At 40.2% G+C, this 277825-nt stretch overlaps 6 protein-coding genes and 2 long non-coding RNA genes across 20 annotated transcripts in view; 4 read left to right on the top strand and 4 right to left on the bottom strand.

Moving 5' to 3' along the window:
- The first annotated feature begins 364 nt into the window (after nucleotides 1-364).
- Nucleotides 365-57497, top strand: CYFIP1 (cytoplasmic FMR1 interacting protein 1). Of its 2 annotated transcripts, XM_044433160.1 has the most exons (31): nucleotides 365-705; nucleotides 9143-9269; nucleotides 9399-9488; nucleotides 10615-10692; nucleotides 11272-11373; nucleotides 11707-11888; nucleotides 13759-13855; nucleotides 14055-14183; nucleotides 15492-15596; nucleotides 16092-16183; nucleotides 18043-18160; nucleotides 19365-19487; nucleotides 20726-20851; nucleotides 20969-21135; nucleotides 23028-23175; nucleotides 25271-25424; nucleotides 27146-27302; nucleotides 28095-28191; nucleotides 28550-28626; nucleotides 28726-28834; nucleotides 29732-29851; nucleotides 31033-31232; nucleotides 35543-35630; nucleotides 43350-43493; nucleotides 43926-44016; nucleotides 49700-49830; nucleotides 51830-51902; nucleotides 54258-54352; nucleotides 54895-55133; nucleotides 56016-56163; nucleotides 56279-57497. In XM_044433160.1, the coding sequence occupies exons 2-31, from the start codon at nucleotides 9153-9155 to the stop codon at nucleotides 56441-56443; spliced, it is 3762 nt and encodes a 1253-aa protein (XP_044289095.1). In that variant the 5' UTR covers nucleotides 365-705; nucleotides 9143-9152; the 3' UTR covers nucleotides 56444-57497. The 2 variants fall into 2 exon arrangements, with proteins under 2 accessions (XP_044289095.1, XP_044289104.1); XM_044433169.1 differs by lacking the exons at nucleotides 365-705; nucleotides 9143-9269; nucleotides 9399-9488; ... (10 more) ...; nucleotides 20969-21135; nucleotides 23028-23175 and adding an exon at nucleotides 24907-25038.
- FNDC9 (fibronectin type III domain containing 9) lies at nucleotides 37379-40618 on the bottom strand. The gene is made up of 2 exons (XM_044433316.1): nucleotides 40569-40618; nucleotides 37379-38480 (listed from the first exon to the last, which is right to left on the bottom strand). The coding sequence occupies exon 2, from the start codon at nucleotides 38368-38370 to the stop codon at nucleotides 37702-37704; it is 669 nt and encodes a 222-aa protein (XP_044289251.1). The 5' UTR covers nucleotides 38371-38480; nucleotides 40569-40618; the 3' UTR covers nucleotides 37379-37701.
- A 1820-nt stretch (nucleotides 57498-59317) lies between the features above and the next one.
- Nucleotides 59318-75682, bottom strand: NIPA2 (NIPA magnesium transporter 2). 3 transcript variants are annotated; one of them, XM_044433251.1, is made up of 7 exons: nucleotides 75480-75682; nucleotides 64659-64717; nucleotides 63788-64018; nucleotides 63384-63440; nucleotides 62754-62844; nucleotides 61179-61339; nucleotides 59318-60260 (listed from the first exon to the last, which is right to left on the bottom strand). In XM_044433251.1, exons 3-7 carry the CDS (start codon nucleotides 63924-63926, stop codon nucleotides 59623-59625), a joined length of 1086 nt encoding a protein of 361 aa, XP_044289186.1. In that variant the 5' UTR covers nucleotides 63927-64018; nucleotides 64659-64717; nucleotides 75480-75682; the 3' UTR covers nucleotides 59318-59622. The 3 variants fall into 3 exon arrangements, with proteins under 3 accessions (XP_044289186.1, XP_044289177.1, XP_044289166.1); XM_044433242.1 differs by lacking the exon at nucleotides 64659-64717; XM_044433231.1 differs by lacking the exons at nucleotides 64659-64717; nucleotides 75480-75682 and adding an exon at nucleotides 75313-75424.
- A 9723-nt stretch (nucleotides 75683-85405) lies between these two features.
- Nucleotides 85406-89599, top strand: LOC123024978. Its single transcript, XR_006415041.1, has 2 exons — nucleotides 85406-85517; nucleotides 88569-89599. It is a non-coding gene; the product is annotated as an uncharacterized LOC123024978 (long non-coding RNA).
- NIPA1 (NIPA magnesium transporter 1) lies at nucleotides 85494-101189 on the bottom strand. Of its 5 annotated transcripts, none has more exons than XM_044433292.1 (6): nucleotides 101015-101047; nucleotides 98838-99128; nucleotides 96228-96275; nucleotides 92869-92959; nucleotides 89359-89519; nucleotides 85494-87446 (listed from the first exon to the last, which is right to left on the bottom strand). In XM_044433292.1, coding segments are annotated over exons 3-6 (765 nt in total). In that variant the 5' UTR covers nucleotides 96229-96275; nucleotides 98838-99128; nucleotides 101015-101047; the 3' UTR covers nucleotides 85494-86934. The 5 variants fall into 5 exon arrangements, with proteins under 5 accessions (XP_044289227.1, XP_044289201.1, XP_044289218.1 ...); XM_044433301.1 differs by lacking the exon at nucleotides 98838-99128 and adding an exon at nucleotides 87876-87946 and having other exon boundaries at nucleotides 87376-87446; nucleotides 101015-101189; XM_044433266.1 differs by lacking the exon at nucleotides 98838-99128 and having other exon boundaries at nucleotides 101015-101189.
- Nucleotides 101190-110385: 9196 nt separating this feature from the next.
- LOC123024975 lies at nucleotides 110386-112108 on the bottom strand. The gene is made up of 2 exons (XR_006415039.1): nucleotides 111836-112108; nucleotides 110386-110620 (listed from the first exon to the last, which is right to left on the bottom strand). It is a non-coding gene; the product is annotated as an uncharacterized LOC123024975 (long non-coding RNA).
- Nucleotides 112109-112110: 2 nt separating this feature from the next.
- On the top strand, nucleotides 112111-213865 carry HERC2 (HECT and RLD domain containing E3 ubiquitin protein ligase 2). Of its 6 annotated transcripts, none has more exons than XM_044433102.1 (93): nucleotides 112111-112196; nucleotides 113561-113673; nucleotides 119832-119946; nucleotides 122012-122149; nucleotides 129883-130102; nucleotides 130458-130558; nucleotides 132746-132902; nucleotides 133596-133706; nucleotides 133878-134049; nucleotides 135107-135280; nucleotides 136028-136216; nucleotides 137071-137222; nucleotides 138158-138315; nucleotides 138416-138529; nucleotides 140494-140745; nucleotides 142156-142349; nucleotides 143409-143609; nucleotides 144768-144996; nucleotides 145106-145230; nucleotides 146717-146895; nucleotides 147901-148085; nucleotides 148248-148403; nucleotides 148946-149131; nucleotides 149358-149528; nucleotides 149616-149719; nucleotides 150054-150204; nucleotides 151307-151521; nucleotides 153053-153185; nucleotides 153290-153417; nucleotides 153537-153732; nucleotides 154102-154238; nucleotides 156148-156321; nucleotides 156408-156544; nucleotides 156951-157102; nucleotides 158039-158230; nucleotides 158543-158730; nucleotides 158835-159027; nucleotides 159981-160163; nucleotides 160756-160940; nucleotides 161899-162046; nucleotides 162128-162324; nucleotides 162580-162810; nucleotides 163398-163533; nucleotides 163768-163911; nucleotides 165150-165292; nucleotides 167042-167309; nucleotides 167957-168099; nucleotides 168269-168367; nucleotides 169423-169591; nucleotides 169681-169806; nucleotides 171086-171194; nucleotides 171419-171558; nucleotides 172097-172287; nucleotides 172528-172633; nucleotides 172764-172855; nucleotides 174373-174548; nucleotides 175184-175295; nucleotides 176480-176561; nucleotides 176691-176834; nucleotides 178021-178111; nucleotides 178553-178730; nucleotides 179266-179347; nucleotides 179421-179592; nucleotides 180720-180864; nucleotides 181530-181755; nucleotides 182708-182879; nucleotides 183550-183736; nucleotides 184257-184397; nucleotides 184973-185164; nucleotides 185938-186091; nucleotides 186756-186863; nucleotides 187088-187219; nucleotides 188249-188407; nucleotides 188505-188623; nucleotides 189080-189205; nucleotides 189508-189663; nucleotides 190023-190138; nucleotides 190265-190463; nucleotides 191939-192153; nucleotides 192644-192821; nucleotides 193798-193959; nucleotides 195424-195515; nucleotides 195963-196102; nucleotides 197074-197261; nucleotides 198713-198910; nucleotides 200572-200655; nucleotides 205180-205321; nucleotides 206184-206378; nucleotides 206466-206578; nucleotides 207843-208033; nucleotides 208602-208707; nucleotides 211585-211797; nucleotides 212848-213865. In XM_044433102.1, exons 2-93 carry the CDS (start codon nucleotides 113602-113604, stop codon nucleotides 213118-213120), a joined length of 14520 nt encoding a protein of 4839 aa, XP_044289037.1. In that variant the 5' UTR covers nucleotides 112111-112196; nucleotides 113561-113601; the 3' UTR covers nucleotides 213121-213865. The 6 variants fall into 6 exon arrangements, with proteins under 6 accessions (XP_044289037.1, XP_044289056.1, XP_044289064.1 ...); XM_044433121.1 differs by having other exon boundaries at nucleotides 159984-160163; XM_044433129.1 differs by having other exon boundaries at nucleotides 132746-132887.
- Nucleotides 213866-251932: 38067 nt separating this feature from the next.
- OCA2 (OCA2 melanosomal transmembrane protein) overlaps nucleotides 251933-277825 on the top strand; it is a 181797-nt gene continuing 155904 nt past the window's right edge. The window contains exons 1-3 of the mRNA XM_044449808.1: nucleotides 251933-252195; nucleotides 271534-271632; nucleotides 273800-273991. Of these exons, the coding sequence (XP_044305743.1) occupies nucleotides 251933-252195; nucleotides 271534-271632; nucleotides 273800-273991 (554 nt within the window). The remainder of the gene's footprint in view (nucleotides 252196-271533; nucleotides 271633-273799; nucleotides 273992-277825) is intronic.

Below are 277825 nucleotides of genomic sequence, written 5' to 3' on the forward strand. Positions count from 1 at the left end.
ACTACTTCCTCGACAACCTCGTTCTAAGATTTCCTCATGCTGGCGCACAGTTATAGAAAGATATGCAATATATGAAACAGGCAGACTTCTGCATCGATCACCCTGGAGTCCTTCTGTGTTAGCTACTGGAGAGAGAACCAGGGATTCGTGCTCCAAACCAGTTAAGGCACAGCGAGGGAGTAGCGCTGTGCCTACAGAACGTAACTTTGTTGTGGGATGAGCCGAGATGTTGAGTCTCTCCGCTCCTTTACGCCACACACTGTTGTGTGTAGATGGGAGGCAAGAGCGCCGTCTCAGGAGGAGGAGCCGGACGTTCCTTGGCAAGGCCGGCCGCCTTCGAGAGGGAAGGACGACGCTTTGGGACGGGGCCAGGGAGGAGCTGGAGCGGGAGGAAGGGTGTTTCCTGGCACTGCGTCCTCGTTTGAGTGACTCAGGCAGGAAACTCCCATCTCCGCGCGGCCCTGGGAAAGGGAAAAGCGGCCCCGGCGAGGCCAACTCGTCAAAGCACCACCTTCTCGCCTTTGCGCCGCGGGGGTGCAGTGAGGGAGTTGCGGCTCGGGGGCTAGTTGCAGCCGTGGCTGGCCGAAAGGGAAGCAAAGCCGCGGGCCTCTCTCCGGGAAGGCGGGTGAGAAAAACTTTCCTGTCCGTGTGGCGCCGCCCCTCCTCCTCTCTCTAGTTGCCCTCGGAGGAAGCCTGACTCCTTCGGTAAGCAGCTTTTTCCTTTCTGCAAACAGCGCCGGGGTCGGAGGCATGCAGGCGGCAAATCCCACTGTGGGGCCTAAATGGGGAGGACAACGAAGCTTACATGAATTCGGGCGGGCCTCGCTTGCTTCGAGCTAAACTTCCTTGAAGTTCGGAAGACTAACAAAATCCAGGCTCGCCCATTCCGACGAGCCCTGCCTGCTTATTTAGCACTAAGAGCACCTTTGCTGGGGGCTGAGGAGGAGGCTGGAGGGTCACGTCTTCCTTCCTCAGGTGTAACTCTTCGAGAGGTTGTTTCAGTCCCAATAAGCGTGTTAGCCGCTGGATGTTAGGACAGCCTTGTGAGGAAGGGCATATTACGAGTGGAAGAGCATGTCTGCACGCAGGGAAAGAGTTAAGGAAACAACGTGTGTGGAAACTTTTTGTAATGTTGCCTCTTGCTGAGGTTTGCAACGCAAGACAAAAATACAATTCTATGCCTCTTTGGACATAAAAGAAAGCCCTACAACTCCCAGCATGCCCCAACAGTAAATGCCTGGCTGAGGGCACGCTGGGAGTTGAAGTGCCTGTTTCCTTTTTAAGGAAAAGCCTGCATAAAATTGCACCTTGACTTAGTATGTTATTAGCCCGCCAGAATCAGTGCCCTGCACTGTATATCCAAGATTATATGTTTTATACCTCTGTTTATAAGAAATACTTTGTAATTAAGTCCAGAGAGTTTTCAAGCCTACTACTCGTATTTTGTTATTTGTAATATCTTGCCTTATAAAGAGATCAAAATGGTCTTATTTTATTATGCTAAAATGAATTTTGAAAAGTTACAACATAGTGTGGCTTTCACAAATTGCAAAATCTGTGTATTTCCCTTTACGGGACACATACATTTCACTGCTCTAATACTACTGTTTGACAAAATTGGAAAGTGTGCTGTTAGATGTTACATAATTAAAATGATAAGTTGATTTAGGCTGTCTGAATCTCAGGAATAAATATAAGCATTCAGACATAACTGGATTGTGAGCAGGTCATTGGTTGGATTTTAGGGCAGTGCACATATTTTAGCTACAGCATTCATGTAACTATGACACAAAATAATTATATAGTTAATATTCTTTTCATGGATCAGCCCTTAATTAACTTTTGTAAGGGTTTTCTGTATTTGTAGTACTGAGACTCTCAGATTTTACATGTGGTCATTAGGGAGTTGAAATGGAAAACGCCTTAAATCTTAACACCTGCACACAAACAACAACTTTAATATCCCTAGTTAATGTTTTGCATTTTATTTTAACTGACCAGTTAAGAGCCAAAGAACATCAGTTCAGTAGCACTTAACATATGTGCACTCTAGGATGCATAGGATATTTTTTCTTTATGAAGCTTATTGTCCATCATTCATGAAATGTAGAAAACTGAAGAAGCAAACATATTAAAACAGTTTAAAATGCTTTAGTTGAATGCTAAGAAAATGAATGCTTTTGCAACATAAGCTCTGTCTTGAGGAAAGAGTCTTATAGGCACAATTCTATGCATGTCTTACAGACTGGGGAAAGCTGCGAGTTGTTGGAAGACTTCTGTCTAAATATATACATATATTTATGTATGCATAGGATCATGTCCTAAAGGTGTAACACTGTGTAACTAATAATTGAACATAAATTGGATGAAAAGTTGCTGGAACAATCCTTCTGATCAGCAATTCCGCATTTTTAAACCTAGAAAGTTGTTACTGAGGAAAGCTAGAGCAAGATGTAACATGCGTTAGACCAGGAGTCTCAAACTTGCGGCCCGCAGGCCAATTGCGGCCTGTGGAATGATATTTTGTGGCCCCCACTTGATATCAAAGTTTAGTGATAGTGCGGCCCGCGTTTTTCTCACACACACCTGCGTGAGTTGTTACCCTGGGCGCAATGTTCCCTCTAAGCTGCGCGCCGGGATGGGCGGGGCCCGGGGGAGGGGCCCTGTGGCCTTCAAAGTGCCAGCGGCGCCCGGGCCGGCCTCCGGATGAGCGGCCCACCACCACCACGGTGGTGGAATACTTGATGCGGCCCAGCCTCACCCTGACTCTACTTCCAGCGGCCCCCAGGTAAGGTGAGTTTGAGTCCCCTGAGTTAGACTCTCAAGGACTGAAGATCCAAAACTGCCCAAATTCCAGGACACTAGGTATTTGTGGTCAGTTTTTAAGAAAATTGAGACGATATAAAAGAGATTGAACCCCCCCCCCCAGCTTCCTGGTGGTTGTTATGGGTGATCCTGAGGGCCACACCTCATTTGAGGGGGGCAGCAGTGGTAAAAGGTGGTCTGGCATGCTCTAGTTTCCCATCCTTCAAGATAATGCAGCATGTGAATGCATGTGAACAGAGACCATCTCCTAGCAGTAACTGTTAGGAATACCTCTGCTTTCCTATGCTGTTTTGATTTAATGTGTGGTATGCCAGGAAGTGTTAATGCTAAGGTCTGGATCTATTGAAATCACTAGTCTGTGCCTTTGAGACTGTTCCCTCTTCTGTGGCACATTTAGCCTGTTCCTCATCTACATTCTGATATGGTACAGCCCAGATTTAAGTTTACTAACTAGGCCTATGGCGATTGCCTATCACAGCAAAATGAGATAGAGAAGGAGTTGGATTTGTCCTAAGGGGGTACCTACAAAGGGAAGGGCCTTGTTGGTTATAGCACCTTGATTACAGAATCAGCTACCCAAATAGTTGCACCTGGAGCCTACGTTTTATTCTTTTAGGCACCAAGTAAAAACCTTTTATTTACTGAGCAATAATTAATTTTTATCTTCTTTGTTTATACTGTATTTTATTGGATTTTATCACTGCTGTACATCGGGACTAATTTGGGTGTGGTTGTTGTAGGTCCATTGCTTCTATTTTATTGAAATTTTCATTACCACTGCTCTATGTAAAATGTCAACAAATGTGTGGTGAATGTGGTACAGGTGGTGGATAGTTAAAATAATATAGAAACAAAAAGTTTGTTAGTGTGGATTTAACCATGTCATTCATTTGTGTATGCTGTACTCTTTTGGAATTAATTACTCACAAGTGGCTATGTGGTTTTTCTACCACTACTGTGTTCAGTTGAGAGCGTGATAGGAAGATAGTCCCTCAGGAAGAAGGACCCTTTCCTGTGTTTCCTTTGCATTCTGTATTTGTCACTTTTTTCATTTTTTTCTCTGCTTAAATTTTGTCTCTGTAGTATGTGAATTTATTCATTTTTCCCGTAGTTAGGTCAGGATTTTCTGAGCAGAAGTAAAAGAGAGGAAGTCATGCACATGGAGTATCTATTCTTGCATTTCTTTGTTTGAGCACATAAGTGCCTTGTGAAACTTGCATGAGTAAAGGGAAACCATGTCCAGACATCCTCTTCCTCTATGTGAACATTTATGTGCACAGTTTGGCTAAATAAGAATATAACTTGTACAAGATGAATGTCTGTTTGTGGAATTGCATAAATGGCATTTGTGCTTCTGCCTTTAAGTTCTCTGACAGCAAGTTGGAGCCTTTGCTGCTGTGCATTGTTAATTTTACTGAAGTATGTGGAGGAGAATTTCTTGTTTTATTGTGCCCATAATTTGTTTCCATTATGTGGGAGAGAATACATGAGAATTTGTGTGTGCATATGAATTTTGTGATGTGAGCACTTCCTCCTAGAAATAAATGCTTGCTGGAATATAACAAATCATGTTGTGGTTCTCTGTTGAGATGCACTTTTATTTATTCAAACAGAGTTGCCTGTCTTTTCTATCTGAAAAACGCCTAGGGTTGCTTACAGCAATAAAAGGCTATAATTAGGATTTATATGAAACACAGCCAAAAGACCTCAGTAACAAATTTAAAATCAAGCTCCCCAAATCTGTTACCTACTACCTACCTCAAAAGCTCTGTAGAACAATCATTTTTCTGCCTGCTGAAAGATGAGCAGTGTTAGAGCCAGGCAGTTGGAACTCTGGAAGACATGCCAAATCATAATTGTGTAGACTTCTGGAAAAAAGAGTAATGTCCTTTGTTGTTCCTTTCAGCAGCCCCCTGCATTTCTGTACTGGGTGTGCAGGAAGGCGTATTGGCTCTTTGCATCTCGCATAGAGGTCAAACAGGCTTGCAGAGTGAGGAAAGGAGTACCCCATTAGTTTGCTTCAGAAGCCAGCTGCATTTTTATACTGGTTGTGGTAAACACAAAACTCCCTCCATATGCCCAGCAGAGCAACTGAGCCACTCACATTTCTGAGCATTACCCTCAGGTGCAGTTTGTATTATTCCTGAGCACAGTTTGTTTCTGGGTCCACTAACCAAGGCCGTGAGAACCATCTCTTCCCATATGAACCAACCTGGTAAACATCAGTGGCTCTGCTGTTTGGCCCCTTGCTGTCTGAACAACAGAGAGAGGGTCTTTCACTTGTGCTGCTGAGGTTATCAAATACCATCCTTTTAAATAAGTCCACAAAAGTTACTAGCCTTCCAAAAGTTTTACTAGCCTGCTTTTTATTCATAAAATTGCTTCACTCCTTTTCTACCACACCCTCTTCTGAATAAAATGCAGTTTAGTATCTTGATAAATATATCCTTGAATGTTAAGGATGTGGCATAGAATTGTAACTTAAGAACAGGCACAGTTACCTAATGTCAGTATAATTTGTTGTAGTAAGAAGGATCCTTTTGTAAACTACTTAAAATACTGTATAATCCTGGAACACAGAAAAGGGCTAGCAGTCTGATAAATTTGCTGATTTTTTCCTTTTTGAATTATGGCATTTGTGCTGATGGCTTCTTTTTCTTTTGTTTTTCTTTTGGTCAGATCCCTTGGGTCAGTTGAAGTTAAAATTAGGAAGTATAAGAAGTATATGGACCTCTTAAACTGCAAAAAGTTCATTTCCCCTCCCTGAACAAATCTGTATGTGAAGCATTCTGCTGAAATGCTTTTTATTTATTTAAAAATTTAGTTCACAGTGAGAGACTAATTCCATTTTGGAATTACCATTTCCATTTTGAACAATAAGTTTTGTTAAGTGATTGAATATTAATATAAGCAGATTTGGTCCTATTGAAGTCTGTAGGGTTCTACTAGTATAGTAGGATGTTTGAGGGGCTTTGCTACAGATATGGCATCATTGTGTATCTTGGAGTTTTCCATCCTTACCTGAAAAAGTAAAGGCCAGGCTAGTGTCAGAACGTCAACTGGAGACCTACGTTATAAATATGCCTATTGAGTTTTGCTGTAATAGCTCAAGTTCTGAGGGCAATATTGGGTGTATTTGCACATCATGCCAGGGCACTCTGACAATAAGCCATAGTAGGTTGACTGTTGGCTAAACAACTGGCAGAGAATTGGGCTCACTGTAGGTTGTTGAAACCTCTCCCTCCTCCCCCTTCTTCCAGGGGAAAATGCAAGAGAAGTGTACCCCCATCCGTTCTGCAGTTTTGAGCTGTTTTTCTCACTGCAGCTTCTCCCTTTTTCTTCCCCTGCCCCCAATGACATTTTGAAAGCTGGTCCTCATTTTGAGAGGAGCTGAAAGTCCCTTCAAAGTAGCTTTGTGACACCAGCTTTTGGAACCTTTTTGTTGCAAGAATGTGCATTAAAAAGTGCTACTCTTAAACTACTATGAAACTTAGCAGTTATGCAAGTGTAAGGATTTGGAGCTTTCTTGGACCACATCTTGGGGGAACCTGCTGCCTGGCTACAGCAGGTTCCACATCTAACATTGCCTGAAAGCTGTTCCAGCATGTTTTTTTCTGCTTTGGTATTTCTTGACAGCTGTTAAAAGGTGAGTTGTGAAGAGAAGTCAGAGGTGTGAGTGAAAAAGGAATGATGTGATTTACATTCCTCTTCCTAACCCCCACGGCCAGTAGACTATATGCTGTTGTGCATTTTCCACTTTCTGTCAAGGTGCTCAGGAAGGTGAAAAAGTATACCCCTATTTTTCTTGAGAAAAATAGTTTTGACAGCTTTGAGAGTCATATGCTGCCATATATCCCGGTCAAAACCCACGGACTGCTCTTTGAAAATCCTCTGGGGAAATGTGTGGGCACATGGGTGGGTGTTGAAGAGACGTTGACCAGGCACGGCTGCCCTTTACAGACACCTGCATGTGAACACCTGAGCAAGTCTCACAACAGTTTTTTAAACAGTTCTAAATTAGTGAGTTAAGGCCTGCTCTGCCTTCTTTGTAGGGTGGCAGTAACATGCAGAAGTGAATCAGAGTTCCATCAATGTACGTATGGGGTGATGAAAGGATGCTGCAGAGGTTAAAGGAGTATAGGAATTCTGATGCTAACTTTGCCTATTCAAAAACAATAAAAACAGAAGAAACCATCAATATTACTAAAACAAAGAAAATTCTATCTGGTCTAGTCTTCTTCTCTTCAAAGCCTGTATTCAGACATAAAACAAAGCTAAGCCTTACTCTTACTGTATGACATGCTCTCTTACCTTGGGTCCTGGGTTCAGATAGTCAAGTGGCTACCATGCATGCATGATTTCCATCCAGGGATGGAACTGGCGTGTCCTGCAGAGAGGAGTTTCCTGAGGGAGCACATGTGGGCATCTGCCTAGGAAAGTTTCTTGGCTCGCTGTAGGGAATATTTTCATCCTGCCTCTGTGGTGGTGGATAGGGGACGGTGATTCGCTGCTGCTGCCAAGATTCCAGAGCTTCAGGTGGACATTAGGAAGGCTGTGTGCAGGCAGAGAAGAGGGGGTGGAGCAGCTAATGACAGCGTAGCCGCAAGCCACCTCTGCAGTTGCTAGGCTGACATGTATAGTAAAGAGTGTAGGCTGGAGTGTCTGCTGCAGCTGTGGCCACTCTTGCCACAAAACTTGCTTGTGGAAATGTGCAAACCGGCATGGAAGCATGGAAACTGGGTTCAGATGTAAAAATAAGCCACGGTGGAATGGTACAGCAAACTGCTATTTCTCTTCATGGTTCCGGCAATGTTGCTGGGTTTACATGAAACAACAAGCCTTGACATAGTTTCCACCATGACTCCTGGTTGCATGTGAACCTGCCCAGTGCCAGGCGCTCATTTCCATAAAAAGAGCTGAGGGGAAAAGCAGTGGAGGGTTGAACCAAGAATCAATGAAAAAACATGAAATTGAACCCGTCTCATTTTCTGAATGATTGCTTTCAGTTTGTTTCTATTTCTTTGCTTTCTCCATCATACTTTTAGCATGGAATTCTAAGGCATTGAAGGTTTGCCCAGAATGAAACAAGCTTCTTTACTATTCACACGGCAGTTTATTTCTTGATAGATTGTAAATATTCCCAAACATTGACCAGTTTCTTTCTTATGCTGTAAAAAATGGAAAAATCCGAAGTAGGTGGGAAGTAAGGCTGTGTTGTGCAAAAGCTTGATTTTGATAAGTTTGTCAAAATCCCAGACTGCATGTCTGGAGCAAATCTCTGAAGGTGGTTATACATTCTGTAAAATTTGAAAGTACCTTTGCCATATTAAGTCCTAAATGTGCTGCTTGGTTTTGAAATTCAGTCAAATGCAGTAGCAGTGCTATAATCACTCAAATTTCTGTTTATTCTTGGATTTTTAGCAGCATGAATTGGATAGCAGCACAATTTTTCAGGTTGCTTAATAAAGTCTTTTACTTTACTTTCTCTTGTAAGTGGATATACAGTTAGATTTTCAAAAATTGTTGTTGTTTTGGCTGGTCAGTAAGGAATTTGTGATGAATACTCTGTCTGATTTGGCTGCAGTGATTGCTGAAGAAATTAACTTTAGAATTTTCTGGGAATTTGCAGCTGAACCCTGAACCCTCATCAAGTACAAGTGGTACTTAAACTTCTGGGTTCTTTAAAATTTTCAGCTATTATTGTTTCTGGAAAAGTTCTTGTGGGGTTTGTGTTGTGTTGTTTTGTTTTTAGTAAGCTTGCAAAGGAGATCAGTACTATACTCTGAAGTTTAGAGCTGAGCTTCACTGTCAATATTTTATTCTTTGTAGTATTTTCTTCCAACTGCTTCTTGAAGTCTGTAGGCACAATATGACAGCTTTTAAATGCTTTATACTTCAAGAGGCTGCGACCTGGAGCTAGATTTTAGCACCAAGAACTGGGACTGCGGTGATTCTTTCAACTAGATGCTTTTTGAGGAAGGGTTTTCAATTTTTTTAATGTGATGCACTGTTATAACACTTTTTTGTCATCTTTGTTTGGTAAATGTTTTTTCAAAATATTTCCTACCTGTGGTGACTAGTAAGCTAAAACTCCCCAGGATGTGGTTTGTTTCATATCTCAGAATCTCTTTACCAACACAATGGGTTGAAACACTATCATGTTTAATGTTCTCTTTCACACATGAGCAGAGGGATTGGACCCAAATATCCCCTTCGAAAATGCTGCGCATAAATTGTTCCTCTGTCATAGGTCACCTCTGCTTGCTATGGGTGTTACTCTTTGTTTTCTTTTTAAAAACTTCTGCTTATTTTTCAGTAAACTCAAAATGACTGCTCAAGTCACCCTGGAGGACGCTTTGTCCAATGTAGATCTCTTGGAAGAATTACCACTGCCAGATCAGCAACCATGTATTGAGCCCCCTCCGTCATCTTTACTTTATCAGGTACGACATATGTAAAAGGAAGCACTTATTAATGTGTTTATCACTTTAATAAACTTTGAATTACCACTGTTTTAATATTTTTTTCTTCAAGAATGTTAATCATTTGGGGATATTTTTCCTTTCATGCAGCCAAACTTCAACACCAATTTTGAAGATAGGAATGCATTTGTCACAGGCATTGCAAGATACATTGAACAAGCAACTGTTCATTCTAGTATGGTAAATATTTGTTTATTTTTATTTGCTTGTTTTCTTTTTTTTAACAGCAACAATATAAAAATAGGTGGCAAGGAACAGGTAATGTAACAAATAATTGGGTTCCTGTGTCAGTACTTGAGTACAGTAAAGGCAATTAAGAAACTATTGTGTTTATTTTAACCAAAAGGATTCATTTTATGTAGTTTGGAAGTTATATATGATTTATTAAGGATGTAATTATATTAATTTTTCAGTCATAGCTGCTTTTCATATGCCCTGGGAATTTTCTGTTTTATTACATGTTCCATAGTAAAGGCCTTGGGACTCACTTTTTCACTGGCTTGTTTATTTAATTTAATAAACCACAGTTTAGTATTATTTCCAGTCTTTTACTCTAGGAATGATTTTTGCCTAGGGTACAAGAGGTTACAGGTTCAAAACCCAGGTAGGTTCTGCCTGAGGAGATAGGGCAGTTCAATGATAAAAGGTCTGGTTTGCATGCTGGAACAGTCTAACAGTATTCTATCACTATCACCTTCAGTTAAAAAAAGCATCAGGTCTCTGGCTCAGATCCTGAATAGTCATGGTTAGTCAAAGGAGGCAGTATTGGGTTTAGGTGGTCATGTGGTTTGAGCTGATAGCAGACAGCTTCCAATGACTGGTCTGTTCTTTGATTCTGCTCAACACAGGTGTTTAGCGCTGGACACATACCATTCCAGCCTCCTGGGAACCTTGGTGTTCTTCCCTTTGTTTTGTATGCAGCTGACTAACTGTTGAAGCTGTAATCATTTTCCTTAAAACTAAAAAATCTGGCTGTAACACTTAGATGTTTAGCAATTCAACTTGAAGTCCTGCACTGAACAGGTGGTTGGACCTGATGGCCTTCTGGACCCTTCCTTTGATTCTAGGAAGAACTAAGGTTGATTTCTTTGTTCATATGGTTAGGATTGGAATAATATTTGAAGTAATTTTAGTCAGTGTTGTGGCACAAGGCTTTGGGTTGAGTGCCTTCTGAAATTGTTAAGTTGGACAATGTTGGTAATTCTTGTCTTACGTATCTTTTTGCTATTGCTAGCTTTGGTAATCTTTTATGTATAATTATATATTTGCTTTTTTGTCTAAATACTAGCATTTGTTTTTATTATAGAATGAAATGTTGGAAGAAGGCCAAGAATATGCTGTCATGTTATATACATGGAGAAGCTGCTCAAGAGCCATCCCTCAGGTAAAATCATTTTGCTTTCTTACAGTTGCATAAATGACCTTTTATGCACACATAATTATCAAACTTTCTTCTGCTTCTCCGGCCTGACAGATGAAAAGGGGAACATACACATTGTGTAATGTGTTGAGAGTGTCTTTTACTATAAAAAGCAAGAAAGACAAGCTCAGTCCTTTGTCCTACAGTGATATCATGTGGGAATCTTTACAAATGAAAACATGTAAAGACATGCTTAGTAACTTCTAGTAGCCTACAAACAATAGCTTGGAAATAGCTGTACTGGATGAGATCTGTACTTCTGCATATCACATATATGTATAATCCTTAGTGTTTGAGGAGAGGAATAAGTTCTTGCTTGCTGACCTCAATTGTGGTGATCAGTGGGACAGTGAGCATGAGTAAGCCTTCCACTGAGTCAAATGTTTCTGAGATCTGTTTTTAAAAATATCTAAAATGCTGTATTATGTGGCTTAACGTAATTTGGAAAAGTTACATTCTATGTGGAAATGTTGTAACTAGGGGAAGCAGATAGGTGTGAATGTCTATATAAATTGTTGATTTCCTTCCCACCCCTCTTTTCAGGTGAAATGCAATGAGCAGCCAAACAGAGTGGAAATTTATGAAAAAACTGTGGAAGTTCTAGAGCCAGAAGTCACAAAGCTAATGAATTTTATGTATTTTCAGGTAAAGGGGTGCTAGTTACTAGTCCAATTGTTTTGCTTTTTTCCTGTTGGTCTCCTAGTTACTAGTCCAATTGTTTTGCTTTTTTCCTGTTGGTCTCCATGATTGCTCATTCTTGTTGTTTTCTTCTTGTTTCATCTCTTTTTTTTCTGTGATAGCTATGTGGAGCATTTTAAGTGGATAACTTATGCAAAAATCTTTGTGCATAGCCAAACAGAGAAAAATCTGATCAGTATAAGCTGTGGATATGGCCCAGCTCTGTTGAAGTAAGATGAGATGTAGCTTATACTCTTGTATGTATTTTTTTTAAAAACGTCAATTTATTTTTATCAACAGAGAAACGCAATTGAAAGATTCTGTGGGGAGGTGAAGAGATTGTGTCATGCAGAAAGGAGGAAGGACTTTGTCTCTGAAGCTTATCTGATTACTCTTGGAAAATTTATCAACATGTTTGCTGTTTTAGATGAGCTGAAAAATATGAAGTGCAGTGTGAAGAATGATCATTCAGCCTATAAGCGGTGAGGTGTTCGAAAAGGGAACAACATCTTCCACAGTGGGTTTTATACTGTTGTGCTGAATTGTACCAACTAATGCAGTGTTCTTCTGTCATGACTGCTGTTTTGGCATTGTGGATCTTCAATTCAATCATGTTCTGTGTCTGGAATAGGTATGTGTAAGGAATCCAGTGGTGGGGGAGGGAGGGGTGAAAATCCTTTGGATTTTCATGATTTACCCCTGAATTCCTGTTCATTAGCTCTGTTCTGTAACTGACTTGCTGTGATGCTGGTCGAAGCAACTGGTAGAATGTGGCTTGATTCCTGAGGGCCACTGCACAGTTGGCTAGTATCTGTGGAGCCTCAGGAGATTGAATGGATTTCTACCCGCAAATGGATTCCCCACACTTCCCTACTGACAACATGCTGTTGTGTGCACCTATTTTAATAATTTTATGAATGCATGTAAGGTGCCTTTTTATATGCTGAAAGCATACAATGTTTGCAATTTTAAAACCTAATATGTTTAATATGGGCATTCTGCAGAGAGTTCAAGATTGAGTCTTTAACAGTTCACTCATATGGGTAATAGGTGAATGTTTGTTTTCTTTCTCTTAGGATATGAACAAACTGGCCACAAGATGGCACTAGACGTTCGCTGCGTTCACACACACACACATTTTCTGTATATAGAAAACACTTGTATTCCCACCTCTCAGATTAGATATCAAACAATTTTCATTATTTCCTAGAAATATTTTAACATTGCATTTTTATTACCATATGCTTCTATGAACATTTTTACAGAAGCATTCCAGTGTTACACTGGAGATTACATTGGTTCAGCCTTATCTTTATTAAAACTAGGGTAAGCCTCTGAAGAATTTCAGTGCCAGTACCCCAGCCTGGACCATGTAAATGCAGTGCTACTTCTGGAATGTGTTTAAGTTTCAGCCCACATCGTGTAAATCTAGCATAGTGGGGAAAGCTGCCATGTCTTAAGTAGCCGTACTAACATTAAATAAAATTAAGTACTGAGTTCATTATAGCCAAATGTACTGAAAGTGTTTGGGCTGTCGTTTTTGCCAGAAAAAAAGTCCAAGTGTGGTCTGTGCATACTTCCATATTGTGTGCCTTATGTTGCAACCTTATACACAATTAGTCACTGTATATACTGGGACTTGCTTATGAGGATGGGGGCAAGATAAGGTTTTTAAAAGCTTTAGGCAATGAAAGGCTGCTCCTCTGAGGTAACATATGTAAAATGCTCCCTGAGAGAAATATGCCAGGTGGTTGATTATAATGTTAATTTTGATGAATTGTCTCATTAATTTCTCATTGTTTCATTTTAGAAAATCTATCTTTGCAGGAAAATCAACTGCCTAGTATCTAAGTGGGCTATTCCTTTTGGAGATCTAGCACCACCTTAAGGGTGGTGGAGGAAGAAACCGAGAACATAGTTTTCTAAGAGTTCAGCTCTTTTACCTGGCAGCTGAAAATGACAAGCACTTGTACATGGTTGCATAAGGATTGAAATGTTGTTAAAAATTGGGAGTCTAGATCTGATCCATTGTGAATATGTAAGAAGGTCTTGGAGATACCTCTCTTCTTTTGTCTGCTTGGCATTGGCTTCTCATGTTCTGCAGTGAAATGCTTCCAAAACTACAATATTGCCTAGGTTTTGTGCCAGTGTGTGGATTTCACATTCATCAGTGATGAATTAAAATATAGCAACTAGTCTTTACTCATGCAGCTGACTTTGAGGTGTTGTCAGCACACAACAAACGTGGATGTAAATCTGGCAGAAGTCAGTGGAAATGCTAGAGTGGTGTTGCAATGGGGACACACTATTATTCTTGGAGGATTAACTTTTTTCCTTCCATTTTCTTAAAAGGGCTGCCCAATTTTTGCGTAAAATGGCTGATCCTCAGTCAATCCAAGAATCCCAGAATCTCTCCATGTTTCTGGCCAACCACAACAAGATTACGCAAGTATGTTTTAAAATATACCATACTGCAATATGAAAATTGTTCCTTAACATTTTATACAGAACTTAGCATTTATGTGGTTAATAATAATATAAAACTGAGTAATTTATGTGTGTCCTGGGTATTATATGAGTACTACAGCTGCATCTTGATTTTTTTTATTTATAGCCATATATAATTTTAAATGGGTCTTTTTTTCTAGTCTTTACAGCAACAACTTGAGGTGATTCCTGGCTATGAAGAGCTGCTTGCTGATATTGTGAATTTATGCGTAGATTATTATGAAAACAAGATGTATCTAACACCTAATGAAAAGCACATGCTTCTAAAAGTAAGATATGGTTCCAGAAGGCATTTCAAGATCATGGGTGGTGTGTGGGTAGAGATCAGGCTGGTGAACAATGCAAATATCCTTAAAATGTTAAATATCATTGCCAAGTGATGCAGGATAATTAACATACGTTTGAAGTATTTGCAGCCTCGCTTTTATATTTTCCCCTTTCTTCCACACAAATGGAGGACATAGTCTTTATGAGGAGAAAACACCAAGTTAGAATTAGTACAGTTTTGTACTATTTTGTCATACTGGGTAAAGGAGATGCAGAAGCAAATCTGCCAGTTGCAATGTTCAGTGGAACTAATTTGCTCAGTATCAATTCATTATGTTGGAATTTACTTAAAAGAATGTGACAATACTTTAAAAAAAGTTGAAAAGAGCAGTATATTTATGCCTGGAAAATCTTCAGCAGTATGTCTCCTTAAAAATAGAAATTATAGACTTTACAGAAAATCAGTTTAACAGTTTTAGAATCTGAATTCCTTAAAGAATTTGAGGTATTTATCCTTCAAATGCTTACAGATCTATGTTCTGTTACCTAGAATGTTCTTAAGGATCCCATATCATATTGTGTTTATTCTTCCTATAGATCTGTTTCACTGCCTCTTGGGATACTAGGGAATATTTTACAAATCTAGCTGTCTGTCTTTATGGCCAGTTGTGCAGCACAGTCTTTTCCAGTGCTAAGAATATAAATAGTACAAACAGTTTTGGGTGCTTGCAGGTAGTCCTGACTTGAAGCACTGAGTTGGTCAGAGAAAGTTGGCTTCTTCCTTTTTTAAAGAAACAAAAACTCAGGATTGATTAGGCATTTTCATGCACATAAAAAGAGTGCAGCTAATGGTAGGTAGACAAGGAAAATACAGATTGTGATAAATATGTAGTCTGTGTTATGAGCTACCTATTTTGAATGGGTTTTTTAAGTTGAAGGACACTTGCAGGGCTTTGTAACTTTCAATTTATTAAAAAAATCACTTGTAAATCAATCCTTAGTTTATGGATTGCTCCATTATCCTGAGAAGAGTGGATGCAGGAAACTTACTTCCATCTTTGGTCAGAAAGAATATTTATGAGAACTTTGGAACAAAGAACTTTCACATGAGTTTGCCTTTTTCTGCCTCCCTCCCAACTTTCTTTTGGTTCCTGCATTGTTTAGATTGTAAACCCAGGGAACAGGGGTTGTCATATTGTCATGAACTTTGCATGCCAATGTCAAATCTGTTTTTGGTTGAAGAGTGGGTTAAAATGATTTAAATAAACATGACTTGCCTGCAATATTTCTTTGTTTTGTTCTTTCTTCAGGTAATGGGCTTTGGCTTGTACCTCATGGATGGTAATGTCAGTAACATCTATAAGCTGGATGCCAAGAAAAGGATAAATCTGACAAAGATAGATAAGTTTTTTAAGGTTGGTTAAGAAAGTTGCTTTCCTTTAAAATGATTGGTTATGTATAATTTATATACAGCTTACATTGCATTAGACTACACTACACAAACAAAGCATTGAGTTTTAAAGTGTCCATTTGGTACCAAGGTGGAGAAAGTACCAAAATTCTTGGGTAGCCGATAAAAATGTTGTAGGATATTTAGGTGACTAGACATCCATGATGTTCCCAACCCTAATTGTACTCTGAAGGTAGTTTTCCACGTACCCTGATTAATTTCATGTTGCAAGTCCATTCAAGTAGCAGCTTTCTGTGGCTGGTTTTGTCCTGGTTTTTTAGCCAGAACCACCCATAGGAAGTGCTGCCAACAAGAGGTGGGGTGACTGTTCTGAGGATATCACATTTTTCTTGACAAGTCCCAAATAAAGTTGTCCTGGGTGGCATGCAATTTGTGTAAGACTTGACTACTACTACTACTACTACTACTTATTATTATTATTATTTTGGCTTGAATACAGCAACTGCAAGTGGTTCCACTTTTTGGCGACATGCAGATTGAACTGGCGAGATATGTTAAGACCAGTGCTCACTATGAGGAGAATAAATCTAGGTAAGACCAAAAAGACAGGCTGGCATGCTTCTTTGAGGGCATCAGAACTGCCCTAAATCATTGCATGTTTCTAGTTCACGAGAAAACAAAGTGTTGTGTACTAGGGGGCTTTCTTCCCTCCACACATTCAAGGCCACAGACCATTCTTTTGCAAAAAGCTCTTCATTTATCAAAGTATGCCCAGTAAACTCAGTCACCACAGAACGTATCTCTGAGCATGCAGAGTGGTTTGTTGAACCCAGCTGAACCCATTCTTCTGGAAACCCTCCTTTTGAGTATGTCTGTGTCTGATCCCTTTGGGAGGGCCCTTTTGGAAGTGAGCATGCCTTTTCTTGTTATGCCATCCTCTAGGTCAGTGATGGCGAACCTTTCAGAGATTGAGTGCCCAAACCGCAACCCCAGACCCACTTATTTATAGCAAAGCGCCAACACTGCAATGAAACCTGACTATTGAGGTTTTTGTTTAGAAAAAACAACTCATACATTAACATCTTTTCTCCTAAAAGAAAAACACAATAACAGAGCTTTCAATGATACAAACAGCTTTTTATTGAAAGGTAAAAGTTTGTATTTGGCATGCTTTTGCACAATTAATGTGATCTTTGCTGTTGTATGCATGCTGGTTCCACTGACCACCAGCTTTTGGCCTGCTCTGAAAAAGGCATCTGAATCCATTTCCTACCTTGTGGGGGCTTTTGCTGAAATCACAGCCTGTCCAAGCAAATATAAATATCCTTGCTCTTGTTTTCATAAATTCTTCACAAACAACTAAATATGATGCTGCAGATTCAAAAATGCCAGGGGGACAGCACAACATTAAATTCTAGTCTCTTAATTAGAACATCTTTTTGCTAAATCTTAGATATTAAATTTCAATTTTTCATAAGAAAACCCAAAGCTAAAATCTTGTGTTAATAAAAACAAATGTGTTAAAACTCAAAGCCAGTCCAAGCAATATATCCTTGGCAGCGCACTGACTGGCCATGCGAAAGCTCGGACAAGTCGCAGCTAATGAGTCGTGACTTGTGACATCATCACCTGGCGCTGCTACTCCTTTCCAAGCATGTGCATGGCCCCTGTGTGCGCTGTTATTTGATGCTCGGCTGCTGGGACAGAGAGGGCTCTGCATGCCCGCTGTGGCACACATGCTATAGGTTCGCCACCACTGCTGTAGGTGGTTAGCCCTCCTCTCCCAATGCCACCTCATAGGGTCAAGAGTCATACCAGCTTTGTCTGACCCTGAGAGCTTCCCTCCCACGTCCCCACCCCACAACTGTACATATTGATTATTCTCAGAGCCTGCCCGAACACTTGGGGGGGATGGCCTTGAGATAAGCATCTCAGCTTAGTCTTTTATCTTTTTTGTCTTCTTGTGGTTCACCACTCCATTATCTACCTAGATATGGTGTAAAATACAAATATTGTAAATAAATATATAAATCCACATCTAGATTACCCCCTTCCCTTACTTCTCTATTATACTTTATCCTGCTTGTTCAAGAATCTTCCATCCCAGTTATATTTTGGGTCAGCACTCACTTAGCTTCTGCAACTTTGAAGCATCTCTTGCTCCCAAATGATTCCCTGGGCCCACATCACATACTGAATTTCCAAGATGTTATGGAAGAAAGATGAGCAGTAAGTACAAGGCTGCTAGGTTTAGCTAGCATTACCTGCATAGTATTCTATTTTAGCCTAACCAAAAACAAACAGATCAACTATTCCTCGTACAAATAAGTTTTGTGTCATATTACTGTCAAACTGATTGGACCAGTGGTTGAAAAATGGTGAGTTTTCTGGTTTTTTCCCTGTTGTAATTTCATGTTTTATTCTGTTTGCTCATCTTCCTTCTATCACAGATGGACATGCACTTCTTCCAGCAGTAGTCCCCAGTACAACATCTGTGAACAGATGATCCAGATAAGAGATGACCACATGCGCTTTATTTCGGAACTGGCTCGTTACAGCAATAGTGAGGTGTGTGGGGTAATGCAGGGAGTCTAGTCTCTGGATTATGGCAGACTTTATGTGCAGGTAGTCTTTTATAATAGAAGGTTAAACTTAAATATGCCTCAGTTCTTTGTACATAGTAGTTAGTGTTATTCCTATACTGGTTTCAGTAAAACTTTTGTACCGTGATTGGCAAAATAAAATTTATTTCACTTCTGTACTGCCCAGTAGCTGAAGCTTTCTGGGTGGTTCAGAACAATTAATCAAATACAAAAGATACAATAAAAATACAAACACAATAACAGAGCCTGTGGGAATGGGGCTGGAGATAAATATTAAGATAAAAAACATGCAATTAAAAATGCTGTTTCTTAATTTACTGCTGTTTTTGAGTCAGTGCTCTTAAAGTTGTGTATAGGTACAAGTTTGTTCATGTGACTAGTGTAAATATTTCTTTGTCATAAAAAGTACCTTACCAGAATGCTGTGTATTTTGCTGCTAGATCAGCATGAGACCATGCTGTATATATGTGGCTGTCACACCAACATGTTTACATGGAACTTGGGAGTCTGAAAGCAAAATTCTATGCATATTTAGAAAATAAATCTTATGCATATTTCCTATCTAAATGTGCATAGGATTGTGCTTTTAATCCTTTTACAAAGGCTTTCAACCTGATAAACATTCTGTACATACAGCAAGTTGGGTTTGTTCACCTAACGGTGCAATGCTATGCAGGACTATGAAGAACAGGCCAGATTCTGTGCCTCTTATGCTTGCTGGATTTCTTTCCTGTGCTTTTTCCTGGTCAGGAGGGCAGCCAGGGTAAATTTGGCGAATTCTCCAAGAACACGTGCAACTTTTTTGCGCAGAGTACACTTAGTATGCAGTTTCTGAGGTGGGGTACACAAAGCTTGTAATTATTTGTGCCAGATATGCAAAGCACACAAATCATGTGACAGAAGCAGAACTCTGCTTGCACTGCAGGCATTGACAGCATGCACTTAAGCTGACCTCTTGGATTTGCTTGGACTCATTTCCTGCTGGACACCCATGCAAGTGCTTGGCGTGAGCTGAACTTAAAATGGAGAGAGAGTGGGCTCAGTCCAGGGGGGCAAGCTGGGAGTTGAGAACTTTTGTCTTGTAAACATGCATAGGACTTTACCCTAAAACAACTAGTATTTAGTCCTATGCATAATGTATGTTTTTAACAGTCATGCATTCATTACAGGTGGTGACTGGATCTGGCCGTCAAGAAGCTCAGAAGACAGATGCCGAGTATCGAAAACTCTTTGACCTTTCTCTCCAGGGTCTTCAGCTTCTGTCTCAGTGGAGTGCACATGTGATGGAAGTGGTATGTGGGAGGACAGACAGTGCTAAATTCTAAAGATGTAATAGGGAAATGTTTTCCAAGCTTTTATTTTAACAATGTTCCTTAGCTTTTATGTTATTAACAAGCATCCCATATGTTATTTGCAATCTTACTTGAATGGGCTAACAATCATATGCTAAAGAACGCAAGTGTTTTCTCCCCGTATGTAGGCTAGTGTGAGCAGTGCATAACTAAATCTAAATTTGTAGTCAATGAAAGACTTTTCCCACCAGTTAGATTTTTGTTGCCCAGCTTCTTCCTCTTAAGATTCCTAATAGAGTGCAAGAGGAATGATTGCTATTTATATCCACCATTTGGGAAAAAAATGGAATGTATTCCTTGCAGCAAACACTCCATGTATTACAGATATTTCCTTGACGCAGCTGTACCTTGTATGTGATATGCACAATGTTTGTGCGAAGTGAATGACCTTTGTGCATAATAGACGCCATATAGAAGCATTTCTAGAAGAAGCCATATGGTATCCAAATAGGGAAATCTGCCCTAACAGACTCATTCAAAGGGAACACTTTTCGTGACAAGTTATTTTTTTAATAATTTGCATGAATTACTGACAGAGTTGGCACACTTCTTCAGCTGTGAACACATTTGGTAATTTGATGAACTCTTGTGGGCCCACAAAATGGATGGCATGGAAGGCATGGCTAATCACAGAGGCTGTGAACCTATCCAAAACTTCAAGTACAATGCAGGGGTGGGGGTCTGGGCTTTAACCTTCCTGTCCCTTGTCCTAATGCTATCTTTATGCTGCCTCCTGTGGCTTACTAGCCAGAATTGACAGGAGTCTCTTCTTCTTTTCCCCTTTCCTTTTTTTGGTGGATGGATGATCCAGAGAGGAAAGCATCTGCACACCATCTTCATTTCCTGAGAATATCTCTGAACTGCACACGTGGTCCAGAGGTATTAATGGAAAATTTAGGTGACACTGGCTTTAGGCTCCCATTTTGCTTTGAAGCAATCCCTACTGCAGATAGAATATTTTTCCTAAGAGAGAGAGGTAGACTATATTGGTGGATTCCAAAAAAGGTGTTTTGGAGGCACACCGGTGCTCATAGACACCTTCTTGTCTACACATGGCATAATCAATCACCCTCAGTTGCTAGCCCAGGGTTACAGGTATGCATAATCTTACATGCAGGTTTTGTGGCATATGACAAGTCTTACTGTGGTTTCTTAGTTTGAATGTATTCCTTCTACAGTATTCATGGAAACTAGTCCATCCAACTGACAAATATTCTAACAAAGATTGCCCAGACAATGCAGAGGAGTACGAAAGAGCAACACGATACAACTATACTAGTGAAGAGAAATTTGCTCTTGTTGAGGTAAGAGGCAAAAGGTGCCTTCTGCAAAATGCAGGATTTCACCTATTCTTACTGTCTGCTTGGTTCTCTTGTGATTTGTGTTTGGTTTTGCACAAATATATATTTTTCCCAATGCAGGTCATTGCAATGATTAAAGGGTTGCAGGTATTGATGGGCAGGATGGAAAGTGTCTTCAATCATGCCATTCGTCATACCATCTATGCTGCTCTCCAGGACTTTGCCCAGATCACACTTAGAGAACCTTTGAGACAGGCTATCAAGAAGAAGAAGAATGTCATCCAAAGGTGGTGCTTGAAATGTTCTCATGCCATTCAGTTTTCTCTCAGATACTCACTGTCTGGTTTCGCACAACATGGGTAGCTAGCCATTGTGAGTTTCTGTCTCATTCAAACCTACAACTCCAGAATGGCTTGTGTCAGGACAATAAGCCACCCTGAGAACTTTGGCTTGTTCTAGGGGACTAAGTGGTGAGCACCCACTTGGCAAGAGGAGTGAAAATCTTTCACCACTCTTGCTGAACGTGTCCTGTCTACCACCAGTCATGCTGAAGTGGCACTTTAAAGTCATGATTGGTGGCTTAGTTTAACTACTGCACTCATGATATTGGACGACATATAAAAACTTTAAATAAATAAATGCACAGAATTTTCAGAGTTACTGCAACTTGTCAAAGCAGGAGTTTCATGATTCCCAGGCAGAAATAGCAAGTTTACACACACCTTGTTCATCCCTCACCTGGGAAGAGAAGCATTGCCAGTGCTAAGGATTTGTCAGAACTCAGGAAGGAACAGAGAAAAAGAGTGATGTATTTATATCAGCTCATCAGGCCTCTGTTTGTAGGCCCCGTCTTTAGTGAGGATGCTACGAAATCATTTCCTCACAAAAGTTATTCCCTAGATGTCTTGTGGGAAAGTAATGACAGAATTACTGTGAAGGTTGTTTTAGTGCTTTGTTCATCAGAACTAGATGAACAAAGCATTGCTGTTGATAGCTGGATTATTTACATAGGAACATAAGAGCAAAGCTGAATCAAACCAGTGACCCATCTAATTCAGCCCTCTGTTCACAAAGTGGCCAACCAGCTGCCCATAGAAACACATAAGCCGGATATAAGTGCAGCAACACCCTCCTGCCAAAGAGACCCCAGCAACTGGCGTAAATAGTACTGCTTTTGATACTGGAGGTAGCATACAGCCATCAGGACTAGTAGTCATCGATAGCCTTATTCTCCATGAATTTCTCCAATCCCTTTTAAAATGTTGGCTATCACTGCATCTCAGAGAAGTGAATTCCGTATCTTAACCATGCAGTATATGAAGTGGTATCTGTCCTGAATATCCCACCAGTCATTTCATGAGATGAAACTATATTTCATTAGTATTATGAGAGAGAAAGAAAAATGTTTCCCTCTCTACTTTGTCTTCATACTTCTGCTATGTCTCCCTTTACTCACTTACATACTCCTTTTTCCCAAGTTAAGCAATTTTTCTAAACTAAAGGTTGCTGCAACCTTTTCTTGTAAGGGAGTAGCTCCAGACTTAATAGGTTTAGTTGCCTTTTCCTGTACTTTTTGCAACTGAACAATATTGTTTTGCATTATAATTACAAATCAAGCACCTTCACACATATATGTGAAGGAGTTCCATATATTGAAGGGCAGCAGTGCTGAGTCACTGGCTTCAAATCTAAGGTATGTTTTCCTGCCTCCTGGTGTCCATGTTGAATTTAGGCATGCACAGGGAAACCTGTGTGCATAGACTTCAATGTCATCTGGAGCCGTGATGGTGCATAAAAGTCCAAGTGTTGACTCCCCCGCCACACATACCTGCATTTAACACATGGATATTAAGACTGAGGAAATGCATTTTGGGAGAAATTCACAGAGTAGTTTCTACTGCCCCTTTAGTGCATATAATGTTGTGGAAGAAACTTTACCTAAGCTTAAACTTATGGCAATATATCTAAAACAGCTGAAAGTTAGAGATTTCAGGATTAAGGATTCACCAACATCAGAAATCCTTGCCCTAGCTAATCCATGGATTAAAAATTAAATTCATTTCCAATATGACAGCCTAACAGTTCTGGTGGAATGGGTATTGCCTTTAACAAAACATGTGTTAGGTTACTTGTAATACTTAGGAGTGTGTTCTCACATACCTTCTTGGACTATGGCTAGTGTTCTGCAGGCCATCAGAAAGACTGTGTGCGACTGGGAAGGAGGACATGAGCCGTTTAACGACCCTGCACTGAGGGGAGAGAAAGATCCCAAAAGTGGCTTTGATGTTAAAGTCCCAAGGCGAGCAGTGGGCCCCTCTAGTACCCAGGTAACTCTAATAACTGTGGTATGTGTGACACTGAGTGATTCAGGAATTATTGCCAAATGAATGTATTTGAAAAGATTGGTTATATAAATCCTGTGTAAATCTGGATTAGGAAAAAATCTCATGCAGAGGTACCGTCTCTTTAATTTTCTACTTTGATTATCTCCTGATCCCACCTCAAGCTTTCACTGTACTGATTTTACATCTGTGGGAATGCTTTTATTATTAAATTATGCCTTACAAATTTTTAGCCATTTATATTTCTGATGCAATCAGGTTTGCATGTCTGAAATTAAATGTTTATATTTATTTTCAGTATGAATTTATTTTTGGCTTGATGGTGGTCACGCTTCTTTCTGATAATATTCTTTATTTTTTTGAGTATCCTAATACAGCTTTTGTTCCATACAGCAATCTACTTTTTGAATTAAGTGGGATTTATCTCTGTCTTTACAATTTTAAGGTTAGATCTCAAGCACTGGAGTTTATTGAACAACACCTCAAAAATCTGCTACAGTGGGAATGGGGTTAGCAAAGTATAAATGAAACAAAATTCCTATTATTAACCTGATTTGTTACTTAATTGGGGTATAATCCTGTGGTCTCTTCACATTGTCTGTAGGGTAATAGGGTTATTTAGAGTCTCAGCTCCAAGGTCCTGTGAAGCCCCCATTTTGCTCACCTCCCATGCAGCCAACATGGAAAGAACCATGATAGGTGCCTCTTTGATGTTGGAAATCATGCCTGAGGTGGACTAAAGAGGGCTGCCAGGTGAATGCAGAAGGGAAAAGGTTCAGGCGGACAGCTTATGCTGTAGCCAGATGGCATACAAATATGCTTCCCTCTCTTGCTGAAAATAGCTGTCTCCATGAAATGCAGGTGCAACAAACTGGCAGTGGCAATTGCTGCTGCTGTGACTCACACCCTGCATTGGATGAACTTAACAAGGCTAATGTGTGAGGGTGGAGGACACTGGATTGTGCTTTCTGTGTTCTTTCCTTGATTCCTCTCACAAAGAAATGCAGTATCAGGACAACTATTGAATCATTGAGCCAGATGTGCAGTTGTTCTTGAATTACAGCTGTTTATGCCACACAGCAAAGCAAATGAGAAAAAGCAGAGCCTTTCAAAACCAGTGTGGGTTGGAGGGGAGGTTCTGCAATTCAGAGGAAAGATACCCTATTGCTTGCTTATATTTTCTTGGGTGCACCTGCCTTCTATATCTTTCACTGTGTTATGTGTCAATTTCAAGCTTATCAGTTCCTCAGCTCTTCTGCTTATTCATTTTGAGAAGCCTTAAGAACATAGCAATCTTGAAACAATACCACTGTGTGGTTTATGCTTCAGTATTACTAGGTGATATAATGTTGCATTCAAACTGGAAATCTTTGTGATTGGCAGAGTAAACTCAATTGAATCTTGTCAAGAGGGACAGGTTGTTCTTCTATAATATGTAATGATGCAGAAATGACATTCTCTTATGAGTGGTGTTTGGAGCCTTAACAAGATGAGTAGGCCAAAAGAATAAATCTGTCCGCATTAACTGTAGATCAGTTGGGTTCTATGTTCTCTTCTCTTTTGCTATTCCTCTCTTAACAAACTAATACACATTTTCTCTGGTTTGTTGTTTTTTTCCTTTTCTTTATTTACCCTTGTGTTTTGAATTAACGAAGTCTTTCTTTTCCCCCTTTGCCTTTTCCTTCTCTGTTGGTTTTTAGCTCTACATGGTTCGCACTATGACAGAGTCCTTAAACTCTGCTGAGCTGTTGAAGCAGCTCAGATCTCTGAAAATGGAAAAGTTATTGCATGTGATAAACACGTTTCTGAGACAGTCCTACATCTATCCCACTCTTTTAAACTTTGGTGGTAAGGCTTTACTTATTATTTTGAAATAATGTGGTGACATCAACTGTTCCACTGCAAATTGTGGTAGTTTTTCTTCCTTTATTTCCTCCCTCAACTTAATGACTTTTGAACTTCTCAGGTTTCAATTTGAGGTGGAGCAGTCTTTTATTTTGGCAGTGCATTTTGGTGATGCTAAACTAATGTGCCATGTATGTTTTTCCCCCTGTCATGAATGTTTTGTTTAATAACGCAGCTTTACATGGTGAGAACCATGTTAGAGTCCCTCATTGCTGACAAAAGTGGTTCCAAGAAAACCTTGAGAAGTAGCCTTGAGGGGCCCACCATATTGGACATAGAAAAATTCCACCGAGAGTCTTTCTTCTACACCCACTTGATAAATTTCAGTGGTAAGATATGCAGATGATCAGTCTCCAGCTTTAGCATGTCCTAACACCTCTTAACATGACCTGAGAAAATGTTTCCGATTTTATGTGGCTTTTTTGATTTAAAATGTCGGCCTCTTAGCATTAGCAGCTTGGCATCTGACTGGCTGCTGTGGGAAAACAGGGTGGTTGGCTCTATGGACCCTTGGTCTGATCCAGCAGAGCTCTTAGGTTCTTAACCAGTTGGAACATTCAAAACAAACAAACAAACAAACAAACAAATCTGGAATTAAATGGTTAGGTGCTTCATATGTTTTTTTTTTTCAGTTGGTGTGACTTTTCTTTCTTCTGTGAAATTTCAGTGTAGTAAGAGACTCTAATATTGATCCTGTTAAAATGGCACAAATGGCTTCTAAGTTGGATTTTCCCCATCTTCTATAGAAATAAACCAAATACCTTTTTTTTCCTTAAAAAATAAAAGCAATTTTTTTCTGTTTGGCTGCCATTTCTTCCACTATTGGCTGCAATCGGAAGCATGTTGTTCTAGTGGATTTACATACTGACATGTCTCTAGTCTAGTCATACTGTATTGTGTTGTCTTTCCAAATCATGTCATTACTGGAACTGTTTCTTTTCAATGGAAGAGAGAGTTAATGTTTTAGTGAACTTCATGTGCACTGCTGTTTTTCGTTAGTTTTAATGTCCTTGGTTTGGTTACCTAGTGCAATGATTCCCAAACATTAATTCAGACTCCCCAACGTCTTCTGGGTGGATCTGCCAGTAGCAGTATTGGGCTGAACCTAAACAATTTGTGCTTATCTTTGCCAGCTGCACTAAATACTAGAACAAAGCAAGGTTTTTTTGTGTCTGTGCAACAGATGGGTCACTGTAAATCATTGTGCCACCCAGCCTTGGTAAAGGCTGCAGAGTATACAAGTTGCAGTTCCTACCCTCTCCCTGGCTCAGTCCTCTTATTTATGCCCAGCAAAATTTGTATTGTTATTTATTACAACATTGCCTTAATATCCTCTGCAAGGAACCCTAGATGGCTTACAATGCCTTTGATGAGCTAGTCTCTTAATAAAATGGTTTGGGAAACATTGCTTTAGCCCAGTGAAAATCCTTTTGCTGTGAAGGGGCAGAAGGAATCATTGGCATCTCTCATGGCATCTTCCAAGTAGTCTATTTGCTGTGACTATTTTCCCTACCTTTGCATCTTTGCAAACATTCTCAAGTTAGTTTTCTTTAATCAGGGCCTACCATGTGGAATGAGTGAGTACCAGCATCTAATCCGACAAAGAGAATAATGATGGCTGCCTCCTTCCCTTCTCGCTCCTTCTCTACCTCCTTGCCATCTTAATTCCTGAAAGGGTTGTAGCCTTCACAGCATTTGGTACAAGTGGGAAATGCAGTTGTGTGTGTGCATTTGTGCTCCATGAGTGTGTGCTCCCCATGCACACCTGTGCATTACTAAACTGCTGACACTTTTGGCAGTATTTTCAGTAATGCAACCAATTGTGTTTGTTGTGTGTCTTTTTATTAGTACAAGCTTATAGTAACTCCCTTGGCTGTCTATTTGAATATTGGCTTCTGCTAACTTTTTCACTTGCCATTCTGGTAACCCCTCTCATTTTCTATTTATTTATGCAACATATCTCCATTAGAATAATTGTTTTGTGTATGTTTGTTAACAATCTGTTTCTTGCTGTAAGAAAATTAATTCAGTATTTTTTTTCTACAATAAGAAACATTGCAGCAATGCTGTGATTTGTCCCAGCTATGGTTCAGGGAGTTCTTTTTGGAACTGACAATGGGCAGAAGAATCCAGTTCCCTATTGAAATGTCTATGCCTTGGATTCTGACAGACCACATTTTGGAGACCAAGGAAGCATCAATGATGGAGTAAGACTGACGTACCTCTTTCACTTGTTTTTCAGTTGCAGATGCAGAAAATTCTCATGAAAGTTTGATTAAGTGGTCTGTGGGAGAGGGGAAAACTCTTTTTAAAGTCAGAGATGGAGGAAAGAGAGATGGTCCTTGGGAGGTTGCCACTTTCCCTTCTTCTGTTCAGCACTCCTTTTTCTACTTTGAGGAGTCTTTACATTGAGGAGCCTTTACATTGTTTTTCGGTGCCAGGCTAAGACCTTTTTATTTAAAACTTATTTTAACTGTTAATAATTTATTAACTAGGGGTTTGTTTTTTTTAAGCTGAGAATGCACTGGGGGGTTATTTATTGTATAATTTAATATTTATTTTATTACTTCTGTATTTATTTATGTGTTGTGAGCCGCCCCGAGGCTTTGTTGTGATGGGGCAGCATAGAAATGTTTTAAATAGATAGATAGATAATTAAACCTTTATGCCAAAGAAGTTTCTGTGGCTTTCTGGCTTGCATAATGTAGGTGCACCCTGGCCTGTTTACAGTACTGATGATTGGAATCTGTGCCTGATAAGACTGGGAGTAACTCTTGGATAGGATGTATTACCAGCTTTGCATGGTTTTCTGTATACTAATTACCAGCATTTGGGGATGAGGAAATATATTTTGATTATGATAATTTTGCATTCTTTTTATCAGTCTTTGGTTAATTAATGGATTAAGTGTTTTGTTCTAAGGTTACTTGCTATAATAGTAAGAGAATAACAGATAATTTCCATGCGTGCCTGAAAATATTTTTTATTCCCATGTTTAGATATGTTCTGTACTCTTTGGACCTTTATAATGACAGTGCTCATTATGCACTTACCAAATTCAAGAAGCAGTTTCTCTATGATGAAATTGAGGCAGAGGTAAGAGAGTTGAGTATGTCCTGCAGGATGTTGAACAGCAGAGTATTTGAGTGAATTTCTTCCATAGGGGTAAACTGGTAATAGTGAAGAGAACCTGAGAAAAGTAAGCACACTTGAGGCGAGTCTACATGTGGATGTTTACATGATAATTTGCCTGCAACAAAGAATCAGTCTCAGATCTGGCACTACAGACTCTCCTATTGTTTAGCACTGGAGCAAGATTAGCTATGCTTGAGTGCCACCCAAGGGTAGACTGAACTGCTGAGCATATTGCATTTTTGTGGCTACTTTGGAAGTAGTTTTTCAATAGGAAATGTTTCCATGTGAGTAAAGACAGTTCATATGTTGCTTTCTTCAGGTCAACTTGTGCTTTGACCAATTTGTCTACAAGTTGGCAGACCAGATATTTGCCTACTACAAGGTTATGGCAGGAAGGTAACTACAACCATTAAACCATTTAAAAATATTTCTGTTGTGATTTTAAAATAATGCTTGTGTCACAGTCTGCTATTTAATATACTCTCATTTCAATAGTCTGCTTCTGGATAAACGATTAAGATCAGAGTGCAAGAATCAGGGAGCAACAATTCCTTTGCTAACATCTAACCGGTATGAGACGCTGCTAAAGCAGAGACATGTCCAGGTTAGTAAATGACACCCTCTGTGCAGTTCTTTTACAGTCTGTTCTTTTTAAAACACTTTTCTTGTGGTGTGTTGATGCTTCTGCTGTCTCCTTTTTGCTTAATATCCCATCTCCTTTTTGCTTAATATCCCATCTTGCAATGTCTAAAATGCAGCATATGAGGCACAAACCTATCATTTATGAACACTAGTGGGCCGATGATCTTCTTCCCTATGAAAAAGCTTTTGACAGGAACTCTGGCAAAAACTTCTTAAGTAAATGTAGGAGCTGGGTAGGAAAAAGGCCCAGTGTTAAATCACAGTTTTAACTCAAGTTTCTAATAGTTTCTTAGCCTTTCCTAGTGCATATATTTTCAGAACAAAGATATTATCTAATTGGTTAGGCATATATTGTATCTATTTTCACTCTAATGTGTGTCTGTCCCACTGAGCCACCTGCATCTGATTGATAGACTATGGGAGTCCAAAACCAAAGGATATCCTGTAATCTTCTCACCTCTCAATTTATATGACACAGGTGCATAATTCAAAAGTTCAACACATGAAGCCCGCCTGCCTTTTACAGTACAGAGTGCACAACTCCGTAAGAGAACAGTTGTGAAAGTAAGAAATTTTGTTTGGTATCTTTCTGTACCAACAATATGCAAACCTCGCATTGGATAATGCCAGGAGGCACACACTTGCATGCATGCACACACACATGTGCATACACATACGCACACCTGGGAATTCCCTTGCTAGTTCTAGCAAGGGAGCCCTTTGGATATGTCTCGCTACCACTAGCAAGGAAAAGCAGGCCTTAACATATGTATTTTGTAGAGGTGTGGGGTTGTGGAAAAGCGTGTGTCTGTATAGACATAATGTTTGATACAGCTTTCTGGAATTTCTTCTGCTTTAGCTTCTTGGTCGGTCTATTGATTTGAACCGCCTTATCACTCAGCGAATTTCAGCAGCCATGTACAAATCAATGGAACTGGCAATCAGTCGATTTGAAAGTGAAGATTTGACTTCCATTGTTGTAAGTATTGAAAATTATTAGTACTGTTCAAATTCTTACTGAGTTGGGATTGACTGACAATTTCCCATCTGGGAATATGCCGTAAGTTGGTCTTTTCTGAATATCTCAAAGCATTAATATTGGGGAAGGAGAAAAGCAGTGTAACCCATCTGTTTACTTCCACCCACTTCTATTCTGTGCCTGCTCAGAAACATATGGGATGGAAGGGATGGAAATTTCTCCACATTGTTGGCCTGCAAGGCTAATAGCAAAGAAAAGGGAGCATGCAAAAGGAGAAGACATGACAACATCTGGCTATTTCCAGTGATCCCATAATGGTTCTTTCTTTTGTGGCGTTTTTTGGTAGTTCATGTTTCTGATAGCCAGATATTATTTACCCACAACATTAGCCTCCACTGTCTTACAGCTTATGTCCCACTTGAGTTCTTGGCTCCTTTTGCTTATTTTTAACTGTGCAGATTTTATTTGCCTTCAGCTTCCTGAGGTTTCTGTTCTGTTGTTTTCCTAATGCCTACAGTTGTATTCCACAACCTGTTCCTCTCTTTAATAAAAAGAGGAAAACAGAATTATTTCCTGTTAAATGGTTTTGCACAAAGTTTGGGAATGAAAACCAGATAGCTAGCCCCATTTTTAGCAATACGAAGCATCATTCCACTTCTCATATTTTTCAGCGCCTTATGTCCTGTTAGGATTTGCTATGTCAGGGTTTTATATGAAATTCACAGCACAGAGAGCTTTGGTAGTGGGCAGTATAGAAAAGAAATAATGATAATGATAAAGATAATGATAATGATGATAGGGCTAGGCTAGTATTTTCATATTCTGACTAAAGTCTGTTAATAGTTTAATAAAACCTAAAATTTTCCTTACTAAATTTCATTGGCTTTAATAACATAATTTTAAATGGTCTTACATATCAGAACAAGGGCTATCAATTCAATGCTTTTAGGAAGAGGTTTTAAGAACTGTTGTGCATTAATTATTCAGTAGAATTACTTCTACCCTTATACTGAGGAGGCATATTGAGGGTAGATTGTGCTTATAAATATGTTTCAGATGCTTGCAGTAGTTTACTCAATGTGTTTTGTTGTTGATCTGCATCTTATCTGATCAGATTCTGATTGCAGTCTTTCCTCCTTCTGTCCTTTTCCTACTTACTTTATTTTTTTTAAAAACCTTAGGAGTTGGATGGGTTAATAGAAATAAACAAGATGACACACAAGCTCCTTAGCAGATACATGATGTTGGACAGTTTTGATGCCATGTTCAGAGAAGCCAACCATAATGTATCAGCTCCCTATGGAAGAATCACCCTTCATGTCTTTTGGGAGCTCAATTATGATTTCCTTCCAAATTATTGCTACAACGGATCTACTAACAGGTATGGCACCTCATACTACCAATGGTGGTGTTGTGTTATCTGAAACAAAGTCCAGACTTGTTACTTGATGAACTTTGACAATTGGTACCTCCTACAACATTGCCCAGGCAAGGCTTTCAGTATTAGAACTACAGAAGTGCACATGGCTTGTACTTGGCCATGTCCGACTATTTAAAAATTAGCAATAAAATTATTCAAAAATGGTGCACATTCTGAGTACAAACTTCTTTTTTAAAAGGAAAGCAGTGAATTTTTTTGCAGTATGTCACTTGGGTACTTTGAAGAGGCTTTCATTGGCTATCAAAATGGAGATCAATCCTTGAGTTCTTCAGGGAGGGGAAAAACAGAAACCGTGGGGGAAAGTCCGAGTAAACCAAAAAATAGTTCATGATCACAGCAGGGAAAAGAATCCCCTTGTTACCTGCTGGAGGACATAGTGGAAAGGAGGGGAGGAACAACCCACAGAGAGCCAAGTTACTTGTCAGGTAATATCACGGGTAGTTTACTAAACATCCAACAAATGTGAGTTACTGCTATCATGGGCTACTGTGATACGTGAATCCAATCATCCACGTTGCTTGCTGAATGGCTAGTTGGAACTTCCCAAAAAGCTTAGAATTGTTAATTTAACACTGGATAAACTTGATGGCTTTTTCCTTTAAACAAAATATTAATTAATAAAATGAGGTGTTACAGCTACAGTTACAGTGCTCAGCATGTTCAGGGCTTTTAATTCTATTTGTAAAGGATTCCACAAAGTGCAAATGTCTGTATGTTTCTCCATGTGTTTTACAATTTTATATATATGTTAAATTGTTTGCATTTATATTTATATTTAAATAGAGCAGAATGTTCCATTTTCATTCTCTATTCTAGAGTGTAGTTTTCATATGGTAGTCCTGCTGCACATTCATGCAGAGGAAGCAAGGATGAACAGAGATGTTTTCATTTAATCAGAACAGATTGTGTAAAATTGGGGCTTTGAAATAATTGGATGGATCCAAAGTACTATCTGTGGAAAGAAAACATCTGCTAGTGCTGTTCCACAAATACATGCACAGGCTTTCAAGCTGCAATATGCTAGGTAAACTCTGTAGCCATTCTCATACTTCTGCTTGTGCAGCATCTTGAACAAACTCTTGTGCAAGTGGATTTAATTCTACTTGTCTCAAGAAACACTCTTGACTGAGGTGCAAAACAGCTTATAGTATCTTCTGCCTTGTTGGATAAAACCCATTGTCTGGACCAAGTGTATAATTTGCATTTTTAAAATATCTGAACGAGAATGGTTAGTTACCTTCCAGAACTGCTTTCGTTCACTGAAAGTGACTGAATCACTGGAGAAGTCTTAACTTGATGCTCTGTATTACCTGGTGCTCCTGTGTGATCACAAGCTTAGTTTCACACCAGCATGATAATTGTTGAGATACATAGTAATGAAGAAGGATCTTAGAAAATAGGGATACTTTGAGGGCTTTTCTTCACTGCATTAGAATGCATTTGTTCATTACCACAAGCTTCTTGTCTTGGGCCTAGTGGTAATGATCATAGAGCTCTGTGTGTCTTTTAACTGTATGTAATTTTAAATCATTGCCAGGAGTTTCAACATTTGCGAAATGTTTTAAGTATTAGGGTCAAATGTTGAGGTCATTCCTGAAAAAGCATTACTATAAACTGCACTTTAAGCTGCCTAAATATTTGTAATGGTTTACTTTCCATAATATAATGAGATTAAATATTAGGATGGCCTGCTATTAAATTAATGGACATTTACTAATTGCATCTACTTGTCTTCAACTTTTCTGTGCAAGCAAGGCCAAATGTAAAGTTTGTTGACTTGGACATTTATGTAAGGAAAAAGAAGAGGCCCTGATTTTAAGGCAGTATATGCATTCTAAGCTGTATAATAAGCATATTCTGTTTCTCTGTTCATTTGTGTTGGTCCTTGAATTTTACTCTTAATAAAGGATTTGCATTATCTTCAACAAATGAATGCAATTAAGTAGAAATACCCCTCCCTTCGGGAACACTTCAGCTGATCAAAGCCCTTTCCATATATTATTACAACAATCTATCAACTCTGCAGGGAGACTAGAGTTGCTTCTCAGTGGTATTATTTCATAATGGTTGATTCTTTTACAGAGCAGTCATAATTCCCACCAAAGATTGGCTGAGGGGGTTAGAATGGGATGGAAATTCTTCATCGTTGGGGTGGCACATATGCTACAGAGGCTTCTGGTACTCTTGCAGATAGCTTTGTGGGCATCCAGGTATCACCAGTGGTGGTCTTGTTTGCAGTAAACCCACTACTGAAGGAATAAGTTGGAGCTGGCCCTGAACCTAAATGCTCTCAGTTCTTCAAATGGTTCCTGGTCTCATCTCTTCACTACTTGCAAAACTCTCAGTTTGTATAATGTCTGCCTGACCTGAAAGCTGACTTAGATATGAGCGCTTAAGCCAAGTTGTTATCTTGCTTGGATTGCTGGAAAGTGAAATGAATACTTCAAAATCTGTATTGTGTGTTCATCAGCTTAACTACTACTACACACATGCAGATAGACAGAACACTGGAAACAGCTTGGTTTGAGTAATCTACTTTTTCAGCTGCTTAGTGCTGGGTTGATTAAAATGGATACACTGCTAGGAATGTCATCATGTAGAGATTAAAAAGTGACACAACATGTGATACAACATCATTATCTTGAAGCAAGTTGAAACCTCCAGTTAGCAGCATAAAGTGTACCAAAGTAGATTTACAGAAATAATTTTCATCATCAGAGAGCGAAGGATGGAGTATATCCAATTTTAAGGTGAATCTGTATAATTGTTTTATATCAGTTATAACATTTAGCTTTTCTAAGTATTCGAATGAATTAAGAAAAGTATTAACATTCATTAAAGAACAGACAATGTTGGTAGGTTCTGTATAGGAATAGATGTTCTAAAAATAATTTTTGAGAACATTTTTTATGAATACATCTGCCCAGTGAAAGGCGAACTACACGTTACATGATGATGTAACATTAACCCTTTCTCCACTTGCCTTTCCTCTTTTCTAAATCTGCCCACACATTTTTCCTTTTGCATGTTTGCAGTTACTCTTCAAAGTTGAGGGAACCCTCTTCCCTCAACTGTGTTCTTACAGAGTAACTTTACTGAAAAGACTTACTGTGCATATAGAAATGGTGACCAATGTATCTTGGATTAATAATGAGCTCAGATATGAATGTGGCTTTTGCTTGCTCACAGATTCATTTTGCTCCTCAATATTTTCAGGGTAATTAAAGCATTAAATCAGGAAACTATGCCCTTAACATGTCTGGATATTAAACCATTATTTGAAGTTGGTTTGATATCATGACTTGTTCTGAAGCTGGTGAAACCATAGTCTCTTCATTTGGATGAAATGGGAAACTTTAATTACAAGAGGAGAAATGAAGGAAGCTGGATGAATGCAGAAAGGGCTGATGCATATTTAGCTTCAATAAGCCAAGTTTTTATAATCCAGACCAGCTCAACTTCACACATCTAAAGAAATCTTCAGAATTCAGTTGTTACCAGGAAAATAAGTTGCAACAAGATTGAAAAAATAGACACTGTGTATTATTTTGAGCTATCTGGCTGCAGTGTGATGTTGATCAACGAATCAATGGCCTAGTATGTATGACACACTAGGGTCACCTTGGATTTTTTAACTTGCAATTGGCTGTGGCATGTTCTAGGAACCATTTTCAATATGCCACTCTTGGTGGGGTTGCAGTGTGTCATCCAAATCCTGACCATCAGGGGTTATGTGAGGGTTAAACAACCTTTGGTTTGTAGTGAACCCATCATATTATGTGAACTGGGTCAATGAGAATTCTTCGTAAGTGGATATTAGGTGTACATACAATGGCAATAGCAAACATTCCACCAGTATACATAGACACTTAAAGAAAAGAACTGTTTGTGTAGTATGGTAAGATTATACAGCAATATCCAAATCTTCTTTTTTTCTGTAAAGGCAGCCCAACATAAGCGTAACAGGAGTCTGTAAATGGATTTCCAATTAACATAGATGCATTTTTCTGCTCTAGATGTTTAAAGTCACTGAATCTTCAGAGGTTGAGTTTTTATATTATTTAACAGAATGGTAATTCTGTGATGATGAAAATTACCTAAAAGAGTATCACCTTATGTTTCTCAGCGTTTCAGCTCTACATGAAAAAATAATAAGGCAACTTTGTTTTTGTTAACGTGATTTGCAGGATAAATTATACATTTTATCACAGAAATGTAAACTGTTTTATTGTCTTATTTGATTTATGTAGGTTTGTTCGAACAGTACTACCCTTTTCTCAGGAATTCCAGAGAGATAAACAACCAAATGCACAGCCCCAATACCTGCATGGATCAAAGGTTAATATGTTTTGATTTTTGTTTTTGCATATTAAAGAGGAATATACTGTGCAGCTATGTGTTACTAAGCATTGCAGTTTGTTTTTAGCTTCTACTTTGAATGTATTTGTGCTGTATAAATTGTGTAATTTGTTTGATTTTCAAGGTAGACTGATTATGACTGAAAATTAACATATAGGGATATTGGTCTGGTTGAAGCAAACTGGCTTCATGGCACAGTGAAATTTTGAGATTGTATATCCCTCCCCTTTACCTACTCCTTTAGTAATCTCTGAATTTCTCCCTCCCTCCCTCCCTCCCTCCCTCTTAGATTTCAGCAAAATATAGTTTGCTCAAATATTGGTCAGCATGCTTATAATATCTTCCCTGTAACCATCTTGGTCAAGAATTGAAAGGAGAATATTTGCATCAGGGAGCCAGATCCACTTCTGTAGGGTTGCTGTGCAGTTTAGAACCCTAAAAAAATTGGGGTTTGGAAACAGGTATGGAATGTACATGAATAAGGCAGGATAGTCTTTCCACCCTGCAGGCATTAGATCTTTTGCCCATGGGGTAGGATCAATATACTCCATTTTGCAATTCTAATTATGTTGGGGATTAGAATACCTAAATACAATTACTGAAACAGAGTCTGTGCAAACCATAGTTTGCCCTGTTTTCTAGCCAAACGAACACTGGAAACTGCATTTTAAAATTTAACAGCAAAGACTATATTATGGAACATTTGAAATAGTATTTAAGATTGAATGCAGGAAATCAGGACAATAAAAACATTTTTAGAACCCAGGATTAAAAATTGCATTGAGACACATGTTTTTAATTTCATTCACACTCTATTTGAAATTCTATATATGAGATATATCCAGTCACAAAAGAATCCCTGTCTACCTAAAATGATAGTTCCACTGAGGGCAGTGCAGCTCAACTCATTTTAAATGTTCTTGTGAATGAATGGTCGCCTAAGAAAGATTAGCTCAGCATTAATTTGGCACAGTTACTTTGTGTGGTACCTGATTTGGGTTTTGTTTATATTAGTTAGTCCACATGGAGCTTTACTTTATGGTGTTAAAAACTCGAGTATCTCACAGATTAGTAGCAAATGCTTTCATGAAGTAAAGATGGCACATTTATTTTGTGATTCAGGCAGTACATTATCACAGCAGTCTAGAAGACAGCGAGATAATTGAGTTTCAGGAGAAGCAACTAGAAATTACAACAGCAATCAGTTTACTAGTTGTTCATTTTTTTATATAGTGTAAAAACTGTATTGAGCCATTCATACATCCATGTACTAAAAAGCAGTGTAACATAAAAACTATAACTGACAGCTTTAATCAGATGACTAACTTTTTAAATGACATCACTAATAGCTACGGAGTTAGGACTAAAATAAATTCCTTCTGCTGGATAGACTTCCAGATGGAAGATAGGGAATGCCTGAAAGCCATTCTGTCCATTACTCCCCACCCATAGAATCCCATTATCTTTCTTATACAATGGTATGTGGTACAGTTTAGAAATGACTGAGAGATTATAAACTATAATAGTTTGTTTTACAGATGTGTTTCTCTTTCCTCCCAGCAATGCTGTATACATAGTTGATCCAATTTAAGATCAAAAGTAATATAAAGCCAAGATCAAACTTAATATGAGGTTAGTTCTATGCACCTAAGGAAGCTTGTAGATCTTGTTTTATAATCCTCCTCCTTCCTATATCAAAAAACAGATTTTGATGTGGGATTCTATTGTTCAAATAAAAAACATTCAAAAATTCTACCGAGTACGCAGTGACTTGGCAACAGAGCTAAAGTAGCTACCTGATTTCCAGCTGTTGATTTATCTCTTCCTGTACTTGGAAAATCAAGGAGGGTATTAGATTTTCTGCTATGCCTTATTTTTCCTCTAATGAAATACAGTTGTGATAGCTTAGATGAAGTTGCTATTTAGAAAAGTGATTGCATAGAACAGTTTTTCTTGAATAATGATCAAACCAGTTGCATGTCTGTTGCATGCTAAATACGTTGTTGTGTACAGCAGATCATGAATGCTGCCTGGCCCTAATGAAGGGTATCTAAGTTAGGGCAGACTGACATATAGACATAGGCATATAATCCTGGCTTTTGGAATTCATCATGATGGGCTTCTTAGATGTTAAAGGATTTGCAATAATTGTAGCCAACTGGGCACCATCTGTACTTCTGATCTCAACTCCTTGGGCTGCTTGGGGCTGCTTGTTGAAAAGCTCTGAATTGCATGCTCCTTGTTTTGCCCATGTTTCTTCCTTATTGTCTGGTCTAATGCTTTGTCTCTCTGAACGCTCTCTCCTTTTGCGCCACCATATATGCAAGCTTCCATAGATGAGGATACCAATAATGATGAGTAGCAAAACTGTACTGGTTAGCCATATGCCCACTGCCACATCTTTCTTTTTGTTGTTTGTGGTTGACGGGTCTTGTTCAGGTGTGTTGAAAACTCTGCACTGATCACTGGATGGATTTGCTGACTGGCATGTTACACACAGAATGTATGTTGTTAATGGAATCAGGTTCTCAAGAACGAATGAAGAACGGCCAGCTGGCACTCTTTCCTCTTTCTGAAAATATTTTCTGGTATACCCTGACAGCATTTTATCCCAGTTTGGATTGTACATGATGCTATAAAAGCTGTCAACACAACTTGCCATTTTAGGCCAGATTACTAGAGCTGTGTTTCCTGTTATATTTTGTACTGTCACTCCCATCGTGTTTCTCTTCTCAGACTGTCACTTCAGGGAATAGTGGTGCTTCTTAAGATTCAGGAAATGGAAAGATTGTGGCAAGCAGATCAGAAAGGATCCTCAACACTGGTATCCTGGAATATAAAGGAAGAGGAAAAAAATACCATTAGTTATATGCTTATAATTTCAAAGACTTGTGTAGAATTGCTTTAAGTTCAAAAAGAATTTCAGTGAACAGAAGCATTCATTCGGTTCTTTCCTTATAAAGGCATTTGCTACTCTATTTTTTAAAAGTGTGTTTAAAAAAAAAAAGCTCAGAAAGGCATATGTAGAACCGGTAGCAATCCACACAGGTGTGGCTTAATATTTTTGAAGTGATACAACTGAATACCTCAGGCTATTTTTGTGGTTGCTTCAAATCGCTCTATATTGCTGAAATCATGAAAAATGTGTAAGCAGCTTATTTTTCATGTTTTGTTGGGCAATTGTCCTGCCCCATTTTCCATAATTACTATGTTTTCGGACCAAGATGGTAAAAAAATGGCACAAAATGGAGCCTTTAACAGGTCACAATTCCTGTAGAATCCATTTTTTTCATGGAAAAGAGAAAATGTATGTTTGCATCAGCTTTGAAAGATAAACAAGGTTGCTATGCCAAATTAATTAATACTCTATCAAGCACTTAATGGCAGTGTTGACTATGTTTGGGTACCCCCAACTAAAGTGATAGCACAAAACTTGCTAAATTACAAGTATGCAATTCATATCCCTTTAGAATTACAGGGTTGTGCCCAGACTTAATTATACGTACAGTTAAAATCAATGTGACTTAAAGTAGACGTGGTTTAATCAAGGCCCGTTGATTTCTGTATGTCTACTGTATGGCTAATACTAGATCCATCATCATAACTCTTTATCACTCCCACCCCATTTTAAGGGATTGCTGTTGCAGTTCAGGTTTAAAGAATTTAGCTTTTACTTATTTAGTTCCCAAATAAATGTTTCTCTTGCTGTGGCAATAAACTGAAACCTCTTGGGACCAGTTCACAGCATATTCCTGGCATCCTTTTTCTGTGCACATAAGTCCGTGCATGTGTGAGATTGTTTAGTTTGATTCCATATCAGACCATTGACATGTTGAACATTTTTACTTGGAGAGAATTCCCTACTTCAAAGTAAGGATGTCACAGTGTTGCATATGAGCCATAACACTTATGTAATAACTCAAGTATTTACTGCAGAATAATTTACAGTCACTGGAAAATAAGTGATTTTGTATCAATTTTAGGCTAAGATGAATATTTCTACATGTAACACGAGAATAAAACACTGTCTATAGTTGGCCTCCAGCATTTGGGACCTTTTTTTTTTTTTTTTTACATCTAGTGTAAAACTGCTACAGAAATCACTTGTTAATTCACTTGTTAATAAACACTTGTTAATTGATTGGAATGCATTATTGATTACACAATAGCATTACAAAAGTATTACTTTTGTTACTAGTGGAAGTAAGTGAAGCACTTGCCTTGCTTAGCCAATAGTAAAACATGTCAGAGTGGAATTTCAGTATTTCATTAAAATAACCCAATAAATGAAAAGACAAGTTGTCTGAGAACTAATTTTTCAAAACTCTTCTTAGTAGTTTGGGAATTTTTAGGTAGCATTATTTTGCTCAAAGCTGAAAAATAACATAAAGCAGTATACTTTTTATGATTAAAATTGCCTATTTAAAATGAGTTTTCCAAGAGGGTAAAGAAGGATTGAAGGCAGCTTTTTCCAAAAGTAACACCAAAAGTAATAGCAAAACAACTGTGTTTGAACCTTGGATTTAAATAAAAAGGATGAACAGATATACATTATCATAGAAGAGGTTTATTACATGTAGAAATAACCGCATGTTTTTGCTCCAGTTACAACATTGTTTTAATACTTTGCACATTTGTATTATGTTTGTTTTGTTATTTAATACTACGTAAGTAAACTTCATTTTAAATATTCAATAATTTAAATATATGCTCTGGTTTTGATTTGAGTCTTTGAGATGAATTTCTCTTACCCACCCTGTCTTTTGTGCCATTTTCTTATCTACATAGCTTTCAAACAAAACATTACTTCATTTCCCCATTCACATATATACATATATATGCTGGAAACTCAGTATACCGAAAAGCTGAGGAATAATCCCATTTTTATGTTATCAACTTTGAAAAGTTCATACTCACCCTTAGTTTCTCAGAATCTTGAGATTTTTGTGAAATATTTGGGTAAAGCTGGTGGCTAGGTTGGTGTTTGATGGCTAATTTTTCTTCATGATCTGTGTTTGCTGGTTTGCTTCAAACTGGTTATTTCAGCCAAGTTCTCATTATTTTACACTTGTTCTCTTCAGCAAGGATGTCTGTAATGAGGCCTTTTTTGTTCTCTTCTTATGTTCATACATGAGAACATTGTGCCTTAACCATTCTGTTGCCTAGGTTTTCCAGGGATGTAGAACAGCTCACCTTCACTTTGGTGGCTTTCCGATACAAGATGTACTGGTGGAGCGCTCTAGTTAGATTCTGCTTTTATGTGTCTGAGTTAGCTTCACTGCTGATGCAAGTGAATAATGCTTTGCTCTTCAGTGACATCATTACAGAACTCCTAGTGTGGGGAGGAGGGAAAGATTAGCCTTGGCAAGTGCATTTAGGCTTTATTACCTTGAAGTAGCAACTGTTGGTTTGCTTTTATTAATTCTTCTTCTGTATTCTAGTTTACATTTTTTTGCTGCAAACATGTATTTTAATGTTGGGATAGCAGCTAGGCATAAATAGTTTTGTTTTATATTATTTGTTAGATTTGTTAGGTGTGCAAAGCAATCCTTTTGCAGTATCGTACTTTCTTATTGGCCTATTCTAAATTGTTTAGTACGGTTTCTAAAACTCTGTAATGCTACCTGTGTACATCACACTGTTGTTTTGTCATACAGTTTTTCTTGCTGCAATAGAAATTCCCCAGGTGTGCATGTGCCAGTTATTTGCCACCATTTTATAGTTGCCAGAGGGTCACACTAGGATTGGAGAAGCACAAGCTCAAATCCCACTCAAGACCTGAAATGTACTGAGTAAGCTTGGCCCAGTCATAATTTCTCAGCCCAACCCACCTCATAGGGTTCCTGTGGGGATAAAAGTGGGGAGTACATAAGCTGCTTGAGCTCCTTGGAAGACAGGTAAGATAGAAATCTGATAAAAGAGAAATGGAAAAATAAAAATGCTGTTGAAATTTATACCTCCTTAGCTATATGCCTGCACCGTTTTATCTTTTTAGAATCTTTTGGCAGCTATTGGAAAAGCCTGGTGGTCTTGAGGACAAATGATTAGAAACCACATGTAAAAAAATGAAATTTTGTTTTCTGTCCGCCAGTAGCTGGACTGGTAGTGGAGAAACAAGGGGAAATCAAGTTGCATAGCGCGAGTTGTTGTTACTGTTGTGTACCATCAAATCATCTCTGACTCGTGGTGTCCTTTTGAATGAATCTCATCCAGAATGACCTGTCCTTGACAGTGTAGTCCTTTTCTGTTCTGAAATCTTTTCCTGTAAATTAAATGCAAATATATGTGCCTTTGCCAATATTCCTGTGTGTCTATAGCTATACACAGTACTGCAGTCTCAGGCCATGTGCCATTTCCAGCAAGCATTTTTAACAACTTGATATTTCAGTCAACCATTATAAAGTAAAAGGATTATGAATTTTATCCAGCATACTTGGTGCATGGATTCTCATAATCCACTTGACATCTGCTATGGTAGGTTCCAGAAGAGAAAGGGACAGTCTGATTTTAAAAGGACAGTCTGCTCTTAAAATAACTACTATGCAAGATGTTTGCTTGCAGTTCAGTGTATTCAGTGTAGGCTCTCTTGATAAAGGTCCAAATGTATTTTATTATTTAGATATTTATTACATTTATATCCTGCTCTTTTCATCTAGAAAATAACCTAAGAAGGTTTGAAAGCCTAAATAATCAAAAAGAGCACAACACTGCTCTCCTGACTGCTCCAAGCGTCATGGTTCACCAAACCGCCCCACCACTCCAGCCACCTTGTCTGGTTCAGCCAAGCTACCAGCCTGAGCCTCTCCATCTTGTCCCCAACTACTGCAGCTTGATCAGGCCATGGAAGGGTCCAACCTGAACAGGTGGCACCGGTGTCCTTCTCTGAAGGGGAGATTTGTGATTCGTCGATTTGGTCTTCCACCATTTTAGTCTTCCCCATTGGATCAGTGCACTCTCCACACCATGGAACAGGAATCAAACCAGTACCTCACATACCCTGTCCATTTGGTCCAACCTTGCCCAGCCTCTTGCTGAGTGACTTATTTACAGCTTCCTTGCACCCAGTATAGGGTTGATCACCTGGGTTTGGATGGCGCAACAACCCTTAGAATAAGTTATGGTTTGACAGGCTAGCTTGTTCACAAATAAGCCACCCTGTGGGAAGCAGTTAAACAGGTTACCAGTCAATAATGCAGTGAGGGTATGTTTTCTGGAAAAATCTGAGAGCTCTTGAGGTCTGCATTTGGTCTGTCAACCAGAGGTTTTCCATTCCTGTCCTAAGTACATGGCTAAGAAAGCCTTCACGAATTTGTGTTGTACTGCTTCCCATAAGACCCTTCAGGTCCCATTCTTGGGTATCATAGCAAAACCCTGCGAGGGGTCTACTATTAAAAAATGTGAATGTAATTTGGCTTGATACTATTGCATTACAGTTGTCTACTATCAAAAATACTTAATTTGGAATGCTGAATTTTGTGTCTGTTAAATTCTTCAAAATAGCTGATACCACTCTTAAGGATATTCGGTTTCGAGTAACAGTTTTGTGTGATTCTTCTCCTAACTGAAGGAGAAAAACACTTTAATTTTTGTATGAAATATTGCATCAGAACTGTAACCATTTCCCATGATAGGATTCTGTGCCCCTTGCAGTGAAATAGCCAATAACTTGGTATGCTTTATGTTTCTGTTCCTCTTTAGGCTTTGAATCTGGCATATTCCAGCATTTATAGCAGTTACAGGAACTTCGTTGGTCCTTCACATTTCAAAGTCATCTGCAGACTCCTGGGATATCAAGGGATTGCTGTAGTAATGGAAGAGTTATTAAAAGTTGTCAAGAGTCTGGTATGTTGATCCAAACAGTGATTTTTATTTTAATATTGATTTGAATGCAAAATAAAACAGTTTAACCAACTGTTCCCAAACTGCTTCTCTCCAAATGTGTAAACTGCTCCAACATGTTTGGAGGATGCCAAAGCAGAGAAGCTTTTTCTAAATGGCACTTTCACAACCTGAAATACAGATAACTGTAAGTGACTCAGGAACAAATGAACATGGTTTCAGAACATAAAATAACAGTTTTGTGTAAAGAGGCATGAGTTTTAATGCATGACATGCTTCATTTTTGGAAACATCAAGATTTCACGTTTTAAAAGGACTATTTATGATTCTTCTGAGTTCTTCAAATAATTAGAAAATGAGAAAGCATTAAAATTTTACTATGTAAAACTCCATGGCTTACACAAACATTCAAACTGATTGTCTATGTTCTTGTAGTTACAAGGCACAATTCTTCAGTATGTGAAGACTTTAATGGAAGTAATGCCCAAAATCTGTAGGTTGCCGAGGCATGAGTATGGTTCCCCAGGTGAGTTTTCTTTAGATCATGCTGTTCTATCCGGATGAGATTTTGTTTCTTGTGTTACTTAATAAACTATTTAGGGTGCAATCCAATGAGGCTGCTTATAACCTTTGAAACTTGCAGGATTATGGGCATCCTATGCAGAGTAGGAGGAGTGCAGAGGTGAAGACTGCCTCTCTGCTTCTTCCACCCTGCAGAGCAGTTAGATGCTAACTGCAATGCTCCAGAATGGGTGGGATTGAGGCCAAGGCACTGCCAGGATATCTTGCAGTGCTCTCCTCCTCCTTGCTCCCTGCACCTGAACATCCTCTCCAACATCATATCAGGTACGTCAGAAAAGAAGCCAGCACAGTTCTGTCTGTTCCAGCTGTGGAGGGCAGGAACGATGTACAGAACCAACACTGATACTGAAGATGTTTTGCCATGGAACTGGGATTCCAGAAAGACCTGTGGCCTTCTAGATATTGCCTGGGAGCCGTAGGCTCACTCTGTTAGATAATCAAGTTATTCCATATATTTTCTTCTTATCATTGTCAGGCTTTGAAGAAATGTGTTTTCAGACTTCCTCCAAATACGTTCTGTGGGCAGCAGTTGTATCATAAATGTACATTTTTTTTAAATGCAAAGATATATGGTCAGTGTGACAAAGCAATTTAAAGAGAAAGAGTTAGAGAAAACCAGTCAAGCCCTTCCCACTTACTCTAACCACTTCCTGCCTGTCAGCAGCAAGCCTTTTGTGGCCTGGCACCCGTGGTTCTTTGGTTTTATGCCCCACTGCACACATCTTCACTGCTGGCAGCTGCACAGAGCAATGCTTGCTGTTCTCTAAGGCTTTTCCTCAACTGTCACTCAGTTTCTATGGTATAAATAAGCCCCCTGCCAACCACAGGTTTGTGTTCTGCTTAGTAAATAGAAGGTGTGTGTGCTCACTGCTAAGCAAAGCTGGCAGCGTGGTATCTTTCCTTGTGTCTTATGTTCTCACATTTGCCTTGTATCAATGCATGCATGGTGTCTATGCTTCTCCATCTTTTCTCCAAGTGGCGGCTGGAGATCATTCCCAGGGTGCACTGCTCTTCCCCACTTCACCTGCCCCTCCCTCAGTGGCCCACGCACTCCTCCGGGCATGACTGCAGCCACCTGCTTCAGTTTTTGCTGCTCAGTGAAGCAACCGCCTACTTGTTAGAGTAGTGCTGTTGCTCCAGAGTAGCAATGCAGGAGTGCTGCCCCCTGCTGCCACACGCCATGCCCATAAACAAGCACACCCACTCACGCAGCCACCTATGCCCCCTCCTTGCACATGTGTCCACACTCCTCCCATGCAGGACTTGCACATGCTGCCGGGGCTGTCTTCCCCCGCAGCCAGGGACCCTGTGTCAGCGTGGGCCCCAGTGCCAGGGGTGGAGAGAGCACACATGCTGGGCAGATCTTGCCAAGGGTGCTTTCAAGGCACCTGCTTTTGCCAGGAAGCTGTCAGGACAATGGCGGTGCGAACAGCAGACCTTGTGCAGACTCCTGAGGGTTGTCGGGGACAAGATGGGAGCAGGCAGGGGGTGGGAGATGGAGCGAGGGACATGGGCTTGTGTTGTGCTCACCTTGTTGGCAAAGGGTGCTGCCCCTGTTGTTCTCATGAGCAGGGCAGTTCCTCCCCGTGAGGAGACTTCTGGCTAGTATGGTGCCACTTTGAAGTGCTGCTCCCACACAGGGCAGTGACCGGGCAGGAGTAGGAAGCACAGCTGTCTGTGCTCTGGACCTGCACCTTGTTGTTGGAGAGACCCTGTCACCACAGCTGGGCTTTGGTAGTCTGTGTGCTGCCAGGGGAGACAGAGAATGATGCAACTGAAAGAGCACAGCTGCAGCTTCCCCAGGAGTTGCTAAGCAGAACTGGACAGTGAAAAATGGAGTCTGGAGCATCTGCTGCAGCTGTGGCCACCCCTGTCCCCAGACTCGATGACAGAAATGCAGAGACCCTGCGGAAACATTGTAGTTGCGGTCACACACAAGAACAAGAAGTGCTGAAGTTTGGAAACCTTACACTTAACAGGCCGTTGATTCTATGGGTGGTTTCATGGAAACCAAACATGCCACACTTTGCTGTGGATGCTGAATTCACCCATAATGCCAAGCTATGCCAGGGTGACTTGTGTTTAAGTGTGAAAACAGCCACAGTTCATGGTGGGTTGTCAAACTGTCCACTGTTTCCGACTGAATGGCTTTAATTTGCTCACTTGGAAACAAGCTACTTTCAGAACCCATGGCTTGTTGTAAGGTTCTTCATACCCATGTGGTTATTGTGTTGTTTTTAGCTTGGGAAGAGTGGGAAAATCCCTTGGCCTTCCATGTGGTACTTGGGAAGAGTTGTCATCATTCATCATCTTTATTTTCCCTACTCAAATACATTAGAATATTTTGATTACTGTTTCCTGCCCTTTTGCAAATGTAAAGGAAGGAAGATTCAGATGTCTGATATGTGCAGTCTCATATGTTTCTGCTGTCAAAGGAAGTGCAGAAATGGAGTTTGTTAGGTATAACAATATTGACAAGATGAGTCTATATATAGGTGGATTTATGGACCAGGAGAAAAGTAGCAGTAAAGGAAAGGAGCACCATTCAAAAGTAATGAAAATGGTGTGGGGACTAATGCTGTATATGTGAGAGGATTATATTGCCAAGGGGTATGCAAGGGGAGGAGGACATTCTCCCCCTTGGCAATGCAATCTTGTTTTTAAGTGTTGAACTTAAAAGCTGGTGCTTCGGAAGGGGGCTGTGGGGGTCCCCTTACTATTATTTTTCCTTGGGGTCCTTCACAACTGTGTACAAACTACTGCATACACAACATTTACAGGAAATGTGTTCATTTGCTTTTATGTTGTCAAATCCACAGTTGAGTCATACAAGGAAATTGACAAGGCAAAATTACCGAAGTGTACACTTGTGAAAGAATACATATCATAGCCGGCCAGAAGACTGAGGAAAAAGGAGGCATGTTTCCTGACATCTGGGATGATGAAATAGTTCAAAGCTTGATTTATTCCATAGATGTGCAGGTGGCACTGTAGCCTTTTTTTAGCACAAATGGGCCTAGTAGAGGAGCTACTGTGGGACGTCACTTCAGAAGAATAATCTCTGATGAACCGTTACTGTTTGACTGATTATAAGATTTATTTCCTACCCCTGAGTATAGCCTCTGCAATTTTGTTAACACAAGTGAATCATTGCAGTTATGCTTGGCTTTGAGTATCTCTTATTCTCTGTCTCTCTTCCCACTTGCCAGTATTACTTCGTCTCATTTGGGTTCATTTTAACTTAAATTACACTGATTTTTGCATCCTGTGAGATCCTTGACTCCCATTACCAAGGTTCAAAGGTATGCTGAGTATTGGATTCTTTGCATTTCCTTTTGAGCTGATTAAGTGCCTCATTAGTCTTTGTTAAAAATGTAAGAGCTCTCTGCTTGTTAGCTGCCCTAAGACTGAGCAGAATTTTTTTAGACAAAAGTTGCTCCTGTTTTTGCAAAAACAATGGAGAATTGATTAAATAGAAATAAAAATCTGCCCTCTCCCGCACTCTTGATTTTCTCTTGGTAAAGTAATTGCAAGAAAAAAGAGAGACAGTGTGATATAGTGGTTAGAATATTGTAGTCAGAAATCAGGAGATACTGGTTCTAGTCTCTGTTTGTCTGTGAAATTCACTGGGTGGCTTTTGGCCGTTCACAGACTCTTAGCCTAGAGTTGTTGTGAGGATAAAAAAGAGACCAGCCTAATATAAGCTCTCCTTGCAATATAAGTGGGATATCAATGTAATAGTAAAAATAATCACATAAGCCATAATCTTTACTGAGAGGTGATGATATGAATTGTAACGGTTTATTAACAGTCTTCTTCATTCCAATTTTCATTTAACCTATAGGATTAGGACTCATTCTAAGTAGTTTGCATTATTTGGGCCCTGTGTGTGTCATATTTTGCTCCTGATGTCAATTGTTGCCATACCCTTCTATGAAACAAGGTCATTCATACTCTTATTTCTCTAAAAATTTAGAGAAGTTATTTCAGTGAAACTCATCCACATAGCTCACGTAAAGAAGCTGTGAATGCAGTGGAAAGCAAAAAATGTGTGGTGCCGTAGTCAGCTTACCTAAACGACCTCCATTTTCTCTGAGACTTCTTTAAGTTACGGTGCATGCCTGTCCACGCTGGGTTCCATTCATCTAATTACCTGCATAAGTGCAGCTTATGTTACCCAAACTGAATTGGTATGGCTTGTTAGATGCCGAAGTTATCCTCAACCCGTGACCCATTGCTGGGTTCTTTCAGGGTTGTTTCTGCCTCCAGCAAACTATGCCATCCCTGGTTTGGCTGTCGTGGCAAGCCACCCCAAGGTGGGTAAGTGGGTAAGTGCTGTGGCTGAAACAAATCATCATGACTTGTTTAACCCATGGCGATTATGCAAACCAGATCCTTGTGACAGCAGAGCAGAGAATTCCAAGCTGTGGTTTGGCAGATCAGACACGAACAGCTGTGAGTCTTGAGCTTGTATGTTTCCTTCTCTTCTGTTTCTCCTCAGTGTGAAAGAGCAATGTAAAGTGTTAGTTTTGCAGGACCATCAGAATGTGAACTGAGGTTTGAAAAAATGTCTAGCTGGCTCACATCTGTTCTCTGCTTTTAGTAGATTTGATTTTCCATATTTAGCCTAAGCTAACCCTGGTAAATTGGAAAATGAGAATTCCCGACAACAGCCTTCTTCAACTTGGGGTCCTGCATGTGTTTTGGGCTACAACTACCAGTATTTTTCACTGTTTTGTATGGGGTTAATAGGAGTTGAAGTTCAAAGTAAACTGAATGGTGCAAGGTTTGTGAAGGGCATCCTAAATTAATGTATGGAAAAGTAAATCTAGGTTTACCAAGGCAGTCACAGGCCATTTACAAGCTATTGTGATCTGCTAGGTGCTTGACAATCCTTCTGTGTGCAGGTCAGCAACCAAAGTTTTAGATGCTGAGTTCCTCATCCATTCATATCTCTTGTTCAACTTGAAGCAGATGATCATTGCGAGACAGTCCTTCGCATAAGTGAGAGGAAGGCCTAATTTCAATTTTGACAGACTGTTACTAAGTGTGTAGTGGATTATAGGATTGTACACTCTCCTGAATCTCTAGTGCTTCCGTGCATTTGGGTGAATTCTGGATGGTGCGCTATTGTGAATGTTCCAATGCAGCGATTAACTCATGACACTTATCCATACAATTGGAGACAAAGGTTGACCCTTTCCTGAATGGAAAACCTATCAAATATCAAATCTAAAAAACACTTGAATCTTACCTATACAGATGAAGAAATTGTATATGTATATTTGCTTACTAGTCATTATTTTATTTCTCTGGTACAGCACTTTGTTTGCAGGTGTCCATATGCAGAGGACACGTATGTCCCTTTGCACACAGAGTGACTTACACTCAGTTGTCTTGTGTGTGGGTTCTCCAGTGCTGTATCAGGATTGGATAGCCTTTGTTAGTGAGAAACTCTGCATACCCTCTGAGTTGCCCAATCATGGCTACTGCTACAATTTTAATTTTTAACGAAAATTTTAAATGCAGTTTTTCTGTGAATGACTTTAAATTGCTTCCTTATGTCCAAACTTGTCACAGGAGTGATTTATTTTGCCTTTCTTAATCTCTCTTCCACCTTTCCCCAGGGATTCTAGAATTCTTTCATCATCAGCTGAAGGACATTGTTGAATATGCAGAACTGAAAACGGTGTGTTTCCAGAACCTGCGAGAAGTGGGCAATGCTATTCTCTTCTGCCTCCTCATTGAGCAGAGCTTGGTAGGTGGGAGATTTGAATCTCTGCGTGCTTGTAAATTATCCTTGTGGCACAATCTGCTGTAAGTGGCAAGTGTGAATTCACTAATCTTTTTTTAATGTTTTCTTGGGAAATAACTTTTCGAGGAAGAAGTAGGGGAAAGCTTCAGAATGTGTGATAGGAATTCAGGTTCAAAATGATAGAAGTGTAGGCCTTTCTTTTTCCTTCATTTCTAAAGAAAAGTTCTGTTCTCATGATGCCCTCTGGTGTCTGGTTTAGTAATGGAAACCACAGATAACTGTGTTTTTGGAAAAGTATGCATGAAATATTATGGGAAGGTTGTGCTATATGTCCCTACCTGAGTTTAAGCCCAGTTAAACTCAGTGGGTCTTAGAAGACATGCAGATAATATCACTGTCATTTGGGGAGATTTCCAGGGATCGGCCATCTATGTCTGAGGAACAGAAGTTGCATTTAGTACTTATAGATACATATAAATATAACACCATTGTTAGATAATATGAAAGACACAGCATAATATCAAGGATGTACTATTTGGGGGAATTTGTGTGTGGATGGCAGATAGTAGTTGGCAAAACTGAGTCTCAGACATGAGTGTATACCAACCTTCTCCAGTCTGCCACCCTCCAGATGTGTTGGATAACAGCTCCCATACAAGTTATAGGAGTTGCAGTCTAACACAACTGTAGGGCAACAGGTTGTGGCAGATGTTGTAAACCCTATGCTCTGATTTGAAAGTTGTCTCAAGGTGCATTGGGGCTAGCAGTGTTTACCTGTTGGGGAGAGCAAGATGAAAATAGCTGCTGCAAATGTACAGAGAACCTCTCTTTCTAGAGACAACCTTTTAGCATGCCTGTATTCAGACAGCATGGCAATTCCCATTTCAGCAATGAGCCATAGTTCATTGACAACCTGCACTCAGTCCATAGTCAACCCATGATTGTGGATTATCATGGTATCTGAACCCAACCAGTATGTCCCTATCCTGAGCACAGACATAGAAACAAGTGCTGGCATGACCAAGTGGTGATGCTCCCTGCTAACAGCACTTCACCTTCATTTTGCCTGGCTGCTGTATGCAGTTGGAATACAAATGACACTTCTGAAGCCGTTTGTTCCATGTGTGTGTAAATTCTCCTGCACTAGTTACCTAAGTGAATTACTTAGGTTTTGAAGATTGCTTTAAAATGATCCTGGCCCAACATTACTGTGGGCTGTTTTTCTTGTGGGAGCTACCCTTCAGGAAATAATGGATTGTTATGGAAATAATGCTGATAAAAATAAAAGCATGACTTACTGCTGGTTCACATCTTTCCAGTCTGCCACTTGAACACTGACAGTCATTTGCGTTAGTCTTTTTGATAAAGCATATGCTGTGTTTTTTACTATTCTGCCTACAAAACAGAGTGCCAGTTCTAGTGAAGAGCTGTAGGATTATTATGAATAAAAGATGACCAGATATAGTATGGGAGATACTATATAATAATGTAGTATCTAGTTGGTTACTAGTAAATAGTATGTTGTTATTATATTTTTCAAGTTGAACAATAACTCCTCTGATTTTGATTGGTGCAGGAGAAAAACAACCCCTTTTCCGCTGTACTATTTTCCTGACCAATTGTCTCTTAGCTGAAGCTGCTGTTATCCCCACTGCAAAATAAGTAAATCTAGACATATATAGGTACCTGCCTGCTTTTTCTTGCTATGAAGTAAGATCCGCAGAAGGAGGGCGTTTCGATGTTTAAAAATGGCATGACGCAACAGGTTTTCCTGTTCTGATATTGGTGCTCCTTTGCACCTGGCTTTCAAGTTCAGAATGGAATCAGGAGATCCAAGTACAAATCTCCCAGGTCCTGCTGCTTTTAGCCTGAAGAGCCTGCTATAGCCAAATTGCCATTGAAGGAGGAGGCTGAGGCAATGCAAGAAGCTGCCTCTGCCAGGCACTTGTTACTGCTTTGGTTCTTAAACATGCTTCTGTGTGTTGAATGTTGTTCATTGCAGTCGCTGGAGGAAGTGTGTGACCTGTTGCATGCTGCACCATTCCAGAATATTTTACCAAGAGTTCATGTCAAAGGTATGTCTTTTTTGTATGACCCACCAACTTGAATGCATACAAGGCTTCAGATAAAGCCCCTGATGGTGTACCCTGAACAGAGAATGTAGAAATGGAGGGGCTTTCTAGGAGCTAAAGAGGAACAGCATATGTTTGGTGCAGTAACAGCAAATTTATGGTGTGTTACAAGTTGTGTGGGCTTCCTGTAAAGATGGTAGAGTGGGCAAGCTCACTTTTTTGTACTGAATTCATTGGAATGTTCTGGGTGCACGGCTAAGTACTGTGCTAATGGAAATGGTTAGCACTTTATGTGACTTGAACTTTTCCTGCTTGTGAAGCTTTTGTTTTCAGCACAGGTTGTTTTGTTGTTTCTCTGTTGCTTTTCATTGTCAGCTGCAGATTTTGCTGCTTGTCTTTCTCCCATAGCATTCCCACATTCCCATTAGTTTGCAAAATAAAATTTCAACAGCTTAAAAGCAGTCTGCATAAATCATTGTAGGCAGCCAAGAAGTTACCAGTTGAGTTCATCCACTTGCCATGGAGTATTTCCTCTTCACAAGTGATACATAAACCAAATATCTGCTTTTAAGTTTTGCTATACATAAAATTTCATGCCCTGGAGCCTGGCATTTTGACTATGATAAGGTTTATCTTAATTATTTTTATCTATGTAGAAACGAAAGTATGTTTAAATATAAGCTTTACTTTAGGAGTTAAATAAACTGTTCCCATTGCAAGTGTTTTCCTGTTAATTTTTTACTCTTGAATGTACAAGAATGATGTAGGAATACATCAAATCAACTGCAGACAGAAGGGAAAGGAAACCATTTTGGCCCTCTTAATTCTTTTCTTTAACTTGAGCATGAGACACTTTATGGTTTTGTATGTGTTTTTGGTGGTGTGTTATTTTACTTGTTACTACTTTTATATCTTAGCTTTTTCCTTTACAAGGAAGCCAGTGGGGCGTTCATGGTTGTCCTTCTCACCACTTCATTAGCTCTGTGAAGTAAGTTAGGCTGAGAGTTAATGACTGGCCCAAAGCCTGTTGGCAGACTTCATAGCCAAATGCAGGGCTAGAATCTGGATTTCCTGAGTCCCAACACTCTAACCCAGGGGTCTCAAACTCAACTTACCTGGGGGCTGCTGGAAGTAGAGGCTGGGTGAGGCTGGGTCGCATCAAGTATTCCACAAAAAATGGATTTCAAGTATTCCAAAAAAAAAGTACAACTGATCCAATCTTCTCAATCTTTACTAATAATAATTCAGAACATGAACAGTTCTTCAGAACATAGGCTTCTCTTACTTCCTCCTGCTCCTTGCTGCCAGAGACCTGACAGCACTTCCTCTTACACAGCTGAGCCACATTTGGCTTGAGGGAGGAAGCAACAGAGACCCTCAGTATGGCTTGAAGATGCTCATCAGTAAGTTTGGACCTGAACTTTGACTTATTAAAGTTCATGGTGGAGAAGAGCTTTTCACACAGATAGGTGCTCCCAAAAAGGCACATGGTCCACTTGAACATCCTGGAAAGCTCAGGGACGGTAAGGGGCAATTCTCTCAAAAATTGTCCAAGCTTGTCTGCTTTTCCACTCACCTCCCTGAACTTGGCTTTGAGTTCAGAATTGCACTGCAGGTCAGTTAGCTCCATTTAAAGCACGGGCGGGGGGGGCACCTTCCACATCGAAGGAGAAGGGGTCAGCAAAAATTTGAAAAGTGGCTCTGTGTGTCTTGAAATCTGCAAACCTGTGATCAAATTCTTCCTGTAGCTTTACAATGGCATCAGCATACTTCTCACCGCTGAATGGTGTGCCAGAATCCATGAGTGCCTTGCATGCTGGGAAATGGCAGAGGTTTGTCTGAGAAAGCTGGGCTTTCCATAGCACAAGTTTTGTGCTGCTCATCCCACGTGGCTCCTGGAGGCCGGCCCGGGCGCTGCCAGCGCGTTGAAGGCCGCAGGGCCCCTCCCCCGTGCCCCCCCATCCCGGCGTGCAGCTTAGAGGGAACATTGCGCCCAGGGTAACAACTCACGCAGGTGCGTGCGAGAAAAACGCATGGGCCGCCCTATCACTAAACTTTGATATCAAGTGGGGGCCACAAAATATCATCCCACGGGCCGCAATTGGCCTGCGGCCCACGAGTTTGAGACCCCTGCTCTAACCAGTATACTACACTGGCTTTCCTAAAGGCTCAGTAAATCTCCTGATAGTTAGACTTAGTTATTTTTGCTATAGTTTGTTGTTAGCCTCATTTGATGCCTAATCCAGAAAGTTGGGATTTAAAAATAAAGCAATACAACTTGCTAATTTATTGGGAAAATATAAAACTATTTTTGTTTTAAATACTATGTTCTGGCTAAAGAATTCTCTTTCTTTCTAGAGGGTGAAAGACTTGATGCTAAAATGAAGAGACTAGAATCAAAGTATGCTCCACTCCACCTTGTCCCATTGATTGAAAGGCTAGGAACGCCTCAGGTACAGCTTAAGAAGACACCTTGATATCTCATGTTAGTTCATGTTGAAGGGTAGATACAGCAGCTTTTGGGGGTGAATAGCTAGTTGCTAGGAGATAGTGCCAGGATAATAATCTAGATGGAATAAAGAAACCTGCTGGAACATTGAATTGCCTCCCAAGGAACGCTATTCAAATACATTTTTCCACCCATCTTTCCTATATACCACTCTCAACCTACCTGAGTTGCCTGTGCCTCTCCTTTCCCTTTCTCTGTTCTCCTTTCTGTCTCCATCCCATTCATACGATGGTGGCAGCAGTGGCCTTTCAGAGCTGCACTTCTTGCAATAGCAAGTTTCCACCAGCTGATGGCTACTCAATCGCCATTATGTTTGAGAGTTCCTCATCTATTGCAAGCAGATGGCTAGGTTTCTGTATGCAGGCTTGGAAGAGAAGAAACAAGATGTTTCCTCCAGTGTACTTTAATGTTTGAGTTAGACTGGTCTGCCACTTCTGCAGAGCTAATTCCTTGTGTGTGTACTTTCTTCTTTGGATGCAACCATAGCAAATTGCCATAGCGAGAGAAGGAGACTTGTTGACCAAAGAGCGGCTGTGCTGTGGCCTATCAATGTTTGAAGTCATCCTAACCAGGATCCGAACCTTCCTTGATGACCCCATCTGGCGTGGCCCTCTCCCCAGCAATGGTGTGATGCATGTGGATGAGTGTGTGGAATTTCACCGCCTCTGGAGTGCAATGCAGTTTGTCTACTGTATTCCTGTGGGGACACATGAATTTACTGTGGAGTATGCATCTTGAGTTCTTGCTAAGTCTTTGTATGCAACATGTTTTATTTGCTTTTAAGCAACTGGACATGGACACAGTCAAGAAAATGATCTGATCAGTTCAGGCTTTTTGATCGCACGGCAAATAGAACAGTAGTATTAACAGCACTACAGGGAAGGGAGCCTGTGATGTGAGCTCAGACCTAATGCCTGACCTTAGAATGTTAGTTCTGTATTTTAAATGCTTTCCAATCAATATAGTAGTTGTAATGTAATCACAACAATGGTATTGTGACTCAGATATTGTTACTAGGTGCCATCAAGTTGTGTCTGACTTATGGTGAGCCTATGAAGCCTTACAAATTGTCCTGTCCATGACAGACCTGCTCAGCTCTCATACGCTGAAAGGTGTGGTTTCCTTTATGGAATCAAGCCATGTCATAGTTGATCTTTCTTTTTTTTCTGCCTTTAACTTTCCCTAGCATGATTGCCTTCTCCAAGGAGTTTTGCCTTGTAATTTTGTAATTTTTGCTTCAAGGGAAAGCTCTGGCTTTTTCCAGATGGTTTCCCTATACTCACATATTAGCCCTGTACAAATCTCAAGAAACAGGCAGTCTTTAAAACAAAATCTTGGATTAAGGTTTTGTTTAGTTTTTCAACACTTCTCTTATTGCCAATTTTTCACAATTGGAAGGAAATGAGAATGATCACCTCAAAGGCAATGGAACTGGGATGATATTTTTATCCAGCCAGTTAATGCTACAGCTGGCTGGATTTATAATAAATTCAGTTGATGTCTAGAAATCTTAACATAGCATGTGTCCTTGTGTCCTTTCAAGAGTTTAAAGTGTAGAATTGACTTGTCCTACCATGTTTAAAAACAGCATTTTCTATACTTCACAGACAGTGTTTTGGAGATGGGCTCCATTGGGCTGGCTGTATGATTATTGTGCTGCTGGGGCAACAACGTCGATTTGATGTGCTGGATTTCTGCTACCACTTACTGAAAGTACAGAAACATGATGGCAAAGATGAGGTCATAAAGAACGTGGTAAGTTGACAGAGGCAGGCCTAATTTCCCATCCTACCCATTGGTTTTGACATCAAAGGAGTCATTGCTTAATTATGGCCTGGCATTCTTAACTCTACAATTTTGGTTCGTGCAGCCTTTGAAGAAAATGGTTGAGAGAATCCGCAAGTTCCAGATCCTAAATGATGAGATCATTGCAATATTGGACAAATATTTGAAATCTGGTGATGGAGAAGGCACACCAGTAGAACATGTCCGCTGTTTCCAGCCTCCTATTCACCAGTCCTTGGCCAGCAACTAGAAAAAATCTACACTGTGCTCCACCTTGGAAGTCGTGTGTGATGCTCCATGTTGCCTGACTGAATTTGGTGGCTATTCAAGTATGTCTTGACCTTCATGGCTTTCCAATATTGCCTGAACCTTCTGAAAAGGAAGTCTTTAGTTTTGTTTCTAAGCACAGTAGTTGTACACAATTCTCAATTTTTAGACTACTTTTTATATACTTTTGATAAAAGGCTTTGGAACATAGCCTATTTTTAGTCTTAAAATACTTTCCATTTTTCCAGTTCTTGTAATCATTAGAGTGCTTTGGAGTGTGGGGGGTGTTTCTACACTTGTCCAACTATTAACAAAAATGAGTATTTAACGTGTAGGGGTACACAATTTAACATGAGTAGGGATATGTTTTTGTAATTTGCTTGTATAAAGAAAACATTTTAAACTGCTTAGCTCCAAGGAGAACTTCCTTTGCAATTTCATGGGTATCTTTTGGAATGTTTTCTCTGGGAACATCTGTGTTTCCCAAAATATTAACAACTTTGGAAATAAAGTTTTTAAGGGGGATTTTAAGAAATGGTTTTAAGAGGAATTTTAAAGCAAGACTGTAAGATGACAGCAATTAATGGATTATTTTATTGTGTTAAATTTGTAGGGCCCATTCATACATTTGGACTTAATTGTCCTGTTAGCATTGAAGGCATCCAACTGTGAGTTAATTCCTGCTACTGCTCAGAAGGCAGGAACCATGCAATTTGATGTTATTTTTAAGTTTCTTATATAAAATAGGAAAATCTGAGTCACAGTTTCCACATCGCACTGGAAGACAAAAGCCGGCAGAACAGTTCTCACTACATATAGAACACTTTGGTTTGATACTTAACAGTTTGGAATTATATCCTTTTCAAGGTTTGTTTGTTCTTTCTCAGAAAAGGACTCACCCCCTTCACAGCATCTAGCTCTTCCTGTTGCTGAGGCTTGGGAATACTTACAACTTTACTTTTATGTATCATGGTTCAAGTAATTCCAACTGTGTCTGAAATTAAATCCTGAATTAAAACATGTTAAAGACAACGGTAGAAGGTGAAATATTGCTTGATGTTTATAATTTGCCTGGGAGTAAGAGTCACTCTGTTCTCAGATATTGATCCTGTGAGAGGAAGAGCTGTTTGAAAATGTCCTTTTATTATACTAGAGTCTGCTACTCACAGGCATGATTCCCATATCTAGCCATACAGTTGTTAGTGTGAGTTCCCAGGTATTGAATTATTTTAATCAGAATTTGTGCTGGTCACATTATAGTCCTCGTTAAAAGTCTGAAAGGTAAATTTAAAATAATGCAATCCAGAGATTGAACTCTGAGCAACCTCCTTTGAGATGAGAAAGGAAAAACTAAGTCCTAGAGGTCATGAATGGGGAAACTTTAATCCTTAAAAAACTGTTGAATGGCAGCTCCTGCCATCCTTTCACCACTGACTCTGCTGCCTAGAACTGATGGAAGTTAGGTGTAACATCTGGAAGGCCACATGTTCTCCACCTGTGCATCTTTGCCTGAGTTCTGGTGGCAAGAAGTGGCAGCATTCATCACTGTAACTGACACTTGCAGTAACAGTACAGCCAACATTGCCCAGAATCTAATGTCTACATGCTAAAATTGAAAACGTGTCTCCTTCACTTTCCCCACATCTATCTTTTAATAGTCTTCTGTTTACTGTAATCGCATATTAAAATAAGTTTTTAAAGCATTTTTCTAATGTAGGGTAAGGCTGTTTTTGGTATCCTGTTCTGTGTTATAATTAGGAGTACTGTACTGCAGAATGCACAAAACCACTGGTCCATTATTGTAACAGAGCAGATACGCTTTGCTCACTTATTTTTTAGAGTATCCACTCCATATTGCTGTGAAATTATTTCCTTCCTCATCTTTTCAGACCCGTTCTGTACTGATTTTGCAGTTGAAGCAAAAGCTTGTCCAGAACAGATTAAACAGAAATGATCAGCACTATTGATTTGATGCTGCATTACAACCACACAACATAGCCCCATCCCCTTTCACATCTTAAGAGTGGCAATTCATGTTTTCATTCATTTGTGCTCCTTCGCGCTCTCTTTTTTTTCCCCTTAGTAAATGAATGCAAGTTATCTCTATAAGGAAGGGAAAGCATTGTTTACTTCATGTCCTTCCCAGTAGACTAAAGCCTGTAATGCAGGAGTAGGCAGTTTGGTGCCCTCTATTTATTTTGGACTACAACTGCCATCAACATGGCTGTTGTTCAGGGCTAGTGGGAGTTATCAGTCCCAAAACATCTGTAGTGCACTAAGCTTCTGACTAGAATGCCAAAACACTCACTGTAGTCTCTGTAACAAGAGTTTCTCTGCTTTAGATAGCAAAAGATGAAGTATGCTTAATTTTTTCTGTCCTTCTTTCTGAGGTTGCACCAAGTCTACTAGATGTGGCTGTAGCTCTGGGAAGTAGTGGGAGAAACCTCCCTATTCAACCAGAATTCCTAATGGAGAGGATGGAAAGAAAGCGAAGGCAAAGACACCCATTGTGATAATGAAAGGTAGCATCTCCACAAGAGTGATTTTCATGGTGTGTTAACACATCAGGGCAAGCCATGGTTTGAATTCTGATATTCTAATCTTGCCTCTCATGAACTCACTGGGTGACGTTACTGAGTCTTTCATCAGCCTTCACAGAAATGTTTGGTTCACCAACATACTGCGATATTCCTCTTCATCTGAATGAAACTTTAGATGCACTTCAATAAAGGTAATTGGTGTGCCAGATTGAATACTGGTTAAGAACTATTACAGGTACTCAAAACAAGGTCTACATAATTCAGTAAGTGATATAACAACAGTTTCTTAGTGTCAATCAATTGAGCACTCACTCATGCAGAAATAAAGTATTTTATTTGTTAAAATTGTTATTAGTGCAATAAGTCTTAAACCAAAGTTGAATATTTACATGTTCACATGTAACTTAAGCAAAAAAAGTTTTGAGGTCCTTTAGTATTTTTTAAAGGAGGAGTAAGGCAAATAAAAATTCACCACTGTTCTTGGTCCAAGCTAGTCAAACCTAAAAAAAACCACGATTGTCTATACATATTGTTTAAATACATTTGTTTTTGAGAAGAATTCAAAATTTACATTTCACAATGAAACACAGTTACAGACTTGCTCTTTTCTTAAAATGTATTTTTAAGGTGCTGCCAGGTTTCCATTTCGCCTAGAAGATATTCCATCAGTGGACTGAACCTCTCCTACACGGGTTACACTTTCTTCATCATGATTAAAGCGTTCGTATGCATTTGGCAGACAGCCATTTATTCCTCTGTCATCTTTACGTAAAGACACAGGCAAATTTGCTAGGGTGAAGTTGACATCCTTAAAGGCATGCAATAAAAATATTCCCACTATTATAGTGAGGAAGCCACTAAATGTGCCAATAATGTCATCAGCCGCCATGTGCTGCCACTCCTTGAAAAGGATAGCAGAGCAAGTTAGAACAGATGTGGTGAAGAATACATAATAGATTGGTGTCACAATAGAAGTGTTGAATATGTCCAGGGCTCGATTTAAATAGTTGATCTGTGTACTAACACAGATAATAAGGCTTAGCAGCAGAATCCAGGACAAAGGATGTTTTAGCACAGGTTTTCCAGCAAAAAGTTCCTTTATAGCAATGCCCAAGCCTTTTACACAGGAAACAGACAAAGCTCCAATGACTGAGCAGATTGTTATGTACACAAGAATGTTGGTTTGCCCATGTCGTGGTCCCACCACAAATATCATTATCAAGGACACAATGAGAACAAATGTTGCAAAGACCACAAAACCTGCAATATTAAAAGAAATGGCATGCATTAGCTGTGGTTGGCTCAAAGGGAGCAATAAAACACACATTCTAGGAGTAAAAACCCCTAGTAAGCATACTGATCTAAATCAAAGGCATGAAACACAGTGCAGAAACAGCCCTGCTATGCCCAAGTTGCTGATGTAAAATAGCATTTCCCAGCCTGCTGCCTCTCCAGAGGGTTTGAACTACAACTCCTAATATTCCTATTGACCATTCTAGCTGAGGCTGATGAGACTCTAAATCCAAGATACCTAGAGAACACCAGTTGGCAAAGGCTGCTCTACAATTTCTTCTCTACCAGTGCTACTATTTCAGGTAATACAAAACTTTAGCTTGTATATAATTAAGATTCAAACAGTTACTTTGAAGACCTGAGTGGTCACAACAATTTCTACAGCAGATTTATTTCTTGAGAAACTTAATATGTTTAAGAAGAATCCGCAAAACTCAACTTTTCAGAACAATTGTACATGGGATATTGTAAGAATGCCTGCGGGTCTGTCAATGCTATCTGTCAGCTAAATTTATACTGACTCATGATAAAGCTTAGTGAAATGCATTCTAGAACTGTGGATAGTGTTGGGCCTGGTGTGAAGTTGTTCAGCATCATATGATGATGGCAGTAAAGCTATAGAGACCCTACAGAAGGGCAAATCTTGCAGCAAGCTTCAAGGAACATAATAGTCCATTACTTTACCTCGTAAAGCACAAATGTATCCTAATAGCGGTTAGTTCTTAAACAGCTGGAAACTATACCTACATCTAGTTTTCACAGGCTGATATAAAGCTAATTCATCTTAACTATTCACTTCTACAGTCTGCCATTGCACACTATTAAATAAGACATATCTTCTTCTTGTACCCACGGTACTTTATAGTGAAGATCGTATTTGCTCACCTGGATCACCTAACTTGCTGGATATTTCATTCAAAGTTTCTACCGCCTCTTCTTGGGGTGCATGAATGACCATCACTGTTGAACCCAATATACTTAGCAAACAGCCAACTTTTCCATGTAGGTTAAGCTTTTCATTTAAAAAGTATGATGAGAGAATGGCACTGAAACATAAATATAAACCAGAAGTCAAACAGTGCTTTTAATCACTTAGTTCATAATGACTTAGTAACTGGTTACACTAGTTTGTTGTAGATTTGGATTGGTCCATTTTTATATTTTTATAAAAGAGATTTTTATATCCCACCTTGGAAGATCTGACAGGGTCAGAAAGCAGCATATGCATATTCTAAATAAACTGCTTAAGGCCCTTTCAAAGTTTGTTAATTTTTAACCTTTTGAAACTAAAATGATCCAGATCATTCCAAAAGAGAAAATACTGCACCCAGTTACAATTTATACAACTTGTAAAAAGGGTCTAATTTATTCATGTCTACTTCTAAAAAGTATCCAGTGTGTGTAAATTATTTATAAGCAATGGTAAAAGGGGTAAGATATTGTCCGCTACCTTGGAGTTGATAATGTTACAGTAATCTTATTAAGGCAGCAAATAATACTAAAGTATTCAAGAGTGGTAAACCAAAAGCTGCTTGTTGAGTCCTGTAAAACTCAAGAGTTTTGACCTATTCAACTCTCCTTGCACTGGATAACAGAACAAAATGGCCAACCCAATGTTAGTGAAGTAATGTGAACTTGGAAAACATTCCTTATTATACAAATACACAGATGGTTTCTTTCTAATGGCTTCAATTTGGGAAGAAATCTTAGAGGAGAAAACTTGATGAAACTAGTGAATTAGGTCAGTACTGAGTGACTTGCAGGCCAAAAAAATTGGGAGGACAACAACTCCAATCAGCCCCAGTCAGCATAGGCAGCGAAGTATAATGGGACCCTCCAAGTTGCCCACCTCTAATTTAAGTTGGAATTCTGAGCAAACTTACCTGGGAATAAGCCCATTTAATAAGCTGGGCTTACCTAAGTAAACATGCACGAGATTGTGCTGTCAGCATGCAGTATCAGTGAACAGGACAAATGAAGTCAAGAAAAAATACAACAACTAACATAAAAAATAATACATGATTATTTGGATAGCCAGTCTGTAAATGTTTTAAAACATATACAAACAATGGAATTGTCTATGGTTAAGATCGCTAAAGAACTAGGTACTGCCAAAAGGAAGTAATCAAAATGATCTAGTAGACAATTAAAGTTACACACTTCAATTGACAATAAGCAGATGTGCTCAGGATTGCACTACATTTTTAAGGTTATGAAAACTATTAGGATGTGGCATAGCAGGGAAAGTAGGAGGCTGAATAAAGGAATTGTTTGTGGAGAAATTAAAGTGAAAAAATACACTTTAAAGGGTGCTTATTGGCTTGATTGGATGCCTGGCATACAAAAGAAAACATTTCATACAATGTTCTACTGTAATTCATTAATGCAATCACATCTATAACATAGTAACGTTCAATACTTGCTAAAATTAACACAGTTGACTCTTTGAGTATTTCTTACCTTACAAGAACACTGAGAGCTCCTAATGGAGTCACCAATGTAGCTGGTGCAAATGCATAAGCAGCAAAGTTAGCAACTTCACCAGCTCCCACTAAAATTTTAAAAAACAAAAGGATATTAGAAAAAAGAAACTAACCATCTGTGCTGGCAGAGAACATAAAATTGTACCTTCCACAATGTGGAAATCTGCCATCAGCAAAACACAAAGCTAATTCCTCTTTAGCTCAAGAGTGTATTTTGGTTTCTGGTTACTTTTTAAAATTCTCATTACAGTACCACAATACTTCATATAAAGTTCATACTCCTAAGAGAAAAGTCTATAGTTGCCAATATAAGAATCCTTTTTTGATGACCCTCTTTAGAATTAGAACCCATCTAGATTGTAATGATACAAAAGCTAACAGATAGAAAACATCATAAAATATTGTTACTTGTCTCAAGAGCCACATCTGATCCCCTCTCCAGCATGCAGCCTATTCCTTCCTTGGTCTTTTTCCATCCTTCCTATCCCATCATCTAATCTCTTTCACAATGGCACCTTGCCTTACTGGCCCTTCTCAATTACACCATTGTGCCTCATATTTCTATATTTCACAGCTAACAGCCAGTTTTTAGTCTCCAGTTACTTACTTGACAACAGTCCAGCCCACCATAGGTATTCTTTAAGGTATGCATGACCACCTTGTCCTATTTTTTTTAAAAAAGATCAAGTTAGTATGGTACATTAGGGACTTATGTTATAGATTCTCAAAGCTAAATATGCAGGTTTTCTAAAATGTACAGATGCAGAGATGGAATCATGAAAGCTAGAAACTGGCTTAGGGAAAAAATTGGGGGAATTCTTCCTATTCAGTCCTATGTACCAAATTCTATATGAAATCACAGAAAAATTCATAGAAAGAGTTTAGTGTGTGTGTGTACACACAACTTATGTGCCCTACAAAAATATTTAAACAGCCAGTAAAGGTCAGTCAGACTTCATTTAGCATAATTTAATTTGGAAAAATCACTGCTCAACCCAAGCAAAATTTTACCTGCTCTCATTGAGCCCTTCCTGGCAAGCCGAAGGAGACCCTTTTTCTTCAGGATGAAGCTCCCACCAATGAAAAGACTGGAGCTCATTGCGAGTACCAGACCTATGTAGAAATCATATTTTCCACTACTTTCAATCATTTCGTCAGTTGCTGAAGCATTCCAAACTGTCACATTGATCAAGGAACAGAGCTGTTGCCGGTACTTGAGGCAAGGTGATGCCAAACTGAAACCTAAGAGAAAAATATATGTTAGTACAATAAGGCTAATTACAGAGGTACAATCCACATTTACAGCATTCTTTTCAATGGAAGCATCAGCTCCACTCAAAAAAACCATTGGGTACATACAGCCAATGGAACAAGCAGGAAATCTTTAGAGCAAGTTGGCTCCATACATGCTTCAGCATGCCCCCGCAACACCCCAAATAATTGCAGGATCAGCACAAGTATATTACATAATTGGAAGGTGCCATCAATGGCTACCAGCCTTGCTTGCTGTGTGCTGTTAGTGGAGGTTGCATGCCTGTATACACCAGCTGCTGAGAACGATAGCTGAACATTAAGAAAACAAGAACCATGATTACAGAAAAATTACACAACTTCAAGGAGAATGAAGAAAATTAAATTATCAGAGATAAGGCAGACTGCAGCCAAGAAATTGGAAGAAAACTGAAGACTTGGACAGGCAGCAATGAAGGAAATAGAAATTGTTATCAAGCGTAAGAACATTTCACTGGAAACCAAGACCAAGATCATCTACACTACTGCATCCCAAAGCACGATGTATGGCTGTAAAAGCTAGATATTGAAGGAAGTTGACAGGAGAAAAATTGATGTGTTCAAGAGTGCTAGGGGAGAACTTTGTGAATACCTTGGACTGACAGGAAGAAGAACAAGTGGATCCTACATCAAGTCAAGCCAGAACTTAACCTGGAAGCAAAAATGATAAAAATTATTGTATAAAGTTATTGCACTTCAGGCCCATCATGAGAAGGCAAGACTAACTGAAGAATACAATAATACTAGGGAATGTTGAAGGCAGAAGAAGAGGAAGACTAATTGTAAGGTGAAGCAATTCTATAAAGGAAGCCACAGACTTGCATTTATAAGAGCTGAAGAGGGCTGTAATTTTACACGTAACAGGTAATTTTAGAGGGTATTCATTCATAGGTCTACCATAAGTTGGAGATGAAACTAAGTCAACAATTGAGTATACATACCCAAAAGTCAACATTGTTGAACATAACAGAACTTATTTCTGAACCAGCACTGGACTGTGCCATCCAATTTAGGATATACCATACTAGCATTCCTGAAGCTTTTCTATATGAGAAACTCCTTATGTTTTATTTTACATCATAATAGCTAAAGGTGAGATTCAGAGGTTTAAAAAAGGGAGCCAATTCTTTTTCCGAAATCAGTCTTAGGGAAGCCAGCTGTATCAAAGATTTTAACCAATCTATAGCAAGGCAGAATAGGGACTTTATTTTATAAAGAAGCTTGGTGATCGTCATTGTTTTGATAAATATATCTTGCATAAATTAATAAGTAGCCTACTTCTGTAAGAGGAAATTCTAATGTAGCCAAAACAGGACCATTCATATTAGAAGATAGCATGAGGTAGTGACAGATTTTATTTTCCTGGGCTCCAAGATCACCCTTGATGGGGACTGCAGCCAAGAAATTAAAAGATGCTTGCTCCTGGGGGGGGGGGGGGGGAGCCATGGCAAATCTAGACAGCATACTAAAAAGCGGAGACATCACCCTGCCAACAAAAGTGCGTATAGTCAAGGCTATGGTTTTCCCAGTTGCAATGTATGGCTGTGAAAGTTGGACTATAAGGAAGGCTGAGCACCCAAGAATTGAAGCCTTTGAATTGTGGTGCTGGAGGAGACTCCTGCGAGTCCCTTGGACCGTGAGGAGATCAAACTGGTCAGTCCTAGAGGAGATCAACCCTGACTGCTCTTTAGAAGGCCAGATCCTGAAGATGAAACTCAAATACTTTGGCCACCTAACGAGAAGGAAGGACTCCCTGGAGAAGAGCCTAATGCTGGGAACAATAGATGGCAAAGAAGGGGATGGCAGAGAATGAGGTGGCTAGATGGAGTCACTGAGGCAGTTGGTGTGAGGGCAGGTGGAGGGGGATGGTGGAGGGCAGGAAGGCCTGGAGGAATGTTGTCCATGGGGTCACGATGGGTCAGACATGACTTCCTGACTAACAACAACAACGAGGTTCAGGGTAAGCTGAAGGCTTGTAGAACAGCACAAAACCTTGAGGGGGAAAATCCATAGCTCACTGGCCATGGGATGCTAAATGTGTATTTGAGATGGGAGGAAATGGCAAAGGGGTGGCGGGTGGGGAGGGAGAATGGAACAGTGCCTCCTGGAAATGGGTATGGCTAGCTGGCTCAGATTCTGAACCTGCTCAGTTGGAGGTTGCACCAGTTTACACGGAATACAAACTTAGATGTTAGAATTAAATGATCATAAGCAATCCCCATCAGCTTCCTCACTGGCAAAATCCTTTCTGACAGTCTGTAAGGGGCAATTCCAGGCAAATTGCACAGGGAGGAAAGGCACATTACCAGCTAGAAATATCTCGGATGCACAACACACAGAAATCAAGCTACACAAAAGCAGCGACAGGCAATAAAGTATTGTGTTGCCCTGCCACTTCTATAGTCTTAACCATTAGGAAAAGTCATATTTTCACCAACTTCATGCTAGAGTGATTGCAAAACTCAATTCTACATTTATATAAAAAGCTAGAGCTCTAGTTCTGCTAGCTTTTAATTTCAGATAGTTCATATTACAGAATTTCCTAACAGAATCACATGTTCTCTCTTACATATCACTACTGTCCTCATATGATCATATTCACCCATATCATGATGTCTTTAAGAGCTGCGCTGGAGATCCTGCTTGTGTGCTCAGTTGGTCAAATTTGCTAGCTTGATAAACACACAAGACTTCTTGGTTGTAGCCACAAACTTGAGGAAGCCAGTTCCAGTTAATATTTGGTTTTTAAAGCTTGCATTTCCTTAAGTGAATTTCACAATCTAAAGCAGTTCTCATGCTTCTGTTTAGTTGTGTTGACCTTCTATCCTTGCCTATTGATCTGTTATTTATCTTATTTTGTGAGGGCTTAGCCATGGAAAGCAATTACTAAGTACTTGTAGTAGTCACTGATGCATAAAAAATATAGAACATATAAATCATTCTTTGTTTTCAGTCCACAAGCCGTAAAACAATTCAACCATCAAAAGCCAAGTCTGTGTGTGTGCACATGCGTGCGATAGTCTTTCAATATAAATTAGCAGTGACACTCCAATGAGTCAGATAGGTGATTCTCAGATTTAAAATTACAAAGTCGTGCATTTTGAATTCCTTGCACTGCATAAATAAGTATGCTAGTACACTTACATCAAAATGCTAAAATCCTCTGCATGCTGTAGGATTTTTTCTGTCCAAATATGCACAGGATTGTACCTGTCTCCATCAAACTTCATGATAAGCAATCAGCTCATCTCTGTCCGCTACCAAATTCATTCTGAAAATGCATCTTTAAATGCTTGGGTGTGGCTGGGAGAAAAATGAGAGGTGTGCCTTCCTGGCAGTGAGGAGGACATTTCCCAGATTTGCTCAGCAACATTGCACCCAACAAGCAGACTGGAAAGTTGCACACAGAAAAGTATTTTGGCGACAACCATATATTACTCAGAACTTCAAGGTCTGTAATAACTATTTTGAATAAAGCTGTATGTATGGGTTGGTTTTTTTTAAAGACACCACCATTTTGTTCTTATATGGAAGTATCAGTTTGGTAAAGTACATCGTCCACATATATTGGGATTGAATAACTGCTGCAAACAAACTGAAATATCAATATTTATTCTTTAGCTAAATATGGAGGCTTCTAAGTAATCTGATCATTATTTATTTATCTATCTTGCCTTCTCCCTATCAAGGACCTCAAGGCAGATTACATAATTCTCCTCCTCTCAATTTTGTCCTCACAACAAAAACACTTGATAGGTTGGGCTGAGAGTCCGTGACTGGTCCAAAGTTACTCAGCTGCGTAAGTGAGCGGGGATTAGAACCCAGGTTGCCTCAGTCCCAGTCCCACACTCTTAACTACTATACTACACTGGCTCTCCAATTAGACAACTCAGCATTACCTAACTACAATGTAAAAGGGTGTCCTTTATCATTGTCAGAGGAGGACAAAATTCTTTGTTTAACGAGGTGAATCAATGGAATACATATGGGATGTCAAATTTATTAAAATATAGCAATGGACTGTGCTTTTTTGTCCCACGATCCCCAGAACAGGATGTTCATGGACTGATAGAACAATTGGGATATATCCATTGTCAACACTGAACTCAAAATCACATTAATTGTTAAGCTCTGAGTGGAGTTGCTTGCATTTTATGTATTGAGCTTGAAAGTGTTTGGCCAGATGCATATCTGTCCAACATTCCTGCAGACCTAGCGCAAACTATAACTCCAACAGTACAAGCTGAATTAATCTGTGAAGGCACTGGGTGGCTTCACACATAATGACAAGCCATGGCAGAGTCCACCATGGCATGGCTTGTTATTCCATGTGAACCCATCTACAGTGGGGAATTGAGGTAAGGATGGACTCCACAGAACTATGGAAAGAAACGATATTTTATTGTATGGATTCCATGCTTCACCGTGGCCTGTTTGCTCATCTGAACCCAGTTTCCATGTTTCTATGCACTTCCCTCATTTCTGCCAGAGAGTTTCATGGTAAGAGCAGCCATGGATGCAGCACACTCCAACCTGCATTTTACCCAGGTTTGCCCAGTGATTGCTGAGGCGGCTGCAACCACACAGTGCTAGGCTTCTCCACCCTCCCCTGCCGGCACACAGCCTGCACACAGCCTTTCTGATGCCCACTTGGAAATTCAGCTGTCATGGGGCATTACGCCACACTGCCTCCAGAAGCAGCAGCCATGGAGACAGCTGTGCTTGGCCCTCCTGTCTGGCTGCTGTTTACCAGAGCAGTCCTTTGAACTTGCTGTTCCTTTGCTCACTTCTTAGAGGCAGTGTCCTCTTGTGGAAGCTGCCCTACACAAAATGAGCACAGGCGGCACAGACATCACCAGCAGGGCAATTACTTTGAAAAGCCCATGTTTCCTGCTCTGCCCCTATTTTGTCCTTGATGTTCCTCAGTACTGTCAACAAGCCCCTCTGCCCCTATCACATTTCCAACAGTCAGTGGAGAAATTTTCCCAGGCAGGCGCCCATATGTGCTCTCTTGGGAAACTCCCTGGCAGGACATGCTGCCTTCATTCCTGCCAGAGGTGCTGATGCCCTCCATGTACCTTTTCCAGCATGTCCGAGTCCTGTACACAGTGGAGGCATGGACAAATCTGCAGCAAGGGAGGGGCAGGGAGGAGGTGGATATGCTTGCACACAGTGGAGTGCTACACTACAGCAAAAGCACTACTTTAGTGAGCAAGCAGCTGCTTTTTGTCAGCAGTACCCCCCCCCCCCGCAAAAAAAGCTGGTTGAGGCCATACCCAGGGGAGTATGTGAGCCAATGAGGGAGACAGGTGATGGAGGTAGGTGCAGTGCACCTGAGTTTGATTTTCAGCCACAGGGACTAATGGAATACCAGCCACAATTAGGAGGAAAGATAGAGAAATACGGAAAGAATGCAATAGTTTGAACCCAAGACCTAAGGTTAAAAAAACAAAAAACCTACATGGCACAGTAACGGCGCAGCATGGTTTACCATTATGTGTGAATGCATCCCATATTAAGAACATTTATTCCAAGGTCTAGTCCTCAGAGTCACCGTGCTACTTTGTCAAAAACCTCATTGTAATTTTCTAAATAAACTTGATTCAGTATATAACCATGATCAAGGTACAGAAATTGCTGGTCTTACAACACCACTGCAAGCTTTCCTGGGCCTTACACATGAACCAGTTTGCTCATCGCAAGCTAGGGGATCCATGACTTTTTAGATCAATCAATGTGCTTGTGCAGGGTGCCCAAATGCTCCCATGTGGCTCTTCCTGAACAGCTAAACCATGGACTTCCCATCCCTTGCTTGTTTAGCATGATATCCAGATGGGGAATTCTGACTTGTCTCTTCCTTAATGAGTCAAACGCATAAGCTATCAGCAAACCATGACTTATCTTTAGATTGTTTTGGGAGAGCAAGGCAGAATACCCAATACAAACATTACTCCCAACCCCCTCCCCCGAATGGATTGAGGGGCCATGGTTTGGTCACTTCCATCTGTAGAAGCAAAACAAGTGAATAAACAACATGCACCTACACACTTACTTGAATACCTAAGTCCGGCTTCTCTGAATTCCTGGTTTATTGTAATGTGAAAACTGGGTTACTATTTTGTCTTGGGATGAGTTGTCCTGACTCCTGCCATTCTTTATCTTTCAGAACAGCAAACTAGACTGGTACTCAGAGAGGGAACTTCTGTATAGGTTAAGTATTCCTCTAGAAACAGGCATACAGACAGTGTAATGGTTGTGAGTGATATATCAATTTTCTTCTTTGTAAGCTTTACAACAAAGCTTACAAAGTTGACCACAGTGTAACACTACTATTCCAGGAAGATAAAAGTCACTTCCTCAAGGTAAGAGAGTATCTTGTTTTGCAAGCCTTTTATGCAAGCCTTCCTACATTCTGTGCAACACACAGTTGTTAAATACAGTCTCATACAGTCTTTCTAAAATGAGGACAGCTATGTTACCCACATTTTATGATAGGTAGAAAGGCATTTTTCTACCTATCAGTTTGGTATGTGATCTCTATAATAAATACCCTTACCTTGGTGACATTTTACAGACATTTCTTCAAGCCATTTGTCTTCCATTTCACTAATCAAATGGACTACACTGAAAAATAAAGGATGTCAACCTGAACTCTGCAGAGTAACTTCATACCATGCTCCCCTGCTTCTTCGTCTTCATCATCATCATCCTCTTTTTTAGATTGTGAGCATGTGGGTAGAGTACATGAGTGTGCTCTCCCGTGTTTCTCTTTTTATAGAATATATAAAATAATGTAACTGTTAAGTTTTTTGGTTAGAAACAATACGTTCTGAATTACATATGCTGCCATTTCAGCACAATAAGGCCCTGTTTGTACATATCTCTGAGAGCCTCAAACTCATGTACTCCCTCACCTTTTTTGGTACGGAAGAGGATACTGAAAGCTGTCACTTTAGAACGAACTAGAATTCCCTGTTATATCTGAATCTGGGGAACTAATTTAAACTCTAGTTAGTGAACAAACTTGGATAAACTATGTTTTGAAACCAGCTTGTATGAAAAAACTATTTCAGCTAACCAGAGTACCCCAAGTTCAAATATAAAGTCTGATTATTTTAAAACTGAGTGAAGAATGTTCAATTTCTCCCTCTGATACACAAGTTTGGAAGCCCAAACACAACTCCATGTAATAATAAGCCATGGTTTGGCATTACACCTAATCTAGTTCATTGTACCACATTTGTGCATTTCATAGGATGTTACTGTTAATTTATTTGCTCAACCATTGTTTACTTTTTCTTTATGAATTAGCTGAAGCCACTAGTGGCAAACATATGCTGCTTCCCTGGTGAATAACTGAGCAACTACAGGGCCTGCTGTTGTTAGTTACATGCCTGATGGCATGATCAGCTTCAGTAAAGCTTAGGTTTCAAAAACAAATTTTGGGTCTGCTTTTTACTTGCCAGTTAAAGTATAATTACGATTTCAAGTATATCTGCAATCACCTTTGTGAATTAACCTTTTCTTAACTGTTAGAACACTGGAGACTGTAGTCATTCCTACATACTGGTCATCAACTGAATATTTATTTAGCCCAATATGCTCACTAATCCACACCACCTCACAGCTTTCACTTGTGCAGCAAATAGAGTTTCTGTCTTATTGAGAATATAGATCACCAAATAGCTTGACTGGCTTGGCACTAAACTATGCTACATTTACCTTTACAGTACAGGGAGAATGGTATCATTCCATTGGTTGCAAATGTAAAAAATGTAGTAGGTATATACTAAAATAGCACTGAAACATGAGGCAATTTTATCTTGCTAGTGTATGCAGCCTCGTCAATGTGCGCTGGTAATGTTATGGGGGTTGGAGAAGGTCTGCAGCTCAGTGAGGCAGGCAATAAACTAAAGTACTTATGCAACAGCTGTAGAATTTCCACACTGACTGTCCACACCCAGTCATGTACTCTGGCTGTAGCATCTGGTGCCACTAGTAGTTCTTCTGTCCCACTAAGGGAGGGAGGCCTTAGTAGGAATAAATCATGAAAAAGAGCTGTGGAACAAGAAGAGCTGCATCTCTTCAGCTCTACAACCTCTATCCAGCACTCTGTGTCCACAAGCTACCCTCACTCTTCAAGGCTTTCTGATATGCAGGTCTGCCTACCCATCACACTTGTTCCTCAGCCTTTCCTCTTCAACTTTCCCTGCCACATAGTAGCTGCCTCTCTGTCCTTGGCCCTGTTCTGTCTCTGCTCACCAGCCTTGAAAGGAGGTCCTTTCTCCAGCCTCCTCTAGGATGTCAGCTTGACTCTCCCCTCTCTTGTTCTCTCTTGGCAGCAAGTTCATATAGGAAAGGCAGAAGGCTGATTCTGGAGCTTTGGCCTTGTGATACAACTCAGTCTGGATTGTGTAATGATGGTCTGTGCTGATTCAATTATAGATCATGGCTTGGTGACAAGCATGTGCAAGACCAGTATACATTAACATAATTCTTGGTATTTCCCAGGTATATGGGCTCTAATGCTTTATTGATGACCTTGACCCAAGTGTGTAAGGTGCTTGGAAGGGGAACCAAGTTTGCAGGTCAGGTTTGTGGGAGGGTCCCAGCTTTTGGCAAGTTTGAAGATCATACTGAGTTGGATTAGCCAATGGCCTGACTCAGTATAAGGCAGCTACCTGTAATAGTATGCAGGAACTGTTTAGCAGTTACTGAAACTGTCTCTATCATAAAGAAATGTGAATCTGCTTTTTTGTCAAATGGGGAGGAGGGACTAAATGGCATCCCACCGATAAATATTTGCCTATGTACAAGCAATAGATATGCATTTTTAGTAATGTGACAATAATTGTACTGGTATGTGCCATTTTTGTGTTCCTTTGGTCATTTTGTGAGGCCAGGTCATCCCACTGGCATATCAACTTCACACTGGTATATGCATTTAAAGTATTTCATAGCATTGACATACAGTAATGGACTATTAAAATATGACCTTTGTTCACTGATAATGCAATTAGATGCAGAGTTATCTATGAATGACTCATAAACTGTACGCAATACACCTAACATACATTTCTACCTAGGAAAGTTAATATTTTCTACTAGAATCTTTCATTCTAACAGGTTATATGGGCCTACAAAATTGACAACATGTAAATACTAAATTTTAAAAATAAAGATATCTAGATACATCACAGTTTTCAGGCAAAAACTGGGTGGTAAAGTTTTTCAAACCAGGCTTCCAAAATTATCTTTGTCTGTTGAATTTTATATCACTAGCAGCCATAGCATTCATTGTGAACAACTGCATCATCCATGTTGACCTTGTCCTCAGTACCAACACTGCCTTACCAGATTTCTATGAAGGTGTTAAGAATACTGGACCCCTAGACATTCTCACGGAACATACATCATAAAAAGCAGAATGTTAGCATTAACAGTAGCTAGCAACACCTTTCTTTGTAAGCATCTTTCTTCCTTCACCTCAGTTCTCTAAAAAGGGTGCTTAAAAGTGTTAAATAAGCAGCAATGAGCAGAGGTTAATTATTATTATTAATAATGGTGGTCAATAAAGCTTAGAGTTTCAGGTTTACCCGCTCAAATTTATCTAGTGGCTTCATAAGATGTCAATTCCCTAACACTGTTATTTGCTCTTCCTCACCCCTTTTTAGCTTCTATGACATTAGCCCATCTATTCAGTTAAGCATCTGCACAGCCAACCTGGTACCTTCCAGATGTATTGGTCTGCAAATCTCTTCTTCCTAACTAGAATAGACAACTGCTGAGAATGATGGGACTTGCAGTCCAACACTGTTGCTGGGCACCAGGTTGGAGAAAGCCACATCAAAAGTGATAAGGAAAAACCAAGTACAGACAAGATACAACTTTAGCCCTACTACTTGGAACTGTCTGCTCAGTAGCATTTCACTTAAAAGTTTTCACAACTCTGAAGCAGAACAAAGTGACTATTCTTGACAAATTATGGAAACTGATGCCTCATACTGATCAATGCCTCATACTATTTTATGGCAAATATTGTATTTTATCCTCATTCAACAGCTTGAACAGTAAGCTTGCATGACAGTTTTAAGTTGTGCTCTCAGATTTAGCTGCAACACACCACTGGGCAAAATAAAGACACACAGACCCTACCAGAACTGTCAGGTTTCCATGATTTCCATTAAGAGTACTAGCTTAGCGTTTTTAAAAATATATATTGTACTTCAGCTGCACACAACTTTTGACTTTATTGAAACAAAGCACCTTTTGTTTGGCTATGTTACAGAATTATAGAAAGTCCTTCATTACTATGTCACATGACATTGTTTCCATAAGGCCTATCACAAAGGACCCTGGGACCATTATTATTAAAATCTCCACAACAAACTGCTATTTGTCCACAGTATTGCATTTTCACAGTCATGCCATATGACACTTTGGAAAAAAGAATATTTTTCCTACTCCAAATCAACTATTATGTGAGCATAAAGTGGATTCAAGCTCACTTCCTCAAGTCATTTACATCAGGTTGGAGTATGATCTCCAATATTTTCAAGCTCACTTCCTCAAGTCATTTACATCAGGTTGGAGTATGAACTCCAATATTTTCAAGCTCACTTCCTCAAGTCATTTACATCAGGTTGGAGTATGAACTCCAATATTAAGTGATTAAAATTACAGATGTTAAGTAGAAGCTCCTGGAACTGATCTTTTTCAGTCCTATAATTTGCAAAAGTTGTTGTTTTTTAAATCATTGTTTTATAAAATTAATTAGTAATACTACTGCAAGCCACCAAAAAAACTTTTGACTTGGCAGCACAGCAATGAAGTGGAATCAGGTGCTCATTACAATAAATACATTTCTTTTCTAAAATATCAGTTGTAATTCCTCTTCAGCAACACTAAAAATTAGCACACTAACATCTACAAGTACCTATGCATGTTTGCTCAAAACAGGCCCCACTATGTTTAATGGAGCCTACTTCTGGGCAAGCGCATATAGGATTGCACCTAAGGTGTTACAACAAACCACCCGAGAGAATCTGCTGCCTCCTGAAATATCAACGGATTAAATCAATTGGGGGGGGGTGGTCTTTAAAGATACCATATGATTCTCAGTGTTAGCCCACCTAGCCACCCGTTTACGTGCCCACCCCATGCTTCTCTGTTTTAAAGCCCAGTGCTAATAATAAACTGCAGCCGCGGAAAGCAATCGAGAACGTGAAAAGCCACATAAGTGCAACCTGAAGCTCGAGGTGAAGGGGGCAAGCAGGCGGGCGGGCGGGCAGGCAAGCCGGGCGGCTCTAAGCTATGCGGCGCCACCCTCATGAGTTCCGGCTTCGCTTTTCCCGTGGCCGGACGCGCTGGGGGACCGAGGAAAGAATCGCCCGCCTCAGGCCCAGTAAGTTACCCGCGGCGGCGGCGGCGCCTCTTCCTCACATCCTGGTCGCCCGGAGCGGAGCCGCGGCCGGCGCGGCGGAATGCGGAGGAGGGCGAGGGGAAGGGGAAGAGAAGGGGCCTTGCCAAACACGCGCCGTCGCCATGGAGAGCCCCCCCCCCCCCAGGAGGCGCCTTCGCCCTGCGCCTCCGTCCGCGAGTCCCGGCCCCGGTGGACAGGCGCAACTCTTGCCGACTTTCTCCGTCTCTCCTCTTTGGCACCCACGAGCCGGAAAAGGCGGAGCGGCGGAGCAAATGGCGGAAGCCTCCCGGCGAGGGTGGGTCACGTGATCCCTGCCGCTCCTCCTGCCCCTTCCCGAATGTCGAACGGCGGATTTGCAGGTGGGTTTCTCGGCGCGTTGGATTACGACTCACAGCATCCCCCGGCCAGCATGGGCATTGTAATCCACCACATCCGGAAGGCACTGCTTTGGGGAAGGCTGCTTTTACGACCCTTCTAGAATGGTTCCTAGGATGGATTCACCCTATAGAACGCTTCATGGGATTGTAATCCACCCATAGGATTCTGTCCAATTTACCACTAAACCAGCGCTGGGCAGAAGAGAGCTCAAGATATACTGACAGAGCTCTGCATGTTTCAACTCTTAGTTGCCTGATTGCCCCCACCCCGCCGAATTATTTTGAAAAGAGAGAGGTGGAGGAGAAAAAACAAGTAGGTTTTTTGTGGAAGGACAGTGAGCTCAATTCAACTCTGATGCTAGGAATAAATCTGTGGGCTCAGAATGCTTTAATTATAAATGTATGTCTTCCAGTTGGTGGATCTCAGGGTTCTGGTCAAACAGACTGTAGTTCTTGGAAGTCTGAAGTCTGTCAGTCCCTATTGTATTGACATAGGCAGGTTTGAACTCCTTATGGAAACACCGTTTCATTGCAATCCTTTGCTTAGAAATTCCACTGTGTTCAAAAGGGTTTATATTCTAGGAAATTGTGTATGGGATTGCAGCTTTGGAATTGAGCCCCTGCATGTTTACTCAGAAATTTTCTTTCGCAGTGTTCAAACTGCAGTTCTATGCATACTAACTTCAAAGGCAGTTGATTTTTTTTTAACCCCAGGGAAGCATTTTCAGGGTAAGATAGTTACTCTCTGTTGATTTCAGCCTGGTGTGTGCTGAAATGGCCTTTATGTCACTATGTTGTCATTTTAGGTAGTGCTGGTGCTTGATCACAGAATAATTGATGTTGACTGATAATGCATGTATTTCCAGAGAAATTCAGAGATTGTGCATTCTCTGCCTCGAGGCTTCTGCTATTGCTTTTTGTCTGGGCAAAGTCTAATTCCTAAGGGCAGAGTTCATTTGAAAAATAGGTACCTGCAGTTAGGCACTGATTCAAATGTAAGATAATGGAAACGTTAGCCTGAAGGGTTTCAAATCTCATTAAAGAAAGAGGTACTAGAAAGAAACTAGCTCCTTTCTCAGGTGAAATTAAACCACAGTATCAGCATGTACATAAACAGAAGCACATAGGAAGAGGCGGGCTGGATCAGACCAAGGATCCATTGGGTCTGTCTACTCCAGTAATCTGTTCACAGTGTCCCACCAGCTTTCCATGAAAAACAGAAATAGTTCAGCTATCCTTCTTAGCCGTGCAGGGGGAAGGCAGGTAATGCCAGGTCCCCAAAATGGCAGGCATTGTCACCACTCCCATGTTCCCTGAAAGGATTTAGGAGAAACCAAGAAGGGGATTAAGGAAAGTGGGGAAATGGAATTTAACAGGAAGAAGAAAATTGGAGGAAACAAGAGGAATAATTTGGTACCATTTAAGCAAAGTCTGAACTAAAGAAAAAGAGGGGGGTGGAGTCTGATAATTAATTTATCCACAAGTGGGTGATTAGGGCAGAGGTGTTGAATCCTACCCCCCCTTGGGTTCAATCAGGCCCTTTAGGGTTTCCCAAAGGCCCTGTCCCCTCCCCCTTATCATGTGGTGGTTTTCCATTTCTTTATTCCCATTCTAAAACTTTGAAATGCTTCTCTTAATGCCCATGAGTTTTAAGCTAAAGGGTGCAGGTGTTTTTCTTTTTTGATCCTGCCCCCTTTTACTTTCAACCCTGGCCTCCACTGGAATGTAACCACTGAGAGAGCTCTGGAAGCAAACTTGGCCTTGGAGTGAAAGCGGTTCAGTACCTCTGAATTAGTCTTTCACACTCGTCTCTGGCTATAAAATCTTGGACTAGGTTGCAGCAGTAGGTTTCAAGATCTGTGGAACTTGAAGGCTACAGTGAGGTTAGAAAGCTCTTGCTTTCACTGTCTTTTCTGGATGGTTTATTTTAGGTACTTTTTTTTCTGAGCCCTCAGTCTCTTTCCTCTCCAAATTCCTGTCTTTCCCAGGATCTTCTCAGCAACTTCCTTCAAGTCGACTAATACAGCTGTCTGAGCTCTAGGCCGTTATCCCAATTTACTGTTACTTACACATAAATACATACATAATATTTCTTCCCACTTGTTCTGTCCAATTATTAATGTTCCTAACAGATTGGTTTTATCTTGGTTTATTTGTGTGACTATGGTGCCTGTGGGGAAAAGATTCCAAAGTTAACAATACACATCATTGGTATCTAGACTCCTTTCCATTTTCCTGTGGTATAGTTCACTTACCAATTAAAGCAAGGTGGAGTGAAAAATATGTTTGTGATTCTGTTTGAAGGATTTATTTCTGTCATCCTCCAGAACAAGCTCCTAGATTTACCATGAATTCTTCCACTATATATCCAAGAAAGAGTGTAAATAAATAATACAAGCCCAAGTTGTGCAAGCCCAGGTTAAGAACAACCCGTACTTGTAAACAAACTGCCATAAAGCCTATTAATTTTTTAAAATTACTGCAGAAAATCATTACCATAGAGAAAAGTGGAATGGGAGAGAAGGCAGGCATCCAAGGCATCACCAAAGAGAGGGAGTGGAGGCCAGTGAATATGGAGGGTCAATTATACGTGATCCAACTTACATACACATTCGATTTGAAGACAGTTTTCCATTTTTTCAGGAATGACTCTTGTTCTCATTGACTGTATATGGAGAATTTAATTCTTTTACTTTTATGGGGCAGCATAGAAATGGAATTGAATAAATAGAAATTGATGCTCATCCTGCAGTGTGGGAGAACAGGCATCTCCCTAGCTCACATGTTGTAGTGTAAATTATATAGAAGCAGTCCTACCTAGTCCTTCTAATACATTGCCACAAAGTACCTATTCTAAAATATCCCTGAATTTCAGCCTCCTGCCTTTTACAATCCTATGCCACAAATAAACCGAAACATGCCCAAGCCTCAAAAGTACTTCAGAATCTCCATAGAAATAGTTATATGGGATATTTTTATATCCTAAACAATAAGCCTCAAAGGAACAAAAGGTTCAATACAGGTCACCCTGGTCTCTTTTAAAAGCAAAGAGTCTTAGCTAAAACCTTCAGCGAGCAATTAAAATCAATTGATGAAAACCATTCTTAAATGATTTTTTTAAAGTTAGCAGGTCAAATTTTTGTTTTGAAGAGAAAAGACTAATGGGGCACAGTTGGACAGCTTGAACACTGCCAACAAAAGGGAATAATGCTTTTATAACTGACTTGCAAGATGTTGGGAGGGAATTCTTTCAAAGGCAAGCACTCCTTCCTGTCTCCCCAAGCTATATAATTTAAAAAAGAAAGAGAAAAGCATTACATCTGTGTTGCTTCAGAAGATTTTGTCATGAGTTTTTAAGATCACCAGGACAAATTCCAAATTGAAAAAGTTCTGAATTGGCATTATAGTATATCTTTATGATATATTTATGGTTTAGTGCAGCCTTCTTTACCTGATGCCCCCAGTCAGTTTTGGATCTCAGACAGCACCAGCTAGAGCAGCTAATGCTGGCGATTGCAATTGTGCATTTCTAGATGGCACCAGGTTGGGCAAACCTGCTTTAGTGCCATGAATGTGTCAGTATATTCTACTTATCTAGAATTAAAAGATGTTATTTCACTATCCTACTTTAGAGTCTGTTAATGGCCATATCTGCTGAGGAATTGATAACTTTACTGCATGAATTACTGCAGCTAGCATTTCACTATGAATAATTCAGGTGACTTTCTGTTAGCCAGTGCCTATGCATGGTAACCTGAAGTATTCAACCTCGCTGCATAATTCAGAGATGGTCTTGCCATCTTATTTTTCAACAACCTTTAAAAATGGCTGGTTGCGAGCCAAGGTGAATTCTGGATTTGAAAAATGTGTAGTGACAACACCCCGGTGCTTTTTTGCAATATTTGTTAAATTCAGGATTTTTTTTTCAGGAAAGGAATTTAACAATACCAAATCCCAGACAAAGATCCATGTGAGTGCAGTTAAATACTTAAGATTTCACTTCTTAGGGTAACACAAAAGGAAGAAAAAACAGTTCTCATGATCCATAATTCAACTGCCAGCAGATTTAAGGCCAAATTTAGAGCTGATTTCAATGAATAGCTGCAGTGGGAGAACAGGACTGGGGCTGTGGTGGACACACCCTTTCTTTGCTATTTACACTAGAAACAGTGCACCTTTCAAGGCTCAAACCAAGCCCTACAAACTGGTTTTAAAGCTGGTTTTCAAATTAAGCTATGAATCTGAGTAAAAAGGTCAGTTAAGTGCTAGGGCTATCATAGTGCCCACCTAGCAAATTTGAGACTCTTCAGTATTATATATGATCATGTAATGTATTAGTAAGTACAATAATTGTACTTTCTGATTTTAGTTTTAGTGTTTATTGAAAGCAATTAAGGAACAGCACTGAAATGTATATCCTACTGTGTTCTATCATAGTGATACACCAATAATTACAGGTGTCTTCATGAATATTCCAAACAGTTTGTATTTGGTATAAGAGAGTTCTCATTCTAAAGGTATTTTTGAATTTGTTTCAACGATTGCAGATGAATCCCCAGCCTGAGCAATAAACCACCAAGTTCTAGTTTTGTTGATGTTCTCAGCTTGAATCAAATGTCACAGTGATGGTGTTGACACAGGTTGTCATTCTGAGCTATGTGGAGGCAGAAAGCTGGTTGAAGGATTAGGATAAAGCTGGATCGATTTACTTCAGAGGTAATTGAGGGGGAAAGATAAGTCTCAAAGCAACACATTGACCTAGAAATTTTTTATTTTAAAACATTACATATTATTAAATAGGTTTGTTGTCAGAAACCTTAATAAATAGACTTTGCTAATTTACAAGGCAAATACAACATGCCTAGAACTATTGTTTTAAAGCAAAGCTAAAGTTCTCAGCATTTAACAAATCTCTCCCTATATATACATTGTTTTGGAAGCTAATAAAATAGCCTTTTAGAATTTGCCTGAAGTAGCAATATTGCAACACAACAGTATTTAAGCAAATAAGTCTCTAACATTTGAATTTTGTTCCCATCTTTCTTTTCCATTTTTTGCATTCACATTTGAGGCATACTGTCCATCACCACTGCTACAAATGAAGCGAAGATCTTTAACATTTTACTTATTAATTGGTGCTATACAAAAAGTCTTCCCCAAAGTGCTTTGATGGTGTGGTTGGGGGAAATTAACATCTGCTAACATCTCTAGGTCACCTTCATAAACTGCTTTTTAAACATGCATGTTTGATGGAATACATGTGCAGCAAATGTCCATTGCAAATGCATGTATCATACAATACATGTATCAAGAAGCTTTCTGCTTCAAATACACTTTATGTTAAAATACATGTGTAATGAATGGCACTAAACATTATGGGACTTGCCTTTTAGTAATATGTATATTATAGGGGTGTCAATGCAATATTTTGGACTTTAAGTAGGACATTGCTTTAACAATTATTTGACCATACTCCATTTGGTTTTAGTGAAGCATTAATTGTAGTAATTTCTATAACATTTAATTTTAATTCTGAGGAATACAAATCTTTTTGAGGGCAGGAAGTTAAGCGTACCTAGCTAAAAAACCCAACACTGAAGTAAATGCTAACACAGTGCATGTAATATAACTATATACACAAAAGAGTTCTGAGAACTTTAAAGCCATCTGTTTAAATTACAAGTGTGCATAGTCCATCAAGCAACTACAGTATGTAACTATACAAACAGTACAGTTTATTCAGGTCCTCTTTGTAGGATTTTTAAAAAATACACTAAAATAAAAGGGTAAAGTTCATAACTTCTATTTCTACATTTTAAAATCCAGTGTCTCTTGGAACTAGTTTTTTCAGTAGAACTAGATCCTTGAAAGGAAAAAAGGTGGAATATAAATACAATTAAAAAAAAACAAAACAAAACTACATTTGGTATAAATCAAGAGTGTTACTAAGAAGAGAACTTGCCATATATAAGAAATGAGCTTATTTATATTAATTAATAAATAGGAATCTCTCTCATATACATTCATCCCTCAATCTGAAAGTTTTGGGAAGAATTTTGGGTTGGCAGCAACTGAAAAAAAAAAAAAAAAAAAATTTCCAGGAGAATCCTCTACACATTTATTTAGAACTTGCAATTTTTTTCAGTGAGGTTTACTCCCTAGTAACTATGTTACAGAGCACAACCTCAGTCTGAAATATTCTTGGAATAGCTCTATTAGGCAGAGCACCATCTGAGATCTCCTGAACTAATCCATTTGACATGAATGAGAGTTCTGCAAGAAATATTGTGTTTCTTAATATTAATATGACTAGATCGTAGGATTTCTTCCCCCCAAATATTTATCAGTGGATTGTACTTCAAATCTACAAAAAAGGTTCAGTGTAAACAGCCTGTGATTTGCAATCTTATTCGCATTCTTTAAAAAACAAACCTAACAAAGTATTCTGTGCAACATATAACAAAAGGATTTGTTAAAAAAAAGTATCAAAAAGTTGATTACTCTGTCAGACTCAAAAAAGGACTCAACATAGTAGGAGTTGCATATGCAAACCCTACAATACATTATTCCACAGAATTAAGGATCTTCTATACATTATTATACTTCATAAATACACTATAAAAGGCCTGGAGGGTGTACTTAGCTGTAATGTAATTCATCCATTAATATACCATTCACTTAAAACATAATCAGCATAGGCTCTAATTGTTTTAAGTGACAAAGTTCTTGATCAGTGTATAGGAATGCTGCAATAGACTTGTAAGGGTGTGTGTAGGTTTGAGGAAGACCAAAGTTCAGATTAACTGCATATTTCTTTCCTAGTATGTCACACATAACCAAACAGACAAACTTACAGGTTTAGTCACAGGAGTAACAGCAAAGGAAACAATTCAAGATCAGGGAATGGAAGAAAAGTCCAGTAATATATTAGCATTATTTTCACTGTTGATAATTATCAGCAGAGGAAAACCTAAGAAACTGAAAGAGTACCATTTATTCAACAGAGCAGCAAAAATAAGTATATCTACCATTCAATATGTTCTACACTGCAGATAAAAATTATGTTGAAGGCCATGAAAAATGTATTAGAATATTCTGGCTTTTGCTCATAAGGCTCTCTACTTCTAGGCAGCACACCCAAAACCAAGATCACAAGGCTGCCTGCATAGATCCACATCAGAAACTGCCATGAGTAGAGTGTTGTTGCATTGGACAAAGCTAAATGTATTTTTTGTATTTTTGTATTTAATGGTAATTTTGTATTTCAATGTATTTTATTGTGTTGTAAGCCTCCCCGAGGCTTCGGCAAGGGGCGGCATAGAAATGTAATAATAATAATAATAATAATAATAATAATAATAATAATAATAATAATAAATGCACCACAGTGTTGGATGACTCACTAGACTAGGAATGGACAGCTGTGGTCATTTTATCAGGTAGCCCTGCCATAAGAAAATCAAGCTAAAAGCTTGTCCACATTTTCACACTTAAGGGGGGGGGGAATCAAGTCAAATCAAATTTCAGAGAGATTCCTCCATTTAATGTTGCATCTCTCTTTTTATGTAATGTATACAGTGATACGTATGAACATAGGTGTGTAATTATGCCCAAGCAACCACATTCCAAAACTGTAAAATACTTCCAGATGCTACTGGGTTGGTTCCAGGAACTACCTTCCACAAGAGGAAGGGACCTTCTCCAAGGGACTTTCTGCCTGTTCTTTGGGGATCCCCACACCAACCAAACAGCTCATTCCATTCATCAGGGTCTCCTGACTCGGTGTAGCATTTTAAGAAGGCTGTAAGGACTGTGGTGGGATGGAGGGGCTGAGGAAGTCCACTTCTGCAGTTGAGTTGATCCAGAGTAAGTCTGGATCCAATCCATCATCTTTATGATGGAACCCTGTCACTTATGAGGGACTGAATTTGGGTTGGCAAAATGGACAATTACTTGGAAAATAAAGCTGTCCTTCCATGTCCTCCCCGCACACTCTGTACAAGTTAATCGTCCCAGGAAGACCTAGATAGCAAACACCTCATTCATATATAGCCGTGTACAGGATTTTAAATGTGCATTAAGTACCAGCATGCTAGGTTAGGCACTTTTTTGTAGAGAACAATAATGCACCTAAGCTATTATTTGCTACCATCTCTAGGATGAGATATGATTTCTAGGATGACATAAACACTCAGCCAACTAGGAAGCTAAAACTAAGGTTAGGAGATGTCCAAGGCTAGAATCAATCAATTGTGACTTATCTCTAAATATGTATTTTAAACAATGGGAACAGAATGACTATAAGCCTAATCAATATGTATGTATCTGATCAGTTTTCTTCTACAACTGTTAAATGCCAAGCACATCCTGTTTTAAAATGCCTCAGCAAACTTCCTTTAGAAACGTAACCATCTCTGACAGTAATCTTCCACACTTCCCTTGTGAAACTAGCAGTTTTAAGGGCCAAACTAAACATATTCATACCAAAATTGTTTTTTTCCCTTTTTTTTAATCCCCTGCAACAAGAGGATGAAATTTTGTGATGAAAGTGGATGGGTGGCAGAGTTTAAACATGCCTCCCCCAACCCCCAGAGCCTCATGGTCCTGATCCAAATTAGAGCTATACATGCTTGCTCTAGAGTAAATAAGCCATCACCAGTAGCTTAATTCTGCATCATTACAAGAACGTTTAGCTTGGCCCTAAACTCTATGAATACTGACTATGGACAGAAATACATAAAATCTGCTTGTTCAGATCAAATATCACATGCCCCCAGTGGGCACAATACTGATGGAAAAGTTATCTGTTCCTTTCCAGTGCATTTTTCAAGCAGATAAAAGGTGGGACATTCCACTTTTTTACCATCTTGGTGTCCTGCACAAACAAGAGAAGACTGCTTCATTTCCAAGCATTCTGTGCAGGCCAGAGACATCGAGCAGCCCAGCAGATAGCTACTAACAATGATAGCTATTAAGCAAGCCAACATTTGTAGACACTTAAGCTATTATGCCTTTAAAATGGAAACAATCACATTTGAAGTAGCTGTATGCACTTATTTTGCCATGTGTACACAGCTAAAACAGATAGAGTATGGCCAATTCAAACACAACAGGATATATCTAATGTATATCTAAGGAAGAGCTTCTTGTTTTATAGAGGATAAAGTTAGTGAACTGCTGTTCACTTTTCAGAAGAAATTAGCAGGGACTGTAGCATATTTGCATTCATTTAGAAAACAAGTCTTTGTGTATGTTTCTGTTAGTTCACTTTCACCCATAGTGTAAGCAATATTTTCGTTAGGAGTGGCTTCTAATGAGCCACTCCTAACAAATGAGACTTCAACATGATTCACTGCTTATCTCCTTAATGAGTACAGAGAAACTTGAAGTTCAGGGTCACTGAACTTTAAAACTAATATAAAGTTACAAATTTGGTTAGGATGAATATATTTTCATCTATAGAAACTGATATGGCAAAAGTGTTTGTGTCTTTTTCATATTTCTTTGGAATTGACATGAAAATATCTTTCTGTTTCTGTTAGATATCAAACACACCTAAATCAGCTATTGTTGATATACAGCAAATACTCTCAAACTTTTACATCCAGTCTGAAGCTTCAGAAGGAAAACGGATCTTTCACTTTTGAAAAAGGTAGTTTTAGTGTGTCACTTTTCTAAAGGGATAGGGTTCCGTACCTCAGTGTACAGGAAGCGGAGACAAATTGTGTACCAAGTACCTGATAGTAGCTTCAAGGCTATGCCCTGGGTGGATCACGCAAGAGCACCTCAGGCCACTTGGCTAACCGTTCCATGTCTGGAATTAATATTTTTCCCCTCTTAAAAAGTCACTACATCACAGGCCTCCTTTTCCTCTGAAAAGTGCCAGTTCGAAAACTTTTTAACAGCACTATGAAATAACTTACTGTGCTTTGTTACAAAGACTGAGAACATTATGAACAGAAAATGAAAGAACTCAGAACTAACACACTGTGGGAAGTGCACAGAAGTTATCACCATGACGCCTCAATGATCAGTGCAGGTGCTAAAATCGCTCTGCCCCTTTATGGGCCATGTGACTTGTCTATAAGAGGACAGCCAAACATTAAGAGAAGATGATCTGCCACACAGGAGTGATCTTTTTAGAATTCAAAGGCACTGAAGTAGTTTCCAACTGTTTACAAACAATCTACCAAAAAAGAAAAGGTAGAAAAGTGTTTCTGGTCTGCCACAACCCTCACATTCTTTTCTGTTGATCATTAAACATTCCTGGATTAATGCCACGTGTTAATGCACTTCAGATGCTTATTCCGAACAAAAGGCATACCTGTAAATGGAATACTGTATTTACTAAGGTGTGTGAGCGAGTTTTAGCTGGTAAGCAAGCAAAAATTTTAAGAGATAAATGCACTGCTCTATGTTTTGGACATAATTATAAATGTATCATAATCAGTCCAAATTGCAAAGGCAATCAATGACAGAAGGCGATACATCAGTGTACAGATTCTGAAATACTGATTGGAGAATTCCAGATAAAGCTGTGAGAACCAGGAATTCTGGTATGTAACTACAGAGATATAGGGGAGGAAATTTCAACCTCATTTTTGAAGTGTATCTACATCTTTCAAAAGGATAATTTATCACTTACGGCACCTCTGCAACTAGCACAGAAGAAGCTGATATAGTTTATTCACACAACTAGAAAGTTTCAGGTAGCCATTTGAAAGGGCTTTTGCACCCTTATATGTCAGAATGCTTCAACCCTTCATTATTACTGATAATCTTCTAGGGTGAAGAAAAACATCAGCCTCTGTGCTGATGCAAGTCTTACCCCATCTGCTGTGAGGGTTATAAGATTATTCCTTTGATACCGTTAGATGGTTGAAGCATGATAACAGTAGTCCTAGAGAAACTGGATTGAGAACACTGATTCATTTCACATATTCCAGCAAGGAATGAAAGGCTTTGTTGTTCTCCGAGCTTAGAAATTCAAGGCTCCATCATTCCTGTAGCCTAGGAATAGAAGGCTCTGTTATTCTCTGGATCATCCAGTCTCTTCTGATATTACGGGCTTAATCAGTCTTCATGTTAGGCTTATTCAATTCTCCAATATTGAAATTGAACTCCTTGAAAACTTGTATAAGAACAATTCCAATGGATACAGTAGTAAATCCACAAGCCATCCCCAAGAAATCAACCACTCCAACATTACTCCACTCTCTAAATAGGATGGCTGAAGCCAGCAAGACCAGGGTGGTGAACACCACATAGTAGATGGCACCAAACACCGAGGAGTCAAAACATTCCAGGGCCTTATTGATGTACCTGAACTGAATTATTATGCTACATCCTAATACTGCTAACAGAACCAAACAGAGGTACAGTGCTCTTTGACTCGATGGATTATTGTGAAAGATATCTTGAGCAGCCAGTCCAATGCCTTTTGTGCTAGGCACTGTGAAACTTCCTAACAGTGAGCAAATACTGATGTAAACCATAATGTTAGTGGGTCCATGTGCTGGTGCAATCCAAAAGATAAGCAGAAGAAGCATGAGAAGAACAATGCAGAGGTAGCCCACGAACACTGAAAAACAAAGACAAAATAACAGCATGACCAATCTGGACATACACCATTTTCTGAGGACATTATTAGTGTTACATGCACATTTTCAGAAAACAGCAACAGAAAACCATTCACTCTGCCCAATATTTATAAGTGATACAAGTTCACACCAGCTGTGTTCCAATCATCTTAAAAACTATTCTTCAAAGCCTCATGACTGAAAGCTGACCCTTTCTCTATAGTGCAAGGCTTTATCCCTTATTTTCTGTGTAATCAAATTACAACTTGCCATGCAAAGTGAATGCCAGTTAAATCTTGGTTCGGAACACTCAAACAGATCTGTTAGCTCACATATCATGGCAAATAGTGTTTTGATTCAAATAGGAAATAAGGAATTGAGGTGCATATACAGGAGGAAAGGGAGTGCATACACACAGTGTATACTCATACCTTGCAAACCATGGTACAGAGGAGCAACTAGATGTGACCACTAATTCTCTTGAAGCTCTGGTTGGGGTTCACTATGAGCACAGAAAACATACATTGATCATAGGAACACAGCTTTATACCATTTCTGATCCTTCAAGTGGTACACAGCCTTTACTTTTGGATAAATTCTTTTTAACAGAATTCTGCAAAGCTGTTTTAAGTTGCCATCCAAATTATAGAATCATAGAATAGTAGGGCTGGAAGGGGCCAAGAAAGCCATTGGGTCCAACCCGGCTGCTGGTGCAGGATGCCAGGTCACACCATCCCACTCATTTTTGCCTTGGGTGTCTCTAGGGCCGGGGAGCCCATGATCTCTCCTGGCAACTGCTTCCACTGTTGCATTATTCTGACAGTTCGGTAGTTTTCTGGGTGCCTAGTTCCTTTTATCTGTCTCAAATCTCCCACCAAATCTCCCACCAGTGGATTACTGCACCTCAGTTTTTGGAGTGCCACAGAAGACATTTAGCCACATGGCTAGTGGAGCAGGCAACAGAATGTGGACAGTCTCTCATCATTATTCACATTGCTAGTAATATAAAGGCTTCTGCCGTCACCTTACATGTTGGTGGTAGTCAGCTTCCAGGAATGCTGCTTAACCTCTCTTTCTTTTGACTGCTGTTAGTAGTCTGATATGTTTGCCTTGTTTAAAACTAGGTTAACGAGAGGTGAGGAAGGTTCTCTTTTACTACTCTGTTCTGGGAAACAGGACAACTCTTGCTCTGGAGAGATAACATGTGCGTGTGCCTGCAAACTCCATGAGGAGATGCCATCCTGAGGTGGAGAATGCCATCCATGGAACTCAGTAAACTGAATTTCACAGTTAAGAATGCCCTCTTTTTCTACCTGCTGTAACAATAAGTGGCCGCATCCAAAATAACTGCTAACTTTTAAGGCTATACCCTTCAAACAAATAGTTTTGGTTTGTATATTAGATACAAAGCATTCAAATACATTTATAGTGGCTGCAATCCTGTGTAATAAGCCTGAGTAATAAGCGGTTACAATCCTGTGTAATAGGCTTGTGAGGTATTACAGCTGCTTTTCCTTTTAATGATGCAGTGAAGCATACAAGGATCTTTAGCAGTTCATGGTTTAACATCAAGAAGACAAGTTGGCTTGCTTACTATCCTTACAGTTATGATCGATAGCTATAACCTTAAATGTATTTACTAGGAAGCAAATCTGAATTCAGTGGAACTTGCTTCTGAATAAACATGTTTAGGATTGTAGAGCAAATGAATATCCATCATTAAAGATGCACCAGGAGGAAGGAGTTGATCAGCCCTCTTTCCCTTTATGAAACTGCTTGGAAAGGAGCACAAAGCAGAGAAATGATATCTCATGTTTGATCAGCTGCCTCAGTGCTTGATTGTGCTATGAAACTAATGCATCTGTTGAGACTTAGATATGCTTGGCATCATCATTTTTCCAAGGAATTAAATACCTGGATTTGTGAGCTTCTCTTCAAGTTCTGCCTGAGTGGTGACACTTTCAGACTTTGGAGAATGGATTATGAGAACAACAGAACCTGCACAGCTCAGCAGACAGCCCAATTTGCCAAGAATGTTGAGTTTTTCTTTCAATAAGTAGGAAGCTAAAATGGAGCTTTCAAAAAGAAGTTGGAAGAGAACATTTTAATTCACGATTTCAGTGCTGTTAAATTTTAATAAAATGCATTATTCATCCTTCTTTTTCTCTTCTTGATCAGGACTGAAGTTTTGTTTGTTCATTTACAGTGGTTTACTTGCTTCCTAATCGGGAGCTAAGCCTTAAGGGATACAGCCACTATGAGATACATTTTAACATCTGATTTCAGTTTGGCTGGTGGAAATACAAGAAGGAACTCTTTCCTGTTACCCTTTGTGATCTTCAAAAAACTCATTTTTGTGGGCCTTTCCTAAAAAATACATGTAGTTAAAATATAAATCTATGTAACATTTTCTGTTTGCCTTCCTCCGAGGAAGATAATAACAAACAAGCACCACTACCACCTTATCTAAGAACTGAAAGTTTGTGAACTAGAAGAGTGGTCCAGATCTAAGAGTATTTATTTTCTTAAAATAAAGTCCAGTGATGATTACACAGTACATCAGAGACAGTGAAAGAGAAAGATGTGGTATTTACTTTAAAATAAATGGCAATCTATGAGGGATACCTCGTGCTGCTTTTTAAAGCAAGTGGGTTGCACTTGATTGCTGCATACATGCCTTAAGAATTGTATAAATGTAATATCTGGATCCAAATATACAGATCTATCCCAAAAAGAATGCTTGAGGTGTCTGTCTTTTCTCCATAAGAGATTGTATTAAGAAGTGAATGTTTTAGCCATACAGAGTGAACCTGTGGTTTTATGATCATAACATAAGGCTTTCAACTAGATTTTTAAAAAAGTAATATATATATATATATAATTCAATCAATATCACCATTTGACAAGCTAAGATTTTATTTGAGGAGGAAATGGGATCTGCCCATACAATCCAGCAGCAGCTGAGTACAGTTAAGCATCTCATGCTCTTCTAAAAGAATTTAACAAATTCATGGAGGATAAATGGTTACAAGTCATGATGGCTATATACTGTTTTTAGTATCAGACGTGGTAAATCAATGCTCCTATAAGCCAGTTGCTGAGAAACATGAGCAGGAGGGTGATAACACAGCCATGTTCTGCCTGTAGGCTGGTTGGCCACTTAGGGAACTGAGTGCTGGACGAAACAGCCTATAATCTGGTATAGCATGACTCCTTTGTATTCTTACATTCAGGATATGAGATGCAAATAGGTGCTTAACTGTCTCTTACGGAAATCAATTTGGTTTTAAGAAGTGCCAGATTGGCAGGATTGTGCTCTAGTATTTTGTTTTCTGAAAATTTCAGTTGGTAGAAAGGGGTCTACAAACCACGTTTGTGCCAAGTAAGACCATTCTATATCTCAACATTATTTTCCACTTTCCCTTTATTTAGGCTTCATTCCTGTGAAAGATTACCTGGAAGCAATCTGACTGGATTCAGCATGTTTTGTTCCAAGTTAAATTTAGGTCAAACTAGTAATCATTGTAGGAAATATACTTTTACAACATTTAATTCTTGTAAATCTCCCAGATAGCTTTGGTTATTGGGCAGTATAGAAATATTATAAAGAAGCTCTGTATTAGATTATTGAGGAAACCTTTCACTGATAAACATAGAACATTGTCTAGTAAAAATGAGGTATAGTGAAAGACATACAACTCTGTGAAACCAAGGTTTCCTGTATTAAAAAAGTCAAAACATACATATAAAAGATGTGTCAATAATCTGGTATTATGCATGCTTCTGTAGTGCAGAGAAATAAGTCTCACTGTGTTCTCTGGGGCTTAATCTCAGGTAAGTGTTCATAGGACTGTGTGATAATTACCTTCTTGGTCTTCACTGCAATCTCAAGAAGGAATGTTTTAAAATTCCATTTCACAGCTAAGGAGGGGGGGGGGTCTTACTCAGATTACAATTCCAGAAGCATATCGCTTGTGCATTTTAGCTGTTTCAGGGCAGCTATAGACTGGGGATATGTGCCATGTGGTGGGATTTCATTGATTCAACCAAACTGCAGTGAAACTGCTGCATGTAGTGGAAGGAGCCTTCAAAATGCTATGGAGGGAAACATGTGCTGATGTTTGCTAGGTGCATATGTGGATGCCCCCCCCCCCCACGGACTGGGTAAACTCTCACTTATTCCACACTTGAATAGTATGATGAAAAGCATTTAGTCTCTAATATGCTCCTGTTCCATTCTTTCCAAGCAGAATATTGTATTTCCCCTCTCAGCCTTGTCCTTTTCTCTGCTCCAACTGACACTTAACACCATGTGGCTATTCAACAGGATTGGTCGCCATAAGGGTGTTTGTTCTACTTTTTAAATTATGGAGGCTTTAAAAAAATGGATGGTTTGCATTACTGCTAACCTTAGAACAGAAGCAGGGAAGTTGTTTGGGATGTGGGTGCCAGATGACCCCAGCCACTCCCAGCAGGCAGTGGGGCCATGGACCCTGATGTCACTGAGCTGAGGTACTGGGTGGATCATCTGCCCCGTGTTTTGACTGACCACCTGGCTTTGCTCCATGCAGAGCTAAAAGCTCTGCCGCCCACCGGAAGACCTGTGTGCAGTGAAGAGTCGATGATCCATCTGCCACAGGTCCTCTGCCTTGTTCCATTAGTGAGTTTGCAGTGCAGGTGAAGGTACGCTTGTTCAGTTCCCTTTGCTCCTTGGTTTTGTTTCTTCTCAACCCCTAGGAAGGGTAGGGGTGAGATGAGGCCTGAGAAGTAGATGTGGAGAGAATCCACAGAGAGACTCTAAGCCAGAGTCTGAACCTTGGATATCTAAGCCAGATGAAGAAATTCCACTGGCCAGAAGTGTACAATCCCTGCCTTAGGGTTTTCCTTTAATGTGGTCTATCTTCTTGTTCCTCCGTGAATAACAGAGCACTGTTGTTTGAAATAGCAGTTTATGATCTTCTGCTTCCTTATTTAGATGAAAATTTAAGTATTGGCCTTAAGGGCAGCATCACATTTGGCTAGGAAGTGGGGTAAGTACTTCACTAATATTTGACAGCAGGAGATGAACCTCCATTAAAAAATATATGGGGGAGAAGCAGGGGAAATGTGGCCAAATCTAATGAGATTGAAGTCAATAACCTTGGATGAGTAAAAGAAAATGAAATAGGACATACAGTTGGTACCTAAAGGAAAAAGGTATGAACAAAGCTCCAGGTGGAAGAAGCATTTTAAAAGAGTAGCAGTAGAATAGAGAGAAGCCTAAAGATAGAAAACTGAAGATAAGCATGGAGAAAAGGTTCTTCTGATCTACACAGGATGAGTACAATAAGCATGGAACGCTTGCCTAAAAGCTACTTTCATCTTCATTATGTTAAATTTCTTGCTCCAGATATTCATCTAGAGACAAATAAATGAAACCCTTACCCAAATGGAACTCCAAGGGCTCCAAGTGGAGTCACTAACACTGTAGGAACTGCAGTATAGGCTAAGAAATTCCCAATCTGACCGAGCGCCACTGTGAAAAGAAAGAAAAATAGGTTAGCTCAACAGAAGTTCAGTGTGTTTATTCCCGAAGACTGGATAGTCTTCCCATCCATTGTCCCCTGCATGGACAAGCATGATGGTTGTGCATTTATTTGTATCATTGCTAACACTTTACTGTCCAGCATTTCTGGAAACACTGATTCAGGGTGCAATTCTGATGGCCTTTAGATGCTGTCTAGACAACCATAGGAAACCAGCAGTGGGGGCAGGGAGGAATGAGGCTCAACTGGGATATGAAATGAGTAGACAGCGCTCTTAGGCTGCTGTATCAATTTGAATGATTTAATTCTATATCTATTTACCTGAAAATTCCTATTGAATTTAAGGAGAGCCTGGAGGAATGTTGCCCATAGGGTCGTGCTGGGCCGGGCACAACTTTGCGGCTAAACATTGAATTTAATTGCTCTGAATAGGCATGAATAATGTTATGTTCACTAAAAAACCAAAACAGTTTTGAACCTATCATATAAGATATATATTATACTGGGAGCAATTCTGGTTAGAGTACCAAATGGGGTACTCTAAGCGCTGGGAAAAATCCAGGTTCAAAACTCCACTTAGCCATGAAGTTCATGAGGTGACCTTGGGCCTGTTATTTGCCTTCAAAAAAGTCTACCTGAATTGTGGGTATACAAACCAAATTACAGTACTTTCTACTTTGCACTGAGCTGCTTGCGGGAAAGGCAGACTATGTAAGTAGTAAATATTTGCAACAAGAAATGCCACTGCTCCACCAGTTTCTGTCCATTCATGCTCTTCAAGTTCAGATCCAGGTAATGACTGGAAGTGCTCTGAATTAACAGGTACAGAAGGCGCAGGTGATCTCTCTCTCACAGGAGAGTGTTGCAACTACCTTACCATAAGGTGTGCCATCTTTTTGAGTGCACATAAGGGTGAGAAAAACACAAGTGAGGTTTGAACAAAGCTGAGATATGCGAGAGACAGGAATGGGACTTGTTGGAAGTTGGGTGAGGTGATAGGACTGTTGCAAGTGATGGATGGATTCTCTAAAATTACAGGGATGCATCACTATTTTTGTCACTATTTTTTGTTGGTCTTTCCTTGGTATCATTAATTTGTGCTCTAAGGTTCTGCCTTCTACTATTGAAAGATCTTATTAAGCACTTTTAATATTTGTTCTTCTATTCTGGCAGAAGCACTCCCCATGATTACAAGGAACACATACCTTTTATTACACAAAATGGACACATACCAGCCTCACAAAGAGATGCACAAATTGGCAAAGAACAAAGAAAAAGCAAGGGAGACGGGGCATACCTTTTGGTGGTAGGATAGCTAGGATAGCTCCAAGTGAATATAGGTCTTATGACATCACAACCCATGTATCTTAGAGCCAATCAAAATACAGTAGTCAGGTATACAAAGCTCAATCCTGAGTCATGCAAATAAGCAAACTGAGGGAAGTAGCTTCTAGGCTTTGCAACTGTAAGGACTTGTTTGCAGACAGTCTGGCTCCCTGCAGAAGTTCATGAGGACACATGTTTTGTACAATATATGTTGAGCTACACACGGCAAGTGCATGAGAGCCAGTGTGGCGTAGCGGTGAAAAGCATGGGACTGGGATTCTGGTGATCTGGGCTCTAGTCCCTGCTCAGCCATGGGGCCAACTGGGTGACTTTGGGCCAGTCACAGACTCTCAACCCAACCTACCTCACAGGGTTGTTGCTGGGGGTATAAGGCTGAGAGCAGCAGCAGAATGATGCAAGCCATTTTGAGTTCTTTTTTAAAAAAAAGGTGGGGTATACATCTAATAGATAAAGAAAATGGAGTAGTGAAAAGTGTTGAACTAGAGTTTTCTATACCAAGGTAATTTGGGGATACAGAAAGGATGACTACACTTTGGTTAAAGCAATGCTATTCAAATGCATTACTGGATTTAATTTGGCTCACCTCATACATCTCCAAAACAGTATTGGACATATCTGATGAACCAATGACCTGATTAAGCACTCACAAGGCAGCACCTGAATGCAGGTGCAGCCTTGCAAGGAGGCCAGATAACTGCCTCAGGCACTGGAGGCACCAGTGGAGATTGTGACTTTTGTTTTTATTCCTTGGCCCATGCATTAAAAAAAAGTTTTGAAAAAGCTGCCTCTGGAATGGAATGTCCTCCACAGCATTTGGGGTGATACAGATTTCATGCAGATTTGCAGGCATAAGGCCTTGTTTCTCTGCAGAAGACCTGCACAGGCTGAAGACCACCAAGACAAACATGGTTCACTAGCCATCTGTCATGGCCTGCCAACTGCTTAAAACTCAGTCTGCACTCCTGTGTTTCTTTATTTATAATCATCATCATCATCAGCAGCAGCAGCAGCAGCTTTCCTCAAAAAAGTCAAAGACAGTTTAAAATAATCCTCATCTCCATTTTATCCTCACTGTAGTCCTAGAAAGTGGGTTAGATTGAGAGTCCATGAGTGGTCCAAAAAATGCCCAGTGAAGATTTGTAGACTAGAACCTGAATCTTCTGAGTCCTAGTCCTACACACCAATCACACTGCCCATTTTGCTGGGTAGGCAGCAAAATACAAGTGGGCCTGAGATTTTTTAGGAAATGAAAATAGAGGCTGGTCACACCTTCATTCAATGGTTTGTTTCTGAGCAGAACTAGTTCAGCAACACTAAGTTTTAAAAAGAATCTGATTATGTCTGTTGTTCAAAATCTGAGCATTCCAATAGTTCCAAGCTGCATAATGTTTTCAGTTGCCCTGCAAAAACAAAAAACCTTTACAGTTTTAAAAGGATATGAAACTTGTGTAACCTAATGTCTTTGGCTATTTTTAAAAAAATACAAACTGTAACAGAGTAATCAAAATGGCCATTTTAAAGACACATTATCCAACATCTTAAAAAAAGGAACAAACTGTAAAAGTTACTAATGTAAAAAGCAATGTAATCATACAATGTAAACACTACTGTATTTACTAATGTAAATAATACCATGAATTCAGTGAGTTTGCACTGTTTGGACACAGTTTACTTAAGAAAAGACCAAACCAGCTTAGTTTACTATTTTGTACAGAAATTCTGAACTTCAGTTATGTGATTGAAAGGCGATTGGACTTAATGGAAGGCCTACTATGCTGATACAACACAAGATATGGGACTAGTATGAAAAAGATACCGGTGGAACGCACCAGATAAGCTGGGCAGTGCAGAACTTGTGGCTACATATTTAGGCAATAAATTGCTCAATTAATCACTTTAAGATATACTTACTTGCAATAGTGCCTGACCACCAGACTATGTCCGTTAAATACGAAGTTCCTAGAAAAGTGGATGATCAGAAAGCACCACATCAACAATACTGGAAAAACTTTATTTAAACATACTTTACTAATTACATACTGTATCTGTTCTTTAGCTGCCAGGTTGTGTGGAATCTAATACTGGCCTCCCATACAGGGCTACTGCAAGGGTTATTTAGTTTATACAAGTCAAGCACGGAACATTTGTTGCAAAAATGCTAAGTCTTATTAGGCCAAGTCATGTCTCGGAAATCAATCAACCCTGTGCTACCAATGTTCTTAATATGAAAAATGTGGCTATTTATCCTGGGTTCTGTGAATGCTAACCATGATGTAGAGGAATAAGGGCTCACATGGACACAGGACCAAGCACTTTTTTATTAGTGTCATACAAGTCATTTGCCACTCCCTTAGACTTCCTTGTTCCTTCTGAACATAGCTGCAATCTTCACATTACCTGTGTGGAAAATGAATTTTCCCAGCAACAATATAGTCCCTGTTGTAAGGCAAAACATTTGGGGCGGTTTGGTCCTGAACAGGCAATTAGGACCCATCACCCTTATAAATTATCTGCTTCTTGTGGATATGAAAACTCCTAGAACTGGTTTGCTGAGAGACCAATGGATTTGCCCCTTTGGACTTTCCTTAGGGACATGTCATGATGGATGCCTGCAGTTTAAAATTTAGCAAGGCACTACTGAACGAAACAATGGAACAGAGTCCTGGGAATACTCTTTACCTAACACTGAGATCTCACAAAGGATTTTTCTGAAGTGAGATTTAGAAAAAAATAGCACAGAGAAGTTTGCTTCATGAATACTAAGAATCTTCTCTCTCCCCCCCCCCCCATGGGTTTTGTAATGTAGGCCTTTTCAGGAAATGATCCTGCTCACATTTTCTGACTCAACTTATTATTATTATTATTATTACATTTCTATGCCGCCCCTTGCCGAAGCCTCGGGGCGGCTTACAACACAATAAAATACATTGAAATACAATAAAACATAATACATTACCATTAAATACAAAAATACAAAAAATACACTGAGTTACGAACATAATAATATAAAATTAAAATTATCAGTATAAAAGAAGTCAATAAATAATATAGGAGGAGAAAGGAGAAGGAAGAAGAAAATTGCCCTGGCCAGATCATATATTTTAACAATTAAAGTGATGTTTAAATAAAAAGGTCTTTACCTGGCGCCGAAAAACCAGTAACGACGGTGCCAGGCGGACCTCTTTGGGGAGTGAATTCCATAGGTTGGGTGCATTTGAAATCTATATATCCCGCCCAGCTGGAATATCACTGAGCCCAAGGCTTTGGCTTAGCAATCAATTTCAGGCTCTAACATTAGCACTGTTGAATATCTGTCCAGATTACAATTTTAAAAAACCTCAACACCTCTTGAAAATGACATCTTTTGCATCTATATTATCACCATTATGTTGCATTTATATCCCAACTTTTTTGCTTTTGCAAAGAACCCAAATTGGCTTATTAGTCTTCTACAACTCCACTTCATTCTCACAACAACCCTGTGAAGTAGGTTGGGCTGAGAGTGGGTGACTGACTCAAAGTCACCCAGTGAGCTTCATGGCTGAGAGGGACTGGAAGCTGGATTTCCCAGGCCCCCAGCCCGACACTCTGGCCCCCATGCCACACTTAAATACACCCAAACGTTGAGAACTAGGGATGATTCTCAGGTACATCTAAGTTCTATCTCGGTGTTATTCCCCCCTTTCTGAGCAACATGGAAGCAGGGCCCCTTTGGCTAATCCTGCCCCTGACAAACGACAACACATTTAACTAATTTTTATTTTGCTCAAGGCACACAAAACTGTTAGCATATTAAGGCACACGAAACTATTAGCATATTAAGTTTAACATGCCCAAGCAAAGATGAATTAACATTTGTTATAAATTTTTGCAAGCTTCCCATAAAAAGCTAATTATGATTTGAACTGCCCAGTTTGACTGGCAGAATATCCATTTGTCATAATCCTGATTAATTTTGTGAAATAGTGTAGTTTTAGATGATAGACAATGTTCCATAGAAAAATGCTCAGTATTTTGCCACTGGAAAGTCTTTTCAATTTAGCAGTGGGGCTCTAGCTCAGTAGCAGAGCACGTACTCTATACATGGAAGGTGCACGGTTCAACGTCTAGCATCTCCAGGCAAGGCCAGAAAAACTCATGCCAGAAACTCTGAAAGGCTGCTGGGAGTGGGTGTCAGTGATATGAGTGAGAGGAACCCATGGTCTGGCTGCAGTAGAAAGCAGTTTTCCACATCTCAGTAGTGAGAGGATGACCCTCTGCTCATTATCAAAGGCATTCCCTTTCATGCCAGCCCCCAAGAAGGAGAAATTAACATTCCCTAAAAATGAAGGATATAGATCCTTGACTGGTTTTTGGAATGATGTCCTGAGCTCCTATCTGACATCCTTAAGTCAGATTCCATATGCATCTTGTGTACTTCACAACACAGCATCACTTCAGCAAAAATAATAAGCAATTGTGTTCATACAGGACGGTCACAACACAGTAATATATGCAGTCAAGTCAAAGAGAATACATTACACACTGGTCCTGATCCATAGAGAGTGATTTGTGTCCCTCAAGTGGCTGGAATATCAGCAATCGACTGTCTGTTGCTTTCAGCAGGATACAGACTTGAGTGCATCCAAAATCTGCATCTCACAGAAAACAATACAGTGCAGATAAATCAGTTTCTGCATTCAGATTTGCATCCATTTGCAGACTCCCCATTCATATGAGGAAGGCTGCTTTAACAGCCTGGGACGACAACACTGGAAAAACCACGGGCTTCATAGTTGGGCTCACTAGTAGATAAAATTGGTAATGTCATCTCTAGAAGAAAAAAACAGCATGTCCCAGTTGCATATGTTGAGGCTACTACTTTCAGAACAATTCTTCCCAAAAAATTGTCATGAGAATAAATTCACCACACTGGGTCTAGTCACAGCGACATACGTAAGCAACTTAAAGACTTTGGGCATCTGTCAGCCAATAGTAAGCCTTCTTTACTTCAGGAGTATAACATGCCAAAACTGTTTTTAAACTGCACATATTAACACAAGGTACATTGATTGAAGAATGAAGAATAGCTGGATCTAATTTCAACTGAGAGCTGTCAAGATGAGTTACTGCTGGTCATTACTCTCTTCTTCCCTCTGCACTTCAGTTATTTATCTCAAACATCTGAACAACTAACTGCAGTCAATTGGGGAAACAGGGAAATTTCCTGTGTTGTCTTACAGCAGGTCTTGTTTAAGCAACAGATCTCAATGGTTTTGTAACAGGACGGTGAACAGACGATTGACTGCAAGAATTCCCCCTCCAGGCCTAGTTTCTGGCATGGAACAGCCAGAGCTGCCAGTATCATCTTTCTCCCTCTGTCAGGTCTGAGAGTATTGGTTGCTATTCAGTATGAGTACTCCTACTAGAAAAGGCAGCAGCTCCTGAATGAAGGCATCTAATGACAAAAACGGCATGTTATTTGTAGAGAGTTATATGCTTCAGTCTGATTTCAGGGCTTAACTGGCAAAAATCCAAAGAAGGATACCCATGGGCATATGATACAGGACATGTTTTTCAACAGTAACCCCTCTCATATACTACATGGTAAACTATTCTTTAAAGTGAGTTTAAAATAACATAAGTATCTGCTGTTCAAAGGGGGGAGAGGGAAGAATACCACTGGGTATGCTTAAAGTAGGACCCTAAATTGCAGCAACATACAACCTGTGGATTCTCTTTAGTGTTCATACTAAATTAACATTTTTTGCAAGTCAAGCCACTCTCTTTTACTAAAATTGAACACTGTTGTGCTTGCACAGATCACTTTTTCTTGTAAGCCATTCTGAGATGCCTGTAGTGGATGGTCTAGAAAAGCTTTTAATAAGTAAGTAAATAAATATATCACTTAACACAGGTTTTAGACACACACACACAACCTAGCATAGGAGAAAGGGCTATGGTCCTGGAATTGAACCATAAACCTCTGGCCAGACCCTGGTGAGCAAAACCAATACTCAATTTGCAAAGCACCTTTTAAAGAAAAGTGAATTGGCTGGATCCAAAACTCGTGCACAACATAAAAACTTTTTGAATAGTGACTTACAGAAACAGCTATTCGCATTACAAAGGGTAGTGGTCGGGGGTCCCACTAGATCACGCGAAGACTGGGCTGTGTGCATATGCTAGAAAGAAAAAAGCTAGAGAAACTGCACGGCGGATCGATTAAATTAGATATTAGCTGCAGTAGCCGTACCTGCCCAGAAGGTCCAAAGCTGTGCTAGCAAGTGCAGACAGGGAGCGCGTTACTGCATTGGACAAGGGATTTCCCTCCGTCTCCCTCGCACGCACACACCGTCACCTCACTCCCTGGCTCGAGCCAAGGAAAACGGAACGAATGACAACGGGCATTGTCGGGAGAGAAACCACGGGGCAGTGCAATTGCCTTGCTAAGCCTCGGTGTGCTCTGATGCGTGCGCCAATGCTTCGCTCGGAGAGAGTGACCTCCGGACGAGGTACCGTGGACCCGGGGTGGGCTGGGAGGGCAGGGCTGCTGGCTGCAGAGTTAGAAGCCGGCAGGGAGCAGCAAAGTGGGAGGAGAGCTTTAAGAGGATGGTGACCGCGGCCAAGGCAGGAAAGCGCAGCAGCTGCAGCCAGCAAGACACTGCCCTGGGAAGGGACAAGAGCCGGGTCGATCAGGCCCGCGGGAGCGCCCCTACCTCGTCCTCTTGCCCGCACGATCCCCTTCTTCTGCAGCACGAACGTGGAGCCATTGACCAGGCTCGACACCACGGCCACGCTCAAGCCCAGCGAGACTGCAGCGGGCCCGGGGTTCGGCGCTGCGCCGTCTCCCGCAGCCGCGCCGACCGTCATCCTCATGCCCAGACGGCGGTGCCGGCAGCAGGACGCCCAGCGGCTCGGCGAGATCCCGCTGCTCGGCTCGGCTCGGCTCTGCTCTTCCCACCGCGGGGCGCCTGCTCTGCGGGATCCGCCCTGCCCGGCAAGCTCCTCCCTCGCGCCGGCCGCTGCGCCGAGCTCAGCGCCCTCTGGCACCACAGCCCCCCAAGTCGGCGCGCGGGGCTGCTCCTCCCGGCTCTAGCCCCTGAGCCGAGGGAGGCTGCAGGGGAGCGGCGAGAGGGCGAGGGCCTGACCCCAGCGTCGGCCGCGCCGCCTGCGGAGAGCGTCGCCGCGAAATGCCGGCGCGCCCGTGCGCGCATCAGTGGCCGAGGCTCTGCACCATGACATCATGGCGTTGCACCATCACGTCATGCCCATGCAGGCTGCTGGTGACGTCGATGGACCGCGGCTCCCGGCAGAAAGCTGGCACGAATGCTGCCGAGAAGCAGACAAGGGAGGGCATTGTTGGCCGTTGCTCTTGTGGGGGTGCAGGGTTGCTCCTACGAATTCAGATGATTTACAGGGCTGCCCCCTCCGTTAAAAAAAATAGTGCAGTTGAACGTGTCCATTAATGTACTTTTGTGTTCAGAAAGCCATACTTCCCGGTAATTGTTTAACAATTGTAGTGCAACACATTGGGAGGATTTTTCCCCTAAATTAAACTAGCGATAAGTTTGATTAAATGAACAGAAAATAGGGCATTGCGTTCACACAAGATGATAACCCACACTTAAGGGTTGACTGGTTGCTGTTTAACCGTGGGCTCTTTTTGAAATCCGGGTTATTGTTTTATCTGAACCCAGCTATACTAACAAGCTATGGCTTGTAAGCTATGAGGAGCTGGTGGAGGACAAAACCTATGGCTTGATGTTGGGTTGTGAACTGTAGGTTGCGCACCATGATTTCTTAGCTGGATCCAGCCATGATAACACACATTCCAACATCAGTCCACAGTTCAGTTCAGTAGCAACCTATCCTGGATCAACCTACTGTAAACCAGAAAGACATACAATGCTGGACTGAAGATTTTAGTGGTAGGGACAGTCACTGAGTGCACCACCACGCCTACAGCAATTAACTCCATAATTTAGATGGGAGGGTAGGGTTGCCTGGCAGCTTTCATTTGGAGATGATTTACCAGTGCTCCTGGTGCATTTCTCAAGATCACTTTTAAATGAAAATTGGGATCCACTTCCTCCCAATTTACAAACGTTGACTGTGGACATGATACAGTACTCAGAGGGGTAAGACTAACTGCAAAATTTTGCTTAAGTATTGTATGTTACTAAAGTTACAGTTCTAATTGATTTCTGATTCCAACAAGTCTAACAATATATAAATGAATACCATAGCTGCAGTAAGTGTTACACAAATGTCTCTTAAATATAATAGAAGCATGGCTTTCTATCCATTCCTTTAAAGTGCATCCTGAAAATATGGCAGTCCCAGACATTTTAGAAACATTAACAGGGTACATGAGATGCCATGACTCAGAGTCAGTATAGTGTGGTGATTAAAGTGTTGGACTAGAGACCCAGAAAATCTGGGTTCTAGCCCCAAGTTAGCCATGAAACTCACTGGTTAACTTTGGGCCAGTCCACCCACTCTCAGACCAACCTACCTCACAAGGTTGTTGTGAGGATAAAAGGGATCTATGTAAGACACCTTGGGCTCCTCACAAGGTAGGATATAAATGCAATCTCCTTTTTCTATTGAGAAGGAAGTCCTCTGATTATGATAATTGTAGGATATAGAGAAGCACATATAGGAGGCAGCCCTTTCAATATTGATGTTTCCAACTATTTAGTTCTTTAAGAGATGAGCACTATTCTTCTGAGCCAGATCATAATGAAACTACAGGATGTACTGTGCATTTGAGAGACACTTCTCATGGTGATAGGTACTTTGTGGCAGCACCAGTTAAAGCTGTCATCACTAGTAGCTGACCATAGCTGTGAATCCTTTAGACTGGTTTGCCACAAAGAGCGGCACCCACATCATGGTTTATTTCTAAGTCATTGCAAGTTGCAGCCAGAACATTTGCCAGCAGGTCAGGCAAACAGTTGCACGGGCAGCCAGAACAATTGCCAGGTCAAGGCAAACATGGTTTAACCATTGCATACATGGACACTACAAGCAGCTTCCTAATCCCAGGCTTTTATTGACCCTACTTGGAAGAAGTGACTGTATTTATGAGATCTAACATGCAGTTTATGAATAAGCATGTATACTCAGAAGTAGGTTCTGCTCAGTGAAATGAGACTTATTTTCCTATAAGTGATTTTGGGATTACAGCCTGTTATTTCCCCCTTTAAAAAGAAAAAAAAAAAGGTTGCAACCATGAGAGAACTTGTATGTGCAAATGGCATCGCTGTTATACTGAGCAAGTCTGGTCAATCTTCTTGGCTCAGTTGAACCAATATATGTACGAGCCTTGTGCCCACGCACAGCCACTTTCTTCCTCCTTATGTGGAGAGCAGCAATCAGGCTGAAAAGTCCCCAGTTAACCATAGTTTTCTATTTGGTCCAGACTGGGAAACCGTAGTTTGAAGGAATTTAATAAATTCAGGATCTTGAAGCAACTTCAGAACATGGTTTAAAATTCTAGCTTGTTCTAAACCATAGCTTCCTGGTTCAGATGCAATGGAAAACTATGATTAATTTGAGACTTCTGGGATTACCACAGCATACTATGAAGGAAAGAGGGAAGGGGCAACAGCTTTGTTCGTAAAATGAGAAAGGATCAACTGAACATTGCCACTGTCATTACTATACAGTTCAATAAAAAAGATAGCTGTGTTGGTCCATAAGCAAAACAAAACAAAATCACAATTGGGCAATACCTTTTATTGAAGAGTATGCTGAAATACTTTGCAACATTTTCCATGAAAAAATCTAAATCTACATGGAATAATCAAGATCTGTCACTGCCTTTTGTTGCTAGTTTTTGGAAGGTATGCAAGCCCTGTGTCTTCCCACAGGCTTGGAGGTTGAACAGCTAAATGTGCTTGCATATGATCTGCTCTTTGCTAGTTAGATGTTAATTGCTGGGCTTAATGATTATTTCATTTTCCCCTGTAATCAGGATGGAGCTTTTAGAGAGAGATTCCAGTGACTCCCTTTTCAAATACTCATTCCTCCTACTTCTCCAGTCCCACATCAGCATTTCACTTTCATCTGTGATTTTAGACTTGCTTTCTTAACACTCTAAAGCTCTAGGTAGAAATCAAGGTGAACAAATAGCTTCAACAGGTTAGCTTGAAGCATTAGTGTTATATTGATTTGGCCTTTACTTGCAGCCACCGTGATGCAGTGGCTAGCAGGTCAGATTAAGACTGGAGAGACCAAGGTCCAAATCTCCACTCATGTCATTAAATTCACTTGCCAACCTTAGGGAAGTCACTCTTACCTCTCAGGTTTGTTGTAGGGGAAAAAATGAGTGAAGCAGAAAGCAACCATAAATGTTAACTTGGGTTCCTTCATGGAAGGGCAGGATAAAAAGTCATATATAAATTACAAATTGGAATTGTAATCACAATTAATACAATAATTCTGTTAGCGCACGTTAATCGAGTGTTAACTGTTAACAGATTTTTATCCAAACACTTCGAAGTTTGCCTTAACCTTTCCTACCCACTACACTCCAGTTTATAGGCAGGCAGCTGCTAACTATATTTGGATCTAGTAAGATGTAGTAAATATAAATGTACAGGCCAGCTTTCCAGAAAACTTAGCAGTTATTCCAGGTGACAAATTGTTTCCTACAGAATATAGTTGTACAAGGATGATGCTGCCAAAAAGAAACTCTTTCAATAATGTTTTTCTTCCATCAAGGAAATTAACTTGCCCAAAATAATTTGGAGGTCAGAGAAGGACTGATCCCAACATTTGGCAACAGCAGTGCTTGCACTGGTTGGCTGACCTCCAACATTTCCAGATCTACTTGTTTATCTTTAAACAGAACCATTTGGAAAGCAAGAATGATGGAACTAGATACTAGATACAAACCAAAGTGAGGAGAGTTCCCATAACATGGCCACATAGAAATGCTTCCACTCAGAGGCTGCTCTGCACAGCAATCCATGAGTCTATATGCTTCTCTATGCAGCTTACATCTGTTCTGTGTGGCTAATAATGTTCGTTAGGGGCATAACAATAAATTGCAGTATAGCAGTGGTCTGGGAAAAATGAATTGCTTATGATGTGGAACAGTTGCAGTATGGAAGCAGATTCAAGTCATCTCCACATGGTGACAATGTAATAATAATAATAGATTTGTGCTTCTCAGGCAGGTTTATTTAATGCAGGCTTATTTAGCACCTTTTTACAGACAGTATTCTTACAGAGTCCCTAGAACTGTCCAGCAATTCCACTTTTTTCTTCTTAATGGATTTTCTGGGTTAAAAGATATGGAACAAGCACTGGGAAAACACAAGAGTGGAAGTTGTCCTATGGACTTTCTAAAATTCTGTGAAGAAGGCAGGGTTATTGTGCGATAAAATACTTGTCTGAAAGTACCCTTAGAAATCAGTCTCACCAAGTCCAGTGATCCTTACTCTCAAATCAGTAGCTAGAATTGCAGTGCTAATTTAACTCTTTTAGGACAAAAGAATATGGTCACGTTAAATTCATCAATGGGATGGCATATATTATAGTTAACAATGATATAGTTAATAATGTTTCAGATAACATGAATGGAACATGAGCCTAGAAGGTGAAAATGGAGCAAAATTTGAAGTAACACATCCAATCTTAAGTTTTTTTTTAAAAGCTTCAAGACATGTAGAAAATATTACTGGCAAGCCTTCAATAATCATTTCTCATCAGAAGAGTTATATGTTCAGAGAGTATAAAAATGTATGTATGATCTTGAACTGGCAAGGTCTATTTAAATTAATAGAAAATGCTCAGAAAAAACTTGGCAGATTGCTCCCTCAATCTCTTTTTACCTTTAGTCTAAAATCCAATAAACTGACTGGGTCATTTTTTCAGCCCAGAAATGTGTTTAGTGTTTAGTCAGCTCGTTCTCATGATTCAAGGAATTTCTCCTTGAAATTTGTCATGGTATTTTTGAAAACCATCCAGATGGATATGCAGTATGTGCAAAATGCATGTCCTTCATGATTTTTATCAAGTTAAGGTATCTTCTTTTCTCTCCAATTCTCCCTGCTTCTTTTGGTTTCTAGGATGACCGATATGTTTCAGGTACTATTTGCTGAACTTCCCTCTGGTCAGACATAAATTAGGAATCTACATGTTGATATAAATAATCTGGTTTGCCCCTTGATTTGCTATATTAAATTTTAGAAGTACAGTTTATTCAAATACTAATTACAAAATAAACTCAGTAGATTTTTAAATCCTATGAGCAAACTAAATTATATATAACTTTAGGAATATAAAGGTTTCTTTACTCAAACTGGTGCCTTACAATGGCTAGTATTCTGGACCATTGACCAAACTGCCTGAGACTGATAAGAGCTGAATACCAAATTATATGGAGGGCATCAGGGTGGGGAAGGTTTTCATAAAGCAACAAAGAGACTCTAGATGTTAAGTGTGCTAATCAATTGCTTATTTTATTTCCCATAGACCCATTTTTCCTGAAAATGGCTGCAACATTTACATAAATGTTGCAGCTCTGCCAAGGAAGTTCAGGTTCCAGTTGTTTAGGAACAATAAAACTTAAGATATGAGCTCAGTTCATAAGGATTAGCATAAAAACACCACCAAAATTGCCATCAGGTAATAGCATGGAAGCATGTCTGGTACAAATGGTTACTTGCATGAATTCAGCTTATCTCGAAGTAACAGATTTCTATTCTTTTAAGTCAAATATCATTTTCTTTCAAATTCTCTAGGAGAGTAGAAAACAAAACACTCCTGCACAAGAGAACAATGACTGCCTTGTCCTGCAATGAATAGTTCTGTTTTGCTTTCACAGAAGTTGTTCTGTGTTGCCTTTGTGCACCATATAATTATCAGTACCCACTGCAAAAAGAAGAAAGATTATCTACAAACTCTGGCCCCAATTCATAATTATAATGCTTGTTGCTGGTCGTCTCTAAGCACCATTCCCTTGTCAATAAAAATAGCTTGCAAATCTATAAAAATGAACTGTTCTGGGAAACTTGGTTTCCATTACAATCACTGCCAAACCCTAGTGTGATTTCCAAGTCAAGTATTAATACCCTTTCTTTAAGGTGAAAGCAAATCTCTCTAAATTCAGTTCCAATGGAAACTTTCTGGGATGCTAGAGGGTTCTTTGGCAAGCATCCTAGGGGGTCAGAGAAGTGGGAAAAGGGAGTATTTTACCTGTTTGGGAAGGGATTTGCTGGTTTCTTTGCTTTGGTGTAGTAGGTGCATTTTCAGGGGATTGTATTGGGAACAGGGTGCAATGAGATATTTGGAAGGGTTTTCTGTTAGTTTGCATATACTTCCCTTGGGGTGATAATGGTGGTGGTTTCTCTGGATATCAGCCATTTGGGTTTGTGAAATGGGTATTTTGTTGGACTTTGTGGGAGTAAATATGTGATTTGGCATTTGGAACTTTGCCCCTTAGTTTTTTGGCCAGCTTACTTCGTCTTTGACCTGCATGAATTTTCCTTCCATGAAATGGGTGTTGGAACAGAAAACCACACAATGATAGTTTTGTGCTTTGGAACTGAAACTTCAGCTCTGCCTTGTATTTAGGTACTCAAGCAAATTATTTTTCTTTCAGCCTGATTAGTTGGCCTTTTGGGAAATTTGTGTTTTGCCACTGGCCACACCCACAATAGCATCCAGATTGTCAATGGGAAAGCCATCCCTCATGGTAGCTGTTTTGTGAGAGCACCCACAACACTCCACTGGCCCTAAAAGGATGGAGAACCATGTTACAGGGAAGGAAAATGATTAGTGTAGTTGTAGGTATTCATATCAAACTGAAGCTGTAGATCAAAGGAAGGGTTTCGTCAAGCGACATGGAATATGGTGTAGTAATAGATTTGGTTGGGTAGTCATGCAATTTCTTTCAAGCAGTACAATGGAGAGATGCCATATTTTGATGAGCTGCTGGGTGTACCAGAAATACACATAATTATGAAATGATGTCCAACTACATATAGCTTCCAAAACACAGAAGGGATGAACAGGTTCTTGAAGTACTATTTTTAATTGAACCTAATTGACACTTTGAGAAATTTTTTCTGTCAGGGCTTGTTAGTTATTATTGTGTCCCTTTTGTTTTCTTGGGAAAATATTTTGGTAAGTTATTTACTCCCAGTGGGGAGGGTACTTTCATGTTGGATTCCTCTTTGCTGTGTGCCATTTTTTAAGGGACTGGGAAAGAAATACAGGGATTTATCTTAAGAGCAAGGTAAGCTATATACATCTTTCTTCCACTAGAAGATGACTAAAATCCTGAATTTTCCCACACTCTTCAAGATTTATGGATCATCTCCTGGGGTCTTGCATGGTCCTAGTTAAGACTAACTGGGTTAGGCAAACCCCTACTACCAGCCTATTCTCTCCTGCAAGCATTTTAAGAAAAGCACAAGAGTTGGAGACTCATTTTCCCCATATTATGTCTAGTTCTGCATTATTTAGCTTACTTTCAAGGACTGCAGCTTCACCTGAAGTTTGTTATATAGTTCCATTGAGATATCAACCAAATGCAAATGTGCTTTACGTGCTTCAATGGCAGATAGTGCTTGTAGTATTATACCTATAGCAACTTCCTATGCAAAGCCAGTAGGCAAGTCTAGCCAGTTGCACCAACAGTTCTACAATCCTATTATAATGCCTTTCAGAAACATCAGATATTTAGGGTTGCACTGAGCCCAGTGCGGAGATTCTGTTCCACATGCCCTCTCTCTGCCCATTTTTTACTGCACAATAGTTTTTTTGCATTAGCTGTATGCTGTGTATCACAGGGGTGACTGTTCTTGGTACAGCCATATTGATGCACACTCCTATACCAATGCAGTAACCTAGATTAGCCTGCAACTCCAGCACTATTCTTTCGCAGAAGCCTCTGCAGACCCCTCTCCCTGCCCCTGCCATCTAATACTTTTTTGATCTTGACATTGGAATGGAACATAGTTAGGCAACATTATACAATCACAGCTCAATGAGGAAGCTACTTGTGTTGTCATGCAGCAGTTACCTCATATGCTTAGGAAAATACTAAATCACAATTACGAAAACACAATCGCAATTAACATGGGCAATCTTCACTGGGGTTTTACATCTGCTTTAGTGTAGTGCTGCAACATTTTTGTGTCCTAGTTTCCTCTTGATCAAAACACAAGCACTGAACCAAGTCAGTGACAATGCTAACCAGATAATGTCTCCTTCCTTTCTTATTAGTGACACTAATGGCCAACTTTGCATTTTGGGAGTAAACAGCATCATTTGGATCCCTCTTCTTCGTAACTGGCATGGGAAGAACCCTGCTGGTAATTATTTGGGTACGTGACCTCAGAAAAAGGCTAAAGGAGGGTTTCAGGGGGCAGAGAGTGGAGGAGATTGGAGTAGCCAAGATACAAAGTATCCTGAAGCAGCTTCAGTGTTTTTTCCTGTGCAAGAAGTAGAAACATCACTATAGCATGGGATGAAGGTCTTCACAACAATTTTAAGTTCCATCTACTGGGTTATCAAAACAGAGATTTTCAAACTCTCTCCCTGCTCCAACTCTCTCCTAAGGTATATTTTGGTTTGTCACCATCCAGTCAGGAAAATATTTTCATTTACAGGTCATTGATCTATAATAACTCACTGTCAGCTGCACAGGTAGGCATGTTAGTTCACACAACTTCATGAAGACCAAGTCTTTTGTTAGCTCTGTAAGGCCTGTTCATCAGATTCACAAAGGTCCAGTTTTATTGTCAGGCCTATTTTTATAACCTAAGACAACTGAATATGCAGACTGCTAATCTTATAATGCATTCTGTATCAACACAAGACAAATACATCCTCTGCAGGTATATGAAGGCCTGAATAGCAGCACAGAGTTTGGCTACTGGGTGGTATAAAAATTAAATAAATGAATGAAATACTCTATTTTTCTGGAAATTGTATAACCACCCATCATTAAAGTGCAGCTTAGCACATTGTAACGGCAGATAGTTTAAACTGATTGAGGACCATGATAACATACAAGTGAAGGCCACTTTTGATAACAAAAGTGCTGCTCATGCAGGCAGCAGAAAGATAACTTCTCACAAAAACCACTTTATTGAACCAGCTGAGCTTGGTATATTATCCAAACCATCTAAGATGATCCAGCAAAACATATTTTGACCTACTTTGATATCATGCTTTCTACACTTACATGTACCATATGTGCAAAGGAAAAAGATTTCAAAATATTTAAACCAGAGAATTCCTTTTACAAAGAATCTTCTTGCTGCAGAGATTTTATGACAGAGATGCATCTTTCATTCATCCTGGAGGGAACAAGGCGAGAAAAAAAAAATTGAATGGTTAGGGTAAGGTCAGTCCAGACATTGTGGTGGCAATGGAAAATGATGAAGGATGAGCTAGGATCTGGAAAATGGGGCGGCTACAAGGGAAAACAAGAAATTTATGGATTCACAGGCACCAGGATCCTATAAGCTAAGTGAAGTTATTGATATGCAATGTTTGAAAAAAATGGCTGAGAGTTTTGACTGATCCATGTGTATCAATAAGATTGTGCTTATGCTCAGAGGCCTGGATCCAGATTTGTGGGACTTGGTTCCTTCCCTTCACCTAAGCTTTCCCAGTTCCTGAAAATACTATCGAAAATATTGGAGGACATGGCTGACTCAACTGAATTTTTATTTATATTTATTTATTTAAAAGTTTTATATGCTGTCCCCATTGCTACACAGCCTAGGGACAGCTCACAACAAATAAATAAAACAAATAGAATTACAATTACAATTAAAACTTGGAAACACACTGGCTGCATAATTAAAACTATAAGTATTGAAGATTATTAAAATACTGTTTGAATAAAAAGGTCTTGGCCTGGTGCCGAAAAACAAATAACGACGGCACCAGGCGGACCTCTCTGGGGAGCGCATTCCACAGATGGGGCGCCACCGCAGAGAAAGCCCTCCTCCGGGTGCTTTGCTTCCTGATATCTCTTAGGAAGGCTCCCGGAGGAGAGCCCCTGCTGCTGATCTCAAGGGGCTGGAGGGCAAATATGAATTGTGGTTTAGGGAGAAGATGATTCTTAAAAATCAGGCAGAGGGTGTATTTGGAGAACTCAGGAACCCTAGGGTGCTTAAATCCCCCATGTGGCTTCCCGGTCTGAGGCCCGATATGTCTAAGAGCAGGCACAGCAGGGGTCTTGTGGCACCTCCCGACAGCCCTCCCCTTTATTTGCAAGCTGCAATGAGGTTTCTTGCTCCCATTTTCTGCTAGCAAGCGTAAGTATGCATATCTTATAACATCAAATCCTAATCTTTGCATATTCTTAGTTTCTTCGCCACCTCTCCCCACATTTTCGTACCACCACGCTTGAGCAAGAGTTTTGGGGAACTGCAAAGCACTTCGATTGGTCCTAATAAAGGTATTGTCCAACGATGGAGTGCCAATCATAAACACACTCGTTTACACGACATTATCAACTCTACATAAAATTAGATTGCACGGATAGATACACCTCTCCGTACCGGGGAGGAAAGAAAGTACTATCAAAGCCAGAGTCGAACCTGCTCCTTCCTTGCTTCCTTCCTTCCTTCGTTGCTACCGCAAACTCACCACCGAAAAGCAACACAACCCCCCGTAGTAATCGCACGCTCAGCTTTCAAGCCCTTCTCAGCAGGGCTTCTCTATGGTTTCCCAGAGGAAACCCAAACGTCCCACCCCCTTAGCGTGGATTGGTGAGAGCGGGTCGGGCTCGAGCGCTCTGATTGGCCGGAGGGGCAGCCCTGGGCTTCTCTTCTATCCGGTTTAGCTGGGAAGGAGGGAGGGGGACTCGGGTGGCTCTGCGGGGGCCGCTACCTCCGCGCTGGGCCGAGGCCGGCTGGCTCGGTGAGTGCGGGCTCGGGAGGGAGGCGGCCCTGGCGAACCCCGGCGGCCGGAGAGGGCCGGGCGACTGGCGGCCTGGGAGAGCTCCCCCGCGCCCGACCCTTCCCCGGGAGTCGCAAGCGGGGGAGGAGCAGGAGCGCGAGCGGGCCTCTCCCTGCATCCTTCGGGGGCTGGGAGGGCGGCTGGTGAGCTTCCTCGCTGGGAAGCCTGGGGAGGGAGTGGGAAGGGGCGTCCTGCGATGACAGCAGGGCTATAGGGGGGACGGGGGCCGAGCTGCAGCGCGGGGATTAGGATCTGTATATGTGCGTGCGTTTCATAGGGCTAAGTAAATATATCACAGACGGACGAGGATCCCTGTGCCCAGCCCCCGCCCTGTTCCTCCTGTCACATATAAAATAGGGGGTGGGAGTGTGCGGGGGGGGGGCGTCTTGAATGTGGTTTTCCATGTCGAAGGGCTGTCCCTGCCTTTGAGCCTGGAAAGAGGGGAGATTTCTATGTTTTATTTTTCCGGGGGAAGGTGATAGAAGGAGGTGTTAATTTCTGGGGAAACGTTTGTGGTTTTGCGTTTAGGGATTCATAGGGCTTAGTGAGCATTAGTATGCGTGCATGTGTGCGCCTGGAAAGGATTTGCTTGATTCGTGTTAGTGAAGAGGAGGTGCTTGTATGCAAACTGCCCCCCCCCCATTTTGCATTATTCTTTTGTTTGCAGAGATGGCCTCCAAATAGATAAGCAGTGAACTGCTATACCGTTACCTTCTGGGCTGATGGCCAAAATCACAAACTCTCCTCTCTTGAAGGATTATGTATGGAGAGAGAGAGAGATTTTCGGCCCAAGACAGATAGCCAAAAGCATGTGTATGTGACAACAGGTTCTGCTTGTCATGGAAGCAAGTCAGAGTGGATGGTGGGACTGGAAATGATATGCTAGGGAGACACGTGGAGTTCCTCCTTTTTATAGTGAAAACCATATAGCTCCCTCTACTCCTTTGCCTGCTTTTTCAGGATGAGGAGAGGTGAATGGGTTGGCATGTTGGCTTGCATAATCATCAATCAATTATTTATTTCATGCACCAGTTACTAGTCTAAAATACAGCAGCACCACAGGTTTTTGATAGCCTAGCATGCACAAACAGAGAGGGATGTTTTCTGCTTCAGCTCTGGGAGGAGATTTGTGTGGTATCAACAGCTCTCTTGTAAACAGAGTGCTAATGCTCTTGTTTCTCTGCTCACAAATCTGTCAGCTCCAGCTAGCCGTAGTGAGACTCCTCTTCATGTGAATGATTAAAAGCAGATGGTAAAGAAAATTACATGTAGCTTCTTGCATCACCTTCAGTAATATACATATATATTTTTATATTTTGAGACAGGTTATCCAGCCTGCTGAAAAGGCTTGGCTGACAAAGGGAAGATGTCTTCTGAATCGTTTTGTTTGGCTGCTCAGACTAGGTTTGATTCCAAATGGCTGAAGACAGACTTACAGGTAAGAACTCCAGTTTAGTATTAATTATAATTATAACTTAGTGTTTCTGATAATATGGTGTGCGTGATTGTCTAATATGAGATACCTTGTTTTTAAAAGCAATGCAATATATTCTATTAATTGAAAAGCACAGCTAGGGGATAAATATGCCTAAGTAAATTGTAAACACAATGATCTAACAATTATTCTACAGTACAGGATGAAAACATATTTTTGTGATTTTTCTGTTGACATTTAAAAAAATATGAATTAGATTTAATATTCTGCTAATTGTCTCTATTGGGTAGTTCTTTTCCAATTTAACTATATCTGATATGTCAAGTAAACTCATTATGCATAGTACTGGTTTATTGTTCTTTTGACTTATGCATGGACATTTTATATTCTTCCAGAATAAAGCTAAGAGAACCTGCTGAGATAATTATTAACAATTATTGATAGAAATGTCCTGTAAATGAGAGTAAGGGGTTTTTGGGGGGGATTTAGTGGGACTTATTTCTGAGTTATCAAAACTAACTCAGATTTATGTATAGGATTGTTCTGGTAAAATGTTTAAATAGAAGGGGTTCGAGTGGTCAGCTGCAAGAGGAAGAGGCTAGATGTAAGCCACCAAAGTTGTAATAGTTTCCTTTTAGAGAGCTTTCTTTTAGTCGTCATAAATTCTGAAAAGGTTAGCATAGTTGGGAATCCAAATTCAGTCAAATGCTAGAAGTGCACATTTATTTATTGGATTTAAATCCCATCTCATTAGGCAGGAAGGCTTACTTGCTTAAGAACAGCCTTGCTTAATACCTGTTCTTATTTTTGAATTTGTACATTTTATTTACCATTTAACAGTTATCTTTTTTCCCATTGTCATTCTTTAGTAGCTAATGGACAAGAACTAATGTGTTTTATTTACTAACAGTCACTGAATTAAGCATAAGGGTATTTTTCAGATGGAGGACCTGATAACATACAAGAGTTCCTCCACTGTAGATAGACTTTTTCACTGTTCTTTCCCTCCCCCCATAGTTAATATCAGAAAACTGAATTTGGGAATTGGGTTGGTGCCTTTTCCTTGGTGTACTGGGAATCAAGCAGAACTCCTTGTGACACTGTGGCCTTGGTTTTGGGCATGCATAGCTTACTGGGTGCAGATTGGGGAAAGTTTCTACATTAGCAGATAGTTTCTGCGGCTTTAAAGAATGATAAATCACTATACAGTCATTGGTGCTTTATGGTTCCATCTATTTTGGGTAGGTTAGGAAGGAATTTTTCTTTCAGTCAAGGGTGTCGCGTATATTGCAACCTGAGTGATTGCAGGTGTGGTATGTATCTTGGATACATGTAGATTCTGGCTCTTAAATCAAGTGCTCTGTGAGCCTGGTGGAGAATGAAACAGCATTCTCTGATGTCTTTCATATTTTTGTGCTTTATAGTATTCTGAAGACTTGTAAGCCAAAATGAGATAGCTTTTCTTTTGGAGGTTTTGTGAGATGAGAATAATTCTTTTCAGTGAGATAATAAATACTATTTTAAAATGGACATGCTCTTCTCATCTCATTTGCTGCTTATGTATTTAAAGGCTTAGCGTGAATTTTAAATTAACATGATGTGGCCAGTGCAATGGGATTTGCTCTGTAGATGGCATAGTTAAACATTGTTTATGTGCATTCAAGAAGTGCATTCTAATGTTTTCCATACAGTGGTCTGTCAGGTGTCTACATCATACAATCTACTTTGTGAATAGACTATGCAGGCATTTCCCCTCCTGAAATAACCCATGGTGCCTGACAGATGATTGGACTCTCTGTGGGTTGTTCCCCCATCTTTCCCATCAGTCTTTTTGAGACTCTCACAGGGAAATCTGCTGACCCTTCTTGTTTGCTCTTCCCATTCTGACTTTTACTTGCTATGCCTTTTTGCCCTTTCACCCCACCCCCCTTTTTATAGGTACTTTGCTCCTTCAAAGTACCTACACTGGTACAAAGTTGGAGGAGTCGTCACTTGTTTGTGTTTCTCCCCCCCCCCATTTGGTTTTTTTTGGGGGGGGGGTTGCAACAAATTTGCATATGTTAAAGCTGTTTCTTTAGTCAGACTTGCACAGGTGCACATTCACATGGATCCAAAATGACATGCCTTGCTCCCCTTTCTCCTGGAAGGTGTCTGCTGTCAAATGGCAGCAGGCCCCCACCATGCATATTCATGTACAGAGTCAGCAGAGAGCCTGTTTTTCCTTTGTCTTTCTCTTGATACCTCAGCTTTTGACAGATGTTGAGAGGTGCAAGCAATCTTTATGGGGGGGGGGGTGCCTTGTAGTTCATCCCCTTCACTGTGAGATTCTCTACAGGAGGGTTGTTTTTGTTTTGTTTTAACCTGACTCTTGCCACAATCCGTAGTTTTTCACCCCTTCATTTTAAGGGAGCATGGAGGTTTGTGAGCTCCCTGTCAAAAATCTGGTTCCATTTAAAAGACTTTTTACACAGACCAATGCAGACACAAATGCATATGCCCCTGTCAGAAAAAAACTGATGAGCTGATCTGCTGAAAAAGAAAAAAAACATACAGAAATTGGTGCAAATGTCTTGTACTAAATCATTTTAAGGTTGATGAACTATGCTTTGGAGGGCCCGTCACTACCTGTCAATTGTGAAAAGTGATCTTCGGAAAGAAAAGAGTAAAAGGGGTGGGGGACCTATGGCAAGCCCAAAAGTGACTGCAGCAGGGAGCACTGAGCCAGTAAGAGTCATTCCACTGTGCCATTTGAGGGGGACTTAATGCTTCCCCTTTCTTGAGTAGCTGGAAATATTGCAAAGGTGGGGAATGCTGGGAAGCATTCGTTCAACACCCCAGAACCGAAGGTTTACATTGCTGTCTTATCATCCCATTTCTTTGGGTACCCCTGCTTTTGCTACATTTTCCTGCTGTTCAGTTGACAGCTAGGAAACCTGACCCTGGCAACTGTGCACAAGTTTGCCTGCATATAGTCTTGCCTTGCCAATCCATTTACTGTTTGCTGAAACAGGCAAGGAAGTTGATCAGGTAAGACTTCTCACATTGGGCACCTGTATTGTACCTGTACCTGTTCAGTGCATTTGTGAAACACTGACAGCAATTAGAATAATTTTAGAACTTACTAAAAGAATGTGTAATATGCTGAGGCCTAAAAAATGAACAAGCCTCCAAAGTACACATTTTTGAGGCTTCAAACCCCTCACAACTGGCGGTGCCTGAAAAAGGGTAGCAATTGGACTGGGGAGTAAGGAGATGAGGTGAGTTCTACTGCAAAGGGGACTAGGATACTGGCTGAAGGACTAAGGGGAAGGAGGTGCAAACAAGCCCTAGTGAGCTCAGTCGCCTCTTGGGTGCATCACTAATTGTTCAGGCTAGCTTTTTTGCTGTGTGACTTAACATGATCTATGAATGGGACCTGTGCATCCTTTCTCTCTGTAGCAAGGCTTTTTGATACTATGTGACAATTCTATTCTGTTCTTGTAAGGGCACAGAGAACTTTACTAGGAGCAGTAGTTTGCAAGTATTGGGCAGTGTTGCATCCTTTTAACTACACTAGCTACTGTTGAAGTAGAAATATCGAACATTGATGATGTTCATCAGTTACAACTGGCCATCACTGCATCTTTTTTGTGACATTTGGGGGCAACATCATGTGTCCCATATTAGTGTAGGTGCTGGTAAAGTAAAATTTCATATTAAGTTACGATTTGTGGAGTCATTCCCTGCATTGCCCAAGTCTGGAATAATTAAGTCTGGAGCTTTGGCTCACATGCTAGAGCACAGCTGGCAGAGCGACTTATTTAGACTTTGTGACTCTCCCAATTTCTAATCAATGCAAATCCAGTTATATTAAAAAGGACAATTATTGATTTAAGAGATTGTATAGAATTGAGATTTCATGCAAGATCTCTGGGGCTTTAATGTTTAGCCAACTTGAAGGAGCTTTAGGTACCTTAATTTGTAAACTAGATTGTCCTGAAAGATAGTGGTGGCTATATCACAAAGCTTCATCATTCTGTAGAGTTTGGGTATCTGGTAAGGTGTTCTTTTAGCCTGTACCCCCTAGCTTCCTTGTTCACTGTTTGGAGAAAAGAGAGACTTGTAAGAGTATAGCTACTGACCATTATGGCTTTAGGGCGAAGGCTTGAGAAAGGATGTTGAAGCTTGCCTTGTATAAGGGGATTTTTTAAAAAAAAATCCCATCTTATATCACAAAGCTTCATCATTCTGTAGAGTTTGGGTATCTGGTAAGGTGTTCTTTTAGCCTGTACCCCCTAGCTTCCTTGTTCACTGTTTGGAGAAAAGAGAGACTTGTAAGAGTATAGCTACTGACCATTATGGCTTTAGGGCGAAGGCTTGAGAAAGGATGTTGAAGCTTGCCTTGTATAAGGGGATTTTTTAAAAAAAAATCCCATCTTAAGGAAAGAAATGTTATATGTATAAGTTGACCTTTCAAAGACCTAATAAGCATTAGAAGATTTTGGCATATGGCTTCTGGTTTTGGGAATATGAAATCAGTTTTACTGAAACTTTCTGAAAGTATTGGTAGGATTAGATGTGGATGATCTTCAGCGACCATAGAATGCTCTAAGGAATCTATATGCCTTAAAAAAACCAAACTAATAATTTTCATCTCTTTGTTAAATGCATTTTTAGTAATTGACAAGGTATCAAGTTAACAGAGCAAATTTTTATTAGATGACTTGGATCTAGTTCTCAGGAATAGTGGATAATCTGGTGAACCTATCTCAGCTGCTCAGGGCTTACATGATAGGATGCTTTGCCCGTGGAAAATAATTCTTTTTCTGTCTCTTATTCACATGCATCCCTTTGCCATGGGACATGCTAGATTTCTTCGTACGGAGACTTTAGATGTGCATGTATGCAGGATCTTTCAGTTATGTGAACCTCATCTGCAGACTGGTGGTATAGTGGAGACAATTTATCAGCTCCTTTGTTTTTTTGAGAAAAGCAGCCTAACCACCCAGAGAGCTTTGGCTGTGGGATGATATTGAAATAAAATTAACAACAACCTGCTGCTACTGCTGCTGCTTGCTAAGTCTGCCATAAAACATTTCCCAGTCCTTCTTATGCTGAAGTTAGTGGAACACAGGTGACCTTTGTGGTGTATAGACTGACAGCTCTGTTTCTATATTTAACTTAATTTATTATAGCCATGTTTTTGAATTGAACTTGAGCTTCTAAAATTTTCTATACCGAAAAAGCAACCTTTTAAGTAAGTTCAACTAAAAAAATGAAACCACTCTAGTTCAATCAGTGTTTTTTCTTGTATCCTATGATCAAACTCTGAAGAAGTTAAAATGGTGATATTTGATAAGCTTATTCTTATTCAGCTGTACTGCTTGTTCTATTTCTTGCTGCTAAAAACTTGGCTCATGACCTTTGTTGAGCAGGTTGGGTACCAGCAAGAAAATGTTTAAAAAGGAAGAGTTTTGTTTCTCATTTCAGAACTGAAATCACTGGCTTGAGGTAGTCATGACTCAATCCTATTGATTTAAAGAAAAACTTAGTATGGATCCAACTGACTGATTTTTCAGTAATTGTTTACTGTAGAAACACATGTTGTAGAAAACTTTCACTTTGAGATTTTTGATTCAGATAACTCATTATTTCAAAGAACTGGCTCAGTGCTTTTATGCTTCTGTTTACAGTACAGATTATTTGAATTTAGTAATGATTAATGCTAGACTTGAGTGGTAAAGGTGTGTAGATACAGTGAGTATTGCCAGTATGATGCATAGAGATTTAAGTTTCAAAATTGTGCAGTTGCATTACATCACTTGAATTAAGTCATTTAAAGCTAGGATTCAGAAACCTTCTTTAGGTATGCCTGAAAGCTCTGGAATGCCAGTTTTGTTTTGTTTTGTTTCTTTAGACAGTTGACTCACCCACTATATCTCACAGTGCTTCTCAAAGCATACTCAGACTCCAAATAGGCCTGTCCTCTAGAACAGAGATAGGTGTGCTGTTGAAGGAACACAAGCTGATAGTTGCATGGATCAGGCTGTGCAATTGTTTGTGCCCCAGCCTGTTTGTATAAAATTTAGGAGCTGCTTGGAGGTTTTAAATACAATATGGTGTTGTATTACATCATAAGGTGATGGTAGTACCTCTTTTTTTTTCTTTCCTGCCTCTTAAAGCTTGCTTTTACCCGGGATGGACTCTGTGGCTTATGGAATGAAATGGTCAAAGATGGTGAAATTGTATACACTGGAACAGAACTTTCCCAAAGTGATGAATCATCTCCACGGAAAGGTGAGCTTCTTGAATTTGTATGTTAATGAAACTGTTCTTCAGTTCAGTTCAGTTCAATAAAAACAAATGAGACTAATTTTCCAATAAATGCAAAATATTCAGTAAGATTTTGCTTCCTATTGGTTCTATTAGTCTCTTTGTATGATTGCTTTTTAATCTGCCCCTGACTTACTATGCCAAGCCATTAAAAAGATTTTAGGCTTTGGTATTTTAAATGAAGGTGTTCAGTTGTATCCATTGTGTTTTGATAAATCATTGGATCAATTAGAAGAGGAGAGTGTGGCAGACTACTCAAGGTGTAGTACTTGCTATGAAGCAGGGGTGGGCTAAACAGAGTCCATGAGCTGCATGTGGCCCCCAACTTTTCCAAAAAAGGAGTGTTAAACTTCTGCTTGTATTCAGCAACCCACAGTTGGTTCCTTCATAGGTTGCTGGGTTTGGTTTCTGAACACAGAGTGAAGGATTGATTAGGAGCTAAGCAACCCATCAGTTAACCTCTAAATAACCCATAGGTCTTTATTCAGATGCCATGCTCAAAAATCTCTAAGGGAGCTGATTAAAATAGAAATTACTGGTTAATCTGCTTTCTCCTGCTCATCCCCAACAGTCGATGGTTTGTTTAGCCCATGGGTTGTCATTACTGGACCTCCTTGTGCAGGGAGGGGTGGATATGAAGGTTTTGATTAGAAAATCAAACCTTTTGTAGAAGAACACAATCAAAATTTGGTAGTAGATTTAGCCATGTAGTAGACATCACACTTTTTCCTTTTTCTTTACCAGTTACAAATCGATCTTCATTATTATAGCGCACGTTTTCTAAATATTAGAGTTCAGATAAATGTACTAATAATGATATTGGGGAAGTTTTCTGAGAGGTAAAGTCAAAGGAAAAGAATTCCTAATAGAGTAGATCCTTGCTTTAATCTAAGCAATCAAAAGTGTTTTCAGCACAGATTACAGTTTAAAGAATAAAATGCTGTGCAAATATTTAAGAGAGTAGAAATCAATAAAACAAAAGCAGTCCCAGAATAAATAAATGTGAAAAATATATAAGGCTATATATGAGCCAGCAATAAAACTGTAATACTTGGTATGATAGTATGCATTCTAATATTGCAGTCTGAATTTATATAGATCTGCATGTTTTTTTGTCAACTGGAATCCAAGGGCCTATTTAAGGTGCTGAAAGGACTTGCAGTAGTCATTGTTGTATTCCTTTATGGGGAAGGAAGAGCTGTATATACTGCAGTGTTGCTTCTCAAGAAATGAAATGTCTAAAAACTTCATCAGTTCAGTTCTTGGAATGGATTTCATAGCTCTTTGGATCTTGACCCTTCTTATTACACATATGCATATAATTTTAGTCAAAAAGCATTGCTTATCTCAACCCTTGTATTTATCTTTAAAGCCACTTCATTTTTGGATCCATTGTTTAACTTAAAAATCAGGGAATGACTGTAAGAAAAATGATAGATTTGGCAATGGGCCAGAAACCCAAGTTATAAGTAAGCTGGTTACAAACTTGAGTGTTAAAAAAAAAATATTACAAGAAGTACTCGCAGTGACTACTTAAATTCAAGGCAAATCTATTAATATATTGCTTGTCGGACTGGAAATGAGACAACAAACAATTGCTATTTAGTTTGTACTGGGCACAATATATAAAGAAATATTCTATATACAAAATATGAAATCTGATTAATTGGGAAATGTGAAATGAAATGATAGTGCTTTGACTTGGTTTGGGTATGAAATAGATATTTTAACTTTCAGAACACAGTTTAACAATGAAATATGGTTCCTAAGCAGAAGTGGTCATAGTGTTACCCAGGGAAACAGAAATTGTAATACCTGTGGCAGTTAAATTAGTACTTCTCATCCTCCCTGTCCACTGTGCATTGATGATGCTAAGGTGAATTTGAGGACATAAAATAACTTTTTAAATACTTGGACTGATGCATCCTTTGATGCAAAAGGGATTGCTTTAGCAATAAGGAGAGAGATTTGCACAGTTCCTTTAGTGAGTCTGTGTCTCTGTGGTGTTTTTTTTTTTTTATTTCTGTAGATGAAAGCACTGAGGTTCAGACTGGATCAAAGAAAGATGATCAGAATGACAAAGAAAGAAAAGATGAAGAAGATGTCCCATTACCTACCTATAGAGCCAAATCAATTGTTGAGAGCTGGGTATGGGGCAAACAGCCAGGTAAGTCTTCTATTGAAGATGATGATTACAAGTTTAGTGTGGCATTGTTTAGTGTGATACTTGTGAGCAAGTCCCATGTTTCTATAGCAGAGGCTTTAGATTGTATCCCTAAGTTCTTCTTGAGTCACTTGTAAACAGTTTTCCCCCTTTTAATTTACAGACTTTGATACCTTTACACAGATTCTTCTGAATATTCAGAAAATGCTACTTTATTTTTGGATACTCCCAATTTGTTTCCCAGCAGATAAGTTCAGAAAAAACAACTAGGAACATGGCAGCAAAATGTTGGGGTGTACCCTCAGCTTCATAGAACCATAGAATAGTAGAGTTGGAAGGGGCCATGAAGGCCATTGGGTCCAGCCCCCTGCTGTTGCAGGACACCAAGAAACCCCATCCCACTCAGATGGCTGTCCAGTTTCTTTTTGAATGTCTCCAGTGTGGGAGAGCCCACCACCTCTCTAGGCAGCTGGTTCCACTGTTGCATTGCTCTGACAGTGAGGAAGCTTTTCCTGATGTCCAGCCTGAATCTGGGTTGTCGCAACTGGAGTCGATTATTCTGTGTCCCACACTCTGGCATCAGCAAGAAGAGACCTTGTCCTTCCTCTTTGCGACAGCGTTTGAGGTACTTACAGAGTGTTACCATGTCACTCCTCAGTCCTCTCTTCTCAGGGCTGAACATAATTAGAATATTCCTGTTCAGTGCTTCAGCCACCCTGGTGCAGCAACATTGCAATTCAGGCCTTGGGGAGGACAAAGGGAAGCTCATTCTTTTTTATACCTCTCAAGGCCTTCCCTCATCACGCTTTATAGATTGAGGAGATTCAGCTTTGGAGTTGTCTTCCAGTCTTGAAGCTGAGCATGTTACAGCTATACTCAGGAGAATGGTGGTTCTGAACAGAAGAAAAGGAGGGAAATGACATTTCTTCATCATGGTCTCCGAGCATCACACATTATGGGTGCTGTGCCTGTGCAGTGCCTGTTGCTGGGAAGATTTAAGCGCTTTAACGGTTTTTGGCGGGAACTCTGTGCCCTTCCCCCATAGTATAAACAGTCGGAGTGCCCACCCTTTCCTCACTTTGCTTGCGACCGTCATTCGCTGTGCCACAGGCCTTTGATCTTTGCTTGTCTCCTTGTCTTTTTCTAGTCGTTAATTCTATAAATCTTAAACCTCTTTTTCTTTTCTAAACTCTCTATATATACCCTAAATCCCATTGTTCGCCCTTCCAAACCCCTACTTTTACTTCTTGTTCTTCCCTCCCCACCTTTTACCCTGTACGCTGTCTCCGCTCGCTGTTTCTTCCTCCTCTCTCCTCTTCTTGATGGCACAGCAGGTGTCCTTCTGCAAGTGCACGCAGTGTGGAGCCAAAATGTCTCCCACTGATCATCACGCTCTGTGTCTTCTCTGCCTTGGAGGGCACAGGACCGACAAGTGCAGCCACTGTCAGTCGTTCACCAGGCAGGCTTGCAAAAACTGCAAAAACAGACTGCGCAAAATGTTCTGGGACCAAGCTCTGGTCACCATGAAGCAGGTCTCAGCTGAGACCAGCTCTTCTGCGGCTCTGGGATCGTCGAAAACCATCCCCCTTTGCTCATCCAAAGGGGATTCTTCTGGCATGGATGGAAAGCGTTCCTCTCATTCTCCTCCCAAACACTTGTATAGATTAACGAGGGGATATTTTAGAACTCCATATCCTGTGTCCCACCCTCATCTAATGCCCTCTTCCAGAGAACTGTGCTTAAGCAAGCTAATCCTTAATCATCATTTTAATAACTAATATTTTAATAATATCATTAATTGTATACAGTTGCATCTTTATTTTTTATTTTTTTCTTTTCCCAACAATCTTCTTCTATTAATTTAATTTTGTGAAACTTAGCATTTAAGAGGTAAGGGGTTGATTCAGTGTACATAGATTTGCAATGGAACAATGGGATTAAGGTCTTTCCCCCAACTCTATATGTTTATTTTCTAACATTTTTGCTGTGAAGAAGAGGCATGTGATCTCTGCAAACAAATTCACAGCATTTGTGATAATAGATGCAGGACTGTTGGCCCGGAAAGCTTTATTGGACACTGCCCTTTGCTTGGAGTCTTCTAAGGCTATCTGTTTTGCACCCATATTTTATGAAAGAGACTGCTTGGGAATTTCTGAAAAATGCATCTGTAGTTAGCATCACTTCTGTTAATAAGATGCTGGTTTTCTAGCAGATGTTGTGGTTGGGCTCCCATGAAGTCTTTGATTTGTGTGGACAGAAGTGGTCCTTCTTCAGCTGCTTGATATTTTGGTTCATCTTGCTACTTCTGCTGCTGAAAATTGCATTAGGAAATTGCTTCAAAAATATTGTGCACAGTGGTTACAATTACCAAAGTAGCTTCATGCAGAAATTGTAAACAATTAATCATAGCAGCTATAATTACATCCTTTAAGGCTTGCCTGAAGCAAATTTACCAGAACATGGCAGGTGATCAGTATGGCTTATTTAATGGATTGAAACAATAGTTATAAAAACACTTAGAAGTAAATGCCACTAAAATTCATAGTTAGAAGTACATGGTTTTTAGGATTGGGATACCAGTTAAAAGTTGCTTAGACATATGTATGTAGCCATTAAAATCTACTTCTGAATTAAAATATTTTTCCAATTAAAATCTATATTTGAATGGGGCATTATTATCATTGCATTATATTTCTATCCCAAGTGTCTTCCTTTTTCAAGAAACTCAAAGGAGCTTACAAGGTGGTCTTCTCACTTTTATCCTTGCAAGAATAGCCCTCTGAAGTAGGTTAGGCTGAGAGTTCATGACTGCCCCAAGTTATCCAGGAAGCTTCATGGCATGGGTCTCCCAAGTCCCAGTCTAACATTTTACCAACTACACCACACTACACTGACCTACTTTAACATGCTCAGGATAGCATAGTTTTCATTTTAAAATTCTAGTCTGTTTGCAGGGGCAGTTAACACTAAAATTATCCTGCTATTACCAAGAATACCTATTACTGAACGCTGAAATATTAGACTTAATTAAAATAATTCAGTACCCATAAGTATAATTCTAAGTTTGCTTATTGCCATTAGACCAGTGCAGTTGTGCTCCTTTTGCTAGGACAATGAATATGTGCTACTCTGGGTTTTAGCTAGATATTGGGGGCTGGTTATTGGTAAATATTACTGTCTGCTGGTAGGAAATGAATACCCACCCTTCAGTGAGCTTGAACAGGAAGGCCTACAACAAGAAAACACACAGATGGTGCTATAGAGGTTACCTTTTAATAGTAACAACAACCACAACAACCTATAGAAGTTTTTCAAGATTGTGGGTTGCATTCTTTCTTAATCATGACTAATGTACATCTTAGTTATTTCATTGGTTTTACTCTTAAGTGTGACAGAGTCTGGGTCCAATCAGAAGTCTAGTTGTTTTCCATTATACAAGAAAATGAATTAATATATAATATATTCTATAAATAAAAAAATATAAAGATAATTTCTTCTGAGTTGCATGCAAAAAGTTATACTGTTAGCAGGTGTTGGCCTCTGTTCCTTGATTTGGTGGGCATTTGAGAATTAACTAATGCAAAATATTTTGCATTCATAACATGTTAAGGATAGAAATGGGTTGCCATGGTAAAACCAGCTCATTTTTACTTTTTAAAAAGCATTTTGAGACTGTGTGCTATTTATATGGTTTTCCTTTGAAAACTTTCAGTCTGGGCTCCTTCAGTAGTTTAATTTAGCCCTGAACATCTTTTTGAATATTTTCTATATATCTTTCATGCTACCTAATATTTATAATTCAGTGTCAGGCATATGCTAGATGATACCCCTACAATGAATTAACTAGTTCCTTCTCAGAAGCTTTACAATCTAATGGTCTGGGTTTTATAATAGAAATTATCTTCTGTGTTCTACTTTGCTTAAATAAGATGTTTCTCTCCGTGTTGGGCATTAGTGAACTGAGAAATGGGTTGAAACCAAGTGGGGTCCAGTGGAAGGTAGTAAAAAGTGTTCTGATACTTCAGATAGGGTTTATGTGCAAATAATGTTCCAAAAGCAGCTGTTGTTAACCTGTGGATTGTGGTATCTTTTCTATATATGGTGGCCTCTAGAGTGGCTAGGGAATGCATTTTGGGAGGGTAAGGAGAATCAACATTCACAGCTGGGCTGTTTGCGGTATCATGAGCAATGCAGGCATGCTGCTGATATCAGAATGGAATCATGGTTACGAAATGCTGACAGGGAGATGGCCATGTGCTGCAGTATGTTCTCTCTGGGATTTGGTTTACAAATAAAAAACTGAAAGTGCTCTATAGTTAGAGCAGTAAACAAACAGCCTCTGTTTTGTCATGCAGTTGTTGCACCATTATCTTTTATTGGGTGTTTTGAAAAACAGTTTGTCAAGGAGTCACATCAGTGTGTGTTAACTGTACTAGATTCAAAGAAAATCTTATGTAACTAGTGATCCAACCTAGATATAACATCTCTAGCTTTTCTCATTAAGCAAAGTACCAAATAAGTGTTTCAGAATCCAGGAATTTATTTTCATTGCATGTAAGGAACCATAAATGTGCAAAGAATACAGAAATGATGTGACCGGAACAGCCCTTCTTCAAGAGTTTCCCTCTACTTTTTTCAATGTTTTGTTGATACTCCTGGATTAGGTGGTGAAGAAGAGCAGTATGTTACAGGCATCTTCAGGATGTAGACCAGAGAGAAGTCTGGGGAATGGACACACATAAACACACTTTCAAATTCTTGATTTTACGTGAAGCAGATCTACATAATCACTGAAAATATTAAGAACAATTTTAATAGCAGTGAACCCTATTCAAACTAATTATGAAGCTATTCTTGACAGAAACTATGAAATGTTGGATTAATTAAAAATCAGGTAGCCTGTGTTAGCCAAGATGCTGCCCAAGCACAGGATCAAATGAAATACTGCAAGTCAAGCTAGGTGAGACTCAACAAATCTGTGATAGCATACAGTCCCTTCATTTTTTGCTTTAAAAGAAACCATGAGGAGGTTTACACTAGGTGGGGACTTTTTTGCTGAAGGAAGGGTGAATTTAACTATTTCTTTCATGATGTTTTCTTCCTCAACCACCCTTTGTCTTGTTTGGCTGCAGGGGAATTATATATATGGTTGCGTATATTTTTGTCCAACAGAGCCATAGGCAGGTAGAGATTGATTTAATATGGAAAAATGGCATGAAGAAGGAGAAAGAAATGTTAAGTCTGTGTCTCCAATGCCATGTTCCCAATCCAGTTCAGGTTTATTTATTTATTTAATTTATTTCTTTAAAACATTTCTATGCCACCCCCATCGCAACAAAGCCTTGGGGCGGCTCACAACAAAAACAAACAAAATCATACAAAAATTTATACACTAAAAATATTAAAACCCAGTGCATCTCGGCTTAAATTTTTTTTTAAAATCCTACATAATAAATTAACACTTAAAATAAGTTTTAAATAAAAAGGTCTTAGCCTGGCGCTGAAAAACAAATAACGACCTCATGACTAATCCTATCAGGAGATGTATGATCCTATTACAGATATCCAACATTTTGTCTAATTTGGCAATCAAGTCTTCCTAAAATCAAATTAAAATGGTTCTTCTTTTAGTAAGGAGGTAATTAATAGGTGAACAGTTGATGTGTTGCTAGTAAAATGACTTGAATAATAGGATCGAGGGGTCAAGCAACTGATATCCCCATTCCTATTTTTTTCTGGACTGTAATAGGTTCATTTCTTTAGCTGGTGTTTATGTATGCAGTGTAAGCAACTTCTGGCTTTACTTTATGAGCAAGTTGTGTAGTCTGCAGTCTTGGGTGCTGTTCTGTAACATATTTAAAAAGTTGCTTAGTAAGTATCAGGAAACTTAAGATAATGGGTATTAGTGTCTGGAAACCAAGTGATGTTTCTGGTCCCCATCTGCCAATAATAAAAAGCTTCTGTATAATTTTAGAATGCTTTAATTTTGGATGAGCCAGTTGCAGAAAGAAATCATTAGTGAAATGAGTTTGGTTCGATCTTAATTAAGGCTTCATCATGGTATGCCGTTGATGAGTTCAAACTGATCTGTCCTTTAATATCTGTTCTTAATACATCTGGGAATTGCTGTAAGTGCTGTAGGGTCCCTGTTTTTGTTTTAAAATGTACTACTGATTCCCAGCGCTACCTTTTGTTTATGGCTCAGAATAGTGCAAATAATTGTGGAGAAAGAAATCTGACATTAAAATTGCATTTTTGTGCCTTTATTCTCTCAAATAGTTTATATATTCAGTTCAACCAACAGAACATTGATCAACCAATGACATACAAAATAAAAATGTGAACACATGAAATGACCAGTGTAGAAATTATAAATGTCTTTATTAAAACCCCAATTTTCTAGTCCATGGGTGGACACCGTGCAGTTTAGGTTTCCTGCAGTACACTGATAGTAGAAGCTTGTGGTAAATCATTCTGACTTTGGCGGAGGGTCAGGCCTGTGTTTGGCTCATTAGCTCTGGAGCAGAGGAAGGAAATCTAGTGTCTTCGTGTCTTCTATAAGCTTTGGTCTAACAACTCTGATGAGCCCTAGCCAGCATGTTCTGTAGCCAGGGATGATGCAAGTCATTGTTGAATACGTTTGGATGATGGTATTAATGACAAAACTTTCCAAGTAGGGCAAATGTGGATTACAGTATGCTCTTGATTGGATTTGACTTGCTAAAAAAGTTCAGCATTACTGTTCAAGTTAAAGTATTTTTCTATTCCATTTCACTGACCTGGTTTGCACAATAATTTTCAGCAACAGTGGCTTAAATAAGCTACTCTGGTTGGATGCTCATTGGTGCCAGTTCTATAACCCAAACCCTTTTGTAGATTGTTAGCATGATTTACAACCTGCTCACAACCCTGAAACAGCTTGTGTGTTGAAACACCTGATGACTGCTGTTCAACAAATCCAGCATACAAAATAGATGATTAAGCTTATTTGTTTTTGTTCTTGTTTTGTAGCTAGTGTGATACTTAGAACATACCATATACCTTTGTTATGCCCTAAATAGATCATTGTCATTAACAGTGGACTTGCCACTGGTGGTGTTAGTATCTAAAGGAGCCTAGAAAACAGATTTTTTCAATTTGTATAGGAAAAAGAAAAGTGCTAGGTAATATGAAAGGCCATTGTTGTACTCAAATTAATCTACATTATGTATGCATTGTTAAATCTAATTGGCAAGTATATGTGAAATATGCTCTTTAGTTTCAAAGTAATGACTATCCAGATATTCCTTATTATTCATGGAGTCCCATTGAAACTTGCTTCTTATAAAACAGATCATGTATGTCTTAGACAGTAGTAATTAACTGAATAGTCTGAAAGCATGTGATGCTGCAAACTTGCTGAAACTGAAGATTTCAGCCTGGTCAGTCAGTGGATGTAGTAGAATTCCATGTACTGAATTCTTTGATGATAGAAAGACATGAAATATTTCATATACATGAAATAAATTTAGCCATAAATAAAGTATATACTCTCCAAAAAACTTGACATAGCATTACACCACCCTGAACCTTAAATATTAATGTTCTTAAATAACACAGTGGATGCAATGTCTTTCTGCCCCCCACCCCCATTTGTCATTAAAGACGAGGTTGCTTCATACTGTTTGTTTTTAGATAGTTTAATTAAATTGGGCTGAATGTATGACTAATGGTTACTACTATTTTGTGTGTTCTAGATGTAAATGAACTGAAAGAGTGCCTTTATGTCCTTGTGAAGGAGCAGCAAACACTAGCCAAGAAAACTGCCACTACAACACTCTCTGCTCTGAGATTGAAACAGAGGCTTGCTATCTTAGAACGCTATTTTATTGCATTAAATAGGACTGTCCTTCAGGAAAATGTCAAGGTTAAGTGGAAAACAAGTAATATTTCTCTGCCTGCTGTGGACAAGAAAAGGTAAAGACTAGTTCAAAGAATCTCTCTTTCTTTCCCCCACCCCTTATGTACTGTGGTCTGCTATTTTTCCCTAACTCCTCACTGTGAAAATTTCACTGGTGTGTAGTTCCTCAGTGTGAAGAAATGTTAGCAGCTTGTAATGTTGGACATGAATACAAATGATTTATGGACCTTGTAGACTACGTATTGGATAATACAGCTGTTACTAGTATATTAGAGGGGTTAGTGCATTGTTGGATTTTTTGGGACAGTTGGATTTGATTCTTGAATTTTAACATTTTAGAGAATGTTTGTGTAGATTGTTTTGTCGTATCATGACGCACACACATCTCTAATCTGTGTTTGTTTGCTGCAGTCCCAGACCTATAGGCAAAGGTGTAGAAGGTCTTGCCCGTGTAGGATCCAGAGCTGCCCTTTCATTTGCATTTGCATTCCTACGGAGAGCTTGGAGATCAGGTATAGTTGGATGATGTGATACATCTGGTGAGGTTGGTTTCCTGCGAGACTGGTGAAAGTTTTCTCCTCCAACCATGCTGTTTTCATTTACATATTTTGTACTGATCTCTCAGAGGAAAGCCGCATTTAGATAACTGAGACTTACACCAGGGATATATGTACAGGATCTTAGTATTAGTATTATATTATTTGTTTAATTTCTGTACCAAAGCTCTCTGGACGGTTTACAACAACACATTAAAAATGCAATCTAAAATAAATCATATTAAGACATCATTTAAAAACTTAGGCTATAAAATGCACCATATTAAAACATCATTAGAAGATTACAATACAAAATTTAAAGCAGATTAAATATTATAATAATTTGAAGACAAATCTTAGCAAGCCCCAGTAGATGAATTGAATGCCTTGCAGTAGAGGACAGTCTTTTTCTAGTGCTGAAATTGGTGCCAGTCAGGCCTCAATGGGGAGCCCATTCCATAATGGGAGTGGGGTGGGGTGGGGTGGGGTGGGGGAGGCAACAATGGAAAGAGCCTCCTTCTTGGAAGCTCTTTGGAAGAACAATATCAAATTCAATGTTAGTCAAGCATTAAGAAAAAACTGATATAAGACGTTCTATCGGTAGTACATTACTCCAAAGTGGAAATGTAATAGGGTAGATGGGACTTTTTATTGCATGTGGTGGACCTGCGAAATAGTGAAATGATTTTGGAAACAGATACACATGGAAATGCAGAAAAAAATAAGTTTCCCACGAGTCCTAAGAATATGTGTCTGAATATTGTGCCAGAGATCTTTTCAAAGAATATGTCAGAGTTATTTAAGTATATGACAACTGCAGCAAGATTCACAATTGCCTCTAAATAGAAATAATTGGAGCCCCAGTAATTGAAGAATGGAAAAATAGACTAGCTGCATACACTTAATAGCAAAGTTAACTAAGCATGTAAACAGAAGACTGTTAGAAGAATTTAATGATAAATGGAAATTTTACTATGCTCAGCATGACTAATGGGATTTGAGGGGAGTTTGGAAAAGAAAAAAAGGCAGTAGAGGAATTGAGATGATTGGAATATTTGTTGTAGATTAACCATTTCTTTTTTGATAAACTCTCACAGACTGTTGAAAGATAGAAAGATGGATAAATTTGAGGGTTTGAATGTATAGGTTGTATTTGTTTAGAAGTCCCTTGGCAACTTTGTTCATAGTAGTTTGCTTTGTTTATTTTCATTTGCTTTGTTTCCTTCTTATGTACTCACTTATGTTAAGAAAAGAAAAGAGCCTTCTCCTTGTTGCCACCAACTCTTGGAGGTGGCAGTTGGAGGCAAGCCCCAGAACTTAATTGTAGTGTTGAGTAGAGGTGTCAGGTATTGCAGGTTAAAACCTTGGAATTGGACTTGGAAGCATACAGGCAGCCAGTGCAAGTAGGCCAGAATTGGTGTATCATGATCAGGCTGTCTGGTCCCTGTTATTTGTCTGGCTGTTGCATTTTGCATAAACTGTACCTTCTTCTGCAGTGCAATCCAGCACCCAATTCAGACAGTTGCCCCAAGAGGATATCATGATTGATAGTACTGAAAACTGCTGAGAGGTCCAGGAGAACTAACAGGATTGTTCTCCCCCATCTTTCTCCTGGCATAAGCTGGACGTACCAGCAGGGGCCAAAATAATATGGCTTATCTTAACAACTCTGCTGATTAGGTCCCAGGTTAGTTACCATATTAGAGACAAAGCTCTGAGGATGAGGGGTAGTGACTTACATTCATATAGCACTCACAGAGTGGGGAATCAGAGAGCTACTTAAGATGCTGTACATACCCAAGGAGTCCTTGTAAGTCTAATTTTTAGAAGTCCCACCAGCTGCAAAATGAGTTTGTTATTCAGTGGGATGAGAGAGGCTGCTGTTTGAGAGGCTCAAGCCCACAGCCTGCTTGGGCATGCAGAACTAGTTCTGTGGTTAACATCCGGTCTTAGTTTGCAAAGTTGTTTGTGCTGTTACCGTCACTCTCTTTGACTGCACGAAGGTAGAGCACTACTCTTCCCATTTTGCAGATACAGTTATATGGCGTTTTCAGTTTATTGGCCAAATGCCAAGAGAGCATTTGCAGATCATTTGTGACAAGTTGTACTATATTTCTTCTAGTACACAATTTCCTAACACAGCTAACAATATAACATTGTTAGGTGAGGATGCAGATCTCTGCAGTGAATTGTTACAAGAGTCTCTCGACGCTTTGCGAGCGCTACCAGAAGCATCACTTTTTGATGAAGGAACAGTTTCATCTGTATGGCTTGAAGTAGTGGAGAGAGCAACTAAATTTCTAAGGTCTGTTGTAACTGGGTAAGTTTCTTTTGACATTGTTTGATTTTTTTCATGGTCCACATTTCAGAAACTTGTTTTGAGTACTTGGCGCCTGGCAATTTTTATTTCTGTGTTCTTTGTGTGAACACAGGAAATGGAAATGGAACTTAAACATTTGGTGCCACTTATTAATACCTTGCCATTGTGATACCATGAATGTGAACTCTGGGTTATAGTTCTTCCTTGTCATTTTTAAATTGCATATTCTGGATTTATTTATATGAATATATAGTGTTTCTTTAAATGCAGCATGATATGGAAGTGCAGTCATGTTGCATTAGTAGGCTTATATTGCATCATAGTTGTAGATATCCATAAGTGTAATGAGACTTTCTCTAATTCTCCTCCCCTTTTGCAACTTACCATGACATCTATAAATCTGCTCTAGCAGTTTCTAGCTTTTGGAAGCATATGGGAGTTTGCAGTAGAGATGGAAAAAAATCATTCCCTGTTTTGGTTCTGCTGATGGAACTGTTCCCTTCAACAGAATGACACAATTGGTTTCAACCCATTGTTTATATGTAAAGAAAGTGAGGGGAAAAACAACTTTGGCCTGTGTTTCAAAATAGGGTTTTTTTTTGTATGTAAAGACACTAGATAATATAACAGATATGTAGTACTTGTATGTGTTGGACTAACAGTCCTTTTTTACAATTTCTGTTTTTCCTGTAGGGACATCCATGGAGCTTCAGGCTCAAAAGGATCAGGAAACATTCCATTGCAAGACCAACACTTGGCACTTGCCATATTATTAGAATTGGCTGTCCAGAGAGGCACACTGAGGTAAACTTATCACTTTAGAGTCAGCTTCCAGGGATCTGAGCACTGCACTGTTTATTACATCATGCTTGAAATGGCGGGTGGGGAGATTCCTTTTAAAAAGTGATGGAAACAAATGCTACTAATGGAAGATGTCTTCCATAGCACATTCAGCTTTGGCTCCATTTTTTTCAGCCAAATGTTGTCTGCTGTCATGCTGTTGCTTCAACTTTGGGACAGTGGCACGCGGGAAACAGATAATGAACGGTCAGCACAGGGAACCAGTGCCCCACTCCTTCCTTTGCTGCAGAGGTTTCAAAGTATAATTTGCAACAAAGAGATAAACAATACTGAAGAAGATCTTCAGGTATGTACCTCTGTAAGGTATTCATTTAGACTATACTTACTTGAAGCAGTGTTTCATCAATATTAATATTAAGGTTTTTATATTGTGTTCTGTACTGTATTTTAAAGGTTTAAACTTGCAAGAGATCTGTTAGAGAACTATTTGTCTATTGTGTGATGTAGAAACGTAAAAAAAATTAATGATGCTCACAGCAGGAACTTTACCACCATCAGAACAACAGTGCAACAACTTTAGTTTAAATTAGGATTGTCATGCCTCTGATAAGTTGCATTTCATGTACATATGTAAGTTCCTTAAAATCAGTTGTGACATATGAGTGCAAAGAAAATATACTGAAATGAAAACTGCAAACATTTAAGTCACTGTTGCTCTGGTCTGGAAATGGACATTCTTATGCAGCTATTAATATCTGTGCTCATGACCTATATGATTTTTATTTTTCACAGTGTTTTATTTTTATAATGTTTACATTTTTGGCAAATAAAATGGCATCTGAAGCTGCTACAGATCTCTAAAAACATAAACACTAGCTTGTTTGCAAATTAATTTTGACCCTTTTGGCATTCTATAGCTTCTCTGGATACCGTTTTTTTTTTTTTTTTTTTTTGAGGGGGGGCGCATTTGCAGGTGGAGGAATGATCTATGTGGTTAGGGGACAGGATCCAGACAGAGTAAATGGCTCCTTAATTTCCCAAAGTTGCCCATCCCTGCTCTATGTAATGTCTTAAATAGATGCTTTCAGTATAAAGTTTTATAAATGCTGGGCTTATCCTTTATAATAGGAATTAATGTAAAAACTATATCTTTTTAGCCAATACAAAAACCAAAGGTAACTATAATTGATATAGGAAAAAAATCCAAAATCTTTATTAGCATAATACTTTTATTAGTGCAACCTCTGAGTTGTTCTAATACAAGAACTGCAATAAAATGTTTGTTAGTGTACATCTTTTGAAGAGTCACCATGATGTTTACTTAAAATTACATCAAACTGAGGTTTATGATGTGTTATGGTTAAAGAGAACTTGCTGCAAATGTTTTTGGTTTGCATTTTAAGATGCTGTCCTATCCGCTAAGTCCAAATGAAAACTTCCTAAGATATCTAATACTGCCACAGGACAATGAGTTGGCAATTGATTTAAGACAAACTGCAGTTGTAATCATGGCTCATCTAGATCGTCTAGCTACTCCGTGTATGCCACCACAGTGCAGCTCTCCAACATCACATAAGGTAATTTACATATGCCAGCTAGTTAAATGAACAGTTAGCTAAAATGATAGAGATCTAAAGGGATTCTTAGGCTCATGCAAAGGATTAAATCTAACCTAGTGGCATTTTTTTAAACTTTTGGACAATTATTCCTTGTACCATATCACAGATTGCTTTATAAAACCCCCTTCAATTTCAAAACATCACTGTTTGTCATGCAGTATAGCAAGATTTCTGAATGTCTTCTGCTAGTGTTGATCATGACACACTGGAGGCTACATTTGGAAGTCACCTGTCTTTTTGGAAACATTTGCAGGAGGGAATAGAAGACTTGGAGTCACTGGAGTCTAGGCTGAAACTCTGTTAACCCTGCGTATAATAGTTAAACAGTTCAACATAGACAATGAACCTTGTTAATGTTTCTTTCCTTTAGCCACTGGCATCAATGCTTTCAATATGCATACCAATTTCTAGGTTGCAAACTAGTATTGACTAGTAAATTTAAAGCACTGCTTAATTAAACTCAAGAAAAACTTCTTGTCTAGTTATACTTCCACATAAATGCTGGAGATTTGTTGTCTCAAACCTTGTTTGTTTTTCTATATATTTGTACAGTATTGCAGATATATGTTTGGCTAATTTTGAATGCATAAATCTGAAGCTAACTAAAAAAATGTTAAAGTGTTAAGTGTTACAAGTGCATTCTAAATGATTGTTGATGATGTTGATGTTTATATTGTTGATGCTATTTTTTTAATTGCCTTTCAGGGATCTTTGCAAGAAGTCATTGCATGGGGGTTAATAGGATGGAAATATTATGCTAATGTGAGTGGTCCAATTCAGTGTGAAGGACTTGCCAATCTTGGAGTTACACAGATTGCTTGTGCAGAGAAGCGCTTTTTAATATTATCTAGAAATGGACGTGTTTACACCCAAGCATACAATAGTGACACACTGGTAGGTGACTTCTAGTTATTTCTTAGTGTCCTAGTAATTTTCCTCTTGCAGAGGTATGAAGGAACTCTCAATGGGAAAAGAGCTTAGTCAAATACTTATTTTTATATGGGCTGTATTGTATTGACTCTTAACAAATCCTGTCGAATCTTTTTCTGAGAACAGCTTTCTGCCTCATTGTAGTTTTTTATAGCAAGAAATGTTTGCAATGAACTTCATTTTGGCCAATGGCGAAGTTTTGATTTTACTTTCTTTTTATAAAGGCCAAGCTAGACATGGCTTGAAAGAGCTGAGCATGCATCTCTGAACTTTTTCTACCCTTAAAAGTTGTGGGAGACCCTAAAATTGGATTAGGGAGGGGGGCAGAACTTTATTCTTTATTGATTTAAACTGCTCTCCCCTCCCTGCCTATGAAACCTACTCTTAGCTTGCTCTTGCTCACGTGCTAGAGAGAGAGCAGGGAGAGTGGGGAGAGATACATATACGGTATTGTAACTATCCTCATTTCATCAATGGCTAAGTGGAGATGTATATAGAGAAAAAATGCTTAGGTAGAAAGAGGCTTTTTTCCCAGACCTTTCCAGACCCTAATCCAGCTTAGAGGTTTTGGCTGATTTTATGTTAGTACAGTAAAATTGAAAATCAGAAGATCAGGCATCATGTTATAACCTAAAAAATTACCCTAATCCTAAATAAACATATTTAGGAGGAAGACATTTCAGTGTTGAAACTACTCATTTTATTCAGTTTATTGTCCTTCAGTTTTTGAGACATAGCCTATAATTTCTTTGTGTAAGTGTTCTTAATGTTCATCTACTTTCTGCAAGATATGATGGGCTAATTATTTTAACTTACAGGGACCACAGCTGGTGCAGAGTCTTGCTTCTAGAAACATTGTGAAGATTGCAGCCCATTCAGATGGTCACCACTACCTTGCACTGGCAGCAACTGGGGAAGTTTTTTCTTGGGGTTGTGGAGATGGTGGACGCCTGGGCCATGGGGATACTGTGTATGTATGCTGGAATGTTAGTGACAGTACACGTGGGTGTAATTTTTTCCCAGATTGTTAGATATACTCTTTTGAAAGTGCCAGTTGCTGTCTGGTAAACATGGGACATGAATAATTACTAACATGTTTGAAAGAATAGTCCTTTTCTGTATCACTTATTTACTCAGTGTTGGATACCATATTCTGCAGCTGCCATGAACTACCTTATTTTCCATTTCAGACTTGCAAGAAGTCTGACTAAAAACAAAAATATGTGTGCTAATTTGTGGTAAGAAATAATAAAAAGAAGGTGAAGGGTCTATCACTAGCAGTCAAATCATACAAAACAAAAGTGATCCCCAAAACAAAAAAAAACCAAACCAAAAAAAGTGGGGGATTGGGAGTCTGCAGCAAGTCAAAAAAGGAGTATAATGGTGGCAAGGAGTACTGAGCCAGTGATGGAGGATTCTCTGTGCAGTTTGAGCATCAGTGGGATAACTGGCTCTGACAATAGTCTGGGCTAACTTTGTAAGAGAGGCAGGGGGTTTGGGTTTGTTTGTTTGCTTGTTTTTTTGGGGCAGCACTTTCCAAGTGGATCATTAGCCTCTTCCTGACACCCTCAGTCAGGTTGGTTGCCCAATCCGTCATGGACCCAATAAGTTTTTATGGGTCCAAAACTCCCTGCCACAATCTACAAGCCAACTACAAGCCAAGCCATAGGTTGTTGAGATGGCTTGTTGCCCATGAGCAAGCTACCTTGGAGGTATCAGTCCAGTAAGAGAAAGAAAAGAATTAACCAATGGTTTCTGAGAGGATATTTTTCCCTTGGTGGGGGTGCTTTTTGTTCTGGAATCTGCTTGGACTTTGAGGGGGATGTAGAATTGTGTCCCATTTTTCATGCCTTTCCACAGAAAAGTGTATAGTCTAATAGTGTTTGTGGGTTCCACCTTATGTAGACCTTTAGAAGAACCGAAGATGATTTCTGCTCTGTCTGGAAAGCAGGCTGGAAAACATGTTGTACATATTGCGTGTGGAAGTACCTATAGTGCTGCAATCACTGCTGAAGGAGAGTTGTACACATGGGGTCGAGGAAATTATGGCAGACTAGGCCATGGTATGTTTGTATTAGTTCTCTTATCCTATGAGTTATGTGTCACAAGGCCAGAATCTTGTCCATGTGAACTAAACCGTCTGATTTGTGTTTTGTATTGAAGGTTCCAGTGAAGATCAGACAATCCCAATGTTGGTTACAGGCCTGAAAGGACTGAAGGTCATTGATGTATCCTGTGGGAGCGGTGATGCTCAGACTCTTGCTGTGACTGAAAATGGTCAGTGGCACAACCAGCGGTTTCAGTAGCTTTGCCAGCTTTAGTTACAGTTTGATAATTGTGAAGCTGGGTGTCTATCTTTTCCACTTCATTTTGGATTTGTTTGCTCAGTTGAATAGTATGCTAATAAAAATGGCTGTTTTATTTATATTCATTTATAGATCACTGTTGAGCCATAAGGCCTTTGAGGCAATGCATGGAACAAATATTGTATACCAGTGTATGCAATATAATACTGTAACAATATAATCAAAATTAAGAACAGAGCACCAACCCCTGCCCCCCGCCCCCAGGATAAAACCACACATCAACCTTTAAAACCCACAAATTTTACACGGAACACAATTTTATTTACATAATTGTTGGAAGCTAAACAGTGAAAAGCTAATCTATCTTCCCTAGGGAAGGACTTCTGTAACTGCATAACTGTCATGGAAAAGACCCTGTCCCACATTTCAGCTGATTTAACCTCTTTCTGTATGGAGATTATCCATAAAACACTCTGGTTATTATGCAGTGTATATGCAGCTGCATGCTTGAGGACTTCTACATCAAAATCATCAAGGGGCATGAAGTCAGAGCCTTTCCTCTGGCTCCATTAACAGGTCTAATGAGGATCACAGATCATTATTTTCAGCAGTCTCTGCTGTGTTGGGATGGCTGGGGTGTGTAGGGGGTGGGGGGGGTGGAACAAGTTTTTTTCTGCCACCTGGTCTATCAGTGGGCAGAATCTTACAAGCTTCAAGGGGGAGTGGCTGAGGATATTAATGCCTATTATGGACTGATGCATGTAACCTGAAGAAGCAAAAGGGTTGCATGCTAGAGCAGCAAAGCTTGTGCACCTTGTTATTTAATGTACCAAGGTTCCGGACTGTTTATGCATGTACACAGCCAATCTATATGTGGCAAAGGAAACATGTATTTTGTTGTATTAAGTATTGTAAAGGGTGTATAGCTATACCCATTTTCCTAGGAGTAAGCCACATTGAAATCAGTGGGACTGACTCCTGAATAGATATGTGTAAGATTGTGCTGCCAATAAATAGCCCACTTGCATGGAAAAAATACAGGTTTGGTCAGCAAAAATAACAGAAATGTTGTTGATTGTGTTGCTTCCTTTGCTTTTGGAGTGGCAATTAAGCGTTGTAAACTTTTAGTTGTACCCGTGGTAGGTTATTTTTTATACACAATTGTATTTATTAATTTATTATATTTTATACTGTCCAGTAGCCAAAGTTCTCTGAGTGGTCCATGGCAATTTGCAACAATTTAAACACATAAAATAAAGGGGCAGTTGCAGCAGTTACAGAAGGACCACTGAGAATGAACTTAAGGTCTAGACAGGTCTATAAGGGAGGAGATGATTCTTCAGGTAACCTTGTCCCAAGTTTTGAATGTTAATGCCAGCTCTTTGAATCAGGTTCATTACTTTGTAAGTGTAACTTTATTTTGCAATGTCCAATGTCTAAAAATATAAACTTGACTGCCAGTTATACTGCTAATGCAGCTATACTGCTAACGGCTTGGGACCTGGTTATCTAAAGGAACGCTTGCACCCATATATGCCCTCCTGCCTGTTGAGGTCAGCAGCAGATGCCCTCCTCCGGGAACCCTCTGTGAATGAGATTAGGAGGGTGAGCACCCGGAGGAGGGCTTTCTCGGAGGTGGCGCCCCATCTATGGAATGTGCTCCCCAGAGAGGTCTGCCTGGCGCCATCGTTATTTGTTTTTTGGTGCCGGACTAAGACCTTTTTATTTAAAACTTACTTTAACTGTTAATTATTTATTAACTAGGTTTTTTTTAAAGCTGAGAATGCAGTGGGGATGTTATTTATTGTATTATTTATTGTATAATTTTAGTATTTATGTGTTGTGAGCCGCCCCGAGGCTTTGTTGCAATGGGGTGGCATAGAAATGTTTTAAATAAATAAATAAATAAATAAATAATGAGATCTATTTTTTCAGGTCAAGTGTGGTCTTGGGGTGATGGAGATTATGGGAAATTAGGAAGAGGTGGCAGTGATGGTTGCAAAACTCCCAAGCTGATAGAAAAACTTCAAGACTTGGACATTGTGAAAGTACGCTGTGGGAGTCAGTTTTCAGTTGCTCTAACAAAAGATGGACAAGTCTACTCTTGGGGAAAGGGTGACAATCAGAGGCTTGGACATGGAACAGAAGAGCACGTCCGATATCCCAAACTACTTGAAGGATTACAAGGTAAGTGAAGAGACAATTACTAGTTATGTTAACATCATGTTTTGCAACTTAAAGTGAATGAGCGGTTAGCTTAATGTCTGTCCTAGTCATAGGTGAAAAGTACGAGTAAAGTTAAAATTATCAAACTTATAGAAGAATAGGACTTACTAAAGAAATATCAACATGGCTTTGCCAAAGATAAATCCTGTTTTGTAGAATTATTTGACAGCATGTAAAGAGGGATACTGTAGCAGGCCATATATATATTTGGACTTTTAAAAAACTACCTGAAGTTAGAGGTGAACAGTGAGGCAAATTAATTTGATAACAAACCAAATTATTCATGGAAAAACTAACCATATTATGAAGATTTCCAAAATGATGTCTTTGGGATGAGTGAATGGGCAATCAAATGAAACTGCATTTCACCGTAAGTTTAGAGCTATGCACATTGGGACACCCCCCAAAAATAATTCATATGTACTTTTATGAGGTGTAAATTGAATGTACCTGTCAAGGAGAATTTGAGTGGATCACTCCATGTAAACACTGGACCAATATGTAGTACCTGTGACAAAAAGGCAAATTGCGTGGAAAGGGATTAAAAATAAGATTGGAAGTATAATAATAGCTTTATATAAATCTGTATTGGGATCAGACCTGGAATACTATGTACAGTTCTGGTTGCAGCATCTGAAGAAATGTTATTGTAGAGCTGGAAAAGGTGTAGAAAAGGGCAACCAGTATGGTTACAGGTCTTGAACAGCTGTCGGGGTCGGTTTCAGTGTTTGGGGCTTTATGGGAAAGTTGAGTAAGTTAGAGACATGACATAGATATGTAAATTATGCATGATGTGGAGTCAGTGAATAGGTAGAAATTTTTCTCTCTTTCTTAAAATACTAGAATTTGGGATCATCCAGTGGAACTGAATGGTAAGAAGTTCTAAACAGATAAAAGTACTTCTTGTCATATAAATAGAGTTAAATTAAGTAATTTGTGAAGGTCACCAGTTGGCTTTAGGAGGGGGTTAGATTACATTTATGTAATGTAAGTTTATCAGTGGCTACTTTTTTGTAATGCTTACACTTGACAGCAGGCCTCTGAGTACCAGATTCTGGGAAGTGGTGAAGAGAGAAGGCTGTTTCCACCATGTCTTGCCTGTGAACTTCCCAAGATATGGGAACAGGATTTTGGACTAGTAAGCTCTTTGGTCCAATCTAACTGGGTTCTTTTTTATTATTAACTTTAAATAAGACACTAGTACCTTGGTTCCTTCCAGAACAAACTCAAGAGTCCCTTGCTAACATCTTGTTTTGCAGACATTCCTAAACAGATTTCAAGATCTGAGTTAGAATTAGCTCTTCTCTGACATGTCTTTTTTGTTATGGTTGTAATATTTATTATTCCCATTACCTGTGCGTTTTCCAACAGGGAAAAAAGTAATAGATGTAGCAGCTGGATCTACCCACTGTTTAGCACTCACAGAAGATAGTGAAGTATACAGCTGGGGAAGCAATGATCAATGCCAGCATTTTGACACCTTGAGGATCACCAAACCTGAGCCTACTGCTCTTCCTGGATTAGATTCTAAGCATATTGTTGGCATTGCTTGTGGACCAGCCCAGGTAGGCTTCCACTCTAGATTTTACATGATTTTCTGCATAGTTGGAGGATACAGGATTGGGCCACTAGATGTATGATATGAACATGTTTCTTACATTCTCTTTTCAAATCACACATTCTAATTCATCCATCTTGTCTTTGGAACTTATTTGTACCTATAATTTATACACAATTTTTCTCTTTAAATTTGTTCAGTTATGTGACTTTTTCCTCTGACCATTAGCTTTTTTTAACCTATTTCTAATTATTTCAGAAGCTTTTGTTCTATTCTTAGTTTGAAATCATACAGTAAATATTTAGGTAGGCAAATTAAGGGTCAGGTTATACATGCCATAAAACAGAATGCCCATTTTTCTCATGTGTCTTATACACAATAACAGTGGATGTTCTGGGGTTGTATAGGTGCTTAGCTCTTTTTCCACCACCTATTCCTTATCAGGATTTCTTGTTACAAGCTGCTTTTTGCTCTGAGAGAAACTTTTCTTCATGGGATGGTTCTGATAAGCAGAAAATTACCCAGGGCAAGGTAGTGAAGTACTTCCTTCCTGTGAACAGTTCTAGAATGCAGCTCTTCCAACTGATGTGGATGTTTCAATGAAAAAATCAACCATTAGCAATTGAGTATGAAGCTGAGGTCTGTATATCTATGCAGTGGTTTTCCTTTGCTTCCCTAAGCTACCAGATGATCCACCAGATGGTAATGTTTGTATCTAGGGTGCTTGGGGGCACTGCCCTTTACTTTCAGCCTGGTGATGTTGGTCCAGTTCCAAAGCAGTTGGGGGTGAGGAATTAAGAAATCATCTGGGATGATAACAATTATGATCTGAGAGATGATTAAGCACATCCCACCCAGGGACAAGGTACTGTGTTTCCTAGGACTTGTTAGCTTTTCCTAGAAATTAACCTGAAGTTGTTCTAAAGCTGTTCGTGGGAAAACACTTGATTATGGGAAATGGGAATATTCTTTTGTTGATGCAGTTCTTCTTTCTCAGTGATATTTATGTGCAGTTCTAATTTTCATAATGTTGCTGCTGCATACTTGCTCTTGCTCTTTCTTCTAGAGTTTTGCCTGGTCATCTTGTTCGGAATGGTCTATTGGTTTACGTGTGCCGTTTGTGGTAGATGTTTGTCCAATGACATTTGAACAGCTGGATCTCTTACTGAGACAAGTGACAGAAGGAATGGATGGTACTTCTGACTGGCCACCTCCACAGGAAAAAGAATGCATGGCTGTGGCTACACTGAATCTTCTGAGGCTGCAGGTACCATATGCTTGCATGATTGGTGAAGGAAAAGAAAGCCACTCTGGCTTCCTTTCCCTTCCCCTCTTGTGCTGGTTGTACACCACCTCATTTCTGTAACTATTTGTACCAAGCCCAGGTTGCTGTGTGGTCCATACCTAAGGAGAGTGGCTTCCATACAACCATAGAGCAAGCCATGGGTGACTTGGTTGGTTTGCGACCAACCCCTGTCACCTACCTCACTGGGTTTGGAGGACAAATGAGGTGGTGTGTGACTGGCAGATGTGGGGCATGACAAAGTGGCTCTTTTTCTTTCCTGTTTGTGTGAATCCAGACATTGAGATTAAAGCTTCATACTGAAATTGCAAAATCTAAATAATTTGAAAAATAGCATTCATTTTTCAATATGTAATAGCTGTTGTTTTAGCTGAAATTGTTTACAAATACCTTGTAATTTATGAACGGTTTTACAGTCTCAATCACTTCTGGCCTTACAGTAGTCAAGTAGGTATGTGGTTTTACTGTATGCAGTTGGCAGCTTAAAGTCCAACAAACCATGGATCAGCCATGGTGTGAATTACTGAGGTGGGATTTGAACCTACGTCTGAGTGGTTTGAAGCCAACACTGTTCATTGTACCATGCCATACATAACTGCTTTGAGCTATTCTGCTGGCATTTATTAACTTTTTGGAGAAGACTCCTGTGAGTCCCTTGGACTGCAAGGCGATCAAACTGGTCAGTCCTAGAGGAGATCAACCCTGACTGCTCTTTAGAAGGCCAGATCCTGACGATGAAACTCAAATACTTTGGCCACCTAACGAGAAGGAAGGACTCCCTGGAGAAGAGCCTAATGCTGGGAACAATAGATGGCAGAAGAAGAAGGGGACGGCAGAGAATGAGGTGGCTGGATGGAGTCACTGAAGCAGTCAGCGTGAGCTTAAGTGGACTCCGGGGGTGGTGAAGGACAGGAAGGCCTGGAGGAATGTTGTCCATGGGGTCACGATGGGTTGGACACGACTTCGCGACTAACAGCAACAATGGAGCGTTAATCGTATATATTTTGTGATGTTGAAATATTGTGCTTTAACAACTGTATGAAACTTGATTCCAAGAGACCATTTAAAAAAATTCTTTCAGCTTTATCACTTTATTAATTAATCTATATGTTTGTCTTTCAGCTTCATGCTGCAATTAGTCACCAAGTAGATCCAGAATGTCTTGGTTTGGGATTAGGCAGTGTCTTACTCAACAGCTTGAAACAGACGGTAGTGACTTTAGCAAGCAATGCTGGCGTGCTTAATACTGTGCAGACAGCTGCGCAAGCAGTGTTGCAGAGCGGGTGGTCCGTGTTACTTCCAACAGCAGAGGAACGCGCTAGGGCTCTTTCAGCACTTTTGCCCAGTGCCGGTATGTTTTGTACATGGGAATGGAGGGTGAAAGGGCCAGAGAAAGCTGTTACTAATTTGTGTGTGTGCATGTGTTGGATTCTGTGTCAAATAAGAGGACTTTTTTCTAGTTTCAGGGAATGAAACAAATGTAAGTCCTGGCCGTAGATTTATGATTGATCTGCTTGTTGGAAGCTTAATGGCTGATGGGGGTCTAGAATCTGCACTGAATGCTGCTATCACTGCAGAAATCCAGGTATCCTTACTTTGTGCATGTTGTATTTTGCTAGAAATGGGAAAGATCATAATTGCCAGTGTAGTAAAGTGCTGCCTTCAGATAAACCTTACTTCTGGTGTTAACCATTTTGCACTTGTAATAAGAAGACTAAATATTTCTTTTCCATGAATATTTAGAATGAATATTTTATTTGTAAAGGATCGGCTAAGAGTGTAGTTTCTTTAGTGTGGATGGGCAGGGCATGGAGTACAATAATTACTTGTGATAAGTCTTTATAGATCAAGCACGCTTTCCTACTCATTTTTAATTTCATTTGTTTAGAAAGCACTTATCTCACTTTAAATAAAAATCCAATGTTAAAAGAGACCCTGTCTCTTCCTGCTGTGGAATCTTATACTACCCAGATTGCTAACTTTGAAAGTTTAGATTAGCAGTGCCTATTGGAGGAAGTGATGACTGCTTAAAACTTACTGAGTGATAGCAATGTATACCACATTATAAATCCAGAGTAACAGACATTTTTACTGTGCGTTTGGAAATCTGCATTTGGAAATTTAGATGAGATCGTATTCCCCCTTAAGGGCCAAGCACACAATCTGGAGGTGTTCCTGAACATACCATTGTCTATGAATGTCAGAGTGTAATTGGTTTACAGGAGAACTTTTTAACAGCTAGGTAGGTTAAGCAGTATGGATCTGTTCAGAGAAAACTGGCCTAGCTGCTATGATGTGTACTTTGGTTTCATTAAGATTGGATTACAGTAATGTGTTCTGTATGAGAACATTGAACGTTGTTCTCATACATTGAAGAGGGTTCATAGGCTGAAAACAGTGCAGAATGCAACAGCTCTAAAGCTTGGGTAAGGCAGGCATTCATAACCTATCACAACTGTTCTGTATCAGTTATGTTGGCTGCCAGTTCATTTCCATGCCCAATTCAGGATGCCCATGTTGGTCTTTAGAGCCCTAAACCTGGCTAGGCATTAAGATCAAAGGCCCTACTTTCTTGTCCACAGTTGGAGCCATTACCTAGCAGGTAAGATATAGGATGACATGATAGTAGGGAGATGTGCAGAGATTCAGATCTATATGTGAACAGGGAAACCATCTTTGCCATCATATATTTACCAACATAATTCCTCTGTGCTAAATGCTGCTACATCCATATTCCTCCAACTTAAATTAGTTCAGAATTCTTCTTTGAATGTAGTGACTTACTCAATATCTTAGCATTGTTGATTTCAGCAGCTCACTTTACTGAAATTATTTCACTTCTAGTGCAGCTCCTATTGCTTTCTATTCCATCAATCTCTGAATTCTCTGTAATCTGTCACATTATAGCAGTACCAAGACTGTTAAAAGCATTATAAGGAGAAAGTTCTGCTAATGGAATGGCATTTATGTAGTTCTCAGTGGACATATATTCTGGGTCTCATTTAGAGAACATGACTCTGTCCTTTCCACAGATTGTTAAATGGTTTCACTTTAAACATTTTATTTTGTAGGACATTGAGGCAAAAAAAGAAGCTCAGAAAGAAAAAGAAATTGATGAACAGGAAGCAAATGCATCAACACTTCATAGGAATAGAACACCACTGGACAAAGATCTCATTAATACTGGGATCTATGAATCAGCAGGGAAACAAAGCTTGCCTCTGGTTCAATTAATCCAGCAGTTACTAAGGTAGGTTTTTAAAAACAAGGCTGTTCCAGAACTATTGCCTTTCTCCACATGTTTCCTGGTTTTCATTTTATTTTTGTATTCTTCTGTTTTGGCCTCTCCTTTGTTCCTGGACTATTGAGTTTTTACTGCACAGTAATAATCAAGGTGACAGGAAGGCCTGGAGGAATGTTATCCATGGGGTCGCGATGGGTCAGACATGACTTCTTGACTAGCAAAGACAACAATACTCAAGTCAAGAGAAAGACAGCAGGAGAGGAATTTAGGCTGGAGACCTACCTGTGAGCCCAATACTGAAAGATGCAAGTGACAGCCCGCTATTTTGAGTGGCAAATTTGCATGGGCAAGTTTTTCACCGCATCCCAATCTGCTTTTGAAATCATGGGCAATTTCAAAAGCAGGTTGTAATATGGCATTGGGAACTGGTATTATTACAGAAAAAATTGTTGGGCATAGCACAACTCTTTGGCACAACCATAGTAGGTGTGGTGGCCATTTAGATAAGATTTTTTTTTTTAATGGAGAGTGCATATCCTATATTGGTCTTTCCCCACCTGGTGTCCTCCACATGTTTTGGATGTCAGCTCCCACCAGCCTCAGCCAGCATAGCCAGTGATTTCTTGGTAGTTGCAGTCCAAAATATCTGCAGGACATTAGGTTGGGAATGAGGCTGCTAAGGACTTCTGTCATTGTAATTGCCTTAAGAATACTGCATTTCACATTATTTCAGCACAGTCCTGCTTATTTATTGGCTTATGGTATTAACCCCTTTGCTTTGTAAGACACTGGGTAGAGGGGAGGTAGGATATGGAAAAAATATATTGTCTTCATTTTTAAAAGAATCACCAACTAAGTACATTTCTGAGACAATGTGGTACTAAATGCAGGGGCCACCAGATTCTCAAGAAGTCATGCTGGATTTTTATTTATTTTTTGGTGTTGCCTGCTAGTTATCTCTTGTACACTATCTCTTTAAAAACCTTGTTTTTAAAATTTTATTTCTGTCAGGAACATTGCTTCACAGACAATAGCTAAACTGAAAGATGTGGCTCGTCGCATTTCTTCTTGCTTAGACCATGAACATTACAATAAAGAGAGGTCTGCTTCTTTGGACTTGCTGCTACGTTTTCAGCGGTTGCTTGTTAGTAAGCTGTATCCAGGGGATAATGTTGGACAGATCCCTAATACATATAGTAAGTAGTGCATTTTTTAAAGATTACTTTTGCTAGCCTGCTTCTGATGTGCTGGTGAATTAAAAGTCTTTTCCAATTGCTGCTTTCTTTTCATTTTTGGTCATTGAAAGTTATGATTGTGAATATAGTGTGCATGTCTCTATTTTTTATTGCTTTGGACAGGTCCTGATCTCCTAGGAGTTGGCTCTCTGCTAAAGAAATACACAGCCCTTTTGTGTACTCATATTGGAGACATACTGCCTGTAGCAACTAGCATTGCTTCTACTAGCCATAGACATTTTGCAGAAGTATCTCGTGTTGTAGATGGAGATCTAACAGGTACTGTCTCTTGCCATTTGTTAGACCATGTTAGGATTCTGAAAAAGTAAAGAAAATATAAGGGTTAGATCCTGAGTTGTCCTCAGTAGAATTCAGCTCAAGCTGGAGCATTTGCCTCATGTTGGAGACAGTTTTCACTCATCCCTACTTCCACATTTATCTGTTGAAAAATTGCTTCAGAGGGTTGGAGAAACCTCCAGAGCAGCAAGGAAGGCAGCACAGGGAATTGCAGATAGAAAGGAAAACTTGTTAAGATCATCTCTCCCTCCTCTTTCTCTGGCTAGACCTTGCTGCCTTGCATTCATGGCAGGGCAGCTTGGATACAACCCATTGCAATTTGTTAAGAGTAATTGCAAGTTATTTATTTATTATTTATTTAAAACATTTCTATGCCGCCCCATTCACCGAAGCCTCGGGGCGGCTCACAACATAAATTAAAATATAATACATTAAAAATATAAAACAAATTAACAATATAAAATAAGTCGCTCTGGCCAAGTTATGCTTCTAGCTTTCTACTAAACAATATTTTAATCCCTTAGGTGTACTCCTTCCAGAGCTGGTGGTATCTATAGTACTACTTCTCAGTAAAAATGCTGGACTTATACAGGAAGCTGGTGCAATTCCTTTATTGGCTGGTCTACTAGAACATCTGGACAGATTTAACCATTTAGCTCCTGGTAAAGAGAGAGATGACAATGAAGACTTAGCATGGCCAGGAATAATGGGTAAGTTTTTTCCTGAAAGCATATAAAATGTAAGTGGATGCTTGAAAATATAAATGGATTCCTGGATCCTAGCAGAATTTATCTTTTTGAGTAGGTTTTGAAACTTCCTATCTTATCAATAAACATTTGTGTTGTAGGATACATATGTACATAGTATGTTCCATATTATCCAGTTCCTTCACTTGGTATTAATTCTCCCCTCCTTATCTGCATCCCTACCTGTTAGGTTCATTCTTTACAGGACAGAATTGCAGAAATAATGAGGAAGTGACACTTATACGAAAAGCTGACCTGGAGAACCACAATAAAGATGGTGGCTTCTGGACAGTGATTGATGGCAAAGTGTACGATATAAAGGATTTTCAAACACAGTCATTAACAGGGAGCAGTATACTTGGTGAGATTTTTCTTCCCTAACACAAAAGATAACCAGAGCCAATTTTTTGTTTGGTTGCCCTCTGAATTCATTGCCTGTTTTCTTCAGCTCAGTTTGCAGGAGAGGATCCTGTGGTTGCTTTGGAAGCAGCACTGCAGTTTGAAGATACGAGGGAATCCATGCATGCTTTCTGTGTTGGCCAATATATGGAGGTAAAATTTTGTAGAAACGGTAACTTGTGCTTTCTCATTGTGTTTTAAGGGGAATGGGTTTCTGGTGTCATCCCCCTGATTAAGAGATTGTCTGAACATGTTCAACAGAGCAGCATTCTGGTTTAAAACTCGTAACAGAACAGAACATTTTAAAAGTAGCAGTTATTAGCCATTTACTATGTTCTTGTCTTGCCCGTCCCCCTTGAACATTCCTGCATGTCCTATGTATCTCAGCTGAATATGACATTTGAGTCCCTTTATTATTAATCATTTTTGATGGGTTGGGAGACTTGCTTTCAGTCTCAAATCTAATGACCTTTTTTTTCTGTTCTAGCCTGATCAGGAAGTGATCACTACACCAGATACTGGTAGTCTATCATCACCTCTCATTGACACTGAAAGAAATTTAGGGCTTCTTCTTGGGTTACATGCTTCATACCTAGCGATGAGTACACAGCTTTCTCCTGTGGAGGTTGAGTGTGCCAGTAAGAATATCTTTACTTTAAATATAAGTGCAACTAATACGACATTGAGAATGTGGTGGTCTTTCCCCCATCCTTTTAGATCCATATTTAAATATAATTCTAGCCAAATGATAGCTGGGGTGAATGAAGAAAAGTGCAGTTGTATGCATATTTACTTGGAAGCAAGCCTCAATTTGATTTGCGTCCTGGTAAGTGTGCATAAGATGGCAGCTATCAATGGCATATCTTATGAAATTTACTCATTTCCAAGAGAAAGAGTCTCTCAGTTATTTGGAATAAAAGTAAACAAAGTTAAAACTTAGTTAATGAAGGTAATAAAGTTAAAACTTAAGAGGATGAGCACCATTAATCTTGTTGAGGTTAATTCTTCATTAAATTTGTTGTAGTAATTCATTTCAAAAGCAAGATCTAATTAGGTAAGTTTGCAAAAAAAAACTACTATCTCAAGCAAAATTATCCTTACATCTCATTAGTATGTCCTTTGCAACTTGTAAATGTAATTTCAATGGTGGGCCTAGCAAACCTGGAAGGCACTGTTTAAATAATTATGAGGCTAAATAAAGGAATAGCAAGGGAAAGACCTTAAAATTTGCTAAAGTAGGGAGTTAAATTGCCTCCCTAGTTAAGAACTATAATAGGGAGAGAGCTCAGTGACACAACACTTGCTTTGCTTCAAGAAGTTCATGAGTTCAGTCCTTCGCATCTCCAATTTAACCAAACAAGCAAGTCTTTGGGTAGCAGAGAATTACTTTTGCTATAGACTGTAGAAAACACTTGCAGTTGGCATAGGCTGAGTTGGGCTAATAGTCATGCTTAATATTAGGAATACTCATTTGTCTAGATTTATTGGAAAGAATAATTTTGAGACTAAACAGGAAATTGGCTGTCACAAAATTCTACATTTCTGAAGAAGTCGCCTGTAGTATTTGTACTTCACAGTTTTCCCAAGGTAGATATTTTCCCTTTTTTAATTAAATATAAACAATGTTTTATTGCATTATGACCTGTTTTTCAAGACTGTAAATACATTATGATTAAATAAGCAATTACATAATATATAATAGGGATATAATAATAGCAATATACTTTTATTCTTTTGTAGAATGGTTGAAGTCCTCTATTTTCTCTGGAGGCTTGCAAACTAGTCAAATACATTACAGTTATAATGAGGAGAAAGATGAAGACCATTGCAGCTCTCCTGGTAACACTACTCCTAACAAGTCAAAGCTGTATTCCCATCGGCTGACTTTGAGTGACCACTCACAGCCATTTCTACAAGCAATTGCAGACAACAGTATCCAGGATCATACTGTGAAGGTAACACTGCAGTGTTGTAAGGGCAAAGGCTGACAGAAGCCAGCAGTTTTTCCCTCCCCACTGGCTTGCAGCACTTTGTCTTGAGGGGTCTAGACAGGGTTTCCCAGCTTGGCAGCTGTGGGTATCTCCAGTGCTCTTCATTTCCTACCCTTTAAAATAATAATAAACAATTGAAAAGCATTGTGATAATAGTTTGTCCTGTTTTTGAACCTGCCCAAGACCAGCAGTTCAGCAGGCAGGAAGCAAAAGTGAGCTAGAGTTAGAGGCTAGGAAGGGGGAAAAGCAGTGAGGTGAAGGGAAGTTCACTACAAGTTGGAAGTGGAAAGACCAGCAAGGAAGAGTAATAGTGAGGAAGGATGCTGAAAGAGAGCCAGTGTGGTATAATGGTTAAGAGGGCGGCACTGGGACTCAGGCAATCTGGATTCTATTCTCCACTCAGCCATGGAGCCAGTTCGGTGTCTTTGGGCCACCCACCGACTCTTAGATCAATCTGCACCACAGGCTTGTTGTTGCAAGGATAAGAGTGAGAGGAGGAGGCGAATTAGGTAAACCACCTTGATTTTCTTGGAAGGAAAAAAGGTGGGGTATGAACATAATAAACAAGGCTAAAGGCTGGGAGTGAAAGAACAAAGTGGAAAGGTCTGTTGGAATAGAAGAAGATCTGGTAGGTTAGGAGGCAACTCTTTCCCCCTCCCTTCCAGCCACTATTTTATTTTTCCTCCCCCATACACATATGCACACATCTCTTTTGGTTAGTCAGGCTCCCATGGCAGCCATTATGTGACTAGCTGCAGCTCTGTGGGAGCCATTTTGTGGTTTTGTCCTATGGGACCCTGGTCTAGAGAGGAAGAGAAGGTATGTGGACTCACCCAGATCTCAGGGTGGTCATTGTTGTTTTGAAGCTATAAGACTCTTTCCTCAGAGGATGAGGGATTATGGGCAATGGTGGATAAGGGCCCTGGAAACAGTACCATAACTAGAGTGTGAGTTTATTAGGAATTTTAACCAACTGCCTATAGATGCTGATCCTTAGCAACATTTGATTCTCAATTTCCCTATGGGGCACTTCCTGTTATCCCTGTTATTGGAGGCTGAGCAGTTGATTGTTTAAGAAGTTGAAACAGGGCAAAATAACTTCTTTCCAGTATGGATAGGAAAGCCAGAACAATTCAAAGGGGGAGGTACGGCAAATCAGTAAAAGGGCCAGGTGTCCACATTCTGGTGTGTGTTTTGTTTGCCTGTCATTCATTTCCAGTCTGCTCTCTTTCTTTTAGCTCCTTTTAATTTTGGAAGTAATGCTGATGAAGTGCAAGAAATCCCTTTGGCCCAACTGTTTTACAGGATATTTCTCTTTCTTTGTGTCTTTCTTTCTGTACACCAGTCAAGGATAATATTTAAGTTCCTTAGCCCAAAATAGAGTTACTACATAACTCCAAATATTTAATTTTTAATTTAAAAATTCATGTCTATTTAAATTCACAGAGTATTAGGCTGTAATGATTTTCCACTAAATGTATATACTTTTGTGCAGGATTTCTTATGTCAAGTGGAGAGATACTGCAAACAGTGTCACTTGACAACACCAATTACATTCCCACCGGAGCATCCTGTGGAAGAAGTAGGACGTCTGTTGTTATGTTGCCTTCTAAAGCATGAAGATTTAGGTATTGATGTTTGACAAGAATTATCTTAAAATTATGACTGTATTATTTGAACAATTTGTTGAATATTACAGTGAGATTATGTCTCTCTGTTTCTGCTCATAAAGGTCATATAGCACTGTCTCTTGTTCATCCTGCTATGTTGGGAGTTGACCAAGTTAAACACCGAGTACTTCCAAAATCTGTAGCAGACGTGTGTCGTGTTGTCTATCAAGCAAAATGTTCTTTGATCAAGGTAAGAATCAAGCAATCAAACAACCCTCCTCCCCCATACCATTACTTAGCTGAAATAGTGGTTAGTGTTGCCTTAGGAACAGAGTGACCTGCTTCCACTACTATTGTTTCCATTACTAGACTCATCAGGAGCAAGGAAGATCTTACAAAGAAGTCTGTGCTCCTGTAATTGAACGTTTGAGATTCCTCTTCAATGAACTACGTCCAGCAGTGTGTAATGACCTCTCCATCATGTCTAAGCTTAAAAGCCTAAGTTCTTTGCCTCGATGGAGAAGGGTAGTTCAGAAGATAATTAGAGAGAGAAGGAAAAAGAGAGGTAAAAGTATTTTGAAATACAATGTTTGGTTGGAAGCACTGCAGTATGTGGATTTTGTTGACATATGGTATAATGTGGTGGATTTTTTCTTATTTCCGAAGGAAGGTTTCTTCATTGTTGTCAGGTGCCAGGTCCATGCAGATTCCATCTTGTTATTTCAAACACTCAGTGCAGTTATAAATTGGGTAGGCACAGAAAGAGATGTGGTCCCCTGAATATGTTTAACTATGAACATCCCATTTTGGATAAAGCGAGACAGTTTTTCATAAAGCAAATTAGTTGACTTATCTTTTGTGGAACTGTAAACCTTTCTTGTATTGGCTAATAACAGTGTGGTGTGTTTTGGATTCCCTTTTCCCCCACTGCTAGTCCCTAAAAAGACTGACTCTTCTGATGTAGAAGAAACCAAAATTGGGAATGAGGGGAGTGATTTGGAAGAGCCATGTGTCATACCTCACAGCCCTGTGACTGCTGATAAAAGACCATTGCCCGTCAAATCACCAAAGGTATTGTATCCAGCGTGAAATATGGACAAATTGCATAGTACCTGCCAAGTGTTCAGAATATGCATACCTGGCAGTTGAATGTCAAAGAGTACATGTGCATTGTAGAATCACTGGGCCAGACCCTCTCGGACTTCATCCCTCTAGTGTTGGCAGACTTCCTTGTGTGCTTAGCCTGGTACTACAAAGCAAGCTGAGCCAAGAAGTCTGAATGTTCCTGGACCCCTGGTCGTGCAATTGGCAGCCTTCCCCATCAGGAGCAGCTACAGGAAAGGGGCGCTGTGAGTGGGTCCTGGTGATCAGCCTGGCACATGCAGGAAAGAGGTGTGGCAAGTGGGCACATCAGTTGCCTTCCCGCTCTTCCTGATGCATGTTGCCAGTGACAGTCAGCACACATGTGGAAGGCAGTGCTGTGGGCCAGGTGCCCTTCCTGCTAAGGGGCACTGCTCAGTTCCTGGCAAACAACCCATGAACGCTGTGCTTACCAGGAACTCAGGCTCTTGGTCTCTGTAAAGAAGACTGGGGCCTAGAGTATTGAGCCCAGGGCAGCCAACAGATTCCCATCCTGAAAAGGATTCCTCACACATCCCTACTTCATGGCATTCTGAACTGATAATTGTGGGTATCCATTTAGAAATGGCTTGGGTGCAGATAATCCCTGGGTTACAAACAAGTTCCGTTTCTGAGAAAATGGAAATTTGTATTTAAGTCAAATTTGTATGTAAGTTGGATCATGTATGGTCAGCCCTCCACATTTGCAGGGGTTCGGAGTGCAAAACCCTTGCTAAAGTGGAAAAGCCACGAACATCTGTACCCCCACAGCTCACCAGTGTCTCTTCTTTGCAGCAAGGAAATAAATGCTAGTGGGATTTCCCTCTCCAGATAGGTGGGGTAAGGAGGGAAGCTTTGGAGATCTCCTTCTCTCCCCTTTCACTTCTTCTGTCTCTATGGCAATGATGATTTTCCGCAGTAATTTCTTAAAATTAATTGGCTTTATGACAGTTTGTTCCTAAGTATGGGTTGTATGGAACTCAGAGATTTGTAACTCAGAGACTGCCAGTATTCTAAATTTGGGGCTCACGCTTTTGTGTGCTGACACAGTGTTGCATACTTTCTATATGAAGATGAAAGTTGTGCATGTAGACCTACTTGTGGGGACACTTTTGTCAAACAGTCTCTTATATAATATGTCTGATGTTCAGGAGTCTGTACAATTCCTTTATTATTACACAGGATGGATCTGGGGCCTGTTGAATATGTGAACTAGCTTTGAGTCTTGGATAAATTGTCTTTGACCTGGTTCTCATGTTATGACAACCCATGGCTAAAATAACTGATGGGTTGTCATGCACGAGCAGGAGAAGACGGGCATTCTTGCCTGCAACATACTTGCTTCTTCTGCTTTCATTGAGCAACCCAAAAATCAACTCAGCAACTCAAAATTGCCCCCTGCCAATTGTGACAAGTGTGATTAGAAGCTAATCAACCCAGCTGTTAACCCATTGCTTGTTATTGGGCTAACCACCAGGTTCAGCAGGAGAAAAGTGGAAGAGGTGGTCAAGCTGCCCGCAGCATGCTTCTGTGTTCTCAACATCCTATCAGTTTGTAAACTCAAGGTTATGTGCAGGTAGCCTCTTCGTGGAATAAATGCAGATTCTGGATACCATTGTTGATCTTTCTTTGTGCTTATTGTATACTATACTGTATTTTGCTTGAGGAATTCAATTTCTTTTAAGTTAAAATTTATCATGCATATAAGTATGTTGCTGAGAATGGACAAATCTGTGAAGACTTCCCTTGACTTTGGGACTTGAGTTGTATATGTTAATTTGCCATTTTGGAGCACACAGTATTTTCAGTCTGAAGTCTTGAGTTATTAATTTGTAATGTAAATATGCATTTAATTTTCTAGGATAAATGGCAGCCACTGATAAATACAGTTACAGGGGTTCACAAATACAAATGGCTGAAACAAAATGTCCAAGGCTTATATCCTCAGTCTGCTCTTCTCAACACCATTGTTGAATTTGCTCTAAAGGAAGAGCCTGTTGATGTAGAAAAAATGAGGAAGTGCTTACTGAAGCAGGTAAACCATGGCTTGTTTTGTGTCCCTGAAGCCTTTCTACTTAAGACACCTTCAGAAAGATGATCTTTACCTTATCTGTTTTGCAGCTAGAAAGAGCTGAAGTTCGTTTAGAGGGAATTGATACTATTCTAAAGTTGGCAACCAAAAACTTCTTGCTACCTTCTGTGCAATACTCTATGTTCTGTGGATGGCAAAGACTTATTCCAGAAGGAACCAATATAGGGTAATTTCCTCCATAGTTTCTTTAAGACTAATTGTACCCTTCATGGTGTTGGGTGGAATATAGGATCAAGCACAGAGAATTTAGAATGGGGACAAGGAGATACTTGTAGTACCATGTAAAAAGAGGGATTGCTTTGGCTCCAGTGCCGTATTTATGTTCCATGGGAATACTTGGTTTCTCTGGAGCTGAGACAAGATTGCATAAGGAAACTGTTGTAAATACAAAGACATGAGGTTTTTGAGGGCTTTTGAAAAAAGCAGATTGAAGCTTTGCTCTGCTTTCCTGGAGTTAAGTTAATTTTGTAGCACTTTGCAGCAGCACCTTCTTATTCTGCTACATTATGTAATAAGGTAGGGTATAGTTTTGAAGACTCTCAAACCATGGTCTTTCCTTTTAACGCACAAAGGGAACCTTTAACAGACTGTTTAAAGGATGTTGATCTGATTCCACCCTTCAATCGGATGCTTCTGGAAGTTACTTTTGGGAAACTGTATTCATGGGCTATTCAAAATGTTCGGAACATTTTGCTGGATGCTAATAGCAGGTTCAAAGAACTAGGTGAGTTTCTCCAATTCTTTGCTTTAAACTCTGTTACTTGGAAACCTCATTAATTGGTCCTTTTGCATTGTTAGTTGGGTGCAAGTTATTTTTATGGAGTTTCAAAATTTTCATTTTTGTACATCTTGGACAACAGTCACAATATCCTGCCTGTACAGTATCCATCTATAAAGTTGGATAGTTCTGTCTTTATAGTGTAACCGCATAGCCAGATGAGGCCGAGAGTGAGATTATGTGCCTGGGTGATGCTGCATTACGCTATCTTCCCTGATTGTTTCTAAGTTGTTCTTGTCCAAGATTGGCAGACTTCCAGTTTGCAAGGTGTATTCTTCATTTACTAGAAAACAGAGATCCACCATCTGGAATTTTGAATAAAAGAAATACATTTTTCTTTTATTCTGTGACCTAAACATAGATCACAGTCCTTTCACACTCACATCCCTTCCTGGTTACCGCAATAATTCTTCATGTTAGAAGTACAATTGAAATCTCGGTGTTTATTACGTGGTTGCATCATTTTATTGTTATTTTTAACAGTTGGCAGAAATTCTTGACGATCATCATCACCAAGATGATTCTGGCTCATCTTCTATGAGTCCCTGGATTAGTTTCTTTTGAGAAGGATGGAGAGAAGGGGAGCTGCTGCTATGCATACTTTGAATAGTGCTTGTAGCTTCAGCTTATATGCTAGTTCTTTGTTTGAAAACCTGAAATGTTAGCAAGTCTAGTCAAGAGAAATACGATTCTGCATTTCCAAACATTATTCAGATTAAATTCTGTTCATGTTTGGAGATTCCACTGTAAATATCCACAGCCAGAGGCAACTTAGTAATAACTTGAGGCAAAATAATAGTAATTATTATTATTATTTAGACTGCTAAAGGCTTCTTACTTGAGCTGATAAATAGCCACTTGCTTTCTTATTTTTCCCACTAGGGATCCAACCTGTTCCTCTGCAAACCATTACCCACGAGAACCCTTCAGGACCAAGTCTTGGGACAATTCCACAAGCTCGTTTCTTATTGGTCATGCTTAACATGTTAACTCTCCAGCATGGTGCAAACACCTTGAATCTTCTTCTCAATTCTGGCATGCTGGCACTGACACAAACCACATTGCGGCTTATAGGTATGTTCTCTATTTTGCAGAGCTGTCTTTATTGTCATTTCACTGATCTGCTTGGAGCACTTGGAGTACTTCCAACAGCCAAACAATGTTTCTCCCATCCATTTTCTGTTTTGGTTTTCAAACAATGCTAATACATCTTTGTGGATGTTGCTTTCAGAAAGGCTAACCTAGATCTCTTGGAAAGCTGAACTAAATTCTGTGTAGCAGTTCTTCAAATATCATGCCTCCTTTCCTTAGACTTCTATTATTTTTGTGTCCATTTTAGAGGGGAATTATAGCCACTAAAGCTCATGATACTTCTTCCTGAATTAGGGCCCAGTTCAGACAACGTTGAAGAAGATGTGCTTGCTTCCTCACGTGGTGCTTCTGCTACAGTCCTAGAAGAGTCCAGGAAAGAGACCACTCCAGTTCAGCTTCCTGTTTCAGGACCTGAGTTGGCAGCCATGATGAAGATTGGTACCAGAGTGATGAGGGGCATAGATTGGAAATGGGGTGATCAGGTACTGCTTGTGTTGATTCACTCAGTTTGCTAGATATTCATTTAGTCTATGGTATATCCCTAATTCTCACCCATATGCCAATGCTGGTACTGTTCTTTCTTCAGGATGGTCCACCTCCAGGGTTGGGTCGTGTGATTGGAGAATTGGGTGAAGATGGATGGATTAGAGTTCAGTGGGATACTGGCAGTACCAATTCTTACAGGATGGGAAAAGAGGGCAAGTATGATCTCAAACTGGCTGAACCACCACCTGCTTCTCAGCCTGCAACAGAAGATTCAGACACAGAGGATGATTCTGGTAAGGATGTTCTGGGCTGAACATAGTGGTAACACAATTGCCAAGCAATAATCTGTGATTTGATCAAATATGCTCTGGTTCTTCTTTGTCCTCACAGATTAGCAAAAAGGCACATACACCCTCTATCTCTTTCCAGTGGCTGCCCCTCCACCAGTTTTGATTGAGCTATTTGCCAACTGGTCCTTGGGAGTATGCAAATGTGTTGTATTACAAAAGAACAGAATTTAGAATTTTTTTTAAGTGTGCAAAGAACAGGTTCAGCTGTCCTAACAGGTGTAGTCTCACCTGGTCAGTTTCCTTGTACATCTCAGCTGTCCAAAAGAGCATATAAGTAGAGTAGAGAACTTACCAGGAAAGTAATGGCTGCACAGTTTGTGCTAATTGTACAGTAATGGCCGCACAGCATAATTATGAAGGACTGGAGGAGAAATAATGTAAGAGAATAGAAGGACCCAGTGCACAATTCAGAAGCACTGAAATTTGGGGGTGGGGGCAGGAATGTGAAGGAAGGCAGTGCACCAGAAGAAGGTGTGAGCAATATCTCCCCATTGACAATGTAATCCTCTCCCTTTTGAGTGTTGAATTGACACTTCTCAATGTCCTCTACCATGTTAACACTTCCCTAAGTCTTCAGCCATTCCAGAAATGGGAGATATTTGTGAACCGCCCCGAGGCTTTGTTGCGATGGGGGTGGCATAGAAATGTTTTAAATAAAAAGATAAATAAATAAATATTAACCTCCCAGTGATTTAACAAAGCAAGAATTCTTGGGGCTTCCTTGTAGTTTTGTACGATACCTTCCCAAGTATCAATTTTACTTACCAAGTCATTATGAAGTGGTGCTTGTTTAACAGCATTAAACTAGGTATTCACTAGTTTAGCTTGATCATAAACATAAGCTAATAGGCGTTACTTTTATTGCCTTCTGTCCTTTACTTTGACGCTTGTTTCAGAAGGAGAGCAAGTTGAACGAAATCTCCATCCTACTTCCATGATGCTGACAAGTACAGTGAACCTGCTGCAAACGCTGTGCCTCTCTGCCGGAATCCACGCTGAAGTGATGCAAACTGAAGCAACCAGAACTTTGTGTGGGCTGCTCCGCATGCTGGTAGAGAGTGGAACAATAGATAAATCAAGTAAATACTTGTTCCAGCTAATCACATTCCTGTTCTTACCCTAATGTCAGTTATGTTGTTTAAGGTTAACATTATTTACGTCGTTTCATGTCTTCAGCTGTTCATTTGTTTCAGTAAGTGAGCTTACATGGGGGACTCAAGTGTTCAAAGTAAATATTTCTTTGTGTATTGGATTTGTAGCACTTCACTTTAAAATCAGTATTTTGCTGCAGTAAGATTTTATAGCAGTCTGCTATTATGCTTACCTAAAACTGTTAAAATTCAATATAAAGTACCTGAGTCTGAAGAAGAATGAGTCAAATCAGATAAGCCCTTGTGCCAGTGAAATCGTTCAGCCATGCAATTGACTACTTGCTACCCTTCATTTACTCCAGAGGGTTGTGGAATCCTCAAGGAAGGAAGAGAAGGGAGTTTTTCCCACTCATGCAATATTTGATATCACCCAGTATCTTAATGTTCTATAATATGAAGGCCAATGTATTGGAAAAATTGCTTTACTTTAAAGATAACCATTTGTAGTTAGTATTCAGAACACAGAGAGTTAATAATGCTGAGAAGAGAATGGCACTTGAGTGATTTTGTTTGTTTTCAGCTTCCTTGCCAAATATGATGGTCAATAAAGAGCAGCACAGGAGCTGGTGCACACTGGGATTTATCCGAAGTATTGCACTCATGCCTCAGATGTGCAGTACTCTCAGTACATCACAGTGGATAACTCTGCTAATGAAAATTGTTGAGGGGCATGAATCATTCACAGCTGCATCTCTACAGCGACAGGTAATGCATCTAGTTATGTTTTACGAGTCAGCAGTTGAGTCCTAGAGCAGATTGGAAGCCATGCTTCATATCTTCAATTTGATGCAAGGTCAGTCTTCTCAAAGACTTGCATCGTCCTTCTGCTTTTTCCACCTGCATTATGGTTTTGCTCCTTCATTTAGCCTAGATATAAAAGGGATTTGAAATACAGTTTATTGAAACTAAATTTGCTGGCTTAGAATGCACAGGTACTGGCATGTATCCAAATAATTGCATGGCTCGGTTCATGTGCTGAATGGAAACAATGCTTTCTTTTTAAGCAGCCACACAAAAAAATTGTCAAGCTGTGCTGAGAATCCTTTTGAAATCAAGAGGAAGTGTAAAATAGTTTGTCATGCGGCATGGCAAACCCACAATTCTTAAGAAAAACGAGTTTTTGAAAAATCATCTAGGCATGGTCTAAAACAACAGAGGGCAACCTGGAGTCCACCAGTTTCTTGGAGGGCAACTTTCATAAACTATCATCATTGTTGGTTGTAGTCTAAAATATCTGAAGGTCATCTGCTGTGGACTTTGGATATGCCTAAGGTAGCTCTTTGAACCCTGGCTATTGCACTTCTTGAAACCGGCAAACTTGCATGCACACATCTCCAGCTTCATTACCAGAGGCAACACCTATAATGTTATGCAGCCAAACTTCACAGATTACATACATAAATTTAAAAATGTATATTTTGTACCTTCTCATATTATGATAAAGAGGCACCCTATATTTTTAAAAAGAGGCATATTGGAAGGTTTTTTTCTAAGTAAGCTTTTCCTTTTGTATAAGAAAGTATAAGACTTACACTTATCAGAAGGGCTTATAGTGCTAACTGCTACAACATAACTGTCTAAGTATTCTTACAAAGCTGATTTTTTGTGTTTTCTCAGTGGACGACGGGAGAGTTTTTATTAACTGTTTTTCTTAATCTTTTAGATCCTTGCAGTGCACTTATTACAGGCAGTGCTTCCCTCCTGGGATAAAACTGAAAGGTCAAGGGATATGAAATTCCTTGTGGAAAAATTGTTTGGCTTCCTTGGTAGCCTACTTACTACTTGTTCTTCAGATATCCCACTGCTCAGAGGTGAAAGTTTTTCTCTCTCTCTTATGATCACCATGCAATTGTTTGGGGTTTCCCTTTCTCATTTCTTCTTTTCTTTTGTAGAATCTACTCTGAGGAGGAGGAAAGCCAGGCCTCAGGCCTCTTTGACTGCAACTCACAGCAGTACTTTGGCAGAAGAGATAGTAGCACTGCTGAGGACATTGCATTCACTGAGCCAGTGGAATGGACTCATAAACAAGTACATCAACTCTCAGCTAACCTCCATCACCCACATCTTTGCAGGAAAACAGTCAGAAGGGGTAGTTCCCACATTTTTGAAATCAACTCATTTTTGTTTTAAAAGCAAATAATCGTTAATGAATTTAATCAGATATGCTTATTTAAAATAGCGTTATAATTGATCCTTTTTCTGTGAAATATTGCTTTCTTTCAGTGTTAAGTTTGGTTTAACATAAAATGTATGTGTTGCTCTTTGAAATGTATAAAAATATTTGCATTCTTGGCAAGGGGACGCTCTCTCTATAGCTTATGGTGTTGCTCTCTTTTCTGACTAGGCTGTTTTAGAAGACTTCTTCCCTGACACAGAGAGTCCAGAGGTGGGGGGCCTGATGGCTGTTCTGGCAGTCATTGGTGGAATTGACAGTCGCCTGCGGTTAGGTGGCCAAGTGGTTCATGATGAATTTGGAGAAGGCACAGTGACAAGGATCACCCCCAAGGGAAAAATCACAGTGCAGTTCTATGACATGAGAACGTGTCGAATCTGTCCCCTCAGCCAGCTAAAACCAGTGAGTGCATTTAAGTGATGTCTTGATAGTGATGTGAAGCAACTACACTACACACAGTGTAATGTGTAGTGCTTGGACTACATTTTGTTTGGGGAAGTGTTCTGGCTGATGAGCAGGACCATGTGCATCTTGAAAACTTTTGTTTTTTGTGAAATGCTGGTGGCCTTCACATTCAGGTATGGTGCTTGTTCCTGATATTGTACAAAAACTGTAAAAGTCATCTACAGCACTTAATCTATGGGGCAGAACTTTGGTCTGCTTTGTCTCAGCTGTTTCTCTCATGGAAGTTCATGGGATAGTTCCATTAAAACCAAAGAACTGCATGTCCTACATGGGGTGTGTGTATGAGAGGGATGGAGGAACCCCTGAGGTGGCTTGTTTTTTTCCCTGTGGGAACAGAAATGTGGGGTGCCTGTGCTGCATAGGCCTAGGAGGTTCATAAACTCCAAAGTTGGGAGGGACTTGCTTCTGTTGGAAAGCAAAGGAATAACCACAATTTACTTTCTAAGCTGTAAGGAATTTGCATGATGTTGATGATGATGACGATGATGACAATGACATTCATTACTATTGGGTTTTTTTTTTAGCTCCCTGTGATCCCTTTTAATGTGAATAACTTACCATTCACGGAATCCATGCTGTCTGTCTGGGCTCAGTTGGTAAACCTGGCTGGAAGTAAAGTAGAAAAACACAGAATGAAGACTCCCAGTCAGGGTCTTTCTGGTATGTCTTTCTTGATTTATAGGTCATGTGTTCTCTAAAAGTATACAACCATGAAAGCAAATGGTAATAAAAATGATGATGATGATACCATTGAAGAGAATATTAAAAAGAAGCACTCAAGCTTTTTCTAAAGCCCTTTGAATATGTATTAAAATATATTCAACATTTTATTATAAACATGTAATTGCTTCCCTTTAATTGTGCTAACCAATGATTGTATTATGTTTTGGACAGGACAAATAGACTTGGATTTGCTACGATGCCAGCAGTTAAAACTTTACATTCTAAAAGCAGGCCGAGCTCTGCTTTCTCACCAGGATAAGTTAAGGCAAATCTTATCTCAACCAGCAGTGCAAGATGCTGGCTCAGTTCCCACAGGTAATAGTCTTCTGCTTAATCCCCTTTGTTTGATTAGAATTTTCCTCATTTTTCATGTCTGCCCTCTTCTGTTAAAGTAGGCAGAACAACAGAAGAAGGAGAGGTGTCTCTCAGTGATTACCCTATTTCCTTTCATGACAAACTGTCTGATTTACAGACACTACCTTCTGGCAGGGCATATCTTTTAGAACAAAAGCAAAGAAGTACCTTTTAAAACAAAACTAAAGCTTAGAAGCCTCAGTGGGAGACATGTTTCCTGTCAGTAGTAAAGATGTACTCCCTTCTTATAAAGTTTGTTATATGTTAGATGTGGTTCAGTAATTACCATAAAAACAGAAGGGATGGAGAAGCAAGGTAGGATGAAGAGGTTCATTTCACATCCATCCATTGAGGGGAACTGACAGAGTGGGCAGGACAAGTTAAAAATAAATGAATTGCTGGTTTGCTACCTCAATCTAGGGTTACATTTAGCTTGTCTACAAGCTGGAAGTAGGCAAGTGTAAACTGCAGTGGTACTTTGGCTCACAAACTTAATCTGTTCCAGGACTCTGGTTGTGACCCAAACTGGTTGTGAGCCAAGTTAAATTTCCCCATAAGATTCAATGTAAATAAGGTTAATCCATTCTGTAACTATTTTTTTTAAATCAGAAAAATATGAAGCAAAGTGACAAAGAACAACAAAGATCGCCACCATCTCCCCCCGCCCCCCCAAGCACAAGTGTGGCCATCTTCCTGCCCCTGCAAGCACGACTGTGATCACGCCCGTCATCCCGGTGCACTGGAGGGGGGAGATGGGAGCGATCGCAGGTGCACTGGTGGGGGAGAGACAGGCGCAAACATGGGCATGCTCGGTGGGGGAGATGGCACAGTCATGCTGGGGGGGGAGGTGGCTGAGATCGCGGTTGCGCTCCTGCAGGAAAGACGAGTGTGATCTCGGCCATCTCCCCACCCCCAGCATGATCTCAGCCATCTCCCCACTTGGAATTCGTGACTTGAGTCAACTTTTTAATGAAATTTTTGTTCGCGACCTGATTTGGTCGTGAACTGAGGAGTTCATGAGCCGGGGTACCACTGTACTTCATGTCTCAGAAACTGATTATGTAACACGTTGCTTTCTTGACATATTTGTTTACATTTGAAATGGAACATTTTTGTCAACTACTCTTGGACAGGTATTTTGGTTTTTGGTTTTGCCTGTGGTTGATTCTGTGCCTTAAATCCATTCCTTTTGGTTTAAGATGATGGTGCTGTGGCATCTCCTGATGTAGGAGACATGTCCCCTGAAGGACCTCAGCCTCCCATGATCCTCTTGCAACAATTACTGACAGCAGCAACACAGCCGTCACCTGTGAAGGCAATATTTGATAAGCAAGAACTTGAGGTAAAAATCTTAATTTTCTCCCATTAAGATGTTGTAGGTATTGTTTTATTGTGTTTTACCTTTTTGACCCCTTTCTGTTGAGGTTATTCACAGTTTTAAAAACAACAGCTTCCAATTTTGCAGCCATGGTGTGGGATTATTCTGTCAATTTCACTGTTCAAATTCTCTTCCACAAGTAGCAGGTCCTGCTAAGTCTGTTTCACATTGCTAAACCAGGGAGATTTCATACAGCCAAGGTCTTTCATAAAGACCTGAAATAAGCAGAATGCTAGTTTCTGGAAGGTGGCAGGTTGTCAGAGCTCACATAAGGGAGCCTCATGACTTGCCAGAAAGACAAAATAATTAAGCATTTGAGACTGCTTGTGCAACAGAATTGGCATGGATACTCTGTTGGCTTCTGCATATGATAAAGAAAGAAAAGAGACAGGAAAGGAAGAAAAAATGTAAGAAAACCCAAGTACCATGGTCACTGCATGAAAGGCTCGTAGGAAGGAAAAAAGCCAAGTGGAAGTTAGTCCCAACCAAGCCAGTATAATGCCTTTCCCTCCATTATCGGCAGATGGAATGGCAGTCGGTGGAAATGTTTCTGAGAGCGGAGAAGCCAAATAGTAGTTGCTCCTCCTGAGATAAACAGGTTGAGTTTGTTTCTCTGTCTGTTCTAGTTTAATTATTTCACAGGATAGATTTTTATTCAATTCACACGTGTTTCTTCCTTTACTTAATTTTAATCTTCATGAGTTGTACTTGTACCCACTTTTTATTCCTTGCATGTGTGTGTTTATATTGTTTGTATATGCAAGGCTGCAAGAGTTTCCCTGTAGAGGAAATGCATCTTTCCATTACATTCAATTTCTATGTATTGAATGGTTGAATTCTTAAAATTACATAATATCACTGCTAGGCATAGTTGGGCGTAACAGTATACAATTTGTTTGGAAATCATTTGACAGTATATTGCTTTAAAATAGAATTACCATTAGCTGTAGTTGTATTTTAGTTACCAGTCTTTCATTGCCAGTGGGCACAAATTACATGGAGGAATGCTGAAATTTGAACATGAACACCATGTTAATATTTCTCTTTAGGACACTGATTCCACATTTTATTTTCTGTGTATTCCTATTTATATCAATTAGCTGATGTTATTGGTTAAATAGATTCCAGGAGGCAAGGAGGAAGGAAAAAACAGTCTCATTTGGAATTTTAAGGATGAATAGTTTTATTGTCAAATGGATTTTACAGGCAACATCCGACTTCATCAAATGCCTCTATTTGCATAATTATTTGTTCAGTCTGTGGTTATCCTGAAGCAGAGCAGTGGGTCGTTGTGATAGGAACCTGGCATGGAGGTGTCTGTGTATTTTTGCACTCATCTGAAATTATCTGCAGTCAGGTGCTAAATGCCAGAACAGAAGCTAGAGCCATAGCTAGGACTGCAGCTGTCGGTTGGATTGCAGTAGGTCAATCTTGCTCTATGGACTAGACGTGTCAAAAATTTGTACCCTCTGTTAGTCAGTCTTAGCATTTCTCAAAGGACTTTTATTTGCCAAACAACGAGGCTAGTGGCACATATAACATTTCATTAGATTTGATTCCAGCATCAGATACCAAGGTTTGTGGTTCAGCTCTGAATACTGACATTTTCTAGTTTTAAATGTGCCTCAGAGTTCCTAAGTAAAAACAATTGTGTTTGTATTGTACGTGGAATGTATTTCAGTTACAAAGTGGTTTATGTGTAACTTCTTGTAGGCTGCGGCATTGGCTGTGTGTCAGTATTTGGCTGTAGAGTCTGCACATCCCTCAACTCCCGTCTTCGAGGACTGTAGCTCCAGTGAGGCCACAACGCCGGTTACAGTCCAGCACATCAGACCTGCAAAAGTCAAAAAACGCAAAGTATCCCCTATTCCACCACTTCCAATTGTAGTGCAGCTTATGGAAATGGGATTTCCTAGGAAGAATATCGAGTTTGCCCTGAAATCACTTTCAGGAACTTCTGGAAGTGCTTCTGGGTTGCCAGGTATTTTATGTGTTAGAGTCAACAGGGTGTTAACCAACCATTGGTGTTATTTCTTTGTACTTGAAACTTAGCCATAATACAAAATAATACAATAGCAACATAATACAATGGCAAGGATTAGAGTGCAGTAGACTAGGGATGCCATGATGGTTTATGGGAGGGTCTTGCGGAAGACGATTTTGAGGAACTGAAGGTGCTTAGATGAAGGAAGAGGCTTCTGGACATAAGAGAGCACAATGCTGAGAGAGCGGAAGGGTACTAAATCCAAGCTCACTGCAACGTTTGTTTGAATGTGGGGAGAAAAGGCTTAGATGTGTTGACAATAAGCCCATGGTTGCATTCTTGAAACACAGAACTGTAAGCTATCTACCGGGAAAAAAGAGTAGGAGAAATGTGAAAAGGTACCGACTTCAGTCTTAATCACACTTTGACATTAGGCAGTGATTGAAGAGGAAGTAGCATTTAAAGACAGGAAATTGGATAAAAGTTGTTAAAGGAATGAATAGTTCAAATCCTTGAGGATAACTTGGAGCATCACTGGTATATGAAGTAGGTGGTAAATGTGAAGAAATGTTGATTAAAAAAAACAACCTTCAGCTCATGTGAACAATATTGTTGACGCCAACACTTAGGCTTTTCTATTCTAGGGGTAGAAGCCTTGGTGGGATGGCTTTTGGATCATCCTGATGTTCAAATTACGGATCTCTCAGATGGTGACACTGTATCTGATGAATATTCGGATGAAGAAGTAACGGAGGATGTGGAGGAAGCAGAGGCTGCATATCCTGTAGTAAGTAATAGGAATAAAGTCTTATAAATTGTTTCAAACCAACAGGCAGTGTCCAGTATTTCTGGTACATGTGTCACAACTTTGGGGCAGCAAACCTTTGAGATTTCTTTGCAGAGAATTTAACTTTTATGATGTGGTGATTAGCATTATGCATTCTTTTAAATTGCAGTCCACTGGTGCTGTTGTAACAGAAAGCCAAACCTACAAGAAACGAGCTGATTTCTTAAGCAATGACGATTATGCTGTATATGTGCGGGAGAACATTCAGGTGAGTTTGTCTGTAAAACGTGCATTTGAACAATGCTTCTACCTGTTTGGACGAGATGATATAAGTAGAGTTGCTTTGCTTTTTACTGAAGAGCAATGAAAATTCCTTGTTTGATGATAACATCAAAAGTAACTTTCTTCTTCCATGTGGCCATCGATCAGTGTAGAGCACGTGCTTTACATGTGGCTAGCACCTTCAGGACAGGCTGGAAAGACTCCTACCTGAAATCCTGGAGAGCTGGCACTCGTTAGCATAGGGAGTACTTAATTTAATGGACCAGTGTTTTGGTGCTGTATAAGGCAGTATCTTACATTCCTGGTCCTGGGTTGCAGGGAAATAATTTAATTGGATTTGAAGACTTTGATGTAGGGCCACCCCATTTATTTATGCAGTACTTTTACTGAGAATAAGAATCTAAGGTTCCATATTTGATACTGAGAGGAGAAATCTTCCCCCAGATCAGAACTAGAATATTATTTTTTTCTCTCCAGCATGTGGCCTGGACGATACAATAAGCTGTGGCTGAGCAAAAGTCCAAGTGAACTTTTGCAGCCTCCTTCATCTATGAGGTAGAGGGAAGGGCATACGGTTGAGGCTTTCTGTGACTTATTCTTGCTCATTCACGTGATGCCAAATAAATATGATTTAATGTAGTGTATGAACTAAGTCACTTACTGCTTTTCTAAAACTATTTCTCAGACCATGCATATACATATGGCCCAAATGGTTCCTGGATTTGCTTGAGGCTCTCTGTAATGTGGTTGATTTTTGTAGCATATGCTTCCTCAATATCTCAGTAGGGTAGCGATTCTGTCCATATCTCAGAGGTTTTCCATGTACCTGTCTAGTTTAATTGCTCAGTCTGCACGTTTTTAAAGTTGGGTGACTGTGTATGCAAAATATACAGATGTGTTTTTGACAGGTGAGTAAATGATGACATGTTTTCTAAACGAATAGCCCCTTTCTGTAAAGTTAAGGGACATCTGTCCTATATTGGGTAGGTAATTAAATACTGAGCTACTTGGAGTGCTATTGGTTCCATTCTTTGTTCTTAGGTGGGGATGATGGTTCGTTGCTGTCGGACGTATGAAGAAGTTTGTGAGGGTGATGTGGGCAAAGTTATTAAATTGGATCGTGATGGGCTGCATGATCTCAATGTTCAATGTGACTGGCAACAAAAAGGTGGCACTTACTGGGTCAGATACATCCATGTTGAACTTATAGGTAAGCTGAAATATTTAACTGAACCCAAGTATATCTCTCATGCATTCAGAATCCAAACACATCGATAACATTCTGTTGCTAATTTATAGGGTTTCCACCACAGAGTTCTCCCTCGCACATAAAGATTGGTGACAAAGTGCGTGTTAAAACCTCTGTTACTACACCCAAGTACAAATGGGGATCTGTGACCCACAGGAGTGTGGGAGTTGTGAAAGGTACTGTGTATGATTAAATTACAAATGTGACTCAATGTGTTGTGCATAATGATGTATTTTGTAATTGTAGAATAGTAATGTTGCCTGAAAGTTAACATTTGACAATTTGGAAGGTGTGGTCTCTCACTGCACACACTTTCTTAATGCGTTTGTCAATATGTATGAAAGTTATTGGCTTGGGTCTAGTAGATACGCCATCACATTCATGGAACACACTTTTGTTCATGTTGGTGCCATGCAGTATTTGCCACTTCCTCCCCCCTTGCTTTCTCTTACGACATCTTGCACTGTTTGAATCCTCAGGAGTAGCTTTTTTCGGCAAAAGGAAGCAGCAGCCAGCAACTGAGGAGATTCATTCTGTGACTGGAATTCTGATCACAGAAGATCCAAACTATTATTTAAGTTAATCTCAAAAGTACAGTTGCCTGTTGAAAAATAAGAGTGGGGCTTGGCATTTCTGTAACTTCCTCTTTTAGTTCATATCAAGGAAGCATTACTAATGAATAATGCAGAGCTGTGTTTCACTTTGTCATTCTGGTAGGCACATGGGGCAGTGCTCCACCTGTTCCTGCAGTCCAGATTACATAGAAGGAAAAATGCAAAATCGCTTCTTTGGACCTTCCTCCTGATGTGTTTCAGGGAATTTTGGCACAGGGCACTTTCAAAGAGTTGTATGCAACTTGATGTAATGAAGTGTCATGTATTGTATTTCCAAAATAAAGTGATAATAAATAAATAAAATATTCCAGTTGTTCCTGCGTTAGGTGCTTAAACATAGGTTTGCATTCTGTTGATGCTCATTACAAAAATAGAACTAAAAGTATCTGTGCGTCACGTATATGAACTAAATTGTTTCCTATGCAAAGTAATTGACCTGATTTGTGCACAAGCCATGATTTGCCATGGCCTATGCCAGGTATGTTCCACATCTATTTTGATCATGCTGGTTGGGGATCATGCTGGCCGTGTAACATTAAAACCCAGACACTGTAGGCTAATTGGGAATTAAAATCTCAAGCTTAGCCTACAATTAGTAGGTTAGGTTAACCCTAACCTATGGATATTCAGAAGGGCTATGAAATGTGTCCAGCAGATGCCATAACTCCTAATTCATAATTTGCCACTGTTAGATCCAAACAGTCCCAATATTTCAAATCAAGACTACTGTTATATTGCTAGAATTTCACAGATTCAGAGGTTTAAAAAAAAAGTAGGAGAAGTCATTTATTGACATGAGTGTCCTGTTACAGTCCATCTAATCTTCTTTTTTTTATCATAGCTTTTAGTGCCAATGGTAAGGATGTCATTGTTGACTTTCCTCAGCAGTCTCATTGGACTGGATTATTGTCAGAAATGGAACTTGTTCCTAGTATTCATCCTGGGGTTACGTAAGTTTAATATTTATTCCTTTCACCTTTTTTGTGTTCTTCTGAATTGTTCATATTTTACTTCCGTAACATAAAACTTGGACTCATTTATTCCACAAGATGGCAGCATGTGAAAACCCAAAAGAGGGAAAAAATCTTTAAAATGCATAGAACAATAATTTGCTTCTATTAAATTTTCTAAAGCAATGTTGCTAATATAGTGATTTTATTTTTGTTACAATTAGGTGTGATGGTTGTCAGATGTTTCCCATTAATGGACCTAGATTTAAGTGCAGAAATTGTGATGACTTTGATTTCTGTGAAACCTGTTTCAAAACCAGGAAGCATAATACACGGCACACTTTTGGCAGAATAAACGAGCCAGGTATATTTTCATTATGGTTTAATGAAATCTCAGCTCCAAGAGACAGTTATGTATGCCTCTATTATAGATACATTTTTTGAAATTTCATTTTCATAGCTGTTCCATATAACTTATTGCACCTCCTCTTTTAGGAAAACCTGACAGTTTTGCAGAATTCTTTCTTATGCACAAAACTGTAGGATGAGCTGAGTATAATCTCAGGAACTATGACCCAGTGTGCACAATGTGGCAGCCATTTTTCACTTGTTTAATGCAGGAATTGTCGAGATGATTAGAGCAGATGAGTTAATGCAACAGCAATCCATGGGTAATTGCTGGGTTAACTCTGGATTGTTTAACCCAGAACCAACCCAGAAGTCTGGGTTTATCCCAGGAACAGTGGAAATGAGCATGTGACTCATATGCTCCATTCTGCGCCCACAACCCAGGAACTGTCATGAAGTGTGAACTGCATGAACTACAAACACAGCTAGCTGCAAAAAATGGTGGGCTGTTGAATAGCTGTTTTAAAACTTGTAACACTAGCGCTTTATGATAGGTCAGTCTCCGGTATTTTGTGGCCGTTCTGGAAAGCAGCTGAAGAGACGGCATAGTAGTCAGCGTGGAATGCTGCTGGATGACTGGTCAAGAATTGTTAAAAATTTGAATGTATCATCCTCTGTGAATCAGGCTTCGCGTTTAATTAATGGAGGGGAACAGTGTTGGCAGTCTTCTGGTTCACAAGGAAAGGTAAGTTTAAAAGGAAAAAAAAGGGAATTTTCATTTGTATGCAGTTGTCCCTTATTATTTGTTAAAAGTAAAAATCAGGTGTAACCTTTTTAAAGAATGTGTATAGTCTTTACTGAATTACAATAAAGACTATGGACTTATAATTCTTGAATTATAAAACTATTTTGTTCACATAAGATTACAGGTCATAACATGTCTTCAGTGGCTTTTATTGAAGGGTATGTCTTCAATCTTTTCTAGCACTGGATACGTTTAGAGATTTTCCCTGATGTCCTGGTACACAGACTGAAAATGATAGTGGATCCTGCAGACAGCAGCTACATGCCCTCTTTAGTTGTGGTTTCAGGTATGGGACTATCAAAAATAAACAGTTCTCTTATTGATCAAACACTTGTTTTGTTTACCATAATACTGGAATACTGAAAAACATCTGTCAGATAAAAATAGTTTAGTACGAATCTTCAATTGTTTTACAGGTGGAAGCTCTTTGAACAACCTGATAGAGCTGAAGACAATCAACATTAATCCTACAGACACTACAGTTCCTCTTCTTGGAGATTGCACTGAGGTAGGTACCTGTTGGCTATAGGCAGTTCATGAGGAAAGTGCAAACATTTTGGGCCTGCAGCAGAGTCTAAGACTTGGAGAAGGATTACCAATTAGCAAAACTTCTTTATATTTTCACATGTGATTAGACAGTCATCTGTATTAGTGTTCATGACTTGTGCTGTGGAATGGATGCTATATTCTATCTTAGTTAATGTCATGGTTAGCATTGTCTTTTTAGCAGTAGTTTGTCTTGCCTGTTCTTTCGCCGTGATTTCAGATTTCACAAATATTTTTGTCTTTAAAAGATTTAAATACTTGCAGTTCTCGAGAAAGTGACTTTTATTTTCTAAAGGTTTAGTTATATTTTGTTATATAAATGTATGTCTGTGAGTGTTGTGTTGGCTGGGTCTTTCTTTACCAAGAAACCATTCTGCAATGTTTTGTGAATCATGATAATTTGTGTACTATGTAATGAGGGCAGTGGATGGGGCAGGTGTATCTAAAAAAAAACCTTGACTAAAGAAGAAGAAAAGGAAGAGTGACCCTTTCCTTACCTTTTTGTACACATAGGAATGCTGCTGCTTCCTTCAAAGCAAAACCCATTTGAGTCAAACAATATGTTTTTCCCCCACTTGTTGCCTTCCCTGTGGTTTATGCACTGGAATACCTTTCCACCATATTCACTTGGCAGTAGGCTGTGTTGAAGCAACACCTGGCCGTGTACTAGATTAGTAGGTACCTTGCACACTGCTATAGTATGAATACACCTTTTAGAACAGCAAAAGCTACATTAACCAATCTACTTGGTGAAAACATAAAACCAGAAAGCAGTGGCCAGACACAGCGGTAGTATGTCAAGGGACTGGTAGAACATCCATTCAGTGCAACAGAACTAGTCAGTAAGTGGTTACTTAGTAACAGCAACCATAAGTTCTCTGTAATTACTTTATTTTAGTAACATTCAAGAAATGAGCGAACTTGGCCAAATCTTCCATTTTGTCCTTATTCACTTAAAGTAAAATCAGTGAAATCAGTGAAAAACACAAGATACTTATCTAGGAAAAGAAAGATGAAGGGGTTTTACTTGGTAGCATGAAAGAACAGCTACGCCTTTGATATGGCGTATTGCAGAGTCAGGTGCCAATTTTTCCAAGGGTCTGTGTTTGCTTTTCAGCGTTATTACATCTTGATTCCTTACTCAGACATGAGAGCATTAGCAGATGAGTGTTCCATACATCTACCTTCTATCACCACTTTAGGTTTATGTTAAAATATCCCCAAGATATTAATCCCTTTTAAGCTAAAAATGTATGCCTGGCATAGATTTAGTTTTTTGATTTGTGATATCCTTATCTTTGAATGTGTGAAGGAATGTTAAAGAGGAGAAAGTAGGGGATTTTTTTTTTTTTTGCATAATAGCAAAAAGAATTTTGCCTAAAAATTAGACAGAATAGTCAGATTCCATGTCCATTACTAGTTGCATTTTTTGGCTGATGTTAAATGCATTCAAACAATAGCAGTGTAATCTCTTTTTAGTATCACAGGTATATTGAGGTTGCCATAAAGCAGTGCAGGAGTTCTGGTATTGATTGCAAAATACATGGTCTCAGCATATTGGGGCGTATTCGGGCAGAGGATGAAGACTTAGCTGCTGTCCCTTTTCTTGCTTCTGATAATGAGGAAGAAGATGATGATAAAGCTAACACAGGGAGGTATGGAATATTAAAGTATATGTTTCAAATATTGTCCGTATCTGTAACATATGGAATCAAGTACTGCATGATCTCACTGTACTGTTGTGAATCAGGTTCAGAATTGGGAATACACAAGTTCTCCATTTTATTTTCCCATTAGATTACTCAAGTTGAGCAAATTTGCATGTATGTGTTATAATGTACTTTCAATAAACTCTGTAGCACACTGGAGTAGTGCATATAAGTAGCCTTGCATTTTTAAATATTTCACATACTGCTATTTACAGCAAGTAAATAGTTGAGAGCCTTTGGCTGATGGCAGCATAGAAATGAAATAGTTAAAAGCAAAGAAGCCCTCTCTCAAATCAGCTCCCTTATAAAGACTTGTTATTGCTCTCCCCCACTACCAACTTTGCTAAGGTTTCATTGTAGTAAATTCTGTGTGTTTTCCATATACTATTATTACTACTATATTATTTATTATTATTATTACTACTATATTATTTATTATCATTACTATTATTTATGTGACTTTATAGTTACATAAAGCAGCCTATTAGTCACACAAACAAGTTATAGTAGAGCTGTTGGCAGTATGCCAGGAAATGTCCCAACTTAATTTTTAAAAGCTAATACACTGTTTGCCTATTTAGTCTTGTTAGAAAGAAGACTGCAGGGCTGGAATCAGCAGCTACAATAAGAACTAAAGTTTTTGTTTGGGGCCTAAATGATAAAGATCAACTTGGAGGATTAAAAGGTTCTAAGGTAAAGTGAAATATATGAATAAACATCAAATATATGAATGTTAAAATTGTGTTCCCTGTTTTCAAAATAGGAAGCAGGGACAGGGGGCTGGTGTGGATGAGAAACACAAAACAGCACCTGCATAAATACACTGCTGTTGTGTATCTGGAGTTTTGGATTTGAACCTTTCTCTCATGGTCATTGGTTGCAGAAGATTTTGCGTCTCTGCAGCAGCTAAAGATGTTTGTAGAGGAGACAGTGCCTATTTAGAAACCTGTGCACAGGCCAGGTCCAAATCAAAGAACCTCCCCATAAAAAAAATGAGAGAGATTTGAACAGACATACACAGTATTTATTGGTTTCTGTTCTGTCATTTCTAGGCTATGGACATATTTTAAAATATTATTTTAACTTGTTTCTTATTTCTGCATTGAATAGGCAGTTACTGCTCTAAAGCCAATGTAAATTTTGGGCAACAGGTTTGCACAGCCCGAGTAATAGCTGAACTACAGCAAGAGATGGCTAGAGAAGATATCTCAGTGCAATCCAATGAGTCTGCCTGTAACCCTGCCTGTAACTGTAAAGGTTGCCTCCACACTTCTCCTGCCTTGCAAAGCAGCTAAAGAACTGATTTCTGAAAAAAATTCTGTGGCCTTTAGACACTGCTTGGGGTCACAGGATGTCTGTCCATTGCTTTATTTGAATAATTATTTTTAAATTCATTTGCCTATATCTGTTTTTCATCTAAGAAATAGTATTATTTTTCAATTTCTTTTTATTACTATGTCAGTATATGTGTCAGATAAATACAAAGGGAGAAATAAATCACAAAGAAGAGAACACACTTTGAATTTGTAGTTGTTGACTGTTCTTGATTTTTAAAGACGAAAGCAAACTGTATTAATTGGAAACGAACTCCTCTTCATGAAGTATTGAATAAAGACTGCAGAGCAAAGGTAGAGAGCAGGATTCTGTAAAAGTATTTGTTTCTCAAGAATCAGCCTTTAAAAATATATCTGAGCAAATGTTTTGCATGTTTAAAATTGTACATCAGTTCTAGCAACTTAACTACCTCTGAGGCACTGGCAGCAACCAGATGAGTGAAAAGGGCCATTTGGTGTCAAAGGCAATAAATTAGTTTGTTTCTTGCAAGCATCACTTTTGAGTTGCATTAATTATTATTTTTGGTATTATTAACTTTACAGATAAAGGTTCCTTCATTTTCTGAAACCCTTTCTGCCTTGAATGTGGTGCAAGTAGCTGGTGGATCCAAAAGCCTTTTTGCAGGTAAGGAAACTCTATTGTAGTGTTTTCAATTCACCAGTGTGAAATTCTGTATTTATTTAAACAGCAAAATTGGTTTCAGCTCTGCTGATTCTTCAATATCTGAACCCCAGAATATCTTATCTCTTTTAGTGACTGTAGAGGGTAAAGTGTATGCATGTGGAGAGGCCACTAATGGAAGACTGGGATTAGGCCTATCCAGTGGGACCGTGCCCATCCCCCGGCAGATTACTGCTCTCAGTAATTATGTAGTCAAGAAAGTTGCTGTTCACTCAGGTACCAGTACTTTTCTCATTGGGGGAATAAATAATATTATATTAAATTGCATTATGTATTATGGTCTTCTTTCTGTTCTCTTGTATTCGACTTTTTTACTTATACTTAGCTAAAATTATCTCCTAGGTCAGTTTTCTATATATGTTGTAGACTTGCTTCCTTTCTGCACAGAAAAATGTACATGTGATGGTGGCCTCTACTTAGAATGGACGATGTTGCTAAATAGAGATATATTTATCTATAGTATTTATTTGTTCTGAATGTGGGCTTCTGTGATGGGGAGTACCATACATAGTGCAAATAAGCTTAAAATGGAGTTGCACAGTTTGTTTCTAAAGGCTTTTTTTTCTGTGTGAAATATTGAGAATTCTTGGATCATTTCCAACATATATGGACAGGGACCTTTATTGGGAAAGAACTGTAGCTTAGTGGTAGAACACATTCTTTCCATGCAAGAGATCCGGTGTTCCATTTCCAGTATCTCCACTTAAAGTACTCTTACTGTTGGATAGTCCCCTGCTTTGGAACTTGGAGAGTGGGTTTTTTTTTTTTTTTTTTTAGAATAAGTAGCTCTAGCTTAAGTTAGCAAATGGCCTGCCTTAATAAAGAGTGTTTTGTATGATCACATTTTTCCTGCCTAAAATATCCTAAAATGTTAACATTTTACACCACTTTAACATGCTAAAATGTTTATGTTTTAAGCAGCCCAGAGAGCCTTATGGCTGATGGGGTTACATATAAATCAAATCAATCAGTCAATCAATCAATAAACAAATAAAGGTCTACCATTATGATATTTCTCTTTCTTCTGGTTTTGGTTTGGTTGTGATTGAAACTGTCTGTTTTAATTCCAGATTGAATTAATAAAGGTTCAGTAACCTGCATGTTACAACACATTTGTTCAAATGGACAGGATGGGGATGTTTTGTGAGAGGTAGACCAGGCCAGAGGTCAGCCACTTCTGTTTCCCATCCTTAGAACCCACTGTGGGTCACATACACCAATTCCCAAAATAACCCAAATATTTTCGTATTAACATTGACTTTGGTAGTAAGATGTTTTGTCATGGATAGGCATGCAGGGAAGTTACTGTTACACACCCTGTCTTTCAGACAGGTTCTTCAATTGTCTAATTTTTCTGTTTTGGTACTGCTTGTCTACTACCTTATACTCCTATCCATTTCAGGTGGCCGCCATGCTATGGCTTTAACTGTTGATGGGAAAGTATTCTCCTGGGGTGAAGGAGATGATGGGAAACTCGGACACTTCAGTAGAATGTAAGGATGTCATTTTTGCTACTGCCCTGCGCGTGTTGGATTTTTGTCACACCTTTTTCAGTTAGTTAAGGTACTTTCCTATGCAAGTAGAGAGAAGGGTCTACAGCTGTTTCTTTACATGAGAGTTGTAGGCCATTTTCCTCTGTAAGCTTGCATAGGATTGCATCTTTAGTGATATTTGAATATGTGAAATCATAGAAAGTTGATATGAACATTCTACTTTATATCATTTACTTTGTCTTAGGGTATCTAAGTGGCAATTCTTTCTTTTAGTGAATCAATATTTGGTTTTGTTTTTCTTTGGAAAGCACATTGTGAAAAACGCTTTCTAAGTATCTGATAGAAAAATGCAAAATCTTACATTATTGTTAATATGAAATGTCATTAAGTAAACTAATTAAGGAAAAATATGTCATATTGGGATTTGTGTTGTCTTTTCAGGAACTGTGATAAACCAAGGCTCATAGAAGCATTGAAAACAAAACGGATCCGTGATATTGCCTGTGGCAGTTCTCACAGTGCTGCCATCACCTCTAGTGGTGAATTATATACATGGGGCCTTGGTGAATATGGTCGACTTGGACATGGGGACAACACTACACAACTTAAACCTAAGATGGTAAAGTCTTAGGATGTTTTTTCCTGTCTGAGCTTGTATAGGCTTGTACTGCAGGCTTGTTGACATATAGTAAAACCAGAAAAACAATCCAAATTCTGACACCAGTACATAGTGAGGTGGTATTTTAAAATAATGTTCTGAAAATTGTTCTCTTGGTGTAAGATATACTACCCGAGGAGGTGTATGAACAGCAAGCTTACTTTTGAATCTGTTGTTCTTGATGGGCTCAGAAGAAGGCTGAATAAGTCAGCTGCTAGGGCTAATCACTTTGCTTTCTTGTTTGTTTTTGTTTTGTTCTGAGTCCATGCTTCACAAACATCAGTGTTCCCAGTAAGTCTTGTTCCCTTTTGCTTTCAGCCTGCCAGTTTTGAGATGTGGAATAAGAATGTGTACCTTTTGAGGTACTTAATTCTGTTTTTCCTTGACAAACTGAATTTCTCCCCAAATTAGGCAAGGTTTAAGCATGCCTTAATTGAGCAAGCAGTATACAATTAGAAATAGCCACTTATTGGACCATGTGCTTTCTCTGTTGTAGGTTAAGGTGCTTCTTGGGCATAGGGTCATTCAAGTTGCTTGTGGAAGCAGAGATGCTCAGACTCTGGCTTTGACAGATGAGGGTAAGCAACCTCCTTATTGCGCCTCTAATATGATATTGTAGTTACAGCCATTAATTCAGATCTGTTTTACTAGGGCTAGTATTTTCCTGGGGAGATGGAGACTTTGGCAAACTGGGCCGAGGAGGCAGTGAAGGATGCAACATTCCTCAGAACATTGAAAGGCTGAATGGCCAGGGAGTCTGTCAGATTGAATGTGGCGCTCAATTCTCATTGGCTCTTACCAAATCTGGGGTGGTATGGACATGGTATGTAATGTTTAAAGTCAAATGAATAATGCTAGATGTATACTTCTAGCTGCTTTCTAATTTTTTTTCAGTATTGTCATAAAATCAACCGCATTGGTAAGAAGAATAGAATATGGCACATGGCATAACGAAAATATTATGTAATATTCAGAAAGACTAACCAAAGATCAAAAGTGTTAGGTGATAATGTGAATGTTTTTTGTGGAGTTATAAAGAGCAAGCCCGGTGCATGCATTTCACTGACCTGGTTTGCACAACATGACAACACATTCTGTGTAACAAGCCATGTTGGGTTATCATGTCCTCCTGCAAATCTTGTAGGGTGGCTTGTTTGCAGGCAGCAAAGCATCCTGACAACCCATTGGAGTGGATTGTCATATTGTCCAAACCCAGGTGACCATTCTTATTGTTGGTACTGGAAAACAACAAACCCTCTTCCTTCTCTTGCCAGACAGACCTAGGCCACTGTTGGTGACAAGTGTCCAAGTGGACACTGGCTTGGAGCTCCCTGCATCATGATTATGAACCTTTTGTGCTTGTCATGGTTTTTTTTTTTTTTAATTTGCTGCCCCTTTACTAATTTTGCTTTCTTTATTTAGAGATTGTCTTTTATGAACTCTGAGTGAAAACCCCTTCAGGGAGCCTACCCGGCACATTTGAGAGGTTCTCACTGGTTGATCACGCTTTTTAACTTCTTTAGTACAAAAGATTGGCCAAAGCTTTTCATACAATTTTACAAATTATTTTTGTAGTCTTAAAATACTTTGTTAGCTGGGGATCAGTAGTGCTTTATTCAAACTATCCTCTTGAGACAAGCTGTTTCAATTCCTTCTCCTTCAGTTGCTGAACCACAAGCTAAAGGGTTGCCCATCTTTTACCGAGACATTCCTTTAAAACAGTACAGAAGATGGCACAGGTTGAGATGATGTAGAAGGAGAGAAAACTACTATATGCTAAATATGAAGTGTCATCATAACATTTCAAGTGTCCCTAAGACTTGATTTCTGCTCTGCTCAATTCTGGGGAAAATCTCTCTATATATTTCTGCCTATTTTAAATATGTTGGTTTCAAATGCTTAGAGCTTATGCCAGTGTTCTGAATTCACAGTGTGCTCTTTTGACTTCAGGGGCAAAGGAGACTACTTCAGGCTAGGCCATGGTACTGATGTTCACGTTCGAAAACCGCAAGTAGTAGAAGGGCTGCGGGGAAAGAAGATAGTCCATGTAGCTGTAGGAGCACTTCATTGCCTAGCAGTCACTGACACAGGGCAGGTAAGGAAAGTTTATCCATCTGTTCTAAAGACTGTTGGGTTTTATGTTCCATAATTTTTACCAGACTTAACCTTGAGCTCCTGGAAATAAATTAATAAATACTGAAATACTGGTGTTGTGGGGTTTTTCCAAATCTTTTAATCATTTTTTTACAGCTATAATACTGATACATTACATTTCATGGAAAAGCGGGATATCAATTTAATGAGAGAAATCATTATTTTTACTATATGATCCATTTTAAGTTTGAAGGGCCAAATAGATCTTCCTTAGCTAATATAATAATTTATGTCAAATGAATATATATTATGAAAGCAAATACAGCATCATCATCATGCAATTAATAATTAGGTTGTTTTAAAAATTCAGCAGTGAGGAACCCAGAGAGAGGAGTTGAAGGATATTCCTGAGGTGATATGCCATGACCATTAAAAGTCATGACTCCACACTGTCACCCACCTTGTTTCAGAAATAACAACTATAAAGGTGTACTTTGGACCTACTTTTTTGTGTTTGGAAGTACTATGGTAAATGTGTTCACTGGTGAGTTGAGTGGGTGTGTTTCTGCCTGAGGTTAAGTGATTCTGTTGCACACACATTCAGTACTTATTATTTCTTGTGTGTTTCATAAGTTCCCTGAAGCAAGTAATTCCATTTGTTTGCAGGTTTATGCTTGGGGAGATAATGATCATGGACAACAAGGAAATGGGACCACTACAGTCAACAGAAAGCCCACGCTTGTGCAGGGTTTAGAAGGCCAGAAAATCACTCGTGTTGCATGTGGATCTTCCCATAGTGTGGCTTGGACAACAATGGATGTAGCTACCCCCTCTGTCCATGAACCAGTTCTCTTTCAAACAGCCAGAGACCCTTTAGGCGCATCTTATTTGGGTAATATAAGATGAACATTCATTTCCTTTAAAGATATACATACGTGGGGAAAATAACAAAGTGAAGAAATTGTTGTTGAGTTTTGGAAACAGAAGACCCTACTCTAATAGTCTAGCAGCTCATATTCCATCTTCTTTCCATCTTACCTGAACTGTAACCCTTGATCCCACTTTCTATGCAATTCAGCTGCTTTCTTCTGTGGAAATGGGACATAGACAAAGGGATCTGTAATGGCTGTGTTTAAACAACAGCATGAGCACTTATGCTGCTCAGCTGCTGTCTTCTGTACAGAGGCCAAGGCAAAGGATGTTAGTGAGGAATTGAAACGCATAAGGGGAAGGTCTGCCAAAGAATTCTGTCACTGTTGTGTGAATGAGGGCAGGGGCGGGGAGAGAGACTTCACTTGTGCCCTTGTTTGTGTGATATTAATTGCAGTTGTCAAGGTTTCTACCTCTTGTTCTGTTCAAATTTTGGCCTCCATTAAAAATTAGTTGTTCAACAAGGCTGTAGCATTTAGCTGGAAATGGAAGCACAATGGACTCGCTTTCAGGAAGCATTTGATTCAAAGCTGTCTTGGCCATAGACATTTTCAGTGTGTCTGGATACTAATTCTTGGAACTGAATTTGTCAGTTAAATTAAAATGCAAACCAGTTACATTGATTAAATTAGCATGCCATTTTAATGGTAGAACATAAATTTTCTACACTCCAAATTTGAAAAGTACTTATTGCAGTGAAAAAGAAAGCCATTGGGGGTATGTGTGGGGGCGGGGAGAGCAAGTGAGAAGTAGAACCTGTGAATGATTAGGAAGGAGCAAGTATCTAACCTATTAGTGCAAATACATAATGAGCCAAATAGTGTGCTCTGATATCCATGTGCCTAACATACTTCATGGCTGAGAATTCTTTGTATAACATAATGGAAAACTTGGAAATCTTTTATTGTCTATAGGTGTCCCATCAGATGCAGATTCTTCTGCTGCTAGTAACAAAATCAATGGTGCAAACAGCTCCAAGCCTAACCGGCCATCACTTGCCAAGATCCTTCTGTCACTAGATGGCAACCTTGCCAAACAGCAGGCATTATCTCATGTACTGACAGCATTACAGATTATGTATGCCAGGTGAGTGTACAAGTAAAGGTTTGTGGTTAAATCTTTTGTTTTTTTAATATCAAATTTTCCTTGAGTATTGGACTTATCTTGTCTGATAGTTGTTGGGCGGTTTTAAAGGCAGAGCTCTTATTTAATAAAAACATGCAAGTAAACTATCTAGTATTGATGAAAGGCTGTTAAATCAGTTGAGAGGTGGCCATTAATATGTGTGATACATAATCTTTGTTGCCACCAGGGAATTGCAGCCCAATGGATGTAGTTCCAATAATAGGACTTTTCTATATGGTGTTAAATCAGCTTATTAAAGGCCAGAGCTCATGCAGCTTTACTTATCCAAAGCAGACCAGAGCAAAGATATTGCTAATTAATTTTAAGTTAGCTTTGTTTTAAGTTTGAAAATGGTTTGCTTGTCCTCAGAGCCTTTGTCATGGTCTTATCTACTTACTATACATTTCTAAAAGGGATAATAAGCTAAACCCTTCAGTTTTGTGGCCTCACGCTTGTTGTGTATGCTTAAGAGTGTTGTTAGTGCCAGAGCTAGATAAACTGTTCTGATTCTGTACAACTTGATCACAACTCAGTAAAAAGGTCAATGGGTGAACTATTGTCTTTTCTGTCAGGTGAGACAACTGCCTAATGTAATATGACAATGTGCTGAATGTTTTGCTTTTGGTTTTAGGGATGCTGTGGTTGGAGCATTGATGCCTGCAAGCATGATTGCACCAGTGGAATGTTTGTCATCTTCGCCTGCACCACCTCCAGACCTTGCTACTGCAGGCAGTCCTTCCAATGGAGAGGAAAGCATGCTAGCAACAGATGTGGAAGAGAGACTGAGTCCAACCCCATGGCAGGACAGGAGGGTGGAGGTATGTTTTTTGCCAGATAAAAATATTTGAAAGAAACTACTATAAAAGGCGGGCAATGCAGTTGATCTTTTCTGAAGAATTTTCAATAGAGATGTCATTGCCTACACTTCATAGATGTAGTATTTCAGTGTAAAACATCTTATGTTTGCAGTCCAATTTGTGAATTTTAAAAATTATGGGGGGTGCACCTGAGAAAATAAGTGACCAAACCTTTGTGGACACTAAGCTCTGTCCCTAAAATACACGTTTTTACATTTCTTCATGTTAAGCACCAGAATCTCATTTTAAGTAGTTCTACCAATTTTTTTATCTGGCATTGCATGATTGAATGCATGTTGGCTTCTATCTTAGTTGACAAACTTACGCTATTAAGATTTTTTGGATGGGTAAAAAGAATTGGACCATGAAAAATGATCACTAGGCACTACTGCGCAATGTTATGTTTTCCATTTTGCAAGATCCTGCTGTCTCTTCCTCAACTAACTGTGATAGTTAATGTGGTGCTGTTCTGCTTGGCTAGGTGGCTTCTACAGAAGATGCTGTGACTCCCTCTGCTGTGACCCCTTCTGCTTCTGCAGCCTCATCTCGTCCTTTCATTCCGGTCACAGATGATCCTGGAGCAGCCAGTATAATAGCAGAGACCATGACAAAAACCAAAGAAGTACTACTGCTCGTTTTTACTGACATAGTCTGATTATGTGTCTCTAAAATTAGCTGAATATGTGTAGTGTTTGAGTGCCTTTATGCAGAATATATAGCAAGATATACCAAGGGCAAACGGTGTTGTAGAACGGCCAGCTACTGTAGAATCTGTTCTTATGTGATTAGAACAGAAAATGGTTGTCTGCCTCTTTATTCATTGTGTTTCTTTCTCTCATAGAAAATATCTGTGGAACCAAGGCCATAAATGTAGTCCAGAATTGCTGCTACAGTTACTTAGTAACAGATAATATAACTTTATGTATCATTTTCTTTGCATTTTGAAGTGCTAAGAATATGAATATCATAGAACAGTAGTAGAAGAGGCAGTAAAGGTCATGAGATCCAACCCGCTTTTCATTGTAGAACTCCCGCTGATTTTTTCAGGCAGATTGAAAAAATTCTTCAGGTAATGAGGAGAATTCATTGCATTTTCTGGATTGGTGATCCTCTGCCCTTGTATAGTGGGAGTTTCTGTCTTAATTCAGTAAAGTTGTCCATATATTTTCTTCACCTGACTTCCATTTTAATTCAAAGGATGTGGAAAGCCAAAGTAAGGTTTCCGGTCCAGAGCCCCAGTACCTGGATGAATTCACTGGTCTCCTGATACCAGATGACACTCGAGTTATGGTTGATCTGCTGAAGTTAGCAGTGTCTAGTCGTGCTGGAGAGAAAGGAAAGGATGTTCTTTCAGCTGTGTTGTCTGGCATGGGCACTGCTTACCCTCAGGTGGGTTAAAGTTTCTTTGCATTTTGCAGCATTGGTTATTTTGTATCTCTAATGTTTTCTAAATACACTGAATTTTGTGCTAAGATATTGAAACTGCTGCATGCATTGAGGAATATCGCTGTTTGCACACACTTGCTTATACAAAGTTTAATTTCTAAAAATGTTTTCCGAGTGTGTATTGTTACTCCATGTCATTTATATGGACGGTGTAAGGTAGATGTGCAAGAATGGAACAAATGGAAAAACTGGGGCTCCTGTTTCCTTGGTCTTCTTTGAAGAAAGGTTCAAAGGGATTTTTTCTCCTTGCTGGATAAAGACAGGGTTTCCAATTTGTGGAGGCATCTAAGTGCATTTAGATAAACATGCTGAGAAACCCGTTTTTAGATGTTCACAGAGAATGTGCAGAGTTCTGGAGAGGAGCTCGTGCACCTTGTGTGCACACTCCTGTGCCCTATATCCTTTCAGCCAGATGACACACGAGAAGGGCACTTTTATAATATGCTACAGTTAGAACATAGAGACATATTGAGCTAACTGAGAAAGAGTCAGACAATTGGTCATTTTCATCTAATGGTGTTAGTACTAACTGGCAGCAGCTCTCCATGGTTTTGGGCAGGAATTTTTCTCGTTTTACCTTGAGATGCCAGAGATTCAAATCAGGGACATGCAGTGCACATTAATGTTTTGTACCCCTTCCAGTACTGACTAATCTTGAAAGGAATGAGGTGTTTCTATGTATACACAGAGCGAATCACACATGTTTTTATTTTCAGGTTGCTGATATGTTGTTGGAGTTATGTGTTACAGAGCTGGAAGATGTGGCAACTGATTCACAGAGTGGTCGTCTGTCTTCCCAGCCTGTGGTGGTGGAAAGTAGTCACCCATATACAGATGATACTTCTACCAGTGGCACTGTTAAGATTCCAGGTAAATTCTCATAAATTGTACACTGAAAAATGGAAATAGCATCTGTTCCTCCTCTGTAAATTATTCTGTGTAAAGTGCCACCTTCAGATTCCTTTCTAAGACAGAAAGAATGTGTGCTTCCATCTTGAACATATTGAACCCAGACAAAAATGTGAACTGTCCTTAAAGTTGCATGCTGATTGCTTCATCATCCCTGTGTGCCCATTTATAATGGTTAGAATGATAAAAAGGCAATACTTCTCCATTATTGCACCAATATTTATGCAACATAATGATTCTTATTTTGTTACCTATTTAAACAACTGAAGGATTGATATTTTAAGTTAATTCAGAATTTGTGTGCATGATGTCCATTAAAATGTTTGCAAAGTCCTTGTTTTAATTAAAATTTCCATGTTACTGATTCACAGTGCAGCTAAAAAGACTTAAGCATCTGAAGTTCAAGTTTGAAGTTGTACTCTTCAAGTGTTTAAACAAAGTAATTAATACTCTTTGATTGCACTTCAGATACTAATTATATAAGGTTTTAAAATATTCTGTCAGCAAAAATAACCTTGCTACATGTTCAAGACAAACATTTTATCAAAACATGAACAACATTATTAGTGCATTTACAGTTTTTTTAAAAGATCTCTGATTTTACTTCATGATATTTAATCTTTAGGTGCTGAAGGACTTAGAGTAGAATTTGACCGCCAGTGTTCCACGGAGCGACGCCATGACCCACTCACTGTCATGGATGGGGTCAACCGGATAGTTTCTGTCAGATCTGGTAAAGTTATAAAATGTCAGATGGCTTCATAAGATTGCTTTTATTGATCTGGTACAACTGAAGTTACTTTTCAACTTGTGTTTAATAGCTGTATTTTGCAAATAGCTCATTCACACCTCAGTGAAGCTAAAAACTGTTGGCATTGTTTATATGTTACCAAACCAACAAATCCCTGCCTTGCAGAGTTTATAATCTAAATCATTTGTCTTTTCCCAACTTCACAGGCCGTGAATGGTCTGACTGGTCAAGTGAATTGCGCATTCCAGGAGATGAATTAAAGTGGAAATTCATAAGTGATGGTTCTGTGAATGGATGGGGCTGGCGCTTCACAGTTTATCCAATCATGCCAGCAGCAGGTGAATGTCATGGAAGCCCGCAGGCAATATACTTAATTGTATTAGCATTAAAGATGTTGGAAAATCTGCAGTGGAATCAAATGAATTTGAATTTCTGTGAACCTCACCAGCAAAAATTGCAGGAGAATAGCTCTCTCTGAGCTGCATGGATTCTTAAGTCTTGCATACTATTTTTTTTAACTTGGGTGAATTTGCATGAATACACACTTGTAAACTTCTGCAAGTGGAACAAAATTCTTGTACATTCCTAAAACTAAATCCTGTCTGTCTATGAACAAATGATGATGCAAAAGATATTGATAAGCCATGAAACACAGAAGGAACTGATGTAATGAAATCCATATGTCCTTAACTGGCATAATTGTTATTTTTCTTTTTACCTGAGCCCAGTACCAGAATAAGTAGTGCTTTTAATTGAACAAACAACCCAAATAAAAGGAGAGAGTATGTCTGCATTAAAAATATACTGCAGACTCTTTTCTTTGTGCCTATTCCTCCCACTTTTTGTTTAACACACCCATTTTATTCCTGGTAACTGAGATGGGCTTGTTTTGGTGCTAAATAATGTGGGTTTGAGTGGGTTGCTTGCTGAAGTTCAGACTCTGTTTTTTCCTTATACTAAGCCTTTTAGACAGGCAGATTTTTCCATCGCACAAAAAGGCTACCTACTCTGAGCTTAACATCAAATTTACATATTGGAGCTTTTCTCCCTCTATTGTTGCCCAATTGCTGGTAATAAAAAGCCTTTCATTTGGAGAACTCATATGAGGAAACCGGCTGATAACCTGATTATCATGTGATGATTGTAATAATTATGGGAATAGCAGCGCAGCAACCCTGAAAATCTTGACCAAGTATGTACTGTATGCAATATTTAGCATCATCGTACTTTGGTTAAATATGATACATATTTTAATATTTCGCTTTCCAGTTCATTTCCAAATGGTCTGTATCTTTTTTATTCTATTTTAGAACTTTGAACACAATCATTAAATCAAAGAATGGCTAATACTGTTTTTTCTCCCACAGGCCCCAAAGACCTTCTTTCAGATCGTTGCATTCTTTCTTGCCCCTCAATGGATTTAGTAACATGTTTACTGGATTTCCGCTTGAATTTTGCTTCTAACAGGAGCATAGTTCCTCGCTTAGCAGCCTCACTAGCAGCCTGTGCTCAGCTGAGTGCTCTAGGTAGGTGCAAAATTTTGGAAATGCATATTTAAGCACAGATACAAATAAAAAAAAATAAACACACATACTGATTTTTCTTCCTATGCATATTTTTTAGCTGCTGGCCATAGAATGTGGGCCTTACAAAGACTGCGAAAGCTGCTAACTACTGAATTTGGCCAGTCAATCAACATCAATCGAATACTGGGAGATAATGATGGTGAAGCACGAACTCTGGTAGGAAACTCAAGCCTTCTAGTGGTAATACCTTGAGTTCCTGTAACTGCTGTAATGCTGACCTCAGTTCCCACGATTAACTATCCATGTAATGCCATGTACCTTTTGTGGCCTTTTCAAACTCTAGAACCGAATAATATTTTACTTCCATAATTAATGTTTTACTTTCAGAATTTCTGAATACTTGATTGATGGATTTTGCATAAATTACCAAATGCAATTACATTTTAGCTTAGTCAAAGATGGCTTCAGAGTTCTTAAATAGCAGGGAATAAACAAATCTGCCTTATAGCCATTCAGGCAGTGCCTGTGCAGCTGCATAGCTAGGTTCTGTAGTTACACAAATGAGCTCTCCCATCCAGTCCAGTGACATTGGGTAATTAAAATGATCATCTATTCCTTCAAGTGTGACCATCATTAAGAGCCTCTATTGCTGCTTTTTGATACCTTTTTCAGAGTTTCACTGGCAGTGCCTTAGCCGCTCTAGTGAAAGGCCTTCCTGAAGCTTTGCAGCGGCAATTTGACTATGAAGATTCCATTGTCAGAGGTGGCAAGCAACTACTTCACAGCCCTTTCTTTAAGGTAATATATGTGCAAAAACTGCAGACTTGTTAAGCCAGAATTGGGATGCCCTTTAACAACAAATTTGAGTGAGTCTAACAATACTGTTTTGATAAAAAGAGGAGTGGGTTGGGGTGGCAGATGCTTTACTACAAAAATAGCCATGACCTTTAACAGATTGACATACGAGCATTTATATGCAATACATGTGTTTGTTATATAATACAAATACATTTTACATAAGCATCAGCCAGTAATGATATTGCTGTTTGGTCCAGCTGAAGGCTTGTACTTTTGAATGAAATTGTTGTTGCTGTTTGTAGGTGCTTGTAGCTCTTGCTTGTGATCTGGAGTTGGATACTCTTCCCTGCTGTGCAGAGACACACAAATGGGCTTGGTTTAGAAGATACTGCATGGCTTCCAGGGTTGCTGTAGCCCTTGATAAGAGAACACCATTGCCTCGCCTCTTCCTTGATGAGGTACTGGAAAACTGGTTCAATCGAATGATTGAATAGTGGAATACATAAGTATGTAAGTGCTTCATTTAAAAAAAAATAGCCAAAGGGCTATCATGAGCAGCAGTGTGAATGTGCAGAAATTTTAATACGTTTTCTGTCTTGTGACAGATAAGACTACTATGGCATATTTTTAGGCTTATACCAACATAATTTGAGGCTTGGCTAATTGTCATCTCCTGCCTCATTTCAGTAGGAGATCCTAGTGCCTGATTACCTGCTCTTACTGCCAAGAAAAAGTCAAACTGTGGACAAAGCTGCTGTAAGAGTTATAACATTTGTTGCAATTAGGTGATTGCTAAATGGTACAATGTTTATTGTAGGTGGCCAAGAAAATTCGGGAATTAATGGCAGATAATGAAAATATGGATGTCCTCCATGAGAGTCATGATGCTTTTAAGAGAGAGCATGATGAGCAGCTGGTGCAGTGGATGAACAGGTTAGTTGGCATTTCATTTTGGAAGGGAGCCAAATAGGCATTGAACAACATCCCAGGTCTGCATATATTAGAACTTGAGGGTTTAGAAATTTCTCATTCTAATGGTACTTGTCCTCTTGTCAATAGGCGACCGGACGATTGGACACTTTCTGCTGGAGGCAGTGGAACGATCTATGGTTGGGGCCATAATCATAGAGGACAGCTTGGAGGCATTGAAGGAGCTAAGGTCAAAGTTCCTACCCCATGTGAAGCCCTTGCCACACTTAGGCCAGTGCAATTAATTGGTGGTGAGCAGACGCTTTTTGCAGTGACTGCTGATGGAAAGGTAAGGCTAAATAACATGTCGAATTAGGCCATGTAGGAAAGACCACATATAGTCATTGAATGGGAAAGCCAATAGTTTTAAAGAAAAGGAAGATGTGCTAAAGAGTTAATTAATGTCTTTTTAAAGATGGTGCAGTAAACCACAGCTCTATAATATGTGTAATATACCAGAATCAGCCAGATGTGTTTCTGTTTTCATTGAAAGCCTCTCCAAATCATTCAACTTTCTTTAGATCTCCAAGGTGTCATTTTAAAGGGTTTATTTATTTTGACAATAGTTTCTTCACTGTAGAATTCAAATTTGACGGTTTCCCAAGTGGCCATAAACACTCAGCCTGCTAGCTGAAGTTTGCTGAGACCTTCTGTGATATCACAGGTTCAAAGCCAATGACAGTCACATGACTGTCAGGCACCCAGGCTAAAGCTGTAAGATTAGAAATTAGATGCAATGCTGGGCACACTGGTTGTCTAATAGGTTTTGACCTTCAGTTGTAACATGCGGGGTCTGCAACAGAATATTGCAGCATTGAATGCTCCCTGTAGGTCAAAGATACAAAACCTCTTTCAGCCCAAGGGCTGTGTTTAGTTTTGGAGATGCTCTTGTCGCATTCTAATGATGGGAAAGGTTAAATGGCAAAGGGCAGGGCCAAAAGTAGCATATTTTAGCTTAAAGAACTTAGTCTCAGTCATTAATCCTTAGGAGAGAGGGATTTCAATCTTTTAAAATGGGGGAAAAGCTGCATAAAACCTGGGAAATCACCCAACAATTGGTGATTGGGTGAAAGTGAGTAGGGGAAAGGGGTGTGGCCTTTAGGGGAACTCAAGAGGACTTGACTAGCACAGTGGAGGATTGGATTTGACCCTCAGGCCTGCTCCCTTCCCATTCTCCAGGCCAGCCCTGAAACAGTTGGTTAGCATACTGTGCCCATTGAGCATGGAATAGATGCAGTGTGTAGCAGGATGCTGTATTGGAAATTCCATCATGTTGGAACTGTTTATACTTGTACACTCATAAATGAGGAGTCAAGTGGACTATAGCAAGAGAAAAGTGGACACATAGAACATTAAGTAAGGTCAGTCAGGTCCAGTTCTTCTGTAGCTCATTTTCAGATTCCTTGTGACCAGCTCTCCTGCTGCACCAATTAATGCTGTACTGTCCTATCACTGTGGGAAAGAATCAAGTGTTTCTTCTGACTCATGTGGTTCTACAATTGTTAGATTCATATGGTTCTACAATATGTTAGTGCACTCTAAGGCTTGATGATGCAGAAAAAGCAACCAAGCCCCAGAGAACATTTGACTCTGCTTAGATTATGTAGAGGTTTGTGAGTTTCTGGGTGAGACAAATGGACTCACTCATAAGTAGCCACAATGGTTCGTGCTTTCCATGTGACTATTGTTCCATAAAAGCATTGACTAGTCATTTTCACCTGTGCAAAATTTATATAGTTACAGAATCTTTTTTTTAAATTTCAGTTGTATGCCACTGGATATGGTGCAGGTGGAAGGCTTGGAATAGGAGGGACAGAGTCTGTTTCTACTCCAACTTTATTAGAATCCATTCAGCATGTGTTTATAAAAAAGGTTGCTGTGAATTCTGGAGGAAAACACTGTCTAGCCCTTTCCTCAGAAGGAGAAGTCTATTCTTGGGGTGAAGCAGAAGATGGGAAACTGGGTCATGGCAACCGAAGGTAACTCAGTAAAGATTTAATGAATTTATCATATCCATGTTCATATTTAGGTATAATATAATGCCCAAACAGTATAACTAGAGGAGTTATAATCCATGGTAGACTATTTAGTATCCCACCTAGATTATCTACATTTGCATGACACAATTTTGAGCTGAGTTATCCATTATGCAATGCCAGTGTTACTGTGTCCCCATCTATTGTTGTTATACTCCACCATTCCATAGCATAACAGAAAGAGAGGCTATTGTAGACAACGCTATATTCAGACCAATCATGTTGGAACTTTGGCTGAATGTTTCTTGGGCTCTTCCTTCCTGTGCTATTTCACAGATTTGGAAATGGTGCAAAGTATTTGACCTCTGTGTTCTGATCCTTAAATAGCTGCCAAAATGTTTGTTAGAACTCTGTATTCCAAGAGATTTTAAAAATATGATTTAATCCTTGTGTACTTGATATTTTATTCTGTTCCAAAATCTGATCTGCCTAGTCCTTGTGATCGTCCTCGAGTAATTGAATCTTTGCGGGGCATAGAAGTTGTTGACATCGCAGCTGGTGGAGCACACAGTGCCTGTATTACAGCAGCAGGAGATCTTTACACATGGGGGAAAGGAAGATATGGACGGCTTGGCCATGGGGATAGTGAGGATCAGCTAAAACCTAAACTGGTGAGATGCTGTCTTAGTCACGTGTTACAATTATTGTTTTCATGTCTGTAGGCTAGTCTGTTTTGTAAACTGGGAAATCTTTTATGCAAGACTATGGCACATGTCAAATGTACTGTCGGCTCTGTGATGAGTTCCATTCAGATGACTTAGATGACAAAGAGGAAATGTCCTCACCTGTGGTGCTAAGAAGGCCACAGGAATGGAGTCAGCTGAAACTCTCAGGAATGTTGTTCCAAAATGGCTTCCCACAGTTACATTTGTGATTTTGTTGTTGTTCAGTTGCAAGGTCATGCTCAACCCTCCATGACCCCATGAACCACAGCATGCCAGGCTCTCCTGTCCTCCACCACCCCCTGGAGCCCACCCAACCCCATGCCCACTGCACCAGTGACTCCATCCAGCCACCTCATCCTCTGCTGTCCCCTTCTCCTTTTGCCCTCAATCAAAATTTGTGATTTACATGAACTGAATATGAGTAGCAAAATTATATGTTGAAAAACTGGCAACACTGGGCACAATTCATTGGTGATTTCTTTAAGGCAAAGACTTGACTAGAATAAAAGGTAGCTGCAAAAGTAAATGGTTGTTTTTGTTCATGTTGTTCTTTGAAAGAATCCACAGTCTAGCCCTTGTAGTTTTAAAATGTAAACAAATTCTGTGTCTAAGGAGGTATTAATTAATACAGTGATCAATTTCTAGAGAGGTGGTTATTAATCATATTCCTTTTACTGTTTTACAAAAACTGTAGGGTACTTTAATTTCTATATGTCATGAAATGGATTTTCATTTTGTGATGCAAAGATCCTGGACTTTCCAATAGAATGTTTATTGTCCGTAGCATAAATTCAGAGGGAGAAATGGATTGTTACAAATAGACCCAGTGATGAGATCATCTTACATTTGTGTGTACTCTGTTACTTCAGCTGAAAGTGCAGATAATTGAGATGTCTTTGCCAACAAACTGCTTGTCTTCTAGGTGGAAGCACTCCAGGGCTACCGTGTGATTGACATTGCCTGTGGCAGTGGAGATGCACAGACCCTCTGCTTGACAGATGATGATACTGTCTGGTCATGGGGAGATGGAGACTATGGAAAACTTGGAAGAGGGGGTAGTGATGGCTGTAAAGTGCCAATGAAGGTATTTGGATTTCAGAACTCTCTTATGGTCTAAAAACAATTGAGATAAAGGGGATTCATCATCCTGTATAGTTATTACATTTTTTATACCTAGCATTAGGGAAATGAAATAGGACTAATAGTGAATGGTTCGTAGCCTTTATATGTACAATGGAGAAAAAGATTCAGAGGAAATGAGTGAAGTTGCTATGGTGTTAATAAAAAAAGACCATAACTATAGTTAAGGATCAATGTAACTTTCAAGATAGGAACAGTCTGCTGTCACAAATCAAATGTTTTGCAAGTGTTTCAACAACATGAATATTGATATATCAAAATTCAATGAGACTTAATTTTTCCACTGACACTGTTACTTAGAAACTTAGTTGCATTTCTGAAATGTTACTAAATTGTTACATGTGAGAGGAAGTATAAAAAGGGTTTATTGCCATTTCCATCAATATCTCTACAGCAATCTGATATTCTTTTGACAGTTTCAAAGACTTGGAGTGATTAAATTTGAATATGCTTGAAGAAAACATAGCAAAATAACTGAGCCTTTTAACTCTTTGGGCACTGCATCCACTGTTCTTTGTGTCTCTCAATGATTTTTGTGCTTGTGCTTCCTACTTTAAAAACTGAAATAGAAATTTCAAAAACTTACTACAATCTGTAATTTAGTTCAGGCTGCTGAGAAGCAATATAAAGAAGTAAAAATAGAAAACCTTCCAGTTTGGGATCCTTCCTGCTTAATATATTCCTATTACTTTAGAGAAGGCAAGCACATCCTTCCCCTTCTAAATCTCTAAGGCACTTCTTGTCAGTTTTTGAGTTTCTTTGTGAGAATTTACCATATGGCTGTCACCAGCTTGCTCGGAAACAGCTTTGGAAGAACAGCATTGCAGCTTTTGTGTCCAGATGTTTTTTGTAATTTTTCCCAGTTAATCTGTTTTAATGAATAGTGGCTTCATTAGCCAACCTTGGGTTTAGATAGAGCTAGTAATGTAAAGCAACAGAGTTCAGACTATTCTAAATAATTTATCTTAGTTAAAGCAATGGGAACTAGTTTTAATCAATAGTAAAATAATAATTTGACTAGAGCAACATTCCCCAATTGGTGCCCTTCCTAAAATGGCCATGTTGGCTCTGGAAGGTGGGAGCTAATGCCTAATCAGTGTGCTGTACTAGTTAGATTGGGACTTGGGAGATATGGATTCTGATCCCTCTTTGGCCATGAAGCTCACTGGGTGCTTTTTGGTCAGTCACTAACTCTCAGCCTAGTGGAGAAGAGAAGAATTGTGTAAGCCACCTTAGGTTTCTTGCAGAAAGAAAATAGATAAATATAGTATATAAATAAGATTTCTGCATTGCTTCAGGTTGGGGAAGGACAAGAGTGTAAGTCAGTATAGTTTTAAGATACCTCTATATGTTGAATGCTTTGGGTGAGTTCTGTTGCTTGAGTTATGTTCCATCATTTCTTTCCTAGATTGATTCTCTCACAGGTGTTGGAGTAGTTAAAGTAGAATGTGGCTCACAATTTTCTGTGGCACTTACCAAGTCTGGAGCAGTGTATACTTGGTAAGCATATTTGTTGTTGTTTGTAGATGAATTCTTAGGAGAAATGTCATCATCATTCTTCATGGTTTTCTACCTTTTATGTTTAATTACAAAATCATAGATTGTATTACTCTTTGATGTAACTTTTCTTTTGTGGTTTCTCTGCTCTACTGCTTTGAACTTGAGATAGCTACATCACTCATTCATCTAAGTTTTACTATGTTAACGTTATATGCAAACAAATTTAAGTTGTCATGTTAGTAACCCATCCTTCTTTAGTAGAAACTAGGAAACTTTTGATGGTCTAATTTTGCAGCATTTACTGTTTAAATATATCATTTGGAGTTGTATTTAAAAAAAAATCTCTGTACTTCTGATTGAACCAAATTCAGTCTTGTATAATTGGGAACTGTCTATTGATTGAAAAGAAAACAGAAGTGTTAATTGAAGCTTGTGTGCTGAATACAGGGGTAAAGGAGATTACCATCGATTAGGCCATGGATCAGATGACCATGTTCGGAGACCTCGACAAGTCCAGGGATTGCAAGGAAAGAAAGTAATTGCTATTGCAACCGGCTCTTTGCACTGTGTGTGTTGCACTGAAGATGGTATGTAGGATAGTTGTTTTTCTTTACCATTGTGCTTATTTTTAAGTACTTTTGAAAAAATGAATGTGATCCTAAGAGGATCCAGCCCTTTATACGAGAAGTTGGTTTGTCCTTTGAGAGATACTGGTACATGTTTATACCAAGCTATGATACCTGCAGTTCTGAAATGCATCTGCTCCACTCTTCTGAGCATAGTCCCTCCAGTTTGTTCAGTTAGTGGAAAGCAGGGCCCAGTGGCAGATATTCTGAGGATTCCCAAATGTTGTAATAAACACTCCACTTCTAAATCAGGAGAAAAATATTCTGGCATCCAAGAGCTACTGACTAAAAGCAGATCTGGTGCTGACAGCTGAGTTGCTGAAGCAGGCAAGAAGGATGTCTTTCTTCCAACATGTGCCATTCAGTGTGGAATCTGGTGGGTCCTTTGTAGACGAGAACTATGCATGCTGTTAGTGCTACAATAGAAAGAATGTTTTACCTGGTGAAAAGGAGTCTTGAAGAATGTATTTCTGCTCAAAGTGATTAGGCTTTTGCATGGAGAAGATTTGTAAATGGGGAATCCTGGCTAAGATTCTAAGTAAACACATGAATGTATGTTACATCTATGGCCTCATGAAATATTTCTTACGTGCAAACTCTCCCTTGACACATTTGTATGTGAATGTCATTACTTTTTTCTGTTACTCCTTAGTGTCCTTATTCCCCTTCTTTGATTTCAATATTTGTACTACTTTACTTTTAATCTAGCAATAGTTTAGAAGGAAATAGCTACAAAACTAACTTTAAAAGATTGTGCTCATCTGATTTTCTTTTAAACTTAGACTAGCTGGTTGCTATTGTTGTTAATAGATTAACTTCTGATATTTGTGTTTTGAAACACTGAGTCTAACTTATCACTGTACCATGAATGTAACCAGTACTTTTAGGATTGTCATCACTCACTAGTAAATGAATCATTTTGATTGGCTCAGGTGAAGTATACACATGGGGAGATAATGATGAAGGGCAGCTAGGAGATGGAACAACTAATGCTATCCAAAGACCACGCCTTGTTGCAGCACTCCAGGGCAAAAAGATCAACCGAGTGGCCTGTGGCTCAGCACATACCTTAGCCTGGTCCACCAGTAAGCCTGCTAATGCAGGCAAACTCCCTACTCAGGTAAAACTGCTTATCAGTGTATAATGTATAGATGTATATACATTATGTATTGGGAAACTGTATTAATAGAATGTCTGTATGTTAGGAAAGATTGGTCCTCTCTTTTTCCTCCTTTTATTTATTTAAATTTTTTGTGTGCTGCTCTTTACAGTGTCTCAGGGCGGCGATAACATAAAGAAATAAGACACAGCATCACAATAACATATAAAATCAATATTAAAAACAATACTAACTTTTAAAATGCTGGGAAAATAAAAAGGTTTTGACCTGGTGCTGAAATGAAAAAAGTGTTGGCATCAGGCACACCTGTCTGGGGAGCCCATTTATCCATTGATCACATCATTTTACTGATTGGCAAGCATTACTTTGACTTAATGAGAGTTCTCCTGTTTAATATTTTGATCAAAAGTAGGGTTTTTTGAGTGTGGGGGGGTGTTCTTTCCCCAAAATGCTTACTTTTGTAAATATTACTTACTTAAGCTCTTGATTGTTGCCTTTCTTTTCTCCTGCTCCTCCTGCTCTCCTGCTGCTGTTTCAGTACCTTTGCACTCTTCTAGATGTTGCTTTCTTCACATGGCTGATTCTAGTTAATTAGGGACCATATAGTGAATGGGTGACATCACAATATTACATAGTCATCAGATTTGGCTACATGACATTGCTGAGGGCAAACAAAGTCATTTGAGAGTGAGAGCCATGCTTCCTTGATCCCAGTCAAATGGAGCATAGAACTAGTTAATGCCACAGTGCTGTTCCAATCATATTTGGCTGTATGGTGCCTTTGCTGAGGGCAGCTCAGGTTGTGGGGGATGGGAAAAGGAGGAAAGGAGATTGCATGTGCAGTACAATTAACAGGTCAACATTTCTGCAGGAATAGCTGGGAAATGATTTAAAGTGCTATTTGACACTGCAAAGAAATAAATCTAGCACACTGAATAGGTTCAGCTCAAGCCTGTTCTTCTGTGCATGGGCATATCATAAAATAATGGAAAATCATTCAAAGTTTATATAAATTAAAATTAGCTGATCTCCCCTTCCTCAATCCAACATGCCTTGCAATTAATTAGTGGGGTGGGAAGAATTGTAGCTCTGATGTTGGTTAACAATGCATGAGAAAAGCATTGGAAGGAAGCTGGGTTTTTTCTGCCTGATCCTTGAATATCTTGAATACAAGATTGATGCGGGGGTGGGGAGGGGCAGTGAGGGATTGGTGGAAATGGAGATTATTTCCTCCTCTTATATATTGTGCCTTCATCTAAAATGCAAACATTAATGGTAGCCCTTTTTAGGCACCAGACTAGACTTGGGAATTCTTGCTTGGCTTGGTTATCTGTAACACTTTGGCAAAACTGAATAGCCAACATATGCAATATCTGGATGTTTACCAGCCCAGCTGGCGAAGTACGAGTACATTCTACTGCACATTAAACCCTAAAAATTGATTGTTACAGGTTCCTATGGAGTACAATCATCTACAGGAAATTGTGATCATTGCCTTGAGAAACAGATTGCTGTTGCTCCATCATATCTCCGAACTGTTCTGTCCCTGCATTCCCATGTTTGATCTTGAGGGACGCCTTGAAGAAACTGGCCAGGGTCCTTCAGTGGGGTTTGATACATTACGGGGAATTTTGATATCTCAAGGAAAGGTATTTATTTCAACGTTTTGCATTACACTAAAAAGCACTTGCTCTGAAATCAGATTATCTCAGTAATGGTATGTTGGTATGACGTACAAACTTTGCACCCTACATAACCATTGGCCTTCCCCAGCATGATGCCCTTCAGATATATTAGGCTAAACCTGCCATCATCTCCAGTAGGCACTGACAGCCTTGCTGGATGAAGGTTCTGTTTGACCACATCCTTGGACACTGGTCTGGGGAAGGAACAGTAACTGGAACAGTATGTATGCTTTTCTTCTGAGCACTGCATAACACTGAGGGACAATTTATACCTTTCTTAAAATCGTTATGGCTTTGCTTACTTGGGCAGTGTAGCCCTAGTTGCATGAGACAAGGTGACAAATAGGTGTGCCTGGCATTCTTGTACAGTTTCTGAAGACAAAATACTATATTTTTTATTACATTGCATTAATATTCCACTATTTCACCTCTTGTGAGGAACTCAGAGTAGCTTACATGGGTCCATTTTATCCTCACGAAAACCCTGTGAGGTAGGTTGGGCTGAGAGTGAGTGACTGGCCCAAAGTCATCTAGTGGGTTTCGTGTCCAGGTATGGACTAGAACCTGAATCTCCGGGGTCCCTGGTCCAACTCTAACCACCACACTAGACAGGCTTAAAGTAATAAATACTATGGATAACCCGCTTTTTATTTTGTTTTTCACTCTTTAATGTTGGCTGTTTGGTGTTGGAAAACTTTGTGCCAACAGTAAAATCCCCTTTCACCAGTTCTTGCTTCTGTGCACACAGATGACTTGGGGACAGTGATATTAAATATAGCTGTGCATCTTGGTATATAACAGTTTTGTTCACTTTCTGAAACCATTTGTGCTTGTGAAATTGGGGTGGGTGCATTTGTCTGGAACTCCTTGTTAATCAGTGGATTTAAAGTATTGCCATCTCCTTTGCACTGTTAATGGCTGCAGAGTGAACTCTGGATAGGCTTACGACTAAATTCCACTCCTTTCTCACCATGCCCACATCTCTTGCTTTTTACCTGCTGCACTAGCAGGAATCTCCTGCTGGTATAAGAATACTCTGCCAGGTAAATAGAATCAAAGAATAGTAGAGTTGCAAGGGGATGCCAAGGACATTGGGTCCAACACCCTGCTATTGCAGGACACCAATTTACACCATCCCACTCAGATGACTTTTCCAGTTTCTTTTTGAATGTCTCTAGTTTGGGAGAGCCCACCACCTCTCTAGGCAGCTGGTTCCACTGTCGTATTGCTCTGACAGTGAGAAAACTTTTCCTGATACCTAGCCTGAACATGGGTTGTCACAACTTCAGTTCATTATACTGTCCTACACACTGGTATCAGTGAGAAGAGATCTTTACCATCCTCTTTGTGATGGCCTTTGGGTACTTACACAGTGATATCATGTCCCCCCTCAGCCTTCTCTTCTCAAGCTTGGATCATTTTTGTTGCCCCCTGGATCTTCTCTAATTCTTCTGTTTCTTTCTCAAATCTTGGTGCACAGAACTGGACAGAGTATACTAGATGAGGTCAGACTAGTGAAGAATATAGGGGAGCTATTATGAGATGTTGTAGCAATCCTATCTCACGCAACAAATGTAACTCAAGGAAAGAATTATGTTCTAAAAATCTATTTTTCTGCTTTTTAGGAGGCAGCTTTTAGAAAGGTTGTACAAGCAACTATGGTGAGAGATCGTCAACATGGGCCTGTGGTAGAGCTTAACAGAATACAGGTAAGACTAGTACACTGTGAGTGCCTTGAATGTGGCAATGCTGGCCTGTGTTTTGTGCTTCAGGATTAGAGAATGATTACTTCTAATACTAATAACTTTTCCTGCCATCTCTTTCTAATTAATTTTGATGGCCACTTCTGTGTTTCAGTAATTTGGAAAACTGTAGGTTACCTAAAGTGCAAGAATTAAAGGCAATGAGAGATGTGCACAGATGTAGTATCATTGTGCTTACTTAGGTGTGGAAGAGGAACTGATGTTGCATGACTGGGACTTTATGCACACACAGCCTAATGTGTGCAGGCTCAGTTTCTGTTGGTGATACCCTTTCAAAATTGTGCAGGGTAAAACTTGGGTAGCTTGTGCTGTGGATGTGAATGATTATTTTCAAAAGTGATGACCAAGTGACTTTAGGTAGGTTGTGGTGGTGAATGCTATCCTGATCCTCCAACTTTGCATGTGTTTTGTGTGTTTATACTGGAGTTAACTCTTTATGGCTAGTTACATCTAGACACACAGAAATATACATTGTGGACCTCTCTCTCTCACACACACACACTCACTCACTCTTACTTTTTAGGTCAAAAGCAGCTTATTGTCTAGAAAATCATCTGTAGTTTGAGTTAACATACTGATAAGAGGGCATCTTATGCTATATTCAGTCAGTGGCTTGGTCTCCAAGATATGTAAACCGAAAGAGGTTCATGGAATGAACATTTCTCCTCCTTTGTTCTCCCATATAGTTGCCTGAAAAGCTTCTTGAGAAAAGTCTGGTTAATGGGGCCTAGCAGGGAAGAGTAGCAGTGACCCATAATCAGTGTTTAGGATTGCTCCACAACATTCTATTGAAGCAGTTTGGAGAGTGACAAATGGCTTCAGCAAGGGGGCTGATGGGAAACTTTCTTTCTGCGAACTCTTTGCTTATTGTAGGTTTGAAGATGTACCATATAACATCATCACACTGAGGAAATAGGTCAAATGGAAATTGTACTTTTATCCCTCACCTATGTAAGCACAAGCCTGAAAACTGCCTGAGGCAAGTCATCAGAGGTCATTCTTGAATTGTCAGTGCAGAAGAGTTGTGTATGTGGCACTGTTTTTAAAGCCCAGTAATAAGTTATGTGAGGAAAAGTATGCTTTAACTCATTTTTGTACCTTTATTCTCTCACATGATTTCCATTTGCCTTTGCTTACATAACCTGAAGAATTGTAAGATGGCCTCAAGTACAGTTAGGATTCAAGAAACAACTGTTGCATATCACATGTTACACTGCTGAAGGAAGTGGTTATGATAGGAAGTTTCATTGACGTGAAGAGTTTAATGTCAAGCCTTAGGCCAATGTGCCTTTTCAAAAGAAATTTCTTCAAAGCCTGAATATAAAGTATTGTTTGATTACACTGAGTAAAACTTGCAAAGGCAGCTTGGCTGGAGTTTTATAATAATGTGATATGGATTACCCAATCTGCCTTTAGTGCTCCTGCCTGTATTTGTGGTATGGAAGTGGAAGGGTAGAAGAATGTTAAAATGCAACACTTTGTAATATGGTTCATTGCAAAGACTGAAGACCATAATATCCTAAATGTAGAATCCAAAGAGGACCCAAGTAGAAATGGAAAACGCTTTATCCTTAAGAAAACAGAAGCATTTAAGGAACTCCTAATGCATAGTTGAATAAAGTGTCTGTCTACTTCAGTACTATCAATGCTGACCAGAATTAGCACTTCCCATGGATGTTTTGAGTCACTTTTTAAATGGAAATCTTAAGGAGCTGAACCTGGGCTCTGAATTATGTGGAAAATAAGTTCTTCATGGTCTCTGTACATCACACATGTGGGCCGCATGCCTGTGCAGGGACTGTTGTCTGCAAGATTTCCAAAGCTAGTCTCCTTCTGGTGGGAACCCCTCCCGTGATATATCTAGGAGGGGCTCCTACCATCTTCTCCAGTTCTCTTCTGACCACCATAGTGTGTGCCTTGAGGCTTTCCTCTCTCTGGTAATTCTCTGTGTTGTTCTTCATTTCCCTCCAGTTTTTACCATGTTCTTCTTAGCTTGTTCTTTGGCTCTGGTTTGTAGTTTGTTCTTTATGAAACCCCTGCTTTATTCCTCATTTTTCAACAAGCAAGCAAGCAAACAAACCTCTAACTGCCCCCTCCCCCATCATTGTTCTCTTTCAGAATGTCCCTTTCTTTTACACTTTGTTTTTCTTTCTTTCCTGATGGCACTTAAGGTGCCCTTTCAGAAATGCATATCCAATATGGGAGTTGTTTACCTCTCATGGATGGACACTCCCTGCCTCTTCTGCCTTGGTGAAGAGCACTGTGTGGAAGTCTGCCTGCACTGCTGGGCTTTAACTCAACATGCCCAGGAAAACTGAGTGGGGAGGTTCTAGGCCACTGGCACACCTGTCTACCTCACAGGCCCTTTCATCTTCCTGCCCTCCACTGGTAGCTGCAGGGGCTCCATCAATTGTCCCAGCCATGTTGGGCACACGGACGAGGCCTGCCAGGAAAGGAAGCGGGCCAAAAAGGCCAAGAAGATGGTAGAGACGCGGAAAGTCAAACGCAACAATCAGCCTAGGCGTCATTTTCCTTCAGCATCCTCTGTGCCTACGCCAGCACCAATCCTAACTCTACCTCAGCCCATTCTGGCGATGGAACTGTCAAGGATGCAGTGCTTCTCTGAAGGGGAAATCGGGATTTGCCACCATGTACTCCAGCCTGCCCACTGTCTGTAGTCTCTCCTTCGTAGACCCTGTTTTCCCCATACCTAGAGCAGCTAGCTATGATGCCTGCACCAGGCTCAGACACTGGCCCTTTGACACCTTGGATCACTGGATGCTTGCCTGTGCTCTCTCAAATCTCCAGCAATCAGTTGCGAGACCAGTCCAGATCCCTGCTGCCGACCTGGAACTAGGAGGCCTACTGGATGCCTCCACCACCACTGTCAAGCCCTGGATCCATTACTAGGAGGACCTGAGCTACCAGCCTGAAGAGTACAGGATCCCAGTTCCAGTCTTCTGTCTGCCCACTCCTCCTCATCTGCTTACCTCACCTCCCAACTGAGAATCTCCCTTGTTATTCCTCAAGGGCTATGTGTCTGATTCCAGTTCACCCCCACACAATGACCTGCTGACTTCCTTGCTGGATCAGCTCATTACAGCACAGGGACTAAGATTCCCCTCTAAAGAAGTGGGCAGCTTCTCTGAGAACATTCTCTGGGTGGCAACATAGCTTGAGCTGGATACACAGCAGCTTATTGAACCACCAGTTGATCCATTCTTAGGTGTCATCTGACTGGAGGATGTGGTGTTGGATTGTATTCCATTCCTGCCCACACTCCTTACTTCCAAGAAGGAACTATGGAAGATGCCAGCGCAGCTGCCACCAACATTGCAATGCTTGGAGGGGATGTACCAGGTCCAAGAATGGGGGATCCCTTTTTTGCTGCAACATTCCTGGCTGAATTTGGTGATTGTGGAGTTGTGGCAGGGTCGTTTGCAGTGGGAGCACTTGATCTCAGTGGAGCAAGAGGGGTTCCATTTGGATACTATGCAGAGGCACTGGGATTCCACGTATTGAACTATGAAGCCACCACGGGCCGCTATCAACTGTTCCTTTGGGAGAAGATGAGGCAATACCTCTCAGAATAATACCAGGACTTGGCCAGGGTGTTCCAGTTGGAAGCTGTTCATCTGTTTAGGCAGCCAATAAATACCACCCACCACCATTTGACTGTGACTCCAGGACCCTCACCAGCACGGTGGCAATCCCCCCCATGCCTGACCCTGGGCAATGAGTCTCTCCCAGGAGGCTTGCTCCAGGATTAAACAGCTACTGTTTGCTGGGGAGGGCCTCTTTAAGAACTGCCCAGACAAGAGGCTGGACACAACCCACCCACTGTGCCCACATTGGTGTTGACAGTTTTGATACCGGTTTTCCTTTGGATCCATTTTGGATCTGTATCTATCCAGCCTTCTCCCTGATTCTGAGGCCACAATGTTGGTCTCGAGAACTGGTGGAAATAGTGGGAGCCCCTCCTAGATATACCAGGGGAGGGGAGAAGCTCTCATCAGAATGAGTCTAGCCTGGAAATCTTCCTGACAACAGGCCCTATGCAGGTACAGAGCCTATATGTGTGAATGCACAAATGACCACTCAGTGAACGTCAGTTACAGGTAAGCAACTTTACTTCATAAGGAACTGTCCAGAGGACCCGCAAAACTGGAAGCACAGTTCTTAAAATCTCCCTATCGTAGGTTTAGGATTATTATGCTATACTTTTGCTTTCTTAGGTTAGTCATTTTCTGCATGTAGATTTTGGCCCTTCATGAATTTTTCCATAATATGTGCACATCTTCAGACACACCTGCTGAAGTGAGCTATGCATTCCATTGTGTTTATTTTTTTATTTTCTTAACCAGCGTGTTTCTTTATGATTAAAGGTATTTTCATACTGCCAATTAAGCTTTAAGCATGGCAGTTTGCTAGCCTGCATTGTAATCAAGTGTGCTTATCTGTTGCTGCCAGGTGAAACGTTCTAGAAGCAAAGGAGGATTAGCTGGTCCAGATGGCACAAAATCTGTTTTTGGACAGATGTGTGCTAAAATGAGCTCGTTCAGTCCAGATAGTCTTCTTCTACCTCATCGTGTTTGGAAAGTCAAGTTCGTTGGTAAGGAGTTTTTTTACAGGTCTAATTCTCCAATAGTTGAGTCATCTTTTTCGCTTTGATAATTTTGCAGTAGAAAGGAGACAAGAAGAAATGTCAAAAATGTACAAGCAAAGAGGTTTTTTCCCCTAAGCAATTATATTAACATTTTATATAGTTATTAGTCAAAATGGTTCTATGCTTGTCATTTTCAAATAAATAGAAAGGCATTTCAGCTAAAAAAATAACTGTAAAACGTCAAGTTCGAGTGAATCTAAAAATGGAACCACTTAATCCAGTTGTTCTAGATAAAGTGGCTTATGATTTGTATTTTAATTTGTGCTGATGAAAAGACTAAGTAGAATTTCAGATATAATGTGAAATAATTTAATTCAATACTATATCTTCATTTGTATAGGTTTGCTGAAATAAATTATTAATATTGTAAAGTTGCCCTTGTGTAATAGGTTGTTTTGGTGGACATTTCTTTTTCTTTTATTTATGCTACCTTGGGCCGTACGGGGAAAATATATTTCTCTTAATGTTTATGGTTTTTGAAAGATCAACATCTCTAGAATTGTGATTAAGTGGAAATGTGTTCTTTTTAATAGACAGTGTTGATGGTACTGACTGTCTATTTCTGTAGTGTTTGAGTGCATACTGGTAGGCATAATGCATTTTTAATGACCAATAAATATTTTGAAATACATGGCCTGTTGTGCCCCTTGAGACTAGCTCGATGAGTGGCAAAATAAGCACAGTTGGCAGCTATTTATTTTGCACTACATCTAATGTTTTTTCTAGACATGGTTGTAAAGTAGCTTTTAAATTGATCCATCATTAATGTCGATGTTCCCACAAAATATCCTCTCCTGCTTGCTTCTAGGTGAATCTGTGGATGACTGCGGTGGAGGCTACAGTGAATCGATAGCGGAGATGTGTGAAGAGCTTCAGAATGGACTTACCCCACTTCTGATCGTGACTCCCAATGGAAGGGATGAATCGGGAGCAAACAGAGATTGTTTCCTTCTAAACCCTGCAGCAAAGTCTCTGTTGCATATGAACATGTTTCGCTTCCTAGGTTATTTTCACATAATGGCTTTATAAATTGTGCAAACCATTAATTTTACAATACATATTAATTTATTTTTTCTTTGAAATCACCTAGGTGTTTTGCTGGGCATTGCTATTCGGACTGGAAGCCCACTGAGTCTCAACCTGGCAGAACCTGTATGGAAACAGTTGGCAGGAATGAATTTAACAATCGCTGATCTGAGTGAGGCAAGTGTAAACTTATATTCATTCATGTTAATATTAGTGAAGTGTAAGGTCTTGCTTGGCTCTGCTCTCAGTACTGTTGCAAGAGAGTTCTATTTATCAGTAGAAATATGCTCAGTATTCAGCTGCATAAGATGCTACTTTTCACTCCTGATGATGGAGTTGGTAGGAAAAGAGGAAAGGTAGGGTATGTGTAAAGTGAGTCAGAGATAGGCACACTCAATATTAAGTTACTCTGAAAATATAATAGATGACCTGTGCATAACAGTGCAAGCGTGTATACTTACGCACTGTGTTTACTAGGATTTATTTTCTAGGAAGAACATTTGTAATGGCAAGCTACATTTGCTTACTCCTAATCCATAACCTGATACAAGCTCAGTGATTAGTTTGTTCACATACTTTTGAATTCCTGGCCTGCCACAGAATTCTGAAAAACCCTCAGTTAAACTGACTTGGATCAAGGATTGCTTCTGTCTGTCTGTCTTTTTTAGAATTATTTCTGAACAACAACCCATTTATTCAAAGGCATTAAAATCAAGTGCCCACAGTGCCATAATTAGCAAGTAAACTAGGCAGCACAATCAATCAGGGAAGACCAGGGTAAAGAGTTGTGTCCTTAATTGTAGCCTAAAGCTCACCGCAGTTGGCACCTGCCCAATACCAGAGGGGAGGCTTCCATTTGAGGGCACTACTGTGGGGAAGGCTAGCTTCTGGGCAGCCACAGCCTTGAATATTTCTTCTTGTGATTCTACCACTAGTGGCTTTCTGGGTAAAGATTTTGGCAGTTGTACATACAGTTCTTGAGTTCCCTGGATGTAACTCATTGAAAAAGAGGTGCCCTGTGAAATATCTATGTAATATTTTACTACTCCCTTTCCTACTTCTATTTTCCTTTTCCTAGTACTATATTTTCATAAGCTTATTCAAGAACTTTCCTCCAAAAATTATTGTCCTGTGTGATATAAAGCCTTAAACAAACAAACAAATAAATAAAATTCTTACCATATTCATGCTGCTGGTGTCTCCCTCAGGGACAGTCCATCTTCTAATTCTCCCCTGTGAAGAATTTTCAGCTTGGTATTTCAGTTGTACGTAAAAATTTCTCCAGCTAGTCTTAAGCAGCACTATGCTATGTCCCACCTCAAGTGTGTATAAATGCTTTCAGAACCATAATAGTATCAATGAAATCTCTGCACAACTTCCATGTTGGATAAATAAATATTTCATACAAAACACATTACTTGGATTTGTTTATGTTTGAAAGGTTGATAAGGATTTTATTCCTGGACTTATGTACATCCGAGACAATGAAGCTACTTCTGAAGAATTTGAAGCCATGAGTCTGCCTTTCACAGTGCCAAATGCAAGTGGTCAAGATATTCAGCTTAGTTCCAAGTATACCCATATTACACTGGATAATCGAACTGAGTATGTGAGGTTGGCAATAAACTACAGGTATGTGTAATAATGTCCCGCTTACGGTGCAGTGTTGTTGAGATAAAAATTATTTATTTATTTAGAAAATGTCTATGCCGCCCCATTCGCCAAAGCCTCGGGGCGGCTCACAACATAAATCAATTAAAATAATATAAATGGCTTTGCCTCATTTTCAGTAAGCCCTACTGAAATGGCTACTACAATCATTCCGTTGTCTTATTTGTACATCAAAAAATTACCCAAGCATTGGGACAAAAGAAAGTGAATCTGATGTTGATTGAGAAATGATAGGTAGGTAGTTGCTGAGAATTAGAATGTGACTTAGTGTCCTGTCTGTACAGTTTCCAACACAGGTGGTGATGGGAATAAAGCCCTGCATCCTTTGTATTATTTCCAGATCACCAGGCATGACTAAATATCCTTGGAATCATAGTACAGTTTATTATAAAGACGTTCCCCAGATATCTTTGATGACAATGGAAATGGAAAATTTGCCAATTTCTTTGGCAAATCCATAGTATTACTAGATCCATATTATTACTGACACCATGTTTCTGCTGACTTCATGAATGTGTATATTTTGCAGACTTCATGAATTTGATGAGCAAGTTGCTGCAGTTCGGGAAGGGATGGCTCGCGTGGTCCCTGTTCCACTTCTTTCACTTTTCACAGGATATGAACTGGAAACAATGGTGTGTATGTGCAGCTGTGATTTCTTTAAAAAAAACCTGCAGCTCATACTTGAAACATTTGGAACTGTGTTACAAAAAAGTTATAGCCCATCTTTTTTCTTTTCAAGAAACTCAAAGCAACTTACATAATTCTTTTTCTCTTAGTCTTATCCTAACAACAATTAACCTGTGAGGTAGGCTGGGCTGAGAGTCTGTGACTAGCCCAAAGCCAACCAGTGAGTTCCATGGCTAATTCAGATCTCCTGAATCCCAGTTCTGCACTCTTCACCAATATACCAATTGCAGTCTCATTAGTGGCTGGCAATTGAGATTGCTACAGTTATATAATTGACTGAAAACTGTTACAGGATTGTTTTGTGCATTAACAAATGCGAATTGAATTAGGGGCCTGGTCACTCACATGCAGTGGGATAGACAACTGCTGTCATAATTGGCAGAATGGAATTGCATTAGCTTGATTCATCTTTTATACTTCCCCATCAAGCGAAAGAGTTATTTTCTTTTTGCCCTGCTTCCTCTGATTTGTGCATTATACTTCTACTATTTAATACATTTTTAAAAATAACAAACGCCTCTAAAAATGTACTTGTTTATATGTATGAACAGGTGAAGGAAGTGACTAAAACAAAGAAGCTGGTAGGAATGAGAGCAGCAAAGCTTTCTCCATAGTGTGCAACTTCTAAACCCCCCAAAAAGGAAATGGTTATCTCAATATCAGGAAAATTGCAGAACTTGAGAAATACAAATAATTAGGCTAGTTTCCAGAAAATGCTGTGATCCTCTAGGTCAGGGGTCCTCAAACTTTTTCAACGGGGGCCAGTTGAAAGGCGGTAGCGACGAGTGTGGGAAGGTGAGGCGGGGGTGCCTGCGCGGCGGTGAGGTGGCGGCAGGCACACACAAGGGGGCAGTGGGTGCACACGGCGGCGGCTTGCTCACTCAGAGATCTCCCAGTGAGTCCAAAGCCATCTCGGAGCGAGCAAGCCGACGCCTCGCCGCCCGCACAGTGAGGCGGCAGTGAGTGCACACGTGAGGGGAGGCAGATGGCAGCGGGTGCAGGGGGTCCTAAGCCTCTGAGGCGGGCCGGATAAATGGGCATGGCGGGCCAGATCCAGGCCATGGGCCATAGTTTGAGGACCCATGCTCTAGGTTTTGGTATTAAGTTTCAATCATTATCTATTTTGTTGACCCTGAAGTCCATGTCCACTTTAAATGATATAGAAGTTTAGACAACTGCTTTTTAGAAGAAGAATTTTACTTTAGGAAGGGGGGCTTTCAGACTAAGAGGCAACATTAGAAAAAATAACTTCAAATGTACAATTTGAGTATCTCAAATCATTCAGTTTTTAAAAAGCTCAGATATTTACCTTTTTAACTTGTTCATCAGAAGGGAATTCCCCCCTTCCCCTCCAAAATCCCTTTGTTGTCTTTGCTCCCAGTATTGGTCCCAGGGCCCATTTAATACCTATAAATCACTACTTGGATTTACATAGAAATTTAAGTATTGCTGTTCCCCTTTCTAGTATTTGTTTATGTGTGTCACTCTTTTCCTAGCTGACTGTTCCCATCTCTTGTGTGCCTTTTTGGCAGCAATATTGTTATAGATTGTCCTTTCCACCAGATTATCTCCCCCAGCTTCATATGCACTTGCGTAAACACACTCCATTTTAATTCAGATATATATGCACAACTTTAAATTCTGAATATGGAACATATTGGCTATTGAGGAATGAAGATGGGTCAGGCAGAACTGAATAAAGAAAGACTATTTTGGCCTAGAAACACTGGTTATTCACTGCAGGCAGTCTGCAGGTCTGGTTTAATTCTTTTAAAGACCCCAGCAAATTCACAATGTATCTTTCCTAATCCATGGCAGTATCAAGTATGCACATCACAATTGACCTTTTAGCATTACAGAAGACAATTCATTGTCCTTGGATGCTACAGGATGTCCAGTTTTACTGTGCTAAAAATGTGTATTAGTTAACATAACTTAGTAATAATATTTTCACTGAATTACTGCTAAAAGGTCACGAGAATTAAAGACAGAAATTAAAGGAGAGATAACCAAGCAGATGGAGATTCAAAAGCCTCCAGAAAGGCTGGAACACTAGGCTGAATATAACAGAGATAAATGCAAAGCTTTTGCATTTAGATAAACAAACCAAAGATGCAAGTACAGGATGTGGGAGACCTGGCCCAGTAGTACTTCATGTACCAATGGTCTTAGTGGATCACAAACTGAATATGAGCCACAGGTGCAATGTAGCAGCTTAAGAAAGCTAATGTATTCTTGGGCTCATTGTCCAGATAATGGAAAGTAATAATTCAGCTCTACTCTGCATTTGTCTGATTGCATTTATACTACTATGTCCAGTTCTGGGCAACCCATTTTAAGAAGTACATTGACAAGTTGGAGTCTAGCCTGGAGAATAACTAGATTGGTAAGAAGCCTGGAAACCAAGTTCTGGATGGGTTATTTCATCTTGGAGAAAAGAAGATTAAGGGAAGGCATGACAGTGGTCTTCAATTACCTTAAGGGCTTTAAGTCATGCAGAAGATGGAGCAGAGTTGTTCTCTGTTGCTCCAGAGGCAGCCTTGGAAATTGCAGAAAAGCAATTTTGGTGCAATAACTTTCCTAATAGTGTGAGTGGTTCAGCATTGAACAGATAGATTACTTTGGGAGGTGGTGAGTTTCCCTTTGCTGGAGATATTTAAACCAAGTCTGGATGTCTGTCTGTTGGGGATGATGCACCCTGCATTGCAGAGCCTGCATTGGACTAGGTAATATTTGAGATCACTTCCAACTCCATGACTGTATGAAAATCACCCACGACAGATTCTTCAGTACCTTTTTTCTCAGTATCCTCCTTTTTCCAGGTTTGTGGGAGCCCAGATATCCCCCTCCATCTTCTGAAATCTGTGGCCACTTATAAAGGGATTGAGCCTACTGCTTCTCTGATACAGTGGTTCTGGGAGGTGATGGAATCCTTTTCCAACACAGAACGTTCTTTATTTCTGCGCTTCGTATGGGGCAGAACCAGACTTCCTAGAACAATCGCGGATTTCAGAGGCAGGGACTTTGTCATCCAGGTAAGAACTAGAGAGCTTGGGATGATTGAGAGCTTGGGACTGGTTGTAACTAGCTCAAATTAATTTCCACTTGGTGATATCATGTGATTCAATAACAATCCTCGCTACAGAAATGCTTCTGTGTGCCATAGGTGCCATTTTCCATTTTTCTTATACTTTCTGTTTAATGTTGCCAAAATGCACTAGCTTGTTCCAGAACTAACATTAAAAGACTTTGCTTGGTCTTATGCTTTTTCTAATCAATAGGTGACTTGTATTTTAATTGAAAAACAGTTGTCTGTTTTGAAGTGAACATAAATATTATTATTAAGGATTATACATTTTCATGTCAGTGGCTTAAGCAAGCCAGTTAAAATAAAGCTTGTGAGATAACTTAGGCAATAAAAGCTCTTTTTAAAAAACAAACCCATACCCAATGTGTTTAAGGGAGATACACAATAGTAAATGGACAGCAACAGCAGGTACAAATTTTAAAGTTTTTCTATTTTATTTGGAGGAAACAGAAAAGTTAAGTTTGCAATCCTATACTCATTCACTTTATAAGTCCTGTTACATGTTAACTGGATTTTCTTCTGAATAGATGTGAATAGGACTGCACAATAAATCATAAGGTATGATGTCATAAGGTACAATGCGCCAATGCTGTTAGCATTTCAGCGCCAAACAAAGACTCACCGTTTTTCCAGTTATTTTAACAATGGATTTTAATGGCTTTCTGGTTTTAAAATTGACCCCGTGTTGGTTTTAGTTGATAATAGTTCAAATTGTGTTTAGTTCAAATTTAATGTTTTATATTATATTTTAGTTTGATATATGATCTTTATATTTGGACTGCATTGTTAATATGTTTTGAATATGTTGATTTAATCTAATTGGTTTTAGAATGTTGTATTGTTTCTATATTGTGAGCCATATAAGAAGCCCAGGTATGGGCTATTTGCAGCAGCATTTAAATCCATCAAATGAATAAATAAATGTAAATATGGCATGCTTTTGCATTGAAGAATCCAATGACATTTAAACATTCTTTCTTTTTTTCCGATCTGACAGGTTCTGGATAAATACAACCCACCAGACCACTTTCTTCCTGAGTCATATACATGCTTCTTTCTGCTGAAGCTGCCCAGGTATTCTTGCAAACAGGTGCTAGAAGAAAAACTGAAATATGCTATTCATTTCTGTAAGTCTATAGATACTGATGACTATGCTCGAATAGCATTGACGGGAGAGCCAACTGCTGATGATAGTAGTGATGACTCTGACAATGAAGATGCAGACTCTTTTGCTTCAGATTCGACACAAGACTATTTAACTGGCCACTGAGCGGGATGCCAGAGATTGATGCTACAAGCACTGAGGCAGAAGGCCACAAAGCAGCATATCAGCAATGTGCAGTTTAGTGAGCAGGATACAGAGGCATTTAACCAGAGAACTAATTATTGCTGAACAAGGGGAGCTTGTGTTATTCATTGTAGGAATGATGGCAGATAACTGATGGCTGATACTTTCTCTAGAGTGAATGGGTGCCATAACTGGGCATTGAGCATCTATTTTGATAGCTGGAGGTTCCCCTCTCCCCCTTTATGCTGCACTGCAGGTAGAACTTTGTGTTTACTGATGTGTTGTACATGTTTATAAAATATTGGTAGTGTGGAATTAAAAAAGGAAATCTTTTAAATTGTGGGTGCAATAGATTTTTTTTTCAAATTAAGTGTCGTGTTCTTTGCATCTTCTTGATTGTATATTGGAACTACTGTGCAATGACTCAATAGTATTATAAATATTTCAATTAAATTTAATAGCTGTTTTGTTTATTAAAAAACTTTTTGGAACACTCAGTTATCAGTATTCCTTAAACATTCATCAATAGATAGTTAAGCAACACCTCATTAAGCTCACTCTACCCTCCATTGTCTATATTTTAGTTCTATATATATAAAATGTATCTTGAATTGATAATTTTCTGTGAACAACAGAATTCCTAACATGGGAAGTATACTGTACATAATTGTGCCATGTATATGCAAAAATTATAATTGCCCTCTGAATAAAACATCTGTCACAAACAGTTTAGTAGGGCTTTTTATGGTAACAAATATTCAAAGGGATTTTGTGACTTCCCAGCTTCTTCACTAATTCTGGGCTGGGGCTGTCTATTCTGGCATAGGGCTTGGGAACCCTCCTTTCACCTCCTTGACCAGCCCTGTCTGGCAGCTGGCATTTGGCATGGAAGAGTGCTGCTGATGTTCCTGAGGGGAGGTGGCCTTCCATTCCTGGCAGAGCATTCTCAGGCTTGCTTGTCCTCATGCAGAGCAGGAAAGCAGCTAGTGTTGAACCACAAGAGGCTGGTGAGAACATCTCTGCATATTTGGGCTGCATTTTTATGTCATCTCCCCACCAGCTGATCTGGATGGGACTAAAACAGCAATTGCTTTGCCGAAGTGACCACCCCTAACCTTAAGCCCTATGCTTTCTGTAGGGCCTCAAAGCAGGCAGACAGCAAATTATTTTAAAGTATTTTTACTATAAAATTCAACAAGACAAGAAGAAAACATAGCAGCATTGATTTGAATCTATCAGTTTCAGTTCATGCATATGCAATGTGTGTGTGTGTGAGAGAGAGAGCGAGAGCACAGCTTTCTAAGAATTATACAAAAACTTCAACAAAGGCAGACAAAATATCCATATATGTATACAAGTGGCAAATATATCACTTATTTGGGTGTTAAGTGTTTTTTTATTCCTCGATCCATTGTATTACAGAAGGTGAACATTTATCCTTTCACTGTTGTAATATCAGTTTTTTTAGCTATCAAAAAGTCACAGAGAATCCATGTGTCCTCTAGTAATGAGTTGACTTAGTCAAACCCTTATTCAAGAGATGTGGTCGCCAGTATACTTGGAAAAAGCACTTTTACTGGTGACGTTATAACCTGTAATCCATAAAAACTTCAGATACAGAGGCTTGTGTAACAGCAATCCGTTGACTAGGCAAAATGGCAGTGTCCAATTCCCTATTGGATTCCTGTTTAAGACTTGGTATATCGTATTTACTTAACTACAAGAAATACTTAACACATGAATCATGACTCAGTATAACTGATCAGCCTTAGTAAGTGCTTCCAATAATGAGATATTGAAGCTGCAAAAATAACAAAGCCAAACCTAGATTCTCACAAGTTTTGCAATTGAGAATGACAGGCAAATTGTCTTTGGCACACATAGGTGAGAATGAAATTAGCACTCACTAATTTATCTAAAGTAAAGATAAACTTAGCTGTCTAAATCAATTACAAAATATTTTCTTAACCATTTTGAAAATTTGGATTGCCCCATAGACTCAATTTAACATAATGAAATGGATCGAAAGGTAACTGATACGACATCATAACCATATGTGTCTTAACAGCCATAACCTTGGGAAAGAACCCTGTTTATTTTAATAAGCTGAGAACCTAATCACATCCATTTGGAGAGAGGATCAGGACAAGAAGATTCCAAAACTGACCAAGGTGGAAAATCTAAGTGGAAAAGATCCAGCTTTAGTACAAGTCAATGAATAGAAATTGCATCCTTTTCAAGAATACTTCTAGTGGCTGGACAATCTTAATGTACTAGAATTTCTGTGACTGCTTGAATAGGAGACCTGATTCTAACCTATTTTACCTCAAACCATTTTCCACTGAAATGCATTACAGTTCATTCCTTGAAAAGTTCTTCACCTTCCACAGACTGTAGGAACTTGACTTTTCTTGAATACGTGGAAATTTGTAGTTGCTAACCTTTTTGAACCCATGGGCACATTTGGAAATGGGGGGAACTTCTGTAGCTCCACCACAAGATACGTCCCATGGTAGATTTGGCTGCTCACATATTGTCTGTCATGTAGGCCTGACTAGTCAATTGTGAGCTAAAGATATCCTGGGTGAGAGAAATAGCAAGGCTAGAAAAGGAGAGAGAGACGACTGCCCCCTTCAAAATGATGTATTTTGAAAAGGAGGGGGAGGAAAGGAGAACTTCATGGGTGCTATTAGAGATGTCGGAACTCCTGTGGTAGGCACTATTGCATCAGTATATCTTCTTGGATGCAGCCCTCCAAAACATTCTTTCTAGTATATGAGCTAATACATGGGTCCTCAAACTACAGCCCGAGGGCCAGATATGGCCCGCCATGCTCATTTATCTGGCCCGCCTCAGAGCTTTTGGATTCACTCAGAAAAAACTATCTCCGAGCGAGTCCAAAAGCTCTGAGCCAGTGCAGGCATTATCCAAAACTGAGCAGAGCTGGTGCATGCGCCAATTGTAACAGCTCAACTGTGTATGCGCTGGCCTCCCCCCCTCCCCCCCACCACTTGCACGCATATACAGAGCGGGAAACAGAAGAGAGGAGGGCAGAAGAGAGAGAGACGAAGACGCTAAAAAAGGAGGGAAGGTAAGAAAAATTTAAATTTTAAAATTCATTTTTAAGTATGTTTGCCACATCCGTGTGCAGCACATTGAGCAGCTGCCCCTGGGCTCGGCAAGGCAGCTGCAGCTTGCCTAGAAAAGGCCGTGGTGGAGGTGTGGAAGCTGCGGCCTTCTCTGGGCAAGCTGCCACCATGCTTCTTTCCCCCACGGCGGGGAGAGGTGGGAGGTGCCCCGTTCAGACAGCCGCTTGCCTCCCCTCGCCTCGGAAAAAAGTTACCTCCCACCTTGTGGCCCTCTCCTGGGCAGAGGAGCCGCCCTGTGCTTGCCTCTCCAGCCTCCTGCTCCCTTGGAACTGGGGCGGCGGCAAGGACTATAATTTTCATTATGCCCAACCAGCATGGCCAATGGAAGTTGTAGTCCAATTCATCCGGACAGTACCAGTTTTGGAAAGGTTGCACTTAAAATATGGTAGTCATTAGCTCTGCATCCAAATACAGGCATTGTGTATTGTGGGAATTGTTCTGGGCTGATTTGTTTCAAATACTGGCATTAACAGTATTTATCCTTAGTATTTTTGCTTCATTCTTTGTAAATGCCAGTTGCAGCCATCAGCTTCATTATGCAAAATACTATATTTAGTGCCTTGGTTGTGTTGTAGCTATGTCCCTTGAATATGGACATGCTCTTCCCCAACTCATCTTGGGCTTCTGTTGCAGCCTGGGGGAACAGAGGAAACATCTTTTCAATTTTCTGTACCCATTTCAGTCTGGCTTCACACCCGGGTATGGTACTGAATCTGCCTTGGTCACCCTGTATGACCTGTGAAGGGAGAGAGACAGGGGGAGTGCATCCCTGTTGGTTCTCCTGGACCTCTCAGCACCTTTCAATACCATCGACCATGGTATCCTTCTGGATAGGCTAGCGGGATTGGAAGTTGGAGGCACTGCTTTGCAGTCGTTCCGCTCCTACCTCGACGGCCGATTCCAGAAGGTGGTGCTGGGGGACTATGGCTCTGTGCCATATGCACTGGTAACTTCCCAATTAGACTTATGTAACGTGCTCTATGTGGGGCTGCCCTTGAAGATGGTTCAGATACTTCAATTGGTGCAAAACAGAGCTGCCAGGCTGCTGACAGGGACTGGGCGTTCTTCTCATATAACCCCAGTCCTCCATCAGCTCCACTGGCTTTCCATTGAAGTCTGGGCCCAATTCAAGGTGTTGGTTATCACCTATAAAGCCCTCAATGGCTTGGGACCTGGTTATCTACAGGAACGCTTGTGTCCATATATGCCCTCCTGCCCCTTGAGATCGGCGGCAGAGGCTCTCCTCCGGGAACCCTCCGTGAAAGATATTAGGAGGGTGAGAACCTGGAGGAGGGCCTTCTCTGCAGTGGCGCCCCATCTGTGGAATGAGCTCCCTAGAGATGTTTGCCTAGTGCCGTCGTTATTTTTTGGCACCAGGCCAAGACCTTTTTATTTAAAAGCTATTTTAATTGTTAACTTAGGAAATGTATTTATGGGATTTTTAGGTATATGCCGAGATGCTTTCGGTTTTTTAACTCTAATTGTACAAATTGTTTATTTATGTTTGTTTATTATTGTTGTAAGCCGCCCCGAGGCTTTTTGCGAATGGGGCGGCATAAAAATGGTTTAAATAAATAAATTTTTAGATTATTTTTAAAATTTTAATTAATTTTAATTAATTTTAATGTGCAGTGTGCATAGATATTTGTTCATATATTTTTCAAACTATAGTCCGGCCCCGCAACAGTCCGAAGGACAGTGAACTGGCCCCCTGTTTAAAAAGTTTGAGGACCCCTGAGCTAATACAATCACCACCTGAGGCTGTTATGCTTCTTTGCATGCCATAAGAAAGGAACCATAAACGTCCATCCTCAAAAGTTCTAGTGTGGAGTGGTCATAGCTCTTATAATTAAAACAGAGTGAGAGAAAGTGTGATTGAGAATATGAATGTGACAATCAAAGGCACAAGCATGAGCCTGTAGCCTGTGGCTTATTCCTTTTGACTGTCTGAATTGTCAGCATTCGGATTATATATTCCAAGTCTATTGGCATCTGCTGAAGGCTCACCTCCTTTAGTATGGACCAGTTACTGCACTTACACTGTTGAATGGGGTTTTTTATATTATATATTTTACATGTTTTATATATTTTTGTGCTTTTATATATTTTACTTTCCACTTGTTAGGGCTAAAGGTTGTTTCTCCTTCTTCCAGGCAGGTTCTGTGCCTGTTCTGAAGGCTGAGTGGAAACCCTGGTGCTTTTTGTTAGTGCCTTAGCTATCAACCAGGAGGAGGCATTTCCTAAACATATAGATCTCTCCTCCCCATGCTTGACCACCTGAGAATTGAAATTGATGCTAAATTCAAGTGTTTCCTTTCTAAAGAATTGCTTAGTGTCTATAAACAAACTAGTGTTGTTGCTCAGCTAAAATATCAAGGCCACGCCTCATCCAAGTTCATTGCTGGGCCAAATTCCAAAGCCAGTTTTGGACTTCAGCTGTGGATTTGGGAAACTTTGCCCTTATTTTTTCTACTGCTACAGCAGGGGCGTGCAACTTTGCACACTAGATGCTTTGCCCTACACCTTCAAGTCCTAGTGAACAAGGGAATCGTTCACCAAATCATCAGGAGGACACACTTTGCTCACTCCCGTGGTATATCAATTATTTTATTGTTTCTAAAATGAGATCTGGGTGTGGGCTTCTGTTGGAAGAAGTTACCTTTGAAGGTTTTTATCTGTAAGCCAAACTCCTTCAAAGCTTTCCCATACAGGTCACCTGATTAACATCATCTAGGTTTATTCAGATAAACAGCTTAGGTATGAAAAAGCCCATTCCACATATTAAATATGCTTAGTCCATGATAGCATACTCATATGGCAAAACCACTACTTACTTACCTTCTAGTTCATCCTGTATTTCAGTATATTCCATGAAGAGCTGAGCTATATTTGTCATATCTGTACTGTGTAGAGCATTATGTACAGCATTTGTATTTACTGAGCTGGTATTTCTGAATTCACACTTTCAACAATAGTTCCTCTTGATTTTCCATCTAGCACTGGAATATTTTTGGCAAAGGAGACTCGAACTGCTGTTCTGATGAAGTGAGGTACTGTTTCATTTCGATTTATCCCTTAAGACAGGCCTTCATTCCAACCATTCTTTTGAGAGAGAGTTGATCGGAAGTCCAATGCACTTGGTTCTGTAGTAGAATATGGCAGTATCAAGGGAGGTGGATGGACTTGCTGTTGCAACCGCGCTGTCACTTCCTGTCACCGTGTTCCCAGTGAATGTCAGCTAGTGGCTTAGCACATTTTTCTAATTAACTCTGAAAGACCTAGCCAAAGTGAAGTTAAAGTAGGTTTATGAATAAATAAACAGCTGGGTGAGAATCCACTCTAAAATGCTGGAATTTCAATATGTGTTAATGATAAAAAGGTGTTTTTAAGGTGCTGGCATGAATTCTGGGAACTCATGCATACACAACTCAACAGAATTTATCAGCTGCCTGTCAAAGCCGTGATTGTAATGCTTTTTATCTAAGGCTGTCTCAGTGAAGCACACTTTCTGGTCAATTAAAATTCAGCATTGTTGAAAAATAAAAAGGATTCCTTGATTATTTTAAAAGCAGAACAGGAACAGCATATTAATCTTGGAAAAAGTTCCTCTTTTTTATTGATAGAACTTGCCTTATCTTCAAACAAAATGCCTTATCACATTCTAAAAGGTTAATCTTTAATTTGGGTTCATTGACAAAGTTCTGCTTTAATAATTCCTGCCTTGTTCAGTTTTGGCACACTACGGTGGGTTTCCTAAGAATTCTTTTAAAGCTTGCTAATCAGTGCCTGTCCTTTGACTTGTCACCCTGTAGGATTATTTTGTAAAAAGTTGTCCTACTTTTACTAGGCTAACTGAAGCCATACAATAAAGTTTTCATTAAAAATCTTAGATTATTACATTCTGTGCTTGCTCGCTCGCTCGCTCGCTCGCTCGCTCGCTCTCTCTCTCTCTCTCTCTGTGATCACTATAAGGGCAAATTCCTATTTTTTAAAAAACTGCATTAACTTTTTAAAAGCAATGCCTCCTTAGTTTCAGACTTGCAAATAAATCTTCTAGGCTTTAAATGTTGTGAGCGCTTTGCTGAAAAATCCTGGAAACAAAGGAATGTTAACGTGGGCATGCCACAGAAGAGAGAAAACTGAAAATTGGTAGCCATTGGGTCAGCAGCAGATGTCCCAATTGGAAGTGGTCTTGTTAAAAGCCAGTCATAACATTGCCTTGCTGGATTAGCTGAAAAATCCATCCAATGCAGGCAGCAGGCCCCAGGAATGGTCAATTGCAAGGCATGATGGTTGTAGCTATTATCTGTTTGCAGCATCCAGTAATACTCTTGCAACACAGGGGACCTGTCTTGATTAGCATGGCTAATAGCCTTTGATCATGGCATTTTCTATTGATTGACTTGTGCTAGGATGTATTTGCTCTTGTCTGTCTTGAGTGGTCACTCAGTTTATGGAATGGCTTCTGGAAGAAAGGTTGCATCCTTCATTCTTTGTACTGAAGTCTTCATAAAATATGCCTGAACTTTATATTACTATTATGGCTATAGAACTTTTGGTTGGCCTCCATTAATTTACAACCCTTTCAGAGAGGTGAGGTACCATGGAGGTTGTAATCTAACCACATCTGAGGGCCACAGGATGCCTGTCCCTGCTAAATACAGACCACTTCTTTCAAACTCTTTCTTTCCCTGAATGGCTCAGAATTTTAGCAGATGTTCCCCTTCTTTTCTACCTTCCATTACAGTTCTGACAGAGTCAAGGCATGGACCTGTTGATTATTCTTAGGTTGCTCAGTAAAAGTACCACATTCCTTGAAAATACAGTGATACTAGCAGTGCCTTTCCTGATCTAATGTCCTCCATATATGTACTGTTGTTGTGCTCTGAAGTTCTGCAGCACTGGCAGACCACATGTTCTCAAGCTTGTTATTTATGACCTAGTATTTTCTATTTTTGTCCTTCAAGTCCCTAGAGTGGCAACTGAAGTTACTGTCAATTGCTAAATTATTCTCTTACCAGTACAAGTTATACAGTTGTGTGTGTGTGTGTGTGTGAGAGAGAGAGAGAGCTGTGCTGCAATAAGATGCTTAAGAGGAGAAGATGTGTTTGTAGGGATGATGATGAGGAGAAGATGACTTTGTGGAACTGAGGGAAAGGACTGCGGAGCAAGCTCAAAAAGATGATTTGGGATTGAGGACAGTTCTGGTCCTTTGTACAGATTATGGGCAGTGGCTGAGTGGTTACAGCAGGTTCTGAAATAGGAAGAATGGACAATCCTATTAGCACTGTGCTCTCTTTGAGAGAGAAAAACATTCTTTAATTGGAGGAACTTGTTTAATGGAGAGGTTCATTCTTCTGGTTCACTTCAGTTCAACCTATTGAGATAGATACAGAATGAGCTAGCTGAATTCGCATTGATTTAAATGGGAATGCCTACTAAACTAATGTACAGCCTATCCAATGCATGTCTGCTTACAACTAAGTCCTGCTGAGTTCAGTAAGAGTTACAGTACAATCTGTACATAACTACTCCCACTGAGTTAAATGGAATTTGCTGCCTGGTGTATGTGTATGTATATAGGACTGGAGCCTTAAGGAGTTTTCAAATTAGTCTTTCATCTAGTCTTTCTCCTGCCTCATTCATTGAATTTTATGACGGGTCCAAATGTCATGGTTTCCACATAAAGCTCATTTTCCCATTGCTTTTTTCCTTGCCACAAATTCTGTCACACTACATTGCTGCCCGTTGTCTTTTGACTGGGAGCAAGTGGAAGCAATGGAAGCACCGTTACTCCCAGGAAAGTGCAGTACAGGATGGTAGACTTAATCTAGACCCAACCCTTTGATTAAACTGTTTTATTATGAACCTCTAGGAGAACTTTACACTGACATGTGTCACAAATCTACTATCTATCTATCTATCTATCTATCTATCTATTATTTATAACTTTTCTAGCCTGTTCCTTACTGAAGTCTTGGGATGGTTCAACAATACAAATAATAAAATAAAATACAGCGTCCTAAAAATTCAACTAACAATAAAACCCCAATTAAAATAATAAGATCTTAGAACATTGGGAAAGATCTTAAAACAATGGGTAATTACAATAAACAAAAACACAGGACTCACACTGATACTGACTTTTGGCCATACACACAGTACTATTTATGGCAATGGCTGTTGAATGCTTCAGGCAGTGGTTATTCACAAGCTCAGCTTTTACCTCAGATCTTTTTTTAACAAACAATGCTCACCTAGCACTGAGGATCCTTTGCATACAAAGCTGTTGGCCCTACATTAAGACAGCCATGCCAATTTTATTCTGACTTTTATTCATGGATAAATGACTACTGTTAAGTTTCTGGAAGAATGCAGACATGACAGAACCCAAATATAAGTCTGCCTTTTCCCCACCCCCTCTACTTTATCCTTTTTCTGGTTCATTGCATAGAATTCAAAGTCTGTGAGGAATGCAGACAAACCATTTTCTTTTCTCCCCGCCCCTGGCCCCTGCGCTTGTCATAAGGCAGAAACTATATCCGTCAATCTTGTCAACCTGGCAGCAATTCCCAATGGCTGGAGAACAACGCTGCCACACTCAGGAAAGCATCTGCCAGCAGTGTCCATGTTTCTCTGGATCACATGTTCTCTCCTTCCTCTGCATCAGGGATGGGCAACTTGTGGCTCTCCAGATGTTTTGGCCTACAATAGCATAGAATCATAGAACAGCAGACCCATGAAGGCCATCAGGACCAACCCCCTGATGTTGCAGGCCACTAATGTTCAGCATCCCACCAGCCGTGCTGGTGTGAAAAGTCTGACACACCTGGAAGACAGCAGGTTGTGGGAAAGCCGCCCAAATCTAAGTCTATAGACAGACTTAAGCACATGTATCAGAAACAATAGCAAAGATTTTCCTTGCTTTCTCTTTCTGTGTTTTTATCCCTGAGTCAGATTTTAGACTGGAAGCTCCTGAGGACAGAGACCTGCTCTCATGTAAACGCGAAAGCACTATTACACTGATGGGACTAGATAACCTAACAGATATTATGAAGTTGCCTTATAAAGAGTCTAGTCTAGTTTTGCCTGCTTCCAGTAGATTTACAAAATCACAGCCTGTCCCGTTCCCATTGCCTGCTAACTGACCCTTTTAACCCCATTGTGCCAGCCTAGCTGTGATGGCTTGTTAATGTGTTAACTGTAAATAATCGATTAACAGAAGCTATGGTTTGTGTTCTCAGCTGGATTCAGGCAACACGATATTCCATATTTCAACAACAACTCAGGGTTCAACAAAACCCACACTCAATGCATGCTCAACCCTTAGTGCGCATTAGTGTGTTTTTTGAACTCAGTCATTTTTTTTCTCCTATGCATCTGAAAGAGAGGGAATAACCAATTAGCCTCTGATACTTTTGATGCATCTGTTTGTGTTCAGTTGGCAACCTTATTTGCTCAGTATTTGCTTGTTGAGCAAAGTTGTACTTCCTGTCATCCAAAATCTTCCTGTCATGCATTAGCCTTGTAACCCAGCTCTCATATCCGCTAATCAAGCTCAAGTGTTCCTGGGTAGTATTCAGTCTGACACTACTGTTAATGTCAATTACATTGTGTTAGCATAAGTGTCCCTACTGAAATGCCAATGGTGTTTGCTGGTGCAATGGGTTTCCCCGGAAAATCCATCGTGCCAGCAAATGCTATTGGTGTTGCACAAGAGGTCACTGAAGATAATACAACATAACTGATTTTAGTGGCAGAATCAAAACTGTATTTTGCACTTTGTCATGAAAAATTCTGGGATTAGCTATTGTTAGTTCACAATGCCTGGTTTGGTCCTGAAAACAACAGTAATTTTAACAACAATTATTTTAGACCAAATAATACAATCTAAATTTCTCCCTTGGGCACACACCTTGAAAGACTTGCTTCTTTCAAGACCTGAGCACTGATATTTTGTAACACCAGCAGCCTGAGCTGAACCCCCAAAAGACAGAACATTCACTTGCTGGTTCCCCTTTTTGTCTCGCTTTGCTTTGCTTTGCCTTCCTTCCTTCCTTTTGTAAATAACTACTTTGGAAAGAATCTCAATTTAAGAGAGATCAATTCTTCAAAGATATTATGTACAGCCTTTAGTGTATTTCTCCAGCATAACCATCATACCGTATCATTACATGTGTATTTTCTGATAGAGCTAGAAGTGATCCCTTTACTTCCCTCCCTTTGCCCTTTGCAACAACTGAGGAAGGATTAAAAAGAGCTTTGTTAATGCAGTGAATACTGCTAATGGCAGTCAAAACAAGCACTAGCTTCTAAGTTGGTATCACATGATAGGAATTCTTGTTTCATTTATGTGCACAGTGTGATGGGCACTTGTAGATTCATAGATATGAAACCCAGTTTCTCTGTGATCTGTTAATTTACACAGAGAAATGTGGCATTCTGGAAAAGGCTACCAGTTTATCACTCTCTCAGCTGAGGGAATCTGATTGTGATCTGGCTGTGATTCTTTGCACTACATTTTATTTTGGAGCATTAAAGAAGACCATAACAAGTCTGCAGGAAAAGGTAAATTTCTTTTTTCCCCTTACAGGAATATTCTTTCACTCTTTAGTAAACTGATGACAGATGCTTTGAATTGGGTGATTTAAAAGTTCGAGACAATTACTCAAATGTATGCTTTGCCTTAAGACAATACATGCTCAATCGTTGGATGTTCTTTTAGAAATAAGTTTCCAATGAAATTTATTTGATCAGTACATGGAGGCCACTCATGTATTGAACAAGTAACTCCTTTTCTCCCATAGGTATTTATTTGCTCTTAATCTGAGAAAATTCAGGAAGGGAAGTTTGGCCCTAGGGGCATCTGATTATGATATGTACTTGGAGTTGCTTATACTTATTTTCATAGTAATGAAGTCTTTGAACTTTTGGCTGTATAGATTCAGTGGCATAGTTAATAGATTGTTCTCAATCATTGCAGTTTCTTTTAAAGCATTCATTTTAATGTGCATTAGCAGTGGTTTCATTGTGTTTGGTTTGATTCTCTATGTCACCCCAAGAAAGCTTCAGCTATAAGGTGACTCATAAATTGAATAAACATAAAAGCAAAGTGTGTGGACCGAATGCTGGACTAGAAGGGCCTTTAGTTTATTCAGTGCAGCTCTTCTAGAGCTCTTCTGAGTGCTAGGAAAATGTAACATGTACTGCAGAAATTATGCAATTGTTTAAGTGGCTGTTGTGTAATAATTTAATAGGCTAGTATTAAATTTTAAGAATTAAATGTTAACTATTATATTTCTTTCTCTCAATCTCATGTACACACACATACAAGTTCTATTAGAAATGTATTAAGAATGGATAGTGGTTATAATCCCAGAGGTCAACCGTCCATGTTCCTCTCCTAATTTGATTACTTTACCAGAGTATCTCTCCTTCTCCATTGTTTGCCACTACAGAGCAACTGAAGGACTGTAAGGGCAGAGTTTTGCTACCGTAGGCATTGGTGCCAGTTACATCCTGAAGTAAACAAGTCAGGTTCTTTGCCTGAGCACACAAATATGGCAGAAATGAGTTTGGATGTGAGGGGCAATCAGACAGAAGGCAGAATAATTATGGTAAACCATATGGGAAATTATCCCCTGGTGCCTCAAACTGTATGATAATGCTTTCCACATAGCCTTGTGCATGTGACACCTGTTTGTCTATCACTGGAGAAGTTCCTGAGGTGCAAAAAGTAGGGAAATGGGCCAAGAAGCCTCAGACAAGAAGTTTCAGGAAAGAGATGCTTGCTACTATTAGCTGAAAGCAACTTTGTAAGAACACACAACCTACTTCAGTCTAATGTCTCCACATGCCTTAAGCTAATGAAAAATCATGAAATATGCTTATTTATCTTAAAGCCAGGTATTCTGAGTTATCTAGTTTCTAAACCCTGAAAAAAAAATCTCACAAGTGGAATATGAAGCAAAATGTTTCCATGTGGACTGCTAATATGCAAAGTTTTAGTCAGCTATGCTTGCTTCCATAACCTTCCATTCCATCCCCTTGCTCCAGGAAATAGCAGCTTGTGTTCCATGAAAGCACTTTCAGTCTTCAGATTCCTCCCTTAGTGTTTCTTTTCTTACAGTTTTTGCTCTTCTGTAAACTTTGGGATTTTCCCAAGCCTACCTCCTCCTCCTGTGTGTGGGATGTCCTCTTGACTACATAAGGATCCAAACCTGGAGATTGAGTTTGCTTTTCATATTTAGGATTTAGAACTACAGATGGAACCTGCAACAAAATGATTTTGGATTCCCTGCCATCCAAATAGACGTATGCATTTTTGCAAACCCTGCATGGCTTGGAGTTTCCCCAAGCATCCTCTTGGACATGGATGGTTGATCAGTAGTGCCCACTTTGGTATAAATCAAATTAGGACTTATATAAAGGCGGCAGAGGGGAGATGTTTGTAGGTTCACTGCAGTTATGGAATGTCACCACACCTTCTCAGTGTGCCAAAGGCAGGGTCCAAAAATGTTGTGGAAGCCATTGTGGAATTAATAATTTCAGTTACAGGAACTAGAAATAGCGGAATCGAGTTTAAATATTTGCATGTTTTCAACCACTTTACAGATTTTTAAAGCAAAATTCAAATGAATTTAAAAGTTGCCCTGAGTTCCTTGAAAGGAAAAAGTGGGATATACATATGATAAATAAAAGTAATTAAAATGGTTTTCAGAATCGTGGCATCTATGGATAGCTCTGATTATATTTCAGATATGTAATTTCAGAAACTGTCAGCTGTCAAATCTTACTTTGTGCAGCATGTTATTTATACAATGCATTTAGATTCTATGTGACTGGATCTTATAGTAGAAGATTTTTTACCACTTATTAAATAGGAAATGTGATGGTTTAGATCCAGAACTTCCCTTCCATGGATGAAAGGCCACTTCTGCACATAGAAGGACCTTTTATAACAGTTCAGAATTAGAAAATAAATGATATCAAAATACATGCTTCCATTTGAAAAAAGCTTAATGGTTGGAATCAAATTTACTGGACCCAGGCCCCATCAAAGCAATTGTCCTTCTTTCACCCTTCAGAAAGTCTTCAAGCACCACTACACTGGCTTTTGACAGTAACACAACAAATATTACATCAAAGGCTGAAATCAAACAAGATTGAGTGTCGGATACAGATATTAAATACCTATATAATATGCATAGAATGTTCCACCCTAAAGGTGGGCTAAATGATTACAATAAAAATAGAATACTCAAGCATTCAGATGATATCTCAAGTATCCTTCCTGAACTGTATACCCAACAGATGTTTAGTTAATAAGTTTAGTTATTACCAACCTTAGTCAGTATTATTACAACACTAGTTCACCTGCATCAGGTAAAGTTCATTAAAAGCACACAGGTTAATCTCAGACTGCTTGATGATCTCATTGCATTACAAATAGAATACCTGCACCTGCCATTATTTCTTTGGATTTGAAGAAGGGTTTTGACAAGATTCATTGGAAATTTCTTTTGGCTACATTACAAAAGTTTGGGTATCCCAAAGAATTTCAGAAATAGGTTAAAATGTTATATTCAGCATGAAGAGCTAGTGCTAAGACCAATGATTTTCACTTAAAAACAAAAACTTGGGAAAGATACCAGGCAGGTATGTCCTGTTTCTCTATTCCAATCTATGTTTGGAACAGCTGGCTATCTGACCAAATGATAATATTTAGAAATTTGTGCATAATAGTATAGAATTTAAATTTACTCTCTATGCTGCTGATCTTCTGTTGCTTCTCTTGGAACTACAGTCATGTGCTCCAGCCTTGATACAAACAATGAACAATTGAGGATATTTATCTGACATCCTATTAAGTAATCAAACACTGAATTGATGTCAATTGGAGATACTATACTACATAGTTTGCTAGTTAACTGCAGCTCAGATGCTGTCTAGAGTTTATTCCTTATTTGGTAATACAGTGGTACCTTGGCTCACAAACTTAATCTGTTCCAGGACTCTGGTCGTGACCCAAATTGGTTGTGAGCCAAGTTAAATTTTCCCATAAGGTTCAATGTAAATATGGTTAATCCGTTCTGTAACTGCTTCTCATTTTTCTGATTAAAAAAATAAAGTGACAAAGAAAAGATCACAGCTATCTCCCCCCCACCCCAAGCACAAATGCAGCCATCTCCCCGCCCCCCCAGCACAACCATGATCACGCCTGTCATCCCTGCATGTGCCCGTCATCCCAGCACACTGGGTGAGGGGAGACAGGTGCGAACATGGGGCACGGGGGGTGGGGGGGGAGAGATGGGCGCAATCATGCTGGGGAAGGGAGATGGCCGAGATTGTGGTTGCGCTCCAGGAGGACAGCTGGGCACAATCTCAGCCATCTCCCCCCCACCCCCAACACGATCGTGGCCATCTCCCCACTTGGGGGTGGGGGGTGGCCTCAATCACAGTCACCACCCAATGTGGAGTTTGCGGCCTGAGCCATTTTTTAAATGGAATTTTTGTTCACACCCCGATTTGGTCGTGAAATGAGGCGTTTGTGAGCCAAGCTACCACTGTTCTTGTCCCTAGAGATGTATCTCAAATAATTTAGGCAATTTTAAGTAAGCTGATTAATGAGTTCTTATGGGACATGTGTAGATGGATTTAGGTAGGTTAAATACGCTCAGAATGAATGTAATACCTCATGTTTATGTTCTACATAAACATATGTTTATGTTTATGTTCTACATGGTATTCCTCTATTTATGCCTTGTTGGTATTATCAAAAACATAATACTTTGTTATATAAATTCCTATGGGATCCCATTCTGCCATGAGTATCCTTGAAATGGATGCAAATTTTGATCAATGGTTGGATATTCTAGGTATACTGGATGCCACAACAGATTTTTAACAGGGGCTTAATTAAATTAAATTGGGGACTGCAGGTGGCACAGTGGTTTAAACCACTGTGCTGCTGGGCTGGTTGATTGAAAGGTCGCCAGTTTGAATCTGCACAATGGGGTGAGTTCCCATTGTTCCGTCCCAGCTCCTGCCAACCTTGCAGTCCGAAAGCATGCAAATCCAAGTAGGTAAAAAGGTACCACTTCAGTGGGCAGGTAACAGCGTTCTGTGCACTTCGGTGTTTAGTCATGCTGGCCACATGACCACGGAGACTGTCTGCGGACAAACGCTGGCTCCCTCGGCTAGGAAACGGAGATGAGCACCGCCCCCTAGAGTCAGGCATGACTGGACGTAACATCAAGGGGAAACCTTTACCTTTACCTTTAATTAAATTGGCCAGTTGCTGGAGAAGTAGTAGATATAACATTTCTTTTACTGATACATTTTGGCAATATCCTGTGATGCCTTCCTTTTGAGAGGAGGCAATAATTTGGATAAATTATATGATGGAAAGTTCTTTAATACACACAGTTTTCTTAATTATCTGCCTGTCTCTTAAAACTTAATAAAAGATCAGCATAAATGGATGTTCTGTATCCTTTTGACAGTTGAAAGATTAATATTGCAAAACTGAACGATGGACACCCACTTGCAATAAAACATTGGGTGGCAAATTTGATGAACCTTTCTATTTTTGAGTGGTGGTTTTTAGACCTAATCTAATCTATGAATAAACAAATACATGGATATTTGGGCTGCTTGGCTGAAGTCTATGCATGAATATCTTCCACAATGCTAGTTTATAATGCTATATATGAGCTACAGGAGTACATATGCATAGTATATGCATATACTTATATAATATATATATAATATCTATATAAGTATATGCATATACTTCTTTAGCCTTATTGTAGAGTAAATTGGTCATCCCCAGATTCCCACCTCTGTGGTATAAATCACATTGTAAAGGATTGTGGATAATGAGACAGGAAGCAACTTGCTGCATCAGTAGGAAACGGTGCTTGGAACTCTCATCGGTTCCTATTTTATTGTTTCTTGAAAATGTTAACTATGTGGAGATCTGATCTAGGTATTTTGCTGGCATTGTAATGCTGGTCTAGCTGACATGGCACATGGCACTCATCCCAAACCATCCTCCACATGCTATTTCTGCCATTACAGATTTCTTCAGCCCTGTTTATATATGTTGCAAAAATGCAACTTTATATGCTGTATTTTTTCCTTCAAGAAAGGCTGGAGTAGCTTCAGGGGAAGTGACACTTCGAGATGAAGTGTCATTCTGGGTTTCCACAAAACAGCAGCAACTGTGAGCAGGAGTTAAGCCCAAACTGCCTTTTGTTGCTTTCCTGCCTCCCTGGCCCCCTTCTCATGGCTTCTCTCTCTCTGGCTTGAACTGGAGATTAATGCGATGCAATCCCCTCTCCTGGAAGGACTAGCTAGCTGAAAAGATGCCCACGTTTATTTATAAGTAAGTGACATCATCTTCATTGGCACTTACTGCATGCCTGCTCAGAGGGAAATCACATTGTCTTTAATGGAGCTTACTCTTGAGAAAGTCCATCTAGGACAGCAGCTGTGCTTGCTTTTGGGAACTGATTCTGGGTGGAGGAGACTAGGGATATGGATGCTGGTGGTTTCACCCCAGAAGAAGTGGGAGAAAAGCAGCAAACAGCACCATAACCATCTGCCCCCATCCCCTTCTCTCTTGCTGTGATTTTTTTGTAAGGGGACAGGAGGAGCAGCCATCCCCCCCTTTCTAAAACTCTCCTCTCTGCTCCTTTGTGCCTTCACGCTCGCACATAGCTTAACTGATGAAAAACAAAAAAAGAACTCTTTCCCCGCACAGTTCCAACCATTCCTAGTCGCATTTGTTTCTGACGCAATTTCCTATTTTCAACACAGTGCAAACTGTGCTGTATTCATTAGCAGGTGCCCCAGAGATGGTCAGTGCATTTTGCATGCATATCATGACAGAGCTCCCTGATGAATGGAAGGGACTGTTACGATAGATCCCCCACCCTGAGGATAAGACTAGAAGCCCCTGTTAGCATATTACACAGTGCTTCACGTCAGCTGGCTTTCTACTCTGGTTTTTTTGTTTTTTTGTTTTTTTTAATCTTTGTGTTTGGAGCTGAGCGATTTCTTTGCTAGGATACCTGGTTTCCATGACAGCAGTCTATACCTTCTGGAACAGTAAATCAGGAAAACACAAGCGAGTATAATTATACTATATTCAGTCATTATTTATATTCTTTGCTGACTCGGCGAACTCATTGCCTATGTAATGTCAACTGGTGCCAGCTCCAGGTTGAGCGAGACACCTCCGTGGGCCTTTTGACCTTCTCCCATCACTGCCACCAGCTGCTCCTTCTCTTCCTCTGCCTCCTCCTTGCTACCACTTGCTCGCTGGGTGAGCAGGAACCAGTGGGAAGTTGGCAAGGGAGTCTCCTTCTCACCCCTGGGTCAGAGCAAGAGGCAGGGGAACATGCAGGTTGTAGCAACGTGGGGAAGCAATTCCAGGAGTCTCTTGTCAGGGGGAGCATGTTTGTGGTTCTTGGCACCTGCCCAGTGATGTGTACCTGTGATAATATGTTGGCTACTTATGGATCTCTAAAAAAGGGGAATGCATTACCAAAGAAGGAAACTAAAGAGGACAGAGGCTTGTAGAACAATTGGATGCAACGTGCGTGGATGAGCATTTAGAACAACTATTATAATTTAAACAGAAATATCAATTTAATTTAAATAGAAAACTGGAGGGGGGCTGGCTGGGGGGGAGAGTGCTTTGTAGGAAGACCACAAGGAGGACACAATGGCAATAGCCCCCCTTTTCACTGATGAGCATCAGTGGAAGGTATTCCTGGCAAGCAGCCTAGGGTGGAAGTCTGTACTTATCATGACTAGTAACCAGGCTGAGGATTCCTTTTACCTGAACCTCTAGAATTTTAAATGGGTTTCACCTGTTGCATTGTTCTTTGATTGTACTGCATTTTATTTTTGATTCTTTGATTTGGCTTGGATGTTACTGTGGATTGTTTTAAATGTGTTCTGTAGGCCCAGAAAATGCTGCTGGAGGTATAGTATCCTAATATTTTGAACAGATATTCAGACAATTATGTGCATTTCATCTGGCCTGCCATGTCTTAAATTTAAAATGACCATCACATGTCATCTACCACTATTTAAAACACAACAATTTTCAATGCAGGTGGAGAATCATCCAGTGAAGGGAGGGTGAGTGATGTGTGCGGCAGAGTCAGGGAATAGGAGTATCTTACTGAGACTGAAGCCCCAAATCTTTCATTTAGAGGTCTGGATTTCTGGGAGGTCACCTGTCCCACCATCCTGCTGTCTCTGGCCACTTGCTGAAGTAAAGGCACAGGGGCTCTGATCTTGCATTGGACCTCCTGGATTAGTCCTCATGTGGTTAATTTCCTGTTGCCCTCCATTTAGATCATTCTCTATGAAGGTTTTTCTGAAATCAAATACCCTCCTCTGTCCATACATCCATTTTTACAAGTAGGAGCATCCTTGGAGGTAGCGTCCTTCTGTTTAGCGTACAACTTCCATCAGCCTTATTTAGCACCGGCAATGGTGAAGGATCATGGGAATTGTAGCTTGCAACATTGGAAGGGTCTCTAGATGCCCACTCATAAATGATGGGGTAGAGCACATTAGTCTCTTTGTACTTTTTATCAGTTCCTCATGTCTTCATTCATTATATTTATATCCCACCTTTCATCCACTGTGAAACTCAAGGTGCTCCATGTGGTTTTCAGGAGGCATGGCCTCCAAGCCTCAGAATTGCTTAGCTTCAATATGGCGGATGCCTTTTGTGGGTCTTTGGACCATTCATAAATCTGTGCAGTATAATTATGCATTAATCAGTGCATTTTAAAAACTCTGCCTCACCATTTCATATTTAATGTCATGCCTTGGTAATATATTTGTGGGAGACTATTTCAGAAAGGCTTCTTCATGCTAACCCAGGACAAGAGCAATATCGCACTGCTTAAAGTTTATGTACTAAGAGTACAGAAAGAAGTGTTGAAGAGGTTGTGCACATACAACCTCTTGTAAATGCAAGGGGAAACTTCTTTCAAAGTAGCATGGCTTTGCAGTCCGTTTTTCCCCAAGGGGATTAATTCTAAACCACCAATTAAAAGTTCTTGTTAAATCCTGTTAGGGGCAGAAAGCAGTTAGGGAGTTAATTCTGAAGATTCAGAAATATCTGTCACATAGCAGAAATGGTTTTGATTTTTAATTGCCAGTTCTTCTGTCTCAAATTCTATGCAAGCCCTGCATTTTAAATTTGATTGGCCTATAAAATGTGGGGAAGAAGAGATGCTACTTAATGATCAAATATGTCCAAAACCCTACCTGAAAATCTTGTGTTTGTGTGCAGATGTGTGTACCCATGCTCGCGCTCGCTCGCTCGCTCGCTCTCTCTCTCTCTCTCTCTCTCTCTCTCTCTCTCACACACACACACACACACTCACACACACACACACACACACACACACACACACACACACACACACACCAAATCCATGTAATCCTGTCATGCTTTGAGAAAAAAATTCAGGCTACAACTTTTATAACTTCATGGCTGAAACAGCTGTCAGCCAAGTTACGTTGGTCTTTCCTTGCATAACACTTCTCCAGTCATATTTTGTCTAACCAAACAGACAAAAGACATATTTTGTCTTTCCCAAACATTAGATAATGAACTGAAGATAAATGATTATGTCAATTACTCTCACTCATGTCAACCTTTGTTCTGCAGATACGATTGTTCCTTTGTGCTGCTGCTGCTTTCTTCTTCCTCATGAGTCATTATTCCAGTGTGAATAAAATAACAATAAAAGATAAGACAGAAAACATGTTCAAAAATAATGTTAAAAACACAACTATGGCCGGTTAGTGCTGGAAGGCTTCCTGAAATAAAAATGTTTTCAGGAGGAGCTGAAAACAATGCCATCTTGGTGCCATTCTGCCCTCCTAAGGCAGGGAATTCCAGAGAAATTAACCCAGTATGCTGAAAGTTCCTCTTGGGAGGTAGTCCAGTCAGGCTATTAGGTCCATATAGGATCACCAGGGAAATGTCATCCAATTACTTCAGTGACCAGACAGGATCTTAAAGGAGAAGGGGCTTTCTTAGGAGTCAGAACTCAAGTTGTTTAGGACTTTGTACACCAGTACCAGAACATTAGAGCAGGAACAGGGTTGTATAGTGAGAAGGGCAGCTCCCAGCAACAACCATGATGCGACATTCTACACTAGCTCAGCTTCTGAACCAGCCTTGAGGATAGCCTTGGATGGAGTGCATTGCAGCAATTCAGTCTTGACATTACTGGCTCCTGAACCTCTGTGGTCAGACTATCCTTGCCCAGGAGAGGCCCAAGCTGCTGAACCAGTTGAAGCTGATTGAAAGCATACCTGGAGTAGCTGCAGTTCCTTGGGACTTCATGAAAATTATGGATCTAAGAGTATCCCCATGCTACAAATCTAATATTTAAAGAGGGTGCAACCCCATCCGGAACAAGCAGTAGGCCTCTTGGCTTGGGAACACCTCACCCACGGGGGCCCTTTTTCACCAGGATTCAGCTTCAGTTTAGAGGTCCTCAACCAGCCCTTCACTGAGTCCAGGCACTGATCCGGCACTTGTACAATCTCACCTGATTCGGATGCCAGAGGAGTTAGGTCTGCACAACTTCATGCTGGGTTGATGGTCTTACTCGCTTTAATTACTTTGGTTTCTATGGCTGGCTTTACTGTAATTCTCATGTTTGAAATCTGATTCATGTGCTACATTTTTTTTCTCCCTATTTTTCCATATTAGGCAATCCTACCATGTGTGCAACAAGAATTCTAATAGGATTGCAATTAGACTGATTTGCATATCTCACCTGTGTTAATTCCTATGCTGTGTATCGAGGTCATTGAATCTCTTTCTGCTGATGGCCACATTCAGTTTTGGAGAACCTCTCAGGAGGAGTGCTGCAGGCAAGGTGGAACAAAAAATAAAAAATACCAGTATATACTGGATTAATATAATAGCTTAAAGATCTTCCAGTAACTAAGCCTACACCTGCCTTTGATTTATATTCAGCTCTCTCATTGGTATTCATTAAATTATGGGTGTTTTATTTTGAAATATTATTTAGCAAAATTTTAGTTTCAGTGTATCACCATGAAGGAAAGAGTTGTACAAATCTGAAAGCCAGGCAAATGATGAACTGTGGTCTTTCTAGTGAAATAACAAGTGTTCTGACTTCTGGGGATACAGAAAAGAGGTCAGGCTAGCAACGCACTTTGGGGTCAGGCTAGGAACACTTCTGAGGTTGAATACAGATTCATGTGCATGGGATGCTTCTTCCCATGCACATGCGTCTGACTGTAGACCTTGGGCTATGTGAAACGAAATCAAGAGCGTCACTGGAGACACTGGGGCACTTGCTTCTGTGATAACAGATGAGGTCAGATGAGGTCAGCAGATAAGGCCAGTGCTGGCAAGAATGAATGCTCCTCGTGAGCAAAAAGAGACCAGATTTTTAACTGCAGGCAAGGAACAGAACACTTGTGACATTGATAGGGTTTGTTATAAGGCCTTTCCACGTGATCAGAAATTCTACTAATAGAGGAGAGATGAGAACTCATGTGCTGCCCCATGCTGGGAATGTTTGCAGTGAGGTGGCATCCATGTCCAGTTGAATGCAGCTATAATCAGATTAAGAGGTTGCATGTCCCTTCTGTGTGCTGTATATCTCAATGTCTGAAAAGGGCCTGTTTCAGGAACAATTCCTATTTCAATTTTCAGAGATGCTGTTGCACATGCTATAACAAATGGTCTTGTGGATCTTTGAAGGTCCTAGCACAGCTACTGTGATGCAAACTGTCATGGACTAGAGCAGATTCATGGCCTGTTATCCTGTGTTCTCAGGGATATGGTGCTCCTTGATCTGTAATCTCAGTCAGAACAGGAGGGGACAACCTGAGGAGATCTGGGTGCTATTCCTGCCCTACCCCTGGGTGCCAAAAAATCATAAAATTAAAAATGGTATCAGGAGTGGCTATGAAGTGCCAAACGGATCAAAGGGAGCTTGCTTGCTAATTATTTTTGATCCTTTTTGTGTGCTGGAGTAACTGTGGAGCACAGAAAAGGTTGATAAATGTCAAAATGGCTGCTCTGGATGCTGTTCTTAAATTCATTTATTTTTACTATTTCAGGGGACAGCAAATGGTGGCAGAAGCCACACGTGGACTACCTCTGCCTTGCCACTGTGTTGAGGTCTCTGCTTCCAGATTCTTTGCAGGGTTAAGATCAGCTCCTTTAAACAAGTTCCATTGCCTTCCGCCACAAACATACCATGGGATTCCCTCTGCCCTTCTGTCTTCTTCCATCTATGCCAGTGGTTAAAGCAGGGGACTGGTGAAAACAGGGAAAACACCTTGGGGACCATGGAGGCAGAAACAAAAAGCACCACACGCATAATATAGTATCCTGTGTATTTGTTTCCAAACACAACAGCAAAAAAGAGAAAATTTTCTAAAACAACCAGAAACCAAGCAGCAAAAAATGCCAACAAAAGAACAAAATACCGAAATCGGCATGGTGTGGCTCCTAGCCAGCTCCCATGGAGCCATCTCTCCCCTTCCCGGCACCGCTGGTGCACCCCCTCAATCATGATGCCGACCGAGGAAGAGGTGGTGGAGCACAGCCAGCCCCCATGCCTATCCTCAGCAAGCGGGATGCCCCCCCCCCACCCATGAACTGGCAGGAAATCTCCCACAGACCGGTGCCGTTTCCCAGACCAGTGGTTGAAAACCATTTTATGCAACCTCAAGGTAGCACTGGAATATGGAGAAACTGCAACCATACTGATGGTTCCCACGGCATATTTTCCAGATAATACAGGCTTTCTTTGGTGCAAAAGGAGCTGTGGAAATGGTTGCGAAGCAAAGGATCGGGCCTGGAGGATGACAGTGCTTCACAAAGCTTAAACCACAGGCTGCCATAAGTGAGGAATCATGAGCAAGGAATAGATGGCTTGTGCAGGGAAGTCCGGATGAAAGAAAGAGGATGATGAAAGGAATCCTATCAGAGTGCACGATCTTGCTTCTGCTCAAGCAGACCTGAGGATCCCACAGGGTTTCTCACCCTAGAACTTTTTCACACAGCTGGCTAGATGGTTTGTTGCAAATTTCCCAGATAGTGGTGTGATATGAAGAGGCTAAGGTCCATTTCTCATATTACACTTAAAACAAACACCTAGCAGGTACCAACTGGGAGTGGCTTTTGGGAATCTAAGGTGGCTGAGGTTGGTCAAATTCATACACTAAGCAGTCCATAACTTGCCCTTGAGTGTGGCAAACTTAGAAAGTGGCATTCTAATTGGAAGATGCACAAACAATTCATCAGCGTAACATAAAAGCACCCACTCTCCGACATTTTGTTTTATCCCAGCTTGTTTGCTTTGCAATGTCACGCTTGCTAACTAATGCACATTTAACTCTGCAAATAAAATTTTCCGCTGCAAATTACTTTATACGGTAAATTACAACCATGTAAAGTAATGTTGCGGGGGGGCAGGGTGGAAACTGAAGTTTGTGTTGGCAGGACCCACTGCTTCTTGGATGATTCTTCATGATTTGTGTTTGCCTTTTTGGAGCACACAGTGTTAGTGGAAGAAATGTTTTGGGGGGAAATGTGGAAGTGAGGCAGACTGGATAACCCTCTCGTGAAGTCCCTTTGAGTGCTCAACCATTACTTCAGAGTGCTCCCTTGTCTGTCTGGGAATTCTAATTAAAATCTTTTGCAATTTTATTTAAGCCCCACGCCAGTCAGCTGAGAGACATGGGCAGCCAAAAAATGTGTAGTCTGCTCAGCCATTAAAGCTGTGGCTCAAGCTTTCTTTTCCAGCCTGCTTTGATTCCTCTCTTCCGAACTGAGTAGGGTTCCTGCAGATGACCAACCCCTTGATTCTTGTTGCCCCCTCTACGCAGCGCAGGTGAGCCTTCCTGCAGGCAATGTGGCCACACATTTCGGATTCAGCATTGCACACCATCATGTCTGAATTGGCTGGGCAGAGCAAGGTGCTGAGATTCACTATAAGCTGCTTGCTGGTTCAGTGTGTATAAGCCTCTGAAATTATGCATCCAGTGCAAGGTGGGGGTGATTCTTGCCGCTCCGCAGCTTATACAGGGCACTTAAACCAGACCAATGGGTTTCAGCCGCTGGCCCACGGGAGATTTCCTGCCATTGTGCGGAGGGGCTGCATCCTGCTTGCCACAGAGCGGCCTGGGGGCTGACTGTGCTCCACCACCCCTTCCTCAGTTGGCGTCGCGATTATGGGAGGTGCGCTGGTGCTGCCAGTGAGGGCAGGGAGGGGAGAGATGGCTCAGTGGGAGCTGGCTGGGAGCCACACTGAGCCAATTTTGGTATTTTGTTCTTTTGTTGGCATTTTTTGCTGCTCATTTTCTGATTGTTTTGGAGAACTCTCTCTCTCTGTCTCTCTCATTTTGGTATTGTGTTTAGAAACGAGTACACAGAATATTGTATTGTGCGTATGGTGCTTTTTGCTTCTGCCTCAGCGGTTCCCAAGGAGGTTTTACTGTTTTCACCAGTCCCCAGCTGTGGAAAGGCTGAAAAAACCACTGCTCTAGATGACTGATTCCAGACATCTTGATGAAGTGCACCAGAAGAAGGAAGGGTGGCCAAGGTGCTGTTTGAATACAGCGTAAGCCCCAGTCGCAGCAGCCTCCCCTCCTCCTTCCTCAGCAAGCTCTTTTTCTTCCTCGCCATTAGGCTTATTTCCCACTGCAGAGAGGCCTCTGGATATGAGGAGAGGCCTCTGCATTTGGAGACCCAGCTCCAAGATCACAGGACCCTGGAGCTGGGGCTTCAGACTACCCTATGGCCTCCAGGGACGTCGGATTTTGCCCTTCATCAATGTCTAGACCAGGGGTCTGAAACTCACCTTACCTGGGGGCCGCTGGAAGTAGAGTCTGGGTGAGGCTGGGCCGCATCAAGTATTCCACCCCCGTGGTGGTGGTGGGCCGCTCATCCCGCGTGGCTCCCGGAGGCCGGCCCGGGCGCCGCCGACACTTTGAAGGCCGCAGGGCCCCTCCACCGTGCCCCACCCATCCCGGCCATTGGCCTGCGGGCCGCGAGTTTGAGACCCCTGCTCTAGACTATTTGACTATATCTATAGACACCTCTTGAAGTGATGGACAACATTCCACAAAGTGGATGCCCTGTTGAGAAGTCTGGCTCCAGAGGTGCCACCTGACGGTAGTCTTCATGTCATGATGCCACCAGCATTGCCTGGACAACCTGTTATCAAGATTTGTAACATGATGTTCCAGGAGACCAACGTAAGGGAGTGCCTCCAGGTATGGCAAGGTATATAACATGTGTGTGCTGGCTCTAATCCATATGGACTTGTGCAGAACAGTATGCGCGGTAGAGAGGACTCAACAGACAAGGAAGGGAGCTGCCTGCTCCTGTCTGCTCCTCTTTCCCTTGCTTGAGGAACATCAGTTCCAGCTGTCTGATGAAGTGCAGAAACAGCAGCAGTCAGTGAGGAACTTCACGTCCACAGAGGCCACCAGAATCAAATCTAGGGTGGTGAGGCTTTACAGAGACCAGTTCTTTATTTGGAAACCTGATAGAAGGCAGCCCTCTGATAGCCTGTACAAGGGCTACCCTTAGGATTCAAAATCTCTTGCAAGTCTTGCCCCAGTGCCTTGACTTATGCAAAGTGATGGCACTAGTTGGTGTTTTTCTCTTGTAGTTCTGGTTTCTAATTAATGTGATGCACAGCATTTGATGATGCATTTGGCCTCTGTAAGCTGAAAATAGAATCTTTAAAAAGAATCACATCTGAAGTGCCATCATCATAAAAAATACATAAAATGTATTGGACATTCTTGTTCCTTTCAGATTGCACAGCATCATAAATTACAAAACTATTTCCTGCAATTTTGTTTAGATTGCCTTCAAATATTTGTCTAATTGCATAGGGAAGACTGAAAAATCAACATGAAGGCAGAAAATCATTTTGTACAGCTACCCCCTGAACTCCTGAATTTACAGAATTTAAAGGACTCCTTGTCCTTTGCAGCGAGATACTGGAGCTTTCTTGCATCTTCTTGTAAGATCTGATTGCAACTGCCAGTTGGCTTTTGCATGTCTAGCTTCTTTCAGCTGTTGCAAGAACACGCTTGGCTGGCAGGATACTTACAGTCAGCTGAGCAAAGCCAGGAAACAATCACACAATTGAAGTGATTTTCTCATCTGGACATGAACTATGGGAAGAAGTACATGGAAAACGACTGTAACTCAGGACCAGAGCATGTGCTTTGCAAACAGAAGGCTCTGGGTCTTTTGGTCTTTTTTTTTGGTAGGAGCGCTCCACTGTTTCTCTCCTTATTTTGTGGGCAATGGAATTTTGCTCTTGAGTTCGGTGGGCTGGATTCAGATTTAGGCATGTGCCACTTAGCTGGTAGAAGCAGGTTTCCTCCCCTCATGGACTCCCCTGAGGCCCCTGAACAGGCTGCACAGAGGCTAGAGATCCTTCTGAATGGGTGAACTGTGGGGCAACTGTGGGGTGAGGTGGGATGTCCCAGACTGGGCTGAGGTACCATCTGTGAGCAGAGATAGTCTCTTCACAGAAGGCAGACTCTAGAACTATCTGATTGCATTTCTGGGCTGTATGAGAATATTAATCATTTTAAGTGTATGTCAGCCTGGAAGCTCAGTAGACTTTATCAGTTTAATAATCTGATAAATGAATTAATGCATTTTTAATAATGCATTTTCAAGTAAGTCTGTTCAGGAACTCCAGAGAGCTGCTGCTGATCAGTATAGACCAGGAACTTCCTATCTGGTCTTTTGGGGTCCCCAAATAGCCCTACCTCTTCCCCTTTCCCTGCTCCCAGTCATACAATCACCTACCATTTGGTAGTTTCCCAGCTTTTGTGGATCCCCTACCCTGCCCTGTTGCATCTAAAAGGTAGACATATCTCATCTATGGCTCAGATACACAACAATAAGAACTAGAATATATGTGTATTTACATGTTAGGGGGTCTGCCTGTCTGTGAAAGTGTATGTGCACGTTGTTTAAGAATGCACAGGCCTTCTCTTCATTATTACCATCAGCTTCTCTTTCTTGACATGTTGCCAACCTGCAAAAAGGTCTCAAAATTGCTTTTGAGACTAAGGTTCGGCTGCAATACTACCTACTTCCTTCAGTAATACCTGGATGACAAAAGCTCCTTCCTCAAGGAGAAACCATTCCATTGTAGTGATGTAGGAAGCTCACAGGCAAGGGCATAGCACAAATCAAAAAATGTATGCCATCAGCGCTACCCAATTATCACCAAAATATTTTCCCTTGTGTAGGATGAAAATTTAACTCTAGGGCAGTTATTTATTATAGACTCCCCAAGGAGTATATGATATTAAGGAGATATAGGGATTGGGCTAGAGAGTTCAGACTCTGAAGGTGAGCTAGAAGAAGAAGAGAATGGGTTAGAATGTGCTACTGAAATGCCAAAGTGAGACGAGTAAGATTAGACAAGTGACTACTGAGAGCCAGGCCACCTCTGGCTTGTGGGGAGATGCTGTAGGACAAGGAGGTCAGGAGAGGAGTTCATGCTTTGTTGTTAAGCCTAACAGTGCGCCAATTAAGCAATGTCTGGTGTTCCCACGGCCTGGCCCACAAGTAGCATGAATGTCCCTGAGGGTGGAGCTAGCCACCTTTGGAAGGGAGAGGAGGAGGAGGAGGACTCAGTTTAGAATCAACTCATGGCACGGGCAAGGGCTCTGTAATTTCACCAATCAGAGGGTTTGCTAGATGAAACTTGTTAACAACTTTCTTACTCACTCTGTTGCTGAGCTATCCTCAGCTAGCCAGCCTAACTCAATCAAGGACTGTATTTTAGAACCCTTTCACCTGGAAAGGGAAAGGGGGAGAGGCATCCTGATGGCAGAACATGTTTTCATATACCTGATTGGCGATGACACATAGTTAGAGATAAAGAATGTGAAACACACGATTACCGGGAGAACAACCCACTGGTTCTATCAGCATATGCATCATCATTTATGTTTCCATTCTACCCAATATCCAAAGCTCTCTGGGAGCTTTAAAAAGATCAAAACCTCAACAATAGAATATGAAACATAATATAAATACATTTGCATTTAAAAAGCGATGGCACAAGTGAGAGGTGGTAAACAGGTCCCATGGGTGGAATCTTCTGGCTTGAGTCTAGTTGCCAACACCTTTTCTGCCAAGGAAATTTGGACAGGGAAGGGTGGAGAGTTGGAACACAAACCTCTTTTATTCATTAGTATGCTGCTGCTGAGCTGCAAACCTGAAGCACCTGCCATTTATCAAGTTAGTTATAAGGAAGATTGACACCACAGAATAACAATAATCTGGAGATGTCACTCTGGGTACAATAACACATTTTTCTGGGATGTATTTTAGAGAGCTTGGTTCTCAGCTTGAAAGGCTGCTGGGTTGCTTCTAGATGGATATGAAAGCCATTGCTGTTTATATTGTCTTCTTAGAAGCCTCAAGCATCTTAAAAATATTGCATGAGGAGGGAGCTGGTGCGGACTTTATATTTGCTCAGCCGCAAATACCATGATCTTAAAGCATTTTCCATAAGCCCTGATGCTGGGGGCTAGCTAACTGGTGGTGAGATAAATGCACTCTGTTCTTGCTCAGGAACCATTTCATCTCTTTGTAGTTTGGGTATTCTAGATTCGTTAGCTGGACTGGAGAACAGAGGGCATGACTGTGTCCTAGTCTATAAAGAGGAGGCCCAGCCGGCTCAGTTATGGCTTCTCCAGAAAACCAGTTCAGATTCTGATGATGGGAATTAGCAGAGGCTTCTGAACCATGGCAGGTTGCTACTCAGCTCATGGGAACCAACCCGTTTTGGAGCAGGAGGGAAACACTATAGAACTGGGAGGGTAGAGACTGATGGAGAGCTCCTAGATCCTATTAAGAGACACAAGATTATAAGAACATAAGAAAAGTCTTGCTGGATCAGGCTAATGGTCAGCAGATATGGTGGCGAACCAGCTGCTCACAGGACCCCACAAGCAGGATGGAGGCAAGACCTCTGCCTGCCCAAGCTCCCCAGCAACTGCTGGATGAAGGCAAGCTGCCTTGGATGATGGAGGACGCACATAGCCAGCAAGGCTAGTAGCCACTGATAGCCTTTTCCTCCTTCATGATTCTGCCTTTAACGCCATCTGCGTTGGTGGCCATTGCTACTTTCTGTGCTGGGTGAAGAAGTTATTCCTTTTATCTGTCTTGCCAGTCTGCTTCCTGGGCTGACCCCGGGTTCAAGTGTTATGGGAGAGGAAGGAAAATGTCTTCCTCTCTATTGTCTCCACACCATGCGTAATTCTGAATGCCTCTATCGTGTCAGGGCAAGAGAGCAGACCAATTAAGTATTGTTTGCAGTTCTGCCATCCAGATCTCAAGCTCTAAGATTGGAGTGGACTCCTTTTCAAAAAGGAGGGGGGGAGGAGAATCTTTCAATTTAGAACCAACTCTTCAGATGGGCAGATGCTGCTCCCACACATCAAAGGACTCATTATTTTGATTTAAACCGTTTGTAAACCCGTAGAGCTCAATAAAGGATGTGCTTATGAGGGTTCCTCTAAGCCCACAGGTGAAGAAAGAGAGAAAGGGCAGAGACCTATTCCCAACATGGCCCATCTTAAGGCCTTTCTGACTTATGAAATAGTAACTTTTTCCATTTCATCCTAAGCCAATAAGCTAACCATGGTTAGAATCTTCTTTGTTGACTGCCTTTCATTTTATTTTTGAAAACATCATCAGATAAGGCTCTGCTGCAACATACAGAGGCAAACACAAATACATGAGAATGGTGCCCTGTAATTGCCAATACTGGCAATCATTCTCCAGTCCTTTCTCCAAGGCATTCTGGGCAGGGAACCTGGTGCACCGCTCATTTATCCTTGCAATACACCTGTTAGGTAGGTGAGACTCAGAGACAGTAAGTGGCCTTGTAGCTCATCAGTGTATTGAACCAGGCCGTCTCTAGACTGTGGGTGCACTCCTCTTCCAGACGGATGACTTTTAGGGCAACTCTTCCCTCTTTGGAGCTATGCATTTTTTGTTTTTTCCTCTGGTAGTCAAAGAGGTAGAAGTCATGGGCAAACACAGAAGGGTTGCAGTTTATTGGCTGAAACTTCTCTAACATCCTGGTGAATCTGCAATGACAACAGCTCAATAAAGAGGTTGATTGTACTCCAAGCCTGTGCTGTGGGGCTGTCTGCAGATGCCTGTCTTGATTTTTAGATTTCTTTGGAAACATGGTCAGCCCCCAGTACTGATTTCCAAGAATGCCTTAGATCCCAGGCCTCATAGGAGTAGAGGCATCCGTAGCCAATAAAATTGGCAGGCAGTTTGTGTATCAGTTTTGGGAAGCAGGCAGTTGATATGGTGCAGCTGGTTGTCAACAAGCACATACTGTGGTATATTGTTGTTGCGTGTGCACAAATATGGGATTTAGCATTTGGGGTTCGGGACACTCATTGTGGCAGTAGTAGTAGCAATATATGCAATGCGTGTTTTTAAAGACCTTGTTGCTTTTTGCACGACTGGTCATATTCTACAAATGATGCCATGAAATATTACTTTTCTCCCTATATAATGTAAAATGCTTTCAAGGATTCAAAATAGGAACAAAATCTAGTTATACATTTAGGTCACAGTGGAAGGCAGATTATTTTTTTGCACCCTGGCCTGCTGTGTCTCACTTGATCCCCCATAATCTTCTTCAGTATCTTAATCAGAACTGGGTGTATAATTTGAATAGCTCAAGCAATAAATATGTAACCTCTGTCCTGGAGAGCTGTTCCTCTTGCTATCATCTTGTAGAAACAAAGCTTGAGCTCACGCTGCTGGTGCCACCAGGGAATCCTCTCCATAGTTCCCTTCATGTTTTAGAAGCATGATTGATATCTGGATGTGCACAGCCAAGCTTTCAAAAGAGCAGTAAGACTGGTTTCCCCCCTTGATGCTACTGTAGCAGTTACTGCAATCAAGTAGCTTGATAAATTTGCAAACAAAATGGGAAAAGAGGGAAACTGTCTCATACTGCTAAAAGTTTATCCTAAGTGCAGCTAAGTCAAGCCAAAGAACTGAATGGTTAAGCAAGACCTTCTGATCAAATCAGTTTCACTCCCAAGGGAAAAGTGAGACATTTTCTTAAGTGGTTTTCTTCCTTTTTATAAGGTCCTCAAAAAGGTCCTTCTTTTCAAAATGGGTTTTGGGAGGTCATAATTCACTTTTCAGAAACTGGAACATATTTATCACATGTTCTGATTAGGTCAGGCCACTTAAGGTGGTATTTTCTTTTTTGACTTGCAGCATCATCCCAGGACAGTAAACAATCTTTGGCTGAATCTACACCAGATATTTTGACTAGCACTGTAATGCCTGACTCACTGGCATGTCACATTAGGCTCATGATAAACCATCCTTTCTGTGCTCTTTCTGTCATTCTGATACACAAATAGATTGGTGCAATTTTCATTGGCTAAAACGTGCAATCATTGGCACATAACCGAGAAAAAGCCTCTTTTCTAGAAATCAGCATGTGTGCATCCTTGGAATGTAGCTGACACTGACCAGTCCAGAGAAAGCCAGTTGGCCCTTGAGAGATAACTGCAGCTCAAACAAAAGGCAACTCACACCTGCCCAGCCTCTTCCTCCTCTGCTATGTTATAACACCCCATCCTCCACCCCCCTTCAGAGCATCTTTGGTATGCAAAGATGTAACTTTTTACTTCTGTAACCTATCAGAAAGAGTTAAGTGTGTTACGAGTAACCCTTTAATGATGTATGTATAAAAGAGCCAACTGAGGACTACTCAAGTGAACCATCTGAAACAATTTGTTGATACTTGAAGTGGAATTGGAAGAGGCTGGTTATTCTGGAGAAAAATGCTTTTAAAAGAAAACCTTCCCCTGTTGTGTATTTTGGGCATATGCACACCAGAACGTGGACCTTTTGGTCAGCAATTATGTCTCAGATGCCTTCAGACCAGTTACATCAAGACTTTTTCGTATCTTGCATTTTCTCCATGGTGGATATGTCAGTGTGTGCTAAACATGTACAGCTTCTGGGGCCATGAGGTCTGATGGATGCTTTGGCAAAACAGCCACAACTCTGAGAAGGAGACTGTGTAGCTGATTTCCCACTTTCCTTTCCTCTGCATGGCTTCTGTCTCTTTCTAACTTGCTCAGTGAACTGGAGAGTTGTCAGGATCAGGGCCTGAGTGACCCTGCAAGTGCCTGCAGAACCAGGAACACCCTTCCAGGCTCTTGCAGGGAACACCTGGGAGCAATTATGCAGTGCAGCTGGAGGCCCTGGAGACCAGGCTAAAAGACTTCCTGACACTGTTGCTGCTCTTTATCAGAACAATGCAACTAGTCTCTAGGCTTCTTTTGTACTCTGGCCTGCTGCATCACCACACTTTGAATCTTGCTCCAGCTCTAGCCTGTTCCAGTTACTCCTGCCTTGCTCCTGTTTGACCCTGTATGCCCTAGTCTATTCTTGCATTGCTCCTGTATGTTATTGCTTGTTCCATTTTTTTCTCTGCACCAGCTGCCTCTTGTCTGGACCACCTTTCCACGACTGCTTCCCTGTTAACAACCCACTGGATTGTTTCTGGACTGTGCATGCTCTTTCACTCTCTCACATTTAATATTGGACTGCCTCCTACCTTGACTCTGATCCTGGACTGCTGACCACCCTGACAGCCCTCCTAAGCTGCAGGACTCAGCTTCACACTACCAAACCTAGTCCTGGTATTCCGCCTATCCCAGCCACTGCCCACATTCTGACCCTTACGAAAGTAACAGCAGGCCTCCTCCTCTCCTCTCCTCTCCTCTCCTCTCCTCTCCTCTCCTCTCCTCTCCTCTCCTCATTGAAAAAAAAAGTTTGGAATGTCCCAGTGCATCAAGGCACAACTCCTTGAAAGTAAGCCAACATGCATGTCTACTCAGAAATAAATGGGATTATTTTCCATGACCTTACTCAGCAGTAAGTCGCATTGCTTTAAGTGGTGCTTACCCTTGGGAAAGTTGGAGGGGGGAGGGGCTGCACTTGTTCTTGGCAATTGCTCTTGAATGCAGGGGAACAGGGGTGCTGATTCTGGTGGTGGTTTCCTGCAGGAGGATAAACAATGGCTTCCTACCCCTCTCTCCCTATCCATTGCTCCTTTCTGATTATTTGTTTTGATTCGGCAAGAGAAGCTGCCTATTTTTTCCTTTTTTTTTTTTTCTTTCAAAAACGATCTCTGTTCATTTCCCCTGCATATATCACCTTTCATTCTCTTCCTACTTTTCCTGTATTTGTGTGAGTGTCACAAGATAGGCTTCCAACACAGTAGAAACTGTACTGAATGTATTAGCATGTATTGCAACAGCAGTAAATAAGTTTTCCATAAATGCTTTAACGAAGCACCCCGATCAATAGAAGGGGCTCTGGTGTAGATTCATCCCTTGTAACTGGAGATGCTGGAGACTGAATCTAAGACTTCTGAATCTAGTATGTGTTTTCTGCAACCAAGTTATAACGTTTTTGGATGCTTCATTTGTCAGCATTGCAACCCACTCCCACTACTTGGTAGGCATGAGGAAGCCAAGATAATTCCTTTCCGCCATGAATGTTGTCAGCTTTAATTGTGTAGCAGTTGACTTAATCTAAGCCATACAAAATTTAAGAATGTGCTTAGTTTCCTTTAAAAGAAGAATGGTTATTGTCTTCAGAGACCTAAGCAAGTGTCCAAGCCAGGATAGGCAAGGATGAATCTTTCTTGATTTTCCTTAAGCCCTTACTTCTAACTGTTCTAAGAAATCCCTCCTTTCCATTGTCACATCCCATTTCAGAAAAGGAATCCAATCACAGAATGGTTCTATCACCCCACAGCCAATCAACACTGAGCACATTAGTTTCACATTAGGGCAAATGTGACATGCAATGAGTAAATAAGGGAGGGGGATTTATGTCAATTGCACCCTTGATAAGTGGAGGCCCTTGAACTTGGAGGCTTCTGGTCATCCAGTGAAGAGTGAGGGCACCAGCAGAACAATTTTTACTTCCTTGTCCGCCTGCCTTGTATTTGTTGGGTTTTTTAGTCCACCTAGCAAGGGTGTCAGAGGAAGGAGGCTGAGGAGACCTCAGGAGACCTGGATTTTCCAGTTTCCTTTCCCTCCTACCCACCAAAATATCCTCTTGCTCCACAGCCCTAACCTTGATGCAGTGCAGACAGACTGCACCCACCTCCCCAGAGCACGGCACAATGTGCCATCAGATCTCTCAACCCGATACTTTTAAAACAAATTCAGAAACTTCCTCTAATGCTGGCAGAAGAGGGTATTACTTTTCACAAGTACTAAGAGATAGGGGGAAATGCTCTTCATTCACCTGAAAGCCAAACCGTCTTCTCTTACTACAAGCACATGTACTTTCTTACACTTTCATTCACTGAAATTTAAAGCACAAACCTCTTGGAGCAGGAACTTGACTTTTTGTTGCTCAAAGAGTTTTGGGTAATGGATGGTATAGAACTCAAGCATATGCAATGAATATTCTGTAAATTGCCATGGCTGGTGATGGTGCTCTATAAACAATGTTCTTCACATGCAGATATGCCAGTATAGTAAAAGCTGCAGTTCTATGCACATGTACCTGAGAATAAGTATGTGATTCTGAGCAGGTATCTGTAGGATGATACTGATTTTTGCATAATTTTGCACAATTTGTAAAAGCACTTCACCAAAAACCTCTATTTGCTATCTCTGTATGTTTGCCACAAGAGGTCAGTGTATACTTGTCTGTTTTTAAAATATTGTCTGATGGCATCAACAAATGATACATTGTGGGTTGGGTGGATGTGATTGCAAACTCCCAATGTATAGCGTTGCATGTTTTTTGGAATACCATTGTGCATAGAGGTCTTTGCTGTGAGTCACTGCTTAAATGTGTATTTAATGCTGCCTGGTAAAATGGACAAGCTTAATAAAATACTACTTAGCTGTGGCAATCAGTTCATTCGCCCACTCATGCACATCTGGTGAGCACTGTATGGGCTTTTGGATATGGAGCCGGGCATAGGCACATCAACCAATTTCTGGAGAGGGAATGGGACAGAGAGAAAAGGAATGGGAGAGAAAGCGAGAGAGAGCAGTGGAATGGCAAATGTTAAGGTTCAGACACTCGTGATGATTGTCCGCATTGCCATGTCCTCAAGGGGATTCCAAAAGTGCAGGTTTCTCTGTTGATCTATATAAACCAGACAGTCTGGTTTTTGCCCCTAGTAGGAGGAGGGCTGCTATGAAGCCAAAAGGCTTCACTGTCTCCGATCCAGGCAAAGGTACCCTGACTGCAGCTCCATTTAGAGGGAACAGAGAATTCTGAGATGGAGCGGCAACTTGCCATAGTCTTTGCTAATAAGTGTCCTAATGCAGCATCCCTTTGAGCTACAGCTCTGTAACCACGGGCTATTGTATGGAGCAAGCCGGGTGCACTGAACAGGCCTTGCTGCTGAAGCTAATGCTGTCGATCTCCTGGGCATGTGACAGGCATGTGCGTGTGCAGGCCCAGGTGGTCAAGATTAGGTGAACCACGCCCTGGGGGGTGTGTGTGACATTTTCAGTCAGGATGTGTCCAGAAGCCTGCAGTTTCACGGAGAGGCCTAAAGAGAATTTCAAACAACAAATGACTAAAATAAGCTTTAGTGAAGATCTGCAAGGTAAAGTCACAATGACTATCAAGGACTAACTCAGGGCCAGCACTATGTCTGTAGTCGACACAGCCAGGTTTCTTCACTGTGCATGGGAGGGCATGGAAAGATAAGCCAATCCCTGGGGCCCCTTGGTTGTGGCAGGGCAACATCCCCTTGCCATTAATGAAGGTCCTCCACTGGTTGTGATAAATCCACTAGAACCTGGCATTCTCAGATGCATTTGTTTTGTTCCATGATCATCTCATGTCAGTAAGCTTTTGAATGTTTTTGAAGCATGTTCAGACTGGCCAAATCTATTTGGATAGAGAGAATACTGGGATAGAAGCCCCCTCCCCTATTTTTACAGCATTTGCTAGCCTCTATTATGAGAGGTGCTCTTGTCCTGAAGATGCAGCACTCAAAATATCCCACATATTTAATGTTTGTAGCAAGAAATTCAGGCTAGGCCAAAAAGAAATGCACTTATTTCCAGTTCTGCCTGTCGCATGCAGTGAATCTGTTGTACTCCATGATGCTGGGTGAATGCTGACCTCAGGACTTTGAGGCGAGGAACTTGCAAGGCACTTTGGTCTTTTTAGCAGCCTGCTGGAGAAGGCAGACTTGTGAATACTTAAAGAAGTAAGATGGGACCTGTAAGAGCTTGCAGGGTGAGTGGCAGCGCACTCTTGCAGACTCCCCGAGTGCCATAGAAGGCCCCATACAATGCATCTCATTCCTGCTCTGCTTTGTTATAGCATGAATCTTTGCTGTAGTTGACGTATGTTTGTGATGCTGCTTCTGCCTTCAGTCTTGCAATTTCTTCTTCCATGTGTTGACTCTTGCCTGCTCTTGCCTTTGCTTTTACCTCTGGTTCAGCCACAGTGTTTACCAGCGTCTTGACCTTTGCCTGCTCCTGAACTGCCTTCAACTCTGGTCCTATCATGTCTTGCCAGGGTCTTACCCTTGCATCAGCTTGGTTCTCCTTCTCCCTGCAATGCCCCTGTTCCCAGAGTTCTGTTAGTGGGCCCTGCTTCTCCCATCCCAGAGCTGATATCCTCAGTAGAGTTCTCTTCCCCGAGCCTCCTTTCTCACCACCATTGTTACCAGTGATTATGGGTTCTCTTCCTCCTTTTCAGTATTGCGATGACTTGCTTGCCTAAGAAGCTGAACCGGTGAGAAAGTAGGTCCTGGCATCTCCTGCTCCTTTTCACTACCACCACATTCTTCTTGATGGGCTCCTCAGCAAGTCTCAGATCCTGCTTCCTCTTGATGCTAACCCTGGACTGAGAGGAGATTGTCTTGAAGTGTAGCTGAGTGTCTATGGCATTGTCCTTTGAACTTGGGCTCTATCCTGCTTGAGGAAGGAGGTTCTTGGATGACATGTATAGACAGATCAGTGCTTAACATTTTAGCATTAATTTCTAAAGAAGCAAAGGAAGAAACACTGTGAGCCAGTGTTACGCAGTGGTTACGAGTGAGGGACTGGGACGCAGGAGATTTGGGTTCTAGATGCCACTCAGCCATGGATCCAACTGGGTGACTTTGGGCTAGTCACAGACTCTCAGCCCATCCCACCTCACAGGGTTGTTGATTTGGGGGTATGACTGAGAGCAGCAGGAGGTGAATGATGTAAGCCACCTTGAGTTCTTGAAAAGAAGGAAAGCAGGGTATAATAAATATCAATTGCAAATGGAGGTTACTGTGGCTTTCTTCCTCCCAAAGAATATGTACATACCCAAACTTACTCAGCACTTGGTGCCAGATAGTAGAGCTTAGTGAGTTTGATGATCCTTTTAAGAACTGCACAAACTTCTACAGATGCAACGCTCTAGGTTTTTGTATCCTGATAGACCGCTGCGCTTAACTGATTCCTGTTTCTTTTATCTGCATTCTTTTTAGGACAGAAAACGGAACTCACCAGGCCACAGTGCTATGTATTTGGACAACAAAGATGATGGTGCCATCTCCAGAAAAGTAGACATGGAGTTGGCACAGGCCTCTGCCCCACACCATGTGGATTTGCTCAGAGATGCAGTGGCAGAACCTATTTCCAGTAATTTCAGTGAGCTGAAGCTCTTAAAGGAGATGGTGGCTGCCCAGGGAGAAGCTCAAAGCCCATATCTAAATGGTGGACCGAAACCAGAGTGTTGCATAACACTGGGGAAAGATTGCAGCTCCTTCAACATGCAAGGGAGGTAAGAAAAACCAAGAGCAAACCAAATCTACTTCTTCTGAAATATACAGCTTTATTTTCTGGTTCAATGATCAATAAACATTTTATTTAATATCTTCTTGCAATATAACCAAAACCTTATTTAGGAAGCTACAATAGCCGGTTGCTGGGCAGAAGGCATTCTCTCAACATGTTTCAGAATGAATATGTAGTTTTATAGCAGCTCTGCATACCTACATTTTTTTTCTTTTTGATTACATTTTTCAACAACTTGTTTTCCTTATTTTATTTATTTATTTAAAAAGCGTCTAGAGAACACAGAAAAAATGCCTTGGTGCTGATAAAATGATCCATAAATTGCTGTACTACATGATCGGTCTATGTTCGGGGAACAAAGTCTGTAATTATGGTTGACTGTTCTGGACATAAAAGAGATGCAAAACAACAGTTATGATAGGAGGAACAACATTCACTCAGTGTTCACTTACTTGAGTTGCTGAACATGTGGCAGATAATCTAGTCTTCTCTGTTTTAGCATTTGAGGCTGCACTGAAGTGATGCGGTGCTGATCGTTCTTGCCCCTTTCTATCCTTAGCAAATCAGACCTGGGACATCATAGCCCAAGGCCTCCTGTTTGCTTTGCAAGGACACATCTGGATCAAGTCCTAAGTATGGGGTGTCACTGAAGCTCAAGGGGAAACCCCACAGAAGGGGCAGCCTTGGAGCTTTTCTTGGTGGGTCTTAGCTCATCGTGGCACTAAGGATGAAGACTTCTCCGTTGTATTGTCACCATTCCTTCGAAGGGATGGCACTACTTTTGCTGCAGGAGAAAGCTTCACCTTGGTGCTGTGAATTTCTTGTTATGGGCTAAGGAAGGGAGCACACGGTCCTCCAGAAGCTGTTACACTGCCACTCTCATTGCCACTCCTCACTGGCTATACAGGCTAGGTCTGATGGGAACTGTAGTCCAACACTCCTGGAAGCAGATGGTAGGAGTAAGCAGGGAAGTAAGCAGTGGGGTCTCTCAAGGATTTCTATAGGGTCAGTACCATCAATGTATTGCTTTATATGGCAGCACCTCTGGCTAGGAATTCCTACCGAAATGAGGTAAGAGTGACTCAATCCCTAATGCTGATTAGATGAGAAATGAAAGCATTCTTATTCCACTTTGCTTGCAAAGGTTTTTAATACATACTTGTATATTTAAAACTCTTCTGCTTTTATAATTGGACCCCACCAAGGTGTTAACAGCACCTTGGCTTTAGGTTCTTAGAATTTAGTTTTAATTTTCCTTCTTTTATAATGTCTGGTTTTCTTTGAAAGCTGTTATAGGGACCCTTGTCATGGCTAAAAGGTGATAAATACTTTTCAAAATAAAATATAAAAATAAAGCAAATGGTCTTGGATTGGTAGTGAGGTAGCTGAATTTATGGATGACACCAAATTAGCCAGGAAGATGAAAACCCAAGCAGACTGTGAAAAGCTCCAAGCAGATATTTCCAAACTGGGTGAACAGGGAGCATAACAAATGATGTTTTGTAGTACTAAGTGTAATGTTCAATGGTGTAAAAAGGTCATAATTTCACAAATGCATAGCTGGGTTATGAAAAGCTATTGATGAAACTTTGGTATATAAACTGGTCTGTTGCTGAAGCAAGTTTTATTGGGCTGAGGGCTGAATTGTTTAAGTAGTTTTAAGTTTACTTTGAGTTTGGCTTTACACCTGTTAGCCATCTTGAGTACCGTTAAAAAAAAGATTGGTGATAAGGTGATATTTGTCTCAAATGATAACACTAGAAAATAAATCTTGTGGTCATGTGAAAACATCATCTCAGTGTGTGGCAGCTGTGCAAGGGAGGAGAACAAAGTTCATATTACAAAAGAGTGAAAATAAAATTGTATTGTCTTGAAGTACATCTAGCAGCAGAGTCACAGCTGAGGACTGGCAAGAAGCTTGTAAATATCCTTGCTCCCTGTGCATCTTGTGCTTGTTTCTAGGAACTGGCAGACAGCAATAGCAGCAGCCCAGGTGAGGAAGCTGCTTCATCAGGAACTAGCATCTGGCAGTATTTATTTGATTTGTACCCCAGCTTTCTAGCAAGAAAAATGACATCCAGGACTAGCTCTGTGTAGGACCAAGTTTCCTTTTCTGAGAACTGCTCCAGTAGCCCCATGCTTCAGCAGCGGAAAGAGAACTGAATCACCATAAGAAGGGTGGGTTGGTAGGAAACATGTTTATAGCTTTGTCCTTCTGCAGTAACTCATCAGTTGTATTGTATTTCAATCATATTTGCCTGTATCCAGAATTATTCATACTTGAGTCCTACTGCTGTCAATGGGTCTGTCTAGACATGACTAGGTCTACCTAGGACTAACCAAACCAATGTAAGTTGCCCCAAGAACACTGCTTAGAGATGGGGTATGATGGGACTGAATTTAAAATACGCATGCTGTTGAGTCCATCTCAAAGAGACTAATGCAGAGTTGGGCAAAGATGCAGAAAAGGGCAACCTAAATGATCCAGGGATTGGCACACCTTTTTGCATGGAAGGATTAAAGCATGTGGGGCTTTTCAGTTTATGGGAAAGGCAACCAACCTTAACTGCTGCATCATTTGCATTGCCTTTTTCTGAATATAAAGTATATGCACAATGCACCAAAATGTATACAGAGGATATTTCTTCTGTCTGTAAAAGGGGATTATTCAATGAAATTGATTAGCAGATGGTTCTGGCAAAAGTTGGAGGGACTCTATCTCAAGTTGCATGAACAGACTGTATGCAAAGAGGCTCTGGTGCAATTCTTCTCATCTTTCTACTTTAGACTATGGAGAGTTGCTGCCAGGTAAGGAAGACAACAAACAAGATAGCCAAATAGCCCAACAGTGTTCCTAAAGTACATGCATACTCAATGCATGATTTACAAATCTGCATTGTCTGGAAGGCTGTAGAATTATTTGGAGGTCTAGCTCTGAGGTCCTTGCAGCTGGGGCTTCAAATGCCCAGCTGCTGACCACTCTCCTCACATGCAGCTTGGACAGACCCACCTAGCTGCCTGTATGAGGTCACAGACTTGGAGAGCGGAAAGGGGGCATGGTGGGGATACAGCATAAGCTATTGGCCCTGGCCTCGTCCCCTCCCTTTCTGCAGTGCTTCCTCGAAATGGCCTGAAATGGCCATCTAGATGGAATGCAGGCTGTGAGACACCATGGTGGTAAAGAATTACACCTTGCACTATGCACTGAAGACACATAAGCTTCCGAATTCAGAGGCTTATGTGCAGCTAGGGTGGAGGGGGTTGGATTGTGTCTTCACCGAATTTTCTGCCTCAGAGTGTAGCAACAACCACTGACTTGCACAGCCTTAAAAAGCAACCAGAACTCTTGTTTTGGGCCTGCTTGCCATGCAAGGTAGGCAAAGCCAAGAGCAAACAGAATTGGTTTCTTCAGATACGTTTTTCCCCCCTGATTCAATAATCAATAAATGTTTTATTTAATATCTTCCGGCAATGTAAGAGCAGGGAAAGAAGCAAAGAGTTAGGAAGCTGCAGCCAAATGCCCAGGGAGGCATGCTTTCTCAGAAGCTTTCAGAACATACCTTCATTTTTATGACTGCTCTGTGCACAGTTCTTTGAGCTATATTTTCCAACACCTGTTTTTCTGAATTGACTTTTTATTTAAACAAAATACTCGCATAGAACAGGAAATGCACCTTTCTACTGATAAAGAATACCTGAATTGCCAAAGTACACCAGCAGGTGACATTAAGGGAACAAACTCTATAATCTCTGCTGACTCCACTGGAAATAACATTGATGCATAATGCCACAATTTTGACAGTAGGAAAAATATCCACTCGTTCTGGCTCTGATCACTTAGGCCGATGAGCATCTGTGGGAAATCTGTTTAGTGCCTTTCACTCTTATTGGAGACAACCGAGCAGGATTTGATCCGGACCCTGAGTACCATTTTTCTGTAATATTTTATTGTCAGCAGCACACAAATATTCTCATGTTCTGAACTTCTATCCAGCAAATTGGTGTGAACTACTAAGTAGCATTTCTGAACACTCTCCTCATTTGATCTCTAGTTTATTCTATATACTTCTGCTCGTATATTTGCATTTTTTCAACATTCCATTTTAAAAATCTCTGAGCTCACACAGCTTGCTGTAAGAGAGCTGGAACATAATGATCTCAAGTCAGTCTGCAAAAACCATGTATCTTCTTGGTAGTTATTTGGGACAAATTCTGAGGATATATAAGAGGATAAAATATCTATTACATTCATTCATCAGTTTGCTGAGCTTACTATTTGTGTGTGTGTAGCTAAAATATATTATCACAATGGTTTATTAATATGAAGTGTGAATATTTATTTTCAGGCTAAGCATTCTCCCTAAAGGCAAGAATAGCATTTTAATCAATTCAGTTATTTCTTTAGTAAAAAGGAATATCTCTGGAATCTCTCAGATTTGCATGTGTTAAATTTGCTCAAAATTATGTAAACAATTACACTGCATGAATTGCAACCATGACATTATAAAACACAAATGTTCTATCATTTCTTGGAGTATCTATACCTATCAACAGTTTCAGGTTAATTCTCCTTTCTTTGGACTTTACTTAATGGTTTCTGTCTAGAACAGACAGATTTCTTTTACTTCCTGTGTAGTCCTCAAACTGCTCTAGAAGTCTGGGAGCTCCTCTGGAACACATTTATGGGGTACAGAAGGGAGGAGAATAGAGCTAAATCTCATTGCATGAGCAGACACTGAGTCATACCTGTGTGGGCAACCCTACCTATTTTCACCAGGACTTAATTTACATGTCTTTGGAAAGAGGATCAAGCCAGGAAGATTCTAGAATTGTCCAAAGTGGAAATTCTAATGTAAGTGGAAAAGACCAACATTTAGAACATGTCAACAAACAGGCCCAGTGATATAAAACAAAATTTGGAAAGCTCAGTCCATGTTCTTGAGTTGGAAATTGGATCCTTTTCTAGGATATTTATGGTGAGGAGGATGCCTGCCCAACATTTACAAAATAGAGCACTAAGGTTTTTAAAGGTATTTCTAGGTATAGGTACCTATGCACACCACATATAAACAGTCTGTGGTTTAATATTAATGTTCAGTGTATTTATGTTATAGCACAAGCCTGGTTTTATAGACACCTGTCTATCTATAGATTGTGAGATTTCATTAATCAACTTATTCACATTTAGTGTGATCATTTATTCCCGAATGAGTTCTAAGGTCTGGGCACAGTTAATATTGCCAGTGTGCTAATCTGTTATGAGATACAGTATCTTCAATCAGCATCAATTCAGTTAATTGAATATGTAGATAAATCAATGAAAGTACTCATCAACCGCAGAAAAGCTGGAACAGATGACTGGAGTTTCAAGATAAACAATAAAAGATAATTTCATCATCTAAGTCAGCACTTCCCAAGTGAAGAGGCAGGACGAATTGACAAGCTCTTCAACAAATGCAGAATATGGTTCTGCTGGCTTGACCTAATTAGTGTGTGGAGGGATGGAACCGACAAGTACATACAAGAAGAGAATAAAACTCTGTGGGACTATGTTGTGACTGGGTGCACTTGCCCAAGATGACCAATAAAAATATTTTTTAGAGTTATGACATGATCTGTGAAAATTTCGAGGTTTTCACCATCTGCCTGTTTAGGACATAAAGCTGTCATTAAAAAAAAAAAAAAAAGGATGTATGTACTGGCTTGAGCTGCTGCAAATCAAGTCAATGCCAACAGAGTAAGAACATCCACAGGGCCAAGATGGAGTTTTCATACAAGCATATGGCAGACAACTCTTGCCTCTAACATCTCACTGCTACCTCTGAGCATCTGCTGCCTGAGGCCACTGCCTCAGGTCACTGAATGGCAGAGTCAGCCCTGACTTGCACCCAGGGAATCTATTGTGCCATGTTTGTGAGCTTCCTAGGGATTGACAGGGATAAAAGCTCATATAAATAACTCCGCATGGTAATTTTTATGCATGCATGTTAGTAATGCATCCACTGAGGCATTTTCCCACTCAGTAATTTTTATATGCAAGGTGAGCTATTATGCTTTTCTCTTGTGTAGGATGAGTTCTATAGTAGATATATCCACAGAAGAATATAAAAGCCTGACTGAAATATCTTTTATATATTCTTAGGATGATTACCTCAGTCACCAATGTTGATTTATGTAATGGACTTTTTCCTATTTTTTTAAAATACACCCCTCTCCCCAGGCAAGCTCAGATAGATTCAGAGCTTAATCTTTCTAGGAGCAACTTTACCCCTTTCAGTCATGCTACTGACATGTGAGCACCAATCCTCTTTAGGGTTTTATTGACAGCTGTTTCATCTTGTAAACCTCTTAGCGTGAAAACCATGAACCTGATTTTAATGAATATGTCTGATAAAAAGGAATAGTAAAGCCAAGGTGGAACACACAGTAGGATAAGAGGAGAGAGGAATGAACAAAACAGGTCTGTCTTCGGTTGCTCTGCTATCAATTTTATAGGAAAAGATGATTCTGTGCTGCAGAGTATTTGCCGATCAGAAATAATACACTCCATTTTTAAATACCAGATTTAGAAATTGGTTGGGAATTTTGCCTCAGGATATAGAATGGCTGGATTTGCTTCACTTTCCTAGAGAGAATGTGGAAACATGTGTTCTTTGAAAGCATGTCTCTTTTCCTCAGAAGAGCTGGCCTAATTAAAAAAGAAGATAACGTCCCCACTTTTTATGCCTCTTTTTCTGGAATCAACATAGCACCAAGCATTGGAAAGAAAAAGACCCTTCCTATTTCTACATTTTAGAAGTGTTTTTGGCTTATGGTCATTACATGTATTGAGAATGGCAATGTCACTAGTCCAACCTGCTGGGCAAAAGTATAGGGGAAAATTATTTTAAATGGTGAATCCTGAAAACAAGCTTTTAAGGAGCTTCTGCTTTTACCACAGGTCGAATACAATATGAATCCAGAAGCGTGCTATTACAAATCTGTTCATAGTTGTATAACAGTATTAAAGAGGATTATAGAGCCAGAAATATTTCTTCTAGCCTGTTTCATTAGAAAAACAGAATTTCACAGAGTCCTGATAGCAAGAAATAAGGCCAATTTGAACATATTTTGTGCACTTAATCTATGGACAATACTTTCTCCCCCTCAACATTATGTTGCATTAACCTGAAACAGACAGCTAAGCCTAGGTGTTTTTTTTTTTTTTTTGGTGTCTGTGTGTGACATTTTAAATGTTTGTGGTCCCAGCTTGAAGTTCAAGGGAAGCTCTGGATAGAGCTTAACTGAGCCCTGGAGAATGAGTTGATAAAAGAACACCTGAGAGTGTGGCAAGATGATTTTCTTCTTACTTGGGTTGCCATCATAAGCAATTCCCATCCACCTTGAATTTGGATGTAAGGACTTCCAGGATATCTTGAATTTTAGACTTGGAGGGGAGTATACTGTTAGGAATATTTCTAATAGGAATATTTTTACCAGTTTTAAATTATGTAGCTACTTTAATGTTTTATTTTCTAAAATGTTGTTTTAAGGATTGGGTAAGATTTTCTTGCTTTTAGTTGATGTACACAGCTTGGGCATGTCCCATTCCTGTTTCCTGCTGCTGGCATGAGACCAACAGAGAGACTGGGAGTCGGGGGCAGAGGTTGGCTTGGAAATCCAGCGATGGGATGTAATGGCTGGAGCAGCACGGGATCTTTTAGAAAGACACTTTGGCTGAAGGACTTGGCCGTTGGGCTTCTGAGCTCATGTAAGTGCCAACCTGCTGTTCTCTCCTTTGTTATTCTTATACTGTAGGCTGACTCTTACTTCATAAATTGAGATTATTGTGATATCGTGTATGACCCTTCTCTCTCTCCTGGAGGAATATTCAAAGAATGCTTGGACCACAAATCATTCCAGGTGGATCTTAGCATCATTAATATGTCATGTCTATTTGGTGTGTGAATGCAGAGAGTTGATTTGTTGACTGGTAGGAGAATTTGGGACCAGAGTGTTTTAAACTGCAGACATTTCAGAGTTGGCACATCTTTTGACACTGAAAGCCTGTTTTGCCAGCTCTTCAGTTGTTCTTTAAATAAACTCCAAATACTGAACACAAAGATCATACAGAGTCAGTTTGCTGCTTAATCTCCTTTCTATCTGGCTTCTTTAGCTTCTTAACAGCACTTCCAATAATTAGATTTGTGTCACAGATCCTGGAGATGTGACATTAGAGCAATGACCTGGAATTTAGATCAATATGGTATGCCTCTTCAAAAGGAGCCGATACCTTCATCGACACCGCATTACTCAAGAAGTAATGCACCTCTCAAACCATCTTTGTTTTTGGCTTAACTCTTCTCAGTAATAACTTTATTACATATATGAAAGTTCAGCATCTAATTGATACTCATCCAACATGGCATCTTTCGCAAATTTGGCGTGATAATCAACATAATGTCTACACAAAATGTGACCAAGCAAGCCATCCACCAGACACATACCATGCCTGCCAGGGATTTCCAGCCCGGTGCAAGACACGAGTGGTTTGGCTTTGTGGATAAGAAGTTATATAGGCCTTCTCTATATCCAGCCATTCAGAATGGCCCCACCTTTTGGAGAGGTGTAGCACCTGAACCTGGAAATCTAGGCTTGGTTTCAAAGTATAGGGTTTGCTTGGCATAAGGGCAGAAGGCTTTAGCTGCCTTCTTATGTCAATAAAAGAACAGAACCTTAGTTATTTTTTTCCTGGCCACCTCTGCTAGTCTTGCCACAGGGGAGATTCCCAAGAGAGATGGATCAAAGGAATATGTACTCTCACTGCTGCTGCATTCCTTCCCTTGACCATACTCCTTATCAGCCCTCATGCCTGAAGTAGTCACAAGTCTTTTTTTGCAGGAACGTGCTATCACTTTGGCACCTTCAAATGGGGAAAAGACCTTGGCAGGCCAGGCAGAGATACTCATTATTTAGTTCATTATGTATTATTATCAACACCTGCATAAGTAATCAGTATACTCCCACATAATGTAGAATGTTGAGTGCCTGCACTATGCTTTGATTCTTGTAACCTGTATAAGTACGCCATTTTCTTTGTGCTGTGATTTGGACATTTCCAGGTAACCCCTGCTGCGCATCTGTTCCAGCTCATTGGGGTTCTCTTGAATGCTATCCATGCTGTGTGCTCATTGTTAGCTGCTAAAGCCTTTGAAACCTAGCTAGTGTTGTGAGGCTGGCACTCCTTCCTAATGAAAGCAATCACTCCAGCAGATACTACAAACATCTTTATTCCTAACAGAATAGAAGCAGCATAGAAATTTGACCTCTTGCTCTGATGAACTTCACCCCACACTTTGCTTACGAACCCTCTGTGGTCACACCCCCAGAGGCGGGGCACTGTGAATTCTCTCTCGCCATCGTTCAGCTAATCGTGATTCCATCTGTCCCAGTCTGCATGTGTGCCTGCGAGAACGAGCATCCTCAAATTCCACTTGCTCCTTATCAGTTTTGTTCTCACACTCTATATCAGATTTTGTTCCAGTGTTTGCTCCCAAAGTGCCCTGTTCCTGCACCTCTGCCTTGTCTCCTTTCAGCAAAACACCGTCTGATGCTATCCTAGTCACAACATCTGTGAGAGTTGGGTGGGAATGAGCTAGAAATAAATCCTCATTGATCTGGTTGTCATGAGAATTTTCATTCCCTTGTGCACATGTTAGAGACTCTTCTAGTGTGTGCACATGACAGCTAGTGTCTGGTGTGTTGCAGAACAATAAACTGTTTTGATCATTGGTCAACTATTTGCCCAAGTCTGAGTTGATTGTCACCAGGACGTAATGTTGTTTTGATCATCATCAAGATGTTAAATTGGATCAGTGCCTAGTTAATGAGACTGCTGGGTGGTGTCACTGAACAACACCCAGCTTTTACCTAGAGGCGGCATATCATTTCTTGGGATTCCAAAGACCTGCTTCATCCACAGCTGGAGCTTGGGGTGAGACAAGAAGTGATCATCCCAGGCACCTCTTGGCTGTACCTCTTGAATTTTTGGCTATTCTCTTCTGTTGGAAGATAGAGCAGCATATGCTATACATCTCTACCTTTGGTCCCCTAAAATGGACTGGTATCTCAGGTGTGATGGAAGACCCAATGCCATAGCAGGCTTTGAACTAAGTTTCTGCTGACGGCCCAGCTGGCTCCCATGCATGCGACAGAGACAGGGTAGCATCATCATCATGCGCAGCAAGATGTCTTGGGTACATTTCTTTTATAGAGCCAAGTGTTTAACAGATATGCATCTGTTAGTGTTGAACCAGGTCTAGATTGGGTAACTGTTTGGTCAGCCTTGAGCTGAAATTTGGCTCTGAGATAGTGACCAAAGTGACAAGTGTTATGGCCACAACAAAATAATTGGTTATAGGTGTTGGTTATGACCTATAAAGCCCTAAATGGCTTGGGACCTGGATATCTAAAGGAACGCTTGCACCCATATATGCCCTCCCGCCCCTCGAGATCAGCAGCAGATGCCCTCCTCCGGGAACCCTCTGTGAATGATATTAGGAGGGTGAGTACCCGGAGGAGGGCCTTCTCTGCGGTGGCGCCCCACCTATGGAAAGCGCTCCCCAGAGAGGTCCGCCTGGCGCCATCGTTATTTGTTTTTCGGCGCCAGGCGAAGACCTTTTTATTTAAAACTTATTTTAATTGCTAAATTATTGTATTTATTAGGATTTTAAATTAGCCGAGAATGCACTGGGGGGGGGTTAAATGTTTGTTTGTTTGTTTATTTTTTAATATATATTTTTTGTGAGCCACCCCGAGGCTTTGTTGTGATGGGGGCAGCATAGAAATGTTTAAATAAATAAATAATAAATAATAAATAAATAATCTAAATTAGCTTTAGGTATGCCATGAAGCTACCCATAGCAGGTCAATTTTATCCTTCAAGTGTATAGCCTTCATTTTGAATATACATGACAGAAAAAATTATCAGTAATTGTTGTTTCTTACCATGTGTTTCAGTTATTTGTAAAATGGTTACAAACATTTGACAAGTTTGTTGTTTAGGGCTATAACATATAGCCAGCATATATCCATCTAATTTCTATATATCTATAGGACACAAAAGAACGGGCTTAAGTTACAGGAAGGCAGATTTTGGTTGAACCTCAGGAAAAAATTCCTAGCGGACACAATCAAAGAATGGAAACAGTTGCCGTAGGAGGTGATGGGTTCTCCATTGCTGGACGTATTCAAGCATAGGCTGAATAGCCATCTGTCAGGGATGCCTTAAACTGGATTCTAGCACTGAGCAGGGATTTGGACTAAATAGCTGCTTCTAAACCACCTAAATGCCTTCTTCCAGCTCTACAATTCTATGGCCTTGAATGGCCTCTTCCAACTTTATAATTGTATGATATACCACCTCTGTGCCAGGACATTGTGTGCTATGTACTATAGTCACTCAGCCCAGAAAAAAATAGGAAAACAACCTTCTCTGAAAAACTCAACAGTGTTAAAATGGCAGATGAACTCACAGTGTCTTATGTCTGGACATAATGAGCTGGAGAAGCAATGTAGCCTGTGACTCTCGGACACAGAGGGACCAATCTGTGTGGACAGATGTGGGTATGAGTCATTTATGTGATGTTGCAAAGCCCCAACATTGGTGGAAGACAGCCATGATGCATCTCAACCAACCGAGTTCTGAAGCAAAATCTATGAAAACTCACAGATGCCTAGATCCACAGAGATCCACAGAGGGTTGCCCACTTGGTTAACATGGCAGTTCCATCAGAGAAACAAAAGCCCACATGGTTTTGGGCTCCAGCTGCAGGTGACCCAGAAATGTCATCCCACACAAAGTTTCAGTCCCCACAGAAGGCAGAATGCTCAATCTTGACACACAGGAGAAAGGCCTGGTCTTCCTGTCAGACACTCATGAAGTTATGACGTACATGGCTCTGTGGTGCAGCGCTATTGTGTGCCTTCAGTCAGTGTTCTGGATCGAATTCCAGCACATTCTGCATAGTTCTCTCAAAATAGGATGGCATGTAGAAGTCTATCAGACTTGTTCTTTCCGGTTTCCAGTTCAGTCTCACTGTCCTTGAATCCAATAGAATGCTTCATGCATAGTCAGTGTGTTTTCTGACCAGATGAATGTTCTTTTCTCCCCATTCCTCTAAACAATGGCTCTAGCACATTTGAATTCAGCAAAACGTTTCTGGATCCATCTCTTAGAGGACAAAGGTTGTGAATATGATAAATGTTCTGTCCAAATCCTTGAACTAGTTTGTTGAAGTAGCATTTTGAAAGGGAATAATTTAAAGCAGAGGAATTGTGGCTGGGCTGCGTTAATATTTGAGTTCTTTATGCTTGTTCAGTTTTTCAGTTCTGGTACCCAATATTCAAAGAATGTTTCATTAATTTGTAATGTTCAGAATTATCAGCTCATGGCAGGTGCATTTGTATCTTCAGGACTTCAGTACATTTATTGGGTATGAGAAAGATGGCTGCTTTGGGCACACATTCTCAAGGTCTTCTGGCTGGTCTCCAGGAGGAGAATCAGAGATGGAGGAAGAGACACCAGCCTGGGGGAGCTTAGAATGTGGACCATTTCCAGGCATTGAAATGAGTGAAGCAGAGACACCTGTGTCACGGGCGGGTGGGCAGGCTCTCTCTGGGTATGATCAAGATGTACAGTTGGCAGGAGCAGCCTTGGAGCAGGGGAGTTTCTCAGACACAGTTGAGGCAGGCACAGGCCTTGACCCCAAGACACGTTACCAGCGGAGAAGGTGGCCCAATGCAGAGAGGAGGAATGCTTGTTTTCAGAAACTTTCCTTCCCAAAGGGGTGGGGCCCAGGCATGCTCATAAGGAAAGTTCCTGGAGGTGACTACTAGATTGGTTTCAATGAACTACTCTGAGCATCTATTATTTTGGGTTTGGATCTGTTTGCTAGATATCAGGGTTTTACTAAAAAACAAAGGGGATTGTGCAACCTGAAATCGGAGTATTCCTGATCTAGGTGCCAAGTACTGCATATGTGTTCATCTAATCAGTTTGTTGCAAAAGTTCATGATCAATAGCAAGTTTGAGAAAGAAGGCTAGTAGGTTAGTTTTATATTGGATAGCAGGTATCAAATGGTTAATGCTACAATTGTCTTTATGCAAAACTGATCATCACAATGATTAGCAACTTTCTTAGCTGCATTGCAAATGTGCTCAGAATATATAATGCAATAAAAGCAATAAAGCCTTGACAATAATTACGGTTATGCTCAGACAGGTTATACATTCTCCTTTTTGCATGGCAGATTTTCCCCACTATACTGCAGAGGTTGTACAGTTAATGAATGGAAAACTCTTATTTTATCTTTTCATTACTCTTGATTAGTTGTTCATGCTTCATTTTTTGCAAGGGCACTTGCTTTGCAAGTTATCTGTTGAATATGCAATGCCATGTGTCCCAATCAACACTTGTTGCATTTATGACTTTATTCCTATGTTTCCTTTTTGTCCCCTATTGCCTGCATATTAAACTTTACATATTCTGAGCCTGATCCAGTGTGTCTGTTTTAACCTATAAAGCCTTACATGACTTGGGAATTCAATGCCTTTCTGGAATCTACTCAAACACTATGATCAACATCTGAGGTCTTTCTGAGGAGAGGTGTCCTCAGTGGTGCCTCCCCCGAAATTATAGAAACAACCACCACTGATATCTCTCTCGTGCCAATGCTGCCATCTTTTAGGTACCAGGTTAAGATGCTCCTCTACTTTCAGACATTTTTATGATATAAATGCATATGATGGGTACATTTATATCAGCTGTTTTTGTTAACACATTTGGTATTTTTATTGAGATTACTTCTGACTGTCTAAATTGTTTTAAATCTTCTATACTAAAAATTTATGTTGTATTTTATTATCTATATTTGTGTTGTGTAATGTTCTGAATAATGCTGTGAACAGATCAGAGCTTCAACTATAGCTCAGTATAGAAATAAATTTTCTCCCCAGCCACATACTTCCTGTTATCTGAAATGGCTGAATAATGCAGAAGGACTCCAGAAAGTGAAAGGCTTCATGAACTTTACTAAGTCAAAAAAATTGTAAAATAAGACTGCTGTAAATAATGATTTACAGGCAATATCACCTGCTGAAGCAGAAGAGCAAATCAGGCTAAGCTTCTAACAGAATGAAACCTTCAGTACTAGAGAAGATATTGAACATACTAGTCTTAAACATTCTTAAAAGTGAAATTGATTTGGCTCTACCTGAATGCTAGGCAACATAAATACTTGTTTTTGTATTTATCTATTACATTTCTAATCTACCCAATGACTCTTGTTTTCTGAGCAAATTACAAACAATCAAAAAAACTAAAATGCCACAGAACTGCTAAAAATGTAAAACTCAACACAAATCTAATAGAATGCCTTTTGACTCATATTGAAGTCCGGGCCCAATTCAAGGTGTTGGTGATGACCTATAAGGCCCTAAATGGCTTGGGTCCTGGCTACCTGAAGGAACGCTTACGTCCATATATGCCCACCTGCCCCCTGAGATCTGCGGGAGAGGCCCTTCTGCGGGAACCCTCCGTGAAGGAAATTAGGAGGGTAGGTACTCGGAGGAGGGCTTTCTCTGCAGTGGCGCCCAATCTATGGAATGCGCTCCCCAGAGAGGTCCGCCTGGCGTTGTCGTTATTTGTTTTTCGGCACCAGGCGAAGACCTTTTTATTCAAACGTCATTTTAACTGTTAATACTATTTATTTATTTTATTCTTCAGCCAGGGTGACTTATTTTATTTTATATTGTTAACTTGTTTTATATTTTATTGTATTATATTTTAATTGATATCTTTGTGAGTTGCCCCGAGGCTTCGGCGAATGGGGCGGCATAGGAATTTTCTAAATAAATAAAATAAATAAATATTTGTACCCAAGATGTTCAGGTGCATTTGAAGATATTAACTAGCTCTCTACCCTAAGTGAGTCCAATAGCTACTTTTAAAATTCAAAGGACAAATCAACCCTTAGCATGCACTCATTTTTAATTCCTGTTATTGCTATTCCAAGATTTCCACCTTCTAGAATTGTCTTTTCTTTTTCTTTTCCAAAACACTATTGAATGTATGTACTTCACAAAATGTGATTCAATGGGACAAAAGGTGAAGATGTGGAGATAAAGCCATGAAATAGCTGTGTTCTTCAGCTGCAAAGCAAAGTATTCATGATGAATGAATGATAATGTATGGATATAATAATGTAGGCTCAGCTTAAAAACTAGAAAAGAATAAAAGTGGTACAGTGATTAGTGTATCCAATTAAGTTGGAAGGGATGTAGGTTCAAACCTTGCTCAGTCATAAAACTTAGCAGATGACCTTGGCCCAGAACTCCTCCTCAGTTTCTTACTCAGCTGAAATAATTGCACTATTTCTTCAAGGCCATAAAAAGGACCTCAGTGACCTCCTTTTGGGGGCATTCTTGGTGGCAGGAAAGGGAGGAAGCTGGCTCTATAAAAATACATCCTGGTAGCACCCCTTTGCTTTTTATGTTAAAGTGTCATGCTTAGATGGCCAAAATCAGCACTCCAAATGCTTTGAAGAGTAAGAGGAACAGGGAAGCAAACTTCCACCTTCCCTAGAATGTCCTGAATTCAGAGGGTAATAGGCATCCCCATAGGATTGTGTCCCCAATTTATTTTTTAAATGCACAAACTATCTATTGGACTTGAAAATTTCCAGAACCAGTCTAGAAAGCATTTGGAATAGATTTCACACTGCCCTTCTTAGCTGTTTTTCTCCCTCTCCTCATTTATTACAGGTATATCGCAGATCCTTTCAAGCAAGGGCAGAAGGGTGGCTCCCAGGTTATGGGTGACCTGAGGGAACCTGTCTTCTCCTGTTCACCCACTGGAGTGGTCCCTGTGCTTCCCAAAGTCTAGGAGAAGGAAGGTTTCCAATTCTCCTGGCTGTCCCTCTGCTTGTTCTCCTCCACCAGTCTCTCACTAAAACTGCTGCCTGGAGCCAAGTGGTTGGGATTTCAAGGTACTCCTCTGCACTTTAAAATCTAAATTATAGCTCTAAGCCCCAGTTTTAATGAAAGACCAATCTGCCAGCAGAAGCAGATTTCATTTAGGAAAAAACCAAACTAAGCCTGCACAGGACTATGCCCCAGGATTATTTTCCTTCTATGACTTGCTGAGGGCAATGAACACCTGCATTTATCTCTTTATCCTTCAAGCTAAGCAGCTGACACCTTGATTGCTATCTAAGGGAGAAGGGCAGTGATGCTTAACTTGAATAAATGTGCTTCACTAGGTACCTGCTCTGGTATTAAAAACAAATTCCAGTGATGAGCTTTGACTGAAATTGAATGCAGAGTTCAAGTGCGTATAGGACTGCAGCCTTACTTCTTTATCCTATGTCTTTGCCACCTGATAGCCAGAGCTATCTGGATGATGAACTACAGTTAAATACAATGAAATATAATAGAAAGCAACAAGAAAACATCATGAAATTACTTTTACAATGTAAACTCACATTTTAACAACCAAACCCCTAAAGTCCACATTTCTAGGCTTGATAAGATCAGCAGGCAATACTCCCTATCCCCATGTACTATTTGAAATAAATCCCTTGGCAAAGAGGTGATCGTAACCTGGTACCAAAAAATTAGTAAAGTTTGCACTAGGTGAGCCTTGGTGGAGAGATCATTGTATAATTTGGGAGCTACTTCAGAGAAGGTTCCCGCTGATGCTACCAGCCAAACCTCTTTTGAAGGCGGCATTCAGAGGAAAGCCTCAGGTGATGAGTGCAGTGTCCAGGTAGATGGTGGTTAGAAGAGCAGTTCTGTCATGTAATGTGGTCCCATACCAAATAGGGTTTTATAGGTTAAAACCAGAACCTTGAATCAGGCTTAGACACATATAGCCAACCCAAGCAGGCCAGAACTGCCTGGGACCTGTTATCTGTCCGACTGCCACATTTTGTCCAAGCTACAGCTTCCAAACTGTCCTCAAAGGTGATCAGATGTATAGTATATGGTGGTAATAGTTTAGAGATTACCAGAGCATACATGACTGAAGCTAGACTATCCCTTTCCAGATAGGGGCAGAGCTGGGCCACCAGTTGAAGCTGGTGGAAGGCTCTCTATGCCACTGAGGCCAGGTGGGCCTTCAGTGATGAAGATAGATCAAGCTACTAACCTGCTTCTTCAAAGGAAAGGCAACCCTGTCAGAAGAGGTTGAGCACTCTCCATCCAACTTGAGAGGTTGAGGAACCACCCACCAACAGCATCTCAGTCTTGTTTGAGCAGAGCTTCAGTTTATTGGCCTTCATTGTTGCAGCCAGGTCAGTTTAGCACATAAATTAATGAAGTGTTCAATTCTGTACACAATATCTGGGAAGAAGTGTCACCAAAAACACAATAGGATACACTTTGTATAGGATTGTGCTGCTAGATACAAAGCAGAACACGTTGATGCTCTAGATCCTCCCCCTTCCAGTTCCCAAAAGTCTCCTGGCTGCCCCTTTATCAAAAGATGCTGCCCTTTCTCCTTTGCTGATCCTTATTCTTGCAACGCTGCACAAGTAGTGAGAAGGTTGCTAGAGATTAAATGCTGCAACATTTGGTGTAGTTTTTATGATATAAAAGTTAGAAACTAACAACTCTAAAAAATGTGTTCTGAATTCCAGAATCTTACTAGCATTAATACTCTGGATAATAATGAGGAGGCACCTTTTGTGGTGCTTTGTCTGTCTCTTCACCTGGTCTGGGGACTAAGAACAGCAAAGCAAAGATCTCTGATCTCAGGCACTGTCCCCTTTGTCTAGGACTACTGGTATGTGGGCTGGTATGTGGGCTATACGGTGGGGGCAGCCCTCTATCTCTGCCTCCTTCCCAGAGTTTAGGCATGGCAAAAAAGCTCCAAGCTTTCCTCAGGTGCTGTTGGGGATGGTGAGGGGAAAAGCAAGTAAGAATTTACTCAGAAGAAAATACCACTTTGTTTAACCAAGTTTGCTGCTCAGTAACTGTTTGCGTTTGCACTCTAAGAGCATGGGTTATTGTAACCTACAACACATCCTCACAATCAGTGTGCCATGCCCAGTTTGCAATCAATCAGTAAATGTTTAAAGTGACATACAGCTTTTTTGCTGGTTCCAAGCACTCCATCCTCCCCATCTGGATTTGGGCCTGAAAGACCAAGGAAAAATTGGGTGCATAGAGGGTAAGTTTGAAGGCAGCACAGTTTGGGGCTTTGCACAATTCCCTGCTGAAAGCAAACATTTTTTTGTTTGTTTATTTGCCAAGTTGTACCCGACCCATCACGTCCCCATGGACAACATTCCTCCAGGCCTTCCTGTCCTCCACCATCCCCCGGAGTCCACGCAAACCCACACCCACTGCCCCAGTGACTCCACCCACCCACCTCATCCTCTGCTGTCCCCTTCTCCTTTTGCCCGTCGAACAGTCCCAGCATCAGGGTCTTCTCTAGTGAGTTGTTCCTTCTCATTAGGTGACCAAGGTATTTGAAAAGCAAACATGTCTTCTATAAAAGTTATAGCAATAATTTTAAACTATGTACAGATTTGCACATGTAAATCAGCTTATGCAAATGTGTGCTGTGTTTTGTCCTGTTGGTCCTAAGCCCTGATTCCCCCCCCCCCCACACTTTTTTTTTTAGCATTCAGCCCTGCTTTTAAGGCTTTCACCAACATCTCTAGCCCCTGTTGATTGCATTGTGACAATCTAATCAGGCTCTGACCAAGACCTGCAGTCAGTTAACTATAGACAGATTTGCCTTTTCCAGGAAGCTGGAACACCAGCTGAAGCTGAGCAAAGGAAATTATAGCCTTTAGTGCATCTATGAGTGGATTTTTTGGACACTTTATCCACAGGCTGTATGTGCTTTCAGGAACAATTAGTTCAGGGTAGAACAACAATTCAGTTAAGTCCAGTAATGAGCCATGCTCTGTATAGTTAGCATATTAGTAGGGTCCAAATATTTAGAAGTTTGTTCTTGTTGTTCAGTTCCCAGATCACCAGCCTCTCTATCACCTTGGGCCTTATCTCATTTGGGACAGGTATGGTCTGGTGAATGAGCAGGCCAAGAGCACTTGAGATCATAAAATCAGGAGGAGGTCAGAAGTGATGAATGGAGGTAATTTTGCTTGCCAGCTGTAAAACATGCACTTAGGTGGATTCATTTGCTAAATTGAGTATCTAATTAGCTCATTTGCTAAATCCGGTAAATAATTCATTAATAAATTTTCACTTCAAGAAGAGCAACAACAGTCCTATATGCAGCAGTGGAAAATAATTCTTTCTTTCAATGTTTTAAAGGTACCATTTCACTTTGCCCAAATTCTTCAGTGCAAGATCAAAAGAAAGCTGTTTGACAGAGAGGACGCCTCTACTGAAAGCTCCCACTGAAGAAAATGGGTAGGAGATACTTTGTTTCCTGTTAAGACCCACATTTGATATTAATATCTAAGGCTCCCTGACATTCTCCTGCAGCTTTTCTCAAGCCCTCCAGATGTTTTGAACTTCATCCCATCAGCTTCAGCCAGCATGGGAAATGTTCAGGAATTGTGGAATTTGTAGTCCAAAATATCTGAAGGCAATGAGGTTGGGTAGGCAGTCTTATCTAATGGAAGTGGGTTTGAACATTATTAATGTGGAGGCTGTACACTTTGAAAGAACCCTGTCAGAACATCTGTTGACATTGCTATCTTATCAATGGAACCATATCATTTAATAGACCTCTCTCTGAGCCTGTGGAGAAAAAGGTTCATCCTGAGAATTCTCCTTATGGGGCATGGAAGCCTTTTCCACCCTGCCGTGACCGTGATAACAACAAAAGGAATGCATTCTGCTGGCATGTCAGGGGCAGATCAAGACAGTGCCAAGGATGGATCATATCCAAAGGACTCCTTTTCCCACAGAGCGCCCCCTGGGCTTTATTTTAAAAATCCAGGCCTAGAGCTGCCATGTGTTTTTCTCCTCCCATTAGGATCAGTAGGAACTACGATGGCAGGACTTTTGGATCTGGTCTTTCCTTCACTGTGGCATTTCACTTCCTCTCCAGTTGAGTGGTGCTCTGAAAAGGATATTTATGTGTTTGTTTAAAAATAGCTACTGTCTGCATGTGGCTTAAGGTTCCTCATCTTGAACTGATTTTTGCCTTTCTCCTAATCATCTAATGAAATCATGGAATACTAGAGTTGGACGGTGGTGTTGGGGACAAAAAGAAGTCCCCCTTGTTCCTTGTCTGAGGGTGACAAAGACAGAAAACATCAGCAAGTAATTTAAATGTTAAAAAGTCTCTTTATTGTAGGTGCACACTAACAATAGAAATTGAGCCCACCTCCAGTCAAGACCAGCTGCCACAGTCATCGTACATTGTGAATTTATACATTAGCACTTCACAATTATCAGTTACAGGAAACATCATAGCAGAAAACATTCAGTTCCTTTGTACATGGCTACTTTTGTGCATGGGTATCATGAACTACAAGTCTTTTGAGGACCTTTGGTGTCAAAACATTTGCTTCCAGACTTATTTATACAAATTCTCACCTTCCTGACAGAGGTTTATTGTATATTTTCAAGACTTTTGTGCCTCTCTGGCAGAACGCTATGCAACTGATCCTTGTTGTTTGGTCATCAAGAAAACTTTATATTCTTCAGGGCCAAGAAGGCCATAGGATCCAATCCCCTGCTGTTGCAGGTCATCAATTTACAGCAACCTACCCATGAAAAAGAACTTAACAAGAAATCAACTTCCTGGTGCCTTGAAGAAATGCTAAAGTCATTTACCTGAAGGCTGCCTTTAGATGCTTCCAGGTCATTTGTCCCATTGTGATTAAGACGGACAGTCCCCCTTCCCACAGCCATGCAGTACAGCAGGAGTGAGCAACTTGTGGCTATTCAGATATTTTGGCCTACAACTCCCATGACCTCTCACAACTGGCTATGCTGGTAGGGCTGATGGGAGATTCAGGCTTTCTGAAGGGCCACAGGTTGCTTGCCACTGCTGAATAGAATGGAGAGGATTTATTTTCATTAGCCAGATGTTGCCCACTTCCACTAGTAAAATCTCACAATTAAGCTTTACTGTCCAATGCAAACTTAATTAGCAGGGGAGTAAGCGCCATTGGATTCAGTGGTGCTTGCTTCTGATGGCAGAAGTTCAACTTATAAAACATGCTGAGCTTTAATTTTGTGAAAAGGTCTTCATTAACTTGATGGAGAAACTCTGTCAAAGAAATGGAAAGAAGTATCCAGGCTCTGCTTGATTATTTTCTTTGTCTTCTGACTCCCTGCATGCTAATCTGGCACAATCTATAATAAAACTTGAAAACCTCATTGTCATCTCAATTCCTTGCCCAGTTGCCCTGGCCATTGGGCAGATGGTATCATTGCTCCTGTTCTGGAACAAGTCCAAGAACAGTATTCCTCTGAGTTCCTTACCACTGCACAGCTTCTCAAAAGGTTGGCACCCTTTTCGTTTGCTTTTGCTAGAGGCCCCAGGCTATATATTCTACCAGTGGGAAAAACTTAGGATAGCAGAATGTGGTATGCATTGATATTTGTCCATTTTTAACAGGTTAAAATGCATAGCTGTCCATAATGCAGATTTCACCACAGATGATGATTCCTGGGAAAACAGCTCTGCTGAATTTGAGCAAAGGTCTCACCAGGGAAGTGAAATGACCAGCCTGTCCAGATCTGCTTCATCCTCAGAGAAATGTGAAATGTTGGACAACTTGCATGTCAAATTCAATTTATCCAAGATGAGGTAAGAGTCCAGCTTGCTACTAATTTTTCTGCAAATATCTAGGGCTTAGGAAAGACTAAAGAAATTGATCCCCCCCCCCCAGCAAATGGGTAAAATAGCTTTCCATATATATTTGCCATGTTTTGCTGTTGGGTTCAAGCAGATCACCCTGCTGAAACAGTTGATAACATCTGCTCATTTTTATAAGTTGTGGGTCACGTACACAGTTTCAAGGCAGTGATGAGATTCTGAGTGGGTGAGAAGGGAAGGATAATACAGAAACAACCAGTCTGCTGACTAAATTTGCAGATGATACCAAAGTGGGGGCAGCGGTCACAACTGAGGAGCAGGTGATCCAGATCTAGAAGGATCTGGACATGCTGTGGAAGTGGGTGGGGGACAACAGGATGGCACTCAATGTGGATAAGTGCAAGGTCTTTCACTCGGGACACAGGAATGGGTGTCACAGGTACAGGATGGGGGACAAGTGGATGGAGAGCAGCACTTGTAAAAGGGATCTCAGGGTACTTGTTGACAGCAGGCTGAAGGTTTTTCTCAGAACAATTCAGCACCTTGAAAAACCTCCACAACATATTAAATATAATAACTGAAATGTGGCATATAAGGGCAGAACTAGCACGAGGAGGATGGTTTGGGGTGAACATCATGTGACATGGCGATGGGTCAGGCATTACAATGCCAGTGAAAATGTCTAGACTAGATTCCCCCTACATCCCTCAGCAGTCACTTCCACTCTCTTTTCCTAACAGTTGTCTTCCCTGACTTGGTGCTCTCCAGATGGGTTGGACTTTAACTACCGGCAGGGCTGACTGAAGGATGCTGAGAATCGTCGTCCAATACGTCTGGAGGGCACCAGGTTGAGGAAGGCTTCCTAAGAGCTTCTTAACCCTTCAGCTACCCGTACTCTAAGCAGCCAGGATGCTGCCATGAATTCCGTCAGAACTGCAAATCTCCATCACCAGTAATATTTAAAGTAGGCTGAGAGTGCAAGCAGACTTGACAGTTTTGTATTATCTGCTACGGATCTTCATATGGAGAAGTGTTGTACCCAGCTTTGCATCCAGTGACCTGTCGCCCTTGTTTCCGTTTGAAACTTGACTTCTGGGTCATCTTACATGACAGTTTATAACTCATGAAGGAGAAACACATTTTTGCTTCCTACAAATACTCTGGACCACATCTCATGTCTTTTCAAGCACTGCCCTGTCCCATTTCCTTTAATCTTTTGTCTGTCTGTCTGTCTGTCTGTCTGTCTTTTCTTTCTTTCTTTTTTTGCTTGAAACCAAGTCCCATCACAAAACAATCAAATGTTTAATTACTTAATATGGCCAAAAAAGACAGAACACCTTTTCTGTATAAGTGGGATGATAGATACAGTAGGTATCTTGAGAATTGCAGGGCCCACAGGCTGTTAATATCTCTGAAACAAAACGCCAGGCTTCCCCGCTTTCTGGCAGATGCTGTGACTGTGTAGGAAGGTGTAGGTGGCGGCACCTGCTCTTCCCGCTCCTCCCCCGCAGTGAGAGCGCTTTGCAGAAACAGGGTGCTCTGGTTGTTACTGGGGCCCCCATACTTGCTGAAGTCCTTCCCTCCCTGCTCAAGCAGGGGAGTGGCTGCTGAGACTGGCCCTGCTCCCCTTGCTGAAAATGCTTTGAAAGAGCAGGGAGAAGACCCCTCAGAGCCCTGATGCACACCAAACAAGCTGGGAGGCACGATCTCCCCTTTCAGCGTGCTGGGCTGTTTCCAGGTGACACTGACCCGTGGGCACACGGCAAAGTGAGAGACGAATGGAGGGAGCAGGAAGGAGGGAGAAGAGGGTGCAGAGAGACACAGCGGATGGGAGCTGGGAAGGTGGGGGAAGGCGGGAAAGCCGGAGTGGGTGGATGGAGGGAAAAGGTACCTTAGTGCTTCAGGAAGGGGAAAGGACCATGGGAGGTACACAGTTGTTCTGTAGCTGAGGTAGATTGAAGGGATGATGATGATACTTCATTTGTATGCTTCCCTATAGCCCATAGGGCTCTCTGGGTGGCTTACAACAAGACAAAATAAATCAATATAAATACAATAATATAGTTAAGTAAATGCAACTACAAGTACAAATATAAATATACAAAATTAGTACAAGCAAAACAATCAGAAAAATTAATACAGTAATACAATACATAATAATGAATTACCAATCACCTGGATCCCAAACCCATCCCACAACATTCTGGCTAGCTCCAGGATGACTTGAAAATGGTTCTCTCTCACCACCACTTCTACAAACACAGAGCTTCCTACGCAGTCTTTCTCAGCAGGGGCCTGGCAGTGGCGGCTCCTTCACTTTCAGCACCTCCTTCCTTATTCTCTTTCTAGCAATGCAGCTTTCGCCTCTTTCCTTGGAACTGGGATATCAGAATTCCTTTGTCTCTGGTGAATCTTTCTGTCTGCCCTTCCCCACCTGACCCCTCTGTGGCATAACAGGACAATCCGCTTTATGTTTATCAGAAGTACATTCCACTGCACATTTGCTCCCAGGGAAATGTGCAAAGCATTGCAGCCTAAATCAGTATTGCCCAACCTAGTAGTATCCAAAAAATTTGGACTGACTCCCCCTCCAGTATTCATGATCATTAGCCTTTCTGACTGGGGATGATTGGAGTTGAAGTCCAAAACACTGAACAGAGTTTTCCATTTGATTATTCTTTGTTAATTTTAATAGTATGCTAGTGGGACTCTCACATTGTTTTGTTTTTTTTCTCCCCGAAAGTGGGTCCCACTTGAAAAATTGTTAAGATCATTGCTGTAGATTTTTAAGAGCCAATTTGCTCCATCTCCCTGATGCATCCATTTATCTTTCTATTTCCCCCCGCTAATTTATTTTAACAGAAGCTGAACTGGGCTGTTTCATAACCCCAGAACCCAATTAGTTCTTCATCTCATCTCCAGCTTTTCAAGAACACTTGATCTATTGTGGTGTGTCGTATATATTAACATTGTTTTAGGAATTAAACCATGAAAAACAAAGGCTTAGTGAAAAGCCTTTCTGAAGTGGTAAATGTGTTCATGCATCTTTTATGCAATGCAGGGTTGAAGGAGCATCTGGTCCTCCAGATATTGTTGGATTGCAACTCCCATCAGTAGGTGATGATGGTGAGGCATGATGGGAACTGTAGTTCCACAACATCTGCACAGCCACACCTTTTCCATTCTTGATATAGTGAGCAGTTTCACTGAACAGTTGATATAGATATAGTGAACAGTGAACACATATAGTGAACAATTTAATTCATGAACAATCCCTCATGTATAATTAGAGGTAATAACATTGCATGAGAGGACTGTACCGTATCTGATGAAGTCAAGATCTGGAGCGATTCAATATAGCAACCAATGTGTCTTGTTAGTATTTATAGTAACACCACAGCCCAGCAATCAACAGTGAAGTCACTACACAGGTAAAAAAAAAATTCCTGGAAATTGCTAACATTAGTTTGCTTTCACTTACACTCTCTCTCTTCCTTTCTCCCCTTAACCTTCACTTTTCTGCTTTACCCATGGATAGCTGAATGCATTAAAGCAACTTGGTATTTCCTTGTTCCATATCATTGCTGTGTAAGCACAGCCAGGTGTAATTGCCCTAGTTAAACAGAGCAGCTGGCAGCTATTCCTGCATTGTTTCCTTTACACTGTTGCAGAAATGTGCTTCTGACAAATTGTTCCCTGAAACATTTTCAATGCAGTATTGTTGAATAAACATGCTGGAATTACCAAGTGTTGAGGATGGCCTAAGTTTTCAAAGCTGCAGATCTAAATTCTCTCTGTCTCTGTCTCTGTCTCTGTCTCTGTCTC

Source organism: Varanus komodoensis, unplaced genomic scaffold (assembly GCF_004798865.1).
Source record: "Varanus komodoensis strain SLA01 unplaced genomic scaffold, ASM479886v1 scaffold1, whole genome shotgun sequence".
NCBI lineage: Eukaryota > Metazoa > Chordata > Lepidosauria > Squamata > Varanidae > Varanus > Varanus komodoensis.

Bases quoted from the DNA above. Each gene is read 5' to 3' on its own strand.
- CYFIP1 (XM_044433160.1), top strand. From the start codon at position 9,153: ATGACTGCTCAAGTCACCCTGGAGGACGCTTTGTCCAATGTAGATCTC. The intron at 19,488-20,725 runs GTATGTGGGAGG...TTCCTTCTACAG, and splicing joins GTGCACATGTGATGGAAGTG to TATTCATGGAAACTAGTCCA. The intron at 23,176-25,270 runs GTAACTCTAATA...TTAATAACGCAG, and splicing joins TGGGCCCCTCTAGTACCCAG to CTTTACATGGTGAGAACCAT.
- HERC2 (XM_044433102.1), top strand. From the start codon at position 113,602: ATGTCTTCTGAATCGTTTTGTTTGGCTGCTCAGACTAGGTTTGATTCC. The intron at 144,997-145,105 runs GTATGTTTTGTA...ACTTTTTTCTAG, and splicing joins AGCACTTTTGCCCAGTGCCG to TTTCAGGGAATGAAACAAAT. The intron at 158,731-158,834 runs GTACTGCTTGTG...TTCTTTCTTCAG, and splicing joins ATTGGAAATGGGGTGATCAG to GATGGTCCACCTCCAGGGTT.
- NIPA2 (XM_044433231.1), bottom strand. From the start codon at position 75,397: ATGAGGGTGGCGCCGCATAGCTTAGAGCCGCCCGGCTTGCCTGCCCGC. The intron at 64,019-75,312 runs GTTGCACTTATG...TTTTTCTCTTAG, and splicing joins CCCTTCACCTCGAGCTTCAG to GTTTCAGTTTGGCATCACCT. The intron at 60,261-61,178 runs GTGAGCAAATAC...TTAATATTGCAG, and splicing joins CAGCAAGTTAGGTGATCCAG to GTTTTGTGGTCTTTGCAACA.
- NIPA1 (XM_044433266.1), bottom strand. From the start codon at position 101,174: ATGAGGATGACGGTCGGCGCGGCTGCGGGAGACGGCGCAGCGCCGAAC. The intron at 89,520-92,868 runs GTAAGGGTTTCA...TCTTTTTGAAAG, and splicing joins GCCCTTGGAGTTCCATTTGG to CTCCATTTTAGCTTCCTACT. The intron at 87,447-89,358 runs GTATTTAATTCC...TTTGTTTTTCAG, and splicing joins AGAGAAGCTCACAAATCCAG to TGTTCGTGGGCTACCTCTGC.
- FNDC9 (XM_044433316.1), bottom strand. From the start codon at position 38,370: ATGGGAGTGACAGTACAAAATATAACAGGAAACACAGCTCTAGTAATC.